General features: G+C 46.0%; 9 protein-coding genes across 37 annotated transcripts in view; 3 read left to right on the top strand and 6 right to left on the bottom strand.

The window, feature by feature from the left end:
- The window catches only part of LOC116868473 (ubiquinol-cytochrome-c reductase complex assembly factor 1), a 96,414-nt gene extending 3,614 nt beyond the window's left edge, over positions 1-92,800 (bottom strand). The window contains exons 1-9 of one of the 2 annotated variants that reach the window (XM_032858798.1): positions 92,668-92,800; positions 77,693-77,797; positions 69,613-69,708; positions 67,581-67,688; positions 60,269-60,341; positions 54,330-54,387; positions 41,563-41,671; positions 7,272-7,349; positions 786-899 (exon numbers count right to left, since the gene is read on the bottom strand). In XM_032858798.1, coding sequence (XP_032714689.1) covers positions 786-899; positions 7,272-7,349; positions 41,563-41,671; positions 54,330-54,387; positions 60,269-60,341; positions 67,581-67,688; positions 69,613-69,708; positions 77,693-77,797; positions 92,668-92,691 — 765 coding nt within the window. In that variant the 5' untranslated portion in view covers positions 92,692-92,800. The remainder of the gene's footprint in view (positions 1-785; positions 900-7,271; positions 7,350-41,562; positions 41,672-54,329; positions 54,388-60,268; positions 60,342-67,580; positions 67,689-69,612; positions 69,709-77,692; positions 77,798-92,667) is intronic. The other variant, XM_032858800.1, reaches the window with a different exon arrangement.
- Positions 92,801-106,747: 13,947 nt separating this feature from the next.
- On the bottom strand, positions 106,748-111,336 carry GDF5 (growth differentiation factor 5). The gene is made up of 2 exons (XM_032859352.1): positions 110,319-111,336; positions 106,748-108,177 (listed from the first exon to the last, which is right to left on the bottom strand). Exons 1-2 carry the CDS (start codon positions 110,941-110,943, stop codon positions 107,303-107,305), a joined length of 1,500 nt encoding a protein of 499 aa, XP_032715243.1. The 5' UTR covers positions 110,944-111,336; the 3' UTR covers positions 106,748-107,302.
- A 12,228-nt stretch (positions 111,337-123,564) lies between these two features.
- Positions 123,565-171,307, top strand: CEP250 (centrosomal protein 250). 12 transcript variants are annotated; one of them, XM_032858792.1, is made up of 33 exons: positions 123,567-123,696; positions 132,879-133,168; positions 133,634-133,690; positions 134,640-134,722; positions 134,966-135,131; positions 135,855-135,961; positions 136,198-136,449; positions 137,991-138,087; positions 139,826-139,933; positions 140,477-140,638; positions 141,413-141,591; positions 141,929-142,111; positions 144,421-144,565; positions 145,405-145,551; positions 146,262-146,492; positions 147,750-147,943; positions 148,151-148,278; positions 148,475-148,644; positions 152,407-152,574; positions 152,961-153,095; positions 154,838-154,981; positions 155,819-155,952; positions 157,476-157,614; positions 158,573-158,912; positions 159,548-159,669; positions 160,609-160,729; positions 161,726-161,847; positions 162,311-164,926; positions 167,417-167,509; positions 167,714-167,869; positions 168,336-168,437; positions 169,362-169,424; positions 170,802-171,307. In XM_032858792.1, the coding sequence occupies exons 2-33, from the start codon at positions 132,983-132,985 to the stop codon at positions 171,063-171,065; spliced, it is 7,314 nt and encodes a 2,437-aa protein (XP_032714683.1). In that variant the 5' UTR covers positions 123,567-123,696; positions 132,879-132,982; the 3' UTR covers positions 171,066-171,307. The 12 variants fall into 12 exon arrangements, with proteins under 12 accessions (XP_032714686.1, XP_032714679.1, XP_032714678.1 ...); XM_032858788.1 differs by having other exon boundaries at positions 123,566-123,696; positions 139,826-139,906; positions 167,417-167,869; XM_032858787.1 differs by having other exon boundaries at positions 123,566-123,696; positions 139,826-139,927; positions 167,417-167,869.
- Positions 171,308-178,295: 6,988 nt separating this feature from the next.
- CUNH20orf173 (chromosome unknown C20orf173 homolog) lies at positions 178,296-181,700 on the bottom strand. Its single transcript, XM_032859416.1, has 6 exons — positions 181,647-181,700; positions 180,178-180,471; positions 179,796-179,974; positions 179,553-179,715; positions 179,119-179,170; positions 178,296-178,461 (listed from the first exon to the last, which is right to left on the bottom strand). Exons 1-5 carry the CDS (start codon positions 181,698-181,700, stop codon positions 179,144-179,146), a joined length of 717 nt encoding a protein of 238 aa, XP_032715307.1. The 3' UTR covers positions 178,296-178,461; positions 179,119-179,143.
- A 661-nt stretch (positions 181,701-182,361) lies between these two features.
- On the bottom strand, positions 182,362-182,762 carry LOC116868707 (60S ribosomal protein L39-like). Its single transcript, XM_032859351.1, has one exon. It carries the CDS (start codon positions 182,719-182,721, stop codon positions 182,566-182,568), a length of 156 nt encoding a protein of 51 aa, XP_032715242.1. The 5' UTR covers positions 182,722-182,762; the 3' UTR covers positions 182,362-182,565.
- Positions 182,763-187,702: 4,940 nt separating this feature from the next.
- Positions 187,703-202,047, top strand: ERGIC3 (ERGIC and golgi 3). 2 transcript variants are annotated; one of them, XM_032858785.1, is made up of 14 exons: positions 187,703-187,870; positions 188,009-188,079; positions 188,183-188,270; positions 188,484-188,603; positions 194,133-194,226; positions 195,067-195,232; positions 195,377-195,434; positions 198,940-198,954; positions 199,597-199,628; positions 200,439-200,535; positions 200,613-200,677; positions 201,356-201,492; positions 201,572-201,627; positions 201,832-202,047. In XM_032858785.1, the coding sequence occupies exons 1-14, from the start codon at positions 187,783-187,785 to the stop codon at positions 201,909-201,911; spliced, it is 1,167 nt and encodes a 388-aa protein (XP_032714676.1). In that variant the 5' UTR covers positions 187,703-187,782; the 3' UTR covers positions 201,912-202,047. The 2 variants fall into 2 exon arrangements, with proteins under 2 accessions (XP_032714676.1, XP_032714674.1); XM_032858783.1 differs by lacking the exon at positions 198,940-198,954 and having other exon boundaries at positions 187,705-187,870.
- A 1,661-nt stretch (positions 202,048-203,708) lies between these two features.
- On the bottom strand, positions 203,709-236,971 carry LOC116868773 (fer-1-like protein 4). The gene is given in 56 exon segments (XM_032859415.1): positions 203,709-203,944; positions 204,041-204,141; positions 204,255-204,494; positions 204,496-204,536; positions 204,986-205,161; positions 205,163-205,225; positions 205,421-205,519; positions 206,420-206,505; positions 207,008-207,168; positions 207,775-207,929; positions 208,334-208,504; positions 208,702-208,789; positions 208,792-208,828; positions 212,769-212,885; positions 212,979-213,116; positions 213,193-213,299; positions 213,394-213,436; positions 214,040-214,066; positions 214,068-214,172; positions 214,261-214,319; positions 214,448-214,508; positions 214,510-214,683; positions 219,246-219,407; positions 219,510-219,592; positions 219,595-219,625; positions 220,257-220,430; positions 220,556-220,690; positions 221,115-221,239; positions 221,377-221,530; positions 222,497-222,649; positions 222,988-223,104; positions 223,179-223,266; positions 228,475-228,575; positions 228,984-229,104; positions 229,200-229,326; positions 229,329-229,376; positions 229,568-229,676; positions 229,979-230,340; positions 230,959-231,145; positions 231,233-231,265; positions 231,267-231,315; positions 231,317-231,415; positions 231,542-231,617; positions 231,620-231,700; positions 231,939-232,023; positions 232,104-232,166; positions 232,411-232,542; positions 232,664-232,724; positions 233,263-233,322; positions 233,324-233,422; positions 233,725-233,766; positions 233,962-234,023; positions 234,025-234,054; positions 235,431-235,530; positions 235,645-235,733; positions 236,966-236,971. Coding segments are annotated over 56 exon segments (5,892 nt in total). The 3' UTR covers positions 203,709-203,745.
- Positions 236,972-239,989: 3,018 nt separating this feature from the next.
- Positions 239,990-244,567, top strand: SPAG4 (sperm associated antigen 4). 3 transcript variants are annotated; one of them, XM_032858781.1, is made up of 12 exons: positions 239,990-240,317; positions 240,956-241,060; positions 241,325-241,391; positions 241,558-241,619; positions 241,861-241,904; positions 242,219-242,244; positions 242,364-242,472; positions 242,733-242,808; positions 242,982-243,097; positions 243,442-243,609; positions 244,106-244,195; positions 244,308-244,567. In XM_032858781.1, the coding sequence occupies exons 1-12, from the start codon at positions 240,140-240,142 to the stop codon at positions 244,455-244,457; spliced, it is 1,191 nt and encodes a 396-aa protein (XP_032714672.1). In that variant the 5' UTR covers positions 239,990-240,139; the 3' UTR covers positions 244,458-244,567. The 3 variants fall into 3 exon arrangements, with proteins under 3 accessions (XP_032714672.1, XP_032714671.1, XP_032714673.1); XM_032858780.1 differs by having other exon boundaries at positions 239,990-240,449; XM_032858782.1 differs by having other exon boundaries at positions 240,252-240,430.
- A 3,789-nt stretch (positions 244,568-248,356) lies between these two features.
- Positions 248,357-283,413, bottom strand: LOC116868468 (RNA-binding protein 12). 14 transcript variants are annotated; one of them, XM_032858779.1, is made up of 17 exons: positions 283,338-283,388; positions 277,385-277,469; positions 254,134-254,262; positions 253,856-254,035; positions 253,634-253,708; positions 253,480-253,551; positions 253,249-253,329; positions 252,991-253,080; positions 252,791-252,877; positions 252,559-252,645; positions 252,406-252,465; positions 252,193-252,326; positions 252,053-252,107; positions 251,760-251,811; positions 249,279-249,412; positions 248,893-249,129; positions 248,357-248,693 (listed from the first exon to the last, which is right to left on the bottom strand). In XM_032858779.1, the coding sequence occupies exons 3-17, from the start codon at positions 254,260-254,262 to the stop codon at positions 248,553-248,555; spliced, it is 1,614 nt and encodes a 537-aa protein (XP_032714670.1). In that variant the 5' UTR covers positions 277,385-277,469; positions 283,338-283,388; the 3' UTR covers positions 248,357-248,552. The 14 variants fall into 14 exon arrangements, with proteins under 14 accessions (XP_032714670.1, XP_032714664.1, XP_032714666.1 ...); XM_032858773.1 differs by having other exon boundaries at positions 283,220-283,374; XM_032858775.1 differs by having other exon boundaries at positions 277,385-277,437; positions 283,220-283,374.
- Between the last annotated feature and the right edge of the window lie 965 nt (positions 283,414-284,378).

Here is a 284,378-nt window from a genome sequence, read left to right as displayed (position 1 = left end):
CACCGACTTGGGGTTGTAGGCCAGCTGTGCGGGCTGACTCACTGGGAGACCCTGGAAAAGCCTCTATATTCCTCTTCTCTGCCACTCAGCTCACTCATCTATAAAGTATGGGTTTCCCATCAGTACAGGATCAGGGGGACAGAGAGATTAAGGACTGAGGTAGCCATGGTTTCAAGGAAAATGATTTAGTTAAGCAGTCCCCACTCTGGAGTTCTCTTAGAAACTCTGGTGTCAGGGAGCCCTGGCGGATGAGGGGGTGGTGAATGAAGCAGGAGGACCCTACTTGATTGTGGCTAGCACTTCGGGGAGAGTCTCGAGGGACGCCCGTGGAATGCCGCCTGGAGCCCAGTCCTGCTAGAAATCGGGAGCAGGAAACATGAACCTTGGAGCTTCAAAGTGGGGAAAGAGGGGGCTACAGTGGGCAACTACACTGTACCCCATTCCCATATCCTACAAGACTGTGTGTGTCCGGGGTCTTGCACAGCACTGGGCACGTAACAGGCAAATCAAAAAACAGGTAGTGAATGAATGCCTAAGTTTGTGAGAGCAGACTCCTCAGAGCTGCTGCTTCTACCCCATTCCCTCTCCCAGCCCAGCTCACGGCTAGACGGACACACAGAAGGTGTTCTTCACAAGCACTGCTGCTGACAGGATGTGGTCAGAATTCCCTCAGACTGGCCTCTGGGAACTCGACCTCTCACAATCCTCTGAAAGTCCAGCATCTCCAGACCTCAGAAAGACCTGCTTTCTGTGAGCCTCTGGAGGTGAGAGGTAGGGCTGCTCACCTGTTTCCTCACATACTCCACCAACAATTCAAGCTGCCGGGGGTCTTCACATTTCTGGTTGAAGAAGGTTCTCCAGAGTGCAGCAGCCAGCCCATGGTCATCTGAAAGGATCCCCTGGAAAATAGAGTGTAACTTGTCTTCCAGGGAGTCTGGCAGAGCCATACCTACAAAAGTTGGGGATAGTGTGAACATGCTGGCAACCACAGAATCGGACTGGAAAGACCTTACAGACACTACAAGAGAGAAAACAGGGCAGCTACGTGGTAGAGCACAAGGGTCTTCAGCATCTGGTCCAACTCATTCATTTTACGCAGAGGAAGGACATGGAAGCCAGAGGGGCTGAGTGAGTGGCTAAGATTAACGCAGAGATGGGGTTCATGTCTGGCTGCCCTCCCAGGCCACAGCTCCCAAGACTCTCCCACATCGTACATGACCCAGCAATACCTGTGAAGCCAAGAAGAGAAATGGTGATACAGAGTTCCTACCGCTATCTGCAAGGAATGGGCACAGAGTATTGTGGGTGGGTATTTTTTCCCCAGAAACAGAGGTGGGCATAGACTGCACCTTTTTCCTAGTCCAAAGGCACATCTCTGCAAGGCAGCTGGCTCTGAGGGAGAGGAAACCAGGCACCTTGGCCTCACTGTCACCCATCTCTGGGCTGGCCACGGCTGGCCCTGCCTCAAGTGGAGGAACAGGCTGTTTAGCAGGACTGCCACAGGCCAGAGGAATGCACCGAGCCCGTGTGCATGTGTGTATGTCTAACGTTGTCTTTTGCAGCACGGAGGAGGGCTCTGTTGAGAAGGAACAGATATCAAGTATCACAGAGACTAATCAGCACCTGGGCCATGGACTAGGGCCATTTTCTAGTTTGGACCTCTAAGGGAAGGGGAGGGGATGGGAGGGCGACTGAAGGGAAAGGCCCCAAGAAGCTGCTCTGTCCGGGTGCCATGCTAATGTGGAACCAGACAAAGCACCGACTTATAAATCAGAAGGCCGGTCAAGACCTGGCTCGGCCACTACCAAGCTGAGAGGTGGCGGACAATTCACTAATCATCTATGAAACAGAGACCGAAGTGCTTGCTCCACATACAGCATCTTTGCATTATAAAAGTGAGATCATGTACAGGCATTCTGTTACATGTAGCATGTCAGATGCAAGAATCAGGAGCTTGCTTTGGCAGGCCGCTGTGGCTACAGCTGAACCAACAGTGAGATCTAGGGATCAGACCACCTAGGTTCAGACGGCAGCTCTGTCACTTGACAGCTGTGTGGCCCTTGGAAAGCCACCAGCCCTTCCTGAGCCTCAGTTCCTCATGAGCCAAACAAGCACAGTAAGACCCAGCCCACAGTGCTGTTGTGTGAATTCAGAGATCACGGCCGTCACAGGCTCTGAAGACCCCAGATCATGCCTTCAGTGTGATGTTGTTCACTGGCCTCTGGGACACGGTGGCATGTGAGGTCTGACTCCAGGCCTGCTGCCACGACGGGCCAAGTCCAGGATGGGGTGCTGACAGTTTGGTGGAAAAACAGCCAACCTGGTCCAAATGCCCCCTGCTAAACATCCCTCTGATTTCCCGGCTTAAGAGACTGTGCTGGCACAATGGCTGAGTCAGGAAAACCAGCTTCTCTGGCAGATGGGGACAGGGCCCAAGAACAAGCTCAGGCACATCACCGTTCTCCAAGCTATTTGCTAACACAACAGCCTGCCTGTGTCTGAAGTGCCCTGGGCACAAGTGGAGCTGCTGGCAGTGACCCACGTGTGCTGCATGGGAAGGACCGGCAGTGGGAGCGGGTGTCATAAGGACCTAGAGAATGAACACAGAGCGCAGGACAGCGAAAGCCCTGGGAGCCACGGCCTGCTGCAAGCAGGCACCTCTGGCAATGGGGGAGACGGCTGGGAAGGGGCAAGTCCACCATCAGTCGGAAAGAAAAGGATGACTCAGGACTCAGATCAACAGTGATAACACCTGACTGTTCCAGGCTGCCCGTTCCTTCACACACCTGGCTCCTAATGACTACATTTGCCAGAAGAATAGATATTATTATCCCCATTTGGAAGATAAGTACACAGAGGCTTAGAGGTCATCTAGCTAATTGGCAGCAGACTCAGGACCAGAATGCACTGGTGAGGTCAAGGGACGGTGCCTGACCAGCTCTATTTAGGACATAGTACCTGGCATAGAGTGGGGGGTGCAATAAAAAATGGCTGAATAAATCAACGAGCCCAACTTCAGCCTTCTTTCCACCAAACTGCAAGTAAGTCAGTGAAAACAAATGGGAGACTGGTCTGAGAGAGAGAAATCGGGAAAGGAAAAATGGTGCTTGGAAGCCAAATATTAGTTTGCATAGCAATGTTTCCATAATCGACTAGGGGGGCCTGCTTATTTTCCCTCACGACACACAAAAAAAACACATCCTTCCGGAGATTAAGACACCTAGGTCTGGAGTAATTGGGAGGAAGCCTGTGCCTTGAGGGTCCCAGTTATGGTTGAGGTTTGGAGTGGCAGTCTCAGAGGAGACTGATTTGTGACACCATTACGTGCTTAGCGTGACGCTGAGAACAGAATCACAGCAAAACGGTCTCAGCTCACGGGCAGCTTGCCATCTAGTTGAAGAAACAAGCTAGTGCCCACCAGCACAGGATCAAGTCCTACAGAGTGAACAACTGCCCATCGGTAGAGGGAGGCTCCCAAGATAGACTGGACACGGTTGGCTCCTCATTCTTTTGTCTTAGCTGCTACGACATTGTATCCCTAACTAGATATTTGCTTGCTTACCTGTTTACTGTCTATCTCCCCATTAGAAGGTAAGCTCCAGTGGCAAAGAACCACACCATGTTTGTCTTATTCACCAATATATTCCCAGCGCATCCCCTATGGTAAGCACTTTATACCTGTTCAATGGATGGATGGATGGATGGGTGGATGAGGCTGATATTCAGAGTAAACAAACACAGATCTAGAGAGGTCACGGAAAGCATTAGGAGAAAGGGGACTTTAAAAGTGGAGAATATCTGGAGAGCTACATTTTAAGCAAGAGAGACTACACTGGTTCACTGAACATTTACAAAGAGAGTGCCTACAAGGTGCCAGGTCCAAAGCTGACGGACTCGGCCACTGTGCTCCAAACTTACTTGCCCAGGAGAGCTTCCAGCAGGCACAGCACATCTGTGGGGCAGTGGGGCAAATGGCCTCACTTGGAAAAGAAGGTTACACACTCAAAAGCAAGGGGAGATAACAGTGGATAGGACATGTCACAATGGGGACATTTGAAAGAAGGCCTGGAAATTCCATGGAGGAATTTGGGACTTAATGTAGTAGAAAATAGGAAGGTTCCCAAAGTGGCCAGGGTAAGGACACAACCCAAGCAACATTCTAGGAAAAGGGGGCTAAAGAATGGCATTGTCCAAGTGAACTTTCTGGGATGACGGAAATGCTTGACAGCCACACAGTCCAGCACAGCAGCCACCAGCCACATAGAGCTATTGAGCCCCTGAAATGTAACCAGTGCGGCTCAGATTTCAATTTTATTTAAGGACTTGAAACCAAAATAGCCACATGTGGGGGCATCTGGGTGGCTCAGTCAGTTAAGCTTCTCACTCTTTTTTTTTTTTTTTTTAAGATTATTTATTTATTTATTTGACAGACAGAGAGCACAAGTAGGCAGAGAGGCAGGCAGAGAGAGAGGAAGGGAAGCAGGCTCCCCGCTGAGCAGAAAGCCTGACTCGGGGCTCATCCCAGGACCCTGGGATCATGACCTGAGCTGAAGGCAGAGGCTTTAACTCACTGAGACACCCGGGCGCCCCAAGCTTCTCACTCTTGATCTCAGCTCAGGTCTTGATCTCAGGATCGTGAGTTCAAGCCCCGCACTGACGACAACAACCGAAAAGAACCACCCGTGGCTCGTCTTGGACAGCACAGCTCTAGAACCCATGACTCCCAGTGCGGCCTACAGAATGGAGGCGCCGAGTCACCTGCAGCTTGTTCGCCATGCAGAATCTCAGGCCTCACCCCAGACTTGCTGAGTCAGAATCCGAATTTTACCTACCGTGATCTGCATGCGCATTAGAATTACCTGAGGAACTTTACAGTTAATATAGAACTCTACAGTTAATATTAACTCTACAGTTGATATAGAACTTTGGGTAGACAGGGCCCAAACAAGTGGTATTTCTAAAAAAGTATCCCAGGTAATTAGTGTATTTCCCAAACCTTCCCACTCTAAAGAGTCACACAAGAGGTGCTTGCTAAACACCAGGCCCCGCTCCTATTGACCTGGAATCTTCAGAGAGGTGCTCAAGAATCAGATTCGAAGAGCTCCCCAGGTGACTCTTGCCATTAGGTGTGTTTCTAAGATGGCCCCGCCAGGATGGACTGGGATGGAAGGGACAGAAAAGACACACAATTCAGAACATTATTAACACTGGTGAAAGGAATCAGTGGAGCCAGCTGCAGTGAAGTCCTCAACCAAATGCCAGCTAATAGAGAATTCTATTTCTTCAATTCTAAGCCTTTTTTTTTTTTTTTTAGATTTTTTTTTTATTTATTTGACAGAGAGATCACAAGTAGGTTGAGAGACAGGTGGGGCCGGGGGGAAGCAGGTTCCCCACCGAGCAGAGAGCCAACTTGGGGCTTGATTCCAGGACCCTGAGCTCATGACCTGAGCCAAAGGCAGAGGCCCAACCCACTGAGCCGCCCAGGTGCCCCCTAAGCCTCATTTTCCTATACACTGTAAGGTTTCTGAAGTCAGAATGTATCTAATTTAACAATTAATGTGTAGATGGAAGCGGTGTTTCTCAACTCCTGTCCCATGCCCGCCAAGCTCATGTTAAATCGATGACACGTGTGTATGCAATTGCTAAACTGCTCTCCCATAAACCTTCCTGTTTTCTACAAATATGTGGTGGACTGAGAATCAGGAAACCTCAATTTTAACTAGTCCTATTTTTGTAAGCTTATCTCCTGGCTTTAATTATTATCTTCAGACTAATAACACTTCCTCCAGCCTGAACTCCAGCTCCATACTTTCATCCTTTATGCCTTTCCTCCCTTCCTCATTCCTGACTTACCACATGCCAGGCAAGAGAAATGCAAACACAGTAGACAGTGCCACCACCCAGAAGGATTCCCCACCCAGCCAGGGTGACAGTTAACACTAGTGTAGTGAGTACGGTGGAGTCCAGAGCAGGTGAAAGGAGCTGAGCCTGGGGAAGTTCTAGGCCTGTTTTGCAGAAGGGGTGGTGCTTGCATTAAATCTGGAAGTCACCACAAAATGAGCAGAAAAGCCCATGTTTTATTAAAAAGATGAGGTATGATGAACCCCGGAAGTGTGCATACAGGTGCTCATTACACCATTCTTTTACCTTTTTGATGTGTTTGAAATTTCCATAATAATAGTGGGGAGAGAAAGATGAGATGGGATGCTACCACATGGGTGAACCCTGAGGACATTATGCTAAGTGAAGTAAGCCAGTCACAAAAGAATAAAACCCATATGATTCTACTCACATGGGATACTCAGAGTATTCAAATTCACAGAGGCAGAAAGGAGAAGGTGGTGGTTACCAGGGGCTAGGAAGAGGCTGAGGGAAGAGTAAAGGTTTAATGGGTACAAGAGCTTCAGTTTGGGAAGATGGAAGAAATTCTGGAGGTGGGTGGTGGGGACAGTCACTCAAAAATGTGAATGGACTGCAGACCACTAAAATGTGCACTTAAAAGTGGTATTTGATGTTATGTATATTGTACAATGAAAAAAAATGAGATCTAAATGTTCTGATGTATAAGGAGGCCTAAAATATATTGTTCAGTGAAAAAATAGTGTATGCAGTGTAACTTCCATTGTGTAAAGAAAATACGTAGGTGCCTGTGTATGCAAACATAACGTCTGGAAGGACACCCAATAAACTATTAACAAAGTTTTCCTCTGGGACAGGGAGTGGGGCAGGACAGGAAAGGGGCCTTCTATTTACTTCAACCACTTATGTGCAGTTTTATGAGTTTTTGAAATGAGTATGTACTGCTTTTATAATGAAAGCCACAAAAGTGTATGATCTGTCTGGCAGCCCATGCAGTCTTCCCATCTCTAGAGGCTGAAACTGTGACTGATTTGCCTTTGTTCCTACATCCAGCACCCCACAAGGACTCAATAAATACTAGAAGTTGAATGATCTGACCATATTCTATCGTGCCCTCTTTTCCAAACTGCTGGGCATAGTCATTCCTATTGCCAAGTCAATGAAGATGAGGAAATAAATTCTAAGCCGTAATGGTAGGGTAGTGACAATGTCCCCTGAAGGTTCCCTCAGAGTTTCTCATCAAAAGTCTTTCTGTGTAAGTGATGATTCCCTGAATTCCACTCCAGAAACCAATACTACACTGGGTGTTCACTAATGAAAATTTAAATTAAAAAAAAAAAAAAAAAAAAAAAAAGAAAGGTCTTTGTTGGGGAAAGCCAATGTTCTGCTTAAGGCTTGGCAAATGCTCTTACCTCATCATATCCCAAGATTGCTGCATAGAAATTATTTGTCATAAGGATCATGTTCTTCTTCAGGATATAAGAATTAACCTATAGAAACAAAATGACAAAAACAAAAGTATGAAAAAAGGGGGAGAAAAACAAAAATTATTTTTGCCTCTAAACTATCACAGATTCTTAGTAAAAAAACAAAGAGAGAAGGCCCCAAACAGGTCAAACTGCTAGTTCCATTTCCCTGATCTGCCAGGACTCTCCCCAATTTGACAGCTTCTTTCAGGTTTTGATCCCAAATTACACAAAGCAGTAACTCAGTTTAATGAGCTGAGCCCCAAGTACATGTCAGGCTTTGTGCTAGACCCTACAGAACACAAAGTGTAAGACATGGTTTCTTAGCTGAAGGAGCACACAGTCTAGTACGGAAAAACAAACATGTAAAAAATAATTAAACTGTAATATGTTGCCTCAAATTCTATCCCAAAAGTGGTGAGTAATAAATGAATTTTAGTACAAATGATCTCTGCTCTGGGAGCAGGCGAAGAGTTCTCCAGGAGGTAACACTTAGGTGGACCTTGGAGAAGAGAGGACATTCTAGACCAAGAGAGCAAGGTGTGCCAAGGTAGAGGCAGGAAAGGACATGTTTGGGGAGTGCCAGGGAAGGTGAATGGGCAGGAACACTGGAAAGGTATGCTGGGACCAGGTTAGGAAACATCTAAGGGTTACTCAAAGAAGCTTGTGGTGGTGAAAGACAGAAGGAAGTTGTCAGGAGATGTGAAGAGGAGGCAGAGAGGCAGGACCCTAAGTGAGATGCTGAGGAGAATGGAGAGCCCCCGAGGCTATGAAGAGAAGAGAAGAGAATAAGCCAGGCTAAAGTAGTAAGACTGTTAATCTTTTTTTTTTTTTAAGATTTTATTTATTTATTTGACAGACAAGGATCACAGAGAGACAGGCAAAGAGAGAGGAGAAAGCAGACTCCCTGCTGAGCAGAGAGCCCGATGCGGGGCTCGATCCCAGGACCCTGGGATCAAGACCTGAGTCAAAGGCAGAGGCTTTAACCCACTGAGCCACCCAGGTCCCCAGTATGACTGTTAATCTTAAGAGACTGTTTTGAAATATAATTCCAGGGAGACCATGGACTCCCAGGTAGAACTTCTCTCAGAGAACAGCCAGGTGGGCCTTCAGAGTCTGGACTATAGAGTTCAGTCAACACCTTCAGTAGGGTAAAACTCTGACCTCCAGACCTTTAGGACGATGTTTAAAAGCCCAGGACATGTTTCATTCCTCTCTGGGATCCCAGCAGAAAGTCTGGTGTAATGTACAGGACATAAGGAAGGACTCACTGGATATTTAAACTGACAGGTTTTAGAAACAACCAAGTTATTAGGAACGTTATGTGGAGGATAAGCTTTGTCCTTAACAACTTGGACTATAACCACGCCACTGTCATCCCCTCCATTTACTGAGGACCCAGTATGGCCCATGTGCTTTATGGCTATCCTCGCCTCTAGCTCACTGGAACTCAGAGGGTAGGTGTGCTTCAGTCACATTTTTATGGACAGAGACAACAGCCGCAGGCAGGTGAAGTAACTGGCCCCAGGTCCCACAGCAAATTAGTGACAGAGCGGAGACCAGCATCCAGCTCAGTCTGAGTCCAAAGTCCATGTGCCTTCCGTTCCATCAGCTTCCTGCCTCCAGAAGGATGATTTTACTTTGTATCATATACCAAAGACTGAATGATTTAATCCTGTGGTTCATAACTGGTCTCTGAAGAAGAGCAGAAAGGAGTAGTGAAAGGACCTGGGTTCGGTCAGACGACCTGGTTCAAGTTCTAATTCTGCTGTATACAAAGGATGTGATATTGGGCAAGTCAAAATAATCTATTTCCTTGCTTTTCAAATGCACTACACACAGTGCTGGTTTATACAGCAATTGAATTAACATGCATTCATTCATTAATTCAACAGTGTATGCTGAAAGCCTCCATAAGCCGTAACATGCTCTGCAAATGCAATGAATTATGAGTAATACCTTCTGGTTTGTTTACAGAAAACCAAAACCAGTTCCAATAGTCAGAGATAATTTTCAAAAAGGAAGAGAGAACAGCCCAGCTCAAGACTGGAAAATGTGAGATTGGATGCAGCTGGTCGTACAATCCATGACCTTTCCCCCCTACCTTGAACCCAGGCCAAATCAGACCTCCGGCCTTTATGTTCCTAGAGCTCTGTCCACACTCTTCCTCCTGGATGCACAACACGGTTTAGAGCCATGTATGTACCTGTCTCTCCACTAGTCTGTAAGCTACTCAAAGGAACTCTGATTAACCTTACACCCCCAACAGACACCTGGTCCAGGGCGTGGCCCAGAGCAGGACTTGAGACTGGCATGCTGATGACTGAATCCTTACAAGGGCCTGAGTGCCACGCATAACATGTTCTATCCGATGACACCCTTTTGTTTATTTCCCCTTTTTTGCTGCTTGAATACCTTGCACGTTTCTGAAATTTCAACGATAGATATTGCCTAACTTGTTACTGCACCATCTTCCAGAATGGGCCGGGTGAAATGCAGAGTCCAGAAACAAGCCAGAGACAGAGTTCATTCCTTCTGAAGTGCGATGATGGGACTACAACCCAGACCTGCTGAGAGCCATTCTGGGGCTCTCCCTACTCCCGTACAAGTTATTCTTCTCATCCTGCAAGAAGAATCAGAGCCACAAACGGACGTCAGAGACATCACAGAAAGGCAAGAGCATCTCTCAGAGGCAACCAGGCACTGAACCTGCTTAGCACACTTAGTTTATGTGTTGCATCTACCTAGTAAGCTTTAGAGCTGGAAGGGTCTTCAGAGATCAACTAGTTCAATCCCTCCGAAGAAATGGTGAACTGAGACCCAAAAAGGCATATGGAACTTGCCAGAGGTCACACAGAAAGATACTGGAGGGCCAGGATCGGAACCTGATTCTAGACAAATGCTTTACCTGCTTCACCATCTGTAGGACATTTCTAGAGACCAGCAACACATTAATCTGCAAACCTCAGTTTCCAGCAAGGTCCAGTAACATACAAACACACTTTCTCCTCTTGGGATGCACCTGCATTCTGGCTGGCTATGACCCCAGAAGAATGGAAAGCAAGGGGAGAATTCCCTATGAGCAAGGCTCAACCACCTCTGGTCCTATAGTCTAACTCCAGTGACCTGTAAGCTGCCTCTCCCTCTCCCCTCTAGCTGAGAGATGGCAAGCAGCCACAGCCAGGAATGGCTTTCAGATATCATCACCCAGGCTGGATTAGATCATGAAAAAGGCCCTTCCTGGAACAGGGTGGAAGCTCGATCAGTGCAGACACGTGATCTGCAGGCAACAGGTGAGGGTGAGTGAGAACAGCTTCCTGAACTACGGGACTCACCACACTGGGCCCTCCTAGCCAGCCCAGCGGCCAAGGGGAGCTGGATATTCCCACACTTAAGCTTTTGTTTGTTGACCTGCAGATTCTAGTGTCCCCACTGCCAGATGATTCTGGACGGAGCACCCTACTCGTGATGAATACACGGATGGACAAACCGAATGAGAAACTCCTCCCAGATAGTGTTGGGCTGTTCTCTCAGTAAACTCTTATCCTTTCCATAATGCTTTGCTTTTCATAAAAACCCATACATACAGCACCACCACAAGGAAAAGGTTCCTTTTATATCAGTTACTCATATTTTCCCATTTATTTAAGCTATTAAAATTCATGCAGATATTTTATAAGCCATCAGGATTTGGTGACTGGTATTACTGAATGTTTAATAATAAACTAAACAGAAGAAATCAGAGGGTTAAATGATGACTGCAATTCCTGTAATGACTTAATTAAATTTTTATTGAGTACATAAACTATGATGTCATTTTTAGCCAACCATGGGTCTGCTTTCCCAGCATGTCACAGGGCGGGAGCACTCAATAGGAGGCTAGGCTAAATGAGCAGCGAGTCTCAGCTGAAATGGGGAGGGGAGCAAGGCTCATGTAACACACTCAATAAATTATCCGTTCATTTTTAAACAAAGTCCATGAGTTATAATATATTTGCCATGCACTTTTTATGACATAATAAAAATGTTACCTTAAGGATTACTTAACACATACTACAAATGTTATAGCAGAGGCAGGCACAAGGGGCAAAGAAAACAAACACGAGCAGGCCAGGGACGGGTCCTGGAGTTGACGTCCCAGGGGGAACAGCATAGTATATTAAAAAGGGAATGCCAAAAAGGGGGTGGGGAGATACAAGAGTTCAGGGTTACTAATCAGCAGATTAATGAATGAGACAACCAACAGGGAACACAAGTAAAACAATAATGAATCTCGCAAGGCACATGTTTAATTAATATAGTATTCTCGAGGAGGAATATTAGCTTTTAAAGAGAGGCCAGTTCATTTGAGGCCAAGTCACTGCCCTCTTCCCCCTTTTTGCTGTTGCTACTCTTAAAGATGTTTCTGTGACTGTTTAACAGAGGAACCAGATTATGTGGATGGAGAGAGTGATGGAGGATCGAGTTTAAACTCCTCCATGAGCTCTACATGGTTCTCTGTGATCTGTTCTTGGTCATCTTTCCTGCCTCACCTCCTCCCACCTCCCACTTTTAGCTCACCCTTCATTCACAGTAAACGATATGCAATTTTCACAAATAAGCTTGCCTTCTTATAGCTCTTAAGCATACTACTGCCGGGATTCCTTCCCCTTCTTCACCCACTGGGACGCTAACTCCTTCTTATCCTCTAAGACATAGCTTATCAGTTATACCTTCTGCAAAGCCTACCCTCTCCCCAGTCTACAGTGCCCCACAAAAGTGATTTAAGTCCAGAAAGAGGTCCCATAACTCACTGTTTACCAAGTGCCAAGAACTATGCTAAGAACTTCATGCATGTGAGCTCACTTAATCCTTCCCAGTGACTGAGACAGGTACTGTTACTATCCCCACTTTAGAGAAGAGGAAACTGACATTTGGGAAGCTAGGAAATAGTGGGTGAAGATGAAAATACAGAGCAGTCTGACTCCAGTGCTTATTATCTATGTTAGAACAAACACAAAAAATTATGTGGCCACCACTTCCTGTATCTACAACTTAGATTCTCTGTAGAGGTACGGCTAAGAACAACTAATAATAAGCTCAACACAGTAAACACAACTCAGAGACTCCCGATTGCAATGGTGGCTAGAGACAGGTCACCAGATGGGTCATCAGTGGCCAATTACTAATAGACATTAGACATCGCTAGTATAGATAAGCCCCATTCCTGGGAAACCTAGTGGGCGAAAGGGTGTGATTGGGGCATGGGAGGACAGAATGGAAGAAGGCTGGTGGTGACAACACAAGAACGGATGCCCATGAAGGTAAGAGTAAGTTTTACAGCTACTGGCTTGAGGCAAAGCTACTAACAGTAGCAGCCTAATGAGAATTTGTTGGAATGGGGGAGCCTGGCTGGCTCAGTCAGTGCAGCATGCGACTCTTGATCTTGGGGTTGTGACTTTGAGCCTCATATTAGGTGTAGAGATTACTTAAAAAGTACAATCTTAAATAAAAAAAGAAAAATAATTATTGGAATGAATGACTATAATAAAGGGTGGCTAGAGTTGCTGACTAAAGCATAAGGAATACACAAAATTCATCCTAAGGGTACAACAGTGCAAAGGATCACAGGCCAGGGTCTTTCCAGCAGGCAGAAATGCCATCAGCAATGCTTTGCAGGATTACCACCACGGGCTGCAGTGACTGCACAGCAATAGGCTAATGTGCACTGAACATCAGCCAGTCTATTAAATTTAATGTTAGAAATGAGCTCACTGTGCAATATTATGCAAAACACACAGAAACAGGTGAGAGAAGACACAGAGGAGGAGGACATGGAGAGACCAAACACACATACCTGCATGTAATGTGCTAACTTGCATGATGGCTAACAGATCTACTGAGGGCCTTATAGCAATGATCACAAAATGTAACAAAATAAAATTCTGTGTGTGTGTGTGTGTGTGTTAGGCAGATCCAGAGAAAACTACATTAATACCAAGAAGAAAAGGAAAAATAATAAAACTTGAAAAGTTTTAATTTTTCGTTTCGATTTCTTCTTCCCTCTTTAGAAAATCATGTGGTAAGGCATATTTCAGCTGTGATGAAAAGCCAACCTAAACAAAACATGAGATAATTCTTATAACTTATTTTAATAAATAATTTTTAACTTTTAATGCACAGGGAAGCTGGCTACACTGAAATGCCTTTTTACATTATTTATTTATTTATTTACTTATTTATTTTAAAAATCCCAGTCTTGCAGCTTGGAATCTGCATATTCAAAATTTGCACAGCCTGATCATGTCTTGAAAAACAAGGTAAGTGGTTTGGCAGGCACACCTGCCGAACCACTAGCTTTAATTTCTGAATGGTTAAAAGCACAGGAGTCTTTTCCTCAGGCTTGGAAAAGAGCAAAGCAAGAGACCGATGTCCTTGAAAATTACAGTAATTTACCCACTTGACAAGACATTCCAACACATCAGTTAAGTCTGAAATCACCCTGAAAAGAGCTGATGAGGAACATTATGATCCTGGGAAGATCAAACTATCACGCTAATTTAATTTTCTTCTTTGTCAGGACGTACAGATAAGAGGAAGATAACAGCTATACTGTCGTTTTTGAAGTTTTTTATTGCATCCCAGATGGCAAGTCTCATGCATATTCCAGTTAGAAGAGTTAATATTGACTTGAAAGAGTCACTGTTTCAACAATAACACTGACAGCACAAAGTTCTAAAGGAAACAATTCTGGGAGCCTCCACTGAAAATCGGAAATGATAATAATTATGATAGTGGTGATAGTAACATACATCATATTTGATTTGATAATGTATTCACATATACAATCTTATTTGTACTTCCTGACAATAACCCTGTCCTTCTAGGAGCTCACAGACAAACTGCTACTATTGTCCTGACTCTATAAACAGGAAAACAGAAGTTCAAAAATGGTAAACGGCTTGCCCCGAAGTCACACTCTTCTTGTGATAGTGCTGTAACTTTTATCTTGGACAGCTGGTCCCTAAATCTAGTGTCTGCGCTGAAATGTCACATCTTTCTGCTTTTGATGAGTCCTATCAGAAATGGAGAATCACATAAGCAAAAAAGTTAAAATTGTTAATTTTAGTACTTTGAAAAACTAGAGTAAAATGGAAATGACTCTGAATTCTTGAAAAGTTATTCTAGAAACAAGATGAGATTCAACAAGGTCAAATACACAGCAGCATGTATAGGCTAAAATAATAAGTAATCGGATGAAGGGAGGGTTTGACTACACACACAGCCATAATAAAATCCCAGAGCAAATCTCTGATCATGAGCTGACAAATGAGAAATTATTAAGGTGGACATATGGAAAGAAACTCCATATACAAAGGTCAAAAAGTTTTCTTTCTTCTACTATTTTAATAGTCAAAAGTCTTTGTTTTAGCCATCATAACAAACATGGAGAAACCAGAGAAATTTCCATGAAGAATGTCAGATAGGTATGGTCACGTTGGGTTGCCATTGGTCATAAGGCAGAGCATTCAAGATTCTGTGGACAAAAGAAACACCCAGAGAGTGTTTCAGGAGTTGGCCTGGTTGCTTCCAGCATCGGTATCAATGGATCACCAGATTTGGGGAATACTCTGATACTGCCTGAGGTGAGTATCACTCACTCCCTGCATCCCTTCCTTAGGGCCTAGACCTACTCCTCCCCAACTCCATATGAGTTGGTGGGCTGCTGGTCTTGGAAACCTGTCCCCTCATCACAGAGATGGGCAGAGAATCCCAGCTAATCAGAGTTTTGCTTCTGAACAGCGACCCCCAAAGATAAAAGGCAGCTAAAGCTGGGTCATCCCAAAGAGACGTACTAAATTCCTATTACTAAACTGCAATCCCTGAGCTTCCCGGGGCCTGTTGTCAAACTCTCCTTTACATTCTGTGAGCACTAGTTAGCCCCCAACAAATGTTTTTGTTTGCTTAAATTAGCTGAAGTCAGTCTCTGTTGAGTGTAATCAATGGATATATTGTCATTCATCAATTCAATAAAACCTCTCCATAATAATATAATAATAACATTAGTTAGCATTTGTAGAATATCTACCATGTGTCAGCAACTGTATTAAAAACTTTATGTATTATCTCTTTAATCTTCACAATAATCCTAAAAGGGGGGTGTCATTGTTCTCATTTTACAGAAGAGGCATCATCTTATTTTCTGTGAAGTCTTTCAAGTTCCCTAACACTTGTTGCTTTTTCCTTCACGTGGTTTTTTAATATTTCCACCAGGAAAGCATACTGTGCTATTTTAATAGTCTGTTCATAGTCTGTCCCCGTCATTCCCTGACTGCAATAGACTGTGAGCTCCTTGAGGGCAACGATGGCGCACTGCTCAGCACATGGCAGAAGAATGACTCAATACAGTGTTCCCTGTCATAATTACCTCTTCTATTAGTGATGTCCACCCACCTTTACTCAAGCTCCCTTGAGTACAAGGATTGAGTACATGGATTTGGGAGGGGTTGAGCGGGCCTGTGTACACACGCTGCTGCTGTTTTCATGGTTTCCAAACACTACTCTAGCCTGAAGAGGCCCAACTCCTGTCTTTCAGTGTGTCCTCACCTGGCCCCTGAAACCCCACACCTCTCTCAAAGCAGTCTCTTCCACTGAATTATTTCAAGACCACCTCTATGACTATCAGGTTCCATTGTTCTAGACTTGAAGTCAAAATATTTAATACAGAAGGAGAACCTCTGACTGAACAGAGAAAGAACTTCACAAGTGTCAGGGTAAGAAAACATGAAGTGGGCAACTGGGTTTTTCCTCTCTCACTGATCATTCCAATGTGATTAAGAGCCAGCTAACTCGGGGTGTCTGGGTGGCTCAGTGGGTTAAGGCCTCTGCCTTTGGCTCGGGTCATGATCTCAGGGTCCTGGGATCGAGCCCTGCATTGGGCTCTCTGCTCATCAGGGAGCCTGCTCCCCCCACCACCCCCGCCTTCCTCTCTGCCTACTTGTGATCTCTCTCTCTCTGTCAAATAAATAAATAAAATCTTAAAAAAAAAAAAAAAGCCAGCTACCTCTCTGAAGTGAACAGGTTAAACATTAACAGACCTTTGATCCCTGCCTGTTCTATAACGGGTGCTAGGGAAGAATAACTAGGAAACTTTTCTAAGAAATGCCCTTTTGCTTACATTTCCAAGTTTAACAAAGGGCTCATGCCCTGCTAACAAGTGCCAGAGCACAAAAGTTTTGATCAGGCTTTGGTTTTCTGTTGTTAAATACAAGATTTGGAAAAGTGAAAACAGTTTCATTTATTAGTGGTCATTAATGGCCAATAATCAAGGTAGAACCAATTAGCAAGGCAATTACGGAAATATAATAAGCAAAGGATAATTCCATTCACACCTACTAGGGGGGCTATAATTTAAAAAAAAAAAAAGAGGAAAAGGAAGATATCAAGAGTTAGCAAGGATATAGAAAAACTGGAACTCTCAAGCGTTGCTGGTGGGACTGTAAAATAGCATAGCATTGTGAAAAATAGTTTGGTGATTTCTCACAAAGTTAAATACAGAACTACCCTATGACCTACTAATTCCATTCCTAAGTAAATACCCAAAAGAATCGAAAGCTGAGACTGGAACTGATTCTTGTACACCAATGTTCACAACAGCATTATTCACAATAGCTACAAGGCAGAAAAAACCTAAGCATCTATCAACAGATGAACAGATAAACAAAATGCGGTATCTACAGGCAATGGAATAATATTCAGCCATTAAAAGAAATCAAAGTAATACATGCTATAACATGGATATACCTTGAAAACATTACACTTAATGAAGTAAGTCAGACAGAGAAGGACAAATATTGCATGATCTCCCCTTCTGTGAGGTATCTAGGATAGGCACAGAGGCTGCAAGGAGTTGGAGAGAGGAGAAATGAGGGAGTTTTTGTTGTGGATGATGAAAAAATTGGTATAAACAGTAGTGACGGGTATGTAATATTATGAATGCATTTCATTCAATGCCACCAAATGGTACTCCTGTGAAGGGTTAAAATGACAAATATTATGTATATTTTACCACAATTAAAAAAAAGACAATTCCAATTACAAATGATTCTTCTCACACAAGAATTTCAATCTGTGACTTAACCATGTGTATACATTGAATCCTCTCTTAAAATACCCCCTTCTAAGCAGTAGTATTAGGAAGTAACTTACGTTCCTTGCTAAACCATAAGCTGTCCAGGTGCAGAATTCTACACTGCCTTATACACATTTGCTAAGCATATACTGAGTGTCTACTATATTCAAGACGTTACGGTATGCAGTGGACATAAAGGATGAACGAAACACAGTAGCTATCCGGAGGAAGTCTGTGATCTCATGTGGAAGACACAACACACATAAATGAAACACCTCGCACACTGTAAAAAGTGGCAACGGTGAGTCTGGGGGCTGAAAGACTTCCGAGATGAAGCAACATTTATTATATTGGGTATTAAAGGGTGAACAGGGATTACTACTTTTCAAACTGCAAGAATGGTATGTGCAAAGAGAGATAAATACTGCATTTGCAGAAGAAAATTTGTAACAAAAAGGCCATGAATGGGAAGCAGCAGGGGCAGAACTGGAAAGGCAGTATCTGTTTGACTGGAAATGGCCCTGAAGGCCACAAGAGGTCTAGGCACAGGGGAGTTACATGGACAGATTTATTTCTGAAAATTAGCCCTAGAAGTATAAAGTACAGACCATGAATTTGGGGGAAAGGCCAGAGCTAGGAATACTGGAGAAGGCTGCAGCGATGGCCCAGGTGAGAGTTGGTAAGGAACTGAATTAACGTAAGTGACAACAGGCATAAAGAGGAAGGCAGGCCTTCCAGAGAAATGTAGGATCAGGATTTGTACATCAGGATCAACACAATTTGATTATCAGGTGGATGCAGAGGAGAAAGGTGAGGAGGGCATGCCTTGCACATAATTAGACCTCCCTGGATACCAACTGCAAAAAGAATGCAATAGTTATTTGTAATCATAAGCTGATGACTTTCTGACCCTGGTCACACTCAGGACAGACAAGAAGTCTTATAGGGTTTTAGTAATCACGGTGCCCTCAATGTCTCCTGTGTTGTGGTAATGGAAAATCCTACTTGAACAAGATGTAATATGAGCAAGATGTGTACTTAGCTTGAGCTCGGCAGGCATCCGCGGTGGAGCAGGAGTAAGGAACACCAGGGCCGAGGAGCCTGATCCCCTTTCAGTGGAAATGAATCAGTGGATATCATTCCTCTGGGTTCTACCTGCAGTCACGAGGTCTGATTGCTGTCAGCAAGATGCTGACACACCTTAGGTTTCCGGAGACACTTGCAGGCTCCCAAATGCACCATGGACCTCATGACTGCACATATGAGCACAGGAAAGCTGCAGGCACAATGCTGCTTTCTAAGTGATTTTTTATTAAATTTAGGCAGACTTGGGACAGTGGGAAACCATAGGATGCTTGTTCCCCATCAGTACTGGCCATCTCAAGTGCACAGACATATAAGCAGAACAAATGAAAATGGACAATTAACATGCTAGTAAGTTCTTTGCTAATGGAGCCTGGGCACTGTCATTTGTCCTGGGTGCTGAGGATCTAAACATCCCAGAAGACCTGGAGGCAGCACTGTCCTTTCCCACTCAGCAAGTCCAAGACAGACATCATGCTGCCTGGAAAACATTCTCAGGGAATCCAAGATCTACCCCTTCCCAATCTTGAGGTTCCTAGCTCTTTTACCAAACAGTCCTGTCTTCTCCTTCTCTGCAGTAATGGAGAGCAAAAGAGAGGTACACCCTAAATCATGGAATCACACAGGTTAACTGGTGACTCCAGCTGGGCAGAGGAGGTCAGACCAAAGTCTACAACCCCAAAAGGTAAAGTGGACACTTCCCTTATTCTCCATGGGTCATACACAATGCTTGTCGTTCACTGCTGTCTCCTTACTGCCTACTGCTCCAAACCACACAACTTCCCAAATACTGCCCCTGTGGTAACCTCAGAAACAGGCTGGTCCCTGCTGTGGAGATGAGGAAACAAAGGTTCAGAAAGATGAGTCAACAACCGTCAGTCTGCTCAGATGGTGGAGATGTTCACAGAACCACAATGTCATCTAATTCTTAGTCCAACATTCTTTTGTCTTAAGGCTCAAACAGAAGTGCTATTCCGCTGACAGAATCCTGTAGAAGTATCCTGGGAAGGGCTGAGCCTGGATCCTGGTAGAAGCTCTCCTGCTCAAGTAATGAGAAGGTCAGTGGTGAGACAAGCAGGAATGTTCAGAGTCCCAGAAAATGGAAAGGACCCTTGGCTGTATGAGCTCTGAGAGTGGCCCTCATCTCTACAGGCTAATTCTTTTTGTCCTCTTTTTTCAGTAAAATATTGCTAAAACAGTAAACATTTTCTCTAAAGGAAAAAGAAAACCTCGGTTGGAACGCTGTGTCTGGTAAAAAGCTGCTCTCTCTAACGATCTGTATTCAAGTCCCACTCGGAACTTAGAAATGCCTGGAAATCTAAGCAAACTCTGGGCCCACACAGCTCCATTTCCCCACCTTGTGACTGTGGAAGACAAATCTCTTTGAGACTCAGTTTTTCCATATAACTATGCAAAACTGCCTTTCTTTTTTCTATTTACATCATCACATCTGATACAAATACTTAATAAGTAATAAAATGAAGAGCTGCAAACCTTTATCTAGCCCCCCAGGCACTGTTTAAACAGTCTCACAAGTGGTAACTCATTTAACCCTTCACAATGCTGTAAGTAAGGTGAGGTAGGTATTAGAGTTATCCCTATTTTATAGAGAATAAAATGGAGGCACAGAGACTAAGGTCCTTGCTCAAGGTCACACAGCTGGCATGGGATCTGAGCCTCGTCTGACTTTGGTGTCCAAGGGCTCTCAACCACTGTGATTCTGCCTTAGAAATGTGGTTACAAACCCAACCCATTCCTCCACCTGAGCAGAGGGCTGCCAGTCTCCATCCCTCCCTTCAGCACCTGGGGGCTGCCTAGTTTCCAACACCATCCTGTCATCACACTCAGCCCTGTGCTCAGCCAGCTTCTCTAGGAAGTTTGCAGCAAAAAGATAAAAAACAGGTGAATTCCAATCTTACTTGTTCATCTATTTAGTTTAGAACCTAACCTAGGGAAGATTCAACCTCATTTCTCTTTTTGGCATATAAGCCCTGTAAGATCATTTCTCTCTGGTACACTCTCTACCAAAGGCATTTGGGGATTAGCATGCGGTGAGGAACAAAAATGTTCCCTAAATAAGTAAGTGAGTAAAACAATTCTTAATAGAGCCATAAAATTAATAATGCTGCTGGACCTGGAGGAGAAAAAAATTCAATAGTGGCTTCATCATCAACAAATGTATATTCAGTATTAACCACCCACTACACACTATTCTAAGAGTCGAGGCTACAGCAATAAACAAGAGACAATATAGGGGCCCCTGGCTGGCTCAGTCGATTGAGCATGTGACTCTTGATCTCAGGGTTGTGAGTCTGAGCCTCACACTGGATACAGAGATTACTTAAAAACAAAATCCTTAAAAGAAGGAGGAGAGGGGCGCCTGGGTGGCTCAGTGGGTTAAGGCCTCTGCCTTCGGCTAGGGGTCATGATCTCAGGGTTCTGGGATTGAGCCCCGCATCGGGCTCTCTGCTTGCGGGGAGCCTGCTTCCCACCCCCACACTGCCTGCCTCTCTGCCTACTTGTGACCTCTGTCTGTAAATAAATAAATAAAATCTTTAAAAAAAAAAAAGGGGGGGGAGAGAGAGATAATACTTGAATTCCTAGAGCTTACATTTTAGGAAGGGGAAAAGGACGAAATAAAATACATAGAATGTTAGATAGTAATTTTATTTTTTTTTTTAAAGATTTTATTTATTTATGAAAAGGGGAACAAGGGAGGGGAGTAGAGGGAGAGAGAGAAACAGGCTCCCCAGTGAGGCCGATGCAGAGCTCCATCCCCAGGAGTCTGGGATCACGACCTGAGCCAAAGGCAGAGGATCAACAACTGAGCCACCCAGGCGCCCCGAGACAATAATTTTAGTGCTATTGTCCAAATCCTATCACTCAAGGCTCCTAAAATAAGAACTGCCCAGTGCTGTATGTATGGTGTTCTGATGCGGGGCTAGGATAAGAGTCTGCTATTGCTAAAAGCTGGCAAGCACTGATGTAAAGGAAGGAGAAATTGCTCTAAGACTGAAGCAAGGATGTTTGATGGAAGCTTTACTGTATCTTCCTGGAGGACAAGGTTACATGCTAACACCTGTATCCTCAGCACATGGCAAGCACTGAACGACACTTTATGCAAGGGCACAGCATCGGGGGATGGTGAGGAAGGGAGAGTGGGAGGCCCTCTGCCTTCCTATGTATAGCTCTGCTCTGCACCACTGTGTCAAATAAGAAGGAGTCAAGGGGATAGTTGAGGACAATTAATCAAGAAAATATTTTTCAGAATATGCTTACCCATATATTTAGCATAGATGTTTCGATACCTGTCAGGGCTTTTGTTTGTTTTTTTGTGCCAAAACCCAGGATCGATACCTGTTAATTTTTGGAAGGACTGTCTTTACTTCATTTTGTTCTTCTTACTTCATTTTGAGCTTCTTGCAATGCAACAAAACCACTTGTTCGATGAAATCAATCACCATTTCCTGTATACTTAAAATACGCCTTGCTCTGTGCCAGGCCCTGAGGAGGCTACTCGAGGATGCCCCATGATCCTTGCACTGGAGAAATTTACTATCACACTGGCAGAGTAAGACACGTCAAGCAGAGTGGTTCAGGGGAGTTTCCTGTGGATGGGCAGAGACTGAAGAAAAAGTTCTGCAGGCAGAAAAGATAATCAAATGATGGTGAATCACAAGGAACCCTGAAGACAGGGTAAGGGGATGGTGTATAGCCAGCAGGCCCTGGGGAGCCACTGTGGGTTTCCATGTGAGGAGTATTTGACATAAGCAGTGTTCAAGATGATGAGCCAGGCTGTTGAATGATTTGCAAGATGCATCTGAGATGAAGAGAGATGACAGGCAGGGGATCTGTGAAGCACCCAAAAGTGAGTTGAGGTAAGAGGTCGGGACTGGCTCTGACTGTCAAGTAAGGCAGCTTAAGTCTAGAGAGTGGCTGTAGTTCCTCCTGCTCCTGTGAGGACCAGACATGTCACATGTATGGTGCCCATCACTGCCACTCAGAAAAGAGCAGCTAAACAGATGCATCGATGCAGAGAAAGAAGTTGCTACTTTCCAGCTACGCCCATTCCGATCTAACCATGACCACAGGATTGTTCACTCAGCATTTTAGGGAAATGGGGAAGAGGACTGTTACAACTGCCTCGCCAATCCAGAAATACTCACAGCACATCCAACGCAGCTACAACCCATGTCTACCCCTACTGTACCCCGGTGTGACGCCTTAGCTTCCAGAACTTTTTCACGTAGTCCTCCTGTCCTGAGCAGAGCCACTGCCCTCTGGTAGTGCCCAGTGCAGGGTTAAACCCACAGGAGAAAAGAGCAGACAGGTGCCTACTTCTGGTAGGACAAAGAGTGAGGGGCCCTAACAATCTTGCCATACTCTAAGAGCCCCCCACAGGGCTACTGCAATCATTCCTTCTGCTGAAGACACAATTTACAAAAAGTCCCAGTGAAAATGCAGTTGTTACCTGGGACCATTAAAACATTACCCTATTAGCATCCATTAACAATTTAGCATGAATCAGTTTATGAGGTAAGGTAGCGGTAGAGAACTGATTCTCACTCGGATAATGAGTTAGGAACAGACTCTGTGAGTTTACTCGCTCATCCACTAACATATTTGATAAAGGCCTAGTACGTACTAAGCACTGTGCTAGACACTAGAACACTGACTTTAAGAGAAAAGGATCAAAAGAGATCTGTGACATAGAAAGACAAATGGAGGGAATGTATGGCAGCTCTAGAGAATGGCAAAGGTGCTAGTATGATATAATGAAAAGAAAAGAATGAATCAGCAGTGAGTTTTAATCTCTGCTCTGCTACTGTGACCCCAAGCAAGCCATTTTTTTCTTGCCAGGACTAAGTGTCCTCCACTGGAAAAGATTAAATCAGGATCATCTTTGTGCCTGTCAAACTTCTAGGAGATTGCCGACCACTGAAGTGGCACAAAATACCAACCTTGACTGCTTTGCAGTTCTGACCAGTGTGGTCCAGCCCTGAATAGGGCTTCCTGCCATCAGCTGGCGCAGTCTGGACTTCCTTAACGCAGTTAAGGGGCGTCACCAAGTGGGATTCTTCCGCCATCCATGTCTATCCATGGCTTCAGACCAGACAACTCCAGCATGTTTTAAATTCCACACTGGTCCCCAAACCACTCTAGTCTTTCCTGGGCCTTTGAGCTGAGGATAATAGGGAAAGGGCCAGTTTTTCCAGGGTTACAGAGCTTGGAGATTAAGTTCAAAGTCTGACAAACTGCTGTTCCCTCTTGTGAATTCAACCCTGGGTTGGAACCCTGTTATCTTACGGATTTTTTTTTCAAGCTGGAAGGGCTCTTAAAGATAATATGGTTTAGGGTGCCTGGGTAGCTCAGTGATTGAGCATCTGCCTTCCACTTGGGTCGTGAAGTCAGGGTCCTGGGATCGAGCCCCACATTGCAGGCTCCCTGCTCAGTGGGAAGCCTGCTTCTCCCTCTCCCACTGCCCCTGCTTGTATTCCCTCTCTCTGTCTCTCTGTCAAATAAGTAAATAAAAATCTTTTTAAAAATAATAAAAAAAATAATATGGTCTAGAGGTGCTTGGGTGGCTCAGTCCATTAGGCGTCCAACTCTTGGTTTCAACTCAGGTCATGATCTCAGGCTCAGCACTAAGCAGGAAGTCCGCATGGGATTCTCTCTCTCCCCCTCTCCCTTTGTCCCCCAACCCCCACCCAGCACTCTCATGTGCGTTCTCTCTAAAAATAAATAAATAAATAAATAAATGTTTTTAAAAAGAGAGAGAGGGGGGCGCCTGGGTGGCTCAGTGGGTTAAAGCCTCTGCCTTTGGCTCAGGTCACGATCCCAGGGTCCTGGGATCAAGCCCTGCATCAGGCTCTCTGCTCAGCAGGGGGCCTGCTTTCCCCTCTCTCTGTCTCTGCCTGCCTCTCTGCCTACCTGTGATCTCTGTCAAATAAATAAATAAAATCTTAAAAAAAAAAAAAAAGAGAGAGAGAGAGAGAGAAATAATCTGGTCCAGGCTCTTCACCTGACCTGCTGATTAAATGGTAAAAAACAGATTTAATTCCTTACTCTTTTGACTCCAAAACTAGTGAGTGGTTTTTCAACTCTCCCATCCTCTCCTTCCTCTAAAAGGAGGAGCTTCTTTGGCAAGGCAACTTGGGACCTAAAGCACAGCAGATGATAAACACTTTCTGTCTTTGAAAGAGAAGAGGTAGAGCCATAAATTATCTGTACTCAAAATACCAAAGACACTAGAATTCATCTGAAATCCAAAGAATCTTAGCAAAAGAGCAGAGGACAACAATGAAAGGAGTAGTGTGGGGGACAATGAGAATGCCACTGAGTGCTTAATGGGAATGGTCTCCTACTTCCCCATAACCAGGAATAAACCACAAGCCTGCTGATTCTTAACCCCAGCCGCTGAACTGCCCAGGGCCCACAAAAGGGGCAACACACACAGTTTACACCTTTTATTATTCTGATAGAAATTTCTCTCCTGGGAGCAGAAAGGGGTCAAAAGTCCAAAACCAAAAATATATATCTTTATAAGTCAGAGCAAAAGAAGCATTACAGCAGACAGTTATTAAAAAAAAAAAAAAAAAAAAGCCTTAGTGTACAGAGTGGAGTAGGAGGTGTTAGAAAACTCACTCCAAGTAATTTATTCGTTGGGAACCACAAAGGGCTTTCCCAAGAACAGCAAAAACACCATTAATTTCCCCAGTACCCTCCTTTCAAAGGGCTCCAAACACTTCACACATATCGTTTTAAATTGTCCTCAAAGGCTCCAAAATAAGGGGTTACTATTTCCCCAGGTTCGGATGGAGAAACCAAAATATTCATGGCTGCCCTGCCCTGTCCAAGTCATCCTAACAGATTCAGCCAACATCCACTAGGGCCTGAGGGCCTGCAACATCCATGACACGTGCCACGCAGAACAGGCGATACAAAGATGAAAGATAGAATCTCTGTCCTCCAAAAAGTCAGAAGCCAATGAGGCATGACAGATGTGGACATAAATCATTCTGAAATAAGGCAGCCGATGATGGTAGGTGCTATAGAAAGGGTCCAAACAGTGCCCATTTTATCAAGTAACTAAAATGTGCCACACACTGCGCTAGGTCTTTACTAGCATCACTTTGTTGAAATCACACACTATGTGTGACTTATCTTACAGAGAAAGGAATGGAGACAATGAAGCGTAAAGAGACTTGCCCAGGGTTTTAAGGCCACATTATGGCACAGCATGAACAAAACCCAGATCTGTCTGGCTCCAAAGCTCATTTGACGGGAGATAAGTGCTTGGGAAGTTACACACACACATACGTGACAGCAGAATGCCCTTTTCTCAGACCCAGAGGAGAACTCCTGTACAGGAAGGAGGGCCCTGCTGGAGATCCCCGGAGAAGGTTCCGGCTTGGTGACAGCTCTACAGAGCCTAGCTGGTGGGGGTAACCCCTGCCTCTTTAGTCAAAGATCCACTTTGGAGGCCAAGGAAGAAAGATCTGGAGGAAGAAGAGTGTGTGAAGCAGCAGGCCACTGTCTGCAGACCAGATAGGTTAGAGAGAGCATGATCAGGAATCCCTGAGTCTTAGCAAGGTTAATATAAATAGCTCTATTTTAAGCCCACAGGACAAGAAGCAGATGGGGGAAAGAGAAGGTCCTCCAAATTCTAGGAGCAAAGTTGAGCCTGGAATATGGAAGCCTAGTCACCACTCCAGCCTTCTTCCCATTTAATAATGGGGTCCTTCCGTAATTGTTTTCAAATCTTAATTTCAACCTAACAAAACAACAAAAACCCTCTAATGGGGGCGCCTGGGTGGCTCAGTTGGTTGAGCGTCTGAATTCTGCGAGATCGTGGTCTCAGGGTCCTGGGATGGGTCTCGTTGGCTTCCATGCTCAGCAGGAAGTCTGTTTCCGCACACCTCCTTCCACCTCCTTCTACTCCGCTTGTACTTGCTCTCTCTCTCTCTCTCTCAAATAAATTTAAAAAAGTAAATAAAAATAAATAAAAACCTTGATGGAACCCAATACTTCTGTGTATTAGTATCTTAATCAACACAAATGACTTTGATCCTATCAATGCATAGGTTAGTCATTAGTTCATGTTTGTGTATTCTAACTACTTCCAAAAAAGGTTCAAGTCAGCTTATAAAAAAAGGCCATGTGGTATGGCCAAAAGAGCAGAAGTTTGAAAATCAATCAGATCTGAACTTGTGACTACTGTGGTGGCCACAGCCAAGTTCTTTGAAGTTTCTACCCCTCAGTTCTCCTCAGCTGCATAATGGGTACACTCACCTCTCTAACCAGGCAATTTGTGATTGAGATGAGATCTGTGAAATGCCTGCCGGAATTGGGCCCACAGTTAGATCTCTCAACCAAAAAGGGGGGGAAAAAAAGGTAGAAGAAAAGGGTTAATAAAGTGTAGGTGTGAGAGAAAGAAGGTAATGAAAAACTGTATCAAATACCCAAGTAAGGGAAGCTCTGTAATTTCTGGCAGCCATGGCAACAGGGAAGCAGGATTGTTATACCAATCGCATCTTTAAATAAAGAGAAACATAAGTTCATCAGGACAGAGAAAGTTCTTAAATTCTAAACGCACAGAGGTACATCTTCAGTCAAGTGGATGTAGATGTGCACACATACACACACGCGCGTGCTCACACCATTTTTCTCTCCACAGGAACAGGGCCAGCGGCTCTCCAGAGCCCTGCTGCCCCCTGACAGCACACTGCTGCTGCATGCAGGGAAGTACTTCAACAGTTAAAACATTTTTGTGCCAATATTTTAAGAGTGCAGAAGGTTCCAAATTACATGTAAAATAAACAATGCCAGACTGTGAAAACTCTTGGCTGCAACGTTCTCTGATGTTAACAAGAGTTTCTTTATTACTGTAACCTTTCAGAAGTGAATAAAAATTATTTCTCTGCCCTAGTTTTGCCCTCCAGTAAAAGGGAAGAGAACAGTGACCATGGAAAGAGCTGTACAATGACCTCTCATGAAGGCGAGGAGGCTGGGAAGGGGGCGGTTTAAAACACAAAGCCTTCCATATATGTTTTCTAGTCAAAGGTTAGAAATTTAGTTTGTGCTGTGCTGATCATATTGTAAAATTTTACGTTCCTAATATTTTTATGTAACTAAAACCCTCAGGGGGGACCAGAGGGCATTTGCAAGGAGCCCAAACTAAGCTGATGTTAAGAGAAAACCCAAATCTTGATCAATGCTCCTTGGCCATTCAGGGAACCTCATTACTGTGAAACTGAGTCTGAAGTACCCTTAAAAACTGGGAAGAAGATCTACAGGTGGCCAGGACTTAAACAAAGTAAGGTTTTTTTGCAGACCTTTGAGTCAATGAGCCTTTGAATATTAGACACACAATCTCAAAATGGGAGCTCATCTGGATAAACACAGTCTGCAGAGTCAGCACTGTAGGAAAAGGAAAAAAGTCACCATATGAAGGCAAACATGGTCTGTCCTCTCACACCATTCTGCCTCTACCTATACTGTTCCTCTGCCCAGAAGGCTTCTCTTGTCTGTTAAACACTTATCTGAACAGAAACAATCCAAATGTCACCTACTCTAAGCTTCTCTCCTCTGGGCCTTCTCAGCAATTTTTAAATATCATAGTCTTTTAATACTGTAATCACCAGCTTATATGTTTGTCTTCTCCTATAAGACTGGGGAGTTGGGGACAGTATCTTCATCATCTGCGTATCTCCGGTGCCTAGCAGAGTACCTGAAGCTAGCAGGCCACAATAAAATGGAGGGATAGATGGGTAAAACCTTGTTTGTGTCTGGGAACAGAAATCCGACAGAGAATGATGAACTGCTAAAAAAACAGAACACAAGCTCTGGGATTTAACACAAGGCTAGCTTTTCAGACTCTCACAGAATTGCGGAATGTTAAGTCTGGAAGAGAATTTAGAAATCATCTAACTCTCCTCCCCAGAGAAGTGAGCTGATTTGACTTACTCGAGCTCACCCAGAGTGGGCCAGGCCGGCCAGAACTCCCTCCATTATGCCATACCACCCATCCCTTCTCTTTACTATAGAAAATTATAGGTGTAAATATTTATTTGGCAGTTGAGAAATATGGTAAGACTACATATTACAGAATGTTATTTCATTATAAATAAATAACAATGGGTGTCATGCTAAAATTCCAACAACTTGATACAATGCACTGAGTTGCTCAAAAAAGTTAAACATAATTTCACCGTATGACCCAGCAATTCCACTCCTAGATAATATGCCCAAGAGAACTGAAAACCTATGTTCAAACAAAAATATATACATGAGGGGCACATGGGTGGCTCAGTGGGTTAAACCCCTGCCTTTGGCTCAGGTCATGGTCTCAGGGTCCTAGGATCAAGCCCCGCATCAGGCTCTCTGCCCAGTGGGGAGCCTGCTTCCTCCTCCCTCTCTCTGCCTTCCTCTGCCTACTTGTGACCTCTGTCAAATAAATAAGTAAAATCTTAAAAAAAATATATGTACATGAATATTCACAGGAACATTATTCATAAAAGTAAAAAAAAAAAATGGAAACAACCCAAATGCCCATCAATTGATAAATGGTTAATAAAATATGGCATATCCATACATCAGACCATCCATAAAAAGGAATGAAGTATTGACACAGGCGACAACATGGATGAACCATGAAAACATGATGCTAAGTGAAAGGAGCCAGACAGAAAGGGCCACATATTATGACTCCACTTACATGAAATGCCCAGGATAGGAAAATCTATGGAGACAGAAAGTAAAGTAGTGGCTGCCAGGGGGTGGGGGGAGAGAGGAATGGCTGGAGTGACTGCTAATGGGCCCAGGGTTTCTTTCTGAGGTGATGAAAATGTTCTGGAATTAGATAGTGGTGATGGTTGCATAACACTGTCAATGTACTAAAAAAAAACCCCAAAACTTAAAATGGTGACTTTCATGGTAGATTAATTATAACTCCATTTTTTTTTTTTTAATAAAAGAGAAAAGATACAATCTCTGTCCTTTAGGAGCTAACAATTTAACTGAAGGAGTCAGGACCAACATACAGACATGCTTAAGGACTCAGAGGGTCAATAATGTGCAAGTTAGAGGAAGAAGGAAACAACACTTAAATTAAAAATCTTAATGCTTGGGTGCCTGGGTGGCTCAGTGGGTTAAGGCCTCTGCCTTCGGCTCGGGTCATGATCCCAGGGTTCTGGGATCAGGCCCTGCATCAGGCTCTCTGCTCAGCAGGGAGCCTGCTTCCCCTCCTCTCTCTCTGCCTGCCTCTCTGCTTGCTTGTCATCTCTGTCTGTCAAATAAATAATAAATAAAATCTTTTTTTAAAAAATCTTAATGCTTACGTTAGAGCCATGGTTCTGAGTGATGACCTTTTCAGGTAGTACAGACCAGTGATTAAGAGCGTGGTCTCTATGCTGTGAAGTGTGTAAGCCTGACGATTCGCAGACCTGTACCCCTGGGGCAAATAATACATTATATGTTAATAAAAAAAATAAAATAATTTTTTAAAAAAAGAGCATGCTCTCTAAAGTCTGGCAAGTTTGGGTTCCAATCCAGGCTCTCATATTTACTGTGTTAAGACTGATTAAATTATCTTTCTGGCAGGTTGGAATAATGGTCTCCCAAAAGGTTATCTACAGCCTAATTCCTGGAACCTGGGAATGTACCTTTTATGGGGAAAAAAGCACTCTGCAGCCATGTTTAGATCAGGAGTCTTCAGGTGGGGAAGTTAGTCTGGATTATCCAGGCGGGCCCTAAATGTAATCACATGTACCCGTAAAGAGGGAGGCTGGAATTGGAGTGATGTGGCCACAAGCCAAAGAATGCCAGCAGCCACCCGAAGCCGGAAAGGGCAAAGAACAGGTTCTCCCCTATAGCCTCCAGAAGGAGTACAACCCTGGTAAACCTCAATTTTGGCCTCATGAAGCTGATTTCTAGTAGTCAGAACTATGACAGAATGAATTTCTGTTGTTTTAAGCCACCAAATTTGTGCTAAGTTGCTACAGCAGCTACAGGAAACGAATCCACTAACCTCTCTGATCCTACTTGCCTTCATCTACAAAATGAGGACAGAAATACTAAGTCACAGGTAAGACTGTGTGTAAAATGTAAAATTCATATGGTGCTTATAAAGTGCCCAGGAAAGAGAGAGTTCTCGGTAAGTGTTAGCTACTCCTGGGGGTGACCTGTTTCTGCATTGTGCTGAAATCCCCAACTTTCACAGGACACCTGCCCACGCCCACACCCTACTCCCCTCAGCAAGGAGAGCAGGGAGAGCTGGCAGTTAGGAGACCCGAGTTCTGCTCTTCAGTTGGTTTCTAGCAGATTTAGTCCTCTCCTCGAGCCAGTCTCTCCGTTAGTTAAATGACTAGATCGCAGGAGAGCAGTGGACCTCTAACCGGAGGGTCTACTAAAACACAGACTGCTACAGTCTACAGCCAGAGTTTCTGATATGGCAGACTGAGGGTGAGGCCCGAAACTTGCATTTTTTTTAAAAAAAGATTTTATTTATTTATTTGACAGACAGAGATCACAAGTAGGCAGAGAGGCAGGCAGAGAGAGAAGAAGGGAAGCAGGCTCCCCGCTGAGCAGAGAGCCCGGATGCTGGCGATCCCAGAACTCTGGGATCATGACCTGAGCAGAAGGCAGAGGCTTTAATCCACTGAGCCACCCAGGCGCCCCCCCGAGACTTGCATTTTTTAGCAAGTTCCTAAGTGAGGTTGAGGTTACTGGTCTGAGACCCCACTTTTGAAAATCTCTGGTCTAGATTATTTCAAAGTTCCTTTCCAGTTTTAATAGTTTAAGACACCCCATAGATGCCAGCATTCAAATAATAAACACTGCTGTATCAGGCTGAAATAGCTTCACAACGAAGTTCTTTTCCTACGTAAAAAAGTGGGGGATGGGAAAATATGAAGTCCATGGTTAAGGACTAGTTTTAACTTCTGAACTAAGCAGAATGAAAAATCTTAAGCAATAGTGGGAACAGGAAGGGGTTGTCCCCTTATCCAACATGCTGGCCCCATTTTAATTTATCTTAATCCCACCTTTCTGCCTTTTCACCAGACCCCTCCCCCTCACGCCCTCCTCCAGAAACACATCTAGGTGTCTCCTGAATTCATTTATTGGCTTTGCCGCGCACAGTATAATACCGCCTTTGTTAGTCTACCAGCCCAGCCTCTCCGAGCACCGTGTTCAGTCTCAGTGTTCCTCTACTCTTAAAAAAACACAACCAAGGAGTCTCTGAAAAATAATTGTAAAATCAACTAAGGCAAATTCAGACGATGTGGAGACATTCAGACTCTAAATGCTGGAAAAAGAAACAAATTCAGAACATTGTTAGCATTCTCACCTGTCCTTTTTTTCCCCTTAATCTCTATTAGTCCTGTTGAGTAGGAAACCTCTGCCGGATTGGATTAGAAACTCTGAATAAAAGGGGCCTCAGGCTGGGGACTGCACTGAAGAAATGGAATGTCTCGAGACTCAAGAAAAGCTGTCCTCTTGGCCTATGGAAGTCCTTGGTAAGAAGACCAAGGAGAAGGATCCTGACATGAAGTTGATCCCCTTCCCGCACCCTGGGAGGGATCATGGTATAGTAAAGGGGACAATGGGCTGGGAATCGGCATACCCTAGTTTGGGTCCTCGTTCTGCTGTTTTGTAGCTGCTCGACCTTGGGCAAATCAATGAACTTTTCTGGGACTCCATTTTCTCACCACAGAAAATGAGCCAGTGGGACTCGATCTATAGTCCTTATTCTGAGAGGCACATCAGAAATCCTCCGGGGTGACTTTTCAAAATACATATATCTGAGCCCCTCCATATTGAGAACCATGGAACAAGAGAATCTCTGAGGTATTCAATCTAACATTCTTTTTTTTTTAAGATTTTATTTATTTATTTGACAGAGATCACAAGTAGGCAGAGAGGCAGGCAGAGAGAGAGGGGGAGGGGGAAGCAGGCTCCCTGCTGAGCAGAGAGAGAGTCCGATGTGGGGCTCAATCCCAGGACCCTGGGATCATGACCTGAGCCGAAGGCAGAGGCTTTAACCCACTGAGCCACCCAGGCGCACCTCAATCTAACATTCGAAGGTTCGTCTATTCTATAAAGTGAGAAATATAAATGATGAAAGAGCCAAGGAACCCCAGAGGCAGGGCAGGGAGAGAAAAACGAAACTTTCTCGGGGAAGAGTGGGTCAAAGAAATAGAATCCAGGTGTGATAAGAGATCATTTATTAAGTCAGTATTTGGGAGATAGTGCTGCCCAATCACTAATAATGGAAGCAAGGACCTGTGTCCACCCAAGTGCCTGAAGGGCGACCATGTCAGGCACTCTAGGTAAGACACCAGGAATTCTAGGATCCTCATCCCGTCTACTGGGCGTGACCTATACAAACCCACAACTATAGGAAGAAATTTGTGCAAAGCGCTACAGCAATACAGAGAAGGGAGTGGCCAAATATACCAATACTACGGCAGGAGGGGGGGGCGGGCAGGGGGGAGGGTGTTGCTGGGAAAAGCTTCCTGGCAGAGGTACTATCCAGCTGTGTCTTACAGTGCCAAGAAGAGGCAAGATAGGTGTTAAGGCCACTTCAGACAAAGGGAACTGCATAAACAAAAGCCCAAAAGCATAAAGGAACATGGCATACTATAGCATCAGTGAAAACCTAGCATGAGTGAAACCTGTGTTTGAGTGTGTGTGTGTGTGTGTGTGTGTCTGCACATGCATGCATGGATATCTATTAAAGAGGTCTCTTAGCAATCAGACTAGAAAGGTGAGTTGGGGCTAGAATGTAAAGATATCTTTCCTCCCCTTCCCCCTGCCCCCACCGGTTTTCACTCTGAAAAGTTTCAAACTTACTTAAAAAAATCTAAGAGCATTACAATAAAAATCTGTATAACTTTTAGATTCACAATTGTTAATATTTTTAACATTTGCTTCATCTCTCTCTATATATACATACACATGCCCTTTTATCTTTTGCTAAACAATGTGAAAATATAAAATCATTTTGGGGGTACCTGGGTGGCTCAGTAGGTTAAGCGTCTGCCTTTGGCTCAGGTCATGTTCCCCAGGGCCCTGGGATCAAGCCCCGCTTTGGGCTCTCTGCTCAGTGGGGAGCCTGCTTTTCCTTCTCCCTCTGCCTGCCTCTCTCTGCCTACTTGTGCTCTCCTTCTGTCAAGTAAATAAAAATTTTTTAAAAAGAAAATATCCATTTCATTTCTAAATACTAAACAATGTATCTTCTAAGAACATTCTCTTTTATGACTATGAACCATTCTATATACCATTGCTAAGATATCTGAATTTCATCCCTCAGATTTCTAGACAGAGGGATATCATCAGACATGGAATTTGGAAAAACCTCTGGTGATTTATATGGTGACAGAGTTCACTAGAGTGGGGCAAGTCTAGAACCAGTTAGGAGGCCATGTGCAATGAAGGAGAGATGATGAGGGTTGATATGAAGTAATGGAACAGAAGACAGAAAAAAAAAAAAATCCAAAGATATTTTGGTCAGAAAAATGACAGGACAATTTGGGTGCAGAGAATGAGGCAAGAGTTGAGAACTCTAAGAATTCCAGCTTGGAGAGGCTAGACTGATGGTGACAATGTCAGAAGTGAAACAGGAAACAGGAAGAACAGGTTCATGGAGCTATTTATCCCACCTCCTGAGTGAGATTTATTTAGGAGAACCATTAGCAACACCTGCACGGGAGGTGTGGAAAATGGCTCTGGCTGAGGCCAATGCACACAGTTCTAAGCAGTACTAGAACTATGGTACAAAAGACATCAAAGAGAACAGGGCACCATTTCAGGTACCAGAGGAATTCAAAGACAAATATGAAGTAGACCTCAGGAAACTCACAACCTATAACTGAAGGTAAAAACAGCCATGAGAGAGAGAAGCCATCATGTGCATAGACAGGAGCTTTATGCTCTATTTAATTTCAATTTCAGAAAGGTTTATAACTTCTCTTGCAGGGACAATTCCTGAAATGAAGTGAGTCCAGCATGCTGCCCAAAAGGACACAGGAACTAAGCTGTCACACGGGCATTCTGGCTGTATGCGCCCAGACAGCTGATCGGTCCCCAAACCGCCTAAAGCACACACATTCCACGCAGCCTAACCACCTCTTGAGACCTGGGGTCACGAAACTTGTGCAAAGCAAGAAATGCATCTACCAAAGATACATCTCAGCTGGACCCTGCTCAAGTTCATGAGCCAATCCCAAAATGAAACTGCTCTGCCGTCTAAGAATTTAGCCTTCTTTCAGCTAATAAATATCCACTCCAACAGCTTAGGACATGCAAAAACTTTCAAAAAGGACATCTGATATCTGGGAACAACCATGTCTTATTTTATTTTTTGTTTTTTATAAACATATAATGTATTTTTATCCCCAGGGGTACAGGTCTGTGAATCGCCGGGTTTACACACTTCACAGCACTCACCATAGCACATACCCTCCCCAATGTCCATAAACCCACCCCCCTCTCCCAACCCCCCTCCCCCCAGCAACCCTCAGTTTGTTTTATGAGATTAAGAGTCACTTATGGTTTGTCTCCCTCCCAATCCCATCTTGTTTCATTTATTCTTCTCCTACCCCCTTAACCCACCCATGCTGCATCTCCACTTCCTCATATCAGGGAGATCATAAGATAGTTGTCTTTCTCCGATTGTATGTCTTATTTTAAAGGCCTCAAGCCCAAGGAATTGCTCAGAATTTACACCCCACCGTTCTTATCGCTGGCCACAAAACTATGCCCTGAAAGTGGTCCTTGCCTTTCAAAACAATACCTATGGATGGCAGTGAATGTTAATTCTGACCTAGAGATGCAAAGTATAGCAAAATTTTTACCTCATGGTAAAACAGAGGAGTTTGAAGATTTCTGTGGGGAGGTAGGGAGAAGAAGGGAATGGTATTACAGAGGCCTGGAAGAAAATTTCCAGAAAAACTGAAGTACATATAATTCTTATTTTTACCACCCTTTATAGATTTAAAGTCTTTGTTAGTTTAGAAACATAAATGGCCTCATATATAAGTTGTTGGTTTTTTTAGTCAAATCCATTAGAAGATGTGAAAGCATGGCAAAAGAAATACTTGAGGATCAAGGAAACAATTTCTCATTTCTTTTTCTTACAATATTTAAGACTAATAGAGCAAACAAATATGCGCAGAATGAAAAGGGATGCCTCTCCACCACACTTTTTCTAATACATATAGTGGGCTTCCAGAAAAGTCCTCTGTTGTCAGTTATTTACTGGACAAGCATTCAGCCAAGGGGCAAAGATTAAGTACTTTGGAGAATACAAAGAGGGAGGGGGGGGACCCAGTCCCCAGGGAAGTTACCTGGAAAGTAATCAATACTCAGGAATAACAATGATACAAAAGAGAACCCGTAAGAGCCAGAAGAAGGGTATAGATAAATTACTAAGGTACTTCCAGCTAGGGACAACTGGGATTGGCTTCCAGTACAGGGTGGAGGGATGTAAAGGAATTGAGGCTGTGGTGTTTAGGCAACCCAGTGTTATGTACCGCGTGGGGAAAGACACAAGACCGGAAGAGCAAGGCATTCAGCTTGGCTGGACGGAAGAGTGTATGAAGCAAGGCTGGAATGTGACGTTCATTGAGTGCTTACTATGTGCCAGGCACATGTGCTAGAAGGTTTTACATATTTACAGTTCAAGAAGAGCTAGAGGAAATGAGTTTGGAAAGATAGTCTGGAGTGTGATCACAGAGGACCCTGCAAAGCAAAATGCTGGTTCTAAGAAGAAAAGTAGAATTTTACAAAGGAGTCCAGTTCAGCCCACAGCTCCTCCACCTCTTTCTAGGCCCGAGGCACCACCCCATGAGGCAGCTCTGCTAGATAGGACAGGAGACCTTGAGGTGACAGGAGGCTCATCGTTCTGGAATGGTGCTGGCAAGAAATCATCTGAAGTCCTGATGAGACAACTGGCATTCCAGGGACCACTGATAAGGATAAACTTGGAATTTCTTAATACTCCTTCCCACCTAGTCTCCAACTATTGGAAAGCTTAAACCTGCTCATTGTAAGCCACAAGGTGGAGATGTCTGGCAGGGCAGAACTGAGAGGAAGTCGTTTAGCCAGCCTAAGGTTACCATTAACACTTTGAGCCACTGCCTTGAGCTAATTTTTATGTTTGTTTTTTAAGTTTGGTTGAAATGTCACAAATGGAAAAATTAACTAAAGCACCGGGGTTAGCCACAAGACTGGACACACCTGGCTGCAAACCCAGCAAAAGAAACTTACTTCATTAGTAGGAGAGGCAGAAAGTGAAATTTACATCTGAAATGTGCCTGCACCAAGAGAAAGCACTGAGGCCAAAGGCGCTGTCTGTTTTTACAGCTGTGTCAAGTCTTAGTTCTCTACTCTTAGCAACACTCAGGAGTGAGGCAAGGGCCCAAGGAAAAATGGTCTCCAGCCTCTTCAGCTGCAACTCAGCTCACAAAGGTTTTTAAGAACCAGTTAATGAAATAAAACAAGACCAGATGAGGTGATATAATGAACTTTATTTCCACAGCTAATTTATATGTTTAAATCCCAAATAATGTTTTTTTTAAAGTCAGAACGCTCTAAATTATTGATGTGATTTTTGTAACCTCAAATTTAATACTTGCATTTTATACCAGCTTCACTAATGATATATGAGTCTGCCTTGTTTTTCACAATAGTTGGGCTCCTAAAAAGCTGGTAAAAAGCAAAAAATTTTTAATAAAAATTTCCCCACCAAATGAGACTGCAGTTCTAATTTCAAAGGAGTTCTTGAATCAAATTTCTGATTCGTCATTAATTCACAAGTGGTTCCACTCAAAGTAATTGCCTCTAAGAATTCTTTGGCATGAAAAAGATCACCACTACATTGATCAGTCTTATAAATTCTACTCTTTATATGAGTTTTCTTAAAGATGTACACCTGGGATGCCAAATTATACAAAGCAGATTTACAAATTACCACCTTCTAGTCAGATTTTCTGAGGCACCCCAATAACTCACATTTTTTTTAAAGAAACTGAAGCACAGAGGAGGAGAGACGTGGCAGCCAGGGTCAGAACCAGGCCAGACTGGCTCCCTACTACTTTCCCCAGCCGCATGTCTCTAACTTTCCCATTTCTTTAGGCTGTACACACACAGAAGACTGAGAACCCCTCTACATACACAATCACACTCTACACACATAATCACATAACAAAAGTGGTTAAAATATAATTTTCTTGCCTGTATAAAGGGTGTCTACCATGAGTTTGGAAAGGGGGTGCCGGGGAACCAAGTCAATTATAATATTAAAGCAGTACTGGTAACTCCCCAACTCTTTCAAACGTCTGTTATTTTTAAATCACCATCTTTTATTTATAGTCTTTGTAACTACACTGGGCTTGGCATTTCTCTTCATGCAGGTGAATTTACAAGTCTGTACTTGGAGAGTATTATGGATCGTCTAAAACCTTGTTATTCAAAGTGTGGCTGCCACATCCTCACCCTGCTCCACCTATGGTGCTGGCATCACCTGAAGCTTTCTAGAAATGTAGACTCTGGCTCCACCCCAACCTACTGAATCAGAATTTGCATTTTAACAAGATTCCCCAGGTGGACCACAGGCACAATAAAGTGTGAGAAACACCGATTTAACACACTTCTCAACAGGACATCATATCTAACAAAATTTAGAAAGAAAAATGGTCGGATAAAATGGAGGGAAAAAAAAAGAAAAGGAAAAACTAATTCCCACAGGGCTGTACTGATGTACACATGGACTACAAACAAATAAAGCAAGCATCATCTGTCTGATAAGTGGGCTTTAAAATACAATTTCAGAGGCTGAAAATTAATTTATTCATTCAACAAGTATTTATTCATCCAATGTTTCCTATGTAAGCAAAAACGTGTGATTAAGACTGGTCTCCTGCCTTTATAAAGCATGCAGTCAAGTGGAAGTAACATTATAAAGTAACACAGAAGGTTCAAAGTGCTGGAGATTGTGATGGAGATATTTATGGAGGTCCAAAGGAACCTGATGGTGGAGGAGGGGTAATAACTAAAATGTTCCCGTAGTTCAAGAATCAGTAACCTATGGCTCACTAAGCCATGTGGCCCATGCGGCTCTAGCAGTCTAACATTCAGGCAAGTTTAGTCAATAGTGACAAGAAAAAACAGGCTAAATAATTAGAAGAGCTACTGTGTCACTGCATGGCAGTCAGCCAAGGCTTTGGCTGGCCAGGGGGTGTCACTGGTTATCATTAAGTGATTGGGTACTAGCAGCACCACCCTATGTCCACTGGGTGCTGCCACAGAGATGGACAGTAAGTACCTGAGGGCACGTGGAACACTTAACTATAGGAATAGCTTCAAGGCTTCAAGGCTGCTGATCCACTCTGGGTAGCAAAAACAGCAGAAAGGTCTGATAGTGAAAAAAAATGAACAACGAACCAAAGAACACACTTCCAAAGACAGTCAGTACTCACTGACTCTGAAACAAATGATGATGATGATGACAGCAGCTAAAACTCTGATATATGCTATCCTCTTCTTAGAATGAACAGAAACGCCAATGGTCTACTGTCCCAGAGAAAGACATGTAAATGTCCCTGGAGACGTCTTAAAACAAACGGATGTCCACTGTGCTTCCTATACATGCAGTTCCTCCAAAGACATGAGAATTTGGAAATACCCTCTCAGTAAGAAACTATCATCTCCATGATTCAACCTCAAAGACCACAATTTTACAAACAGAGTAATTAAGCACATGATACCATTAGACAATGATATAAGAGTATGTGAAAATAATTACAATAAATACAACATAGGGGACAACCTCCCACTTAACTCCCAAGCAGCACGGGAAAAATTCTCCAAGACATATTGTTGAGTGAAAAAAAATTAAGTACATATTAATTGCATATTAGTACACAGATGATGATATCAGGTATAATCAAATAGACAGACACAAAACCAATATTATATATTTTCTGTAGATAACATAGAAGAAAGCCTTAAAAAATATACAGCAAGTGGAAACAGTAATTACCTCCTTCCAGGAATGAATGATGATTAAAGGAATTGCAGTCTTAGTTAAAACATTTGAATTTTAAAAACAATTTTAAATATGGAGATTCCTCAAAAAGTTGAAAATAGATCTACCTTACAACCCAGCAATCACACTACTTGGTATTTACCCTAAAGATACAAATGTAGTGATCCGAAGGGACACGTGCACCCGAATATTTACAGCAGCAATGTCCACAATAGCCAAACTATGGAAAGAACCTAGATGTCCATCAACAGATGAATGGATAAAGATGTGGTGTATATATACATATGTATATATATATATATATATATACACACACACATACATATAATGGAAACTATGCAGCCATCAAAAACCCCAAAATCTTGCCATTTGCAATGACGTGGATAGAACTAGAGGGTATTATGCTGAGCGAAGTAAGTCAACCAGAGAAAGACAATTATCATATGCTCTCTCTGATATGAGGAATTTGAGAGGCAGGGCAGGAGGCTGTGGAGTTAGGGAGGGAAAAAATGAAACAAGATGGGACTGGGGAGGGAGACAAACCGTAAGAGACTCTTAATCTCATGAAACAAACTGAGGGTTCCCGGGGGGGTGAAGGGAGTAGGGATAGGGTGGCTGGATTATGAACTCTAGGAAGGGTATATGCTATGGTGAGTGCCGTGAAATGTGTAAGACTGATGATTCACAGACCTGCACCCCTGGGGCAAATAATACACTAAAGCTAATAAAAAAAAAAAAAAAAAAAACTTCATGGCCTTCAAAAAAAAATAAATAAAAATAAAAAGAATTATAAAGTAAAAACATATCTAATATAGGAACACCTGGCTGGCTCAATCATTGGAGCAACTCTTGATCACAGGGTCCCAAGTTTGAGCCCCACGTTGGGTACAGAGATTACATAAAAAAAAAAAATCTTAAAAAAAAAAAACCCATATCTAATATGTATCAAGATAAAAAGCCAAGATGCAAAACTGTGTACGGTTAAGCCCATTTGTGTTATTTATAATTTGCATTTATCTAAGAAACAACTAGAAGGATACACATCAACTCTTAACAATGGTTACTTCTGGGGGGTTGGAATGGGGAAAGGACACTTGTCTTTATATTAAATAGTTTTTACTGTTTGATTTTTACTCTATGAATGTGTACGACTTTTGTAATACATATATAAACTCTGTTTACTCCTCAGTCCGTAGGGAGAATATTTTAATAGAAAAAAAAACAAATTAACCCATTTTGTGACCCCATCTGCTTTAGACAATCCTAAACTGGGAGGCAATGAGATGGGAAAAAACAAGGATTGCAATCTAGTAAAATATGGTCTAGACACAAAAATATACAATATACCCAAAGGAAGAGATTACTATTTATATAAACAACCTTATTCTAATGTTATGGTTCCATTTCCTACACTCTATGCTTTACAAACACACACACACACACACACACACACACACACTATCCCCCTTTCTCAGGTTAATTGTTAAATGTACTAATGTACATCTTCAGTGGACACCCTGCCAAATTATTCTAGGTTGTTAGTGATCAAGGCGCTTGTTTTTCAGTTCCTGAGGACAGTGCAGGCCCGATGCCAGGGTATTTCCATCAGAACAAATTTAGAGGAGGACTGGTTCAAAGACTGAATTGGTGTCAAAGGCATAGCGTCCTAAAGCTCAATTATGTGATTTCCTCCATTCAACAAATCCATCCCTCTTACCACCATTATTTGGGCTTAATAATTCCATACCCATACACATACACAGAATGTCCTCACACTAACAAACCATAATAATGTGTGCAAACACAAACTCTCCATGGCATTTCTGTCTCCACAGAGGCAGAAGCAACTCTAGCTGAATTACGACCTGACATTAGGCAGCATTACACAGAAATCTAAAAGCAAAGCCATTCTAGAACATATAAAACGTCAACTCAAGTCAGGCAATCCCTCACTGGAGTTTTCCAGGACCAGAATCTGACAGCATTTCACTTACCCCCATGACTCTGCCACGCTGCTCAACATCCTCCCACATAAAATGAACTATGATCCGACACATGTATTTCCCACTCCGGCCTTCCTGCTTCATTCGGACTAGACACATCCTGGGTGGGAAGAAGATATAAAGAGTAACTGGCTGTTTGCATTCTTTATATCATACATTTAGACTGAAGGTCAGCTCATCTGAGTAATTTCAGGAAAGAACACAGAATTAAAAAACTGTAAGTGATCTTACTTAAAAAAAACATTCATTGTGATATAACATAAATACTATAAACTACATAAATCTTTAGTGTATAGCCTGAGAAATTACGTATTATATATTATATACATATAAGCAGCACCCAGATCAAGATAATGAGATTATTCAGAGCACCTCAGAAGGTACTCTCATACATGCAAGTGACCCACATTTAGTTGTTAGAAGATAAGCAAGTCAAAATCTTTCATTTTACTGAATAAAAACAGATGCCCTACACAAGGAAAGTAATTTGCCCAACACCGCCGAGTAGTCTGTAAAGATGGGCACAGCACTGTGCCGTCCAACGCAGAAGCTACTAGCTACATGTGGCTATTGAGCACTTAAAATGTGACTAGTTCTAACTGACATGTAGCATAAGTTTAAGATTTCAAAGATTTAGTTCAATGAAAAGAATACAAATACCTCAAATTTTTTATACTGCTTACATGTTGAAATATTATTTCAGATATACGGAGTTAAATAAAACCAATTATTAAAATAAATTTCATTATTTTCTTTTTACTTTTTTAAAATGGAGCTACTAGAAACTTTTAAATTCAATATATGAGTTGCATTGTTTGTTTGACAGTACCTATTTAGAACACTGATCACAGAAAGTACTATGATTTCACCTATGTAATTATCAAAACATTTCCCCCATTAGAATATAAGTTCCACTGAAGGCAAAGATCAAGTATGGGCTGTTTGTTTTTTTTTTTTTAAGATTTTATTTATTTATTTATTTGACAGACAGAGATCGCAAGTAGGCAGAGAGGCAGGCAGAGAGAGGAAGGGAAGCAGGCTCCCCACTGAGCAGACAGCCCGATGTAGGGGTGGATCCCAGGATCCTGGGATCATGACCCAAGCCGCAGGCAGCAGCTTTAACCCACTGAGCCACCCAGGCACCCCTGGGCTGTTTTGGGTTTTTGTTTTTTTTTTAAATAACCATTGTATATCCAGAGTTAAGAATAGTAGGCATTTAATACTTATTTGCTAGATAAATAAGTGAATAAAAACAAAAAAAATAAGTGAATAAAACATCTCAGGGTTCATTTGGGCTTCCTCTCCTATACCACATTGCCTCTAATCAGTCCATAAGGGTCTCTGCTTAAGATCTTCCATAAGAATGTAAGAATTATATTATATTTTATTAATTAGTAAACATATATTATACTTAACTATGTGTAAAAATACCAACAGGGCCATTAACTTTTCAAACTAGTTCCTTATCTCACTCTTAATGAGCATCCTTATTTCTATTATCTTTCATTTAATAGTTTTTAGGTGGCTATAATAGGACTACTCACCAAAAGACATTTCCTGCTATAATTATGGCATATTGGATCTAATCCTGCCCATTAAACTCGACTAGCAATAGTAAGGTACAATGGAATGATTCCAGCCTGGCCTGCCTCAACATCTCTGTTAACAACTAAGATGGAGAAAAGAAAACATACTTATCAAATCTGCAGATGACAAGAAGCTGGGCAAGAAGACAAATATGCTGGATGACCCAACCATAAGCCAAAAATACTTCAACAGACTGTTTCAATGGGCTGAATATAACAGAATGAATTTGAACAGAGGTACACTTGAGTCTTAAAGAACTGGTACTGGTACAGGATAGGTGAGTCATGCCCATCTATGCTGTGAAAAAGCCATATAGGCTTAAGCTGACAATTAACTTCAAAAGAAGTCAAGGTGATGATGAGGTTGCCCCCCATATTAACATGATTTTAGATATAGTATTGGAAACATAATATCTTCAAAGTGAAATTTTTGTTCCATTCAGCACAGGTCAGACTCTTAGAATGCTTAGAATGCTGTCCATAGTTTTAAACGTTATATTTTAAGAAACAAGAGGATGAGATGAATCAGAAGACATGTAGCCTGGAGAAAAACAAGAGAGTTGCCTTAAATATTGTAGACAACTGATTGGACTATTTGTCCAAGAGTTAGAATCAGAACCAATGGGTAAGCCACAGAGGGAGAAAGAATTCCTCAACACGGAACACTGAAAGAAATAACTTTCTAACAGGAGAGTTTCTGAAGATTCGAATAATGGAATGAATAAGCCCAAGATGTAAAGAATTTGCCTACTTCTGAAGGGTAAACATTTTGTGAGAACTCAGCTAAGAGACTGACTATGTGGTCTTTAACATCCCTTCCAACCATGAGATTTGGGGATGCTGTGATTTTAAATTTGTAACCTCTGAACCCAGTTGGTACCTAAGAAATAACACTTTGTAACAATAAAAACAGGTCATGGAAAAAGATTTGACTACTTCGTATGACACAGGATATATTGCAAAGCAGAAACAAACTGGACGGAGAAAGTTCAACAGTCCTTTTTCATAAGATTTTTCTTAAAGTTAATCAAGTCGCTCATGTCAGCCTCTCACCTGAAAAGACACTGTGAGTTTTGATGCTCACATGTCGTCAGAGGCCAATTCATCAACAGCAAAAGTGAGGTAATGGAATTCTTCATTTATTTGAAAATTCTGTAGTTTGTTAATACACCTGCCCTCTGAGGTTTAAAAGGCACAGATTTTCTCAGACCATAAAGTATACATTATGCTATGTTCACCTCAAGTGTACCTACCATCTGTTACCGTACAATCTATTATAATACCATTGACTATATTCCCTATGATGTACCTTTTATCTCCATTACTTATTCATTCCATAAATTGGAAGCCTGTATCTTCCCACTCTGCTTCATCCATTTTATCCATTCCTCACTCTCTTCCCTCTGGGAAACATCAGTATGCTCTGTGTATTCATAAGTCTATTTCTGCTTTTTGTTTATTCATTGGTTTTTTTAGACTTCATACATAAGTGAGCTTATGTGGTATTTGTCTTTCTCTGACTTAATTAATTTAGCATCAGACCCTCTAGGTCCATCCTTATTGTCAAAAACGGTAAGATCTCATCCTTTTTAATGTCTGAGTAATATTCCAGAGGGGGGGAGGAGAGAAAGAGAGGGAGAATCTTCTTTATCCATTCATCTATTAATGGACACTTCAGTTGCTTCTAAATCTTGACTACTGTAGATAATACTGCAATAAACACAGAGGTGCATTTATCTTTTCAAATTCATGTTTTCATTTTGCGGGTAAATAGCCAGTAGTGGAATTAGTGGACCATATGGTATTCCTATTTTTAATTTTTTTAAAAGATTTTATTTATTTATTTAAGAGAGATAGAGAGAGCATGAGAAGGGGGAGGGTCAGAGGGAGAAGCAGACTCCCCGCCAAGCAGGGAGCCTGATGCAGGACTCGATCCTGGGACTCCAGGATCATGACCTGAGCCGAAGGCAGTCACTTAAACAACTGAGCCACCCAGGCACCCTCTATTTTTAATTTTTTAAGGAACCTCCGTACTGTTTTCCACAGTGGCTGTACCAATTTATATTTCCACCAACAGTGCATGAGAGTTCCTTTTTTTCCCCATATCCTCACCAACACTTGTTATTTCTTGTCTTTTTTTTTTTAAAGATTTTATTTATTTATTTGACAGAGAGAGATTACAAGTAGGCAGGGAGGCAGGCAGAGGTGGGGGGGGTGGGAAGCAGGCTCCCTGCTAAGCAGGGAGAGCCCAATGTGGGGCTCGATCCCAGGACCCCGAGATCATGATCTGAGCTGAAGACAGAGACTTTAACCTACTGAACCACCCAGGCGCCCCTATTTCTTGTCTTTTTTTATTCTAACCATTCTCACAGATATAAAGTGAAGTCTCATTGTAGTTTTGATTTGTGTTGCCCTAATGATTACTGGTGTTGAGCATCTCTCCATGTGTCTGTTGGCCATCTGTGTCTTCTTTGGAAAAATGTCTGTTCAGGTCCTCTGCCCATTTTTTAATTGGATTACTTATTTTGGGGGAGTGTTGAATCATATAAGTTCCTTATATATTTTAGACATTAACCCCATATCAGATATATCATTTGTGATTATCTTCTCTCATTTAGTAGGTTGCCTTTTCATTTTGCTGACTGTTTCCTTCACTGTGCAAAAGCTTTTTCTTTTGGTATAGTCCAGGTGTTCCCACTGTCAACACTTTATAGTTGAAGAAACTGAATCTTAGAAGAGTAACTTGCCCAGAGTTACAAACCTAGCCAAGGTGACATCTGACCCCTGATAATTTGATCCCAGGACAGTACTATTTAGCTTCCTCCTTTACTGACTAGTACAAATCTTACGGAATCCATTTACTCTATTTTCCATTTAATCCTCACAAGGGTAGTAAGTATCAAAACTAGCATCACGGGGTGCCTGGATGGCTCAGTGGGTTAAGCCTCTGCCTTCGGCTAGGGTCATGATCCCAGGGTCCTGGGATCGAGCCCCACATCAGACTCCTCAGCAGGGAGTCTGCTTCTCCCTCTGCCTGCTGCTCCCCCTGCTTGTGCTCTCTGGCAGATAAATAAAATCTTGGGGGAAAAAAAAAAAAAGAGTTATCAGGGCTTCCTGAATCACCCAGAAAAGGTTAAATTACATTGGGAGATGAAAAGAAAATGAGTGAAATAAATCCAAAATGGTACACAAAAACAAAAAAGATCTGATGATCCTAGTGTCCACTACAAAACAAAGCCAACACTTGTCACACACAGGCTCTCGCTGCACAACAATAAAGTTTGAGTCACTAAGTAAACTATATTCCACAATTGAGAATACTAGGTTTAAAGAGCAGAACAGCATAGCTCTACCTCAATTTACATTATGGGTGCATTCCTCATAATAAATATTTAAGTGTTGAGAAAACAAATTACATTTTGTTACTGATTCAACTTCATAATTTCAGAGCTCTATTGTGGGGGATGGAGGAGGGGAAAGGGGCAACACTTCCCTGCTAAAACATAATAAAGACTGTCCTTAAGAATGCAAAGTAGGGGTTCCTGGGTGGCTCAGTGGGTTAAAGCCTCTGCCTTGGGCTCAGGTCATGATCCCAGGGTCCTGGGATCTAGCCCGCTGCAGGCTCTCTTCTCAGAGGGGAGTCTGCTTCCCCCTCTCTCTGCCTGCCTCTCTGCCTACTTGTGATCTCTGTCCATCAAATAAATAAATGAAATATTTAAATTAAAAAAAAATGCAAAGTAACCTTTAAAAAAGAGATAATCTTCTGCTCAAACCTAAAACTGCCCTAAAAAGAGACTACTTTTAAAAATCTTTTTACAAAGAAAGAACCTATCAATAAAATATTCTTGTATTAAATAATGAACTTAATCATTCATTTAGTAAGTATTTACTAAGCACCTACTCTAACTATAGACTTAGTCTGTATATAGACTACTCTCTGTTTAGGAGCAATTCCAATTACCCCTCCCAAGTTTGATGATGTTCTTAAACCCACAATTTATTATTGAGGTTTTAAGCTTCGCAGTACCATCCTTGTCTCTCAGTGATTCCAGTGGCTCATAAATAATACTGATCTCCTTTACATATAAGGAAAGCAAATAGCCCAGCTAGCAAAGGAAAGAAAAAAAAAAAAAGGAGTAGTTAAGTCTTAGTCCTGGCTCCCAACTATCACTAAAAGGCAAGCACAGAGGCAGAGAAAAGGGGAAAAAGACTCACTTCACTAGGCATCTCAAAAAACAAAGGGCTAAGATGTTGTGGCAAATAATAGTGATTACTGCCATTTGTGACATCCTCTAATATCAGACCTGTCACTTGAACATGCATTTTTGGGGCACCTGGAGGCTCAGTTGGTTAAGCAACTGCCTTTAGCTCAGGTCATGATCCTGGGGACTGGGATGGAGTCCCGCATTAGGCTCCCTGCTCATCGGGGAGTCTGCTTCTCCCTCTGACCCTCCCCCTTCTCATCCTCTCTCTCTCATTCTCTCTCTCAAACAAATAAACAAAATCTTATTTAAAAAAAAAAGAAAGAAAATGCACTTTCATTCACACTCTTTCAATCATTTTTTTTAAAGATTTTATTTATTTATTTGACAGAAAGATCACAAATAGGCAGAGAGACAGACAGAGGGAGAGGGGGAAGCAGGCTCCCTGCTGAGCAGAGAGCCCGATGAGGGCTCAATCCCAGGACCCTGAGACCATGACCTGAGTGAAAGGCAGAGGCTTAACCCACTGAGCCACCCAGGTGCCCTTCTTTCAATCAATTTTAACTGTTCCCATTTCACAAAAACAAAAACAAAACTGACACTCTGAGGAAAGAAGAGAAGGAAGTAAAGAGGTTTCTTTCTCTAGATTTATAAAAATATTTCAGTGTCTCCCCATCTTAAAATAAGAAATAAAAAAATGTTTCCCCTCCATCCCACCTTCTTGATCATTTGGAAAACCTTAAAATGTAGTTCATAATTACTTGAGTAACCTAAGGTTGCTCAAAGGAAAAGAACAGAGCTGGAATGAAGCCTGAACACCCCTACTTTCCCCCAAGCCAGTGTCTCCCAGGGCAGTGTCAGTATGGGCTATCTCCCCCATTCTGTGACAGCACAGCTCCAAGAGCCTCTTCCTGCTGGATCAGACAAGGAAGAGGAGAAAGACAGCAATACTCTCTGCAAAAGTTCAAAGGAACAAGAGTCCTAGACATGCTCTGCTCCTCTCTGCCTAAACCTGGGAGGGAAGAATTCTTGTTATTCTCGACGCTGACCTCCTGCCATATATTGGCAGCTCTCAGTTCCCTGTATGACTTGCTCTGTTTGGGCCTTCCGACAATGCCAGTTGTGTTTTGGCCTTGTTTCTCCCTCATGGTGCTTTATAAGCCGCTCAGAGTGGATCAGATTTTGACTTCAATGAAGACTAGTGGGCATTCAAGGCAGGTCTGTCACTCTGGCTGCTATGAAGGAATCCCAAAGGGGACTTTCACATAGCTTGTTTCCCTTCCTCTGCCACCAGCCGAGGCCAAGGAAGCAGAGCCTGCATGCCCACACTCAAGCCTCAGCAGTGTGCTAATGAATGAGTTTATTTATTTGTGAGCTGGCATACTTACCCTTCCCCAGGGCTGTGTACATGGCTATCTCCACCTGGTTTCCTAAACTCCCTCCCCATGAAGCCTAACCTTTATGTGGGGAGTGTGGGGAGTGTGGGGAGTGTGGGGGCCACAAGATAGTCTGTGGGCAAACAGACAAGTGGGGTGAGGCACTTCCTGAAGCCATCTCACCTGACAGTGAGCCTCCTCCAAGAACTACACCTGGCCTGGGGCCTGCCTGTCAGATCCACTACAGAGGGCAAGCTCCTGGGTAGCAGGTACCAGTGCTTTTAGGTTATGCAATGTTGATAAAATGATGCTGCATAGGCCTTCGGTTTGGGTAAAAAGCCACATTTGTGAGTGTTTGAACAGAGTGACTGGCTGGGGAATGGAGAGTGAGGATGTACACATGGCCAGGCCTCAGCATATCTAGCAGGTCTAGAGCTGCTGGATGTTCCAGCGTGAGCCTACAGGCCTACAGTGACATCAAAGCTGCTGTAGCCATTTTAAAGAGCCCCCTTGCAAAGGCCGGGAGCATCTGCCAGGGCAGTTCTCTGGCTGGAGACTGGGACCAGTCTGTTTTCCAACCCCCTTCCCACCAGCGCAGTTTACTTCCTTCTCTTCTTTCCCAGAGGCTTCTTCCCCCCCACTCATAAAAATGTTCCAGTGTTTCCCCCTCTTAAAATAAAAAATAGAAAGCAAGTGTCAAAATGCTTCCTCTCTGTCCTGTTTCTCCTTCTAGTGAACATCTTTCTTAATCACTTGGAAAGTCTTAAAAAGTGGCTTACAGTTACTTCCTACCCTCCTAATAACTCCTCAAGACCCCATGTGCTCTGGTTCTAGACCCCAGAAGGCCAATGCAACTGCTTCCTTTGACCATCCCCAAGCAGTCCCCCCTTCCTCTGTGCTCCCATAAGACCTACACAGAGCACTTATCACCCTGTACTGTTTTCAGATCTACTTCTTGCCTCCCCCAGAACCCAGACAGTGAGCACCAAGAAACACAGTTTCGTACAGTTGATGGTCAGTGCTATGCTGTTCCTGTTCATGGGAAGAAGCCCCCATCCCCATGACCATCAAAAGGGGATAAAAGGGATTGCAGAAGAAACAGTTAGCTTTGGATTTGAGTCTCAGATCCTCCATTACAGATGAAAAAGCCTGTGACAAATTCCTTAAACTTGCCAAAATCATTTCCCCGTTTGTAAAATCAAATAGATCTGTGTGGTTTGTTTTTTTTTTTAAGATTTATTTATTTGAGAGAGAGTAGGCGGGGAGGGGCAGAGGGAAAAGGAGCGCGTCTGCTTGGGACATGTAAAATAAACAAAAGATAATATTAGTAAAAGGCTTAGTAATTATTACATTTATGATACACCTGACTTTAAAATAATTTTTAAAACATACAAACTGCAGAGGCACCTGGCTGGTTCAGTCGGTGAAGGATGCGACTCTGGATCTCAGGGTATAAGTTCGAGCCCCATACTGGGTGTAGAGATTACTTAAAAAAAAAAAAAAAAAAAATACAAACTGCAATTTATTCCCTGCATCCCATCTCCATCATAAGTATATTCTAATTTTATTTATTCCATTCCATTTCCTAAAATTAACCTCTGCATCTAGAAGGTATTGTAGTGTTCCACGACTAAAAGGGGAACCTCCAACAAATCTACAAATGCCAACATAAATTCCAGCTACATACATGTAACCACCAGAGAAACTTAAGAAGGAGTGGAGCTTTGCCACTCTCACCCAACCAAAAGACAGTGCCAGGACCCTTCCAAATGTTGTGTGAGCCAAGCCAGATCTGGGCCCATCAATTACTTATTGAACATTTACTGATACAAACTAAGAGGAAGACATGTAGTTGAGGGAAGAAATATCTCCTTTTCATACCTTTCCAAAAAGATAATAAAAAAAATTGTTGCGCTCAATAAATTTACCATCTATAAAGTCAATATGGTAAAATATAATAATGTTACATGATGAGTATTGTGATAGAAGTGTCTAAAATACTAAGAAAACGCAGAAGAGGAACTAATTATCGCCTTTGAAGGGTAGCGAAGGCTTCAAAGAGAAATGATATCTGAACTGGATATTGAATGAAAAACAGGAGTTTGTCAGGGGGAGAGCAGGGAGAAGGGCTTTCTGGACAGAAGAAAGCTTTGTAGAGAAGATTTGATATTTCTATTATGTAATACTATTTTATCTTGTAAAGGAGGGAGTGGTGGTGATAGTGGCACCTAGAATAGCACATGAGACTAGCAGAGGTGGCGTATTTGGTGGGATATGAATACCGTGCCAAGAAACATACTTTGTCCCGAGAATAATGGAGAATATTAAGGAGTGTGTGTGTGTACTGATCCAATTTGTATTGAGAAGACCAATGGCACGTGAAGATGGAAACTGGAGGCCAAAGACCAGTTTCCAGGTACTGTTGCCTATAATCCAGTAAAATCAATTTAATGGGTGACATCTTAAAATTTTTTTATAATGAATTCAAATGGAATAGAAAATATCAGAGACCATCTGGCATCATAAGGCCAAGTTTTAAAACTATAGTATCAGAGATGTATGTGTTCTCGGTTGTAGGGTAAAATTCATTTGTTACTGTGGTTCACGGTCAAAAAAGTTTGAGAACAGATGAAGGGATAAGGGAAAAGTCAAGGAGCTCTCCCTGGTTTCTGGTGTGGATACCTTAAGGGATTGCAATGTGACTGCCCAGGACAGGGAAGAGAGAAGGCCTGCCTTTATCAAGTCCACAGTTGGACGCAAGAAAGCCCAGAGAGCAACCTCAACAATTTTTCAGCAGCCACAGTCAATACTAATCTTGTTCGGCAGAGACAGAGGACACATCGTCACTGCGGCTGCATGCTCACGTGAATACACAACTGATAAAGGCCCTCTAGAAACTGGAAATACACAGAAAAACTTGGGAACCAGAGAAAACACACAGGATAAGGGAATCATCAACACCTCCTCTAGGGAACTAGAAATAGGTGAGAAATCCTGTCTCTATTCTAAGAGCCAACAAGGAGTCATCATCCTCAAGAACCCAAGGAAGCTTTTTGAAAAGTCCACTGCCAAGGTATTCTGTTTATTCAGGTTTACTTTTTTTTCTTAGGGGATGGGAAGGACTCTTTCTACTTTTGTAACTGCTTTCTAAGCCTCCATAGCTCTCCCTCATACTACCACCTACAGGAGGTATTTCAACCTTACACATCTCTGGCAAGTCCACTGAGTCCTGTAATACCGGACACGGCTATCCCTCAGTTATCCTCCTAGAGCTTCGGGCTAAGAGAACAGGCCTGGAAAAACATAGCTTCTCCACAGACTTGGAGTGGATCCATTCCTCCTCCTAATACCCTTCTGCCCTAGAAGAAAAAGGTTCCCCAATTCTTCTTGGAGGGTGACAGCACAATTGGGCCCCAAACTACATTTATGGCAACGCTTCCCATTAAAACTCCTGCACAAACCTGCTCTAGACACTTCAGACAAGTGGCTGTCCTCAAATACTTCATGTCCTTGAACATACATTCTGTGTTTTGCCCCTGATATTCCCTCAACCTAAAATGCCCTCCTTTTCTCTGAAAGAAATTCTACTCCCCCTTCATGGTATATCTCAATGTCACTCCTACCACAAAGCCACTCTTTATCCAATACTCTCTCCAACCACTACCACCAAATATGGATTTAGTCACACCTCCCTGTCCTTGCATCGAATCTGCTTGTGCCCTGGGCACAGCACATCTTTCAATGTCATCCGTTTCGAGCAACTGTACTTTCTGCCTGTCACCTGCTGGACTGTTTCTGAAGGCACATGCCCTTCTCTCCAAAGCCCCCAGTCCTTAACGCCCAGCGAGTTCTCAGTAAAAGTTTCCAGATTCAAACTGAAAAGCTACCACTTCATTCCACCAGAGCCTGCAGATCCTAAGAACTAAAAAGGAAGGGTGGAGGGGAGACCAAGTGTGCATTTGAGGCACACAGCCGCCCTCCCCCTACTTAACCGGTAGCAGTACTCCCCACTCCTCTGAGAAATTAGAACCAACCTCAGCAAGGAAGATGCAGCAGGCATGTCTGGAAATGGTGGCTATCTTGAAAGAACTCTTAAGTAGTTTCAAGGTTCTCCTGGCTACTATTAGTCAGGGATTGACCTTGGGATGTGGTTACAGGGATTATATATTTTATTTTGCCATCCACTCCCTCTAACTCTGATACCTCTAGCTATATGGGCAATAAAGAGTCTTTCATACCAGCTCTGAATATTATCTTTGAGCTCCTCTGGGAACAGCCTAGCCTCCTTTCAGCCCTCCCACCTTTCCAGTGAGTAATTCTGCAGTGCCACCTCTGCAGTCCTCTCCTCTTAAAAAAGTGGTTTTCCTCTCAGTATATCCAGCTGCCCTCCCTAGACCTTTCCTTAACCTTCACCATTCAGACAGAGGGTAGTCTGCCTTCTCAGCTGCCTGACTAAAAGACTGTATATTTCAAAAAAAATAGGCAGAACTGGTAAAGGTTTTGATAATTGCGGCTTCCTCTGTGGTCCCATAGGCACTACTTACTCAGATTTATTATAAAACCTAGCCATTCCAATTTATCGCTGACTATTTTAAATGTCTTATCTCCCTCATTAGACTGTGAGCTTCTTGAGAACCACTGCTAGTTCCCAGCAAACTTCCCAGGACAGAGCGTGCACTTAATGAAGTACCCGCTTAGAAAAAATAACATAAAATAAATTGCTACCTTGTGCCCCTTAGCCAATCTCAGTGACTATGGGAGTTCAGAAGGAGAAATATTTCAGAGGCGATCAAAACCAAAAAGTCTTTATATAGTAGTCAGTCCTGTGATGCAAAGCTCAGCTGAAGGGAGTCTCAAACAAGGGTCCTTTTGACAGGGCAACCATTCCCCACGTTCCTCAGATACTCACTATGGTCAAAGTAGTAAACTTAGTTCTCCAGAATTTACTTTCCCAAGATCTGGCAGTTCAGTAAATGCATTCCCCAGCCCCCACTTCAACGTCTCTCCTATATCCTTCTGACCTTTAATACTGTGTAACATTAGATGAAAAATTGATTTTTTTTGGCTACTTAATTTGCAGCTGAAGAAAAAATATACTGTTTAAGGTGTTAAATATTTTTACATGCAACAAACCTGGCATGAATTTAACCTGTATGCACATTTTAGAGGTACAGGCGTAAATGTCAGCGCTATAATTTGTTATAGGTTTCTGATGACCAGCAATGAAAATGACCACGGATTCTCACAATTCAAACCACTTTTACGTAAATGTGAACTTTCCTAAAACAGCCAAGGGAGAGAACTTTCCATCCATGCTCACAGAGTCTCTTAGAGATAGTGATAGCATTGTTCACCAAGTTAGGTGTTCTTTGAGAAAAGCTTACAAATATTAGTTTCTTTCTGGGACTATGCTTTGACCTTTAATAAAAATGTGCTTTAAGACACTAGTTATTAAAATGAAAGGAACAGTTTTTAATGCCTGAATAACTGCCATTTCACATCATCAGCCCTGCTGAAGGCTATACCTTACGAGTTAGCAGTGTTTCAAAAAAAAAAAAAAAAATTTGGTGACTTCACTTAAATTGCTCACTTACCAGACGTGAAGTAGAGTTATAAGAAACCATGAATTGAATGTATCAGGCATCTGACACCCTAGAAAATAACAATAAAGTATAAATACGTGAGGGTTTAGAGAAGGAATATTGACTGTATTTTAAATATTGGTAAGAATCTGTTCAACTCAAATATATGGCAGTTACAGTGTTCTCTGATTATGAGACCACAGAGAGGGCCAGTGGAACCAAGGCAAGATGATGGGTCAAAAGAGCATTGAATGCAGTCAGACAACCAGCCTTCTAGTTCCAGCCCTGGTACCACTTTGCTGTGTGGCCTTGGGCAAATCGCTTTTCTTCTCAGATGCTCAGTTTTCTCACTTCGCATAATGTGGCCTAGATGATCTGTATGGTTCCTTCCAACTTATATGCTATTTTCCCTTCCTAGTCTCAAGTTCATCTGGAAAGCTAGGCCGACACTACTTTGTCTACCACACTTAAGTATAAGTGTTTTTCACTGTTGACCTGCTGAGAAGTCTAAGTTCCTCTAGTTTCTTTTTCCTGTCTTTCTTCCTTAAGGCGACCCAGTATGCTCGAACATACTGGGTATGCTGAATGATTCACCCAAAATAAATGACCAGGAGAAAGAAGTGAGGCTCTAGGGAGCTGTAGTTGAAAAGGAAAGCAGATTACATCTAACAAAAGGCCATTCATCACCCCCCAGGAATGACAAAACTTTAAGACACTAAAACTCAGGTCACTGCTTAGACATCCATGCCTCTCAATTCTCAGATCTCTAGGAAATGCCTCTGGCCTAGATGAGGGGTCCCCCACTGAATGCACCTTCCCTATTACATGACAGGGAGAAAAGGTAGAGCAAGAAGATGAAGAAAAGTGAGTATCAGTGCTCAGTTTGGGCCCTTCGAGTAGAATCTGCCCTTTGAGCAATGACTCAAGAAAAAAGGGATATTTTCTGCCTTGTAAACAATACAATGTACTAAATGATAACAAACTAGGGCCACTAGGAGAGAAAACACAGAGCAGAACCTCTGTGAAGCACACTAACACTACCAATAATAATAAAGAGCTGCATTCCTTGTGGGCTTACTTTGTGTGAGACATTGTAATTGATGCCTACATGCATGACTCAATGAATCCTACCAACAGGCCTATGAGGTAGATATTACTAATACCCTCAATGACAGGTGAGAAAATGGACTCTTAGAGACCATGATAATTGCCCAAGTCACACAGCTACGAAATCAAACATCTAGGATCAAATTCAGATCTGCTTGATTTCAGGCCCTGTGGTCTTAATCGCTAACTAATTCTCTAATACTAGTATCAGAAACTAACATTCACTAAAGGGCCCGTATTTTCTGCCAGGTCCACTGCTAGTCATGGCAATACATGATCTTACTTAATTCTCACTTTAACCCTGAAGGGAGGCATTATAATCCTCCTTTTAGAGATGAGGAAATAGGATCAAAAAGGCTAAGTAACTTGAGGGCAGCCACAATATAACGAGCTAGTGATTGGGCTGGAGTTTAAGTCCAGATCTGTCACAAAGTGACACCAAAATACTCTGGTGAGCTTACTGGGAGGTGCCCAGCAGTTGTCAAGTGGACTTCCTCTTGGAACCCAGTAGGAGGGAGGTGAAGGCTCGCCTGGCCAACCATCCAGCTATTAAGACACATGCCATCGGAGAGTGGGCCAACCACCCTCCACCTAGAACAAGAAGAGCCATGAGAAACTCTCAAGCCCAGATCTGAAGTTGGGTCTTTTTTGGATGCTAGAACAAAACATTAAAAAGAAAAGTTTTCTTGGAAGTCTGTCTTTCAATCTGGAAAATGAAATTTGGCTGCTTCTAAAGGACAATCTGTTCAACTGCTACCTCTACATCAAAGCTTCTCGGCAGCCTCCAGGAGCCTTTCCAATTCTCTCAGAGACAGAATCAATTCTTGGGCTGGAAAGCACAGACAGACAGACAGGCCAGCAGCTGGACTTGGGTCACAATTTTCCATCCTGGGGGTCGGCTCAGGGCTAACGATGGGAAAAGAGCTGGCATACGGACTCCCTGTACCCAGCTGAGCCAGAACAGAAACCCACAGGGTAAAGCCCTGAGAAGTAAGACCACTGAATGACCATAAGCATCACAAAAACAGAGTAGATCTTCAGCTCAAAAAACTGTGTTTAAGCACGTCGAAGTTAAAATCTGTTACTGCCTTTTGTCAAGATCACACTCTTTCACCAATACACGCTTGGCGCATTATTTCCTGAGGCTAGGTACTTTCTTCCTCAATATCAAGCTGGATAAAATTAAATAATTCATCACTGTTATGGATTGGCAGGATTAACACAGTTGTTTGTTTAATGCAGCCTCCAGGTCAGACCTCCCGATTCAAAACCCTGACTGTACCTCTTACTTACTACGTGACTCTAGGTAAAGTTACTTAGCCTTCTCAGTGCCTATGTCATCTCTGTAAAAATGGGGAGAACAAGAGAACCTACCTTATAGGGATTTGTGAGGATTAAATGAGATAAGGCCTATGAAATGTTTAGCAAAATGTTAATATTTAATAGGCACTCAATAAATATTTACTATTGTTTCTCGGTGAATTATTTAAACAGTAGGGTTTAAAATATCTTAAATAGCGCACTATTTAAGACTGAGTCAATAAAATGATGAACCTCAATCACTGACTCAGAACTTATTAAGGAAACTCCTCTCCAAGGTATTAAGTCTCTTAAGAGCTAAAGACAAAACAGTTTTCATACAGAACGGAATTTCAGTATGGAATTCAACACAAACTTTATTGATTGGCCCCATCTGTTCCAAAGTGCTCCTCATAACAGAACTGATCTCCAAAAGACCAGTTAGCAAACCACTGCATTCTCACAGAGGTTACACTCCTTGATGCCACAAATGGAATACACCATCAGAACATCTTGGAAACAACAGGGGGCCATAAATCTCACCAGTCAGAATCCCCAAGGTTGAGGTCACTGGATCAAGACCTTTGAACACGTTGGCTCTGAGATGATAGAGAGTTGGACATTTTATGGGGGCCGATCCAAGAGGCTATAGGGCTACTCACAACTCATTCTTACACAATCTTCAGGAATTAACACTGGCCTCATTTTTTTGGAAGAGTAAGGATGAGAGTGCTGAGCTACCTAAGCCTCTCTATCCTTTTTATTTTTTTTTATTTTTTTTTTTAAGATTTTATTTATTTATTTGAGAGAGAATGAGTGAGAGAGAGCATGAGAGAGGAGAAGGTCAGAGGGAGAAGCAGACTCCCCAAGGAGCTGGGAACCCGATGCGGAACTCGATCCTAGAATTCTGGGATCATGACCTGAGCCGAAGGCAGCTTTCAACCAACTGAGCCACCCAGGCGCCCTCTCTATCCTTTTTAAAAACTACTGAATGCTCAGGACTCTAAAAGTCAAGCCCTAAAATACCAAAAATCCAAGGCAACAGCCACTTTAAAAGTGTAATCTTGGGAAGTGATATATATATTCTCTTCTTTTACCCCAAACCTGCCTGGCCTACTCTTTAGAACCTTTCTTTAGAAGATGCAAGCAAGTCTCATTGTTTCATAGATATTTATCTGCCTCCAAATCGTATTTTTCAGATTGGCTCCATTTTTTATTCCTAGCCACAGTTCAGAACCACTTTGGTTTCATTTTAAAATTTAATCTACCCAACAACAACAAAGATGGACCACACTAGAGCATTAATACAAATGAACAAGCTGTAAGTCTAAAAGCCAATACTTTTTTTTTTTAAGATTTTATTTATTTATTTGACAGAGCGAGAACACAAGTACGCAGAGAGGCAGGCGGGGGCGGGGGAAGCAGGCTCCCCGCTGAGCAGAGAGCCCGATGCAGGGCTCGATCCCAGGTCCCTGAGATCATGACCTGAGCCAAAGGCAGAGGCTTAACTCACTGAGCCATCCAGGTGCCCCTAAAAGGCAATTCTTAAACTGGGTCTTAAAAAACCATAAGCAAGAGTGGTATCACCAAAATGTGCTGCCTCTCCAGGTAACAACTTCAAAGGGCAAAGCTAGAACAAAGTTTATTGAGGTGAACATACTCTAATATATGTAAACATCAATTAGTAATATTAATAGAATACCTCCTAGGAATAGTTCTTATTTAAAAACAATAACATATAAATATATTAAAATGAATTATAATTTCTAATTTGGAATTACATTCTTTCACAGGTCATATGTTATAGTGAAAAAATTCCTGGCCTTTAAGCCAAACAACATAGGATCAAGCTAAGCAACTTTGGGAAATCACTTTGCCTTTAAGTTACAACTGCTTCTGAAAAGAAAATAAAAATGAAAACAAGAATACAAGTCCTTCCTATCCTACAAGGTTTTGTAACCCCTAAATGAGCCAAATGTAAAAGCACACCATGTAAATGTGATCAGCATGTAATGGTAATAATTTGTATAAACTTTTATTTTTATTAGTAGTTAACAACAAATTATAAATTGAAACATGATATGTTACCTTAAACATACAATAATCTCAGTATTCAATTTATAATATTAACTCAAGGATCTTCAATAATGAGGACTGGCTAAGACAAGGATAACTAGTAAACATCATTTCAAATAATTATAAATTTATTAGTTATTTATAGAATCAAATATTAAACAGATATCTGAGGATGAACTTTTAAAAAGATCTGATGAAAAATACTTGGGGAGATGGATTCCAGAAATCACTTAGGAAAAATCCAGCTTCAAATATTAATAGTTTCTTCATGAAATAGATAAAGAATATTTTCTCCTTTCAGACTAATTTCTCCTAAATGAGAATTTTTTAGAGATTAAAAAGAAGCAAGAAAGTTTACTTTTGTCCCTATGAGTAAATAATAAACAGAAGGTAGACACTAAATCAGGATTACAACTCAGTAGGGTATGTATTTTAAGTTTCTAACATAACATCGATCTGCTGAAATTATAAAATCACCAAAACAACTTGCATTTGGTTTTTAAAAACCAAAAGTTATTAAATAATCCAAACTGCATCTAGCTATCTTCCTTATTATTAACATAATTCTATGCAAATATTTGCTATCCATGAAAACTATCAAGTATACACAGTCAAGTGTTTGTGGCTTTCAGGATAATGGCTATAACCACAGATGTGCACAGCACACATTTCTTTCCAAAATCTGTAGAACTAGAAACAGCTTCAACTTTCTCAATTACTTTAAAAGTACCTGCTTGACTAACTTTATTTGTAACTAAACAGTTGACAGCATCAAAATGAATACTATGTCACTATAATCAACTGACAGTGATGATCTAAACCAGCAAAACCCCTTTGGAAAACAATTTACTTTCAATGGGATATAAATAATAAAATTATGTGTGTGTGTGTGTGTGTGTATGTATATATACCTTTGACCCAATCATCCTTCAACAGAAAGAAAACAATCATTAGGCATCAACCAAAACAATTAAAAACTAGAAATAAAAGAGGAATGACTGGCAAAAAGTTCACTTCACCCAAAATGCTAAGTACAACATCCAGAATGTAAACAGGATTTGTTTACTATGAGTACTCATATGTAAAAAGATGCACGTGTGGAAAATGTCAAAGTACTAGACAAATTTTTGGTTTCTTCTTTTTTCTAACTTGTTAAAATGTCTTACTTATAGGGTTTTTTGCCCTTGTTTATTCTATTAAAAGAGAAAAATAAGCAGCTTTTATTACACACTTTTGTACAGGAAAAATTGTTTCACTAGTGACTCAAAACTGACCCAGTCATAAAAACGAAAAATAGGTGGTTTTTTTTTTTAAGATTTTATTTTTAAGTAATCTCTACACCCAACATGGGACTCGAATTTACAACCCCAAGATCAAGAGTAACGTGCTCTACCGACTGAGCCAACCAGGCACCCCATGAAAAGTAGATTGATTTTCCTTTTCAGAACTATCAAAAACAGTAAACTTACTTAGAAAGAATTCCTCGAAGTCAGTTTTCTCCACACAGCTAGTATACATGCGCAGGGCCGCAATCTTAATCTTCTAGACAAAAAAATAAAAATAAAACCAAACTCAAGATATGACCAAGTATGTTCCAGTGCTAGTAGATGTAGTCGTAACATCTTATATTTGTTCAACCAGGAGGATGAGTCCAAACCTGTCTCTAGGCAAATTTAATAGCTAAACCAACACAGATTATTTCTTTCTTAAAGCTAACCATTCACAGACTTCACACAATTTTCACATTTTATGAGTTAGCATCAAAATGTCAAAAAGATTTTTCCAATATTTATTTATATGAAATCTCTCCTTTAATTCAAACTTACTTCATCACATTTGAGCCTCTAAATCACTGTTCAGCATCACTCACATTAACTCTTTATAATCTGAAACCCCTTCTATTAAAAAATTACCCATTCTATGACCAAAATCAAACAAACAAACCAAAAACCCCCTCAATCCTTCAACCTTACTTCAGAAGCACTACTATCTATTCTATATGTCTTTTTTACACCTTGGGGAAAGAGTCATTTTTTTCTATATTTTCCCTAGTTTTATAGTTTGCTGATTAAGAGAAGGCTGTGCTTACCACTAAGGGTTTTCAGCGAATGCAAAATATAGTAAAAGGATCAAAATTTTACTACTTCCCAAAGCACTAAGAATTCTCTTAGAATCTTGACTTGAGTGGTGGTTTTAATTTATTCACTGTATACCTAAGATCTGTACATTTTACTATATGTACATTATGCCTCCATAAAAATAAATCTGAAAGTGAAAAATAAATTCTTTTAAGAGTTAAATTGTAGATCTGAAGACCAACTCAGTGCTAAAGTAAGGAAGATTTTCTAAGAACTTTCAAAATATTTCCTGAAGGATACAATTAAATAAATTAGTCCAACCACAAAAGTCTTACAACAGCTAATATTTTCTTAAAATGATAGAGAATTACAAACTCAAATATGCAGACTAAAAAAATGCAAAAACGGAGAATGAAATAGCAACTGAAGAAAAAACAATCTAGAATTTAGTAAAGCTATGTTATTAAGGTTCAAATTCACCAAAAAATACTATAACCAACACTATATCATGCTCATTTCTCAAACACTCTAGGGTCAGAACAGCAGTGTCTCTAATGGGCAGAAGAACCCATAATAAATTAGAGAAGGATTATGTCTCTAATTGTAATTAAGATTTTTTCTTTGCTAATTTGAGGTCTGTCCGGTTTTCAAGGCTTTCAGAGTAAAGCTCATATAGGGGAAAACAGAATAAACATATAACAACTGAAAAACATCTATCTACATGGGTATGAATCAGCATTCAAAGCCACTTTAAACAAAATCTATGGTAAGACACTAAAAAGAGCAAATTAAACCTAAAAGCAAGCAGAAAGAATGATATAATAAAGAACAGAGATCAATAAAATTAGAAACAGAAAAATAGCACAGAAAATCTAAGAACCCAAAGCCAGTTCATTAATAACATCAGTAAAATTGATAAAGTGTTGACAGAACTGATCAAGGAATAAAGAAAAAACAGAGAAGATAATAATTACCAGAATCAGAGAAGTTATCACAACATATCCTAGAGATATTCATAAAATAATAAGGGACTATTATGAACACCTTTAGGACAACAGATACAATTATTAGAGAAAATGGACAAATTTCTTGGAAAAAAACACAAACTACCAAAACTCCCTAGAATAAATAACATGAATAGTCCTATTATCTACTAAAGGAATGGGATTTGCAACAACAAAAAAAAGCCTTCTCCAAAGAAAACTCCATGCTCAATGGCAACATCACTCAATGTTTCTACCAAACATCTAAAGAAATGCTATGAAATCTACATAAACTCTTCCAGAAAACAAAAGGGAAGAACACTTCTTAGCTCTTTCTATAAGGCCAATATTACCCTGATATCAAAACCAAAGTCATTAGAAGAAAATAAAACTATAGAACTACAGGCTTCATGAATTTAGATGCAAAAATCCTTAACAAAATACTAACAAATCAAATTCAGCAATATTTTAAAAGGACAATAAATCACAACCAAATGGGATTTATTCCTGAAATGCAAAGCAGATTCAACATTCACAAATCAATCAGTGTAATTCACCGTATCAGCAGGCTGAAAAAGAAGCCTGTTTAACTTCGTTAACATCTGCAGTTCTAGGAAGTATCTGACACAGAACACATTTTGGGGAGTACTGGTCCGTACCATGATCAAACTAATGACATCCTAGTATCATTATCCTAATGCTTTGGTTTTGACCACCCTACTTCTATCCTCAGGCAGGGAGTTAAGGACTCCTGTTACCTCTTCACTTCAGTGAACAAATAGTTTATTGAGTACCTAACTCAGTACCTGATGTGGATTTGGACATCAGGAAGAAAGAAGCGAACGATGAAGTAAAAAACCCCAGCCTTCACGAAGCTTACAGCCTACCTCAACTATAGACACATTGAAAATTTTTTTTCTTTTTTGCCTGTAAACATAGGAAAAGACACTCAACTTTATTAGTAACCAGAGGAATGCAAACTAAATAAAAAATACTATATCACACCATCTAATTGGTAAACATGAGACAGTCTGACAGTATCAAGTGTTGGAAATAATTCTGAACCTTTAAACCCTGATGGACATATAAACTGATAAAACAAGTCATGAATATAATTTAATACAGTTAAAAATACTCATAGACTAGTACCCAGCAATTCCATCTCTCTCTCTCCATCTCTCTCTCTCTCTCAAGAAACTCACGCACAATTTAAAAGGTACTGTCATTATGAAAGAGCTAAAACAACTGTGTTTGGTAGAGGAATAGTTAAGCTATAGTTTAATTATACAATGTTTAGCTATTCAGCAGTTGAAATGAAAAAAAAAATCAGATCTCCACTCAAAGACATAATGTTGACTAATAAAAACAGGTTGAAAAGTGAGATACTGCTTAGATAGTTTTCCTTAATACAATATATTATATATGTTGTTTATGGATAATATATGAGTGGTAAAAGATAAAAAATGTACAAGGGAATGACAAAAACCAACTTTAGAACAGTAATTATCTTGGTGGGGAAAGAGAAGAAAGGAGAAATGGGCTAGTTTACTTTCTGTAAAAGTTTATCTTGGAAAAAATAAAACTAAAGCAAATATGGCAAAAATTAATATTTGTCAAATGTGGGTACTGGTATATAAATGTCAACATATTTACAATTTTAAATAAAATTTCTAATGGCCTGTTTCTTGATTTTTTTTTTCTAACTCCACAGTTTCCTCCAGATCCTCACATAAAGAGAGTCCTGTAGGTTCATTAATTATTCTACCTAAGAAAGGCAGATTTGCCACCAAGACCCAAATCTTCCCTGAAGAAGGCTTTCCCCCACAACATGTTCATGAAGAAAGCATCCATTACAAATAATGAAGACCTCACCAGACCACCAGTGTATTTATACACTGCTCATAATGTGGCAATCAGGAGCATTTTATAGTTCCTCACTTTTCCTGCAGTGAAGCCAAGCCTTTATACTTGGGTGAGCCATTTTCCTGGACAAATGTCTAAAGCAAGTCCCCTAAGACCATCACAGAGGGACTGGAAATAACAACTTGGGGAAAGAATTTCTTCAAGGACTCATGCATTAATATAAGTTAAAGAGGTAGGTGCACTAAATTCCACCCAGTCAATACAAATTGTTCTGGTTCTCAGAAGACTTCATGTTTATTTCATTGTAACTCTGGAAGACTTCATCAGTGTTTCTGATGAAAACACAAGCACCTCAGGCAGCTTTAAGAAATGAAAATCAGCTCTCCCACTGACTACTGCATCTTGTGCCATCTTACAAGATGAAAAATGAATATAGTAAAAGGTCTGCACTAACAGCTCTGTGAGAGTTGAAGGGGCTTTGAAATCATCTGAACCTTCTATTCTGTACTGGAATTCCTTCTACAGCATTCTTGATTCACAGTCAACCATCTGGGCCACTGTTCAAACAAGTCCAATGACCTCGGGAGGTTACCTATCCCCCTGAAGGACAGTTCTTGTTAGACTTTTGTTTTATTGAATGTAAATCTGCTTCATGTAACATTCATGAAAAGTCCACTGCCCAGTGGAATACTTTACTTAGATTAAGTCTTTTCTTTTCTTCTTTTTTTTTTTTTTTTTTTTTTGACAAATACTTGAGAAGAACCATCATGTCTTCTCTTTTCCAGGGTAGGCATCCCTATTTCCTTCAACCACTCTTCATTCAACAACCCACTGAGCCACCCAGGTGCCCGCCACTGCCCACTTCTGAATACATTCCAGTTTGTCAGTGTCCTCCAGAACAGAAATCATTTCTTGGCTTTATGCTAATCTGGAAACTGCCTATTTGACATGCAATTGAACATGGGAAATGTCCTTGTCTTGTCTGATATTGCTACATAAAGATAATGGAAAAGACTGGTTATTTCTTTTTTTTTTTAAGATTTTATTTATTTATTTGACAGACAGAAATCACAAGTAGGCAGAGAGGCAGGCAGAGAGAGAGAAGGGGAAGCAGGCTCCCTACCGAGTAGAGAGCCCGATGCGGGACTCGATCCCAGGACCCTGAGATCATGACCTGAGCCGAAAGCAGAGGCTTAACCCACTGAGCCACCCAGGTGTCCCAAGACTGGTTATTTCAAGACAAACAGGTTAAGGAAAAGCTACATTTAAATTCCTAAATATGAATCTAAAAGAAAAATTAAAGTACATATGAAAATGTTACAGAAAAAAATGGGGGAGATGGTTGATACTGCTGTCAAGCACATATTTTACTCCCTAATGAAAGACATGTAAAAACGCAAAACTTAAAGATCTTTCCAGTATAATCCAAGAGCCTGATCAGATATCTGAGTCAAATTTACCAAAAAGGGTTTGCAATCGATATATCTTTCTTTCTTTCTATTTATTTACTTATTTAAAATAGAGAGAACGAGAGAGCAGGCAGCAGAGGGAGAGGAGACTCTCCACTGAGCAGGGAGCCCAATGCGGGACTCAATCCCAGGACCCCTGGATCATGACCCAAGCCAAAGGCAGACACTTAACCAACTGAACCACCCAGGCACCCAGGGCTTGCAGTCTTTCCAAATGTAAAGTTATACCTATGTTTCCCACCGAAATTATACTAGAATGTCATGTTTGATGTTTTGATGTCAGAAATTTAAAAATAAAGGTTACGAAAGTAGACACTGCACATCATAAAGCCTTTTAAAATGCAAATATTAAGTACTTAGTTGAAGTCGCAAAGGAACCAAGAAAAATCAAAGGCTAACTTAAACTACAACAGTGAAGAAATTTTCCTGATGATTTAGTAATCCTCCAAATGGTAGCCAACTTTCCCTCTGGAATCATAAAAAAACAGACTAGACAAAGCAATGGTAGCAACAAAGTGGAACTCAACCATCAAGAAATGAATAAAACAGTAAATTTTTCCCTTTTTTTTCTTTCTGCTCTCATTTCTCTTTTCTCTTAATTTCTAATTTTCAAACAAAACACATATTTTAAGTTTTAAATGCCATAATCACAAACCTTCTCATAAGAAAAAGGATTCTTGTTAAAAACATTACCAAATATATCAATGATTATCATTTGCCAAAAGATTAAGATATAAAAAAGATAACTTTGATGAATATAACTAATATTTCACTGACGATTAAGAAGGCACTTCATAATCTTAGAGTCTCAAGAACATCATTACCTGTGTATGTGTTACCTTCTATACTTTCTAAAGCCCCTTAAAAACAAAATGTTTGTGGAATCACCATTAGCTTTTCAGAATTTATGTAAAAAAGAGATTATAGAGAGAAGCTACACTTGCTGCAGTGAGAATTGTTAGGAAGAGAACCAGACATTGCAAAGAGAAACTACAAGTAAAGTCTGTAACAAAACTGAAATTCTAATTTTAATCCATCCTGTTAAAATGGTATAATTGGAATTATTTGATCATTTGTGGCAAAGCTACGAAGTTTTCTAGAAAAGTCCTCCCTAGACTGCTTTGTGTTGACTTGTTTTGATGGCTATATAACGTATGACTGATTAGGCTTATCCAACATTCTAGCAACCTTGAAAAACATTAAAAGGCATTTCTGCTATAAAGTTAGAGAAACGCTAGCACCAGGAGACACATTGGGCTAATATTTTATTACTTTAATTGGTTAGAGGCACTTATAAAACCCAGGGGCAATACGCACCTGATGCACAGAAGACATTCATTCATTTATAGCAACAACTATAAAGCAAATAACATGCTAGGCCAAGACTTGACTAGGAATGACATAGCTAGCAAATCTCCCTCCATCGTAAGAATTGTAATAAATCTTTTTTTTTTTTTTTAAAGATTTTATTTATTTATTTGACAGACAGAGATCAGAAGTAGACTGAGAGGCAGGCAGAGAGAGAGAGAGGAGGAAGCAGGCTCCCTGCTGAGCAGAGAGCCGGATGTGGGGCTCAATCCCAGGACTCTGGGATCATGACCTGAGCCGAAGGCAGAGGCTTTAACCCACTGAGCCACCCAGGCGCCCCAAGAATTGTAATAAATCTTAAAATTGATTAATTTAAAAATGATTATTAGTAAAATTTTAACAAAAGTCACTACAATGACCTAGTGAAAAAAATCACTTATGAATATGGATTCATCAGAGAGTAACATTTCCTTAAGAATGCTATCCATCAGAACACTTTGCCCATCCACTGCCTTAGAACTCATTTGTATAGCATATCACACAGCAAGAGCCTGGAAAGCCCAGTTCTTTTGGGGGGGGGGGGGTTGGGGTTTTTTTTTTTTTTTAAGATTTTTTTTTTTTATGAGAGAGAGAGAAAGAGAGAGAGCGAGCACAGGCAGACAGAATGGCAGGCAGAGGCAGAGGGAGAAGCAGGCTCCCTGCAGAGCAAGGAGCCCGATGCGGGTCTCGATCCCAGGACGCTGGGATCATGACCTGAGCCGAAGGCAGCTGCTTAACCAACTGAGCCACCCAGGCGTCCCGGAAAGCCCAGTTTTATTGGCTTAGCTTGTGCTGAAATACTTTTAAGGAATCAGGTTAAGGGAACAGAATACTCCAGACCCACACGTTCCATAGATCTGACTCGAAATGGGGCGGCAGGGACACAACACATTCTGAAGCTCTCAAAATAATGCATGAATTTCACAAAAGCAAAGCAGAAGCTTTAAAAAACAAACAAACAAACAAACAAACAAAAAAACTATGAGGAGCAGAAGGCATAAAGCCCAAAAAGAAAATGAGAAGAATTTAAAAAGAATTTACCCATTTACTGTATTTCAAAGGTCCTGTAAATCCCATAGCTTCTATTATCTTCGTGAAGGCACCGACCTTCTCTTCAACAGGCTGTGGGGAATCCTTGGTAGTAGAAAGCTATTTCATCAAAAAGAAAGGGACAAAATTAGTTGCAAAAAAAAAAATTTTAAGATTTATTTATTTTGAGGGGCAGAGGAAGAAAAGTATTTTTTGTTGTTTTTTGTTTTTTAAGATTTTATTTATGTATTTGATAGACAGAGACCACAAGTAGGCAGGGAGGCAGGGAGAGAGAGAGGAGGAAGCAGGCTCCCTGCTGAGCAGAGAGCCCCATACGGGGCTCGATCCCAGGACTCTGGGATCATGACCTGAGCTGAAGGCAGAGGCTTTAACCCATTGAGCCACCCAGGCGCCCCTGTTTGTTTTGTTTTTGAGAGGGAGAGCATGAGCAGGGGGAGGGGAAGAGCAGAGGAAGAGGGAGAAGCAGACTCCCCACTGAGCAAGGAGCCCCATGCAGGGCTCAATCCCAGAACCCTGGAATCATGACCTGAGCCAAAGACAGATGCTTAACCAACTGAGCCACCCAAGTGCCCCCAAAGGGAAGGTCTTAAGCAGACTCCTTGCTGAGCACTGAGGTGGAGCTTGATCTCACCACCCTGAGGATCACAACCTGAGCCAAAACCAAGAGTCAAACACTTAACAGACTGTACCACACAGATGCCCCCCAAAATAATTATCCAAAAAAGAATGCTTTTGTTTCTTATTAGATATAAGGGTATTTTTTATTGCTTAGATTTTTTTTTTCACCTAGAATTTTTAATTCTTCTTTTTCTGGGCATCTTATCACTCAGTACCAACACATCTGGAACTCTAATTGGTGTCCTTCAAACTTCAGAGCCACCTCACTGACTATATGCCTATGGACCCATGTCTAGGAAATGACTGATGTGGGCTATGAGAATAAAACTTCTATGGAAAAGAGTACTTTTAAAAGGAAATCTTGGCCCTCATCTCCCAGAGAAGAATTCTGAGAAGCAGAATGCTCTGTTTTAAAATAATAGGAAAAGGAAAGAAGACTACTGTCTGAAAGCAGTCAAAAGTCATTCAGAATCATAACCAACCAAAGCAAGCAGTGAATAAATGTTCCTAAACTTGTATTTTTAGTATACCACATTTTATGAATCTTGTAGTTTGCAAATAAACTCCAAGAAAAACCTATTTTTTTTTAAGATTTTATTTATTTATTTGACAGACAGAGATCACAAGTAGGCAGAGAGGCAGGCAGAGAGGTGGGGTGGGGAGCAGGCTCCCCGCTGAGCAGAGCTCAATGCGGGGCTTGATCCCAGCACCCCGGGATCATGACCCAAGCTGAAGGCAGAGGTTTTAACCCACTGAGCCACCCAGGCACCCCAGAAAAACCTATTCTAATGCTAAGTTCTCCAAACGAAGGCAGGCTATAAGAAATTCTCCAAGTTAAATACTACTTTAAACAGATAACGTATGTTTTAACATATAAAAATCTTTACTTTTACTTTTAACATATGAAAAATCTGTAACAACTTTTTTCTCTAAAGTGTTTTCCAAGCAAGACAGTACAACAGAAGAAATATAGGACACAGGATCAGAAGCCTTAGGTTCAAATATTCAGTTGGTCTGTCACTTATCCTTGTGACCTTGGGCAGATCACTTCATTTCCATGAGACTCACATTTGTATTCAATAAAATTCCTTGCCTCATCCAGCTAACAATTTTGCTAAGGTTCAAATAAGAATACTTGGGGGCACCTGGGTGGCTCAGTGGGTTAAAGCCTCTGCCTTCGGCTCAGGTCATGATCCCAGAGTCCTGGGATGGAGCCCTGCATCGGACTCTCTGCTCAGCAGGGAGCCTGCTTCCTCCTCTCTCTCTGCCTGCCTCTCTGCCTACTTGTGATCTCTCTCTATCAAATAAATAAATAAAATCTTAAAAAAAAAAGGGGGAAGGAAAGCAAATAAGAATACCTGTGTGAAAGCAGTCTATAAATGTAGAAAATACTAATAATTCTCACCTTACTTGTGGTGTGATACTTCCTACTCCCCTGAACATCTATCCCAGGAATCTGTTCTGATCCACCACATTCCAGGGACTGGCTCATCTGAGGCCACTGGGAGATTTAAAAAAAAAAAAATAGACGTAAGCAACAGAGAGCATTCACTTGGATGGTTACTCTGAGAAGAGCTGCTTCAAAGTAAAGATCATAGAATCCTTCCAACCTAGTTCCTGGTGATCTGATCACCAAATGAATCCGAGATGGGCACCTAAAATTGTGTCTGGTATGCAGTAGGTACTCAATAAACATCTGTTGGATACCTGAACAAATAAAAGGATTTGGCCCTGGAAACCTGGAACTAAATAAATCTGGGGCAACTCTAGGAACTAGAATTGTAATAAAGACCTACCTAAACATTGGCAGCAGTGCGGTAGATGGGGGGAAAAAGACTCTTAACAGTCAATTTTTTTTTAAACAGATTTTTTAAATTTATTTATTTGACAGAGAGATCACAAGTAGGCAGAGAGGCAGGCAGAGAGAGAGGAAGCAGGCTCCCCACGGAGCAGAGAGCCCGACGCAGGACTCGATCCCAGGACCCTGAGATCATGACCCGAGCCGAAGGCAGAGAGGCCCAACCCACCAAGCCACCCAGGCGCCCCTTAACAGTCAATTTTAAGTTTAAAGCCTGCTTCTGGGGCGCTTGGGTGGCTCAGTTGGTTAAGCGACTGCCTTCGGCTCAGGTCATGATCCTGGAATCCCCGGATCAAGTCCCGCATCAGGCTGCCAGCTAGGCGGGGAGTCTGCTTCTCCCTCTGACCCTTTCCCTTCTCATGATCTCTCTCTCTCATTCTCTCTCTTTCAAATAAATAAATAAATTCTTTTTTAAAAATAAAAATTAAGCCTGCTTCTGCCACGTATAAGCTGGGTGGCCATGAGCGACTTACTGAATCTCAGTTGTAGGGAGGACTGAAGAAGATAACACATGTAAAGTACCTTTCAAAAATACTCAATAAATAGAAGCTTCCATCATCACCAACATCATTGTTGTTCAGATCAGAACTGCCTTCCTTTTATGTTCTCATTGCACTTGAATGCACTTGGGCAATAAAATAGCCACAATTTACAACTATCATATGCCAGGTACAATGCTAAGTGCCTTAACATATATTTAATATTTATTCTTTAATATTCACCATTAACGCTATTAGGTTGGAAATAAAATCAAGACCAATAAACACAGTTTTGAAAATAAATTCCCAAGGGGAAAAAACTTCATGTAAGAGAGCCTCAGTGTAGCATTATTCACAAGAGTGAAAACTTGGTGGGGGGAGTGGGGGAGTCCAATAAGATGGTTAATTAAATTACAGTAAAGTCACTCAATAGAAAAATCAGGTAATCATTGAGATTTTTTAAATACACTTTATGTTCTAAAACAGTTTTAGGTTCACAGCAACACTAAGCAGAAGTACAGAGAACTCCCATAAACCCCTTCTTCATATACTCACATCCTCCACTATCAGCATCCCCCAGCAGAACAGGACATTTCTTATGACAGATGAACCTACCCTGACACATCACTATCACTCAAAGTCCAGAGTTTACATTAAAGCTCATTATTGCTACAACATGAAAACACTTACATGTATAAAATTATAGGTAGACACATGAATGTATATGGGCATCTCTAGAAAGAAACATACAGAAATTAAAGAGTTATTTTGTTAAGTTAATAGAATTATGGATGAATTTAGGAATAGTTTCCAAATTCTCAGTAATGTTTTATTACCTTTACCAAAAAAACGGTGAGGAAGCAGAAGGAGGGTTACCCCTTCAATTGTGGTTTATCCCAAGAAGAGAGGGAAAACATGAAATGAAATGATTTTTTTCTTTAATCCTAATGAGGGAAAAACAGAATTTCTAATTGAGTTATTATTTACTTTTCTTTTCAAATAAGGATATTAAAAAATTAGGATTTTCCCGGTCAGTGCCAAGGACCCTTATGCTTTAATTCATAGGTATTATGCAGGCTTTAAAAAACAGATCAATCACAGAACACCTCCCATTACATTACATATACCAATATAATGGTTTATCTAGAACACAAAGCACTCAAACAGGTTCAAAAAACAACTGACAAGAATTTCAACTAGCTGTGCTTTGGGGCAAATTCTCTTTAACTAGATTACATGATCCTTCTCTTCTCCCATAGCTCCAGGAGTAACCCAATGGATTCCTGTGTGACTGTCTCACCAACTGCTCTATTTCTGTTCTAACCATTATTCATGAGCTAACATTTAACACTACTTGAACTACTTAAGTATCTAAGTATTAGTACCAAGAACAACACCTAGTTTCCGCATACCTACACATAGTTATAAATACACACATTTACTATTTGTTGTTCTTGCCCCCCAAAAAAGATTCCCTTGACCTTTAAAGACATCAATTTTTCCTTTCTTTAATCTGAAAAAATACCAATAAACAACTTCTTGTTAAAAAAAAAAAAAAAATACCCTGAAATACTCAAATGTCACTTTTTCAAAGAGGACTTCTCTGACCATTTTATCTAAAATAGTTTCTTATAATCCCATTATTCTCTATTCTAGCAGTAGCCTGTTCATTTCATTCATAGTACACATTATAATGTCCAACTATGTACTTCTGGAACCTGCTTATTTCCTATCACCACTACGGAAAAGATCCATGAGGGTAGAAACTAGGCATATTACCTGAATGAAATATAGTGTGCTGGATATGGGAAACACTCAAATATTTGTTGAATGAACAAACCCAACCATTTACATGGTTATTTATTATTTCCTTCTTGTCTTTATCTATGCCATGTATACATCCTTCATTTACCCAACCTTAATTAAATGCCCACAATATGCTAGTCTTTGTGTGAGGTTTTAGGATACAAACAATCCCTATCCTCAAGCAGCTCATGGTCTTATGGAGAACAGAAAGACTCACTACACAAGAAATAGAACCTGTTCCAGACAACTCCAATGATAAACTCTTATGCAGGCAGTCTTTCGTTAAAATAAATGTAAGATTTGACCTTTTTTTTTTTCCCCCTTTCAGGAAGGTTCTGAAAGTAAAGAGACCTTCCTGACCTGAAAGAGGGAGGAAGGAAGGAAGGAAAGAAGGAAGGGAGGGACGGTCTGAGGGACGGAAGAGAAGGGGGGGGAAAAAAGGAAAGGAAGGAAGGACTCCAGCGATTCTGGACTACCACGGTATGCATTAACTGGTCCCTTTAGCAAAACTGTAAGCTCTACCAGCAAACAGTCCATCTTATACTGCCCCATTGCTCAATATCATTCTGGGCATGGAGTCGGCACTCAATAAAACTTAGGTCAATTTTTTTTTAATGGCTTTTTTGTTACTGGGTTTTTCTGTGTCTTTTTTTTTTTTTTAAATAGAAGGACGATCTGGAGAAGATCCAGAAAAGAACCACAGGAATGATCAAAGAGATGAATAAAAGGTCCTAGTGGAAAGGTTAAAATGAATTGAGGTTGTTTAGCTTGGAGAAAAAGCAATTGAAGAACTAAGGAGTAACTCAGAATAACAACACTTGAGCTGGAAGAAATCTCAAAGATCTAAGTCCAACCTTTTCATTTCGCAGATGAGGAAACTAAGACCCAGGGAAAGCTTGCAACTTGAGGTAGTTTAGGACAATTTTCTTTTTTTAAGTTTCAATTTACATAGTGAGGATAAAATTTACCCAAGTAGCATCAACATACATATAGCAACAAAAACAGCAATTACAATTTATTGAAGATCTCCTATATGCCTCACACCTATATGCTTGATGTTTTACTCAAATTATCTCACAACTTTGCAAAGCTGATACGATTTTTCTCCCACTTTAGAAATGAGGACAATAAGGTCCAAAGAAGAAAAATTCATTAAAGGATTAGACACATATTCAGAGCTATCTTCCTTCCCCTATATCAAGCTGCTTCCAAAAACCCAAGTAGAGGTCAATGACACATACTCTGTGCACTAAGCACAAATCTCTGAGTTTCCAAACATTCCAAATACTATTCTCCAGTTAAAGGAACCAGGGCTCCTTAAAGAAATTGCTGAATCTAGGGCTAAAGCAAAGAAAATACAACATGAACTTGAAACATCTTGTGCTAGGAAATAAAGAATGTTCAAAAATGATGAAAGCTCATAGAAAAGAACTTGAAGGAGTTCCTAAGAGCCAAACCTGGGACAATTTGATAAATAAAAATAATAATAAGCAAGACAAATTACAACTCATAGAGGGAAATAAACATCCATGAGCTCATACTGATATAAATAATTGAATAAATAAATGGAGAAGTAACAGCTCTTCCTTAAACAGTAGAATTCCAAACAATAAATATAGTAATCATGATGGAAACAGAAAATCACCATTATACAAACATCACAGGAACGATTACTGCAGTCAAGAACCATAAACAGAATTACCGCATAATGCAGTAATCTCACTTCTGGGTATACATCCCAAAGAATTCAAAGCAGGACCCTGAAGAGATATTTACACACTACATCAGTGCAGCATTAGTCACAATAGCCAAGATGTGGAAGCAACCCAAATGTCCCATCAAACTGGATAAAGCAAATGTGGTATATACATATAATGGAAAATTATGCAACCTTAAAAAAGTGAAATCCTGTCACATGCTGCAACATGGATGAACCTTAAGAACATTATACTAAGCGGGGCGCTAGGTGGCTCAGTGGATTGGGCCTCTGCCTTCGGCTCGGATTGTGATCCCAGGGTCCTGGGATCAAGCTCCACATTGGGCTCTCTGCTCAGTGGGGAGTCTGCTTCCCCTGCTCTCTCTGCCTGCCTCTCTGCCTACTTGTGATCTCTGTCAAATAAATAAAAAAAAAATAAAATAAAACCTTAAAAAAGAACATTATACTAAGCAACATTAAGTCACAAAAGGACAAATACTATATGATTCCACTTACATGTATATCCAAAATAGTCTAACTCATAGAAACAGAAAGTACAAATGTGGTTGCCAAGGGTGGGGTGGGATGAATTAGTGTTTAATGGGTATAGAATTACAGTTTAGCAAGATGAAAAAGTTCTAGAGATCCATCATACAACAATGTGAATATACTTTCCACTACTAAACTATATCCTTAAAAATGGTTAACATAGTAAATTTAATGCTATGTTTTTTGAAACACAACTTTTAAAATAATTAATTGATATTATATATCTTAAAAAAAGAAACACTGATAGATGTTAAAAGTAGTAAACAGAAGTATGCTGAGAAACAGGGTATCTGCATAGCCTCTAAGTATCTTCTCACAAGGTACTTATTAATTATAAAGGGGGAAAATAGTAACTTCATAGTAGGGAAACCTGACAGACACCAATTTAATAATCAAGTGATCAAAGTTAGCATCACCAGTAACAAGACATATTGGCATCATATATCCCCTGTAATCATGCACGGAGAAGGGAACATCACTTTTGCCAAAAATGTATAACCTAATTACAAGAAAATATTAGACAAACTGAAATTGAAGAACCAAAGAAAGGACATTAGTGGAAAAAAGACTGATAAAAGTTACACAGATTAGTTGATAGTATATCAATGTTAATTTCCTAGTTTCAATAAGTGCACGATTGTTATAGGAGATATTAACATTAGAGAAAGCTAGGCGAAGGGTATATGAAAATACTATCTTTGCAACTTTTATGTAAATTTATTTCAAATTTTAAAAAAGATTTTTTATTGTTTTTATTTTTTTTTAAGATTTATTTATTTACTGGGGAGAGAGAGAGAGCAGAGTGAGTGAGAACATGAGTGGGGGGCAGAGGCAGAGGGAGAAGAGAAGGAGGGAGCCCAACTCAGGGCTCAATCCAAGGACCCCAGGATAATAACCTGCACCAAAAGAAGACTCAACCTACACCCAGTCCCCCCCTAAAAAAATGTTTTTAAAGTAGACTCATCAAAGCATGACAGGACTCCAAAATGTTATTTAAGAAAGACAGAGATAAGAATATAATGTCCCTAGCTTTTTGAAAATAGTAACAGGATTATAGCATTGGACATTACCTTAGAGATCATTTGATACTATCATTCAACCAATGAATTCTTTTATGTCATGCTCTTAACACACAGTCTTCTAACCATTGCCTGAATATTTCCAGTAACAGGGAACTTACTATGTCAAAATGCAGCCCACACATTCCATGACCCCACAATTCTAATTAACACAAAGTTCTTCTCCATTCTGAGCTAAATCTGTCTCCCTGTCAGACATGTACCTGAAGAAAACCAGATTTTTCCAACCAGGGGTCCTCAAAGTGGGAAAATGTGCCAATGAGGCACAACAAAATGACCAGTTTATTTATACTGGCTGAAATTACCTCTTGTCAGCATGAGATAAACCACCCTAAGTTATTTCATGGATGATTGCTATAATGCTGTCTTGGAACCTAATACAGTACCTGGTACATACTAGGTACTCAAGAAATGTTTATTGATTCAAAGAATGAGACATAAATCTGAGATTCACATGATGAGTACCCCCCCACCCATATACACAGAAAAACAAATGACTTAGAACTCTATGATAAATTTCATTAAAATTTTCCAATGCACGAAGAGTAACAGAACATACCTCAACTCTGAAAAGAAATAGCTCCATGACTACATAAAGTAGAATGCCTCCTCTGTACAGACATATTCTTTATTCATTCAACATATATTTAGCGCCTACTCTGTGCCAAGGTGAGTAAGAAGCCCAGGAAGTACAGGCACAAACAAAATGTGTCCTCAGAAGGGAAAAGCTTACACACTAGTTAGAGGGAATTATACTATTTTAAATTGTTTTAGTATATTTACATAAATTATATAACATAATTTTATAGCAAAATATTTTAATTTCATCAAATATGAAGAAGTTAGTGGCTACAGAAGGAATTCACATAGACTGGTAAGAAAAATAAATTCCCATAGATAGAGAAATGATACAAGCATATGATTTTTAAAAACTAGACTACAACTGGTAAACATAGAAAAATGTTTAGCCCTGACAAATAAACAAAGAAACACAAAGCAAAACAAGATAATATTTTCTACCCAGTTAGTTTAAATTTTTTTAAAACACCCAATTCAGAGGTGGTAATAATGAAAGACTAGCTATATATACATTGCTGATGGCACTATAAATTAAAACAACCTTATGGAGAGAGAAACAGCTCATACTCATCGACCCAGGGTACACCCTCCTAGTAAATTATATTTAATAAATAATTAAAAATTTTAAAAACTATATATCAAGAAAATGGTAACTATATTAAGCCTATAATGGAAAAAAAAATTGGAAGTGATTTTAATATCAAACACGGCCTAAGTAAATAGAATAACACGTAGCCATTAAAAAATTTAATTATGCAATCTACCTAACATGAATAATGTCTGCTCTAATAAGTGAAAGGGCACCAGAAAATAAAATTCTGTGGTTATTTGTTAAGGTATCTAAGGAAAAAATTAGCACACACACACATAAGGACTGGAAAAAAAACCAGATGTTTTCAAGTTTGAGGTCATGGATGATTTTTATTTCCTTTATTACTAAATTATTTGTATAATTAACGAAAATCAGGAGAAAAAACTCTCAAGGAGGGTCTAAGGTAATGAATCATGTGGTCAATGGTAAACTAAGGCCTCAAATAATTGTTCCTTGGATTTTGTGTTCATGAAAAGAAAAGAGAAGAAAAGAAAAGAGAAGAAAAAAGAAAAGAAACATTTCTTACCCCAAATAAAAGTGGCACAATGTGGCTACAAAAAGAAAACTTAAGTTAACTCTGAGATGAATATCTGGAAACATTCCCAACAGTAAAAATCATCAGACTGTAGCATGGTATCCTAGGCTAAATTCCACTGCTGGGGTATTTAGAAGCAACGCCCTAGACACCATACTGTAGGAATCAGTCCTGAGCTGGCACCACAGAGACCCAGAAGTGGTCTCATGAGGTTTTTCCATCACACAATTTGTTTGGCTAATCTATAAATATATGACATTTGCAAATAAACACTAAGGTTTTCATACCAAGCAAAGAAACAACAAACCTTACCTGGAAAGTACCAGACAGAGCCCTGCCCCACTGTCCCTGTGTAGAAGACACAGGTACCAATCGGCTGCATACTGGAACCCATGGGGAAATGTTAATCCGGTTCTTCTAGAGAGAGAAAAAAATGTCAAGAATTTTATCCCACTCCATGTATAGAAGTTTAGAAATCCTTCCAGAACAGGGTATATGAAAAGAGAACTTCCAGGGTCCCTGGGTGACTCAATCAGTTAAGCCTCTGCTTTCAGCTCAGGTCATGATCTCGGGGTCCTGGAATCGAGCCCCATGCAGGCCTCCCTGCTCAGCAGGGAGTCTACGTCTCCCTCTCCCTCTGGCCCTCTCTCCATTCACATTCTCTCCTTCTCTTCTTTCTCTCTCTAATGAATAAATACAAATCTCTAAAAAGAAAAAAGAAAAAAAGAAAAGAGAACTTCCAAAATAGGACAAGACTAAAACTCCGCATGCTTATCTCTCTAAGGAAGATGTACCCCTACCTATTCCCGATCTATGAACCAAAACAACTCTAGTAATGGCTGACTCAAGCCAGGGTACATGGGTTCCCTCTCAGGAAAGTAACAAAATAAGCAGACTTCAGGCATTTCACAATTAGATTATCGTTTAAATAAGAGTTTACAATGCCTTTTCATAAACACTGACTTGTCTGATCTTCACAGAATCCCTTTATAGTAAGCAGTGTGGGATCACTATCTGCCTTCGGCTCAGCTCATGATCTCAGGTTCATGAGATCGAGCCCCACTTCAGGCTCCATGCTGAACATGGAACCTGCTTAAGATTCTCTCCCTCTCCCTCTGCCCCCCCGCCCCCACTCATACACACACACATGTGCACACACTCTCTCTCCAAAAGATTAATAGTTACTATAATGATAAGGTTAAGATTTGAACCCAGGCAGCCCAACTCCAGAATCCATGCTCATTTATGGGATGAAAGGGTAAAGGGAGTATCTCCAAAGTCTCACCTAACACTCTATAATCTAGTCTTGAAACAATAAAACACAGTATCGTACTGTGGAAAGAGCCATGTACTTGGACTCAAAAAGCACTGATTTGACTCTTGGCTTCACTGTTGAGCTACAAGTCTTTGTTGCCTCTTCTATAAAATAAAGAAAAAAATCCCTACTTCTCAGGACTTTAGAAAAATCAACAAATGTAACTTGCAGCATTTAAATTCATTAAAAAATATATATATATGAATCTCCATTTCCTCATGAGTAGGCAGGAAGGGGTAAGATGTAGAAAAAGGTGTAGGAATTTTAAACCTAGAGATGCTTTCTAAAGTGTCTCACAGTTTTAAAACTGTGTAACTATTTTTTTTTAAGATTTTATTTATTTATTTGACAGACAGAGATCACAATTAGGCAGAGGGGCAGGCATAGAGAGAGGGGGAAGTAGGCTCCCTGCCGAGCAGAGAGCCCAATGCGGGGCTCCATCCTAGGACCCTGAGATCATGACCCAAGCCAAAGGCAGAGGCTTAACCCACTGAGCCACCCAGGAGCCTCTGTGTAACTATTTTTAATAGACCACTCAGAACCCCTTATGTTTTAAATGAAAAGTAAAGCTTCAAATATTTTATTTCAGCTGAGATTTGATCTGCTGGGATAATATTTAAATAAGAAACAGTTACTGGCTTTTTGTTTACTAACACTGAATCATTTGCCAGAATCACTCAATGTTAGATGTTCCTTTCCTAAAAATGTAAATATGGGATAAACTTCTGCAGATTTAAGTCCAAAGAAGGGGAAGAAAAATAAAGGGAAATTACAAGTAGGAACAATACAAACTTCTGAACGATTTCTGAAGAATTTCATCGTATTTTTTCCCACGTCAACAAAACTTTTCTCTTTAATTTTGGTTCTACTTGGTTTTATGCCAATACTTTAAATCAGTTCTTATTAGAAGAAAGACGCGATCAGCTCTGTTCCTTCTCCAATCCTACAACAATTCTTGTCCAAACCCTTAATTGAAACTGAGGTGCAGCAGAAAGGGTATATGAATTCCAAGATGGTTATTAAATAGCTGTGTGACCCTGAACTAGTTACTCAACATTCTGGACCTCTATTTTCCCTAATGTAAAGTGGAAATAATAAAAGCTACCCCACAGGAGTGTTCCAAGGAAAAGCACCTCAAGAACTCTAAAACACACACAAAAGCATCATTTTAACAACTGTTACTGAATTATGTGCATAAGCTTCTCCTTCCATAGCAAACTGTCACGGCAATAAGAACCAATTTCTCAAAATACTGTTCTGAACCTGGTATTCCCTTTCTCAAAAGCTCGCAGTGCCTCCAAGTGCCCTTTTAGTCAAACTTGATTACCTGATCTTTATCAACTGGACCCCTGTAGACTCAACTTTATACTTACATACCCTGCCTTGTATTCTCCATTCAGCAGCTCCAAAACCTGACTCAGATTCCCTGGTTTGGGAATTAGTACTCCTCCCCACACAACCTAATCCCCTTCTGGTCAGTTCCTCTGAGACTCTCTTCTTCCCTCTTACCCAACCCATGAGTTCATTAGCTTCAAGAAGTATCCCCAGATTCCAAGTACTGGCTCTACTGACTCTATTCGGTCCACTTTCCTCTGCACCTCTCCCAATTCTTCATTTATAAATATAAAACTGTGAAAGTACTTCTCTCCCACTTACAGATACTGACGTATCAGGCCTATAACAATTAGCAAACCTCAACTCCCAAGTTTAGGAAAACATTTGTAGCCATTTCCAATGGTTAAAATTACTGCTTTAACCTAGGATAATATATACACCACAACTAAATGGGAACCAGTTTTATTGTCTTTTTGCCTCATCAAAGCTTCAAAAACCAAAATTTTAGACAGCTTCCACATTTTTATTTCCTGTGAGTATTGAAAATTGCAGGTGATTTTACATTTGTATTTCAAAATACTTGGATAGACCAATTTTTCAACTACAATCAGTCTGCTGCTGACGAGCGTCTTGCTCCATGTGGCATTTAAGATACACAGTATTTTCCTCAGCTTACTCATGAGCTAGAAAAGGCTTTACAGGGCGTCCATTTTCCTATTCCCCATAGTTTTGTTTTGTAAAGTGCACACAAACACTTAGTAAATACTGAACTATCGCTCCTTCGGTAAATACAGGCTTAGGTTCCTACAAGCCTCTGGTCCCATTTCCATCAACCAATCAATATATAACCTTGTGTGCTTCTGTTTAAAGACATCTTATTTCATATATATGTATATGTAGTTGATTCATTAACATTGAACTCATATCCAATAGCACTGTAACTCACTCCTGAACAAAACATATCCAACACATAAATTTTCTCTGTAAGGAACATCACGGTCTTTTTGCACTTAGCAATACCAGACAGCACTAGATGGCACTAACATTTGGCAGCCATATTAAACATGGAAATCACAGGGACGCCTGGGTGGCTCAGTCATTAGGCGTCTGCCTTCAGCTTGGGTCGTGATCCCAAGGTCCTGGGATTGAGCCCCGCATCTGGCTCCCTGCTTGGCAGGGAGCCTGCTTCTCCCTCTCCCCCTCCCCTTGTTTATGTTCCCTTTCTCGCTGTGTCTCTCTGTCAAATAAATAAAGAAAATATTAAAAAAAAAAAAACAACAACAGGGAAATCACCAACAAAGCACAAAAATGCAAAAACACATGCCATTAAGTAAACTGGAAAAGGGTACTTGTTTACACTGTAAGAGCTAAAATAAGAAGTTAGAGTATCTGTCTCAGCTAGGAACTTGCATGTTACAGCTCAAATTTTTAACTCCTCTGCACAAATCCATAAGTGACCGCAAAAGTACCATGAGTATTGATTTTGGGATTACAAATAAATTTTAGCAAGTATGATGAATTCAAAAATACAGAATCTGTGAATAATGAAGATCGACCACAGTCACCAAATCCATTCTACAAATGTCCACTGGCTCCTGTACTCTCAATAGCATGGAAACTAATTCAATTCCATAATCTCAAAGATAAACACTGCCTGAGCAAACTGACCTACAAGTTACAAAGTGGCATGTTATAAAAGGGTATTTACTCAGACAGAAGGAGCAGAGAATGTCCATACTTAGTGAATACTCTGCTTCCTCCCACTTTGTTGGGGGTGTCCAATCTTAGATTTAAAAGATTAAGTCCAAGAAAGATTTGAGCGTATCAGTAAATGTACTGAGATTGAGCAAATAATTAACATATATTAATTATTATATATATTAAGGGTATCTATTAGAGAAAGGAGTTAACAAATATGAAAAGGCGAAGGATACAATAAACCCTGTGGTACTAGGATGGCTTTAGAGCAATTAGCATTGGTTTTTGTTATGTATAGATAAATATAGAAACAGATGTGTGTTTATGTATATGTATGCACTTCATACACTTCTTATCCTTGTCTTAATAGGTCCTAGAAGGCTACATCTAGTATCCAGGTTTGGCTACTAAATAGCAATATTCACTAAAAAGAACTAGTCTTCTCTGGAGAAAAGTTGACTTCTGAATGGGGTTGATGCTCCTTAAAGCCTTTTTTTTAAAGATTTTATTTATTTATTTGACACACAGAGAGAGAAATTACAAGTAGGCAGAGAGGCAGGCAGATAGAGAGGGGGAAGCAGGCTCTCAGCTGAGCAAAGAACTCGATGCGGAACTCGATCTCAGACCCCTGAGATCACGACCTGAGCTGAAGGCAGAGGCTTAACCCACTAAGCCACCCAAGTGCCCTCCTTAAAGCCTTATTTGCAAAGCACTAGCATTATTTGATCTGTTAGTAATTTGTAAGACGTCATTTGCAAGGGTGCCCTGGAACTCTTCCTATATGAAAACGTTTCCCCAGGAGTATTGGTTGAAAACAAATAGAGGCAATTGTTTAACTTCTTGGCTGCCTAAGGTAGTGGATACTACTTGGGGAAAACAAAAGGCTAATAAAAAAGCTTAAAAGGAAAAGAATGAGCTGTGGAGGAGTTAAAAAGAGGAGTTAAAAAGAATGAGCTCATAAGGGCTTTGAAAATGTCTGACATATTCCTGGGAATCTGAAGGCCATGCATATGCACAGAGCTGTGCACATGAACAGGTTAAGATCTGAGAACTCTGGTTGACCTTGAGGCTCTGCACAAGAAGAAAGTGAAGTTTAAGACAGAGATGTTAACTGACTGGCAGAATGTTGACGGCATGCACAGAGTCCCTCAGCAAAAACCAGGAGACATACTGGTTCCAAGTATTTAAGGAAGTCTCCAATCATTATCTGACCACTAAGCTAACCAAGCAGAGACCACACAACAAAGAATACAGACATTACAGAATTAATTCAGAAAGGTCACTAAACAGAAAAAAAATAAACTCTGAGAAAGGACAGATCTGATTTCCAAAGTTGCCATACTGTATTATTTTAAATGTCCAGGTTTTAACAAAAAACAAACAAACATACAAAAAAAAAAAAAAAGTATGAAACATGTAAAGAAACAGAAGGGGAAAAAAATGATAAAAACTGTCCCTGGGGCAGGGCGCCTGGGTGGCTCAGTGGGTTAAAACTGTCCCTGGGGTACCTGGGTGGCTCAGTGGGTTAAGCCTCTGCCTTCAGCTCAGATCATGATCTCAGGGTCCTGAGATGGAGCCCCGCATCGGTCTCTCTGCTCGGCAGGGAGCCTGCATGCCCCTCTCTCTGACTGCCTCTCTGCCTACTTGTGATCTCTCTCTGTGTCAAATAAATAAATAAAATTTGGGAAAAGAAAAAAAAAAGAAAATGAAACTGTCCCTGAAGAAAGAAAATAAAAGAAAACTGTCCCTGAGGAAGCTCAGATGTTAGACAATCTAGACAAAGACTTGGAACCTGCTATTTTAAATGTTTAAAATCTAAAGGAAACCATGTCTAAGGAACTATAGCGGAGTATAAGAATGCTATCTCACCAAATAGAGAATATCAACAGAGAGATTATTTTTTTTTTTAAATGGAAATTCTTGGGGCACCTGGGTGGCTCAGTGGGTTAAAGCCTCTGCCTTCGGCTCAGGTCATGATCTCAGGGCCCTGGGATCACGCCCCGCATCATGCTCTCTGCTCGGCGAGGAGACTGCTTCTCTCTCTCTCTCTCTCAAATAAATAAATAAAATCTTAAAAAAAAAAAATAGAAATTCTTGGTGCACCTGGAAGGCTCAGTCAGTTAAGCAACTGCCTTCAGCTCAGGTCATGATCCCAGGGTCCCATGATCGAGCCATTAGGCTCTCTGCTCAGAAAGAAGCCTGTTTTTCCCTCTCCCTCTGCCTGCAATTTCCCCTACTTGTACATTTTTACACTCTCTCTCTCTGTCAAATAAATTAAATAAGCAATATAAATTCTTGTGTTGAAAAGAATAAAATGAACATTTCACTAAAGGGGTTAAACAGAAGATTTGAAGAAGAGAAAATCAGTGCCCATGAAAATAGGCCAACTGAGATTATCTAGACTAAGAAACAGAAAGAAAAAAGAATGAAAAAATTTCACAGAGCCTCAGAGAGCTATGGGATACCATCAAATGTACCAACATATGTATAATGGAAGGACAAGAGAGAAATACAGGGACAGAGAAATATCTGAAGAAATACTGGCAAAAAAAATCCCAAGATTTGATGAAAAACATCAATCTAGAAGTCCAAGAAGCTCAACTAACTCAAGTAGCATAAATTCAGAGAGATCTGTAAATGGACATATCATAATCAAGCTGCTGAAAGACAAAAACATAGAATCCTAAAAGTAGGAAAGCTATTCAACATGTGTAAGAAAGCCTTGATAACATTAACAGCTGATTTCTTCTCAGAAACCACGGAAGTCAGGAGGCAGTGGGATGAAAAAAAAATTTTTTCTAGATTTAAAAAAACTAAGAAAATCTGTCAACAGCAGACCTGCTCTATAGCAAATATTAAAGGGAAAACACCAGGCTGAAATGAGACTTCTGACATGACAGTAAACTCAAATCCACATGAAGAAATAAAGGACACTGATAAAGGTAACTATTTAGATAAATAAAAAATACAGCATAAATATATTTTGTTTATAATTATTTTTTATTTCCATTTTTATTTTTAATTTAAAAGAGAACTGCATAAAGAGTAATTGTAAATCTATGCTGATGGGCACACGATGTATAAGTATATAATCTGATGACACTTAGGGCATGAGGGACTCAGTAAGGAATGGCACTAAATGGAATAAAAGTTTTTATATATTACTGAAATCAAGTTGATATTAATTCAAACTAGATTGTTATAAATCAAGATGTTAATTGTAATTCCCATGGCAAACACAAAGAAAATAACAAACCACAGTAAAACCTTAAACACATACAAAAGTTAACTCAAAATGGATCAAAGACCTAAACTTAAGACCTAGAACTATGAAGCTCTTCAAGAAAACATAGGTGATGACAATGGATTTGGCAATGATTTCTTGGATATGACACCAAAGCCCAGGCAACAAGAGGAAAAATAGTTAAGTTGGACTTCAACAAAATTAGAAACTTTTGTGCATCAAAGAATACTATCAGTAAGGTAAAAAGACAACCCATGGTATGGGATAAAGTATTTGCAAATCATGTATCTGATAAGGGACTGAATCCAGAATATATTAAAAAGAAAAAAACCGGGATCCCTAGGTGGCCCAGCTGGCTAAGTATCTGCCTTCAGCTCAAGTCATGACCACGGTCCTGGGATCAAGTTCCCACATTATGCTCATTGCTCAGCAGAGAGCCTGCTGCTCTGCCTGCTGCTCCCCTGCTTGTGCTCTCCCTCTCTCTAACAAATAAATAAATAAAATTTTAACAAAGAAAAAGAAAAAAGAGGGACGCCTGGGTGGCTCAGTTGGTTAAGCCGCTGCCTTCGGCTCAGGTCATGAACCCAGGGTCCTGGGATCAAGTCCCACATTGGGCTCCTTGTTCAGCGGGGAGCCTGCTTCTCTCTCAGCCTCTGCCTGCTGCTCTGCCTGCTTGTGTTCTCTCTCTCTCTCTCTCTCTCTCTCTCTGACAAATAAATAAATAAATAAAATCTTAAAAAAAGAAAAAGGAAAGGAAAAAAAAAACTCTAACTCAACAATTCAAAAAAAACAACTCAATTAAAAAAGGGGCAAAGGACTCACACAGACATTTGTCCAAAGATACATAAATGACCAGCTTGCATATAAAATATGTTGCACATCACTCATCATTAGAGAAATGTAAACCAAAACTACAATGGAACATGACCTCACACCCATTAAGATTGCCACTAAGGGGGTGCCTGGGTGGCTCAGTTGGTTAAGTGTCCCAACTCTCAATTTTTACTCAGATCATGATCTCAGGGTTGGGAGATCAAGCCCCATCATCAAGCTCTGTACTGGGCATGGAGACTGCTCAAGATTCTCTCTCTACCTCCTCCTCTGCCCTCCTCACCCACCCCACTCCTGTGCACTCTTAAAAAAAAAAAAAAAAAAAAGATGGTCGCTATGGAAGGAAGGAAGGAAGGAAGGAAAGAAGGAAAAATAACAAGCATTAGCAAAGATGTGGAGAAACTGGAGGCCTTATGCTTTCCTGATGGGAATGTAAACACTGCAGCTACTACAGAAAATAAAATGGCAAATTCTCAAAAAATTAAACATAGAATTACCATAAGATCCAACAATTCTACTTTTGGAGATTTTTTTTAAAGATTTTATTTATTTATTTGACAGACAGAGATCATAAATAGGCAGAGAGGCAGGCAGAGAGAGATGAAGAAGCAGGCCCCCCGCTGAGCAGAGAGCCCGATGTAGGGCTCGAGCCCAGGATCATGACCTGAACTGAAGGCAGAGGCTTTAACCCACTGAGCCACCCAGGCGCCCCTGAAGATTTTTTTTGACAGAGAGAGAGATCACAAGTAGGCAGAGAGGCAGGCAGAGAGAAAGTGGGGGAAGCAGACTCCCCGCTGAGCAGAGAGCCCAATGTGGGGCTCAATCCCAGGAACCCAGGAACACGATCTGAGCCAAAGGTAGAGACTTTAAACCACTGAGCCACCCAGGCGCCCCATCTACTTTTGAATACATACCCAAAAGAAGTAAAAAAAGGGACCTGAAGAGATATACGTACACATGTTCATGGCAGCACTATTTCAAAATAGCCAAAAGATGGAAGCAACCCAAGTGTCTGTCCTCAGACAAATGGATAAACAGAATGTGATCTATGCATACAATGGACTATTATTCAGCCTTTAAAAAAAGAAGGCAATTCTGGATGCTTGGGTGGCTCAGTTGGTTGGGCAACAGCCTTCGGCTCAGGTCATGATCCCGGAGTCCCGGGATTGAGTCCCACATCAGGCTCCCGGCTCCGTGGGGAGTCTGCTTCTCCCTCTAGCCTTCTCCTCTCTCAGGCTCGCTTGCTCTCTCTCTCTTTCTCTAATAAAAAAAATCTTTAAAAAAAAAAAAGAAGGAAATTCTGACACATGCTACAACATAGAAGAACCCTGAAGACATTATACTAAGTAAAATACACCAGTAACAAAAGAATAAACACCATATGATTCCACTAATATGAAGTACCTAGAATATTCAAAATCATAAAGACAGAAAGAATGGTGGGTAAGGAGAGGGGGGCATGGTAATTTATCATTTAATAGGTAGAATTTCAGTTCTGCAAGATAAAAAGGGTTCTGTGATTGATGGCTGTGATGGCAGCACAACAATGTGAATGTATTTAATGCTACTGAACTGTAAAATTAAAAATGATTAAAATGGTACATTTTATGTATATTTTACTACGATTAAAAAATATAGGGGCACCTGGGTGGCTCAGTGGGTTAAGCCTCTGCCTTCGGCTCAGGTCATGATCTCAGGGTCCTGGGATCAAGCCCCGCATCAGGCTCTCTGCTCAGCAGGGAGCCTGCTTCCCCTCTCTTTCCGCCTGCCTCTCTGCCCACTTGTGATCTATCTCTCTGTCAAATAAATAAATAAAATCTTTAAAAAAAAATATATATATATATATAAGTACAGAGGGGCACCTGGGTAGCCCAGTCACTTAAGTGTCCAACTCTTGGTTTTGGCTCAAGTTGTGATCTCAGCATCATGAGATCAAGCCCTGCATCCAGGTCTGTGCTCAGCACAGAGTCTGTTTGAATTTCTCTCTCCCTCTGCTCCCCGCCCTGCCCCCCACACACACTCTCTCTTTCTCTCAAATAAATAAATAAATCTTTTTTTTTTTAAGTACAGAGTGGCTTTCTGCAATTTCTACTACTGTCAAAGTAAAATGATCACCTATGCCCAATGGTGATAAAGGTAACTATTAGATAAAACCATAAACGAGTCCCACTGCCCTGCACTGCTCAAGCGTCCAGTTCCTCTGCTAGAGCTACTCAGCAACTGCAGTGTTTGAACTCCCTAAACCCACTGCTGCAGAAGGGAAAGAAGAGAAAAACTAAGGAGAAACTAACGAGAAAGTTTTAGGAATACTACTTCTCTGGGGTTCAAATTTCTTATCTTAAAATGGAGAAAACAAGAGTGGCTACCTTCTCAGAGGGCTATTGTCAGGATTAAGTAAATTCACATATATAAAGTATTTAAGAGTGCTTACCACATGGTAAATGACCTATAAACGTCAAACTTTTTTCGTTTTTAGAGAGGGAGGGAGAGAGAGAGAGAATACGTACACGCACAAGGCTGGGAGGGGGGCAGGGGGAGAGGGAGAGTGAGAATCTCAGGCAGACTTCCCACTGAGTGCAGAGGCCTTATGTGGGGCTCAATCTCAGGAGTCTGAGATCATGACCTGAGCTGAAATCAAGAGTCCAGCACTTCACCCACCAAGCTACCCAGGGCACCTTGATAAATGCCCTAAAAATGTTAGCTATCGGGACACCTGGGTGGCTCAGTGGGTTAAGCCTCTGCTTTCGGCTCAGGTCATGATCTCAGGGTCCTGGGATCGAGTCCCGCATCGGGCTCTCCGCTCAGCAGGGAGCCTGCTTCCCCTTCTCTCTCTCTGCCTGCCTCTCTGCCTACTTGTGATTTCTGTCTGTCAAATAAATAAATAAAATCTTTAAAAAAAAAAAAATGTTAGCTATCCATATTCTTTCCAGGGAAGTCTCAACATCATATTTCAACTACAATCTTTATCTCAGCTTGCTTACTCTCTCCTGAACACCAACTCTCCAGCTACTTAAAAACAAACAAACAAACACTAACAGCAAAACACCACCCTCTCCAGCTGGATACGTTCAGTAAAGGACACTGCTCTATGAACTCAGTCATCCAAGGCAGACCTGGGACTCACTGTTAGACATCCCTCTCCCTCACCCTCAATATCTAACCCTTCACCATCCCTGCAGACAGTTTCCTCAATACCTGCTGAAATCGTCCCTTCCTCTTTAACCACACTTCCCCTCTTACTATAGGCCTTCGTCACTTCTTGCAAGATTACCTGAGTAGCTTCTGACCAGCTTCAGGAAACCTCAGCCCTTTGATCCATCCACAACTGCTACAGGGATCTATTAAAGCAAAAATCTAAGAGCAGGTGTGAGAATTCACTAAGATGAGGGTTTTTTTTTTTTAACTTTTTTATATTTTCAAAATACAATTTTTAAATTTCAATTAAAAAATGAGAGAAGAGAGGCACCTGGCTGGCTCAGTTGGTAGAGCACTCAACTCCTCATCTCAGGGTCATGAGCTCAAGATCCACATTGGGTCTAGAGCTTACTTTAAAAAAAAAAAAATTTAAAAAGATCACAACTTTAAAAAAATAAATAAAAATTTCAAAAATAAAAACAAAAAATGAGAGAAGAAACTCAAGTGTTCCCCTGATCAGTTGTGGTTGCAGGGGGAGAACAACAGGAGAAAAGACTGCAAAAGAGCACAAAGAAATTTTGGGGAGGGAGAAACATGTTCATTTTTTTTAATGTGGTGATAGCTTCTCAAGTGTCTATCTATGTTAACAGTTATCAAATTGTGTAATTAAAGAAGTACAACTTACTGTATGTCAATTATTAACTTTAAAAATTTAAATAAAAAAAGAATGTATCAAAAAACCTTTAAAAAATAAACATTTTCGCCCTAAAAACAGAAGCGTTGACATAGATGCCATCTAGAGCATGAGAGATGATGCCAAGGAATACATATGCATCACTATCACAGACTACCTGCGTATCTCCAGCACAAGTCACAAAAAATCAGGGACTGGGTAACCTTGTCCTAGAACCCAGTCTCCAGGGCCAGGCACAAACTGGGGACCACAGGAAATCGGCCCAGACCCTGGGCTGCTATCAGTTCACATTAGGTTACACAACATTCAAACCCCCCTCAGTGCGCATGTGCAGCTTACCTACCCCCTACCCATCACACATCTCCTACCATAGCCCACTTGCAAGACTCAGGGTCTCACCCTATAGAAGTACCTTAGTGGGTTATAGTTGTTAAGAACAACTTGAGAATGAAGATCGGGTTGTTTTCAACTTGAAAACTATTTGAAAAATAAATAATATTTGGAAAACACCCTATTAAAAACAAATTTTCCCTTGCTTAAAATATTTCAAAGATTACCCTCTGCCTCAGAATAAAACTCTAATCCTAACCATGAAACACAAGGCCCTGACTCCTCTCCTGCCATTTCCCCATTAAGTATCCCTGAGTCAAGCCAAAGATTCATGTACAGTTCTTGGTTGTCTGGCATTAGTAGCATAAGCTAATGCGTCCTTTCTGTGCTCTCTCTCCCATTCTCTAATACTCTCATTTAGTTCAGGCATCTCTCCCTGATGGATGCTTATCCTCAAGCTGGGGTTAGGTGTATCTCTTACTCTGTTCCTGCAGCACCTGGTACAGTCTTTTCTCACAGCATTTCAAGTACTGTATTATTTGTTCTCTTTTTTGCCTCTCCTAATTAGATTATACACTTGAGAAAAAGGTTTATGTTTTTCATCCTCAGTCCCTTGGATAGTTCCTAGAATGTAGTAAACTCTCAAAACAGTTGCTAAAGTAAAAGGAAGGGAAAAAAAGCACTTAAATATCACCTGTATCAACTGATTTTCTGATCAATCCTATCAAAATTTTAAGAAAATCTGAGGCTCAGAGAAATTAGATGACTTGCTCAAGGTCACACTCATAGTAAGTACTGGAGCCAAGCTTTCGACCCAGGCTCTTCAGACTCCTGGACAGGTAGATATCCTGTATTTATGAATTCCTCAGCACCTAACCAAGATGTCTCTTCAGAATAGGTTATCAATAAATATCTGCTGCTCTCATGTTTACTGCCACTTTCTACTAGTCCATGGCTTTGTCATGCAGCACACTGTATCATATAAGAGGACTTTATAAACAATCACAGTATAAAGTGAAAGTGATTTTAAACCCTAAAAAAGTGAAAGGACTTTCCTTACCTAAACTTGCTTTTTATCTAAAAAGATGAACAGAAAGGAATAAATAGAAAAAAATCTGACTAACAGAGGCCAGTTAGGCAGTTTCAATGGATGCTACCACCTAAGAATAAACCTGCAACAGTCCACACACTCAGGGACAAGAATATTTAATATATCTGGGGCAGCCAATAACTTCCAAGACAAATCAAGGTGTTCATTTCGGATGTACAGCCCAATAAACTTTTCATCTTTTTCCTGACATATCCACCTTAAAAACTAAGTAAGGACATCCTAGTTGCCATTTCCAACAGCTCTCAAATCTGAATCAATTTCTGTCCTGCATCAACAATTACTTCACCAAATGAATCTTTCTGTAAGTTAAATGAGCTACTATTCTTCAAAGACTTACTGATCAGCAATAGAGAGTACTGCACTTTGCTAGGCTGACAAGAAATACAAGAGGTAAAACTGCAGTCCTTGCAAACCATATATAAGATTAAAAGTTAGGTGTAAATAGCAACTCACAAGACAGCCAGAGGCAGGAATGGAAAGAGTCTGCTCTAAAAAACAGATTTTTTTTTTTAGAGCAGAAAGTGTCTGCTCTAAAAAACAATTTTTGGAAGATTTCCTAAAATTATAAACCCTCCCATCCCTCAGTGATTAGTAACTAAGCTCTGTATCTTCCTAACCTTTTCCTGCGGCCACGTTCTTTCTCCTTGAATTCCCAGATGTCAGAGTATGCTAGAAGAATAAGGACTGAATCACAAGGGCAGTAGTTTCCCATAAGGGTGCTAAGTCTAGGGGCACCTAGGTGGCTCAATTGTTAAGAGGCTGCCTTCGGCTCAGGTCATGATCCAAGGGTATTGGGATCGAGCGCCTATCGGGCTCCCTGCTCTGAGGCAAGTCCGCTTCTCCCTCTCCCACTCCCCTGGCTTGTATTCCCTCTCTGTCTCTCTTTCGGTCAAATAAATAAAATAAAAATCTTAAAAAAAAAAAAAAACTGCTAAGAAGTCTAGTAATCCTACTTTCCTTCCTTCCTTCCTTCCTTCAACAAATATTTCTTGAACACCTATGATGTGCCATACACTGTGCTGGGCAGTCAGAACGACAGATATGAGCCCGGTTTCGTGCAGCTTTCAACCTAACAACCTAGAATAGTATTCCACTTAACTGTACAGTTACGAATCGTCTTACTGATCTCGGAAACAAAACCCAGAGAACCTCAGAAACCAAAAGGACTGCAGATTAACCTCGTTTTTCCCATTGGGACACCGAGACCCGAAAGTGACTCGCCCAAGGTCACACTGGGCATCAGTGACAGAACAGAAACTAGAACCCAGGTCTCAAGACACTCCAATCAGTGCCCCCACGTGCCGCCTCTCCCGGCGGGAAAGCGGTCGCATGAGGTGACTAAAAAAGCAAACTTCGCCAAAATTAGGTCCTATGTCATTCTCTTCCTCCTCCAAAGAGGGGGACGTCACAGCCAAACAGAGGGTAAGGGGAAGTAGGACGCTGCCTCAGTCTCCCCACTGAGAAGGCGGCCGCGTAGCCTCGCTGCCGCACAAACTCCCCTCCTGCACTTTCCTCCAGTTTCTCCCGCCCTGCCCTCTCCGACTCCAACCCTGGGGCCCAGCGGGCGACCGCAGCAAATTACTCCTTCACTCACAAGGACTCGCACCAGCAACGCCATGTTCCTGTACAACCATTTCCGGGTAAAGGGTGGCCTTCCGGAGTCCCCGAGGCCCCCACCCCTCGCCAATGTTGTTCTTTTGCCGGCGGGTGCCCGGCAACGGCGGCGCAAGCGTATAGAGGCCGCCGCGCTCACGAGCGCGCGCTTTTCTTAGCTGAGCGAGAGGCTGCCTCTCCGGGCGCGCGCCTCCCGGTCTCTCCAGTCTTCACCCCCACGACACGTCACAGAGGCTCAAGTGCTCTCCGCAGCACCTGTCCTCCTTGACCAGTGGCCTCAGGCTTTTCACAGCTGTCTCCTTATCCGCCCCGCTTCACCCAACCTCATTCCTCAGCTCCCCGTTGTCCGAACTTTTCCAGACTCTATCTTGACGGGAATCCCTCCCCTTTATCAGTGGGGGAACTGATGGGGTGGGGGGGAGGACTTTGGGAGATCCCAACATTTTAAGGACTCCCTAAAAAAAGAGAAGAAGTTGTAGAGGAACACCGAAGAGTGTTCAGCTGAGTCCTGAAAGTCAGGGGAAGAGGGCCATCATGGGCTAACCTGAGGCCTGAAGAGAACTTTTGGGGTTTCTGGCGGGTGGATGGTTTCATGAGAATATCTTTTGCCTATTGATAGAAAATGATTGTAAAGGTGAAGATACGGAAGAAAAAATCAAGGATTCAAGGAGTTTCTTGAGGAGGTGGGAGAGAATGGCCTTGGCTGGAGGACCCCTTCCATTGTATCCCAAGACCAGTAGAGGAGGAAAGGTGGGGGTGGATGCTCCCCGGGGTTGACTGAGAGCAGAGGGACAGGATGTCCAAGGACTTCCTTCTTGTCATTCAGCTAGCAAAGATGAATGTTCACTATGTGCTGGTTACAGTACAGGTGTGGATAATGGCTTTGTGCAGCTCCTAGACTGCTGCGGGAGGCATGCAAAAGTCTAGTAAACCAATGAAAAAATAAAGTAATTAAGACTTATTAAAAAATTATGGTAAGTGCTTTGAAGGAAACAACCGAGCTAAACTTGAGAATAACATGGGAAATTATACTTTAGCTAGTATGACCAGGTAAGACCTCTCTGAGGAGGTGGCATGTAAGCTGAGACCCAAAGGGTGAAAAGAAGCTGGCCATGGCAAGTTACTTTGAACATGCTATTTTCTCAGCAAGGCTTGGGGGATGAGAAAGGGAAAGAAGATTTGAGAAGAGTTCTGAAATGGGAAAGAATAAGGGTTTATTTAAAGCATCCAAAGAATTGGGTATTTATACCCAAAAAACAAAAACACTAATTCAAAAACATTATTTACAGTGGCCAACATATGGAAACCACCTAAGTGTCTATCCATAGGTGAATGGATAAAGAAAATGTGGTGTGTGTATATATATATACACAAAAATATGTTACTCAGCCGTAAAAAAGAATGAAATCTTGCCATTTTTGACAACATGGATAGAACTAGGGAATATCATGAAAAGTGAAAAAAGTCAGACAGAGAAAAACAAATACCATATAATTTCACTTATATGTGGAATCTAAAAACAAAACAAATAAATAAAAAAGCAGAAACAGTCTCATAAATACAGAAGACTGGTAGTTGCCAGAGGTGGGAAGATGGATAAAATAGGTGAAGGGAATTAAGAGGTACAAATTCTGAGTTATGAAATAATTCACAGAGATGAAAAGTACAGCATAGAGATTTAATACTATTGTAATAACTTTGTGTGGTGACAGATGGTAACTACACTGATCGTGGTAAGCTCTGAGTAATGCACAGAGTTGCCAAATCGCTGTGCTGTATACCTGAAACCAATATAACAGTGTCTGTCAACTATACTTAAATTGGGAAAGAAAAAAAAAAAAACGAACCCAAAGAAAACCAGTGTGGCAGGGCTCCTGGGTGGCTCAGTGCAGGTTATATCTCAGGATCATGAGATCAAGCCCCGCATTGGGCTCTCTGTTTGACAAGGAGCCTGCTTCCCTTCCTCTCTCTCTGGCTGCTTGTGATCTCTGTCAAATAAATAAAATCTTAAAAAAAAAAAAAAGAAAGAAAAAAGAAAACCAGTGTGGCATTGAAATTAATCTGAATTAATTTAAAGAGATAATTAAGATAGGCAGAAGCTTGGGCACCTGGGTGGCTCAGTGGGTTAAAGCCTCTGCCTTCAGCTCAGGTCATGATCCCAGGGTCCTGGGATCGAGCAGAGAGCCTGCTTCCCCGCCTCTCTCTGCCTGCCTCTCTGCCTACTTGTGATCTCTGTCTGTGAAATAAAATCTTTAAAAAAAAAAAAAAAAGATGAGCAGAAGCTAACTTGTGCAAGGACTACTAGATGAAGTCTGTATTTTATTCTAAGTATAGTTGGAAGCCATTAGAGGATATTAAGCAGGGGACAACTAACTGGCCCAAGTTTAAGAAGCTGATGTTGAGGGATACCTGGGTGGCTCAGTGGGTTGGGCCTCTGCCTTCAGCTCAGTTCCTGGTCTCAGGGTCCTGGGATCGAGCCCCGCATTGGGCTCTCTGTTTGACAAGGAGCCTGCTTCCCTTCCTCTCTCTCTGCCTGCTTCTCTGCCTACTTGTGATCTATCTCTGTCGAATAAATAAATAAAATCTTTAAAAAAAAAAAAAGAAGCTGATGTTGACATAGATGGATCAGAGAGTTAAATGTGAAAATGGAAGACCAGTTAGTAGGCTAATAGTATTCAAACACTAATGATTTTCGTACATGAATTTAGTTTTGTTTTTATACAGAATAGAAAGATTTCCCTCATCAGTCTTCCATATGAAGGATTTTATAAGCCAAAGTGAAGATGCTTTCTGATTTCGAGTCTATAGCTTATATATGTATTATTGAAAGACAATGATAAAGTGCTCCTACATGTACCTTAGGACATGTGGTATCACATATTAAAAAGAGACAAGAGGGGGGCACCTGGGTGGCTCAGTGGGTTAAGCCTCTGCCTTCGGCTCAGGTCATGATCTCAGGGTCCTGGGATCGGGACCCACATAGGACTTTCTGCTCAGCAGGGAGCCTGCTTCCCCCTCCCTCTCTGCCTGCCTTTCTGCTTACTTGTGACCTCTGTCAAATAATTTAAAAAAAAAAACCTTGAAAGAAAAAAAGAGAGAGAGACAAGCGGGATGCCTGGATGGTTCAGTCGGATAAGCAACCTACTTTTGATTTCAGCTCAGATCATGATCTCAGGGTTGTGAGATCGAATCCCGCATTGGACTCCATGCTCAGTGAGGAGTCTGCTTGAGATTCTCTCTCCCTCTACCCCTCCCCCCACTCACTTCTGCAAGTGTGTGTGCATGCTCTCTCTCAAATAAATAAATAAAATCTTTTTTTTTTTTTAAGAGATAAGAGAGACATTCTTGTTAATCAGATTCAAGAAGCAAATGTTAGGGGCACCTGGCTCGCTCAGTCAGAAGAATATGTGACTCTTGATCTCAGGGTCGTGAGTTTCAGCGCCACTTTGGGTGTAGAGGTTACTAAAATAAATAAACTTAAAAAAAAAAAAAACAGGTGCCTGGGTGGCTCAGTTGGCTGACATCTGCCTTTCGCTCAGCTCATGATCTTGGGGTCCTCAGATGGAGCCCTGCATCAGGCTTCTTTCTCAGCAGGAGGTCTGCTTCTCTCTCTCCATCTCCTTCTACCCCTCCCCATTCCTCATTCTCTCCCTCTCTCAAATAAATAAATAAAATCTTTTTTTTAATGTAATACAAAAGCTTTGCAAATAGACCAATAAATAATTCACACAAAAGATGATGACCTAAGATGTTGGGCATAAGAGGAAAAAAAAAGATTGATATTTAATTTCCTTTCTGATTAATTCTATTTTCTCTGTGAACTAAGGGCTCCGAGAGATATCCCACTCAGAGGAATGCAGATGGCATGGAGACTATGGAAAAGTGGAGAGAGTTTAAACTTCAATAGAGAACAAAAGAAAAAGGGGCCAGTTGAAACATGGAGGATCTAGTTGAAGTTGGTAAATCTTCATTTTTAAAATTTTAATTTATTAATTAATTTTAAATTAAAAGGTGATGCATGATCACACTGTCTTCTAAAACTTAGCATGTTAGGGTGCCTGGGTGGCTCAGTGGGTTAAAGCCTCTGCCTTCGACTCAGGTCATGATACCAGAGTCCTGGGATCGAGCCCTGAGTCGGGCTCTCTGCTCACCAGGGAGCCTGCTTCCTCCTCTCTCTGCCTGCCTCTCTGCCTACTTGTGATCTCTCTATCAAATAAATAAATTTTTTAAAAATCTTAAAAAAATAAAAAATAAAACTTAGCATGTTACAGATAAATCTAAAGTTCCATTTACCTGTGCCTTGCATCCCAATTCTTTCCACCCTCTCTAAAATTGAATTTCCTTCTAGATATTTTGTATTGTTTTCACATACATATACACATTCCTTCAGAAAATATATCACTCTGGCTGGTGTGGGTTTTCTTTCTTTCTTTCCTTCCTTTTTTTTTTAAATTAATTGACAACATTCTTATGTTTTATTTTGCTTCTTCCTTTTCTTCACTCAACAGTTTTTTTATTCTATGTATGTTGCTCTCTATAGATCCAGTTCAGGTCTTTCTAATTGCTGTTCTATCATATAATATGGTTGACAGATGTTTGTTTCCTTTTTGTTCTTATTGTTTCTATGACCAGTGTTTCCATGAATATTCTTGTGCCTTTAAGACCAAAACTTTTAATAGCACCAATTACCTCTTTTTTTCTTCAAAATCATTTGCCAGCTTGGAATTAGCAGAGGAGAGAGCTGATTCTTGGATTTATTAAAGGATTATGGTTTTTCCAGGTCATGGAATGGATGTCATCAGCACAAAGAAAGTGATGATATTGTTAAGAAAGAGGTTCAAGGGGTAGGCCAGGAAATCTGTATGGTAAAAGATTTAAAGAAAGGAAGAAGCTGTTAAGAAAGTGGCCTAAGTAAAGGAGAGGTAGAAATCCCTGGGGAAGAGGTCTTCAAAGAATTGAGGGCCCACGTTTCAGGAGAGTCATCTATATAGACATTTAGGTTACCTCAGATGGTGGCTGGATTTGGAAGGAAGAGGCATATTCTGATGCCAAAGTCTAAGAGAGTGTCTGAGTTTGGAAGCAGCATGAACATAGAGCATGAGCCGTGAAGGAGCAGCAGCAAGAGGGGTAATGGATTGAAGATGGTACTGGAGACCAAGCAGATGAAGACTCCTTAACTGCCAATCTTAACGCTTGAAGGGTGTAGAATAATGACAAGCACCATCCCAGAGAAGATAGGCTACAGGGGAAATAATAGAAATACTATTCAAAGAGGAAGGCCAGGTTTCAGTTAAGACAGAAAGTAGAAGGAAATTTCTGTGAACAGGCTGAGTATAAGCAAGTTTATCTTTCTTGAAACCCATGGAGATGGCAGGTTCCATAAAGCCCTTCACGGTGCTCTTCCCCCTGCTCCTTGGTCTCAACTCTCCAGGCTGCTCAACTTCTCTCCACCATCAGGGCTTGTCAACAACTTGTGCCCCAGCAGTCTCCATTGTTCTCCCAAAGCTCCCTCTCTCTATGTTTCATCTTTCTCCACACTGCCTCTACCCCTCAGGATTCCCACACCTCCACATTGAAATTCAGTCATTCATTAAAGAAATATATTTGCTGAGCATTTACCATGATGCAAGTCCATATCTAGATGCTGACAATACAATAGAAAATAAACGTTCCTACTCTCATGGAGTTTATAGTCCAGTGAAAGGAGACAAACAGGCAAATAAATAGATGTAATCTAATGTCAAGTATTGGTAAGTGCTAAGCAGGACAAGAATAAAAAGTAATAGAGCAGGTGTTATTTTAGCTAGAATGGTCAAGCAGGACCTCACTGAATTTGATCAGGAATGTGAATGAAATGAGAGCGAGATTTATGTAACTATCTCAAAAAAGAGCATGTTGGGCAGAGAGGACAAGTGCAAAGATCCTAATGTGGGAGAATGTTTGGTGTTTCCAAGGAAGAACCAAAAGATTATTATGGCTTGAGCCAAATGAATAAGGAAAAGTAGGATATGGAGTTGGGAGGGGATGGGGTTGATAAGGTGGCAATAGAGGCCAGATCCTGGGAGACTTTATAGGCCATGGTAAAAGCTTTGGATTCTATTCCAAGTGTGTGCTAGTGTAGGTATAAAAAATCATTGAAAAGATATACAAGAAATTGGTCATGGTTGTTGATTGTGAGAAAGAGGACTGGAGGACTAGGAGGTTAGGTATGAAGAGTAGACACATTTTTCACTCTGTATCCTTTTGTCTCATTTGAGGTTTGACCATATCTATGTAACTACCTTTAAAACTGAAATAGGGGCACCTGGCTGGCTCAGTGGGAGGAACATATGACTCTTGATCTCAGGGTTGTGAGTTTGAGTCCCATACTGGGTGTAGAGATTACTTAAAACTAAAATCTTTAAAAATAAAATAAAATAGGAGTGCTTGGGTGGCTCAGTTGGTTAAGCATCTGACTCTTGGATTTGGTTCAGGTCATGTAGGCTCAAGCCCTAACTTGGGCTCCCTGTTCAGCAGCGAGTCCGCTTCTCCCTCTCCCTCTGCCTGCCACTCCCTTTGCTTGCACTCTCTTTCTCTCTCTCTCCCTCATAAAAATAAATAAATAAAATATTTTTTAAAGAAAATATTCTCTCAGGGCACCTGGGTGGCTCAGTGGGTTAAGCATCTGCCTTCAGCTCAGGTCATGATCCCAGGGTCCTGGGATCGAGCCCCACATCAGGCTCTCTGCTCAGCGGGGAGCCTGCATTCTCCTCTCTCTCTGCCTGCCTCTCTGCCTACTTGTGATCCCTCTCTCTGTCAAATAAATAAATAAAATCTTAAAAAAAAAAAAAAGAAAAGATTATCTCTCTCCCTCTCTTTCTTTCTGTCCCTCCTCCTCCCACTCTCACTCTCTCCCTCTTACTCTAAAATGATAAATAAATCTTTAACAAATAAATAAATAAAAGAAGGGCACCTGGGTGGCTCAGTTGGTTGAACATCCAGCTCTTGATTTTGGCTCAGGTCATGAGGGCGGTGAGCTCGAACTCCATAATGGGGCTCCACACTCAGCTGGGAGTTGAGGATTCTCTCCTTCTGCCCCTCCCCCCACTTGCCCACATACTCTTTCTCTCTTAAAGTAAATAAATAAATCTTTTTTTTAAAGATTTTATTTATTTATTTGACAGACAGAGATCACAAGTAGGCAGAGAGAGAGGCAGACAGAGAAAGAGGGGGAAGCAGGCTGCCCGCTGAGCAGAGAGCCTGATGCGGGGCTCAATCCCAGGACCCTGGGGTCATGACCAGAGCCAAAGGCAGAGGCTTAACCCACTGAGCCACGCTGGCACCCCAATAAATAAATCCTAAAAATAAAATAAAATTGAAATAAAAACATTCGTGTTACTCTCCAAATCCTATCCTAAAAAAAAAAAAAAAAAAAAATTCCTCATTGGTTTTATGGAAAATACAAAGAACTAGAACTTGGTCCGTGCCCTCAAGGATATTACAGTTAGGAGTGGTGGGGTGGGTAGGTATAATACATATTCACAATTTTTTTAAAAATGCAGAAGTATGAAGTTGGATTCCTCTCTCACACCATATGGATAATTACCTCAAAACAGATCATAGACCTAAATGTAAAAACTGAACAATAAAACTCTTAGGGAAAAAAACCATAAGAGTAAACCTTTATGACCTTGTGTTAGATAAAACATTAGATAAAACACCTAAAGCACAGATGACAAAAGAAAAAATAAGTTGGAATACATAAAAATTTAAACTTTTGTGTTTCAAAAAATACCATCAGGAAAGTAAAAAGATACAGAATGGAAGAAAATATTTGCAAGTTGGTATCAGATAAGGGACTCGTACCCAGAATATACAAAAAACTCTACAACTCAATAATAAAAAAACAAACACCCGATTAAAAATGGGCAAATGATTTGAATAGAAATTTCTCTAGAGAAGATCTACAAATGGCCAATAAGCTAATAAAAAGATTAACAACATCAATAGTCATTAGGGAACTACAAACACACATACATACACATACACACACATGCACCCACAATGAGATACCATGTCACACAACCACTAGATGGCTATAAGCAGGCAGGATTACGGGGTGCCTGGGTGGCTCAGTGGGTTAAAGCCTCTGCCTTTGGCTCAGGTCATGCTCCCAGAGTTCTGGGATCGAGCCCCGCATCGGGCTCTCTGCTCAGCAGGGGGTCTGCTTACTCCTCTCTCTCTGCCTGCCTCTCTGCCTACTTGTCGTGATCTCTGTCTGTCAAATAAATAAGTAAAATCTTTAAAAAAATGCTTTCTGTTAAAAAAAAAAAGCAGGCAGACATACACTACAAAGTGTTAGCAAGGATGTGGAAAAACTTGATCCCTCATACATTAGTGATGGAAATGTAAAAATGGCACAGCTGTTCTGAAAAGAGTCTGGCTGTTCCTCAGAATGAAAACACGGAATTACCATATGACCCACTAATTCCATTCCTGGGTCAAAGTTAAAACATATGTCCACACAAAAACTTGTATATGAATGTTTGTCACTGCATTATTCAAAATAGCATAAAAAGGTGAAAACAACCCAAATGTTCATCAACTGGTGAATGGATAAAATGTGGTCTTTTGAGAAAATGGATTGTTATTCAGCAATAACAGGAATGAACTGCTGATAAGAGCTACAATACAGATGACCCCGGAAAACAGGCTAAGGGAAAGAAGTCAGTCACAAGAGGCTACATATTGTATGATTATGGTTCCATTTCTCTGAAGTGTTCAGTCACCCCCTTCCATGGCCAATTCCTGGACTTTATTACTGGAATTGTTTTAATTCTGAAATTTTCAATTTATGCCATTCTGTATTCTTAACCATCCTATTCTTTCAGCTTTCGTTTATTACTTCTAGTACACCTGTCATTCTACCCCATGGAGACCTCCAGACCTTTTATCTCTTCTCTTTATACTCTGTCAACCCTCTCCTCGCTATACTTCTATGTAGCTCAGACCATATGGTCTATCACTCCAATCATTCTCGTACCAATATTAACTCTCTTACTCAAACATCTTTCTATCTTGTCCACCTAGAAAGACTCCAACTCTGTAATTGTTATGTATTCCATGCCTGCATCCAGATTATTGAGTATTATTGAAGAAAATCATACAAGTACCACCAAATATGGTTATCCACTTCTATTATGCTCAACTCGGCTTGCTTTCTCTAGGATTGCTATTCATAACTGCATTAATTTCATAGAGCTACCATAACAACAACAACAACAACAACAACAACAACAGTAAAACACAAATCAGGTGGTTTAAAACAACAAAAACGTATTGTTTTGGCTAGAAGTCCAAAATCAAGGTGTTGGCAGGACCATGCTCTCTCTGAAGGGAAGGATCTTTTCTTGCTTTTTCCTAGCTCTGGCAGGTGCCAACAATCCTTGGTGTTTCTTGGTTTACCACTGTATTATTCCAACCCCTTCATCTGTCATTTCATGATCTTCTTCTTTTTTTTAAATAAGATTTTATTTATTTATTTGACAGACAGAGATCACAAATAAAGAGGCAGGCAGAGAGAAAGGGGGAGGCAGGCTCCCTGCTGAGCAGAGAGCCCAATGCAGGGCTTGATCCCAGGACCCTGGGATCATGACCTGAGCCGAAGGCAGAGGCTTTAACCCACTGAGCCACCCAGGCACCCCCATGATCTTCTTCTTATCTGCCTGTTTGTGCGTCTCTTCTTTTCTAAGGACTCCAGTCATATTGCATGAGGACACAGCCTAATGACCTCATCTTAACTTGATTACGTCTGCGAAGACCTTTTTGCCAAATACAGTCATATTCACATATATGAGGGTTAGGGCTTAAACATATTTTTTTGAAGGACATGGTTAAACCCATAACAGGAGCCTTTTCCACATTCCTCAAACCTTGATTCTGACCCCTTCTTACTGTCTCTGAACAGACAGCCTCAACTCCTACTTCACAGAGAAAATAGAAATTAGAAGCCATCAGAATGAAACTTGACTTCCCACCTCACAACCAACAAACCTGCTTTTATCATATGAGTGTAACGCTTGTCCTTATCATTTCATTAAAGAATTGCTGCTTTTCCTATTTTTTAAAAGATTTTTTATTTATTTATTTGACAGACAGCGATCACAAGTAGGCAGAGAGAGGAAGGGAAGCAGGTTACCCAATGAGCAGAGAGTCTAAGGCGGGCCTAATGTGGGGCTTGATCCTAGGATCCTGGGATCATGACCTGAGCCAAAGGCAGAGGCTTTAACCCACTGAGCCACCCAGGCATCCCTGCTTTTCCTATTTAAATTTAATCTCTTAAGAGTTCTTCAGGGTGCCTAGGTGGCTCAATCAGTTAAACGTCTGCCTTCAGCTCAGGTCATGATCCCAGGGTCCTGGGATCGAGCCCCACATCTGGCTCCTTGCTCAGCGAGAAGCCTGCATCTCCCTCTGCCTCTGCCTACCACTCCCATTGCTTGTGCTCTCTCTCTCTCTATCTGTCAAATAAATAAATAAAATCTTAAAAAAGAGTTCTCCAAACTTGACATGTCCAAATCGGACCTCATCATCTTCCTCTCAAAAATGTGTTCCTCCTTCTGTGTTCTCTTTCATTGTTGTTCTTGAATGGCATACCTTCCATGCAGTTGCCCAAGCAAAAAAACCCCACAGGATTCACCCCTGACTTTGCTTCTCCCTTACTCTGTCCATCTCAACACTCCTCAAGTCCTGCCTAACAGAGCAAACGACAACTTCCTTGGGTTTGTACACTACCTGTCTATGAATGTAGCCTACACTTAATATTTGCACTTAAGCACCCACATTATGTTCGTTGATTCAATCCAGTTCACAGCTGCCTGTAATACTATCTCTTTCCCATCTGAAGTTGTGAAATCCCATTGTTTTACATGCTGTACTTGTATGGTCAGTTTCACGCATTCTGATGGACGATTCGAAATTTCCCATTTATTTCATCTCTTTTGATTCAGCCTATTATATTATCATCCTAGATTCTTTGGGGTCTTTATTTTCTCTTTCATTCATGCATGGAATTTGAGGGCCTGGTCATTGCCAGATGAGAGAAGTCAGGTAGAGTGCTAAGCACAGTATTCTGGCACATAATAGGCCCTTGATAAACATTTACAGTTGTGATTGTTATTATTATCCCAACCCTCAGCACAGAGTCTGGGCCATAGCAAGCCGTCAATAAAATCTTATTGATTAACAAATGAATGAATGGATCAAAGGTTGTTGGAATGAATAAACATCCCCTCTCCCAAATCCCAAGCCCATTAAATTTGATATTATTATCCCTCTTTTACAGACAGAGAAACTGAGGCTTAGAGAGTTTCGGCTGGAAAGTGATGAAACCAGAATTGGAACGCAGATCGGCCTGACTCCCAAGCATATGGGACTCACCCTTCCTTACTCTGTTTCCTTACAAGTGTACACAGAACCAAAGAACTAGTTGTGGAGTCAGAGTGAAGTCCGAGAGGTGTTCCAGGGTTGTGTGTCCAAACCCTAGAAAAGCTGAGGCCCCCTCCCATGTATGGCCCTGGGACATAGGGATGTGGAAAGGGCTAAGAGACTACATCAGAACACTAGGAGACTCACTTCTTTCCACCCCTATGGGCCTCTCATCTTCCCTGTCCTAACCTACATGCTTAGCTATTTGTCCCCAGAAGCTAACATATTGTGTATCCCCAAGGAGAAACTTTTAGGAACAGGAAGGCAAGGTCTATGCCAGGACCGGAGTCAGTGGCATGGTGGGCCCAGAGAAGTAGCAAGAATGGTACAAAGAATGCTAAGACCCGCAGGAGGCCTGTGTTACCTCTCTGGATGTTGGCTTCCTCATCTATAAAAATGGGGCGGGGGGAGTGGAGAGTAATAGTCCTTTCCCTACCTGCTTCACAGGACTGTTGGAGACACGATAATGATAACAGCTAATATTTATTTAGTGCCACCACTGGGCTGGTCATTGTGTTGAGTGTCTTTCATATCCGCACAGTCAGCCCTATGAAATAAGCATATTGTCTACCCCTCCCTGCTCCTGACTTCCACTCCCACCCCAACCCGACAAATGAAGAAACCAAGTTCATGGAATTAAGTTACTTGCCCAAGGCCTCTAACTCTAAGTGACAGATCCGAAATTTGAAACTGGGCTGCCTTTTGAGCCCTTCAGGGCTGTGAGCATGTTTGTGAACCTCAGCAGAGAGCCTGTTTGTGAACCCCAAGAATGATACACTCTTGGTGCCCTCTGGCACACAAGTGTTCCATACAAGTCCGTAGCTTGTTTCGATGGGGACTGGAGGTGGATTCCCAGGTAGATATCGTGGTCTAGGGAGGAAGCTGATCGGATGGTTAGGATAGAAGGACTGTTTCCCACACTTGTCTGATTGGATTCCCATAGTCTGGGGAGGAAAGAGGGGAGGGCACACAGTCTGAGTGGCTCTTTTGCGAAAGCAAGTTCCAGGGCAGGTTGAGGTGGGAGAGGAAGCTCCTAGGTACCAAGCCAGACCACAACAGCCAATGCAGTGCTCGGGCCTGCGGCAGGACGAGCGCGGGGGCTGAGATGACAGAAAGCCCCCTCTGACAGGGCTCAGGCAGGGTGCCGCTCCAGGCTGTCAGACTTTCCAAGAAATAAAGGACACACAGACCAGAAGATCAGTGCATGTAGGAGCCAGCCCCACCTGTAACCTTTTCGTCCTCCACCTCTCCTCTCCCCTAAATTTCCAGGCCTTCTGCTACTACACTGCTCTCCCTGTGTCCACAGCCCCCTGGTTGACTTCCCCTGTACCACTCTCCCCTCACACCAGAACTCTGTCGGCTGTGGCGGCTCCTTTGTTTACTGCCGGAGCTCACAGGCCTGCCACCAGCCAAACACAACGAAGCCTGGCCAGGGAGGGCTAGGCTCCAGGTGCAGACTGGCCCCTCAGGGACAGGTAATGGCCTCCAAGCCAGGGAGGGAGCTCAAAGTTAGGCTGCCCCCTGCGCTGGGCTCTTGTTTCAGGTCCTGACAACCCAGGTTTCAGGCCTAGAGGGAAGGGACACAAGATCTGCCCATAGCTGGGCAGGAATCCCTACTGTTGAAACAGCTTTGGCTAGGAGCCCTGGGAATCAAAGACCCAGCTGGAGAGAGGTGGGGAAAATGTTGAGGCCCCCTGGGTGGGAAGCAGAGGCCTAGACTCCCTTCCCCTGGTCCTCCCTCTCTTCAGCTAGGCAGAGTCTGGTGCAGAGCCCTTAGAACAAAGATTTGCATGCCCAAATTTCCCAACCAACCAAAGGGCTCTGTTCCCCTCCCAAGCGTTCATGCCTCATGCCCTCTATGGATTCTAGTGGTTAAAGGGAAGTGGGCATCTACTCTGGGCCAAGCCCCAAGCTGGAAACATTGTCAGGATGTGTCTGGCATTGGTCTGTCTAAGGTTAGTGGGGAGGTTACTTATCTAATATATGATTAGGTATTTGTATAATATATAATGTAAAAGGGAGTGACTCCAGCTGTTTCTAGAGGTGGAGTGATGGGTAGGAGGCGATCGATGAGCAGGAGGACTGGTAAAGTTGTCAAACTGGAGGGTAGCAGGGCCACAGACAAGATGGTTCAAGGAACAGCGGTCAATGGCAAAAAGAAGATGCCCCAACAGGGAGGAGGAGATCCCTGGCAGCCCAAGTTCCCCACTGAAAGGTAGAGGGCTCTCTAAATGGTGAGTACGTGGGGGAGTGGGGCGCAAATAGGTGAATGAAGTGGGGATGATTTTAGAGGAAATGAATTTCCCAATTTCCCTCCCATGTAGGAATCCATTTCGGAGGCAACAAGCTTGACTAAGGAATGTCAAATCTGTTGCCAGGCCCCAGAGGAGCAGACAAGAGCTCCAGACCAACGGGTCTTTGGAAGGAACGGGAATGGGGTTAGAGGTAGCATTGGCTCTACTCAGCCTGTACCCTCCCATTTTGCTTCAGGCAAAGCACCTCCCTTCCCTGGGTCAGTCATTCTTTGAGGGGTCACCGGGTCCCCTAGAGTAAACAAGAAATTTGCCACAGTTTTAGTAACAGTTTTGCTTTTTATCTCGTCAATGTACATTTTCATCTAACAGTCTAACAACCTCACACTCCTCACCCCGGCCCAAGCCCTTACCCCCTCCTGCCCACCCCTGCCCAATCAGCATCTCATTTGCCCCAGCGGCAGGAAGGTCACCAGGCACAATGGTGATTCAAAAGAGAGGGCGGCACCTGTGGGCCCTCCCAGGAGAAGCCCTCCCTGGAAAGTCTGGAAACCAGAAAGGCCCAGGTAAGGAAAGGTTGAGGGCTGAGTCTCATCGGAAAGCAAGGTCTCCTGGGTCTCAGCCCCATTCAGAGTCTGTCTCCCTGGGTCTGTCCCTGCCAGTCAGAGCAGCAGAAGGGCAGAAATCCTCAGACAAGGGGACTTGGAGCTAGAAGGGAACCTTGAACCCAGTTCTACTCAGAGAGTAAGAGCAAGGCTGTTGGGAACCCCCTATCATGCAGGCGGTGTAGAAGCTCCTGGCTGCTGCTTCCCAGGTTCTCTGATTCCGGGAGTGCAGGGACGGGCTCTTGTGACCAGCATCCTGGGACATGCCACCCAGGAAGACAGCAGACCAGTGCTGCTACCTGCAGCCACAAGACTCCACGACCATGTCCTCATACTGCTTATAGACCACGTTGTTGGCGGAGTCAATGAAGAGGATGCTGATGGGACTCAGTCGTGTGGGCACACAGCAGGTTGGCGGTGTGGACTCGGGGTCCATGGAGTTCATCAGGGTCTGGATGACTGCATGGTTTGTGGGCTCCAGGTGGGAGCGCAAGGGGAACTCACATAGCCCCTCGCAGTGGAAGGCCTCGTACTCAAGCGGTGCGATGATCCAGTCATCCCAGCCCATGTCCTTGAAGTTGACATGTAGCGCCTTCCGACTGCAGCGGGCCTTGGGGTTCTTGCTGGGCCGTTTGCCCTGGCGCGTGGCCAGTGGGGCCCGCCTTTTTCGCCGCTGGCTGAACAGGTACTCATACACAGTCTTATCATCTTGACCCGAGCGGGCCTTAATCTCATTAAAGAACAGGTCCCGTTTCTTGGTGCGGCCAAATACTAGAAACAGGGCCTTTTCGTGGACCTGCCTGGCAGCCCGGTCAAAGCCCAGGCCACGGAGGTCCACGGCCCGGCCCCGTTCCCAGGCCTCCAGATCCAGGCACAGCTGGGCCGAGTTCTTAAAGTTTCGGAAGAGCTTCCAGATGTCGAACACCTCCCAGCCAGATCCGTCCAGGCCTGGCACGGAGCGCACATCCAGCAAGGCTGCCGGCTGCCGGCCGCTGGGGCAGCTGGACAGCTTCAGCTGGGCAGCCCGCCCGATGCCGGGGGCCACTGGCTTGGCCGTGTCCGAGGGCTTCTTCCGCAAGATCCGCAGCTCGGCCCCTAGCAGCCCATCCTTCTCCAGGGCACTAATGTCAAACACGTACCTCTGCTTTCTGACCACAGGACCTCGGTCATCTAGAGAGAACACCCAGAAGTCATTCCCTGCAACCTCACCAAGAAAGCCAGCCACCTCGGGGCCTCAGGGGAGGGCCACGGCTCTCTCCCCTCTGGAGACAGCTTTCTTTAACCTCTCCCCTATTCTGACAGAGGCCAAGACCCAAACCACCAAAAGCCTTTTTCAAAATAAGGGAGCTTCCTAAACGGCAGAGCAAGTAGGGTTGTTTCTCCATAGATGTGACTGTGATTTGAGCAGTTCCGGGTGTTTGTGTCAAGGACAATGCATATCAGACATGCCTCAGCCTTAGAACTGCCGCTTCCTCTCCCTCCCCATCTCTTATCTTATATGATATCTCATAGGAGAGATAGGTGGGTATTATAATGAGCCCTATTTTTTCCAGAGAAGAACCTGAGTCTGAGAGGAGTTACGTAACTTGCCCCAGATCACCCAGCTAGGAAAAAGCAGAATTGGAACTATAGTCTAGAACTTTTTATACCCAACCCTGAGCTACTCCCACTACACCTTAAGGAAATCTTGATGTTCTCATTCTACAGATGCGACACAGGGAGGGCAAGTGACAATCCAATTTCCCCGGCTTCCTAGTCTAAAGATCTTGTTGTGTACATGTCTTACCCTGCTGGGTGTATGAGCGTGTGTGTGAGTGACAGCTGGGGTGTGTGTGTGTGTGTGTGTGTGTGTGCCCTTGTGTGAGCGTACAATTGGGCTTAAATGTGAATACGAAAGGTAAAGTATAATGAGCGACGAGTGCGTATGATTGTGCTTGTGTGAATATTTGAAGGATATGTATGTATGTGTGTGTATATGTAAGATGATGCTATATGTACATGTAAGAAGGTGTGTTTTTACATGTGTACATGTGTGTGTTATTCAGCATATATGTATAAATACAAGGCTGTGTGTGTGTGTGTGTGTGTGTGTGTGTGTGAGAAACTCTGTAGTGTGTCCAAATCAGCATGCCCTCCTTCCTAAATCCCAGTTTGCCATTGGGAAGCATTCATACATTGCTCTAGAAGGTGACTAATTAGGCCTTTAAACTCCCCATCTCCCCCTCTGCAAGCTCCCTTAGAGCTGGGGGGCACAAGGACTTATTTTATGAGCCCCCAAGGGGTCACAGCTTTCCCTGGCTGGGCAGGCAGCCAGGCCACCTCCCCCACCCCAGCCAGACCTGCTGCCTCCCGCTTCCTCCCACCCTGTCATTCCCCCACATGCCAGCTCTAATGAGGAGCCTCTCCCCATCTCTGGCCCCTCCCCCACCCTGCCAGCCGAAGTCCTAAGCCTCCCAGAACCAGAGCATAAGAGCTATGAGCAACCCTGGCAATGAGTAATCCATCTCCCTCTTCACACTTACAGGGAAACTGAGGCCCTGAGAAGGGAAGAGTCTTGCTGAGATCACACAGCAAGTGGAGAGGGAAAAGCCAAAACAGTAATGCTACGTGAACATAGAGTGAGGTGAGGGGAATGGATACCCTCCCAGGTTGACAATAAAAATGATCGGTGTTTAGGACAGGACATAAAGTGTTCATTTTTGAAGGACTCTCAGAAATCACCCAGTCCACCCCCGCCATCGAGTTGTGCAGATGGGGAAACTGAGACCTCAGAGGGAAAAAGAACTTTCTCAAGGTCACATTGCAAGTTAGACCCTAAGTCTGCCACACCCCACACCATATATTTAAATGTCATTCCATGATTCCAAGATGCCCCATTTACTGCCTTCACCCATCCCACCTCCTCTGTCCCCTAACCTGAAGGCAAATTTGCAGAACCACAGGTATCTGGAGAGTAATTTCTCTCCCTGCCATCTGGGAAAACCTACAAACCTCTGGAGCCTGGAAAGTCTGGCCAACCCACCTCGGAACAGAGCATGGCCTGGTAGGAGTCTTAAAGTGTGGTCCCCAACTCTGCCACCAACTGGCAGGTCTTGTCTCCTGTCTGGGCTTCAGTAACCCCCTCTGCACCTTGCAGGCATTGGCTCTGACCTGGCCTGGGACCGGGCATGTGGGAGATAAGTCCCAGACACCACCCCAGGCCGATGCACACAGTCTCTCCCACCGGTGCAGCATCGGGGCTCTGAAAGGCCCCTCCACGCATGCAGATGCCCCTCCCTCTCAGCCAAGCCCCTGCCACCCCACCCCCTCACCTTGCCCTTTGTCAATAAAGCTGGTGATGGTGTTGGCCAGGCCAGCCTCCAACTTCACGCTGCTGTTGCCTCCCTTTCTGTCAGCATCAGACAGTGTCCTGTACAGCGAGAGCATGTACTCGTGGGGCGTGATGGGGGGTGGGCGGAACGGCTCCTCGGGCTCTTGAGGGGGCCTGGTCTCCCTGGCCTTCTTCAGCAGGAAGGGGCTGGGGACAGATCCTGCCTTTGGAGGTGCCTTACCCCCAGGAAGCTGTCCTTTTGGGGTCACCGTCCGCGTTGCCGCCTGCCTTGTCTGGGGAGGGCGTCCTGGCTTGGGTTCAGGGCCGCCCGATCTTGGGGGCGGCTTTTTGAGTTCATCCTTCTTGGGCTGTGTCAGGCCTCCTGTCTGCCCGGTGCCCCCCTTTGCCCTGGCATTGGCGGCCCCCCCACCATAACTGTGACCCCCTGGCCTAAAGATGCTCCGGGCCAGAGGGGGCCTCTCCTTGGCTTCTGCTTTGGCCAAGCCTGGCCTGGCCCCCTGGGGTCTCTGGCCCAAGTCAGGGGCACCCAACACAGTGCAGATGATTTCCAGGTCCAGCCAAGCCAGGTGCCAAAGCAAGAAAGTGAGGAGTTTGGGGAGTCTCATCCTCTGGCCAGCCTCTGAATGACACCAGAGAGAAGGACGGCAGCAGCGAAGGTGACTCTGGTCTGGCAGGAAAAACCATGAACGGAGTGGACCCTCAAAAGCAGCGGCAGCAGCGGGAGCAGCAGAAGGAAAGGCTTTCTCCTCAGTCTGAGACTCTTTAAGTCTGCCGGGCGTGTGTTTGTATCCAGTCCCATAGTGGAAATGCTCTCGTATCCAGACGTGCACCGTCTCCAGTCAGCAGCTGAAAATAACTCGTTCTTGAAAGGAGAAAGCCGACCGCCCCCTTTCTCCTGCACAACTGACTGAGGGCTTGAAGGAGGCTTGTATAAGGCTGAGGGATTTTTCCAAGAAGGAAGAATGGCGTAATGCTGCCCGTGTGCTCCAGTTTTTTTTTTTTTTAAGTTTTGAATCCTTTCCAGTGAAAATACTTCACACACACACACACACACATACACACACACACACACACACACACACACACACACACGCCTGCAGGTGCTCAGAAAAATCTTTTACAAACCTGAACTCAGGAATTGGAAACGGAATTCCAACCCAAACCAATTTAATTACTCTCTGATGTCATGCTGTCTAAACTCATTTAAGTGCGATATATTTATGTGAAAAAAATCACCGCTGCCCTTTCGAGGCCATGGCTCACGGGGGGCTCTTGGCACAGAGCCCCGTGGCAGGGCTCTAGGCTTACGGGGCCTCTCAGCCCATGGAGCAGACTCAGGGGGTCTTCACCTCCACCTCCAGGGGCAGCCCACCCCACCTTCCTGAGGAGAGATACTAAGAAATGAGCTCAAGATCTTAAGCCCCAGAAGCATGGGGAGTGTGGGTTTTCAGTTAAGTCCTTGGGGTGTTTTAAAGCAGTTTCAACCCCTGCGTCTAGTCTGGGACCTGATTTGTTGTTGGGGGGGGGCAGCACAGATGGCAACATTTACCCACAGTTGCTTTTATTTTAATAAACTTGTGGTGACCCAGAGACAGAAAAATGTCTGTCCCCACTGCACCCCTCCCCGCTAGTGCCATTGATGGAGCTCAGATGATTTCTTCAGGCTTCAGGGGGCACTGCCACCCCCGAGCCCACTCCTTCGATGGAGGCAGGTCTGGGGTGTACCTCACTACCACCCCAGCCAAGACAGACGCCTGAGTTTTGTTGGGAAGGACTGGCTGAGCCCAGAGGCTGCAGCCTCAGCCTGGGGCAGCAGCGGCCCCTTCAGGACGCTAGAAAAATGACAACCCCCTTGATGTTTTTCTGGTAGCTCTGGAAAAAGTCTAAGTTTCAGCAGGACTCCTGGGGAGAAGCTGTTCCCTTCACCTGAAATATCAGCTCCCACAACTGGAGGAAGTCCTCCTCATCCTAAGAGCTTCAGATGAAAATTCGCCTCCTCTGGGAAGCCTTCCCTGATCCCCAGATAGGACTAACTACCCCTTCTTGTACCTGTTGCCATGACGCTTGTTACACTGTAGGAAGCAGCGTAGAAGGAGTAAACAGGAAAGCTTCCCTCTTAACCTGAGATCCTTTGAGCCTGCTTAATGGGGATCTGTTCTCACTCTAAGGTCACCAGATTGGTTTCCCAGCATGACCTGGCACAGAGTAGAAGCTCAGTGAGTGTTTGATGAATGGAGGATGAGACAGGGCTGGAGTGTCCAGGTGCTTGACCAGCCTTTTCATAGTGATGCTCCCGGATCTTCGTTGACCTTCAGAGCACAGAAGCATAACTTGGCCATTTCAAGCTTTCTGTGTGCTCCTGGGCCCACATACCCTGTAGAGCTCCACCTCCCCATCTCAGAGGACCAAAGAACCATCAGACACTCTTTGGGGCAGCTTAAAGAAAGAGCTGAATTCATTACTATCCCCTGCCCCCAGTTGGCCACAATCACAATTCTCGGTTTCCCTTTGGCTTGCCCACACTGAAGCAGTCATCTCTGACATTCCTCCTTCCTGTCCATCCTCCACTGCATCACTATCTTGGTCCTCACCGCCTGTTCTACTATAATTACCTGGTAACTGGCTTCTAAGCATCCAGGACCTCTCTGTTCCAAAGCTCCCCCTCTCTAAAACTTACCTATTGAAAAGTGCCAGCTCATGTACCCTCTCCTCCAGGAAGCCTTCCCTCATCCACCAGAAAATATGCACTTCTGAATTGCCATCCCACCTCTGTGCTCCTGCCTACTTTGGCAGCTCAGACCTTACCCAGTCCTGCCTCTGCCCCCTGTTTTGAACACAGTTCATCTCTTCTACTCTGTGTATGTACCTTTTCCCCATGTTTTAATTTTTTTAATTTTTTTAATTTTTAAAGATTTATTTATTTATTTGGCAGACAGAGATCACAAGTAGTCAGAGAAGCAGGCAGAGAGAGAGGGGGAAGCAGGCTCCCCACTGAGCAGAGAGCCCGATGTGGGGCTCGATCCCAGGACCCTGGGATCATGACCTGAGCTGAAGGCAGAGGCTTTAACCCACTGAGCCACCCAGGCACCCCTCCCATGTTTTTAAAATCATAACTTAAGCCCTGACAACTGAAATAATTTATTGAAATTTCTGTCTCCCCCATTAGATGATGACTAGACTGCACTATATTTATCTCTCACTTATCTCCAGTGCTGGGCACGGGGTCCAGCACATAGCAAATTCTCCGTGTGTGGGATACGGATGAATAAACCTCTAAGTGGCCCTTATATAGTGACTTATGGACCTCAAGGTATAGTGAGTTATGGACCTGTCATGACTTCCCTGATGGACTCTGAGTTTCTTAAAGGAAGGAATTCTGTCTTGCCCCTTATCAGGCACTTGACTAAATGAAGGGATAAATGAATCAAACAACAAAGATGTCCCAGCACATGGTTTGATAAGGAGTAAGGGCCCTTGGAGACTCGCTGGTTTGGTATCCTGGTTCTGGTAGATGCTTTCATGCATTGCATGATTTTTGGAAACTTCTAAACCTCTCTGAGACCCTGAACAAGGATCATGACAGTACTCACCTCCCAGGGTGTTTGCGGAGATTCAGTTAAATGAATCATAAAAGGTATCAGCCTTGTACCTGACAAATATGCATAATAGATACTATTTATTAAGCTGGTAGTCAAATAAACGAGACTCTGGCCCTTGTAGTCCGCTGTACTTTGTATCTTATTTATCTTCCCAATAATCCCACAATGAAGATGTTCCTGGTATCCGCGCTTTGTAGATGAAGAAAGAGAATTTCAGAAAGGTTAAATTGCTTTTTAAGCTGAATTCCTGCTTTGACACATTTTGTGCCAAAGAATCCTAACCTGGTCCATAGAAACACAAGAAGAAGTAAAAGGGTGGTGGGGTGATTCTGGTACTCTTGGTTCTCAGTCAAGGTTTCATCCAATGGCCTGGGACTTTGGGGACATGGAGGAGTCTCAGAGCAGGGCTGGGACTTTGGGGACAGGGAAGAGTCTCAGAGCAGGGACTATTGTTTGGAGATCAGGGAACTCCAGAAATGAGATGAGAGCAGGGAAAGGGGACTTGAGCTTGATGAGAAGGCTCTCTCCAGGGAAGAACCCAGGGGAGCGACGTGGCTCTCACTATAAAGGTGACTAATCACTTCAGTCCCCTCTGGTAATTGCAACCAGATGCTGCCGCTGGCAGGACTTCAGTCCAACATGTTTAATTACTGGGATGCAGAGTCCCTTGGTCTCCCGTGTCCCCCTACCTCCCCTACTCCTGTCAGCAATATTAATGTCAAACTTGAGGTAGAGGACAGGAGCCTTGGGAAGCCACCAGCATAGAAATAATCTTTATGGTTCCCTCTGCCATGCAGAACCTTTAACTTCTCTATGTTTCCCCATCCATTATCTCACTGGCAGTCCACAAAACATCCTCTTAAAGTTGGTGGACAGAGTATTATTATCCCCATTTCGCAGATGAGCAAACAGTGCACTGAGTAATAATAATGACCCTTTGCTTTTTTCAGGCACTTAGCAGTTCTTACAGTGGTTTTATATCCGTGATGCTATCACAGATAGAGCCAGTCCGGCAAAGCACAGTGGCTTACAGCAGAGCCTCTAGCCTCAGCTGGCATCCTGCCTGTGCCTCTAACCAATTCAGTATCCACAGATATTCATTCATTTATGGACTTAATTATTCAGCAACTCTCTGTTGGGTTTCTACCATGTGATAGGTCCCACACCTGAGCACTGAGTTACACAAGACAACCAAGTCTGTGCTTTCATTCTGATGGAAGAGACAGACAAACCAGCAAACAAAAGCATAATTACGGAGAGTTCTAAACGCTGCGAAAAAAAATTAAGTAGGGTCAAAGGAATGTCTGTTTTAGACGGGAATGTCTCTGTGTGGGGGTGAAGTTTGAGCAGAGATCTAGATGTAGTGAGGGAATGAGCCATGCAAAAGACTGGAGAATGATCATTCCAGGTGGAAGGAACAGCAAATGCGAAGGCCCCGAGGCAGGAATGTGCTCCGAGTATCTAGGAACCAAGAGAAGTTGGGATGGCTGAAGCGGAGTGAGCAAGCCGGAGAATGATAGGAGATGAAGTAGGATCATGTCAGGACCACTTCAAACATGACCTTGCAAGCCAGAGAAAGGATGTTGAATTTTATCTTTAGTGTGGTGGGAAACCCAATGGAGAGTTTTAAAAAGGAAAGTCTGATCTGTAACATGATTAAGAGCTGGGCTACCTACATTTAATTCCTGGCTCCCCATTTCACCAGCTGTGTGACCTTAGGTTAATTTAATTTCCCTGTGCCTCAATTTCCTACTATATAAAATTAGAATAATAATAATATGCCTACCTCATGGAATTGTTATCAATTGTAAGTTCATAGAACAGTGTCTCATGCATAGTAAGCAGTACATAAATGTTATCTATCATCTGTAGTTTTTTAAAAAAAAATTTAAGATTATTTATTTATTTATGTGAGAGAGAGATAAAAAGAGAACACAAGCAGGGGGGAGTAGAAGAGAGAGGAGAAGCAGGCTCCCCACTGAACAGGGAGCCCGACGTGGGGCTCGATCCCAGGACCCCGAGAGCATGACCTGAGCCAAAGACAGACACTTAACCGACTGAGCCACCCAGGCATTCCCTCATCTATATTTTTTCAAAAATCACGTCCAGGGAGCACCTGGGTGGCTCAGTGGGTTAAAGCCTCTGCCGTCGGCTCAGGTCATGATCTCGGGGTCCTGGAATCGAGCCCCGCATCGGCCTCTCTGCTCAGCAGGGAGCCTGCTTCCTCCTCTCTCTCTGCCTGCGTCTCTGACTACTTGTGACCTCTCTGTCTCTGTCAAGTAAATAAATAAAATCTTTAAAAAAAAATCAATTTAGAAAAAAAAAAAATCACGTCCAAGGGCACCTGGCTGGCTCAATCAGTAGAGCATACAACTCTTGATCTTGGGGTTGTAAGTCTGAGTCGCACAATGGGCATAGAGATTACTTCAAAAACAAAATCACTTCTCTGGATCTGTTTCTTTACCTATAAAATTAGGATAAAAATGTCTTCATTTATTTATTTATTTATTTTTAAAGATTTTATTCATATATTTGAGAGAGAGAGTGAGAGAGAGCACAGAGCAGGGAGGGGCAGAGTGAGAGGAAGCCGACTCCGCTGAGCAAGCAGGCTAATCCGGGGCTCAATCCCAGGACCCCGGGATCATGACCTGAGCTGAAGGCAGCCGCTTGACCAATGGAACCACTCAGGTGCCCCCGAAATATCTTCTTTTAAGAACTAAATTGTATTTACATATGTAAAGCACCTTTCTTTCACTGACCAGCATACAATAAGGTGCTCCATAATTTAGTTAAAAAAAAAAAAAAAGGATTCAGTTGTTAATATGCTAACCTTGTTCACAAATGAGGAAACTGGGTCTCAGAGAAGTGAAGTGACTGCCATAGTTAGAAATGCTAGAGGCAGGACTCAACGCAGACACAGGACTCAGAATCCAGTGCTCTTCCCTCTAGAAGGAAGGTTGATCTTTCATGGTATCACCCTACATGCTAGGGTTTTGAATGGGAAGAGGGCCCAGAGTCCCTGACCCTCCATGTTTCTTCTGATCTGTGGAGCCGGGCCTGTTCACATCAACGGAGCCCAGAGAGCCCCAAAAGAGCAGAGCCACGTAATCCTCCCCTTCCCTTTCTGGTTTGTGTTGTTTAAACTTCCCAGGAGCTGCCACTCCTTGGGGCTCTCCCCTAGTGAGCTCTCAATGGCTCCCCCAGCTGAGCTCCTCGGGAACTGCATCTGGTCCAAGCCAGGGCCTTCTGTCCTAGGTCCATCCATGCCAACTCCTATAGTCTGGAAACTGTGTGTAGGTGTATGTGTGTTTCTGTCTGTTGCAGGTGTGGGGCATGAACAAAGTAACCATAATTTTTCACTTTTATTCTTTATCTCAAATATTTTTGTTTTAAAAGTAATTTAAAAATCCCTTCAAAATTACACATATTAAAGAAATAATACAAATTTGTGATAAAAAAAATTTGAACAGTACAAAAGAATAGACAGAAAGACCCAGTTCTTCTAGTTTTTTCTGGAAGCAACCACTCTTATCAGTCTCCTGGATAACTTTCTATGCAATATGAGATATTTTTAAAAACTAAAAAAAAAAAAAAAGATTTTATTAATTTATTTGTTGGAGAGAGAGAGAGAGAGAACACAAGCACGAGAAAGAGAGAGCTCAGGCAGAGGGAGAAGCAGGCTCTCTGCTGAGCAAGGAGGCTGATGTGGGACTCGATCCCAGGAACCTGGAATTATGACCTGAGCCAAGGGCAGATGCTTAACTGACTGAGTCACCTAGTCACCCCTTAAAAACTTTTTATTGAAGGATGATACCCATACCGAATATATTCTAATTACAAATTAATTCATGCTTATTGTAAAAAAAAAAAAATTCAAACAATACCAAAGCTTTTTTTTTTAGTTTTTTTATTCATTTGACAGAAAGAGGCACAGCGAGAGAGGGAACACAAGCAGGGGGAGTGAGAGAGGGAGAAGAAGGCTTCCCGCCGAGCAGAAAGTTGGATATGGGGCTCAATCCCACGACCCTGGGATCACGACCCGAGCCCAAGGCAGATGCTTAACCGACTGAGCCACCCAGTCACTCCAGTACCAAAGCTTTTTAATTAAAAGAGACAGTCCTTTCGCACAGCTCCCGGGTCTCCCTCCCTAGGGGTAACCACTGTTAATATTTGGGACATGAAAACCTTGTCATTCTTAAACTCTGAAAGCTCAGATTCTTGCTAGAGTTCTTCTACTCCTCCCTCCCTTCATCTCATCTTATCTCCCATGTTGCAAATAAAATTCTAATAGAGAAGTATTATTTATCCCCATTTTGCAGCTGAGAGATCTGAGGCTCAGAGAGGGCCTCAAGGGCCGGTTGCTCAAGGACACAAGGCAGACCCACAAGTTCAACCCCAGGTGAGTATGTCTGCCTCCAAGCCCAGTGCTCTTTCCACCATGTTCCTCCACCTGATTCCTGTCTGAATCTTGGAGCTTAGTTGCTGTGACACATGAGGCAGCAGGGAAAATCTCAGGTTAAAATATAATTAAGGGCTCTTTTTTTTTTTTTTTTTTTTGAAGAAGGAGAGGACCTGGTCCTATGGGAGCTGTCACAAAACATCCTTTATTGCCCAAGTCCGGAATGGCGGTGGAAGGATGCCGCCCACTTCGAGAAATGTCAAGCTTGAATGAGTTAGTTACTTAGAACTTGACTTTGTCAGTAAGAAGGGGCCGGGACTAGAATAAGACTTGCCCCCTGCGGCAGGGTCAGGACCAGGGGGAAAATTTGCAGCAGATGAAAGGGTCTGTCTTATATCTAATTCTCCAATCCAAGAAAATTCATACAATCCTAGGGACAGAATCAGCCAGAGGAGCTCCTGGAGGAAACCCCCAGCATTCCCTAAATATCCTAGGCTCCCGTACACTACTGTGCCATGCATATTGCTTGGAACGCCCTTCCTGCCTTTCTCTGCTCAGCAGATTTACCCTTTACCATCAGGTTACGGCATCACTACCTCTCTGAAGACAGCCACTCCCTCCTTCCAAAACTTACCACACTGTGTGTATGAAACATGTTATTTTCCTGACTCCCATGTGAGTCTGTGAGCTGAAGCTCTAGGCAGGGTCCATGCATTACTAATCTTTGGGTCTCTTCCAGTGTCTAATTCAGGATTTGGCACATAGTAGGTGCTCAATGAATATCTGTTTAATGAGGAAAGAATACTCAGATGGGCAGCAGCAGGTGGTTCACAATCTACCGTAAGATACTATATACTTTTTGTGCCCCGAGCTCTGATTCAGACTGGTGGCTTGGAGTGAGAAAGGGAGGAATGGGGGGCGCCTGGGTGGCTCAGTGGGTTAATCCTCTGCCTTCGGCTCAGGTCATGATCCCAGTGTCCTGGGATCGAGCCCCGCATCGGGCTCTCCGCTCGGCGGGAAGCCTGCTTCCTCCTCTCTCTCTGCCTGCCTCTCTGCCTACTTATGATCTCTCTGTCAAATAAATAAATAAAATCTTAAAAAAAAAAAAAAAAGAAAGGGAGGAATGGCTGGGATTTTTCCTCAATTTCTTCCCCTCTTGTTGTAGGTAAATATGCCAGTAAATATCCACAGCCACTCAAGGTGTTGACATGGAGAGGAAGATGGGGAAAGGAGTGGCAAAAGTCTTTTTTAAACTCTTTGAACAGCCATAACGTGGCTGGCTTTATGCTTTCCGGGTCGGCTGATGTGTATAGCTGCTCCTGCCCATCATCAAAACTTCATGGGGTGCTTTTACAGGCTCTTTAGGGGTTCCCTGCTGAGCCCCTGTCCTGAATTCCCCCTTAGCAAAGGCATCTCTGTTGCCAGTGGTCATTTGTCTTCTTTCTTCTGGGGTCTCTTTTTCCCTCTAGGAGGCCCTACTGAACAGGAGCCAGGATGGGCCTATGCAAGCTTTCTCTCACTTAGCCCACATCTGGCCTACAGAAAACATTTCCCGGGGTGCCTGGGTGGCTCAGTAAGTTAAGCAGCCAACTCTTGATTTTGGCTCAGGTCATGATCTCAGAGTTGTAAGGTTGAGCCCCAAGTTGGCTCCATGCTGGGAGTGGAGCCTGCTTAAGAGTCTCTCTCTCCCTCTACGCCCGCACCCAAAAAACAAACAAACAAACAAAACATTCCCTGACAAATTCTGGGAGAGCAGGCCAACTCCAACACAGCAGCACTCTCCTGGGTCTGCCACCAAAGCAGTTATCAGGCTTATCTCTTATTGCTAGATTTCCCGGGCAGGAGGAAGATCGAGTCCCTGTGTTCTCCAACTGCAACGGGGGATAGATTTGGCACCTCAGACCCTTCTGGAAGTTCCCTCTTCCAATTACCTGGCTTGAGCAGTTAAATCTTCTCCAAGAAGGGTGGGGACTCACAGCCAGAAATAGCTCCACACAACTTCTCTATCCTCCACTCTCTTAACCCCATAGATAAGGGATTTAAGAACTTTAAAATAGGGGCGCCTCGGTGGCTCAGTGGGTTAAGCCTCTGCCTTCGGCTCAGGTCCTGATCTCAGGGTCCTGCGACCGAGCCCTGCATCAGGCTCTCTGCTCAGTAGGGAGCCTGCTTCCTCCTCTCTCTCTCTGCCTGCCTCTCTGCCTACTTGTGATCTCTGTCTGTCAAGTGAATAAATAAAATCTTAAAAAAAAAACTTTAAAATAGATTTTAGGCTGTTAGGGGAAAAAGTATTTTTTTTTTTTTTTAGCACCTCTCTTTGAAATTTCACATATATAATTCTAAAAAGAAAGAAAGTCAGTCAGTGCAGGCAGCCTCTTGGCATGGGAAAGGGAGAATATCTATAAATAACAAGCAAGGCTGGGGTGCATGATCCATATTTTAGCCCCAGGAGAGAGTTAGGATACAAAGCATGTTCCAGAGATATAATTTGGAGCATAAAGAAAGAAACCCAGTTCACCTGGAGGGAACCAATGTTGGTTTTCTTTCCACAGATCCATCTTCTCTCCCTTCAGTGCAGGCTCCTTTGAGGACCTCTCCCTACTCTGGTTCGTCAGATAGATTCAACATGGCCAGATGGATTAAGTCTTTCCTCAGACGGCACTAGGGCCTCAAGCAATTCAAGTGATGTGTATGATTATTTGTTTGCTTGTCCCAAAAGTTCCTGGCACTTTGAAGAACATTTGAAGGCTGATGTATTCTCAAAGTCTGGAGAACCTCTCGGGGGGAATATTAACCACCTTCACACATCACTGAACTCCACTTTCTGCTCTGGCCCAGACAAAATACCCAGTTGTACTACTTTACGTTTTGATACAATTTCCAACTTTCTCTTAATACATTGTATTATTATCCATACTAGTACAGAATAGGCATTCTGTACTTGTTTGCTGGATGAATGAATAAACAAACAAGGGAATGAATAAACAAACCCCCCCTTTGCAAAGACTGAAGATTAGTTTGGTTTTAATCCCCTTCTACTACATTTACCCTTTATTGGTAGTATGAAACCTATATTCGCTCCTCATGGTCTTTAAACATATTGAATAGTTTGCTGATGGATTTTACGTTATCAATCTTTGTAATACTGAGGCTGACTTGATTCATCCATTCAATGGATGCTTATTTAACACCTACCAGGTATCAGACTCTGGGCTAACTGCTGGGAATAAGTCAGATATAGTTTCCTCGCCTTGTGAAGCTTAAACTTTTAAGGTGGAGAAAGATAATAAGTAAACAAGAAATGATAGTAAGTGGGAAATGCTATGAAAGAAACGGAGTACTGTGATAGAAAATGATAGGATAGGGGCGCCTGGGTGGCTCAGTGGGTTAAAGCCTCTGCCTTCGGCTCAGGTCATGATCCCAGGGTCCTGGGATCGAGCCTCACATCGGGCTCTCTGCTCGGCCAGGAGCCTGCTTCCTCCTCTCTCTCTCTGTCCACCTCTCTGCCTACTTGTGATCTCTGTCTGTCAAATAAATAAATAAATAAATAATCTTTAAAAAAAATGATAGGATATTATATTGAATAGCATGGTCAGGGAAGATCTAACTGAGGAAGTATCATCTAAGCTGAGGCCTGAAGGAGGGAAAGGTATCAGTTAAGCCTAGAGATGGGGGGAAAGGGGTCTAGGTAGAAGGCATAGTATATGCAAAGACCCTGAGGCAAAGAGGTTGTTTCTTTTCTCTTCATTCCAAATATTGTTGTAGTGAACATTCTTGCACAGTTCCCATTGCAGGAGTATTTCCCTGGGGTGGATTCCCACACCACTGATTCTTTGCATCTTTTTCTCTGTCCAGTGTCTTTGATGTTTCTTCTTTTCTCCCTAGATAGTTTGCCTTTCAGAGTCAGGGTCCTCCCCCTCCTCCCTCCTGCCCTCCACTTACTTTTTTCTCAAGGTAACCGTTAAGAACTTTTTCTGTTCTTATAGGAGAAAAGATACACTTATCGAGGTGTTTCCTTGTCAGGTTCTTTTGGCTGCAGATTGTGTTTCACTCCTACTGTCCATTCATCCATTCAACTATTCACTCAGCACTTACTGAGTACCTATTTTGTACCAGGGATTGTGCTGAGTGCTAGAGATACACAGCCTTATCCGTGCTGCTCAAAAGTGTCCCTGATGTATCACCTAAGGTATTTGCCAACATGCAGATTCTGGGGTTTCACCTTTGGTTTACTCACTCTCTAGGGATGGAATCCACGAATTTGCATTTTAAGAAGTTCCCTGATTTTTTTTTAAATCCCAACTAAAAATTTAGAACCACTGAATGTAAAAGAGGCAGGTAAATGAAATTTACTCTTCTAAGATGTTTTGAATGATAATGCATTGATTATTTATTTATTTATTTATTTGACAGACAGAGATCACAAGCAGGCAGAGAGGCAGGCAGAGAGAGAGGAGGAAGCAGGCTCCCCGCTGAGCAGAGATTTCCCCATGCCGGGCTCGATCCCAGGATACTGGGATCATGACCTGAGCCGAAGGCAGAGGCTTTAACCCACTGAGCCACCCAGGCGCCCCAAAGCATTGATAATTTAAGCACAAAACGCTACGAAGTAACAGTGGGTCATACAGTTAAGAACAAGTTCCCTAGAGGAAGTCAGGTTTACACAGAAAATTAGACAAACTGCAATTCTCCGGACTAAGACATTCACGCAGACACCACTCTCTGCAAGACGTGCGCGAAAAAGTACTGTGCGGCCGAACAACACTGAGTATGCTATAAGTGTCGTGTTGCCTGACGCTGCTTGGAGCTTCGCGATCTGAATGTGAAAAAACCCAAGAACTGGTCTCCCTGCACGTTTTATCCAGACCCAAGCGCGGATTCCCCCATTGCTCACGCAGTTGTTAATTGCATTCCGATTTGAGCGGGGAAGGAGCAGTGAGCAGGCGCACGTAGAACTAGGCCCCAGACACATGCGCAGTGTGTAACCCCGAAGCCAAAAGGGGGATGATTGAGGGCAAGATTTCTCAGTTACCAAGACTTCCCTTACTCGAATCCAGCAACCCTGGCTGTCGTCATCTCTGGCCAGGGACTCTTACATCTCTTAATGTAATCCCACTGCTCCTGGGCCACTCCAGTAAGTCGGATGCCAGTACTCAACATGGCGGCAGGCCCCAAAGCGGCGCAATCCAACTACGGGCTCCGGGCTCCGGGGGCGGGGCTCGTTGCCCCGGCCGGAGTCGGGGGGCGGGGTCTTGGCCGGGACCGGGGGCTGGACTCCCGCCCCCGGCCGGGCCTTAGTGGCTGCATCTCCCGCTCCCGTGCTGAGGATCACGCTGGAAATCGCGGGAGCCGAGCGTGGTGAGGTGGGGCCTCAGGGCAGGCGGGAGGTCCCCGGGTTAACGGTCCGAGGTCCGGAGGCGCTCCCGAAGAGGGCGCCTCAGGGAATCCCGTTCGAGCAGCGGGTTCCCATTCCCCGGGACGAACCCGAGGCCCAGAGCGGGTCTGGGACTCGTCTTAGGGATTCTGGCCCCTTGCCTCCGCCTCCAGCCGCGGCCACCACTCTGGGCTCCAGTCCGCGCAGAAGGGGATCTTCCCGACCCTCGTATCCACAGCTGCCGAGTCCGGAGGGGTCAGGAAAAGGCGCTGTGCTCTCCTTCCTGCGCGCGTCTCGCTCCCGGCTCCCAGAATTTTGCGACTCCCTCTGTCCTTGGGGCTTTGCACGTGATCTGTCCTAAAGCCCAGTCGCTCCCGCCGCCCCGCTCCGGAACTCTGGTTCTCCGCGACCCGACTCAAATAACACTTCCTTGGAAACATTTCCCAACCGCTTTCTGCAGGCGCTGTTAATTCCACTGCTTGGTTTTTGAACTCGTTGCACGGAGTTATTTTTCCTGCCCCCTTGTACACCCGTGCACTTGGGGTGTTATGCCTTGCCTTTTTCATCTCTAGATAACAGAGCCTGGCACATGATGACACTAATATTTCCTAAATAGTCACGAAGTGTGTCGAGTGCTACTAAATGTATTACAGGTGAAGGCCCGTTTAATCCTCACAGCAATTTCATAAAGTGGGTTCTCTGTCTTCACATTTTATGCATGAAGAAACTGAGGCATTCGTAGATCATTTTGCCCAGAGTTCCACAACTAATTAGTGAGTGGAGCTGGGAAGTGAATTCTAGTCTGTGTATCCCCAGAGCATGTGATAATTTCACTGGATTGCCTTTGGGTTTGGTAAATGTCTATTGAATTGGTTTTTACTTTAACCCGTGTGTTATGGTGGGCACGGTTATGATGTGCATTTTGACTGGGAGGGCTTGGAAAGAAGATTTGATATCCCCAAATATAGGGAGTGAGTTTGGGACAAAATCTGGGCCAGAACCTACTTCCTGCCTTCTGTTCCTCAGGCACACTCTACCTTTCTTTGCTCCTTTTCCATCAGAGAAGTGCAGACCTAGACCTCATCATTTCACAGGCTTTAGAAAATACCCCTGACAGAGCTGTGATTTCATATTTCATGATTTATGAGCTTAATGTAATGGATTAAGCCTAGAATTTGGAAGCAGATTGGGCTTTCATGTTTGCTTGGCTGCCAGTCATTTATATCCCTTCCATTTTCTGAGCATTAGTTTTCTTGTCTGCAAAATGAAGACAATGATCTTACCTCAAAAGGTTTTTTGGTGAAGATTGCAGATAATTGTTTTGAGAAAGTAAAGTGCTATAACCTCAAAAGGTTTTTTGGTGAAGATTGCAGATAATTGTTTTGAGAAAGTAAAGTGCTATATAAGCCACATGATCCTTTTTTTGCTTTTTAGAAGGTTAATGAGCTGTGAGCGTTTTGTAAGACCATTGATGATGTGGATCATGTTACCTAATGCCCTTATATTCTTTCATTCGGTCAGTCGAATATTTAATGTGTACCTATTCCATACCAGGCACTGTTTTAGGAGCTGGGAATATAACAGTCAATAAAACTATTCTTGTACTTGGGAAGTTTACATTCTGATAAGTATATTACACATAATCAGATAGCGACAGCACGTTATAAGGTAAATAGAAATACCAGTGTGTGGAGGGGTGGTGATATTTTGTATTTGGAGGTTAGGGAACAACTTTAACTGAGAAGGTAACACTTGAACAGAGATCTGAAGGTGGTAAGGGAGCGAGCGAATCAAGAAGATAACTGGAGGAAGAGGCCCAGAGATGAGTGGGTGTCTTGGTGTGTTCCAAGCACATGCCTCGAGGAGGGCTGTGTGACTGGAGAGGAGTAGGAAATGGAATTAAAACCATTGGAGGCTGGGATGAAATAATTAGGAGCCTCGGGGCCATGAAGAGGATTTTGGATTTTCCTCTGAGTAGCCATGGAGGGTTCTGAGTTGCATAATCTGTCACCGTTTTATTTATTTATTTATTTATTTATTTTTAAAGAGTTTATCTATTCATTTGACAGAGATCACAAGTAGGCAGAGAGGCAGGCAGAGAGAGAGGGGGAAGCCGGCTTCCAGCCGAGCAGAGAGCCCCATTTGGGACTTGATCCCAGGGCTCCATCCCAGGACTCTGGAATCATGACCTGAGCTGAAGGCAGAGGCTTTAATCCACTGAGCCACCCCAGGCGCCCCAATCTGTCACTGTTTTAAAAGATCACTCTGAATACTCTGTTGAGATAGAACAAATTCTAGAATCAGGGGTGGTAGCATTACAACAGTCTAGGAGGCTTTTCCAGTAATCCAGATGTATTAATTCTCTATCACTGGGCAAGAAATCACCCCCAAATTTAGCAGCTTGAAATAGCAATCGTTATCTCACACAATTGTAAATTAGAAATCTAGGAGTGGGGCACAGTCCGGTTAAGTGTCCGACTCTTGGTTTTGGCTCAGGTCCTGATCTTAGGGTTATGGGATCCAGCCCTGCACTGGATTCCTTGCTTGGGATTCTCTCTCCCATGCCCTCTGCCTCTCCCACTCATGCTCTCTCTTTCTCTCTCCCTCTCTCTCAAATAAATTTTAAAATCTTTAAAAAAAAAAGAAGAAGAAGAAGAAGAAGAAGAAGAATCTAAGAGCAATTTAGCCAGGTGTTTCTGGCCTAGGGTTTCTCAGGACCCTCTCAGGAGATGACAGTCAGGTTCCTGGCTGCTTTGCTCCCAAGATGTTTCCTTACTGCTGGGCCTTTTCACAGAGCTGCCTGAGTGTTCTCAGGACCTGGTGGGGAGAGTGAAGAGAGAGAGAGAGAGGCCATAGTGCCTTTTATGACCTTTTCTTGGAAGTCATTTCTACTTTATTCAGCTTCATTAACTTTATTCCAGTTCCTACCCAAGGAGAGAGAATTAGGCTCTGCCTCTTGAAGGAAGGAATATAAAGAATTTGTGGGTGTCCCTTAAAGCCACCACACCAGGCAAGAGAGAGTGGCTTGGCTTGGGATGGTGGTAGTGAGGGGTTGAAAAGTGATAGCATCTCGTAGAGCCAACAGGTTTGCTGATAGATTGGTTATAGGGTGTGGGAGAATGGAGTAAATATGACCATAGGCTTTGGGGCTTGAGGCGCCAGAAGGATGGCATTGCCATATGCTCAAATGGGGAAGATTGGAGGAGCAGAAGTCCATTTTTGGACAGGTTAACTTTGAGATGCCTCTTAGACACCCATGTGGAGAAGTTAAACCGGTGTCTGGACTTAGTCTAGGAGTGTAAAGTTCCAGAGGGAAGTGTAGCTTGGAGACCTAACACGGGAGTTATGGATTTCTAGCTGCTATTTTAAGTCAGGAAACTGACGGGGATGAGGTTGCCCCGGAAATGAATGTAGATGGAGGAGAGGCCAGAAGCCTGAGCCCTAGGGCCTCCAACCTTGGGGACATGAGAAACCAGCAAAGGAGACTAAACGGAGAAGCCAGAGAGGTGGGAGGAAAAAAGAGAGAGGCCCCTCATGGGAGGTTTATGGATGGGGCCACAAGCTTTTTTTTTTTTTTTTTTGCTTCCCAAGTTTTATTCAAGAACTCATACAAAATATTACAGGTAAATGAATTTTAATCCTCATCCTCCCCTATCGTGGTTAATCTGGAGGCAATGCAACTAATTACATAGATTATTCTCCTCCAAATATTTTGTGGTGGGATATTTCAAATACTTCTTAGAAAAAGGCACCTCAGAAATTAACAGCCATCTTGCTCTGGGTTACCGAGATTCCCAGCTTTTCCATTCACTCTGATGCTCTCTTGAAGAAACTGCTCAAAATTCGCAGCATCCATGATTCCAATCCATGGAATCCAAAAAATCCATGATTTTTTAAAAAGTTATTTTTATTAACATATAATGTATTATTTGCCCCAGGGGTACAGGTCCATGAATCATTAGGCTTACACGCTTCACAGCACTCACCGTAGCACATACCCTTCCCAATGTCCATAACCCAACCACCCTCTCCCTACCTCCCTCCCCCCAGCAACCCTCAGTTTGTTTTGTGAGATTAAGAGTCTCTATGGTTTGTCTCCCTCCTGATCCCATCTTTGTTCATTTTTCCCTTCCCTACCCCCATAACCCCTGCCCTGCCTCTCAAATTCCTCATATCAGGGAGATCATATGATAATTGTCTGTCTGTGATTGACTTATTTCGCTCAGCATAATCCCTCTAGTTTTATCCACGCCATTGCAAATGGCAAGATTTCATTTCTTTTGATGGCTGCATAGTATTCCGTTGTGTATATATATATATATGTATACACCACATCTTCTTTATCCATTCATCTGTTGATGGACATCTAGGTTCTTTCCATAGTTTGGCTATTGTGGACACTGCTGCTATAAACATTTGGGTGCACGTGGGTGCAGGGTGGGTGCAGTCAAGGATAAACCTCAGAACTTGCTTCTTTTTTTTTTGGTCCTCCCCACCCCCTTGCCACAAGCTTTTTCACGGGTGCCATAGCGTATTGGAGACAGAAAACATGCTGAATTTTTTTGTGTGTCCACAAAGAAACAGAAATTGTCTCTACAGACCTATACATATATACATATATATATATATTTTTTTTAATTTTCATTGTTCAGGAAGTAAAATGTTGGGCCCTCAAGCATTTTTCCTTTTTTTTTTCTGTAAGTGACAAATTCTATTTAATGATACTAGTCCCCATCCTAGTCCTTACAGTATACAGACCTCCAAGTCTAGGTGGTGTTGCTTCTATTCTAGACTTTATTTAAATACCCCTTTTGGTTTGTTTCAGGTGAGGGGAACTCAACATAATGTGTATCACTTTTCTCTCACTTTCCACTCTAGGTTCAGAGGTTACTGCCCTTCTAGTCTGTTTCCTGGCGAAAGGAGGTGGTCAGTCTTGCTCATGTCTCTATCACTGTGGCAGGCTGCCCAGAACTGAGCTCCCAATTCATGAGCGTCTATGGAATAAGTTAATGCATAAAGAAGTGAATCTTTTTCCTTTTCCTGTCTATTCAGTGCTTTACAGTTTACAGAGCACACTGACCTCCACGGTGTCACATGAACACGATCCAGCCGCTAACCATTTGCCAAATACTGACCTTTCCCTTTGCTGGGCGGACACGGAAACCTACCTTTCTTCTGGTGGTCTGCTAGTTTGTGTCCTGGGAGATTGACAGAGTGTTAATAAAACAGTGCTGAACTCCATCTTGAGGAGACTCTGTTCGCTCCCTCTTTTTATTCTAGTTTTAATGAATTTAAGTTTTATGGGGATTTTTTTTTGTTTTAATTGTAAAACACTTCAAATCATTTTTAAGATAAACTATTTTTAGAACAATTTTAGATTTATAGGAAAATGGCATAATACAGAGAGTTCCTGTCTGCCCTGCACCCCGTTTCCCCTATTAGTAACATCTTACATTCATATGGTATGTTTGCTATAATTCCAAATCATTTTTTGGGGTAAGTGGAACATATAAATAAAACATGAACAAGATAAAGTTACTGTATTTCTGGAAGCCTCAGTTTCCTTACCTGCAAAATGGGAGGATTGGACTAAATTTTTTAAATAGCTCTAAAATGTTTAAATTATCTGCTGAAATAAAATAATCATATAATTCTAATACAATTCCACTTCTTTACTGAAGCATTACTATCACCTTCCCAAAGAGTGTATACATCTTAACAGCAGCTGCTTTAAAAAAAGATTATTTATTTGAGAGAGAGAGAGAGAGAGAGAACACACACATACAAACAGGGGAAGGGATAGAGGGAGAGAGAAAGCTCACTCTGTGCTGAGTGCAGAGCGCACTGAAGGGCTCGATCTCACAACCCATGAGACCATGACCTGAGCTGAAACCAAGAGTCGGACACTTAGCCAGCTGAGCCACCCAGATTAACAGCAGCCCTAGCCTCATCCTAAGAGATGGTTTAAATATGAGAATTCTGAGGACTGTGGCAGAGCTGCCTATAGAGATAGTAGGTTGAACTATACAACATTACCATTTTCATAGGTTAAAGATCGGCAAATATGGCAATTTTATATGGTTCAGCTCAACATTGGGGGATAGGAATTCAAAGGAGGGAGAGGATGCCCTTGAGACCTCTGAGACTCCCACTGCGTGCAAAAGCCCAGCCCCAGTGCTCACGGTATTAGGAGAGAAAAAGGTCTGTAGGGTCCCTTGAAGCAACTGAGAACTCCTTTTATTGGCAGCAAGAGTGGTTTCCCTGCACGCTCCTGCCTCCTCCACAGGGAGAGATTGAGCCAGCATCTCACAGAGCCCCCCGGTGAACGGGTTGACACAGCCGTGGTGGAAAGGAAGGGCAGAAAAAGACGATCTTTGGAGTGTGGAGGAAGACCGCATTCACCCGGGTTAGAGGCTAGGAAGAGGCAGCCTGGAGTCCTGGTGCCACTCTACCCTTCCCACTCTGTGCCCTTCCCTTATGGTCTCCTACAGGCTCTACGAACTCCACGGTCTTCTGTTGTCCAGGAGGTAATGTAAATTAGTAAACTGAACTTTCCTCTGTAACTCTTATAAGAAAAGCAACAGCACAAGTGCAATGATAAATAGCCACTAAAATCTGCTATCGGTGTGAGGGAGAGAATAGGCTGGGGAGACTGGGGTGGTGGGGGTGCTGGAGACTGGTGAACTGGAGAGCACATGCCCCCCCTTAGATAGGGGGCAAACACTCTTAACTGCAGCTGGTCGTTGCCTTGTAGGGATGCGGGTCACAGGTCACTAGATATTCTGCTTTTCCAAAGAAGCCAGAAATCCTTATTTTTTTTTAATTAATTAATTTATTTATTTTAGAGAGCGAGTGCTGGCGCACGCACAAGTAAGAAGGGCAGGGAGAGGGAGAGAGAATCTGAAGCGGACCCCCTTACCCCCCCCAACCACCCCCACCCCTCACCCCCGAGCTGAGTGCAGAGCTAGCCTGGGGGCTCAATCCCATGACCCTGAGATCATGACCTGAGCTGACACCAAGAGTCAGCCACTCAACCATTTGCACCACCTGGGCACCCCCAGAAATAAGCATTTTCGTATGCATTCTCCCAGTGGAAAATGTTTGTACCTAATTCGAATTCTTAAAAGCTTAACAGAGAGGGGCGCCTGGGTGGCTCAGTGGGTTAAGCCCCTGCCTTCGGCTCAGGTCATGATCTCAGGGTCCTGGGATCGAGTCCCACATCGGGCTCTCAGCTCAGCAGGGAGTCTGCTTCCCTCTTCCTGTCTCTCTGCCTTCCTCTCTGCCTACTTGTGATCTCTGTCAAATAAATAAATAAAAGCTTTAAAAAAAAAAAAGCTTGACAGAGGCCGCATAATGGTGGAAAAGAACGAGGAGGTCACGTTTGTAACCTCTGCTAAGGTTTTAGATCTGCCTGGAGTGAGGCCCATATGCATTTCCTCAGTATCCTAATGACCAAAATGAATTAGACAGCTTCTGCTTTTGCGAATTCACAGATTAGTAGAGAAGATAGACAAGTAATAATGATGTAATATAGTTATTAGACTCTCTCTGTATTATATATACAGTTTTATATATATAAATGTCTTAAATACATAGAGTCATATATGCAGCTATAAAAGTGATTAACTCTTCCCGAGTACATCTGGGATGACATGATAGGAGATGGCATTTGAGCCAGGATGTAGGAAGTCAGCAGTTTGGTGCATTAAAGGGATTTGGGGCCCCTGAAACTCCCAGTGTATATGCAAATGTTAGATTTGCATTTGCTGTATATACTACTTTCTTCATCTCTGTATATACCACTTTCTTCAGATGTTCACACTGATGGGGTGCTGGCTAGACCAAGAGGGCAGCTCTAATTTTCTATTTTCTTGATAGGTATTTGAGAAAACACATATTCCTTAACCCTTCTAGTGCGAGTCTCATGTCTCAGGGTTAATAAAATGAGAGCTCTAACCTACCCCCCTTCTCCCAGGTTATCGTGTGTTTCAGAAGCCTCAGAAACTCAGAGGTAATATGGCTGGGAACCTTCATTCATGGATGAGGGACTGAAAGGGAAATGGTATGTTCAAGATCACAGAGCCCATTAGAAGCAGAGCTTGAACTGGCGCCCCAAACTCTTCCTGACCACCATTCCTCCGCCTCTCCATGTCTCTTCCAAGCTCTCTGCTTAGGCTGGCGTCCCCCTGTCCCTGTCTCCCCTCCACCCCTGGGATGGCCCGTTGCCTTGTTTTGGCCCAGCTCCTGCTGGGTGAGGAGGTTTGCTATCTTACTAAAGTTTGCTATCCTACTGAAGGTGATTCCTTCCCCCTCCCCCCGCCTCCCCACTACACCCCTTGCTGTCTTAATGGACCCTCCTGGCCTGAAATGGCTGCTACTGTTTCTTCATCAGATGGTCAGACTTGCTGGTATTCAAATCCCTAATAACCGAATGCCAACTGTATGAACTTTGACAACTTGCTTAACCTTTTTAATTTCTTAACGGAGGCTTAAGCTTTCTTTGTAAGCTTCAGTTTCTTCATCCGTATACAAAGAGTTCTAATATCACCTGTGCTGAAGTGTGATAGGAAAGCAGTGGGAGGTTTGAAGATTCTTGGGATGACAAAATGACCTGGCATGGGTAAAGCAGTGAACTGGGGCTGACCCGTAGACATACCTGACAAGGATTAACCGTGGTGGTGATTCACCCAGTTCACAGACCACCCGATTGGGTTAAATGCCAGTCCACTGTTTCCCCTTCCTATCATTAACGTCTCTGTCATGATCACACAGACTACATTGTGTTGTGATTGTGTCTTTCTCCCCAACTAGACTAGAAACACCTTCAGGGATTCCTTCTGCAGATGGCTAATAGGCACTGTGCCAGGCACCAGGAACACGCAGGTAAACTGAGCACTCTTGGTCTAGTGCAGAGTTCCTGAAGGTGTGCCAGAAAACACTGGTTCTCTGAGGTTGTCTCATGATCCAGTGAATTTGGGAAATGATGCTTAGCCCCTCCCCCTTTAGAGATTAGGGTCCATGTTAGTATTTTAAAGGCTCTGATGGATCCTGTAGTAAAGGAATCCACTTACTTTCCCCAACGCAGCTTTGTCAGATCTAGTGAATGTTTGATGAGTAAATTTGAATCACCCAGACATTCCTTTCAACTCCTCTGTGTGCTTTGGTCCCCAGCTCAAGAGGAGGTCCAAGTGGCACAGGAATGATTAGAGACCTTACCAGGACTGAGCAGCCTCTGGCTGGATAGGCGCCTGTGGGCTTACCTGTCTGGTGCTCTCATGGAGACGGGAGGCCCTGGCTTGAACAATATGAAGCCCCAGGCACTGCAGCTGGTGCTGGAGGAGCAAGTACTGGCGCTACAGCAACAGATGGCAGAGAACCAAGCCGCCTCCTGGCGGAAGCTGAAGAGCTCCCAGGAGGCCCAGCAGAGGCAGGCAACCCTCGTGAGGAAGCTGCAGGCCAAGGTGAGGCAGCAGTCCGTCCAGGGACGTGACGAGAACACCCCCAAGCGCTGACTGCTGAGGTGGGATAACGGTTCCAGGAGACAGAGCCGTGTAGTGGGAATGTCCCTCAGCAGCCTCTCCTGTGACGCTCACAACTACTTCAGGAGAGATTGATCCTGTCGCTTTTAAAGATGGCGGTCCCAAGGGCTAAGTGGGTTGTCTATGTTTGCTCCCCTTGGCTAGAGCGAGGACCTGGCCCTGTGTTTTATGGTTCCAAAGCCTGTAATCTTACCCCTCCGATACAACAGGCATAGGGAGAGTATTATTAACCGACCAAATGGAAATGACGAGATGTTATGGCCTTATCCTGCTGTTGTCACCCAGACACTGTTCACACAGGGTTTGTCCCAAATCTTCCTGGACCTTTGGTTTGGGCTGTTGGTACCAGCTGTGACCGTCACCCACACCCTGCTCTGTTTGCCTCAGGTGTTGCAGTACCGGACCTGGTGTCAAGAGCTGGAGAAGCAGCTGGAAGCCACTGGGGTGAGTGAGGCTGTTTTGTGTCCCCCAGTGCCATCAGCGGGTTTACCTTCGAGGAAGGCCTTGTTTGCTGATTGACGGAGGCTGGGGTGTGATAAGGCCATGTTTGGTGGAAGTCCTTCCTCTCTTCAGCCCCTGAGAGCTTTATCCCATAGATACTCTGATTGGATTGACCGTTCCGGGTCTGTTAGCCGCCAACCCTTGGCTCTCTGAGGACAAAATGCAGCTTCAGGAGATTTAATCAGACTGGAAAGGATGTGGAATCAGAGGGAAGAAATGCATTTTTCCTCCAGAAGGTGTCAGTGTTTATCTGTCTTAGATGTGGGCCTTTGCAAGCCTAAACATGTTTGTGGCAGAGGAATTTATTTGTGCCGTTGGCTGGGTAGAACGGGCTTTGAAAAACTCATTGCCTTTGTTCCAGCTCTCTCTTGGCACCTTCTCACATTACCCTCAGAAAAGTTCTCTCAGAGGAAGAGAAAAAACAAAACTTACTGAGCACCATTCCGTGTAGGCCAGGCGCCATTAGGCATTGTCATATAACGGTGTCACTCAATCTACGAGGCAACTTTCTGTGAGGAACGGTGTCTCCTTCATTTTGTAGTGAAGACTTTGTGGCTCAGAGAAGTTGAATAACTTCCCATAGTCCAAAATGTAGTAGTGTAGTAGAAGTCAAGACTGTTAGTGAAAGTTCTAACTTACCCTTCTTGGGTTGAAAGCTCTTTTCCCTACCCAGAACCATCTTTCAGGAGACGTTACTGGTTCACTTTTGGAGAAGGGGATGCAGTGGATTTACCTTCAGGATGTAGTGGTGGAGTAAAGAGGCATATTGCTAACACCGGACAGGAGAAATAGAAAGAAAGCAGGTGGCTGCGGAAGGGGGCATCAGGCCATTGGTCTGAATGGTGTTCCCTTTGGTGGTAAAAAAAAAAAGTCTTGTTTCTGTCTGGCTAAGGGACCAACCCCACAGAGGTGGGAAAGCATGGAGGAGCCGAACCTGGAGCAGCTGCTGGTCCGATTGGAGGAGGAACAACAGAGGTGAAGAACCCCAAGTACTCTGGTCGGGGGGGTGGGGGCGGGCGATTCTGGTGGCCTGTGGGTTGAAAAGGCAGAGGGGGCACCTCGGCCCTGAGCGCTAATAGGGCTCAAACCACGGACCTCAGTCTTAGCCCTCCAGTCCCTGGCAATGGAAAATTCCAGCGTTTGTCGTCTTACTCCGAGAGGTCCAAGGGTTGGATCAAGCCTTTATTTTGCACTTGCTCCTGCCCCTCCCCAGTGCAGGTGTGAGAGTCTAGCAGAGGTGAACACCCAGCTTCGACTGCACATGGAAAAAGCTGACATGGTGAATAAAGCGCTTCGGGAAGATGTGGAAAAGCTGACAGTGGACTGGAGCCGAGCCCGGGATGAGCTAATGAGGAAGGAGAGCCAGTGGCAGATGGAGCAGGAGGTAAGAGGGACGGGAGGGCTTGCACTCTGGGCACCAGCCTGGTCGGTGCTGGAAAAGGGTACCTTCAGGACCTGGATGGAAGCTGAGCTGTCACTAGAGTCCCCGGCTCTCCTCCCCACTCTGGCTGGCGACTTTGCCCTGCCTCGGCTCTCGGCTGACTCCTGTCCTTACCTGCCTCGTCAAGGTTTTGCTAGCAGGTGGCATGACACTCAGAGCACCTCTGTTCCTGCATGAGGGACTAGCTTTGGTTCTAGAAGGATCTGAAAGCTTGCTGACTCCCTTCTTCTGGAGGTCTACATATCTAGAAGCTAAGGAGGTAGCTATTGAAACCAAATGGGAAAGAAAGACTAGATAAAGACCCTGGGAATTTTCAGATCCCAGTGCAAGGAAACGAATGTTTCCCGAGTCTTTGCTGGGTGCCAGGCACTGTGCTAGTCCTCACTGTAAGTCTGTGGTAGTAATGGCGGGTTAGCAACAACTGTTTATCTTTTTCTAACCCGCTCAGAGGAAGGTCATATGCCATCTCAAGCCCTTTGACTTCTTAAATGCTACTGCTAACTTTATTAAACACTTCAGTGTGACCTGAATAGACACCTGTTCATAAGCTATCTCCGGTAAGTCCCTCCTTCCCTCCCTCGAGTAGTCAGGAGGAATGCAAGACTCCTGTGCTGGCAAAAGATGGCCCTCTGCCCTTTGACGTGACCTGGGTTTCTGAATACACAGTTCTTCAAGGGCTACCTGAAAGGGGAGCACGGTCGCCTTCTTGGTCTGTGGCGAGAGGTGGTGACCTTCCGACGCCATTTCCTGGAAATGAAGTCAGCTACTGACAGGTTAGTGTGGGGATAGGAAGGGAGGTTTGCCCCTGCTGATTCTAGATTTAGGACGGTGGGCTGCTATAGCAGCGGGGCATGAAGTATCGGGGGATGGAAGAGTGGGTGGGGGAGGGAAGATATCGCTGGATTCAGATGATTTTCCCAGACCTGCTCCTCGGGCTTCACTGGGCCGGATCTCGATGCTCCTTTAATCCATCCTTACCGGAGTCTGCTCTTGCCTGCCTTGTACTCAGAGACCTGACGGAGCTCAAGGCTGAGCATGTGAGGCTTTCGGGGTCCCTGCTGACCTGCTGTCTGCGCTTAACTGTGGGTGCCCAGTCTCGAGAATCTGAGGGATCTGGGAGACTGGATGGCAGTGAGCCAACCCAGCTGCTGCTTCTACTAACCAAGACCCAGGAGCTGGAGAAGGAGGCCCATGAAAGGAGCCAGGAGTTAATGCAGCTGAAGAGTCAGGGCGATCTGGAGAAGGCTGAGCTACAGGATCGGTGAGATGGGCTGGGGTCTGCTGAGGGTGGTGACTCCCTTAGGGGGACTGAGACAGCTGATAGGGGTTGGGGGTAGGGTGTGAAGAGCGTTCCCCCCACCGGAGGGGAAGGAAGAGGTGCCAGAGGGAGTCTAGTTTGAAGCCACAGTTGGGGCCATGTCACTGTCCTCTGCCCTCAGACCGTCTTGCAGCTCAGCTTTTCTCCTGTTGATTTACAGACCTAATGGTGGCTGTTGTCTGTCAACACCAACCTACTCCCATTCCCAGAACAGCCAAGCTCTCCCATGCTCCCCTGCCTTGGTACATGCTGACCTTAGCCTGGAACGCTTCCCTCCCTTCTGTCTCGACCTTATCCTTTAAGGCATGGTTCTGAGAAGCCTTCTCTGAGCTCAGTAGCCTGTTAAATTTCTATGCCCTGGTGCGGCCTTTTGACTTGCTTGTTACAGCATTGATCTCACTGTTTCTCTCTGATTATTTAGCTTTTTTTTTTTTTTTAGATTATGACAAAATAGATTTTTTTTTTTTAAATAGTAAGAAGGGCAGGGACCTGAGCGAAGAGCCCCATTTGAATTTCTGGACAGGTTGGGGCTTAGACCCCATGGCTAGGGTTGTGTCACCACCTATTGGTGATGGAGGTAAATAGCAGTTTGCTTTGGGTTGGGCTGGGAAGGACAAGAGACCATGTCTTAGTTATGTCTGTGTCTCCAGTGCTTGGCATTTCATCTGCTGTAGAGTAACATTCAATGAATGTTTGTTGAAAGATACGATGATTAAATGAATGACCATACAGTGAATGAAGGCTCTTAGATATTTTTTATTAATTATTAAGACTTAGAAAAAAAATAATTTTAACTCCTAAATAACATTATTTAAGAAATATTTATTTAGGGGTGCCTGGCTGGCTTGGTAGAGTGTGCAGCTCTGGATCTTGGGGTCATGTGTTTGAGTCCCTGCTAGGTGTAGAGATTACTTAAAAAAATATAAAATCTTAAAAAAATATATTTATTTAGCTACCCATAGAATACTAGGTACTGAGCTCCAAGATGTAGCATTAAGTGACAGAGTTATGTGATGATTTCCCTGAACTTTGAGGTTAATATCACAGAGGTTGACCATAATCTTCCCCAAATTACCCCTTCATTTTCCTTATCAGAGACCCTTGGTCTGGAGGGACCTGGGGACTCTCCCACGTGGCAACTCTGATGTTCTTATTGGCTTCAGGGTGCTTGACTTCAAGACCAAGTGGGGCCTGGAAAGGCCTGGCCCAGGGCTTTCCTTCAGCTCTCGGGCCCTCAAACACGTGCTCCAGCCATGAGATGTGGTAAATCCCTGCATGTGTCTGAGTGCCTTTTGACTCCTGCCTTTCCCCCCAGTTCAAGGCTATAGCATCATGTGGTACTCAGGGAGTACAGGGGCGGGGGTGCCCAGGTGGCTGTGGGGGGGCTGCAGTGGGAGTGTCTGTTGGGGCTGGGGTGTGCTACGTGATAGGCCTGTCCACCTCAGTGAGCCTCCCGGATGACAGTGCTGTGCTCTTCTCTTCAGGGTGACGGAGCTCTCTGCTCTGCTGACCCAGGCTCAGAAGCAAAATAAAGATTATGAGAAGATGCTAGAAGCTCTGAGAGAGACAGTGGAGATCCTGGTACGTGACCATTTGTTCTGGAAAGGAGTTGGGAGTAGGTCTGTAGGTTCCTTGTCCTCTATAGACAGATGATGCGGGATACCAGTTAAATGTGCCTTGATAAAAACAAAAAAAAAAATAAATGTTGGCTGAGTCTGACAATTAATTAACTCCTTGATTTATTCATTCATCAGTAAGTACTGCGTCCCGTCCCTCCTGCATTCCTGAGGAAACTACAATGATGTGCACACCCAGAATGTCCTTCTCAGAGAGAGTGGGACACGCGTTTCGAGGCACACCAGCAAAGGGTGGGGTTGTGTGAGAGATTCAAAACCTAGTCACATGGGGAACAACTGAGGAGTGTGGCAACGGTCAGCTTGGAGAGAGAAGGGCTTGAGGGAAGACATAATGGCTGCCGCCACAGACCTGAAGGACTGACATCGAGGGAAGGAGTTGGCTTGTTTAACGTTTTCAGGTCAGCACAGGCAGTGTCGGTGACTAGAAGCTACAGGCTGGGACAATTTGTCTACCAGCAAGAGAGGCTCCATAGTTAAGAAGTCTGTCCTGTGGAAGAGTGAGGTTCGTATCCCTGGCTTCTCATCTGCCAGAGATATTATAAAAGGGACTCTCTGAAGGTTCGCCTAGTTAGAACCTCTGGCTTAATTCCACATTTCCTTTCATTTCTTAGGATTTTCAGATCTTTCTCTTTAGGCAGATCCTGAATGACCATCTACATGCAAACCTCTGGTCGTCTTATCCAAGCTGGGATCAGCCAGGACTCAGTAACTTATGCCTTTTGGTTCCTTTTGGTCAGAAATTTGCAAAGTCCAATGTCTGCAATGCCTAGATAATGCCAAAGAGCGAAGTGGGTTCAGTTGTAAGGATTCTGGTTGTTTGCCCAGCGTTGTCATAGTTCATTTTGAGTACAGTAGGGGACTTGATCTCAATATTAAGGAAACGAGGAGGCATCGTAGGGACCACGGGACCCCGAAAAATACAAGTCTCCTCTAGCAGAGGCACCCACTGTTCAACTTCAGAAAATTACTGCTGTGGGGGCCTGGAGGCTGGTGTGGCTCATCTGTTAACTTTTTGAGAAAAACCAGAAAGTCAGAATTTCTCAATTCATAAAATCTCTCAAAATCTCTCAATTTATAAATGTCAGTTCAAGTTCTGTGCAGGCCAAAGAAAACACAGCTGCAAGTGTGTGTCTTCAGTCTTTCACTAACAATATGATCAGAAGAAAGTGAGGAAAGCTCTGGGGCTTGGGGTTTCTCTGGTCTAGCCTTAGGTCTCCAGGATCACTTTGATGTTCAGGGACAGCTGCCACCCTCCCTCCCATGACAGCTGACATTCATTGAGCATTTTCTTTGTGCCAGGCACTGTGTTGAGTAACTTACATGCATCTTTTTCATTTAAGCCTCAACACAAACCTGTGAAGTAGTTGCTGTTAATTTTCTCTTTTTTTAAAGAGAAAAGAAGCTCAAAGAAGCAGCGGCCTAAGGTTGCCAAGCTAGGACGTGATCGAGTAAGAACTCTAACCTAGGCATTCCCATTTGGAGCTCTGATTTGCTTACTCTGAACTCTTAATCACCACATCCCACTGTCCTCAGAGTCCTGGGACAACAGTAGCATTTACCTGTGGTCAGGGAAAAAGTAGCGTTGACTGAAGAGAAAGAATGAGCTTCTGATTCATTTGGAGCCTGCAATGGTAGATACTTCTGCAAGTTTGGCTCACAGCTCTGTCTTGTTCCCTGTTCAGGAGACAAATCATGCAGAATTAATGGAACACGAGGCATCTCTCAGTAGGAGTACCCAAGAGGAGAAGCTGTCTTTACAGCAGGTGATCAGGGATATAACCCAGGTACTGGTAAGCCTTGTGTTTGTGGAAACCGGATCATGGCTCACCGCTCCGCAGGCCTCCTTGTCCTCTTAGTCATGCCTAGGTTTCCATACTCTGGGATGCTTGGGCTTAGGGTCTTTGAGGAATGAGTTCTCTGAGTATCTTTGAGGACGGGCTTGCTAAGGGGTAGCTAAGCATTCACGTGCTGGCCCTGCCTACTGGAACAGGCCCTCTTCCTTATTGCCATCTGCAAGTCTCAGGCCAGTGGCTGGACTCTGGTCTTTGTTACATCAATACCCTCTCCTTTCTTCATTTCTTCTTTTGTTAATTGCCTCAGAGAGTACTCTAGCCTTCTTGCTAGTCCTAGGTTTGGGTAACCAAAGGTGAGGGATTGGAGGAACCAATTCTTTTTGCTCTCAGATACCCTCCGCCCACCTGTAGGGGAAAGGACGTGAGAAGGAAAACGTCAGGTTTGTCCAGGATGTATCCATTAGTCTTCTCAAGTTAGTCTTCCATGCGGACTGTAGGCCTTGGTCAGTAGGGTAGTGACTCTGCTGTGTTGGGTTTCAGGTCATGGTGGAAGAAGGGGACAACATGGCCCAAGGCTGTGGTGAGGATTGCTCCTTGGGGTTGGACGCTAGTGGCCTCTCCTCCCAGTTTGATTCCCAGGATCCAGAAAAGGCCCTTACTCTGGTGCGTTCAGTAGTGACTCGAAGACGCCAGGCTGTGCAGGTGAGAATCTAACCATTCCTCCTCAGCCATGGGTATGGGTGTCCGAGCTGCTCTGTGCCCCAGGTACCTTCCTCACCTGGACGGCCCCTTTCCTTTTTTTTTTTTAAAGATTTTATTTATTTATTTGAGAAGGAGAGAATGAGAGAGAGAGAGAGCATGAGAGGGGGGAGGTCAGAGGGAGAAGCAGACTCCCCGCCAAGCAGGGAGCCCGATGCCAGACTCGATCCCAAGACTCCAGGATCATGACCTGAGCAGAAGGCAGTCGCCCAACTGACTGAGCCACTCAGGTGTCCCTGGACTGTCCCTTCCACTATGTTGACCAGTCATGAGGTATTTTCAACGCTCCCAAAGTGTTCATTAGAATCTCTCGGTGTCTGCCCAGTTGTCCTTGTGGCTAATGGGCACATTCTGTGTGCCCAGTGGTATGCTTCCCTTGGCATGCCATCTTTGTATAGCACTACACAAAGACAGGCCACCAGAGCCCTGGGAGACCACGGGTAAGCGTTCCCCACTCTAAGGGTTCCAGCCACACTTAACCATCTCCGTGACCACACCGCAGCACACATCTGAAGATGATGGACCCCAAGACTCAGGCAGCACAGAAGCCCAGTAGTAATCTCTCATCCTCTGTCTTCTTGTCTTCTTGACTGGCCACGTCTCTATTCCTGGCTTACCCTTATACCAGCCCTCAGCCGCCTCACCCAGCCCCACTCTCAGGGGGCTTCATTTTGCCCTCTTGGTCACCATCTCACTTCTATCCCTCTCCCTCCATAGGACTTAAGGCAGCAGCTTTCGGGCTGCCAGGAAGCTATGAGCTCCTTGCGGCAACAGCATGATCAGTGGGAGGAGGAAGGCGAGGCCTTGAGACAGCGGTTGCAGAAGCTCACTGGAGAGCGGGACACTCTGGCGGGGCAGACTGTGGACCTCCAGGGGGAGGTGGAGTCTCTCAGCAAGTGAGCAGGGGGCTGTTCATCCTTCCCCCACCCCACTCCCAGCTCAGTCCTCATCCAGCCATTTACTCACTCCCTGGATGTTTCTGGTTGCCTGACCCTGCCCTCCCTGACCCCCAGGGCTGTCCAGGGCTGTCCTGCTTTGTGTTCTGCTTATTCCTGCCCACTCACTTTGGGGTCTTTGTGATGAGTTAAAAAAAAAAAATAGTTTCCTGCTCAAAAGGGAAGATGAGATTTTGAAAGGAAACAGACACCTCTGTCCTTTGATCCTGTGATGTCTGCTTCCGGGAAGGATTGGAGGTTCCAAGGTTCCTGCTCGTCTCTTGTCTGCTTGTTCCAGGGAGCGCGAGCTGCTGCAGAAGACCAGGGCGGAGCTGCAGCAGCAGCTGGAGGTGCTGGAGCAGGAGGCGTGGCGGCTGCGGAGGACTAACGTGGAGCTTCAGTTGCAGGGGGACTCAGCTCAGGGCGAGAAGGAGGAGCAGCAGGAGGAGCTGCACCAGGCTGTCCGGGAAAGGGAGCGCCTGTACGTGTGCCGGGTCCCCTCCTCCCTGAGGCTTGATTGTCCCTTCAGTTCCACACCCTCCTCCACCCACTCCCATCTCGTAGAAAGTGGAGTAAATCGAAGCCTGGCATGCCGTGGGTTTCCACTAGCTTACTCTGCTCCTTTTGCAGAAGGCTGAATACAGCAAGTTCACCCGGGCTTTTCTGAGCCCCGCTAAGGGCTGAGGCACTGCGGGGTACAGAAACTAGTAAGACCCAGGCCCTGATCTCAAGCAGTTTGCAGTCTCATGGGGAAAACAGACAAGTAAATAGCAAACTGTAGCATGAGGCCAGATGAAGTATGAGGGAACCAGAGCTTCCAGCTGGGTCCTTTGGACGCATGGGAGTGACAGTTAATAATGGAAAGCCTCATGGAGGAGAGGGTGGTCTTTGAGCTGGGCCTGGACATATTTTGATTGGTAGAGAGTGGGAGAGGGGCCGGAGGGACAGATTAGCAAAGATAAGGATGCAGCAGATTCGTGGCACATACAGAGTAGGCTAGGCTGGCTGGAGGGTAGGACTTATCCCAGGTAGTAATGGGAGATGAGTTGGTTAAGAAAGGGAATTCCAGGGGCGCCTGGGTGGCTCAGTGGGTTGAGCCTCTGCCTTCGGCTCGGGTCATGATCTCCGGGTCCTGGGATCGAGCCCCGTGTCAGGCTCTCTGCTCAGCGGGGAGCCTGCTTCCCCCTCTCTCTCTGCCTGTCTCTCTGCCTACTTGTGATCTCTCTCTGTCTGTCAAATAAATAAATCTTTTAAAAAAAAAAAAGAAAAGGGAATTCCAGAATCAAGAGACCTAGCGAATCTATAAATGCCCATATATAATGTCATAGAAAAAACAAGGTCTTTCGAGCTGGCGAAAGCTTGGTTAAAATTATGGCTCTGCTACTTGCGTAGATTATTTTATTTGTATAAAATGGGGATGATAGTATTTACCTTGAAGGATCCGTGGGAAGGTTAGAGTACTGTCTTGCAAAATGCTGGCATAGAGCCGGCATGTGGTAGGTCTTCAGTAACTGGTAGCCGAGACTGTGTTCTTCCCCTCTGATAGATTCCCCTCCTCCCCTGTGCTCTCGCTCCTTGCAGCAGGAGGCACGGATAATGGAATCTTGAAGGACCACTGTAAGAATCATGACTCATGCAAGGAATGGTCTCCCCCGTACCAAGGAGAATAGACAATCCACAAAGATAATTATGTTTTTAAATTTAATTAGTGTGAACTGGTAATACATTTATCAATATTTATTATGACCTGAAAGTCAAAACTATTGAAAAAGACAAACACAGGGGTGACTGCGTGCCTCAGTCGGTTAAAGCGTCCGACTTTTGATTTCGGCTCAGGTCATGATCACAGGGTCTAGAACTGGGCGTGGAGCCTGCTTAAAAGCCTCTCCCTCCCTCTCCCTCAGCTCCTCCCCAACGTTTCTCTTTAAAAAAAAAAATAAATAAACACAGAGATCCTCTTCTCTGTTTCATCCATCCCATTTCCCTTCCTTCTATAGGCAACCCCTTTTTTTTAAAAAGATTTTAAGATTTTATTTATTTATTTCACAGCCGGAGATCACAAGTAGGCAGAGAGGCAGGTAGAGAGGAGGAAGCAGGCTCCCTGCTGAGCAGAGAGCCCCATGTAGGGCTCAATCCCAGGACCCTGGGATCATGCCCTGAGCCAAAGACAGAGGCTTTAACCCACTGAGCCACCCAGGCACCCCTCTATAGGCAAACTCTTAAACTGCTTTGTTACTTGTCTTTCCATCTGCTTCATGCAAATATGTGCATAGATTCTTTTTTTTTTTAAACTAAATTTTATTGTTTTAATTTTTTTTAAGATTTTATTTATTTATTTGACAGAGAGAGATCACAAGTAGGCAGAGAGGCAGGCAGAGAGAGAGAGGAAAAAGCAGGCTCCCAGCTAAGCAGAGAGCCTGATATGGGGCTCCATCCCAGGACTCTGGGATCATGACCCAAGCCAAAGGCAGAGGCTTTAACCCACTGAGCCACCCAGGCACCCCTATTGTTTTATTTTAAGTAGGCTCCAATACCCAACATGGGGCTTCAACCATGACTCTGAGATTAAGAGTTTCATGTTCTACCGAATGAGCTGGCCAGGCATCCCTAAGCATATTCTTAATTTCTCCCAATGTGTGACTTTTTTCACTTTATATGTCATGGAGTTCTTACTGGTTTTTAGGGACCTTCTTCATCCTTTTGCATGGAAAATGTAATCACACTCCTGTTACCTTTTGGGTGTGGCGACTCCCTGAGATTGCCCCCAGCCTCCTCTCCTTTCCATCCTAGTCAGGAGACACTGATGGGCCTGGAAGCCAGACAGTCAGAATCGCTCAGTGAGCTCATCACTCTTCGGGAGGCCCTGGAGGCAAGTCGCCTAGAAAGGGAGTTGCTGAGGCAGGAGCAAACAGAAGTGACCTTGGCGCTGACCAGGGTAGGTGGGCCTCCACCCTTCACTTGCTTGGGGAAGATGAGGGGGTTTTAGAGAGTTGTGTTTCTAGGCAAAGGGCATGTAGCCTGACTCATTCTTCACCTTCCCAGGCAAGACCCTCCATATTCCCTACATCACTTAGTTGCCTCTGCTTTTGGCCTCTGTCCCTCCCAATGTACTCTCTTTGCTGGAGTTAGAATGGTTGTCCAAAGTGTAAATCTGGTGACGTCGATCTCCTTCCTGTAACCATTCAGTGGCTTCCCAGCTGCTTGGTGACACGTTCAAAGCCCTTTGCATCTGCCCCAAACTGTTTCCAGCCTCCTCCTCTCTCCAGATCCTGTCCTAACTCCCCATCCGCCTCAACTCCTGCCACCTAGCACTGATCACGTTCTCCCGCTTCATCCTGCTCTTTCCTGTCTCCGCTGCTTGTGGGCTCCTCTTCCCTTCGGCTGGACTGCGTCCTTCCTCTCCTTCTACCCACAAACTCTTCCTCACCTCTGAATACCCACCTTCGCTGCCAGATCTTCTGCCAAACACTTCTGATTCCCCCAAACCGAATAAATGCAGTAAATAATTTCCAGAGCACTGTGGGGTTACATCGCCTATGAAGTCCTTGCAGTGCTAGTTGTTTGTACATCCTGATGTCTTTGCCTCTACCGTGAGCTCTTCTCCTACTTCTCGGTGATTGAAGGAAGGAAGGGAGGGAGGGAAAACTTGTTTCGAATGTAAGGGAAGGAGGAGTGTTCTCTGTACAAGGACAGCAGCAGGTGCTGGGGACGTGAGCTGCTCACCGTGGCAGGAAAGCTGGCGCAAGGCATCCCTTTAACTCTCCTTGTTTTTAGGCAGAACAGTCAGTTTCCGAACTGTCAAGTTCTGAAAACAGCCTGAAGGCTGAGGTCGCCGATCTTCGGGCTGCTGCTGTCAAGCTCAGTGCCTTAAATGAGGCTTTGGCCTTAGATAAAGTTGGACTGAACCAGCAGCTTCTCCAGGTGAGCAAAGACTTCTCTGATCCGCAGGGTAGGTCTGGGCCCTGACGGAAGGCCAGCCAGTGACTGATAAGCCTGATGCCCGTAACAGGGAAGAATCTGTAATAGACCAGCCCAAGATAGTTCAGCTCCTAAATGTAGTCCTGAAATGAGCAAAAGGAGCATTGGGGGTGCAGAGGACAGCCAAGACTATAACGCCTGGGCTTGGCCATTAAAAATAGTCCTCTTTCACACCTCCAGCAGAACCACCTATGGGCTGTAGGGTAAAATCACCAGGGCCAGGAAGAAGGCCTGCATCCTCTGGAAGGAAGACTAGGTGTTTAATCTCATCGCATGAGATAATAGCAATCACCAGAAAAGGATCGGCTAAAGAGCCTACATCTCAAAGAGTTTTCTCTATGGGTTGCTGATGTAACATGGCTCTTCACTACCGCTGTTACCTTGAGCCCTGGAAACGTTCCAGAGTCCCTTTATTCTGAATTCTTTGAGAGTAAGCGTTTTTGCCTTTTAATCACCATCCACAGCATCAACCCACCCAGTGCCTGGAACACAGGCACCAGAGCAAATGAATGCACATAGTCCGCCTCTCCTATAAGCCCTCCTGTGTTCCTCTTTGGAGAACAGAGTCCCATCTCCCTCGGTTGTCTGTCTTAGCACTTGATCCGTAAGCTGTAACCATTGGTCTTTGACGCCTTTCCCGTTCTGACCAGTAGCTGGAACAGGAGAACCAGTCTGTGTGCCGCAGAATGGAAGCAGCAGAGCAGGCGAGAAACGCTTTGCAGCTGGGCCTGGCGGAGGCCGAGAGGGGCCGGGGAGCCCTTCGGGAGAAGAACACTGTCTTGGATGCTCAGCTGCAGAAGGCGGAGGAGAGCAGGGCTGAGCTGCAGGCAGACCTCAGGGGCATCCAAGAAGAGAAGGAAGAAATTCAGGAGAAGCTAAGCGAGGTGAGAGAACAGACCTGATGCCATTACATGAAGGTATCGCACAAACCCATCGTAAAAGATGAAAACTCAACAGAAATGGTTCAGAAAGTGGGAAGATCTTACTTCCTAAAAATGACCGATATTACTAGTTTGGGGTACATCTTCCGATTTTTTTTTTTTTTTAAGATTTTGTTTATCTGACAGGGCAGGAACACAAGCAGGGGGAGTAGGAGAGGGAGAAGCAGGCTTCCTGCTGATCAGGGAGCTGGATGCGGGACTCGATCCCAGGACCCCGGGACCATGACCCTAGCCAAAGGCAGATGCCCAACAACTGAGCCACCCAGGCGCCCCACCTTCGTTTTTTAAGAGAGTTCCTATAAGAATCCTTCAGTTCCCCCAGCACCTCACACCCTCTGGCTTAAATTAGGTGCCTGTCCTAGGTGCTCTACCTCCAGAATATTCCAGCCACCACACCACACACAAGGCACACTGTGGTATACTTATCCATTTATAGTCTCCACTGTTAGACCGAAAGCTCCTTGAAGACAAGGCTGTGTCTTACTTGTTTTTATTTTTCCATCTTTTTTTTTTATTAGATTTATTTATTTATTTGAGATAGAGAGAAAGAGAGAGAGTACATGCAAGAGCATCAAGAAGGCGCAGAGAGAGAGAGGGAGAGAGACATTAAGCAGACTCCATGCTGAGCACGGAGCCACTGGACCCAACATGGGGCTCGATCTCACAACCCTGAGATCATGACCTGAGGCAGAAACCAAGAGTCAGCCACTTAACTAACTGCGCCCCCCCCCCCAGTCCCCCTGTTCCTCCATCTTTGAACAAAATGTCTTGACCACCTAGGAGCAACTCAGTAAATTTTTTTTCTGAGCCAGCGGCTCTGCTCAAAGGTCATCTTTCTCCTCTACCAAACTTCTCACTGCCCAAAAAATGATACATAAACCTCCTTTCCAGAGTCCCTTTCTCAGAGACTGATCACTTTCTTCCTGATGTTTTGGGTGTCTTACTCCTTAAGACTAAAAACTCCTTAGAGGTAGTTCTCTTCTAGCCCTAACACACAGGTTTCGCACAAGAGAGAGCGTGCTTCCTGGCCTGGGAGTTCTGCAGGCTGATGCAGGGAGTAGGATTTGCATGAGCAGGCGACCGTCTGGACTCACAGAGTTGGGTCGGGAATGCCTGAAGGGCCAGCGGCCCTAACCTGGTGATAGCAACCCAGGGGGGTTCCTGCCTCCACTCTGTAGCTTGCCCATTTCTTCCTCCCAGGCCCGTCATCAGCAGGAGGCAGCCTTAGCTCAGCTGGACCAGCTGCAGCAGGAGACAAAGCGACGGGAAGAAGTGCTCGCTCGGGAAGTCCAGGAGAAGGAGGCTCTAGTGCGGGAGAGAGCCGCCCTCGAGGTGCGGCTGCAGGCTGTGGAGCGAGACCGGCAGGACCTTTCCGAACAACTGCTGGGGCTCAGGTAGGACCCAGACCCAGTTCAGACAAGGGCAGAGGGAGCGTTGTGAGGCAAGGGGGAGCCAAACCAAGTGTCAGGCCCAAAGTATCACAACTCCTAAGTGGGTTGTGAATTTATTGCTGCTCCCTAATTTCTCCGGGTGGTCAGTACTTAGAACCAAGTTAAGGGGCCTGATGGGTCAGAGCTCTTCCTGATTCCTGAACCTCACAGCTCAGCCAAGGAGCAACTGGAGAGCAGTCTGTTTGAGGCCCAACAACAAAATTCTCTGATAGAGGTCACCAAGGGCCAGCTGGAGGTCCAGATTCAAACTGTCACTCGCGCCAAAGAAGTCATTCAAGGTGAGACCCCAGCTGGAATGGGGATGCTTCATTCCATGGGGATGTGGAAAGCCAGCAAGTCCGTGGGAAGTTATCAGAGGTCCTGCTGTAGCCAGGCCCAGGGCCTCCGAGACGGGAGTTTGCTCCCGAGGTCTGAGAGGGGAGAAAGAAAAAGGGCAGAGGCTGAGTGGGAGCTCACGCATCTGTGGCATCTCAGGGGAAGTGAGGTGCCTGAAGCTGGAACTGGACACTGAGCGGAGCCGCGCAGAGCAGGAGCGGGAGACAGCAGCCAGTCGGCTGGCCCAGGCTGAGCACGAGGGGCAGACGGCCCTGCAGCAGCAGAAGTCAGCCCATGAGGAGGAGGTGAACCGGCTCCAGGAGAAGTGGGTAGGTCATGGATGTGGCTGGGGATGGGAGAGGCAGAGCTGGCCTCACTTAAGTGGGAACTCCACCTGCTGACTCTTGGGCCAGAAGTGGCTGCATATAAGAATGAAATCTGGGGGCGCCTGGGTGGCTCAGTGGGTTAAAACCTCTGCCTTCGGCTTGGGTCATGATCCCAGGGTTCTGGGATCGAGCCCCACATCGGGCTCTCTGCTCAACAGGGAGCCTGCTTCCCCCTCTCTCTCTGCCTGCCTCTCTGCCTACTTGTGATCTCTGTCAAATAAATTTAAAAATCTTAAAAAAAAAAAAAAAAAAAAAGAATGAGATCTGAATGGGACTAACCTGGTCTCCAAGGTGCAAAATCCAGTTTCTAGCTATTAAATGAGTAGTATATGGAGAACGATTTCTGACATGTAGTAAGCTCTGTATTTGTGTTGGCTGTTATTGTTATTGTTGTCGTTGTTGTTTTGCTATGTACAGTGAGTTAAGCATGGATCTTGGGATTTACAGTTGTTAAACTGGCCCCAGGGCGCAGAGGAATACCTTGGACCCCTTCTTCCCAGTTTAGAACTGTATTTCTTTCATCTTTTAATTATATAATTTAGTCCATTAGCTTTGATTGTCCCTATAGGTATATTTGGATTTATTTCCACCATCCTATGTTGTTCTTCCTGCCTTTTTATATCTTTTTGGGGTGGGGAGGTCATTTTTCTTAACTTTTAGGGAGTTCAGTTGAATGATTAATTTGTATTTTTTTCTCAGTTCTTTTTCTCTATTACTTTGGATGGTATATTCTCTCTTTTTTTTTTTTTTTAAATTTTTGTAGTTGTTTCCTTTAATACTTAAAAATATGTGCCTAAGGGCGCCTGGGTGTCTCAGTCATTATGCATCTGCCTTTGGCTCAGTATGATCCCAGGGTCCCGGGATTGAGCCCCACATCGGGCTCCCTGCTCAGCAGGAAGCCTGCTTCTCCCTCTCCCACTTCCCTGCTTGTGTTCCCTCTCTCGCTGTCTCTCTCCCTGTCAAATAAATAAATAAAATCCTTTAAAAAATAAAAAGTAAAATAAAAATACATACTTAATAAAATCTCAGGTTACTTGGTATGTTTCCTGTTTTTCTGAATGACACAGGGACCTCAGAACATTTTACCTTCATTCACTCCTCTGACCCATTGTACTCTTTTATGCAATGTCTTGTTATAACTAGTTTGTTAACACCATACATTATTCTGACCTTTTGTTTTATACAGTTAATATTTGTTTTAGGTACACTGAAAAATGACATTTTTTTCACTGATCATTCCTTCTTGCATATTAGACTTTCATTTGGATTTAATTTCCTCCTTGAAATAGAATTCATTTGGTGAGAGTCTGTTGGTAATTAATTGTCTGAAAATATTCCTGTTTTACTTTATTCTTGAAGGATAGTTTCACTGGGTATAAAATTCTAGGATGGTAGTTATTTTCTCTTAGCATAGTGATTATTCCATTGTGGGTATCGGGAAGACCTTGATTAGTTGGGTGTCAGACCTTCTTACAGTATCCTCCACATATCTTAACTCTTAAATTTTCCGTGTTCATTTTCTTTTTCTGTTCTGTGTTGTAGATGATTTTTTTCGGATCTCTCTTCAACTCCCCATTCAGCGATGTCTAATCTGCTATGTAGTCTATTTGCCAAGTTTTAAATTTCACTTACTAAATTTTTTAAAATTTCTAGACAGTGTATTCCATTATTTTTTTCAAATCTTCTTGGTCACGTTTTAATCATTTTTCCCTATTTTGTATTTTCATCCTCTTTTATTCTTTTAACACATGAAACATATTTTTATGCTGTCTAATAATACCAGTAACTAAAATCTTTTTGGGCCTGATGCTGTTATATGTTGTTTCCATTGGTTCTCGCTCGTGTGTTTTGTGGTTCTTGGCTCTGAGCTCATGTTCTTTAGAAATTTTTCTTTGGGAATCCTTTTAGGCCTCAGGTGAAGGAGTTTTTCTTCAGAAGATTTGCTTTCACTTCTCTTAGGAATTTCCTGGCAGAAGAGGAGGACACTGTTGTTATCCCCATTTTTGTAGAGGAGGAAACGGAGGCATAGAAATATGATAGAAATTAACTCAGTTCACTTATTCTAGTAGTGTTGGATTAAAGGTTCTAACATCCCAGAACATCTCATCTTAAAATAAAATTTTAAATTAAAATGATATAAAATTTCTGTTGAAAGTGTTTGGGGTCCCATTCAGGCCCTGCACCCATATGAAGACCAGGTTGTGGTTGACTTCTTGAGGGAGATTTTTTTTTTTACCCTGTGTAAAGGTTGAAACAAATGTTCTTATTGTTTCCTTTTGTGGGGTTTTAGTTTGTTTTCTCTCCTACTTTCTCTCTGCTTTACTTCTCCATTTCTCTCCTCTTTCATCTGTCTCTCAAGTTTATCCTTCTACTGAGGGCACTATAGCCCAGAGATAGGCAAGTTTTTGGTAAAGGGCCACATACTAAGCTTTGTGGACCTTATGGTCTTTGTCGTAATTAACTCACCTCTGCTGTTGTAGTACGAAAGCAGCCATAGATAATATGTAACCAAATGAGCATGTTTATGTTCAAATAAAACTTTAAGTGCAAACACTGGAACTTGAATTCCATATAATTTTCACATGTCACAAAGTCTTTTTTTTTTTTTTAACTTCTTTTTTATCATTAAAAATGTAAAAACTACTATTAGCTCACAGGCCATACAGCAAAGGAGGCTGGCTAGATTTGGCCAATATGCCATAGTTTGTTGACCTCTGGTTAGCCCTGCGGGGGTCCAGCTTTATGTAAGAATATTCTATTGGACTCCCCACCCATGTCTTCTGTTTTCTTTTCCCCACATAGCATTAAGGTGAATTTCAAGGTTATTAGGTATAGCAAAGGCCTCCAAAAGAAAGCCAGTTCTGTGCTCATTTACCTCTTTGGATCACAAGTCTTGCCTTTATTTCTCACTTCTCTGAAGTTCCTGCTGGCTTATTATACATTGAAATGTATATTTAATATTTTATCCAGTATTTTTTGCCATTTTGCAGCTAGATTGTTCACAGATCTTGTTTGTCAGATTTCTGGAAGTGGAAGTTGACTTGTGCTTTGTGCATATTTGTGATTTGACTCCTATTACAAGTCTGACTTGTTGGCAAGATGGCAACCAAAGTTTGCTTCTTTGGGAGTTACGCGCCTAAAGTAGGGGAGAGTGGGCAACAGAGAACCAATCTGCTTCCTCATTTCATAGTCATAGCATCAACCGTGGTTTGGTTGGTTTAAAGTGACAAATATTTGTAACTTATATTAGGGAGAATTGCACTTTAGAAAACACTTTTTCATGTATCATTTGACTTTTTTTTTTTTTAAAGATTTTATTTATTTATTTAACAGAGATCACAAGTAGGCAGAGAGGCAGGCAGAGAGAGAGAAAGGAGGAAGCAGGCTCCCCGCTGAGCAGTGAGCCCGATGCGGGGCTCGATCCCAGGACTCTGGGATCATGACCTGAGCCGAAGGCAGAGGCTTTAACCCACTGAGCCACCCAGGCGCCCCTGACTTTTTTTTATAAATTTCATTTGAGTCTCATAAAATTTGATGAGATAGGTAAGGCAGGAGTTAGCAACCTCGCTTTATCGATGGGGAGACAGGCCAAGGGAGGGCCCAAAGACTGTCGGCCGGGGAGGGTGGACTTTCTCTGCTCCAGCCCCCCTCCTGCCTCTTCTCCTCACCCCCTGGGTTCTAACAGTGCTTCCCTCATGTAACCAGGAGAAGGAGCGCTCCTGGCACCAGCAAGAACTGGATAAGGCCCTGGAGAGCCTAAAGAGGGAGAAAACAGAGCTGGAAATGAAGCTGCAGGAACAGCAGGCAGACGCGGAGACCATCCGGAGGCAGAGGGAGAAAGAACGGGCAGAGGCAGAGAGCGCCCTCTGCCAGGTGGGAAGCTGGGAAGATCGGAGCTGCGATTCCCCCTACCTCTGACCACTTCCTTTTCCACTCTGGAGCGTGCTGCTGCAGGAGGCTTCCAGAAGAGAAGTACCTGCTCCCTCTCCTGCTAGTGACCCCTGAGTTAGCTGCAGGGCCTACGGCATGTCACACTTCCTGAGGGAGGGCTGATGCTCACCACATCCTGTCAGCTCACAAACCAGGGACAATCTTTGCACTTCCTGGTTCTTAACAAGCAGGTCCAGACCTCCTTTGGCCCTGGGTCCCCTCCCCATTTGCCGGAGGAGCCCTAGAGCAGCGGGAATGTGCTTGTGGCCTAGCAGGTGAGCACGGTGACCCCTGAGATGGCAAGCTCTCGCCTCCCTGCCCCTCCACAGATGCAGCTCGAAACAGAGAAGGAGAGGGTGTCCCTCCTGGAGACGCTGCTGCAGACCCAGAAGGAACTGGCAGATGCCAGCCAACAGCTGGAGCGGCTGAGGCAGGACATGAAGGTTCAGAAGTTAAAGGAGCAGGTATGGAGGGTGGTCCTGGGCAGGGAGGCAAGGCAGAGCAGCCAGCCCTCTGGTGCTTCTGTGTACCCGGTCCGGGGCAAGGTGCTGTCCCAGGACAACCATCAAGGTGCACTCAGCCGTGAACGTGACACACGTGGTCCCTGTCCTCAAAGAGCTCACGTTCTAGTGGCGGAGCATACAAAAATGCACAAATAGAGAATTCATGAGATGATCGCAGGTGGGAAGGAGTGCTTCGAGGGAGACGGATAGGGTAATGGGATTGAGAGTGAGTCACCAGAGGCCACTTTGAGCAAGGTGGTCGGGGGTGGGGCTGACTGAGAAAGTGACATTTGGGCTGAGACGTGACAGCTGAAAAGAGCCATCTGCGTGCAACAGCAGAGATGAGCTCTGACAGCGTTATGCTGAGTGTAAGAAGCCAGTCACAAGAGGCCATGTCCCGTGGGGTTCCCTTTGTAGGAAATATCCAGAATGGGCAAAGCTACAGGGACAGAAAGCAGATGTGTAGTCAGGAGTGGGGATAGGAATAGGGAGGGTATGGGGTAATAAAAACATTCTGAAATGTGGTGACATGTACAACTGTGAATATACTAAAAACCATCAAATCATATGCTTCAACGGGTGAATTGTATGATATGTGGACTATGTCTCAGTAAAGCCCTTTTATTTTTTATTTTTTTAAGATTTATTTGAGAGAGAGAGCACGCATGCACACGAGTTGAGGGGGGCAGGGCTGAGGGAGAGAGAGAAGCAGCCTCCCCGCTGAGCAGGGAGCCTGATGATGAGGGGCTCGATCCCAGAACCCTGGGATCGTGACCTGAGCTGAAGGCGGCTGATTAACTGACAGAGCCACCCAGGTGCCCCTTAGTAAAGCCCTTTAAAAAAAAAAAAAAAAAGGAAGAAGAAGCAGCCATCTATTTTTTTTTTAAATTTTATTTATTTATTTGACAGGCAGAGATCACGAGTAGATGGAGAGGCAGGCAGAGAGAGAGAGGGAGGAGGAAGCAGGCTCCCTGCTGAGCAGAGAGTCCAATTCAGGGCTCGATCCCAGGACCCTGGGACCACGACCTGAGCCGAAGGCAGAGGCTTAACCCACTGAGCCACCCAGGAGCCCCAGAAACGAGCTGTTTGAAGATCCGTTTTGGCAGGGGAAATAGCCATGGTCAGGGCAGTGGGACAGACAGAAAGGGCTCGAGGAGTGCCAGGACAGAAAGGAGGCGAAGTGGCCCCAGCGTGATAGGCTTAGGGTCGAGTGGAGAGGTAGGCAGGAGCCCTTGGTTAGCACAGGAGGAGCTTGGAATTTGTTCTAAGGGCAGTGGGAAACCATTGGATGGGATTTTAAAAGCAGACATGATTTGCTATATGCATTTTAAAAAATACTTTAGCTGCTGAGTGGTGAAGTGTGCACATGTTTGTGCGTGTGCACATGCATGCCAAGGGTGGTGTCGTGGTGTGGAAGTAGGGATTTGCGACAGGAGCCTGCTGCGGGGGTCTCGGTGACGGACTGCGACCAACTCGGGCACTGATGGAGAGAGCTGGGGTGAGCCAGTGTGCTCTGTGGGGGCGGAGACCGACTAGGAGGTGAGGGCCGAGGTGGCATCATGGAAACAGCGTGGATTGCTGGGTCCTGCCTCAGCTTTTGCCACCAACCCATTTGAAAAGCCGATATTTACATGACACAGACTTTAAGACACAGGCCCCAATGGGAGCTTTCTCCTGCTCACTGTGGTCTTCTCCCTTGGCAGGAGACCACTGAGATGCTGCAGACCCAGCTCCGGGAGGCGCGGCGGGAGCTGGAGCAGGCGGGCCAGCAGAGCAGAGACGACCTCGCTGCCCTCCGAGAAGAGTGCAGGGCCCTGCTGCAGGCGAAGATGGACCTGCAGGGACAGGTGGGTGCCTCCTTCTCTGTCCCAGCCTTATAGCCAGGCTGTCCTGCTCCCTCTGTGCTAAAGGGGAACCCTGGGGCTGCTTGGGAAGGAGAGGAAAATAGAAGGGCGCTTAGAGCAGAACACATGCCCTTGGAGCCCTGGGACAGTCATCCCTCCCTGTCGTGACCACAGAACTTAGATTTTCTCAGGCAGCCCCTGTGCCCTTTATTCTTCCCACCCTCCCCAGAGATCCAGTATTTTAATATTCCAAGTTGCTTTTCCTACTCTGATTGCTTTTCCTTCTCAGAATCCCATTATCAGCTGGTGTTCTGATTGTTGGTTTTTTTAAAGATTTTATTTATTTATTTGACAGGGAAAGAAAGGGGGAGAGTACAAGCAGAGGGGAGTGGCAGGCAAAGGGAGGAGCAGGCTCCCTGCTGAGCAGAGAGTCCAATGAGGGGCTTGATCTCAGGACCCTGGGATCATGACCTGAGCCGAAGGCAGACTTTCAACTGACTGAGCCACCCAGGCGCCCCTCTGATTGTTTATTTCAAAAAATACGATCACTGTACACTAGCCCATCCCTTTATCACCCTGCCTTTGGTTATGTTTTGGTTATATTCAGCCAAGATTTTGATTTGTGCCTGCCTTGACACAGCAGATGTGAGACTAGGAGACCACAGCGAGGCCGGACGGTACAGAGAGAGGGGTGCTAAGAATAGTGTGTAAGCATTGGCAGAAACCCCCAGGGCACTGGAAATGGGCCAGTAGCTGTGACCTCAAAGGACCTGGAGCCCTGGTGAGAAGCCTCCCCGCTGCGGGCCCCCTGCCCTTGGTCATCACGTGGTATCTTTCCAGGTGGAGGACTTGAAGTCTCAGCTGCTTTCCAGGGATGACTCCAGGAGGCTGGCGGAACAGGAGGTTCAGGAGAAGCTGAGGGAGGCCCAGGAGTATAGCCAAATGCAGAAGGAGCTGGAGAGGGAGAAAGCCAGGTAGGTTTGACAGGCCGCGGAGCAGGCTTTGTCTGTCTAGCTACTGTGGTCACTGTGAGGTGGACAGCTCTTCCCTCAGGGACCCAGCCGCTCATGTCTCTAGCCCCGGCCTGTACACGTTAGGCACCAGGCACTGTGCCAGGGGCTGGGGACGGCCCCCTGCCTCAGCAGAATTTACTGTTTTGTGGGGAAGATGTTAATTAAGTGATCCCCCAGAGAAATCAGTGCAGGTTATGTTACATGGCACGGAGGGAAGAAACAGGATGCTGAAGTCAAAATGGGGGGATGGGGATGAACTTTTTTTTTTAAGATTTTATTTATTTATTTGACAGACAGAGATCACAAGTAGGCAGAGAGGCAGGCAGAGAGACAGAGGAGGAAGCAGGCTCCCTGCAGAGCAGAGAGCCCGATGCGATGCGAGGCTCGATCCCAAGACCCGGGGATCATGACCTGGGCCGAAGGCAGAGGCTTTAATCCACTGAGCCACCCAGGAGCCCCAGGGATGTACTTCAGATAAGATTTCAGGGAAGGCCTTCCTTAGGGAGGTTGCATTTAAACTGATCACTGCAGAGGAACTAGAACCAGCCAGGCAAAGGGGTGAGGGAGAGCTCTGTGGTAGGAAGAGAAATCTCAGGGCCCAGAGATGGCTCAGAACGTGAGGTATTTGGGGACACCGGAAGCACTATGTGACCAGAGCCTGGTGAATAAGACCCAGATGCGGGATCTGGGCAGGTCTGTGTCATTGGGGATTTGTGAGCCATGGCCAGGAGTGTGCAGTTTATTTTAGGTTTAGTAGAAGACCACTGGAGGATTTTAAACAGGGAAATTGGCACGATCCAGCTCAGGGTGTATCAGAAGAGGTAGTGATGGCAAGGAACCTCGGGGATGAGTTAGGGCCATCCGGGGAAAGCATGGCGTGTCTTCTCCGTGATGTAGGAGCTGGAAGCAGGACAGAACCTCTTGTTGAGGCAACCACGGGCAGTAAGACATGTTAGGAGACAGGTGCAGTTGTCTGCCTGAGAGATACTAAGGCTGCACCAGGGTAGGGGGAGTTGGGAAGGGGAGTGGGGGAGGAGCTCAAGGGACGTTGAGGGAGTTGGAGTCCATTATATGTCATTACTGATTGGACATAGGTAGGATAAAGGGAGATCTCTGATGTGGTCAAGGCTGCCAAGTTGGACCACCAGGTGGATAAAGGTGCCGTTCGCTGAGCTAGGGAGCAGGGCTGGGTGGAGGGGTGTGCAGAAGGTTGGGAAGAACTGGACACAGTGAATTTGAGCTGTTGCATAGATATTTCTGGAATCTGCCAGAGAAGAAGCTGAAGCTGAAAGGAGGTATCACATGCCAGAAGTACCTAGGAGCACTCAGTCGGTGCTCAGTAAATGCTGACTTCTGTTGTTATGCTGCCATTGTGATCTTACTATTTCTTTCTGAAGGATTAGTGCCATGTTTAGCAGAGTCAGGTGAGAAGGTAGTTCTTCATTCCCTGAGAAAATGACCTTAGTCCTCTGGCCTCTCTGCAGCCTGACTCAGTCACTGATGGAAAAGGAACAGAAGCTCCTTGTTCTCCAAGAAGCTGAGTCTGTTCACCAGCAAGAGCTGAGCTCCCTGCGCCAGGACGTGCAGGAGGCCCGGGGAGAGCGGAGAGAGCTCAGCGCCCAGGTACTCCCCGTGCCACTCGTGGGCCCCGTTCCTCGGCAGAGGCCTACTCCTGGAGTGGAGAAGCCGGTTGCTCAGGACCCTCCCGTGAAGAGGACCGTTCTCTTGTTCCCTATTACAGGGTGTGCTGGGACTGTAGCAGCCCTGGCACGAGGGGCACGTCAGGACTGGGCGGGGTGGGGGCTTGGGAACCTTATGGAGAGCTGAGGAGGCTGCAGGGAGGGTTCTGACGGCCCAGAACATGGTGCCCAAAGGGGCGGGGCTCCCACAGGCCTGGGTCGAGCGTGGCTGCATCTAAGTGTGCCTGGTCAGCTTGGCGAGACACAGCAGCCGAACAGATCAGATAGGCAGCATCAAAAAACTTCAGGACTCCCATCTGCTCACACCAGGACCCCAGATCTTGGGCACAGAGGAAAGCGGGAACCAGGAGAGGAAGAGGGAGACGGTCAGAACTGGAAGGGAGACTAAGGTAGAGAGGGACCAGGTCAGGTCATCAGTGCTGGCTTTGGCTCCCAGCAGTCTAGCTTGCAGGTTGCGTGAGCATCGGTTTCTTCATCCGTAAGACAAGGAGATTATTCTTAGCCATTAGGGGAACGTATGAAGTGTCAGAACACAGCAGACATTCTATAAATGGGAGCCATTATTATTGTGACCGGTTTCATGTAGCTCAGTATCAGGGTTTAGGCCGAGTTCTGATTGAAGCAGGGGGCTGGTATGGCTGCCAGGGGAACTAGGGCCACAGCCCATTTGCATCACCTAGGTACATGTGACAGGAGTCAGTAGGCGGGCAGGTAGGTCGGATGGAGGGTAACACTCCTTCCAGAGCCCTCCTTACCCGTTGGAGAGCTGAGCCTCCTGGCCCCGATGAAGGTGAGCCCAGGGCTTGATCAGGTTGAGGCCAGGTGGGGTGGGTCGAGGTATCCACTCCCTGCTCAGAGTGACAACATTTCCTTCCCGGCAGGTGGAATTCCTGAAGCAGGAGGCGAGGGAGAAGGAGGCGGACTTTCTGGCTCAGGAAGCGCAACTGCTGGAGGACCTGGAGGCAGCTCGGGTAACAGAGCAGCAGCTGCGAGCCTCGCTGCGCACCCTGGAAGCCAAGGCCGCCCAAGTCCAGCTCCGCCTGCGCGGCGCAGAGACCCGGCTCGCGGCGCTGGCGGCAGAGCAGCAGCCCGGGCACCAGGCCCAGGCCCAGCTGGCCAGCCTCTGCTCTGTTCTGCAGCAGGCCTTGGGGTTCGCCTGTGATGGCAGGCCTGAGCTGCGTGGCGGGGGAGACTCTGCTTCCCTTTGGGGCCCTGAGCCAGGTAAGGCGGCCACGTAAGGACTCAGTCCTTTGGGCCAAAGCCACGCCTGGCTCCCTGGAGAGAGAAGGCAGGGGCCCACAGTTCCTTAGGCAATATCACAGCAAGGTTAAGGCCACAGACTCTGGAATTAATTAAGTCCTCTCAGCTTGATTTTTTTGTTTCTTAGAGAGAAAGAGAGAGTGCGCATGCGCAAGCAGCGGAAGGGCAGAGAGCGAGGGGGAGAGAGGATCTTAAGCAGAGTCCCCTCTGAGCAGAGCCTGACTTGGGGCTCGATCTCACGACCGTGAGATCAAGCCCTGAGCTGAAATCAAGAGTGGAACATCTAACCAACTATGCCACCCAGGCACCCCATCTCTCAGGATTTTTCTAAGGAGTTTCTGAGAGTACATAAGTCAAAGAGGTCACACAGTTCCTGGCGTTTAATAAATGCCTAACAAGTGACAGCTAGTATTATCTAGTGCCCGCCACAGCTCCTGGCACATAGGAATGCAGAAAGTGCCTGAGGAGTGATTTGCTCAGGAGGGGTTCTTTGGGGGAGAGGAGGGATCTGTGGGAAGTCCAAGACTATCTGGAGAGGTTTGGCTGTTTCCTTTCATAGGGCAGCCAAGTGAGGAGCTGTTTCCTCATTTTTTCAGACCAGAATGGAGCTAGGCTCCTCCGTGAGAAAGGGCCCCTCCTGGCAGCCCTGTCAGCTGAGGCAGTGGCATCTGCCCTCCAGAAGCTTCACCAAGACCTGTGGAAGACTCAGCAGGCCCGGGTACGATGCCCTGTTCTCCTTCCTTGAACTCTTCACTCCCCGGAAGAGGACTCATGAAGCAGTTTGAGCTGTTTTATTCCCAGTTTGGGATGAGTTCCATTCCTAGCCTTTCCTCACGGGGCAAGCATGAGCACAGCATTTTGTTTCCTGGGCCTGGGTTTCACTAGTCAGCGGGGGCAAATGATGTGTGCCTCAGGGTTGTGAGGATCGAGGGAGTGAGGGATGTTAGGGGCTCTGAACTAGAGAAGCCTACACAGACGAGGGATATTGTTTTGTATGATTTTCCTCTCAGCTGTGAATTACTTGTTCTTGGTGCCGATACCTCCAAGAACAACCCGACAAACGGACTGCTGAGATTTGAGGCTGCCATTTATAGGAACATTCCAGGCCTAAGGCTAAACTAAATGTCCCATAAGTTTTGCCTCTCTCAATGATAGTGAACCTATCATTCAGTAAAAATTGAACGCCACCTCTGTGCCAGCCAGTGTGAGCTGACGGCTCAGAAAGGAGAAACACCAGATCTCCACCCTCGAGAAGACTGAGGAAGGAAACTGCCTTCTAAAATAAGCCGAACTGATAGAATTAACCGGATCAGTTACAGATGCAAATGATAATGACAGGAGGAAGGGACGATTCAATTCCTACTTGGGGAGGGTCACAGGGAAGGAAGAAGGGACCTTGGAGCTGAGCTTTGAACTAAGAGTTTGGGCAGAGGACAGGCGACCCCGGGCGAAGGCGCACAGGCGTTAGACAGGGATTCTAGGCTCCAGGCCGTTGGAGCAGAGCCTTTCACCTCTCCAGGGAGCGATCTGGGAGCAGATATGGGGGGCAGATCCCACGGAGGCTGAGAGGAAGGGGGGCTGGCACTTGGGTCCCGGTGTGGGATAGCTTGGTGGGGGATGAGGAGGTTGGAGTCTAGCCTTGCCCTTCCTTTCCCAGGATGACCTCAGGGAGCGGGCTCTGAAGCTGGAACAGCGTCTCGCTGATGCAGAGGCAGAGAAAAGTCAGGTCTGCACAGAATCACAGGATTTGCAGAGACAGCTCTCCCAGAACCAGGAAGGTGAGAAGCGCAAGGCAAGTGGGGAGATTTGGAGGGAAGTGAGAGGAGAGGCCAGAAGCGGAAGCTGCTCTTTGCTGCTCGCTCCCAACTGTGAGAAGCTACCTAGAAACCTCTCCAAAGGGGTGATGACCCCTGTGAACAGTTTTTCTGCTTTGCTTGGCCTTTGAGGAATTCAGGGGGACAGAGTAGGTGAATTGAGGGAAGTTCCTGGCTGGGCTTCCGCTTTCTCTGCCTGCAGATTAAAAAACAGGCAGCCTAGAGCCAGGACTGTGAGAATGTTGTAAAATTCTGTGTCTTTTGTCATTTATCTGTGTTACTTGTTTTTGTCATCTCCAGCTGTGTCGTCAAAATTATTCACCTTTGACAGCAGAGGGATTATGGGCTTGTTCAGGAGACACCAAAGTTGGGGGGACCTGGGGCGAATGCCCCCAGGCACGGCCAAGGGCGTGGGTGGTGACTACTTGGAAAAGAAAGGAGGGGGCCAGGGCTCTGTGGTAGAAGAAAAGAGGACAACTTGGGGAGGGGGGTCAGGTCTTGAAAGTATCCCAGAGGGCTCCCTGAGAGCCACACACACAGAGCTGGTGGGTTTTGCAGAAATGGGGGGCAGCCTGGAGAGCGACAGTGGTCTCTGGGAACCTCTGCAAACCATAGAATTAGAGACTAGAAAGGACCTCCAGCATCTTTGGTCCCCCCCACCCTTGGATCTGGAATCCAGGGCTGGAGAGCACTACATGGTGAGGGTGAGGTAGTGTTGGGAGGAGAGTCAGGCAAGTGCCGGCACCGGGCGGCAGCTACGGATGCAAGTGTGGGAGCCGCATAGGGCCCAGACAAACCCGGAACAGCTGGCTGATGGGTGACGTGGCTGTGAAACTGGACGTAATTCTCTCCTTCCTCGCCTTCTTCCCCTTTGATTCTGTTCCTCCCCCTCCATCTGCCTCTGTGTCCCTCTCTTCCTTCACCCTGGGCATCGCTCTACCACCTCCCCTCTTCCCAAAGAGAAATGCCAGTGGGAAGGAAAGCAGAAGTTGCTGGAATCCGAGCTGACAGAACTGCAGGAAACCGTGACGTCTCTGCAGAGTCGTCTGCGGCAAGCAGAGCTGCAGGGACGGGAGGCCCAGGTGAGATGGGCCTGGTCTGGGGCAGGGACTTTCTTCAGGAGGAGTCCTTGGGGGCCAGGCTGAGGCTCCAAACCCACCTGGGCCTGTGGTCATGCCCCAGCCACATGTAGTGCCCAGCGTCCTTGAGCAAGGGGCTCAGTTTCCCTGGATGTCTCCTTGAGGTCCATTAGGAAGGCCCTGGTCAGTTTTCCTGAAAGGAGGCTGAAATATTTGTCCCCTGCCCTGAAGGACCAGAGTCTGGGATGGCTCATTTGTTTCAGGCTCTCTCCTCTGGGCCTAGCAGAGCCCTGGAATTCGGTAAGGACAATCTTTTCCTAGATCAGCTTAAGTGGAAGGCACCAGTTCTCTTTGTCCCCCCACTTTGCTGGTGCTAGGGCTGCAGGGAAAGGAGACGAAGGGCCTGCGCTGGGCAGATGGTAGCCGGGAAGTGTAGCCTGAGGTGGTTTTTCATCTTCTTTTCCAGAAGGAGCGAGAGCTCCTGCAGGCAGCCAAGGAGAACCTGACGGCCCAGGTGGACTGTCTGCAGGCATCTGTGGCAGAAGCCAGGGCTCAGGCCAGTGCTGTCGGGGCTCTGGAGGAGGACCTGAGAACCGCTCGCTCGGCCCTGAAACTCAAGAGTGAGGAAGCGGAGACCGAGCGTGAGCGAGCCCAGGCTCTGCAGGAGCAGGGCGAGCTGACAGTGGCCCAGTGGGAGGCTCTGCAGGAAAATTTAGCTATCCTGACCCAGGCCCTCTCCGAAAAAGAAGGGGAGGTGGAGGCTCTGCAGGGAAGCATCCAGGAGCTGGAGAAACAACGGGAGATGCAGAAGGTTGCTTTGGACGCCCTGTCTCTGGACCTGGAGAAGAGGAGCCAGGAGGTGGGCACGCAACATGAGCAGATCCAGGAGCTGGAGAAGTGCAGGTCTGTCTTAGAGCACCTGCCCCTGGCCGTCCAGGAGCGGGAGCAGAAGCTGGCCGTGCAGAGGGAGCAAATCAAAGAGCTCGAGAAGGCTCGAGAGACCCAGAGGAGCATCTTGGAGCATCAGCTTCTTGAACTTGAGAAGAAGGCCCAAGTGATAGAGTCCCAGAAAGGACAGATTCAGGATCTGAAGAAGCAGCTGGTCAGTCTGGAGTGCCTCGCCTTGGAACTGGAGGAAAACCATCACCAAATGGAGTGCCAGCAAAAGGCCATCGAGGAGCTGGAGGGCCAGAGGGAGATGCAGAGGGTGGCCCTCACCCACCTGACACTGGACCTGGAGGAGAGGAGCCAGGAGCTGCAGGCCCAGAGCAGCCAGATCGACGAGCTGGAGAGCCACGGCACCCTCCTGGCGAGAGAGCTCCAGGACAAGGACCAGGAGCTGAAGTGCCAGCGAGAGCAGATCGAGGAGCTACAGAGGCAGAAAGAGCGTCTGGCTCGGGACCTGGAGAGGCGGGACCAGGACGTGCTGCTCCAGAGGGAGAGGATTCGGGCCCTAGAAGACCAGAGGACACTGCAGACCAAGATGCTGGAGGAGGACCTGGGCCAGATCAAGCTGTCGTTGAGGGAGCGAGGCCGGGAGCTGGCCTCCCAGAGGCTGCCCATGCAGGAGCAGGCGGAGGAAGGGAAGAGCCCGAGTAAAGCCCAGCGCGGGAGTCTCGAGCACCTGAAGCTGATCCTGCGTGATAAGGAGAAGGAGGTGGAATGCCAGCAGGAGCGCCTGCATGAGCTGAGGGAGCACAAGGACCAGCTGGAGCAGCAGCTCCAGGGCCTGCACAGGAAGGTGGGGGAGACCAGCCTGCTCCTGAGCCAGCGAGAGCAGGAGCTAGTGGTCCTGCAGCGGCACCTGCAGGAGGCCAGGGAACGGGGGGAGCTCAAAGAACAGGCCCTGCAGGCTCACCTGGAGGAGGCGCAGAGAGCCCTGGCTCAGAGGGACCAGGAGCTCGAGGCCCTGCGGCACCAGCAGCAGCAGGCGCGGGCGCAGGAGGAGACGGCGAAGGAGCAGGCGAGCGCGCTGCAGGGCACTGTGGAACGGGCCCGCGTGCAGCTGCAGGAGCGCCAGGGAGAGCTCGAGGAGCACAGGGAGCATGTGCGAAGGCTCCAGGAGGAGCTGGCCGTGGAGGGACAGCGTGGGCAGGCCCTGGAGGAGGTGTTGGCTGACCTCAGGGCCGAGTCTCGGGAGCAGGAGGAGGCTCTGCTGGCCCTCCGGCAACAGTGCGCCGAGCGGGCCCAGGAGCACGAGACAGAGGTCACGGGCCTGCGGGACCGCCTGCTGCGGGCAGAGGCCACACTCAAGGACCGGGACCAGGAGCTGGAGGTCCTGCAGGTGGCCAGCCGGTCCTCCGAGCAGCGGGAGGAGACAGCCCGGGAGCAGGCCGAGGCTCTGCAGGAGGCCCTGAGCAAGGCTCAGGCCGCCCTGCAGGAGAAGGAGCAACGGCTGCTGGGGCAGGCAGAACTGAGCCGCAGCCTGGAGGCCAGCACGGCCACTTTGCAGGCCGCCCTGGACTCCTGCCAGGCACAGGCCCGGCAGCTGGAGGAGGCCCTGCGGAGGCGGGAAGGCGAGATCCAGGACCGGGATCTCCGGCACCAGGAGGCTGTGCAGCAGCTCCAGAGGGCACTGGCCCAGAAGGATGAGGAGCTGAGCTTTCAGAAGAGGCAGGGGCAGCTGCTAGAGCAGTCTGTGGCCTGGAGGGCCCGAGAAGTTGCCCTCCCAGGGAACCAGGGTCCGGAGCGGGAGAGAGAAGAGGAAGAGGTGCGGGGCCTCCGTGAAAGCCTAAGGGAGTTGCAGCTGACTCTAGCCCAAAAGGAAGAGGAGATCGTGGGGCTGAGGGAAGCCCAGCAAAGGAAGAATCTGGAGGACTCAGCCCACAACCACGCAGCCTCCCCAGCGGAGGAGCCCCTTACAAAGCTTGGCGTTGCCGGGCCGCGGCTGCAGCAGGAGCTGGAGCGACTGCAGGCAGCGCTGAGGCAGACGGAGGCCCGGGAGATAGAGTGGAGGGAGAAGGCCCAGGACTTGGCGCTGTCCCTGGCCCAGAGCAAGGCGAGCGTCAGCAGCCTGCAGGAGGTAGCCATGTTCCTGCAGGCCTCTGTTCTGGAGCGGGACTCAGAGCAGCAGAAGCTGCAGGTGAGTCACTCCACGGGTGGTAACGGCTGGGGGGCAGAGGCTGACGTCCAGCTGAGCTCAGAGGCTCCCTGCCACCCTGCGCTTGTGACACCTCAGGGTGCAAGAGGGCGGAGAGAGATGGAATCCAGGGTATTGTACTCATCTGGGAGGATATGGAGAGACGCCCGCAGTTCCATAGAGCTTATGGCATAGCGGATAAACACTTGAAATGCAGTGGCTAGTTCAAGTCAGAGCCTTGTTAGGGAAGTTCGGCATGCTCTTGAGCACACAGAGGGCACCCAGCTGGCCTCTCCTAGTGGTAAATCCTAGAAGCCTTCCTAGTCAAAGCAGAGTTTAAGATTAGATCTGAAGGAACCAGTAAGGAATTAGCCAAGCACAGGTTGGGGAGGAGGTTTCTGGGGAAGAGGAAAGAGGAAGGAGAGCATGGAGCAGCCGTACAAGACTTCAGGCTGAATGGGACGCAGAGGGGCAATTGACCACAGAAGACAAGGCAGCGGGGGCCCCATCATTCAGGGCTTCAGAGTCATGTCGGGGAGCTGGGTGACCAGTGGGATCTGGATGAAGTGTTTGGGGCAGTGGGGGAGGGTGACACATCCAATGTCACAGTAGATCTGGGGAGACTGACAAGGAGGTGGTCCTCGAAGTCGTGGGACAAATGGTGACCGAAGACAGGAAGGGTGGATGGTGACACGGTGGGGGGTGGGGCCTAGAAGCTCACAGGACTTCTGGCAGCTGACTGGCTAAGAAACGGGAGTAAAGAAAGGGCAGAAGGAAACTGACCCCCCAGGTTTCTGCTCAAAGGCAGGTTTCAGGAATGCTCTGGAATGGCAGCGGAATGAGGTGCCTGTGGGACCTGTAGGGGGTGAGGTCCAGGAAGCGGATCTGTGAAGTGATCTGAAGTTGAAGGGTGAGGCTAAGGATAGACTTGGGGTCCTCAGCAGTTAAGGATAAGTGAACTCTTCTAGATGGAATATCAAATGAGAAGGGAAGTGGACTTTAGGGTGTAGCATTCAACTTCAAGGTCAGGGGCCATGTCTTAGTCCCCTTTGCTGCCCCAGCACTGGCCACAAGGCCTGCAACAGAGCAGTCAGGAAAGCAAGGTTGACCGTTGGCCATAGAGAGGCATTGTCTCTCTTGCCAAGAACAACCCAGCCCATTTTTTCCAGGAGATTGACCCCACATCTTGGGGCCTTGACCAGGGCTGAGCCCCAGAGAACCCCTCCCATCCTCTCAGACACAGCGCTGCAAGGGCTTACCTTCTGGGGGCAATATGCCGGGAAGGGGATCCAAGTGTGAACTTTGGAGTCAAGTTCCTGGGTTTGCAATACCATCCTACAGTTTATGGGCTGTGTGACCCCAGATAAGTGCCTTCACTTCTCTGACTTTTGGGGGAATAGCAATACCAGCCCTGTAGGGCCATCTTGAGTATGAAAAGAGAAAAGCATTCGATAAGTAGAATTCTTTTCCTATCTCGAGGCTCATTCTTATAGTCACAGAACAAGTAAGGTCCATTTTTGGGCAGGAGGGTTGCTGAGCAGTATTATAGCTCCGGGCAGTGTCCCCATGCACTGGCACCCCCCCCCCAAACACTCAAGAACATCTTTCAGATACAGCCCTTCATCCCACTGCCATCATTTCTTCTTTTAAGCATTTTCCATGCCATGCACTATTGGTCTTGCTTCCCTCCACAGCAACCCTGAGAAGCTGGAATTATCTCTAGTTTATAGTTCAGAGAGGCCAAGTAACTTGTCCAAGGTCATATGGCCAGTCAGTGGCAGAACTAGATCTTGGGAGTCTGACTCTAGAACGCAGCCTGTTTGCCGAACTCCCTCAGTGAGACATACGGTGCCTAGAAAATAGCCTGAGGTCCCCACTTATCAGGAGGGATTGAACCCCAGAAGCCTGATCTATGCCTCATGGAGCATGTGGTCATTTTACAAATGAGGAAATTAGGTTTTGGAGAGAGCTCATATCTTGACCCAGGTCATATAGCCAGTAAGTAGCAACAGAATACCCCACTCTGTGTGTCCCCAGAGTCCATGCTCTTTATTTATTTCACAGATAGAGATCACAAGTAGGCAGGGAGGCAGGCAGAGTGAGAGGAGGAAGCAGGCTCCCTGCTGAGCAGGGTCCTGGGATCATGACCTGAGCAGAAGGCAGAGGCTTTAACCCCTTGAGCCACCCAGGTGCCCCCCCATGCTCTTTCTGCAACACCTCAGTGCTCCAGGTTGCTGCTTAATTTATGTAAGATCTCAAACAGGCCAGGTTTTAGTCCTAGCCCACCATGTAACTTTGAATAGACCCCTCTCCACTTCTTTGCTTTGTCCATCTGTAAATAAAGATTCTGCCCTAGAATAGCTCAGAGGCTCCAGGAACAATAAGATTATAACCTAATGAGAGAATTATGTGGTTTTGATGAGGATGGAAGGTAGCATGGGGCTGGATAGGAGGTTGCCATGGTGCGATTTGCTCCACACCTCGATATCCCAGGATGAGTTGGAGCTCACCAGGCAAGCTCTGGAGAAGGAGCGGCTCCTGAGCCCCGGCTCAACCAGCAGAGCGGAACCGGGACCCAGGGAAGAGGTAGGTGCACAGCTGGAAGAGGTGAGCTGGGGGCCTGGTGGGAACCGATGGCCAGGAGGAAGCTCCTTTCCAGGGGCTTGTTCCCCTCCTTTGGGAATTGGGTCCCTGAAGCTCAGACCTGCCACACTGGTCCGTTTGCCCTCTGTCTGTTCCCCCATCGGTCTAAGGGGCTGGCCGGGTGAGAGTCCCCGGGCTGTCCCGCAGGTGCCAGGGGTAGAGGCTGAGCCTGGTCTCGGGACAGAGGAGAAGCAGCTCTGGGGACAGAGGCTGGAATACCTCCAGCGAGCAGTGGCACAGCTGGAGATTGACCGGAGCAGGCTGCAGCATCACAACGTCCAGCTGCGGGCTGCCTTGGAGCAGGTGGGTCCTTTCTCTTGTCCTCAGTGTCCTCATCTGGAGCTCAGCACATGGGTATCTCCGCTTCTCACGGAGCCCCCGGAGCAGAGCAGTCAGCTGTAGCCCAGGGGTCATATCCAGCCTGCTGCCTCTTGCTGAAAAGCAGTGTTCATGGGAACACCGGCATAGTGGAGTCAAATAGTTGGGCCAGAGATCTAACGGCCTGCAAAGCCCAAAATACTACAGAAAGCATTTGCTAAGCCCAGTCAGAAGGCCTGAGAGGCGGGCCCTACCTCTTCTGCCCCAGCATCACCTCTCTGCTCTCAAGGCTGCCCTGGCCCACGCCCTCCTCACCCCTTCTCGAGGTTGCTCTCCCCTGCTCACCCCTACACCTGCAGCTGCACCCACGCCAGCCTCCTCTCGAGGGAGGCAGTTCTGTTCCCTCCCCAGAGCCAAGCCGAGCCCTGACTTTTCACCTGCATCCCGGCAGGTGGAGCGAGAGCGCAGGAAGCTGAAGAGGGACTCCATGCGCACATGGAGGACGGGCTTCCCGGAGGTCAGGGAAGCCACAGCTTCGTCCCCCACACAGCAGGTTTGCAGGGGAACACGGCCACGTGAGCTGCTCCGGGGAGCCCTCCGGGCTGGCTTCTGCACAGCTCAGTCTGTCCCTGACCCAGGAAGGAGGCCCATCTTCAGTGGGTGGGGATGGAGTCACGGCTCGCAGCCCTACCTTCTCAGGAGCTCAAAAAGCCTTCCCTGATGTGTAACCTCCCTGCTTGCAGACCAGGGCCTCGGGCTCATCTAGGAGCGGGGCTCATCAGGTCTCTGGTCAGAATCCTGGGCGAGTGGGTGTCGGGTGGTACTTGCCAGATCCTGACATGCCCATGAGCCTTATAGCAGCTTTGTGGGCCTCTCGGAGGCTCCTCCCTTATAGGACTGAATTTGCGAGGTTAGAGTCTGTGGGATTTCCAGGGACTAGACTCCCTTTTTGGGGTAAGGAACTGGGGGAAGACTCCCCATACCAGGACTCTTCTAGCTGAGTTATGCCCATCCATGAACAGTGCTGCGGCCTGTTGGGGAGAGACTGCTTCTGCTAGCTGAGCGTCTCCCAGCTCTCCATCCCCCTTCCTTTATGAAAGCTTCCCAAGGTCAGGCACCTCGTCTTACTTCCTTTCTGCACCCCTAGCTCACAGTCCAGGTCTGCCACAAGGTGGCATGTTATACTTGCCATGTTATACTTCTGTAAATTAAAAGGTGACTTCAAGAAGCCAATGCCACCCAAGCCTTTTGGATGTTCAGTATCCGGTCTCTGGGGGGCATCATCCACTAGGCTGGCTTGGGTCCTCCTAGGCTTTCTTGCCCAATGGCCATGGTGCCCCATGGAGTCCAGTCTGGGTTCTGTCACATAGCTCTTGCCTTGGCCCCAGGATTGGGATGAGCTGGCTACAGATGCCTATTTCAGAACCCCCAGGGCAGGAAGGCCTATTCCAGTAGGAATGGTATTTGTCTTCTGTAGGATGGAAGAGGAGGACAGAAGGGCTCCTCAGATGCCAAGCACGTGGCCGAACTGCAGAAAGAGGTATGTTCTGGAAGGATCAGCTTTCTAAGCCCCCTTTCCCTCCTTCGCCATCAGGCAACAAAGCATGAGTGTCTGCTGTGTGTCTGACCCTTTGTGCCCCTCCAGCAGGGAGACGGGAAATAGTTCCTCCCTCAGAGAACCTCAGTCTGTGTGGGAGGCAAGAAGAGCCCAGTCCCAACTCAACCTCCCATCTGCTTAGGGTAGGAGGAGGGAAAAAAGCATGCTCCAGACCCCAGACCACCAGGTTCCTAGCTATGAAGGAGCAGGAGAAGAAAGAGGGCTGAGGGGCAGACAGAAGATTCTAGGAGGACAGAGGAAAGCAAACAACAAGGATCCCGGGCTCCTCTGCCCTCACGTGCACCCGTGCAGGCCAGACTGTTGCCAGCACACTGGGCAGAGTAGCCTGGCACCAGCACCAAGATCCACACCTCAGAGCGCAGCTCTAGCTGCCTCACCCCAGAAAGCCAGGATCAAGTGCCTTCTTGCCTCCCAGGCCTTACCTGAAGGCTCACCCTGTCTCTCAAGGCCCCAGAGTAGTAAGAACCATGGAATTTTTATTTCTGAGCCTGTTTCAGGAACTAATAGTCACTACCAGCAGAGCCTGACCGTACAACTAGACTCAGCTATTAGTTGGAATTCACACGAAGCAGTCCCGAGATGGGGCCCAGACTAGGGTGAGGCAAGGGGGACACCCAGGTGAGAATTTAAGGAGATGCTCACTGGCGACCTGGAGTCCCTCCTTAAATTCCACAACCCAGGGGCCTCTCTGCCTCACCCTAGTCCTGGCGCTGCCCTGAGCTCCCCATAACCACCCCTCCTGGTTCTGTGTACTCATCAGAGAAACAAGGGTTCATCAGTGATTCCCAGCCCTGGCTGCACCTGAGAACCACCTGGGGAGCTTTGAAAAAATGCTGACGCCCAGGCCTTAGCGCCATCTAATTAAGTCAGAGTATTTATCAAGAGTCTCCAGAGTAGAGCGTACTGCAGTGACGATAAAATACTCTGTATCTCGATCAGGATAGCGTTTACCCACGCACACGTGTGTGATCAAACTCATCACAACATGTTCTTAAAATCCCGGCATTTTATTACATGCAAATGATCCCTCGATAAAACGGATGAGTAGTTTTGTCGTTGCTGTTGTTTGTAAGGTCCCTGTCTGAGTCTCCTACATAGCCAGGGTTGAGGAGCCCTGGATTTCCCATGACTCCCAAGGGCCCTTGCCCCAGACACCCTAGAGCCTGATCCTGAGATCGGCGTGCAGTTGTTGATTCAAATGCTCTCTCCCAGGAGCGGAGCAGGAGGACTTGGGGCCGCTTCAAGGCCCTTAATTACTCTTTCCCTCTTGGTCCCCTCCCCCCACCCACACTGACCCAGGTGGCCCTGCTGCGAGCCCAGCTGGCCTTGGAGCGGAAGCAGAAGCAGGACTACATCGCTCGCTCGGTGCAGACCAGCCGTGAGCTAGCGGGCCTGCACCACAGCCTCTCCCACTCTCTGCTGGCCGTGGCCCAGGCCCCTGAGGCCACCGTCCTGGAAGCCGAGACCCGCAAGCTGGACGAGTCCCTGACTCAAAGTCTGACGTCCCCAGGACCAGTCCCGCTGTGCCCCAGCCCCAGCACTACCCAGGCCATCTCCAGGTAGCAGCCACAGCTGGGGCAGGATCCAGGCCAGCCTGAGACTGCATGGACGGACAGCTGGCTGTCATGGCCCAGGAGGAGGGAAGGAATCCCACAAGGCTAGGAGCAGGCCCCGGCTCCCATGGGAGCGAGGCAAGTCACAGCTGCCCATAGCCCACAGAGTCACCTACAGGAGCATCCGATGCCTCTTGTCTCAAGTGTGTTGTCCCTGCACCTCCCCTCCAACAATAAACCCCATGTCTCTGTATTTGTTCTCTGCTGCTGTCTCCACTTTGTCACTGGGTGGCCACAGCACAGCGGGGCATTTGTGAAGGAAGAATTTGCCACAGATTCCTGTCAGGCGGCGTGAGTTCGTTGTCTGCCTGCATTCTGACAGAGAAGGCTTATGGCAGACGCAGCAAGACAAAGCTCCTGTCCACAGGGAGCTTGAGTCCAGTTGGCGAGAACACTCATGGATGAGTCACAGCTCTGTGCGCCGACCAGAAGTGCATAGAAATTCCGGTGACCAAGGAAGGAAGGCTTGAGCTGGCCGTTGAAGGATGGAACCGTCAGGCGGGGTTGCTAGGCCTGCTGGTGAGATCAGTGGGCCTGTGGCGGAGCGTGCTGTGGCCGAGGGTGGATGGGGAGGGAGGGGGATGATAGAGGGGCTTAGATCTAGATTTGAACTCATGGAGGATGAGGAACTATAATATGTTCTTGACTTAAGTTCTAGGGCTTCAGAAACACTGAGTTGACCTTTGGCTAGTTGGTCTCTTGAGTTCAGACACTCCATCTGCCTCATTCCCCTTCTGCTCTGGGTGAATGCCCCCGGCCTCCCTTCCTGGGCATACCACCTGGGACCAACTCTGGTCCCCCATAGTCCAATCACGTGTCAAGCCAGTAAAGAGGCTGGACGATGGCAGAATTTGTCACTTATGGATTGACCCTGGTGGAGGCACCCTGGACTGAACCCCATTCACTGGCTAAGACTTATCATTGGCAACTTCTTCGAAGCCTAAGAGAACAGTTTTCTTTAGAGAAGCTGGGCTTGGCCGCCTTCTGGCCCTTCAATTGTAGTCTGGAATTCCTTTTTCTAAGCCTGAGGATGGAGCTAAGGCCTAGTCAAGAATGTGGGGTTTGAGAGCAGCACCCCACTACCCCAAACCTACTTACTCAGGGCTCAGTCCCCTTGTATCCCCTCACATCACACAGAGTGGATGGGGGAGGAGGGTTCACCACTGCTGAAGCTTTGTTCTAAAAATTCATGGTACGGGACTCGGCAACAGATGCTTAGTAAAAAGTCACAGTTTAGAACCCTCCCCCTTCCCCCCGAACTATACCTGAAGCCCCAGAGATTCTAGACCCTGGATGCCACCTCTGGTCAGGCTCCCTGTGACTCAGAATCCTCTCCTGGCCTTTTCTGTGCCAGGAGTTCTCAAAGACAAACGACTTCTCTTGGAACCTTCCTTTCCAGTCTCTTACCTCTAGTTCTCTAGCTTAGAGTGTGGACCTTCCAGACAGAACCCAACCTTACCTAAGGGCATCGGGCCAGCGCTTCCTTTCCTTCTCCTTGTCCCATGCCACAGCGAATCGGTGGGTGGGTTATGTTCCTGACCAGCTAGGTCTCATGGATGTACTTGAGGATGGTGAAGTTGGTCACCAGAACCCTAAGGGGAAAGGTCAGAGCTGAGCGCAAGGGTGTCCTTTCACAAAACTTCTTCCTCCAACCTCCTCGTCTGTTTTGCTAGAGGCTGGTACAGGCCAGAAAGCCCTGAGAGTAGAAAGGGACAAGAGCTGAGCCAGAGCCTGGGCCATGTTCCTGTTCCTAGGGAGCGCCTAGGTCTGGGGGGTGCGGCACCCCACTCTCAACGAGTCTCCATACTGTGTATGTTAGAATAAGGATCACCAGAGCACAACCTAATTACCTCGACTCATCCATCTGCTTCCCTACTTGGGACTAGCAGCAGCTTGAAGGCAAAAAAGCTGCCCGGCATGAGGTAGGGAAGGAAAAACTGGCTATATGTTAGCGAGGGGGTAGGGAGTGTAGTCACAGGTGGCCAAGTGACAGCAAGATCAGCATTTACACCAAAAAGCCAAGGGGTGGGGTGCCTGGGTGGCTCAGAGGGTTAAAGCCTCTGCCTTCAGCTCAGGTCATGATCCCAGGGTTCTGGGATGGAGCCCTGCCTCAGGCTCTCTGCTCGGCGGGGAGCCTGCCTCCTCCTCTCTCTGCCTGACTCTCTGCCTACTTGTGATGTCTGTCTGCCAAAAAATAAAGTCTTTAAAAAAAGAAAAAAGCCAAGGGGTGTCTGCTCTAGGCCTGGGGCCTCCACCAGTCACACCACCTGGTAAGAGGTACCCTTGTCCACCAAGGCTCAAGACCATGCAGTCCATGCTACATCTGGAAGCTTCTGCAGCGTGTGGGAATTCTTGCCAGTTCCCAGGCCCTCTCAAGTACTTTATGTGCAGGTAGGCTCTGTTGGTTACCCTTGTTCCCTGAACCTAAAAATGGGGCCTGGTTCATTCTGCAGAGACAGGAAGTCAGGAGGGCACTGGGGTTCACAGGCCAGCACTGCTCACCACCTTCACCCTCCCGCCCCCTCTGGGACCCAGTGTGCTGCTCAACGGTGGATGTCCCATGGCGCCAAGACTGCCGATCCCCTGAGTCCCGCACTGTTTAGCACGGGACAGGTGTGGGCGGGTCTCAGGGTTTTGCTGCGACCTGGGGATCGGGGATCGGCTGAAATAGATCCTCCTTGACCTGCTGGACCCAGGTTGGGTCTCCCAGCATCAGTGCCTGTGGAGAAGAGCACAGACCACGTACCATTTGACGCCCACGTTCTCACACAGAGGAGGCTGGACCCCATTGGAGTGGAAAAGGAGTCAGGGAGGGGATACAGCCCAGAGCCCGGGAACTCCGGAGATGGAGGTCTCTAGCTCCATGAGGAGCTTTGGAGCCCATCTGGAGCCCATCTGGAAGTGTTGGTCAGACCAGGCAGACAGCCCGCCTGTGAAAACAGACTATGCAGTTGTGGCGCCGTGGTGAGCAACCTCAGAGCCTCTGCAGCTCTGGGGCCAGCAAGAGAACTTTCCAGAAGCACCATGGAGGTGGGGATCCTTCACCCACAAAAGCATCAAGGCAACTTCCAGGCTAAGACTTTGCATGTAGGCCTCCTCTCAGCCTGTGAGACAGGTCCCTTTCAGCCAGCTGATTGTTTAATTAATTGGTCTTTGGACAGATGACACCTTCATGTGCTGTGTCCTCCCCAGCCCCACCCCCTGATCCACTGACCACCTGTTCGCTCCCCAGGCCGCGGGGAAGGGAACAGCTGAGCTCTGTGCAGACAATAGCCCTGAAGAACAGGGCTGGTGGCAGGGAGGCAGGGGGCAGGAGGGGCGGGGCACATCCCCTGTGTGACCCTCCAGCACAATGGGAAGGGAGCACAAGCTCAGCTCCTCTCGCCACGCTTAGAAAGTAAGCAAGGGAGCATGAAGACCACAGAGTCTCACTTGGTGCCCTGGAATTTGCTCCGGCTACTCTGCTGGGACCCGGGTTTGCCTAAACCCCCGTGGAGGCAAAGCCGAGAATGGAGGCTCCTCCGGAGAAGGGAGGGCTGTGCTCATGGGGTATCACCTAGTTCGTTTATATTGGTGGCCTGTCAGTGTGGACATCGTGACCTTTCTTCTTAGTCCTTTGTTAACCAATGTTATCAGCTCTTTGTATGCCTTTGTGAGGCCCAAAGCCTCACGCAAGTGGGAGGGCTTAGAGGTAAAAAGGTGAATGGGTCAGGGGTCCGAGGAGAGTGCGTTTCTCCACTAGCACTGTGCCCTGTGTCCCTCTGAGAGTGGCTACTCTCTGATCTCAGCACATGGCCCTGTGTGTGGAGGTGGGCAGGGAGAGAACTTGTTTTGAATTTGGTTCTTCCTTAACCACTGCCTGTTGTCGAGGCGAGGGAATCAGGGAGGGCTTTATCCAGTGTCTGGTGATCCGTACGTCACTCTTAAACCTCCTCTCTTGGTTTCCTGTCATAATCTCTCCTAGATCTGAGTATTCAGTCCTGCCAGGCAGCTCCAAGAGTCTAAGGCTTGCTCCTGGCCAAGAATAGCCTCACATTCTAGCAGGCTGCTTCCCTTGCCTTCTGCTAGTGCCTGGAGTAGACCTAACTCCCTTCTCTGTATAAGGGCCCACCTCTCGTCTGCCCAACTCCAGACAGAAACCTTGTGGAGAAAATGGGCTGATTGCTGCCCCTGCTCCGGATCCAGGTCTTCATTCACTTGGCAAATACTCATCATACCTGTGTGTCACGAAGCTGCACAGTGAGCCCTGAAAAGAGGAGCTCTTCCCCAGGGAAGACACGCCTGGGTGTAGACAGACACTCGCAGAATGACCCGGATGTCCAGAAGAGACTCACTGGCCACTCGATGAAAGCCAGACAAAGTGCCGCAGAACATCATGGTGGAAGAGACCTCTGGAGAGCCCTTTCAAAGTGTTTCTAAGCTGACTGGATGGATACACTGGGATTATGGGGTCCAGAGGTGCGCCTGTGCGTCCCAAGAATGATGGCAGGCCCTTGGAGCTCTACCAGCTAGCCTGCTCAAGTCAGACCTTCCTGAGCAGAGCAGAAGCATCAGCCACAGGTGAACATCAAGGCAGCCCACAAGCCTAACATCTACCACGAAGGCTTCATTACAGTCCCATGCACTGGGCCAAGAGGCGGGCTGACTCAGACACCAGACACTGGGAGAAGTAGGAAGCTGTGGTCACGGACCTCACCAGCGCCCCACTGTGCCGGCGGCCTCCCTCACAGTCACCTAAGCTCTACAGGGTGCGCCGATGGAGGCTGAGAGGAGCAGGGGAAAGGCAACATTTGGTGTATCCTGTGCCCTTCCTGGAGGAGACGGGGTTGATGCCCCGTGGGGTTCTTCATGGAAGCCCAGTATCAGGGACCCCGCCACACAGGTCACATTGTGAGTTCCTGCCTGGAGGCCTGGGGGATAATCGCCTTCCTCTTGGCATTCAGCCCAGGGTCTGGCCGACAAGGGAGGGGCTGGAAATCAAGGATAATGGGGACAGGAATACAACAGGCCAGCTGTTGTATCCCCTCTCTCTGAGACGGGGGCCTCTATTGCCAGTGCAGGGGTTCTGGGCCTAAGGCAGAGATGGGGAGGGGAAGAGTCTCCTGGCCCCTCTTAAGAAAAGAACCTACAGTGATCTAACCATGACGTGGTTCTAAGTACATTTCTCTCCACCCAAACTTCCCCCCCCACCACAGATTTTTTGTTTCATTTATTTAAAATGAAGCCAGTGCATCACCTGGTTACAAAATTCAGTAGAAAAGAAGGTAGCCATTTCCCATCCAGTTCTTTTCCAACCTCTCTCCAGAAGCAGCTGATTCTTAAAGACTATTTCTGTAGTGGGTAACGTTATTCCTCCAAATAGGTTTATATGCGTCATGTTGGGTCCAGTACCCGGAATAACAAACGATGGGCAGCTGTGCTGCTCACGCCTTTGGGGATTTTTGGACTCTGGCTCCAAGCAAAACAGCCAGTCATCACAGAGCCCTTGGGGAGCAGGTACCTGTGCACCTGGTCTCATGAGGGACATAGGCATTTTGTTAGTGTGTGTGTGTGTGTGTGTGTGTGTGTGTGTGTGTGTGTTGGGCAGACAGGGAGAATGTACTGGCTATTCATTTATAGACCCAGCAACTGCACACCCTTGTTGGCCGAGGCTGTCTGGTTACTTTGAACCACTGTTTCTACAAGGAAAGCAGGATAAATGCTTACCCCTCCCCAGTTGATGTAATAGTTCCCCCCAACGAACTGGTTTTATTTCTGAGTCTGTTTATGGACTCAGGATCTTTTTTATATTCCCTGTGATTCCACCACGACAAGTGCTACTTTTGATGTTCAAATCTTCCCAACGTCGAGGTCTGGGTTTTCCTTGTACCTTTCCTGTCCAGACTTGGAATCTTTGTGGGAAAGAAGTGTTTAGAAAACAAAATCTGGGTTCTGGGATTAATCCTTGCTACCGCAATGTTCAGGCTTTTAGACCGTTAAGATGACAGAGCAGAAAATGTATTCGGAAAATCGTGAGTCAGGGCACTTGGGTAGCTCAGTGGGTTAAAGCCTCTGCCTTTAGCTCAGGTCGTGATCCCAGGGTGTTGGGATCAAGCCCTGAGTCGGGCTCTCTGCTTAGCAGGGAGCCTGCTTCCTCCTCTCTCTCTCTGCCTGCCTCTCTGCCTACTTGTGATCTCTGTCAAATAAATAAATAAAATCTTAAAAAAAAAAAAAAGAAAAGAAAATCATGAGTTCACGGCGGGGTTGGCTGCACAACAGCGTGTGCTTAATGGCCCTGCACTGCATGCTTTAAAATAGTCAAAATGGTAAATGTTGTGTATATTTCACCACAATAAAAACTAACTTAAAAATTGAGTTTATAATGATATTTCCAATTTGAATGTAATGTCACAGGGTTTTTACTCTACCTGTCTGACTTTATACTTGGTTCCTAATAAGATTGCTATAATTATTTATTTACCTTATTCCATGATAGTCATCGTATAGTTTCAAAAATAATACCAATATTATAAAAAATCTACTAAGTGATGTTTAAAATGTCTTTGTAGCCCTTTTTGTCCACAGAATATATCCTTCAAAGGATACACAGTGTACTGAGTCCCAAAGGAACTCAAAATAATTCTTTTCTCTGGTGCTTCTATTATCAAGTTAATATATGGTTAGATACATTTGATTTGTTCTCAACTTTAGGGTTTGCTTGTTTCCTCTTTTCATTTGATTAAATTTATTGGTGAGAGATAGGTAGATAGATAGATAGATATTCCTTGTGAGATATATACATACATATGGTTTGGTGATATGTGTGATATGTATGCTGTTAAGAATCTGAAATAGGGGGCGCCTGAGTGGCAGTGAGCCTCTGCCTTCGGCCCAGATCATGATCTCATGATCTCAGGGTCCTGGAATGGAGCCCTGCATTGGGCTCTCAGCTTGGCGGGGAGGCTGCTTCCCCTTCTCTCTCTGCCTGCCTCTCTGCCTACTTGTGATCTCTCTGTCCAATAAATAAATAAAATCTTTAAAGTTAAAAAAAAAAAGAATCTGAAATAGGATGTAGCCCAGGACTCCAATGAGAGAAATAAGCTATAGTTTTATTTAGAAGCAGAGTGATCTATATCTGGGGTCCCCTTCCCGACACTCCGTGGTTCCCCCCCTCCTAGGGCCTCCAGGGGCTGAGCAGGATGGAAAACATGTCAGCTGTAGATAGCAACCTTCCCCTCACCCTGCAGCGTGAGGATGACCTTCTGCTCTTCTTTGAAACTGTGCGTGTGACTCTCAAACCAATATTTATCATCCCAGTAATGGGACCACCTCATGAGCTGGTCTGTCCCAAAACCAAATAAGGACACCTGGGAAATAGGATAAGACAGGAGAGAGCCCCAGGGTCGCAGGCTGGATCCTGTCCTGCCCCCATGTCTGCCAGGGATGCTTCAGCACTCATTGAACATCTAGTGTGATAGGCTTCCTCTTAGAGATGGGAGAACAGAGCTCGCCTTCTCCAGGGAAGACACACTCTGAACACACAGTGTGACCCCAGAGCCGAGCTAGAGGGCGTCAACCAGCTGGTTCTCCTCACATTGGAGGAAAAGAGAGGACTCCCCAGGGAGACACGAGAAGGACATTCCCGGCAGAGCCGGCAGTGTGTGAGAAGGCAGGAGGCAGCTGGGGTTTAGGGAACACCAAGAAGCCCCATGTGGGAGCCTGGGAGAGAGGAAGGCGGGGGAGGGGGTCAGATGATGTAGGGTCTTGAAAGAATTTTTAGACTCTCTGCTTGTGTGAGAAATAGACCAGAATCTTTCCTAACCTGGTCGCAGGTATGCAAGGATAGAGCAGAGCCATGAGTGCCAGGAATGCATACTGACCCCGATCACCCAGCCAGTTGCCCTGGTTATACCTGAGGAAGTGGAGCTGATCACCAGGGAGTGGGGAAGAAGAGAGAGGGGCCTGAACTGGGCCCCTTGCCGCAGCAGCCCACAGCCCTGTCTTACTCCCTCCTGTCCCCTTACCTGGTCTTGGTTGCCTTCCATTCCACTAGGGAACTGGACCACCTTCCAGAATCTAAGAGAATTGGGTGGTAGGGGAATTTCAGAAGTCTGAGACCTGGGAAGGTTCTGCAGGTGCCCTCTATAAGTCAGCAGAGGGTTGGGGCGTCTGGGTGGCTCAGTGGGTTAAAGCCTCTGCCTTTGGCTCAGATCATGATCCCAGGGTCCTGGGATTGAGCCCCGCATCGGGCTCTCTGCTCAGCAGGGAGACTGCTTCCTCCTCTCTCTGCCTGCCTCTCTGCCTACTTGTGATCTCTCTCTCTGTCAAATAAATAAATAAAATCTTAAAAAAAAAAAAAATAAGCCAGCAGAGGGTCTCCCTGGAGCCCGTCTGTCCTCCCCTGCAGTGACCTCTCCTGACCCCTGTACTAAGAACGTTTGAGTTCCCAGACCATCACCTCCTCACTCGGATCATCTGAAGTCCACACCAGACCAGAAAGCTTCAGCAGCAACACCAGCTGTCTCCAGGAGCCCTGGATGCTGGCATTCCCAGGGTAGACGAAGCATCCTGAGGTTTGGTTCCTCACCATCTCGAAGCCTTGGGCATGGCCCTGGCTTATCCTGGGAAGGAGAGCAGGAACTGCCAGCACTCCGAGGGTACTTCTGACCTTCCCATGCCCTGCCCTCTCCCCAGCACCCACCCAAAGGCTGTGGGGTACCGGTTGATGTTGTGGCTGAGGCCAGAAGCCCGTAGGGTCTTGGGGTTCCCCACCAAAGCACAAGTCCCACAGTAGAGATGGAAATGGCTCACTGAGGGCCTGGGAATCACCTTGAACAGCTTCTCCCACATTTTGCCAAGCCCATTTTCTGAGTTCATGCCCTGAAAACAGCAGAAGGGAGATTGGGGGCTGGGACCTGGGTATCACCTGGTAGTGGGTGAGGCCCCCATGCTGGGGTCAGGGGTCAAGGCCGTGAAGATGAGAGGTGCGCTAAGCCAGGGCGAGGGCTTGGGTGGGAAAGTGGGACATGGGCTAGGCCTTGAAAGGACAAGGGGTGAGACTGGGCTCAAGGTTGCCCACTGACCAACCACCAGAGCACAGGGTCAGGGGTCAGAGACTCTGTCGTCCCCGTCAGGTACTCCACGGTCTTCTCATAGCGGGCAGCAAACCCTGTCCGTTCTCCAGCTCCGTGGTGCCAGAGGGAGGAGTTTAGCGTCTCAGATCGGCAGCCACTTGTCCTGAGTTGGAGCCAGGGGCGGTTGCAATGCTGTGGTACCAAGACCATCAGTTTCTCCTGGGGGGCTGATTCAGGTCTGAGATCCAGGCAGGGGGCCATCAGCCACAAGAGAACCACCCAGAAGACCCACAGGACAAAAATCTGTCATAAGTGCTTCATGTTCCGCCCAGAGGATGGGTCCTGTGGCCAGTCGTGCACTGACTTCTCTACCTGGGACAAGAAAGAAGGAGGAGGAATTGAGGCCCCAGCACTTCTCTATCCCCTCGGCCCCCAGGGCTCCCCAACCCTCCACACCTCACCTCCCAGCCCCTCATCTCCTCCCTCCCTAGCCATCTGTTCACCTCCAGAGAGGACTACGACTGGCCCTGGGATGGAAAGTGCAAGGGCAGAGAGTGGCCTGTATCCTCCCCACAGGAGGAATCCCGAGCTCTCGGGGTGGTCCTACGTGCCACTACTTATACCAGAGCGCTCATCACAAAACACACATTGTGACCTCCTTCCCCACCAAGCCAAGCGGCCACCCTGTCCTGTCTGCCAAACACCTGTGGTCTACACTGAATGTAAGACCCACAAGGACAGGCACCGAACCTCTCTGTCTTTTTTAGCTCCGCTTCCCTTAGACTTCGAATCATCTAATAAGTATTCATGGAACACACAAGCAGAGTTGAGAGGGAACTTAAAAACAAGGGGCGCCTGTGTGGCTCAATGGGTTAAAGCTTCTACCTTTGGCTCGGGTCATAATCCCAGGGTCCTGGGATCGAGCCCCACATCGAGCTCTCTGCTCCGCAGGGAGCCTGCTTCCCCCTCTCTCTCTGCCTGCCTCTCTGCCTACTTGTGATCTCTATCTGTCAAATGAATAAATTTTTAAAAGTCTTAAAAAAAAAAAAAACCTAGTTAGTGCCAGGGGCGCCTGGGTGGCTCAGTTGTTAAGCGTTTGCCTTGGGCTCAGGTCATGATCCCAGAGTCCTGGGTTCAAGATCTGCATTGGGCTCTCTGCTTAGTGGGGAGCCTGCTTCTCCCTCTCCCACTCCCCCTGCCTGTATTCCCTCTGTCACTGTCTCTGTCAAATAAATAAGATCTTAAAAAAAAAAAAAAACTAGTTAGTGTCAGGGTGATGGCCCCTCTCCAATTGTGTAACTTTGGCTCAAACCTCTCTTCTATTCTCCAGACCTCATATTCAACAACCCAGTGGACTTTCCCTTAGATGTCTCAGAGATCTCTCCTGCTGAACAAGCCTGAGGCTGAACTCATGATTTTCCCTTTAAACCAATCCCTGCCCAAGACTCCTCCATCTCGATAAACATCCCTCTGGTCACCGAGTTGCTGAAGCCAGAAACATCTGTTGTGCTCTCCTGGATTTCCAAAACCATTTTCCATTCATTTGTTTCTGTCTCCACCTTCCTCATCTTTTCTTTTTTAAGGATTTTTATTTATTTATTTGATGGACAGAGATGACAAGTAGGCAGAGAGGCAAGCAGAGAGAGAGGGGGAGGCAGGCTCCCAGCCCAGCAGAGAGCCTGACTCGGGGCTCGATCCCAGGACTCTGGGATCATGACCTGAGCGGAAGGCAGAGGCCTTAACCCACTGAGCCACCCAAGCACCCCTGTCTCCACCTTCTTCTTATCACCTTCTTCATCTCCACTGCCACCCCCTCAATTCAATCTTCACCAGCGGAAAATATTTAAAAACGAAATGACAGGGGCACCTGGATGGCTCATTCAGTTGACTCTTTTTTTTTTCTTAATTTTTTTAAGATTGTATTTATTTATTTGACACAGAGTGAGAGAGAGCAGGGGAGACAGGAGAAGGAGAAGCAGCCTCCCCTCTGAGCAGGGAGCTAGATGCAGGGCTTGATCCAGGACCCTGAGATTATGACCTGAGCCCAAGGCAGACGCCCAGTGACTGAGCCACCCAGGCGCCCCTAGGTAGGACTTCTTAAAAGTTAAAACATCTTGAACTATTAGCTTTGCTTCTCTCTCTCTCTCTCTCTCTCTCTCTCTCTCTCTGTCCCCTCTCTCTCTCTTTTTTTTAACAGCTCAAAGGCCTCACGTTTATTACCAAACCAACCCACTGGTGCAGAGCTATAGTAACAGAAAAAGCTTTCGCTGATAAATGATATCTATTGGACAGGCAGAAAGGTGCTTACAGGGTGACGGAATAGAACACATGATCTTCAAGTAGCTTAATTAAATACGTGGTGCCCATTAGGTGTGTCATCGCGTGATGTGGGACGCCTTAGAGACCCAACTTGGTTCTCCTCCAGGGACTCCTCTTGGAGTTGTACCTGATTTTATTACCAGTTTTCATCTGAATCCACTGGGGAATGGGATGATTCTGCTTTTGTTTCTTGGCCAGGAATCGCTTGATCCTGAAAGTCTTGAGAGAAGACATGGTCAATTAACAGCGAGCGGCACACAGCAGGATGGCGGCAAAAAAGAAAGACGCTTTGCTTCTCTTTTTAACAACTTTGTTGAGGCACAATTTACATGTCATAAAGTCCACACATTTTTAAGTTCAATGATTTTCTAGTAAAACTGTAGAATTGTGCAAAGATCACCACAACCCGGTTTAGAACATTTCCGCCAGAAACCCCTCATTCACAGCTACTGTCATTCCTACTCCTCATTCCAAGCAACCTCTCACCCACTTCCTCTATAGATTTGCCTTGTTTGATCCTCTCATGTAAATGGAATCATACAGTGTGTAGTTTCTTGTATCTGACTTCTTCTTCTACCATAATATCTAATTGGCTATTTAACCCTCCCCCTGATTTTTTTAACTTAAATTACTATACTTTTGTTTCTAGAAATTCTTTTAAATTTTAATATCTTTTCTTTCTTTTTTTTTTTTTTAAGGAAGTGGGATAGGGGCAGAGGGAGAGAATCTGAAGCAGGCTCCATGCCTAGCATGCATGCCTAGCCCTGATGTGGGGCTCAATCTTCCAACCCTGACGCCTAACCAACTGAGCCACCCGGGTGCCTCAAATTTTAATTTACTTTCAAGTCTTCCTGATGTGATACTATTTTTACATCTTGTTTCTTAAATGTTGTTAGTCATTCTAAACAGAGTTTTTATCCAAAAGATCCATTATCTCAAGTTCGCGGGAGTCTAATCATGCTGATGGTGTCTGTTGAGTCTTGCTCATGAGGGACTGTGTCCTTAAGTATTTTGGAAGGTTTAGCAGGGTTTTATCCTTGAGAATGCTGTGTGGCTTAGGCTGAGGTGTGTTCCCTCAGAACAGTTTCCTGCGTGCCTCTGCCAGGCACCCTCAACTCTAAGTAAATTTCTCCACCTTGGAGCTTCCAGACTAAGCAGAGAATATAAATCCAAACCCCAAACTTATATGAGGACAGTCCTGTGGCTACAGAGTCCCAGCAATGCTTTGTTTTTATGTTTTTTTGTCTTCCTAGCAAGGACACAAGTCGAGACAATCTTGAGCATTCTCTTTTTCTTCCTGTACAAGTGGATGCTTTGTTTTGTTTTGTTCTGGCCTACATTTTTTCTATGGGTCTAGCTCTGTTAAGAAGCCATCTTTTTATTGAAGCCTGGAGATATCATCTGCTTTCCCTATATAGGCATTAATAGCAAATACCCCAAAAAGACACTCCCTATCTATTTTTGACAATGATTATAAGGCAAGAACAGTATGGTCACAGTAAGTTCAGGCCACAGTGACTAAAAAATATTTTATGAAACCATTCTCTTCCCATATATTTGATTATAATTTAAAAAATCAGTTCCTTCCAAAGCCTTCCTAAATTAATGGAGTATCCTACCACCTTATAGGTACCAACATGTTACTCTCCAATGTAGAAGATCTTTTATAGGAAAGTGCTTTGTGAGCTCCAAACGTCTACATTACTATGAATTATTATATGCTAAAAAGGAAGAAAAGGAAGAAGAAAACCCAAGCTTGTAGATTACTGACACTGCAAGTCCCTTAGCCACCTCTCCCTGTCCCATCCCCAGAATTGTAAAGTCAGCTCACGAGTTTACTGCTTTTTTCAACTCTTTCACTTATAGCCCCTGGGAATTTCTCTTACTTTTTCATGAGTCAGGTGTATGTTCCAAAGGATGATTTTTATTTAGCATTTCAAGATGTTTCTCAGCAAGAAGGTTTCCAGGATTAAATCTACATATTATTGGAACTAGAATCTTTATACTTAGCTTGCTCACTGGTCATTGTTTTATGATTTGTGTAATTTTTTTAAAAGATTTTGTTTATTTATTTATTTATTTGAGAGAAAACGCGTGAGTGGGGGGGGAGGGGCAGAGGGAGAGGGAGAAGCAGACTCTCCACTGAGAAGAGAGCCTGACCCTGCTGGATCCCAGGACCTCCGGGATCATGACCAGAGCCAAAGGCAGATGCTTAACGGACTGAGTGACCCAGGCACCCTTGATTTATGTAATTATTTAAAGAATGTTTTACAAATATTGAAAGACGATCCTTCCTTATATGGGTTGAGCCATACTGCACATAGAAAATATTTGCTTGAGAGTCTTTTCTGAGTCCAGTGCTTTTCAAACAAGAGTATGCCTCAGAATCACCTGGAAAGCTTAATAAAAACACAGAATGCTGAGCCTCATCCCCAGAGCTTCCAATTTAATTTTTCCAAGGTGTGCCTGAGAATTTGCATTTCTAACAAATACTCAGGTGATGACAATGCAGTTGGCCCAGAGGACCCCACTTTCAGAAACACTGTCTTGGCTTAATAGATCTAGTCAGAAAGTATTTTACAGGAAAAAAAAAATCCTCTATTAAAATGGAAGCTCATATTAATTATATTTTTGTTTTCTAAAGAGAAGCTTATGTTTTCCCTGCAATCGCATCCTAACTGTTGTATCTACTTCTGTTCTATCCATCCCTTGTCCATTATTCACCTAGCAACTGGAATGATCTTAAATTAATTTCTTGCTTAAATCCTTAAAATGGCATCCCATTACATGCAGAATAAAATCCAAAATCCTCATTCATCTCACATTTTCCAGACATTCTGGCTTTTCCTTTTTCCTAGAACTTTCCAAGTTCTGTCTTGTCTCAGGACCCTTGCACTTGTAATTCCTCTTCCTAGAACGCATTACTCCCTCCCACTTAGTACTTCAACTCTCTGGTTTCTTCCTTCTCTTCAAGTGTCATTTTAAATGTCACTCATCTTGGGGTCCATTCCCTGACCCCAGTATTACTCAGTCTGTAAGAAGCTCTTTTTTTTTTTAAGATTTTATTTATTTATTTGACACACACAGAGAGAGAGATCACAAACAGGCAGAGGCAGGCAGGTGGGGGGAGCAGGCTCCCCACTGAGCAAAGAGCCAGATGCGATGCTCAATCTCAGGACCCTGAGATCATGACCAGAGCCGAAGGCAGAGGATTAACCCACTGAGCCACCCCAGCGCCCCTGTAAGAAGCTCTTCTAATTGGACTCTAAGACACACTGACACAGCTCCGTTATGATTCTTTCTTCTTTTTTTTTTTTTAGATTTTATTTATTTATTTGACAGAGAGAGAAAGAGCACAAGTAGGCAGAGAGGCAGGCAGAGGGAGAGGGGGAAGCAGGCTCTCTGCAGAGCAGAGAGCCCCATGTGGGGCTGGATCCCAGGACCCTGGGACCATGACCTGAGCCGAAGGCAGAGGCTTAACCCACTGAGCCACCCAGGCGCCCCAGCTCTGTTATGATTTTTCCTTCTCAGTGGAAGCAGTGGGATTTCTACACTGTGACTATTGTTTTCAATCCAGAGACGCTGAGGTCTCCATATTTCTCCCAAGAGAAAAATGGTCCACCTGCACTGGGGAAGGAGAACATGGAAGATCTGCAAATGCATTTATTTATTTAACAATTAGGAGAAGTTTATTTATCGGTGTGAAAATAAGGTGAAAGAAGACTGTGACGTGGCAGAAGGAACCAACGAAAGGAACTGAAACCTTCCTCTTCTCTGGATGGGCTTGTAGGCAGCAGCTACAGGGGACCAGTGACCTGTTCTACAGGGGAACCAGTCCTGTGCAGTCCCTACCTGCTCCAAAGGTTGGAGGAGCCTGCCTTGATGGAGAAGTTTGAAGCATTAGTATAAAGCCTGACATTATGAAGAGTGAAGTCTCTAACGAGTTAGCATTTTGGTCTCCTGTCATGGCGACCTAAAAGATTCTGGAAAGAGAAGGACCATCTAATCCTGGAATTTCTAAAACAGAAAGTCCCCTACCCCTGTTGTCACTGTTATAGTTCCCTTATTATCTGCTTCACAGTACAAGACACATTCCTCTTTTTAGTTTTCTTTCTTTCTTTTTTTTTTTTTTTTTAAGTAAGCTCCATGCCCAGTGTGGAGCTCAGTGTAGGGTTTGAACTCACTACCCTGAGATCAAGACCTGAGCTGGGATCAAGAGTCTGATGCTTAACTGATTGAGCCACCCAGGTGCCCCTGCTTTTTAATTATTATTTACTCTTTTCCCAATTGTGTATGTGGTAAAATACACACAACATAAAATTTACCATCTTAACCATTTTTAAGTGGAATGTATATACATTTCTTGTTTACCTACTTTGAGATCCAGAAGAAATGGTCTGGAATCAACCCAGCCACGACCCAGGGAATAAGAAAGCAGAGTCAAGGTTGATTCCAAGGGTTTTGCTCTGAGCAAATGAACGACTTGCAACAGGTAAGACTAGAGAGGAAAAAGAGAATGTGTGTGTGTGTGTGTGTGTGTGTGTGTGTGTGTGTGTCTGAGACAGGGGAATATTATATATTTGCTACTGTGTGATGAATTATCCTCAAAATTAGTGGCTCAATAAAACAAACATTTGCTTTCTCAGTTTCTGTGGGTTAGGAATTCAAGACTGGTGTGGTTGAGTTGCCCCGCCATTAACTGGCTGTGATCCAGAGCAAGTTACTTAGCTTCTCCGGGCAGTTCCTCTTTCAGAAAATGGAGATGAAAGTCCCACCTACTTTCTACAGTAGTGATTCTCAAACTAACTGCAGAGAATCACCTGGGATCCACTCCTAGTTTCTGATTCAGCAGATCTGTGGTGGGGCCAATACGCATTTTTAACCAGGTACCCAGGTGATGATGAGGTTGCTAGTTGGGAACACTTTGAAAGCCACTGTTCTAGGAGGTTCATGTTGTTCCAGGAGTCTGATGGGAAACTCTTGGCTCAGTTCCTAGGTCAAGGGAAGCGAATGCTGCGATTACTGTTTCTGCCCCGCAGAGTCACCTCCGGGAGCCCTGTCCACAAGACACGACTACCCAGTCCGCAGGAGCGGAACCAGTCACCCAGTCCAGACTGCAGCCCCCAGCACCGGTGGGCGGGGCGGCCAGAACGAGAACTCGAGCGAGGGGTGGTGCCAAGCGTGCGCATTGGTGCGCCTGCGTGCGCAAGAAGAGGGGGCGTGGCTCAAACTCCTGGCCGGAAGCAGGAGGCCGCCGGGGCGGGCCGGCTGGCGTCCCCTTTCCGGCTGGTCCCCATGGAGGCGCTGGGGAAGCTCAAGCAGTTCGATGCCTACCCCAAGACTCTGGAGGACTTCCGGGTCAAGACCTGCGGGGGCGCCACGGGTAGGCCGCTACGGGGCCGGGGTCGCTGGGACATGGGTGTCCGAGAGCTTGGCCTGGGCGCCCGGACCCGGCCGGGCCTATGGGGGGCTTGAGAGAATGGAGCAGAGGCCCTTCTGACCATCGCTCCCTTCCCCGCAGTGACCATTGTCAGTGGCCTCCTCATGCTGCTACTGTTTCTGTCTGAGCTGCAGTATTACCTCACCACTGAGGTAAGGGGCGGGCCTAGTACGTGGGCGGGGCTTGGCATTCTAGGGATGGGAGTGGGGAAGGAGAGGCGTAGGGCCAAGTCTTACTGAGGTAGTGCTGCTCCAGGTGCATCCTGAACTCTATGTGGACAAGTCACGGGGAGATAAACTGAAGATTAACATCGACGTATTTTTTCCGCATATGCCTTGTGCCTGTGAGTACCTACCAGGGCTGGGAGTTGCAAGTTCTCAGGTGGGCTTCCAGATTCACACTTCCAGCCTTAGGTTCTGGATCGGATTCCAGGACAGCCCCTTTCCCCTAATCCACTGCTGCCCCCAGACAGCCCCAGCATCCCCTTATCCTCCAAAACCCAGATTCTCCCCTTGCCCTAGGTTCCCAGTACCTTACCCTGACTTCCTGCTTCCAGATCTGAGCATCGATGCCATGGATGTGGCTGGGGAGCAGCAGCTGGATGTGGAGCACAACCTGTTTAAGCAACGGCTAGATAAGGATGGCATCCCCGTGAGCTCAGAGGCCGAGCGTCATGGTAACTGTGGGGAGGAGGCCAGATCTCAGATCCCAGAGCTGGACTTCCTTCTGGCAAGTGGGATGTGGCTGGCCAAATGACAAATGAAGCAGCTAAGACCCAGAGAAGTCAAGTGGCTTGCTTAGGGTCCCCCTGTTATTAAGAATCAGAGTGGCCTGAAATCCAGGCTTAGTAGAGTACTCTAGTTGGCTATCATTCTCAGAGGTCTCCAATCCCTGCCTATCACAGGTGAGTAACAGAAGTTTCAGGATGGTCTTATGTGCTGTTACCTTGGCAGAACTCCTCTAGGTGGACCCACATTTCTCTGGGCATTCGCTTCCCCATCCTGATAGCTGAATTCAGCCTTTAGTGTTCTTCCCCTTTGGAAGGCACTTCCAAGGGTGGCTCAAGGTTAAGAGTTTACATTCTTGAGTTAGATTGCCTGAATGTAATTCAGACAAAAGTAATTTTGTCTCTTGCAGCCTATGACCTCACCTATAAAGCCATGATAAACACTAGTACCAACCACATGGAATTATACAATCAAATGAAGTCCTATGTGTGTGATGCCTGGTACAGTGTGGCTGTCCACCCTGACTTCCTTTCCTGTCCCTAGGTGGCCTCCCGGGGCCTACATTAATGCAGTTTCCCACCATAGCAAAACCCTCCTCAAAGCTATGATTTCTCACACCTTAGGGATTGCTGTGTTCTGAGCTTTATCAGTTGTTTGTTCAACAGATTTATGTTGAAAACCTGTAAAAACCAAGGAATTTGCTGTAGCATTGTAAATAGGGTATAAGAAAGCAGAGTCAAGGTTGATTCCAAGGGTTTTGCCATGAGCAAATAAATGACTTGCAATAGGCATGACTAGAGAGGAGAAAGAGGATGTGTGTGTGTGTGTGAGAGAGAGAGAGACAGGGAATATTATTTATCTTCTGCCGTGTAACAAATTATCCTCAAAATTAGTGGCTTAATAGGACAAACATTGCTTTTTTTCGGTTTCTGTGGGTTGGGAATTCAAGACTGGTGTGGTTGGGTGGTTCTGACTTAGGGTCTCTCATGAGATTACAGTCTAGCTGTTGGCTGAGGCTATAGTCATCTGAAGGCTTGACTGGGGCTGGAGGGTCTACTTCTAAGAGCTCAAGTGTATGGCTGTTGGCAAGATGCCTCAGTGCCTTTAAGCACACGGTCCTCTCAATAGAGCTGCTTCAGTGTCCTCACAGCATGGCATCTGGCTTCTCCCTGTGCATGTGATCTGGGAAACCACAAGGTAGAAACCGCAGCTGCTTTTATGACCTAGCCTCAGAAGTTGGACACCATTGTTTCTGCAATATATGAGTGGTCACACACATCAGCCCTATTCATTACAGGAGGTGGGACTACATAAGGATGTGAATACCAGGAAGTGGTGATCACTGAGGACTTCTTGGGGATTGGTCTCACAAGGAAGGATGAGGATTGGGAGGTAGATTTCAGGTTTGAGGCATGTTAAACTTGGGGTGCCCATTTATACCTTATGATGTTAAGGAGGCAGTTAGACTACCAGTCTAGACGTTAGAGAAGGGCTGGGGAATAAATGTAGGAGTTATCGGCATGCAGATGGCAGTAAAGCCACTGGACTAAAGGAGAAGACCTAAGGAGTAAAAATGTTAGTAGAGTAGAGGTCTAGGGACTGTACCCTCAGCCCCTCCAATATTTAGAAGTCAGGAAAAGAGGATCCAGGAAGGAAGATTGAGAGCCATTAAGGTAGAAGAGAAACAAGAGATGTTGCAAAAGCCAAATGGAGGCTGTCTTTCAAGAAGAGAGAGTGAGCAACTGTCAGAAGCCATTGAGAGTCCTATAAAATCAGTAAGAGTTGACCATTGCAATTGGCAACATGGAAGCCCCTGGAGACTTTACAAAGAATAATTTCAATACTGTTGAGGATGAAAATCTGATGAAAGAACAGTAAAGGAAAGAGAGCCATTGAGTAAAAATAACGCTTTCAGGGGCACCTGGGTAGCTCAGTGGGTTAAGCCTCTGCCTTCGGCTCAGGTCATGATCTCAGGGTCCTGGGATCGAGCCCCGCATCAGGCTCTCTGCTCAGCAGGGAGCCTGCTTCTCTCTCTCTGCCTGACTCTCTGCCTGCTTGTGATCTCTCTCTCTCTCTCTGTGTCAAATAAATAAGATCTTAAAAACAAAACAAAACACTTTCAGGTGTTTTGCCCTAAGAGAGCAGAGAAGGCAGGGTAGGGGCTGACAGAGAATGCAGGTGGCCTGATGGATTTGGTGGGGAGATCAAGTGGTCTCTGTTGCTTCTCTGTTCTTCGTGGAAATTGAAAGTGAGGTCATGGGGCGCCTGGGTGGCTCAGTCATTAGGCATCTGCCTTCAGTTCAGGTCATGATCCCAGGGTCCTGGGATCGAGCCCCACTCAGGCTCCCTGCTTGGCGGGAAGCCTGCTTCTCCCTCTCCCACTCCCCCTGCTTGTGTTCCCTTTCTCTCTATCAAATAAGTAAAATCTTTTTTTTTTTTTTTAATAGAATTGAAGTATAACATCATGGGGGCACCTGGGTGGCTCCATCGATTAAGCGTCCAACTCTTGATCTCAGCTCAGGCCTTTATCTCAGGCTCCACATTGGGCTCCATGCTAGGCATGGAACCCACTTAAAAAAAAAAAAGAAAGAAAAAATAACATTTTGTAAACTTAAGGTATATCGTGTGATGATTGGGTTACACTGGTGTTATGAAATGATTACCACAGTATGGTTAGCTAGCATATCCATCACTTCACATGGTTATGTTTTGTGTGTGTGGTAAGAACCAATATTGAAGATCTACTCTCTTAGCAACTTTCAAGTATACAGTACGGTGTTGTTAACTACAGTCTATCCTATACATTAGATCCCACAACTTACTCATCTTCTAACTGGGAGTTTATGCCCCCTGATCAACATCTCCCTGTTTCCCCCACCTCCCAGCCCCAGACACCATTCTAGTGTCTGTTTTTATGAAACAGACTTTTTTAGATTCTACATGTAAATGAGATCATGAAGTTGTCTTTCTCTGTCTGACTTATTTTACTTAGCATAATGTCCTCAACCTTTATCCGTGTTGTTGCAGATAAAGGATTTCCTTCTTTTTAGTGGCTGAATGAAACTCCATTATGTATATATGCACCACATTTTCTTTATCTGTTCATCTGCTGACGAACACTTAAGATTGTTTCCATGTCTTGGCTGTTGTAAATAATGCTGCAAAGAACATGGGACTGCAGATACTGATACGAGATATGATTTTGGGTTTTTTTGGATATATACCCAGCAGTGGAATTGCTAGAACATATGGTAGTTCTCTTTTTAATTTTTCAAGGAACTTCTGTACTGTTTTCCATAGTGGCTGCACCAATTTATATTCCCACCAAGAGTGCACGAGCATTCCCTTTTTCCCACATCTTTGTCAATACTAGTTATTTCTTGTTTTTTGTTGTTGCTTTATTTTTAAAGAGGTTTTTGGGGTTTTTTTAAGATTTTATTTAATTATTTGACAGAGAGAAAGAGCACAAGTAGGCAGAGAGGCAGGCAGAGAGAGAGGGGGAAGCAGGCTCCCAGCCGAGCAGAGAGCCCAATGTGGGGCTCAATTCCAGGACCCTGGGATCATGACCCGAGCCGAAGGCAGAGGCTTAACCCGCTGAGCCACCCAGGCGCGCTGCTATTTTCTTTTTTTTTTTTTAAGTCGGCTCCACTCCTAATGTGGGGATCAAATTCACAACCCCAGGACCGAGAGTTGCATTTTATACTGAGTCAGCCAGGTGCCCCAATACTAGTTATTTCTTGTTTGTTTTTTAAAGATTTTATTTATTTGAGAGAGAATGAAAGTGAGCACGAGAGGTGGGAGGGTCAGAGGGAGAAGCAGACTCCCTGCTGAGCAGGGAGCCCCCGTGGGACTAGATCCCAGGACTCCAGGATCACGACCCCAAGCCGAAGGCAGTCGCCCAACCAACTGAGCCACCCAGGTGTCCTGTTTGTTTGTATTTATGAATTATAACAGCCATTCTAGCAGGTGTGAGGTGATCTCTCACGGTTTTGACTTGCAGTTCCCTGATGATTAATGCTGTTGAGCTCTTTTCCATTTACCTGTTGGCCATTTGTATGTGTTCTTTTGAAAAATATGTGTTCAGGTCCTTTGTCCATTTTTAATTAGATCCTTTGATGTTCATTTGTTTTGCTGTTGAGTTGTATGAGTTCCTTATGTAATTTGGATAGTAACCCCTTATCAGATATATCATTTGTGAGTATTTTCTTGTATTCCATAGGTTGCCCTGTCGTTTTGTTAATCGTTTCTTTTGCAGTGCAGAAGCTTTTTATTGTGGTGTCGTCCCACTTGTTTATTTTTGCTTTTGTTGCCTACACATTTGGTGTCATAACCAAAAAATAATTACCAAGACTAATGTCAGGGAGCTCTTTCCTTATTTTCTTTCAGAAGTTTTACAATATTAGTCTTATATTTAAGTCTTTAATCATTTCGAGTTAATTTTTGTGAGTTGTATAAGATAGGGGTCCAGTTTCATTTTTTGCATATAAACATCCAGTTTTCCCAGCAGCATTTATTGAAGACAGTCCGTTCCCCATTTGGGCCATGGAATTTAAATAAGGAGGGAAGCGAGGGCATGAGGGGGTGATGGTGTCAGTGTTGTCAAAGAATTGGTGGTTTCTGGGTACCAGAGGTAGTGAGCTGGGAAAATAAGGATAAGGAGTCAGAGATTGGGATACTTGAAATTGAATTGTGGAAGGTTTCAGTCATGGGAAATAACAGGGTCTAGGTGTGCATGTGGGAATGAGGCTCAGATGGGAGGACAAAATACCACTTGGGAAGGCAGGAGGTCGCGGCATTGAATATTGCAGTCTGCGGTTAGGAGGAGGTAAAGTCAGGGAGTCGGGCGCAGAGAGAGAGGTCTGAGGTGTAGCACCAAGGTGAGGTGGTTAAAGGCACACGCCTGGAAACTAGGGCTGAAATCTGCCACTTACTGTGTCACACTGGGCAGAGCTACTTCTCATCTCTGAGTCTCCGCATCTTTGCAAGTACAATGTGGGTAGTAATCATCCCAGTCTTCCTCGGATCCGTGTGTGGTGAAAGACATTCTGTGCACAGTGACCTGTAGTCAGCTAACACTTAGTATTTGCTGTTACTGTTTCATTACTCGTACTTTTATTTCGAGAAATAATACATGTGCCGAAGTGCTTAGTGCCTGACACATGGTGTGCACCATATAAATATTGGCTGTTTTTTTTTTAAGATTTTATTTATTTATTTGAGAGACCGCAAGAGAGGGGGAGGGGCAGAGGGAGAGGGACAAGCAGACTCCCTGCTGAGCAGGGAGCCTGATGGGGATCACGACCTGAGCCAAAGGCAGGCGCTTAACCAAATGAGCCACCCAGGCACCCCAGTATTAGCTATTATTGTAGCTTTTATTATGCCCAGGCCACAGACCAAAGGGCCTGTGCAGGGGTCAGGGGTGCAGTTTTCACTCTGTCTGCTCCCAGCTGATGCCCCTGCCTCTGTCCTCCCCTTAGAGCTCGGGAAAGTCGAGGTAAAGGTGTTTGACCCTGACTCCCTGGACCCTGATCGCTGTGAGAGCTGCTATGGTGCCGAAACAGAAGACATCAAGTGAGCTGGACCCTGGGGGCCGGGGTGGGGGGGTTCCCCGCGAGGCACCATGTGTCAGCCATCCTCCGTCTGTGGCGGGCTCCACGGCAGGTGGGGGAAGTTGGAACGGGAGTTGAGTGGGGATGGGATGTGTACCTCAGTCACTGCTCCTGGTGCAAGTGACTGGGGCTGTATGGCCAGGCCCTGTGTGGGGCCAGAGCCAGGTGGAGGCTGAAGTGGTCCCCGCTCCAGTTCAGAGTCCAGCCGCCTGGGTTCCACCCTTGTGTCCTCGGGCAGAGCCACATAACCTCTCTGGGGAAGGGGGTTGGTGAGAACATGTCTTCCAGAACAGTCACATTGGGATTAGGGTACACTGTATGTAAAGAGCTGGGATTGTAGGCCCAGCCCAGGTGATGAGGCCTGTGATAGGCGGCCACTGCTGTTCTGTAACTCGGGCCCTGGCCCCCAAGAAGCTGATTCCGCAGGTCTAGGGTAGGGCCTGGGAGTGTGTATTTAATATTTTTTCCCATTGTGGTAAAATATGTATGACTTTTAAAACTTAGCATTTTAACCATTTTCACGTGTTGGAGTCAGTGGCATTAACTACCTTCAGGTGTTCGGCAGCTGTCACTGCTCTCTGTCCTAAAACATTTCAGCATCCCCAACAGAATGGGAATATGCATTTTGAACAGTCCTGCTGCCTCTGAGCAAACGTGGTTTGAGAACATTTGGTGGCCGGGGGGCAAGGCTGGCGGAGGCTTCATCCGTGGACAGCACTGCTTGTCTCCCGAGGTCCCGGCTCCCGGCCTGTGCCGCTGTCCGGCTCTCACCGCGTGCCCCACCCCTCCCCCCTGCCCGCAGGTGCTGCAACACCTGTGAAGACGTGCGGGAGGCATATCGGCGTCGGGGCTGGGCCTTCAAGAACCCAGACACTATCGAGCAGTGCCGGCGAGAGGGCTTCAGCCAGAAGATGCAGGAGCAGAAGAACGAAGGCTGCCAAGTGTATGGCTTCTTAGAAGTCAACAAGGTACGGGAGGGACTGAGGTGGGAAAGGGCCAGCTGAGCTGTGGGTTGGCCCCGCTCCACGGTGAATCAAGGGCCCTCTCAGGCCCTCAGGAGACCAGAGGAAGGGAAGAGACGGCTGGAGAATGAGTGGGAATATCCCCTACAGGTGGCCGGAAACTTCCACTTTGCTCCCGGGAAGAGCTTCCAGCAGTCTCATGTGCATGGTGAGTGCACCTGCCTTCGCTGGGGGTTTTAGACCCTGGATGCCCCGGTGGGTTTAGTGCCCCTGCGCCTGCCCGCCCGATGCTGTGTGTCCTCGGCCCGGGGGAGACCCTCATCATGGGGTAGCAGTTTGGTACACAGTTCAGAGCACAGTCTGGGGAGCCAGACTGCCTGGGTTCAGAGTTCAGTTTCAGACCTTACTGGCTATGCGAAACTTGGAGGAATTTCCTTCACCTTTTTGAGCTCGTTTCCTATTTTATAAAATGGAGAGGCTGGTCCTTCTCTCCTAGGGTGCTTGTGCAGGTGAAGGCTGCGGCCCAGAGCCCGGCTGTGGGGGGCACTTGTCTCACAGTAGTTCCCAGGATCAGGTGTGCCGTGTGGGAGGCTTTGGGGTCAGCAGGGCAGGGTTCAAACACAGGGCCAGCCCCTCCCAAGTTAGGTCAGATTTGGGGACTAGGGAGCCCCATTCAATTTCTTCTCTAAAATGGGGCTGCAGATACTAGCCCCCCGCCACAGGTTGTTCACACAGATGAATAAGTGGGATTTCTGTTCCTTCCCGGGTTCCTCCGTGCACACACTAGGTATGCGGGAGTCACTGCGTACCCCCTTCTAGTCTGGGTGCTCACAGCGCACCTCCAAACGGAACACAGTCCTTGTCCTCGGCGTGTAGTAAAGAAACAGACCACAAACGTTACTGTTGAGTACTGTGAGCCCAAGAAAGGCAGGATCAAGATGACGGAGGCGAGGGGCTCTGGCGAGATGGTGCGTGTGTGCCATTGGTGTCGGGCGGGCAGGGAAGGACTGATGGGGTGGCATTTGAGTAAAGACCTGAAGAAGGTGAAGGAGCTAAGGGTGTCCGGGCAGAGGTGTCTGAAGCAGAGAGAAGAGCAAATGCAAATCTCTGAGCTGAGAACGGGCTTGGCGAGTTGGAGGCGCAGTAAGAAAGCGGGGGACTGGCACGCAGCGAGCAGGGCAGTGTGGCTAGGGGTGAGGTGAGCCTGGTAACGGGGCCACGGCCTGCAGGGTTTGGGAGGGCACCACAGGGACAAGGGCCCTTACTCTCCGTGAGACACACAGCCATCGTTGGGCTCTGAGGAGGTGCTACGTGCTGTGACTTGACTTGGCAGAGGTAGGCAGCCTGCTCTGTGGACAAGACTAGGGGCAGGACAGATCCAGAGAGGCTGGTAGGAGACCATGGCTGTGATCCATCTGGGCACAGGATGATGGGGGCCAGGCCAGAGTCGGGGAGGGACAAGCCGGGCTGGCTGATGTTGGAGGGTGAGGCCGAGAGGCGTGGCTGATGGGTGGCGGCGGTGGGCGCGGGAAGGGATGGGGTCAGAGATGACTCCAAAGTTGTGTGCCTGAGGAGTGAGAAGGATGAAGTTGTTTAGGGAGAGGGGAAGATTCAGAAGAATGTGGAAAAATCAAGCAGGAATTCGGTGACTGATATGTTCAGACTGGTGGGCTCCGGGTGTCCTTTTAGACAGTTCGGATGCAAGTAAGCAGCTGGCTGGATCTGGAGGTCAGGGGAGAGGTCCGGCCCCGAGATACTTAGGTGGCAGTCCTCGGGTATGTAAAACAATGGAACAGGATGAGGTCGCCGTGGAGGTGAGGGTAGGCAGTGAGGAGGGGAGCTCCAAAGATGGAGCATGGCACCTCCCCTGTCAGAGGACACGGGCGTTGGGAGGAAGCAGCCGCTGGACCAGTAAGGAGCGCTGGTCAGACGGGAAGGCCAGCGGAGAGGGGGTGTCCCGAAAGCCTGGGGAAGGAGGCGTTTCCAAACCCAGACCCGATGTTTCTGCACGCCGAGTGAGAGTTGCCCCCTGGCTGTATGACCTAGCAGTGGTCACTGTGACGTTGGCCGCAGCTTTCGTGGAGTGATAGGGATCACCACTGTGTGGCTCAGGAAGGAAAGGGAGAGGGGTTGGAGCCTGTGAGAAGGACCACTCTTCTGTGGAGTTTGCTCGAAAGGGAAGAGGGTGGGCTGGACCGGGAGGGCAAGGGCTAGACTCGAGGGGGCTGGTGGACAAGCTGTGCGAGGCAGCAGTGGGTGACATGCGGTGGGAACAGTCCGCCGCAGAGCTGGCCAGTCATGCTCCAGGGTGGGCAGGACCGTCACCAGGGTGACGTCCTCGAGAGGAAAAAAGAAGACAGAACCGCGTGCCCTAGAAATGTAGAAAGCCCAAACATGGCAACGGGAGGAAAGGCTGACCAATTCGGGACAGGTAGGATGACAGCTGTGATCAGGAGATCACCGGGAAGGGTGACAGGGTTGTGGAGGAGACAGTGGTGCCCAGACTCGAGAGCCGAGAGCCGTTGAGAGGCGCGAAGGGCCAGCCTACGCTTCTGTGTGGATCTCGAAGGGACTAAGACGAGTAGGGAGAGTCAGTGTACTTTGCCACAAGCTGCAAAGCTGGGGATTTTTAGGGCAGCTCGAGGGACCATGATCTGGAATGGCATTAAGAAGCAAGGCCTCACTTTGGGCTACGGAGGAGGCTAAGCATGGGGAAGAAATCATCACCCCTGAGGGGGCTGCAGGGAAAGGACTGTCAAGAGAGAGTCAGGCTGCGGTTGGAGCGCGACAATGAATTGAATGCATAGAGGCTGAAGAAGTAGGGGTTTCCCTGATGAGTAATGGGGCCCCCTGGGAGGGTTGGGAGTCGGGATTGTATTGGGGGATGTGCGGAGCTGCAGTGTGACGGGCGTCCGGGGGTGAGAGATGAGCTGGTGATCCTGCGTGCCCAGCGACCGCAGTGAGCAGGAGGAACGGGCCTCCTGGAGGGAGCGCGGCTGGTGTGGAAGGCAGTGTGCAGGGTGAGGCTGAATGCTGGGCAGGGGCGGGAGGTGGGTCCAGAGCCCCCTCTTCTGGAGGGGTCAGGGGTCTCACAGGGACACTGGGAGACGGTCAGGGTCGCACTGCTGGCCGGGCTCTGGAGGCATGCAGTGGGAGGTCCCACGTGGGCTGCAGCCCGAGTCAGGGAGCCCAGAGCAGAGGTGCTCTGTCTCCTGGGAGGGTGTTCAAAACACAAGGCTACAGTTGCCTGAGGCCAGAGGTCTGGCTGAATGGAAGGTCTGGGAGCTAGTTTCTGACATCTTTGTTGCTTTGTGGGGGGATGATTATGAAGTTTACCTTGTGCTTTTCCATCTTAGATCCTACCTGGTCCTCAGAATACCCTTTGTAGAGATCACTGAGCCCCAGAGCGGGCAAGGTGCTTGCCCAAGGTCACACAGCTAGGAAAGTGGCTTATTGGGCTCTAAATCTTTTATTCTTCCTAGGCCACCGTACTTCTGCCCCCAAGAGCCCTTGCATTCCTCCCTGGCCAGGGAAGAGTTCCCCTGGGGATGAGACCAGGAGGAGCCTTGTTAGCAGGGTCCAGACCCTGCTGCTGAGCCAGAATATTCCAGCCTTCCTTTCTACCATGTGTCTTCCTCCGTAGTTCTCATTGTGAAGCTCTCAATCTCTTTTCTCTTCCTCCCGTCTCTCTCCTGCCCTCCCCCGTGCTGCAGTCCATGCTGTGGAGAGTAAGTGGCCCTGCCCCTCAGGGAGGCCAAGCCCCCACTTCTGGGGCAGCCTACCCTCTCAGGACGGGAGGAGGTTTGGATGGGCCTGGGATGGGGGTCTTACTTTTCAGGTAGGGTTCCTTGAAGTAGGAGAGATCAGGTCCAGAGGGCAGGAAGCACTGGTTCTGAAATAGATAGTACAGGGTACCCATAGTGTTTCCTTTGGGGGCTCTGAGGGTGGGGGCCCGGGGGTCGGGGAAAGTGCTTGGACAGCCTTCTCAGGGCCCACCTCACATTGGGGCTCAGCGATTGGCCCTCAGCTGTACTTAGTGAGAGACCAGAGTCAGCGGGGCTTGTCTCCAGAGGTGCAAGCAGGGACTTGGTGGGAGTGGAAACCTGGGAGACAGCCATAGAGGGCTCCCTGTATGTTTTGGGGGGAAATGGGGTCTGTGTTCTTAAGGTCCGAGGAGGGCCTGGACTCGCACACAGGCCCAAGGGGGGCCTGACGGGCGGCCCTCCAGCAGGGCCAGGCTGGGGGGTGGAGGGTCAGAGGAGCTAGGCAGTCACACTCTAAGAGGGGTGTGGAGGCCTGAGCAAGGACGCTGAGGGAGCCAGGAGGCCAGTGCTATCCCATCTGATGACACCTTCTCCCTTCTCTCCTAGTCCATGACTTGCAGAGCTTCGGCCTCGACAACGTACGTACCGCCGGAAGCCATATGGGGCGGATGGGCATGGGAGATGACTGCTGCCTTCTTGTCTCTGCAGGGATGTCCTGGGATGGGGGAGTAGAGAAAAATATACCATATTCTGCCAGGCAATCAGTCTGAGGGCAGAGAACTGAGGTCTGCACAGGTCAGAGATGGGCAGGGCTGGGCAAGAGTGTCCTGGGCGAAGGGATCCTCTGGCAAAGTCAGGAGGGAGTGGAGAACTTCTCAGAACCCGCAGAGGCAGGTGTGTAGAGGTTGGCACGGACCAGACTGCACAAGCCTCAGGCCAAGCAGCGGTCTGGTCTTCCTCCTGCAGGCGGTGGAGGTTATTGGTCCTTTAACTGGGGTGATTATGTAATCAGATTTGCATGTTTTTAAAGACCCTTCTAATGGTTGAGGTTGATAAGACTAGAGCAGGACAGGTGTCAGAGCTGGGAAGTCTGCCCCCCTCAACCCCCAGGCTAGGCTCCCCTGGCTTGAGACTTCCAGGCAGACCAGGCACCTGCCACACCTGTCCGTGCCCAGCCTTTACTGGCTTTGTAGTGGAATGCCACCAGAACCTCAAACTGGAGGCCCAGAGGCCGTGGACTCTGTGAGAAAGGAGTTCCCCAGTGGGGTGTAGGGGTGCCTGTGTTGGTCACATTCTCCCAGGCAGGATGTCTCCCTCCCTCCCCCATCTCCACACGTCCCCTCCCCAGACCCGGCATCCCTGTCTGCTGCTGTCCTGCGGAACCATTGATGGGGTGAGGCCTGGTGGGGCCTTGAGTGCCAAGGCTCAGGTGCTGCTGTTGCTTTCAGATCAACATGACCCACTACATCCGGCATCTGTCATTCGGGGAGGACTACCCGGGCATTGTGAACCCCCTGGACCGCACCAATGTCACCGCACCCCAAGGTACCAGCCTGGGAGGTAGCTCTTGGCTGCCAGAGCCCTGCCCGGCACCCATGCCCAGTGCTCTGTTCCCCCTGCAGCCTCCATGATGTTCCAGTACTTCGTGAAGGTGGTACCCACAGTGTACATGAAGGTAGACGGGGAGGTGAGTCTGGAGGAGCTCAGCTGTCAGAGTCCCTCTTGGTGCCAAGCACTTGAGTCCCGTTGACCTGGGAAGTGGGGTGCTGCTCTTATCCCCAGATGATGGATGACAGGCTGGGGGCGGGGGAGTAATATACCCTCACAGCCAGAGTGAAGGGCCCAGGCTGTCAGACTTGAAAGCACTTTAACTTTCTACTTGTCCTCACTGCCTCCATCCATTCCTCTGGTGCTCACTGTCCCTGTGGTCTGCCCTGGGCTGGGGGCTAACCCTTCCTGGGGGCCCTCCTCCCCTTCCTGCGGGCCCTCCTCCCCTTCCTGCTGTGGCCTATGGAGCAGCATCTCAGCAGACAGGATGTCAGGCCTGGCCTTGCCAGGAACTCATGGTGCGGCCTTGGCAAGTTGTTTCCCATCCCGTGAACCCCCACTGAGAGAATCCACCCTATGTAGCTGGGATCGGTAAACTGTAGAGAGCTGGTGACCCAGGGGAAGGCGGCGTGGTGAGGCTGAGAGTGTGTCTGGGTGGCCCCCGAGTCTTGCGGTGGTTATGAGCCACGTGGGGCCTTATTTTCTCTCCCACACAGTCCAGGTGCCACGGACAAGGGCAGGAGCAGGTGTAGGTCTGAGAGGGTTTGGGAGCCAGGTCACAGACTTGGCCCCGGCCCAGACTCTCTTCCTGTCCCAGGTGCTGAGGACAAATCAGTTTTCTGTGACCAGACACGAGAAGGTCGCCAACGGGCTGATGGGTGATCAGGGGCTTCCCGGAGTCTTCGTGCTGTATGAGCTGTCACCCATGATGGTAAAGCTGACAGAGAAGCACAGGTGAGTGTGGCAGAAGGGAGGGGCCTGGGACTGCGGGGTGGAGGGGTGCCTGCTGACCCCCTGCCCATCCCTCCTCCAGGTCCTTCACGCACTTTCTGACAGGCGTGTGCGCCATCATCGGGGGCATGTTCACAGGTTAGAAGCTCAAGGGCGTCTGGCTGGGGCTGGAGCGTGGTGGGGGGATGTGAAGCCTGGGTTCCCTGCTGGAGTTTTACTTGGGGAAGGAGGACTACCTCAACAGCCAAGGGGAGATGCTGGCCTAACCGGTCAGGTCAAAAGGCTCTGGGGTCCAGTCAAGGGCCCAGCAGGGCCAGCGCCAGCCCTTGTGTCTCTCCCCAGTGGCTGGACTCATCGATTCGCTCATCTACCACTCGGCTCGAGCCATCCAGAAGAAAATCGACCTCGGGAAGACAACATAGTTGTCTCCTTCCCCCGCTGCTGTTCTGTTCTCCCGTTTCTCTTTGGCCCTGTGGGCATTCCCAGCCTCTTGCCCACCCCACCCCTACTCGGCGTCGGTCTCAGTGCAGGTTCATAAATCTGTTGGTTGTGATAGTACTTGCTGGTCTCCATGTGGTTCTTGTCTGGTTGGAGCCTAGAAACAACCCCTCATCACAGCCACTTCCCGAAGGCAGTCAGGACTGACAGATCAGGCCAGGTGCCCTCTGGGAGCCCCACGTGGACATCCCCTGGCTCATGGGGCTTTAGTCACACCAGATGAATGTCCGTCCCACTGTCCTCCGTCCCTCCTCTGAGGTGGTCTTTGGGCCTTTTGGGCTCAGCTCCAGGGTGGAGATGGACCTTTCCAGGAGGAGCTTCCTGGAGCCACCACGGCCCGCAGGCTCATGACAGGCTGATCCCAGTGGTACTAGGGCCTTGGGTGCAGGCTGGGGCTTGCCCCCTCTTCCGTGATAGCTGAAGCCAGGGCCTCTCCCTGCCACCCTGGGCTCAGTCTCCTGAGCGGGATCCAGGCAGGTCATGTGCAGTCTCCAAGGTGGAGGCAGCACTGGAAAACGGAGGCATGGTAGCAGTGGCCGTTCTGGAGGCGGGCTGGCGTCAGATCCCCAGCTCTGGAGCTCGCCAGGGCTTCCCATCACAGCCCACAGTACGTGTGCAGAGCCAGGGCCAGGAGCCCACTGCACAGCAGCCCCGGAAGCAGGGGCATTAGCGCCAGTCAGTTCGCCCGATCGTTTCTCAGGGAGGGGCTGGGTAAGACATTCGTAGGGAGGGAAGTAGAGAGGACAAGCAGCAGGGTAGGACGATGAGAGCAAAACGTCTAGAGGCAGAAAGACCTGAGATCTAGCTCTGATGGGATCCCTCACGAGCTGTGACCTTGGCCAGGTCTCCTCTGCAAGTTACAGATCAGATTGCGTGCTGTAGTGAGCCTTGTTTTTTCTGTCAGCTGGAAACCATTTCTACTTGTTAATAAAACCCCGAGTTTCCTCTAGAAACCTCCCTGTCTACCTTCTCAGCTTCTGTGTTGGGGAGGAGGTTTGATCTCCCACCCTAAGCTCCAGGGAGGTCTCAATCCACATGTCTCCCACCCCCAGCGCGACATTGCCAGCTCTGGGCTCTGTCGGAACTAGGAAAACTAGGACATGAATGTGGGGAGACCTGAGGTTGGTGCCGCCATCCTGCAGTTCCGGCGGGGTGGCGAACCCTCTACAAATGACCTAGCCCCCAGAGGACAGCTGAGCCCACAGGCAGAGAACCGGTCCTAGTGACATCTTCTGACCCCTGGGACAGGCTGCCGGCTAAGCCCTGGGAATCGCAACCGTGCCAGCTCCCCAAAATGCCTTTTTGCTTCAGCCAGTTTGGGTTGCGATTTCTATTTGCAACCAGAAGTGTGCTGATAGGCTTACTCTCAGCATATCAGAAGTAGGTAAGTGCTTAGCTGTCACAGAATGGTAGAAGCCATAAGCAGGTTAAGTAAAAGGGATGTCATTATCAGAAGCAAGAGCAACAGGTGATAGCTTGGTGGCCAGGACTCTTGGCCTTGAACTTCCTGCCAGGTCCCGTTCTTCCTCTGAGCAGCCTCACACCCTTGGGTGAGTCCCCAGCACCTGTCACCCGGGGAAAGCTTTGTTTTCTGCCCTTGTATCATGTCCACCCTAAGTTCAGGCATCAGAGGGGAGGCACAGTCAAGTTTATTCAAGGAAAGCAGTGAACTCCCAACAGCTCCTGTCGGTGAGAAGAACTCCCCAGGAGGACTGGAGGGGCGGGAGTTCCAGGAAGAGTATGCAGGGTCAGTTAGGGTCAGGGCTGGTGGAGGGGGCGGAAGACGACCTGGCTGATCTGGCCGGGCAAGGTCTAGAAGACCAGGAGGAGGAAGACGGCGACCAGGGCCAGCAGCAGCAGCAGCAGCAGCACCAGGATGCGCCAGTACCGGCGCCAGATGAAGAAGACGAAAGTCTTAAGTGGGTTCACAAACCAGTTGAAGGAAGTTTTCGGGCGGCTGTGGGGGCGGGGGAAAAGGGGATGTCAGAACGCCGAGCAAGCCCCTGCCCCACTCCGGCCCCTCCTGCCCCGCTCGACCCCGCCTCCCCCTCACTTGGGCTTGTCCAAGGGCTCCGGCTCCTTCCGGCCCTTCCCCACTGGCCGCTTCTCCGCCTCCTCCACGGTCAGCAGCTCAAACTCTGCCTCCACCTTCCCCTAAAGAAAGGGGGAACAGAGGCCAGGCTCGGAGGTGGGCTTAGGCCGCCCCTCCTGCCCCTCCCCCGCCCCCCACAATCAGCAGCCCGCGGTCAGGAGTCCGCCTCACCCACCGTGAGCACGTGGACGTGGCCTCTGGGGTCCGTGAACGCTAAATCCTCCGGCCGGCCCTTCCTCTTCTTCCTCCGCCTCTTCTTGCCGGCTGAAGCCTCCCGCTGCTCCCGTACCTCATCCTCCGGCTCCTGCAGCTTCACCACAGGCCACCAGCCCCGCAGGCGGCGGCAGCGGAAGAGGTTGCACCTCGGCCTGGCCCCGTCCCGGGCCAGCCTCACGGAGCAGAGCTCGGGGCCCCGGGGAACCCCGCACCATGTCTGGCAGCTGCAGCTCCAGGGATCCTGTAAGTCCGGAGCTCTGGGGTTAGGCCAGAGATCAGGGTCTGTCTAGCAACCCCCCCCCCCCACACAGCAGGACTGTGCCTTGGGGCTTAGAAGCTCCGGGGTGATGCTCAGGCCACAGCAGCGGGCCACACAGCACGGTGTTCGTGCCAGCAGCTTGTCAGAGCCCAGCCAAACAGAGCCAAGGATGGAACTGGACTGCCAAAGCAGGGACCATGGCGTCAGAGTCCAAAGTGACCTTGGATTGGGGACATTATAGGGTGGGAATAGAGGTCTGTGCTCTGGGCTAAGTTCAGTAAGGAGGCCAGAAAGCCAAGAATAGTGACCTAAGGGTCTGAAACCCAGCATCCAGGGCTGGGTTAGAGTAGGGAACCAAGGGACGGGGAGCAGGGGCAACAAAGGCAGAAATTGGAGCCCGGGGGTGAGGCAGGAGGAAGGCGAAGCCGTACCAAGGAAGTCATTGGCAGAGATGCGGTCATAGTCCCAGACCTGCAGGACCAGCACCGCTGGCTGCCGGAACTCGGCTTCTTCCAGGGCGAAGGGTCCAGGCCGGCGCCGGACGCTCACCTCCCGCTCCGTGGGCAGGTAGTCGAAGCGGAATACGAAGCGCCAGTTGAAATTTCCCTCCCGTCAGGGAGTTGAGGTGAACATCTGTCTCCTGCTTATCGTGCTCCAGCCCCTTCACCCAGCTACAGGCAGGGGAGAGGGGCAGGCAGAGGGCTGGACCCCAGCACAGAGACCCAACCCAGAAACACGCTCTCCCCCAGCTTGCCTCCCCACCCCACCACCAGGCTAACCCTTTCCCCAGCTCCCGCAAGCCCCCAGCCCCTGACCTCAATCTCCGCTTAGTCCGCAGCCATCGGCCTGGGTGCCCGCAGGCTCACCTTTTCACATAGATGTCACTGGACAGCTCTCCAGTGAGCGGGTTCACATCATCCAAAACCACATCTTCCGTGTTCCAGATGATGACTCTGAGCTCATAGCTGGGGAATGTATTGGAAGAGAGTTTTAAGACTCTTGAGGCGCTCCTGAGAGGGGCTGCAGGAAGCAGGAAGGACCTCGGCCATGGCCATGACAAGGTTGACTATAACCTCAGATACAGAGCTGGAGGCATCAGCAGCAGGCTGACATGCAAGCTGCAGTTCTAGGGTGCAGAGGAGAGAGCGCCAGTCTGCAGACACAAGTGGGAGGGGCAGAGAGACAGCGGGGATGAGGGCATGCAGCCCCTGAGGGGCAGAAGGAGGGGCTCCAGCTTTCCTGTACTACCCCAAATAGCCCTGTCCTTGGCTGCCAGGGTTTTTCCTGGATATCCCCCCACCTCACCCCCCACACTGTCAATCTGACCTCTCCCAGGCTCCAGAGGTGGCAGAGGCCAGCCCCCCAACCACGCGGGTTGGTTAAGGGATTGGTTAAGGGACCAGCATTTGAAGCAAGCTGATCGAGGAGAGTCAGCCCTGAGACTTTTGCTCAGCCTGGTAAAGACACGTTTATGTTTCTGCTCAAGGAGTTGAGTTGGCAAGATGTAAGCCTGGCACCGTTAGCAGCCACCTTGCCCCCAGACTGCAGGAGCCTCCCATAGAGTGACAGCAACGAAAGCAGAGCCCACAGGTAGAAAGTGACAGACTGTGGACATCTGAAGCACATACCCCCTACACCAAACTCCACTCTGATGAGCTCAACTCGGAAAGGGTTTATTGATATTTAAACTCTTTTGGTTGCAGGTGACAGCTCCCTACTCACAATGGCTTATGAGAAGGAAGGGAATTTAATGGCTCGCCCAACAGAAAAGCCTGGGTCAGCGGCCTCTGCCTGTTTCACTGGCAGTCTGCGGCCGGCAGTCCCCGGATGCGCCTACCCCGGGGAGGAGGGGTCGGGGCGCTCACCTGATTGGCTGTCGAGGCTTGATGTCAACTGGGGGTGGGGCAGGCACATCGCGGGGAAAGATATCAATCCACATGTGAAGGGATCCCTGGGAACACAGGACCAGGCTGAAGGGCCCCACCGAAGATCCCTCCTCCAGCAACAGCCAAAGGAGAGAAGAGCTGGGATCAAGAGGGTACAGTCCCGTAGATCCCTGGGTGCTGGGGGGTGGGGGGTGGGGGTAAGGATGAAGGTAGAGTCCGAAAGAGGGGCTTCCAGAGCAGAAGTTGTGTTAAGGATCAAGCCCTGGGGTGGAAGGTTGAGATAAAAAGTAAGTTCCCAAGGTCCAGATCCTAGGGACCTGTGGTTGAGGTCAGATTGGGAGTGCCAGCTCTTAGCCTTGGTGGCCCAGGGGTGGGGATCCTGAAGGAACAAAGTCGGGGCTGGAGGTATGGAGTCCCGGATGGGGGTCTAAGACTGGAGTGGGAATGCTGGGGACCAGGATCAGGAGTCAAATCAGAAGTGGCCGGGTCGTGCCCAGGTAAAGGTCTTGGGGAAGGCCCAAGGTCCAGGAGCAGGTGGGAGTTCTGGGGTTCTGAAACCTCCCTCACCTGCAGCAGCCCTGGGCTGCGGAGATGGTAGAGGGGGCGAGTTTCCACGTGCTGAGGCACCAGCTGGATCCCAAGCTCCGGCATCTCTTGCCAGCGCCGCAGCACCAGCAATGCCTGTGCCTCCTCAGGGACCTCACTTGCCACCTTGGGGCCCCCTCTACCTGCAACAAGAGGTGCGCAAGCTTGGGTTCTGCGCAGCTCCCAATGCTGCTGCCTTCCTCCCCCAGTCCTCAGCAGAGGTGCAAAGCTGAGGCAGCTGCTATTTGGAACAAAGCCCGTGGGCGGGGAGGGCAAGTCCACAAGGCTCAGAAAGTGGGAAGATGCTTCTCCAACCACTTCCACCAGTGAAACACCAGCAGTGTTCCAGTGGCCAGTGGGATGGGAGGGACCATGTCCCTAAATGAGACAGACCACCAGCCAGTTATGAGGCATGAGCTCAATTCTTCAGCCATGTTTTGTCATATGGGATCCTCTATGGGCCACCCAATGTTCTGGAAGCTTGATTAGCTAGGCCTCTGAGGTCGTGCCCAGGTAAAGGTCATGGAGAAAGGGCATCCTGAGGGCTCTCTGAAGATCATGCTCACCCACAAAGACCATTTTCTCCCTGCCATCCAAGAATCTCATCCTTACTCAGCCAAACTCACTTCCTCTGCTTGCAGAAGGAGGCAGGCTCTTTTGGGCACACACTAGAGTGGGCCCCAGGGGCCCCCTGGACCTTGTTAACAATCTTGTTTCCTCGGGGCTGTCCATCAGAGAGGGGCTGGTACCTGGAGGCAGGGTCTCAGGCGGTGTCAGAAAGACTTTGCTGCCCACCTTGACAGCCCCGGCTCGGTATTCAGGGTCGGGGAGGCCACAGCGTTGGCAGAGCCCCGCCAGGATCTGCGAAGGCCGGAATGCATCACGCCAGGCATTGTACCCGTCCCTGTGGCCTCCATCGGGGTCAGCATATGGACACAGTTGGGCACAGGAGCATGGATGGGGTCCCCTGAAGACACGGGATCCAGATTTATAACTCTAATGCAAGACAGATTAGTCCTCGCTAATGGTAACCATGAAAATCAAAGATGTATGCCACATGCTCCAGTGGCGGGGATACTGATATTCCCTCCATTTTGCAGCTGAGGAAACAGAGGCTCAGAGAGATCAAGTGACTTAATAGTTATAAGATCCCAAATCCTAAGCCCAGGCCTTGACCCACTACACTATAAGGTCTTGGTCATGGGGTGGTCCCCTTCAATGAACTCAAAGGATCTGGACACCAATGGGAATGTAAATTTGAATGTCTTTGTTCAGACTCAAAGGCTTCTGAGGGTCTATAGGACTCACACGTCATACTGGGAGGCCAGGCCACAGTTGGCCCTGTGGTGGCTATAGAATCGGTTTTCCAGATCAATGTGGGTCTCCCCAATGAGGTCGTCAGAACCCACGAGGTCATGGTCAAACACAGCCACAGTCAGCTCTGGCTCGGCAGGGAGAGAAACGCTGAGCTCCAGGACCCTGGACAGGAGGGAGAACACCTGAAGACACCTCCATGACCTAGGAGGTGGGCTTGTGGGGGCAGGGGCTCCAGGGGTCTCGTCAGCCTCCATCCGTTCCCTCACCATCACCACGGCAGCTGCCTGAGTGGGAGCCCTGGGGCCAGGGGATCAAATGGTAAAGGTGCTCCCATTCCCACGCCCAGGGCCCAGCCTCACTCTCCAAAGATGGGATTCAGCTGCTTGGGGATGTAGCGTTCCTTGGTGTCCTGCCGCTCCCGTCCAGCACTCACCACCACGTAGGGTCTGCCTTACCACTGGGGTCTGCAGGAGCCAGGTTGGTAGCCTAGAGGGACAGAATAGGGTGGGGCTGAGAAAAGTGTCACTGTCATAACCCCGGGTTACCCTTGCTGGACTAAATCTCAGATTAAGTGTAAGCAGCAGGTTACCGAGGAGAACTCCCACCATGAGGAATTAACAGAGAGGCTGGACAAGGTGACTTTTAAATAATTATGAAATATTAAGACATATAAATAGGTACAATGAAAAAGATAATGAAACAGGAGATATGTGGAAAAATGTATAGGGCTTTAATATTTAAATCAATTTCCTGTATTATTCACTTTTATTTTTTATAATGATAAAGATATTTTAATATAAAAGAATAAATCAATGAGCACATGTGTACCCAGCTTAAGAAAGAAAACACTACCAACAAATTGAATCTCCTTATCTGATTTAATTCCCTTTTCATCCCTGAAGTAGCTAGGACACTTTGGGGTTTAGGATTTACACACACCAAAAAAGTGAAAATATTTTTAACTACATGTACACATACCCCTAAGCAATATATGGCACCATTTTGCATGTTTTTTTAACTGTACATATTAAACTTACTTTTCTGTCTTGAAAACTACATAATTTAATAAATACATAACAAATTATGAAGTATAATTTATATACAGCAATATATTTTTAGTGTTTTTTTTAAAGGTTTTATTTATTCATTTGACAGAGAGAGAGCATAAGCAGGGGAGCAGCAGGCAGAAGGAGAGGGAAAAGCAGGCTCCCTGCCAAACAAGGAGCCCGATGCGGGACTCGATCCCAAGACCCCGAGATCACGACCTGAGCTGTTGGCAGATAACCAACTGACTGAGCCACCCAGGCGCCCATTTTTAGTGTTTTTTACACTGCTGTCTGCTGTGTATGAGCATTCCAGTTGCTCCATATCCTTAGCAATACTTGGTATTGTCAGTCCTTTTAATTTTAACCATTCTAGTGTATGCAAAGTGGTCCCTCACTGTGGTTTTAATGTGCATTTCTCTGATGACGAGCCATGTTGAGCATCTTTGCCTGTGCTAGTTCACCTTGTGTATGACAGCTCACTGCCCAGGGCACCTTTCATATGGAAACCAACCAGTCCAGAGCCCGTGCTCTGAACTGTCTCCCCCATCGGGCTCTCCTACTCCAGGAAGTAAGTTCCTCTGCCCTAATCACCCCAGAGCCAGGCACCAGACAATTAGAGACAGGGAGACAGCCCCTGTACCCAAGAGCCTGCTGGAATTATTCACACTAACCAATCCTAAGCCTGCTCACTCTGCCTTGCCTTGCTTTTCCTGCAGAAACCACAACAGAGGCTCTGGCCCTTGCGTTTTCTTCTTCCTTTTTTTTTTTTTAAGATTTTATTTATATATCTGACAGAGAGAGAGGTCACAAGTAGGCGGAGAGGCAGGCAGAGATAAAGAGGAGGAAGCAGGCTCCCTGCTGAGCAGAGAGCCCAATGTGGGTGGGACTCAATCCCAGGACCCCCACTTGAGGTCATTTCTAAAAAACATTTTGTTATGGGGTGCCTGGGTGGCTCAGTCGGTTAAGCATCTGCCTTTGGCTTGGGTCATGACCCCAGAATCCTGGGATCGAGCCCCCTATCTGGCTCCCTGCTCAGGGGAGAGTCTGCTTCTCCCTCTGCCCCGCCCCCTGCTCATGCTCTCTCTCTGTGTATCTCTCTCTCTCTCTCTCTCTCAAATAAATAAATAAAATCCTTATTTTTATTTTTTAAAGATTTTATTTATTTATTTTACACAGAGAGAGAGAGAGAGAGAGCACGACCACAAGTAGGAAGAGAGGCACACAGGGGGTGGGGGGAAAGCAGGCTCACTGCCAAGCAGAGAGCCCAATGCAAGGCTCAATCCCAGGACCCTGAGACCACCACCCCAGCCGAAGACAGAGGCTTAACCCACTAAGCCACCCAGGTGCCTCAAATAAAATCTTTAAAAACATTTTTTTGGGGGCGCCTGGGTGGCTCAGTGGGTTAAGCCGCTGCCTTCGGCTCGGGTCATGATCTCAGGGTCCTGGGATCGAGCCCCGCATCGGGCTCCTTGCTCGGTGGGGAGCCTGCTTCTCTCTCTGCCTCTGCCTGCTTGTGCTCTCTCTCTCTCTGTCAAATAAATAAATAAAATTTAAAAAAAAAAAAACATTTTTTTGTTACAAATAATGCTAAAATGAGCAATTTTATTTTTTTTAATTTGAGAGAGAAAGAGAGAGCCTGAGAAGGGGAGGGTCAGAGGGAGAAGTGGACTCCCTGCCAAGCAGGGAGCCCGATGTGGGACTCGATCCTGGGACTCCGGGATCATGACCAGAGCCAAAGGTAGTCGGTTAATCAATTGAACCACCCAGGTGCCCTAGAATGAGCAATTCTTCTTTTTCCTTGTACACATATGTAAGAATTTGCCTGGGATCATATCTAGAAGTATAATTATTAGGCTTTGACAATGAAAATCTTCCCTTCTCCTAAATATTGCCAAATTGTTCTCCAAAGCCATTATAGCAATTTACATTCTGTGGCAGGTAGAAGAGAGTGCCCCCGCCACCAAAGATGTCCACCTTTGAATCCCCTGACCCACTGTGGATACGCTACTGACAGGGCAATGGGGACTTTGCAGCTGTGGTTAAGAATCATAAGATGAACATTCCATTCTCCACCAAAGCTTCTCTTTAAGTTGTTCATTAAGGAAAACTGTCACACTAACTTAAAGGAAAGGGTGGGGAGATATGTAAATTATCTGCTAAACAGTTAAATAAAAATACAAAATGTAAAAAAAAAAAAAAATCACCAGATTATTCTAGTTTATCCAGGTAACCCAACGTAACCACAAATGTCCTTACGAGTGGAAGGGGGAGATGGACCAGTGGGAGAAAGATTTGAAATTGCTATGCTGCTGGCTCTGAAGATGGAGGAAGAAGCCATGAGCCAAGATACACAGGCAGCCCCCAGGAACTTGAAAAGGCAAGGGAACAATTGTAAAAGCATACATTTCTTGGGGAAGACATTGTTTTCTATTTCTCCTAGTTGGAACAGAAGCTGAAACAGACCACTTCCCTAACAGGCTCCTTTCCCAGCAGGTGGGTTTCCTCTGGCCCACCTTTCACTAAGAGCAGAGCCCTTCCTGGGGAGGGTCATGCTTCACGCAAGGGTCTTGGTTGTGGCTCCCATCTTTGACAGGTTGTTAGAACCCAAGGCTCGGGGTCCAGACACGGACAAACCTCTCAAGACAACTTGTACTTCAGGAATTAGGATTACTACTACCTCTTCGTCTTATGCCCATTGGGAATTCTTATTTTTCCGTTCAATTGCCCATTCTTATGAGATTAGCATTCATTTAAGATTGTTTATCCAGCGGTTCTAGATGTATTAGATCGGAAAGCTATTTCAGACCATCTAGTCTGTGCTACTGCTAGAAGCAGATTAAAACAACTCCTCCTATTGAATTATGCACTAGGATACACCACAGAACATTAATTTCCGTCTTCCTCAGAATCCTTATATTTAAAACAGATAAAAGCACAGAATCTATTCTGGGGTTGGGATCGAAGGGAGCAAAGCAACCCACTCATTCCTCTCATCCCCTGAGATGCCTTCCAGGAAACTTCAGGGCCCTGCTGAGTGCTGTATGAAAACCACAGCCAGGCAAGGATCTGTACGAAGGAACTGGATGACAAGCCACTATGAAACCTGAGATTCAGAGCTGCATTCTTCTTGGAGTTACACTCGCCGTGCTATGAACTAAGGGTCTAGAACCATGAAAGAGGAGTTAGAAGACCTAAGTTCTAAATCTGGGTTGTGCCAAAAACAAGCTCTTTAACACTGGGGAGTCTCTTCACTTGTGCCTAAGATTCCCCAAAAACTGAAGGAGGTGGACTCTGACCCTTGTGTTTCCTCCAACTCCTGCAGTCTGGAGCTTTCCCACACATTACCCTTGCTGGAGACATGCTGGGTGAAGGATGCTCACCTTTACCACGTACACTCTGACCAGGAGCTTGATGGGCCGGTTCTGTGGGACTCCTCGGGAGATCTGGGGCTCGGAGAACGGCACTGCGTCTGATTCAGGGTAAAGAAGGAAGGAGCCCTGGATTGGGGGGAGACAGAAGAGTCCCTGGAAAAAGAGTCTTTCCTCTGCATCCCACCTGTACTCCTTGGCCACTTCTTTCCCCAAACATACCTTGAACTTGCCCACAGGATGTCCGGACCCTTCTTCCTCTCCATCTCCATCGTGGCCCCCTTGTCCTTGGTACAGCGGAAACACATACAGCCAGTCTTCCAAGTGGTTAAACTCTTCCACCAGGGTGCCACTGTAGATCTGAACGGCAAGGGCCTCGGTGTCAGGCCAGTGGCCCGAATCCCAGCACAGTTCTCTCTCCCAGACACCCACTCACCTTCAGGGTGGGGACTGCTTTCTTCTGGGATACGGAACCTTTGACTTCAGCCTCCCCCTGACCCTGGTCTTGGGCCTCCCCAGCCACAGATATGAGGTGGCCCCCATCTGGGAATAACACAAATGCCGCAGTTTAAAAATGCTGGTGTCAGAGGAGGGAGGGAGACAGACAGAGCAGGAGCAAGAAAGTCAAATCTCCTACCTGACTCCCCGGGATCGTCCAGCTCGTCCTCCTCGAAGTTGGTCTGAAATCAAAGGGCAAGTCGGAGATTCTACCCTTCCCTTTACCTCCTTAATCCACCCCTTTTCCAGGACACGGAAAGTTCCTGATCTCAGTTCAAGATCTATCTGTGTGAACCACTTGCATTTTCAAAGCTTCGGTTTGCCTAGACCTGCGCTGCCCAGACAGTAACCCCCAGCCGCGTGCGCCTGGAGAGCACCTGAACTGAGATGTGCCATAAGTGTAACACACACACCAGATTTTAAAACTTTTTAGTATAAAATAAGAATGTCAAATATCTCATTAGTAATTTTGTATAACAGTTCCTTGTTGAAATATTTTAGACATATTAAACAAAATCTATTATTAAGATCAATTTCACCTCTTTTTTTTTTTTAGTTTGGCTACCTCAAAAGTTCCAGTGACATACGTGGCTCACATATTTCTGACAGCGCAGCTATAGATAATAGAATTAGTAATTATCAGCTTCCAGAACTGTTACAAAGATGAGAAGATTTGTCTAATGAAGAGCTCTGAACACTGTGGAGCACCACATTTCCTGAGCTCCCTCTTAGCGTTTAGGGGCCTCAGCCTCCAGCTGCGGCCTGGGCCCCGCCCCCGCCCCCACCTGGCCCCGGAGCTCCTGCAGAGACGCCGTAGTACTTGGACCACCAGTCGAGCTCCTTGGGATCTGGGACTTCCTCCTCCAGCTCAGGGCCTTGGTTCAGGAGGCTCCCCAGGGGGAACTTCTTCAGAGGAGCCTGAGGGAGAGAGAACTCATTGGCCCTAACCCAGCACCACCCTAAGCCCCGCCAGCCCCTTCTCCACCCATCTCGCATACCCCATCACCTTCAGTAGCCGTCTGGGCATCCCCACTTCTGCCAAGAAGGGATCCAGGGACTTCTGTCCTGGGAGAGGGGAAATGACACCAGGAGGAGGTCAGGTGAGTAAAAGTGAGACTCCATGCCCCACAGGCGGGTCCCCTGGAATAATTCTCAACCAGGAACCAGAGGGGCTTCTGTGTGGTGGCCCTTACCTTGTGGTCCCTTGAGCATTAGGTCCCCTGCCTCTTCCTCTTGTCCTTCCTCCTCGGGGGGGGTCCTCATGACCTCGGAGTATGAATCGCAGCATGTGGGAGACGACATGCGAACCCACGAGCACGGTGCGGCCAAAGGCCCGGCGCTCGATCACCAGGATGCTGAGTGGGGGCTGCAGGTAGGGCTGCTCAGGCAGGTCCTGGGGTGGGGAGAGGGGAACTGGGTCTCTGAAGGCCTGCAGGGCGAGGGAGAGGCAGCAGCAGAGACAGACAAACAACGCAGCCAAATCTGCCTTCTCAGCTCAGCTCCATCACAGCCTCACTGTGTCCTGTCTGGTAAGCGACTGAGCCTGCTTTCCCCGCAAAAAAGGGACACAATCTTGGACTCAAAAGACTGTTGTAAATATCAAATCACATAACAGATATAAGACTACTTTGGAGCCTACAAATCGCTATCAGAAACATGTGGTGGTGGTTGTTATGATATAATGGCCCAATGTTCAGTTTGCCAACACAGGTCTAGAGCCAGAAAAACGAGTATGTCCTTTAATACAGGAATTCTATATCTATCAGTGGATCCTGGGGGGGAGGGACAATACTTAAAATACTGTATTGTTGGGTTATTTTATATATACATGACAATTACCGCACAAAGGAGGAAGGAAAGAATGGTGCTATAATGGAGAAGTTTTACTGGAACAAAATCAGTATTAATCTGAAGTAGATTGTGAAAAAAATCAGTCTGCAAATTGCAATCCCTAGAGCAACTATTAAGTGAAAATCAACCAAGGAATTAAAGCAGTACATTAATAAATATATATTTAATACAAAAGAAAGTGGGACATAAAATAAATGAGACACAGAAAACAAACAGCAAATGGCAGATATAAATTCAACCATGTCAAAAGTAACATCAAATGTTGCTTTGATGTGAAAACAAAGGCTAAAGAAAAAAATGAAATTTCCTTTGCATCCCATCAACAAGTACTTAAGACAGGCACAGTGACCTTCCTCCAGGAACTCTGCTAGAGGCAAAAAGCAACCTTAGCCCGACCTCCAGGATCCTATAAATCTTCTTTAACAAATAAAAATCCCTGGATGGCCCAGTCAGTTAAGTGTCTTCTTTTGGCTTGGGTCATGATCCCTCGATCCCTGGGATCGAGTCCCACATTGGGCTCCCTAAGTCTGCTTCTCCATCTCCCACTCCCCCTGCTTGTGTTTCCTTTCTTGCTGTCCTTCTGTCAATTAAATAAATAAATAAAATCTTTTTTTAAAAATCCCTTTATCTCTACCTCCCAAGATGCATGCTAGCAATCATCCCCAAACATATGGCCCACTTATATACACCTGAAGGGTCTCATGACTAAGGTTTTTTTTTTAAAGATTTTCTTTATTTATTTGACAGAGAGAGATCACAAGTAGGCAGAGAGTCAGGCAGAGAGAGATGGGGAGGCGGGCTCCCCGCCGAGCAGAGAGTCTGATGCAGGGCTCGATCTCAGGACCCTGAGATCATATGACCTGAGCTGAAGGCAGAGGCTTAACCCACTGAGCCTCCCAGGTGCCCCATGACTAAGGTTTTTATTAGACAGTAATAAATGACCTTTTCCTAACAACAGCTAGACCTTCAAATCCTGGAAACCTTACTTCCAAACTCCTTAGAGATTTAGTTTATCCCTAACCCCTTCCCGACCTGAAAGTATACAATGGGCTACTTCTCATGACCCCAGTACAGTTCATGACCCCAGTGTAGCTCTTTCTGCCCACAGGTGCTATCCCGTGCTTTAATAAAACCACCCTTTTCACACCAAAGACATCTCATGAATTCTTTCTTGACCATTCACTCCCAGACCCCAATATTTCATATCAACTTTATTTTTTAAACACTGCAATCAAAAGGTAGGATTGTTGGTGTGCCTGGGTGGCTCAGTCGGTTAAATATATGACTCTTGTTTTTGGCTCAGATCATGATCTCTGGGTTGTGAGATCCAGGCTGTGTGGAGGCCCAGGCAGGGCTCTGCACTCACTCTGAATTCTGTTTGAGATTCCCTCCCTCTCCTTTGCCCTGTCCCCCTTACACCCCCACCAACCCCCCACCCCACCTTGGGGATGTCTGCACACTCTCTCTCTCAAATTTTTTTAAAAAGGCAGAGATTGCCAACTGGATTTTTTTTAAAGATCTTATTTATTTGATAGAGACCGTGAGAGCAAGAGAGAGAGAAGAGAGACCATGAGTTGCGGAGAGGCAGAGAGGGAGAAAAGACTCCCTGCTGATCAGGGAGGCAGACACCAGGGCTCAATCCCAGGACCCTGGGATCATGATCTGAGCCAAAGGCAGACATGAAACTGATTGAGCCTCCAAGGCATCCCAGATTAATTTTTTTAAAGATTTTATTTATTTATTTGACAGACAGAGATCACAAGTAGTCAGAGAGGCAGGGCTCAATCCCAGGACCCTGGGATCATGATCTGAGCCAAAGGCAGACATGAAACTGATTGAGCCACCCAGGCACCCCAGATTATTATTTTTTTAAAGATGCAACTACTGGGATGCCCGGATAGCTTAGCTGGTTAAGTGTCTGACTCTTGAAGTGCCTAAGTGGCCCAGTCGTTAAAGCTTCTGCCTTTAGAGGTGCCTGGGTGGCTCAGTGGGTTAAAGCCTCTGCCTTTGGCTCAGGTCATGATCCCAGGGTCCTGGGATGGAGGCCCACATTGGGCTCTCTGCTCAGTGGGGAGCCTGCTTCCCCCTCTCTCTGCCTGCCTCTCTGCCTACTTGTGATCTGCCTCTGTCAAATACATAAATAAAATATCAAAAGAAAAAAAAAAAAAGCCTCCGCCTTCAGCTCAGGTCATGATCCCAGAGTCCCAGGATCCAGCCCCACATCGGGCTCCCTGTTTAGCGGGAAGTCTACTTCTCCTTCTCCCACTCCCCCTCCTTTGTTCTCTCTCTCACCGTGTCTCTCTGTGTCAAATAAATTAATTTAATTAATTAATTAATTAATTAATTTTAAAAAGTGTCTGACCCTTGATTTCAGCTCAGGTCATGATCTCAGGGTTATGGGATTGAGCCCCACATGAGGATCGGGGATCTGTGCTCAGTGCTGAGTCTGCTTGAGATTCTCTCTCACCCCCTCTGCCCCTTCCCACCACACTTTCTCTCTCTCAACTAAATAAACCTTTAAAAAAAAAAGATGCAACTTCCTGATGTCTAAGAGACACCCTTTAGAAAGATACAAAAATAAGTTGAAAAGAAAAGGATGGGGAAAGATATATGAGGCAAACAGTGGCCATAGAGAGCTGGAGTGGTTATACTATCAAGAAAAATAGACTTTAAGACACAAAATTTTACTAGAGGCAAAGAGGGACATTTTATAATGATAAACATCAATTCATAGGAAGCTATAACAATTGTAAACATACATGTACCTACTTCTCAAAGTAGAAGTAAACTGTGACTAAATTAAAGGTAAGAAAAACAACTGAACAATAATAGTTGGAGATTTCAATAGCATATTCTTTTTAAAAAAAAAAAGATTTTATTTATTTATTTGACAGAGAGAGAGAGGTCACAAGTAGGCAGAGAGGCAGGCAGAGAGAGAGGGGGAAGCAGGCTCCCTGCTGAGCAGAGAGCCCAATGCAGGCCTCGATACCAGGACCCTGAGATCATGACCTGAGCCGAAGGCAGAGGTTTAACCCACTGAGCCACCCAGGCGCCCTCAATAGCATATTCTTAACAATGGATGGAACAACTGGGTCAGAAAATCACCAAGAAGGCTTTCCTAAAGAAGGCCTGCAGAACGTTGTCAACCCAGCTGGACCTACCTGACACCCACGGAGCACTCAACCCAACAACTGAAGAAAGCTCATTCTTTTCAAGGGCACAATGGAAAGAGGGATAGGAAATGGGAAATGAAAGGAAACACTTCCTAGAAGTTCAGTGAGCGAACTGCTTTCAGCTTCACCAGTTTACAGCACAATCAAGTTTTCAAACTGAAAACTCCTACATATGAAATAAAGTCAAGAAATGTTAAGGTTTTCTGTTACTTTTGTTTTTTTGTTTGTTTGTTTGTTTGTTTGTTTGTTTGTTCTTGTGGGATTTTACCCCCTTGCAGTCTGGAACCACTACACTTTGTCCCAGTACCCTCTCACAGGGACAGAGCACTGTTCAGTGCTCTGAACTTTTCCCCAGATCCTTTCGCTCACGGGCTCCTCAGAGTACTCCTGCCTTCAATCCTTCTTTCTTTTGTACCTGTTGCTCCTTTAAACAAACAAACAAAAAAACCTAAAGCTCAACTAAGACAAGCAATCTGACAAGCTCCTAATGAGCATTGCCAGAACTTGAGTCCAAAGTCTATACTACAGGAATTAGAAAATACACGAAAAATGCATGGTGTCTCAGGGACTAGATCGATTCCTTTTGACCCATACTTCTTGACACTTACCTAACCCATCGCCTCAACGGAACCAAGACAGCACCACCAGTTCATGGATTAACCCAGAGATTAGCAAACTATAACCTGCAAGCCAAATCTGGCCCACTGCCTGTTTTTGTAAATAAAGTTTTATTGAAACACCGTCACGTTTATTCATTTACTTATTGTCTAAGTCTGTTTTCACGCTACTAAGTCAGAAGTGAGTAATTGCAGCTGAGACTGTATGGCTTAAAATATTTACTATCTAGTTTTTTATAAAAAGTTTGTTGATCCCTTGATTAATCTAAGATAACTGGCTGGGAATTCATCATCCCTTTGCCCTTTCACTTCTTAGTCCAGCATTTCCTGCTCCACGCCCACGTCCTCACCACTGTCAGATGCCTGACGAGCTCAGTGAAATTGGGGTTCTCACGGTAACTGGCCAGGACCTCTGACTCCACGCGTCGCCCAGCCACCTCCAGCACCACCTGGGGCTGCTCCACTTCAAATAGATGCACACGGCCAAGGCCCCTCAGACCCCAGAACAGCACCTGGGGTCAGGAAGCGAGACATTCAGGGGCCTGCACCTGACTGAGGGCACCCAGATGCATGTGTGGTGGGAGTGGGGGAGATGTAAGTGTGCCCGGCAATACCTCAACACGGAACTTCCTGAGCACTGGACGCACGTCAGGTGGCAGGGACAGGCGTCCAGAGAGGTGCTCGACCAGGGGTGTCAGTCCTGGGGCTCTACGTCACTGGGCACTGAGGGCTGCAGGGGGGCAAGAGACAGAGGTCAAGGAAGAATCAGGCCAAAGGAGGGAAAACTGGGCTCAGGGAGGGGACACTGAGAGCTCCTAGGGATATATCAATCCAGGGGAACTGGGCAAGGCTGGATGGGCAGGAAGGGAGCAGCCCAGGAAATATTCGGTCTAGGCGGGAGGGTGGGCATCTGAGGCATGAGGATCCACCTGCAGCCTTGGGTATCCAGGGTTGGAAGCCTGGCAAGGTGAACCTACAGTGTGTCTACTTCTAATGTTCCCTGAATTCAGGAAGTCCAATGAGGTGACCTCAGGACAGATCTGCAGCCTGCATTCTCTGGGGGCCAAGTACTTGGAGGAGTAATCCCAGGACATACCCATGTTCCATATTCTCTGGACCTGGATAGACTAACAAGGGGAGGGGCGCCTGGGTGGCTCAGTGGGTTAAAGCCTCTGCCTTCTGCTCAGGTTGTGATCTCAGGGTCCTGGGATCTAGCCCGAGTCGGGCTGTCTGCTCAGCGGGGAGCCTGCTTCCCCCCTCTCTCTGCCAACTTGTGATCTCTCTGTCAAAAAAAAAAAAAAAAAAAAAAGAATAACAAGAGGAGTCCACAGCCCATGCTGGCTAACCCAGGGTATTCTGACCTCAAGGCAGCCACTGTAGTCCAGCTCAATGAGTTCAAAGGTGGCGATGAGCTCCCCAGCTGTCCGGGGCCCCTTCCTTAGGGGAAAGAACTGTAGCTCAGGGCGTTGGTAAGGGTCCTCCATCAGCTTTACCCTTGGGGCGGCCAGTGCCCTGCCCAGGAACACAGGGGGGCCCTGTGGAGAGCAAGACAAGGAAGACAAAAGTAGAAGAAGCTCAGGAGCCAGGGGAAGGGGGCATCAAGATGAGGAGTGGGGGTACTCAGGGGTGGAAACCCAGGTGGGACCCAGGCCACACTCACAAACTTATTGTGGTCGAAGACATTGACGAGCACTAATGGCGGCTCCTCCTGCAGATGCTCCCTCCTCCCATCTATGATCAGCTGATCAAACACCAAGAGCTCATCCCACAGGGGGCTCAGCATCTGCTTCAGGACCTTGGGGGCCATGCAGAGAGAAACTCAAAAGCAGGCATCCAAAGGATCTCCCAAAACACATCCCAGGTGAGCATTATTGCCCTAAAGTAATCCTTTAAGCAGCTGTTTATCCCAAAAGGAGGGAGTGTGATAAAGATGAGTGTGCCCTTCACACTGGGGTTGAAGCCTGCCCTCCTAGCCAGGGACCCCTAAATAATCTTCCACCTTTGGGGCTAGTCCTACAGTCAACCCCAGAAAACCATTCCTCACCTTGAAGGCCCTCCAGTTTTATACCACCCTCTAAAATCAGGGCAGTCCAAACCAGTAACCTGTCCTGAAAACCCAGGGCAGGAAGAGAGACTTAGGGTCGGAGGAAAAGCTCGGCCTTCACCCCACTTCGTCTCCCGGAGTCCCCCCAGAACCCACATCCCAGTTCAGCCCTCACTCTTGTGGTCTGGCACTGGGTAGAAATGAGGACTCGAGCAAAGGGGTCCGAAAGCCCACTGTCATCAGCTGCTAACACCCCTCGGGCCTGGTACAAGTGAGCTCAGAGCTGGAAGTAGCTGAAGTCTGGGTTAGGGAGAACACAAAGATGTTTGCTCAGGAGACCACTGGAGTCCTTGACCCCAGACCCCTCCCCCGCCAAACCCCAGCTGAGCATCTAGCCCCATACCTTGTGCAAATATCGAGCTGGGCCCTGTACTCACCATCCCGGTACAGGTGGTGGGGCAGTCCCTCGGAGGGCTCGGGCAGCAGGTCCCGGGGGAGCTCTAAGGTGCAGGCCTTGGCTTGCTTACCGAGCCCCAGCCACAGGAAGAGCTCCAGCTTGGCACAGACCTCACCAGGAGCTGCCCCAGGTGCCTATTGTAGGGAGGTGGCATGTTAGGGTCTGCCTCTTATTACCCCAGCTAGACCAGCCCCTGTTCTACCAAGGCATGCCCATTCTCTCTGTGTCACTAGATCATTTCCTGATGCCAAACCCAAGGAGAGCTCTCTGTACCTTACCCTTACATCCCACTTCCTGCCCTCCATCCAGGACCCCCACACCCCACACTTACCTTCTAGGTCCCCTCCGCCCCAATGCATTTAGATTCCCTGTCCCTTACCCCAAGGGCCACAGCTTCTCAGCACTAGGGACCCCGTGAGCGTCTGTTCCAGGGACTCCTCAGTTAGAAACATTTTGCCCCCCAAACCAGCTGTACTTATAAGAAACCGACTAGTCACTCTCCCATCTTCACCACCTGCTGGTCTGCCAGAGCCCAGTCAGCAAAAGGGCCAACGCAGGCCCAGAGCTCTGAAAACCCGGTGTTTATCTCACATCAAAGTGAACCTAGGTAAAGGGGTAACCTCTTTCAGTTTGGGGGATAACTGAAAAGAGTTCAGGTATACTTTTAAAAATAATAATTCTTGAATAATTTAGAGTTAAAAACTAAAACTTTTTTAACTTAAAAAATTTTTATTAAAAATTGAAAAATATTTTAAATAAAGTTTTTTCATTTAAAAAGACTTTGGGGGGACACCTGGGTGGCTCAGTTGGTTAGGCAGCTGCCTTTGGCTCGGGTCGTGATCCCAGCGTCCTGGGATCGAGTCCCACATCGGGCTCCTTGCTCGGCGAGGAGCCTGCTTCTCCCTCTGCCTCTGCCTGCCACTCTGTCTGCCTTCTGTCTGCCTGTGCTCACTCTCTCTGACAAATAAATAAATAAAATCTTAAAAAAAAAAAAAAGACTTTGGGGACCCCCTTGTGGGGAGCCATAGGCCTCCACCCTCTTGTGCCCCCTCACCCCCGCCCCTCCAGTCTCCAGTCTCCAGCGACCCTGTCCCCCTCACTGTGAGCAGCAGACTCTGGATCTTCCCGCAGTCCTGGCCCCGTTCCTCCTCGACCACGGAGAACAGCACATCCTGGGCAGGAATCCGGGCCCAGGCCGCACGGCGCTGCCCATTGAACATCCAGACTAGCACGTCTGGGAGGGGTGGCTGGGGCTGCGGACAGAGAACTGAGTCACGGATAGAGGTGGAACCACCTGTTCCCACAGCTTCCACTGGACAGATGGACAAAATACCCATCTTAGCCCTGACACAGATCTGTAAATCCCAGATCCATGTGCCCACCTGCCTCCTAGCCATCTCTCCCCTAGATGCTCCACAGGCAACCTCCCATCCAACCTCTTTTGGCGGGGGGGGGGGGTGATAAAATATGGGTAGCATAAAATTTACCACTGCAACCATTTTTAAGTGTACGGTTCAATAGTACATTGCTGTGCAGCAATCACTGTTGGGCAACCATCATTCATGGTAGGGAAATGGTGGCCTGATGTTACCTCCTGGGCCAGGAAGTGGAGTTTTGCCAAGAGCTTCTTGGCCAGTGCCACCCTCTCTTGCACATTGCCCTGTCTCAGACCCTGTAGAAGCCACAGTCCTTGCTTTGCCAACAGGTTCTGGAAGGGCAGGAAGAAAACATGAATGGAAGGCCCCAGCTAGATGGCCCAGGTCCCCCTTCCCTGGACCGTACCAGGCTATGCACCAGCAGTTTCCCTCGGCATCGATCCAGGGCGTTGGGCCGGGTCATTGTCCTGTGCTCAGCACTGTGGCAGAACTGTCTGCAGCGAGCAGGGGTGGGCATGGCAGATGGGAGTCAAAGGAGGGAACGCTGACCCTGAGGAGCCACCTCGCTCCGAGCAGACCTCCCACCCCCAGACTTGCTTGCAGCCCTTCTCTCTTATGTTCCTAAGCCAACCATGGCTTCTGTATGTGGACCACTCCCAAATGGAGTGGAGCTCCAGAATGCACTGGTATGCAACCACCTGCTGCCTGACTTCTCAAAGCTGGCCCAGGACCAACAGCATTAGTATTAACGAGTCAGAAACACAGCATCAGCCCCACTCCAGAGCTGCTGCTAGAACCCGCGTGCTTATATCCTGGCAGATTCCAACACACACTAAAGGCTCAGATGTGCTGTGCCTGACAGTTCCCAAACTGACCACAGGTAGCTCAAACCAAGTGCACGATATCCAGTTACCCACCCCCCCAAACTGTGCTTTACTTCAAAACTTCAGAGAAGCCCTTCGCTGCTCTTTCTTTCACTCGCATTCCACATCAACCCGTCGGCATGTTATTTAGGCTCTACCTTCAAGATACGTTCCACATCTGACCACTTTTCTCCTTTCCCAGCACCAGCCGAGTCCAAGCCCCCATCATTTCCCACCTAGGACTACTGCAACAGCCTCCTAGCTGCTACCACTACATCTGTGCTTTCCCTCCCTCCGCCCCGAATAGTCTCAATACAGCATCCAGAGGGATCTTGTCAACACTTTTCCGGACTATTTCACTCCTCTCCAGGGGTTTCTCAGCTCAGAGTCAACAACGGAATTTTTTTTTTTTAAGATTTTTATTTATGTATTTGACAGAGAGAGACACAGCAAGAGAGTGAACACAAGCAGGGGGAGTGGGAGAGGGACTTGATCCCAGGACCCTGGGATCAGGACCTGAGCTGAAAGCAGATGCTTAACGACTGAGCCAAGCAGGCACCCAACAACGGAATTCTTAAAAATGCCCTATGTAGGGGTGCCTGGGTGGCTCAGTTGTTAAGCGTCTGCCTTTGGCTCAGGTCCTGATCTCAGAGTGGGATCAAGCCCCACATAGAGCTCCTTGCTCAGCAGGAAGCCTGCTTCTCCCTCTCCCACTCCCCCTGCTTGTGTTCCCTCTTTCCCTATGTCTCTCTAATAAATAAATAAAATCTTCTAAAAAAATGTCCTACACAATCAGGCTCCCTTGACCTCCCTGTCCTCATTAACTATTACTGTCCCTTCATGTCCAACCCACCGTTGCACTGGCTCTTCTGCTCCTCCAGAAACACACCCAGCCCATCACCACCTCCAGGCCTTTGTACCAGCTACTCCCTCTGCTAGAATGTTTGGCCCCTGGATCTCTGCATGGCTCATGTCCATTCAGACCTCTCCTCAAATGTTACCTCCTCTCAGAACTTTCTTCATCCTCCCTTCTAAACAGTCCCTGCCACTTTCTCTATCCTCATATTGTGCTTTTTCTGTCTCTCCAAATATAAAGTAATAGAAAGTCTCTAGGGCAGGGACCTCATTCTGATTATCACTGTACCCTTAGGCCTTGGCACCTAATCAATGCTGAAAAAGTATTTGCTGGGTAAAGTAAAATTATTTTTTTAAAGATTTTATTTATTTATTTGAGAGGGAGCGAGCATTCCAGAGAGAGCACAAATGGAGGGGAAGGACAGAGGGAGAGGGAGAAGCAGACCCCCAGTGAAGCAGGGAATCCAACATGAGACTCGATCCCAGGACCCTGGGATCATGACCTGAGCCGAAGACAGACACTTAATGGACTGAGCCACCAGATACCCCAGATTATTTTTGAGACATATTTGGGGTCCTTTATGACCCATGATGATTTCTTAAGTTTTTATTATGGAAATTTTCAAAAATACATAAAATAAATAACTCCAAGGATTTTTCACCTAATACTGCTCCCAGAGCTTACACTTTTAGCTTAATAATGCTCCTTGCTCCCAAGACTTCTATTGGTAGAAATAATCAATAAAATAAAACTGAGTCAAATCTTCTTGATAAGATTTAGATCCACAGGGGTGCCTGGGTGGCTCAGTGGGTTAAAGCCTTTGCCTTCGGTTCAGGTCATGATTCCAGGGTCCTGGGATGGAGCCCTACATCGGGCTCTCTGCTCTGCAGGGAGCCTGCTTCCTCCTCTCTCTCTGCCTGCCTCTCTGCCTACTTGTGATCTCTGTCTGTCCAATAAATAAATAAAATCTTAAAAAAAAAAAAAAAGGTTTAGATCCACAAGATTGGATTCAGGGAAATTGGATCTGATAAAAATAATAGCCACAAAAAGAAAACCACACTGGCCACCACTATAAATAGTGAAATATTATATGGACAAATCTTTCATTGAAATTTCCCTGCCAAAGAATAATTTCAGTAACAAAATAATTTTAGGGGTGCCTGGGTGGCTCAGACATTAAGCGTCTGCCTTCAGCTCAGGTCATGATCCCAGGGTTCTGGGATTAAGCCCCGCCTCAGGCTTCCTGCTCTACAGGGAAGCCTGCTTCTCCCTCTCCCACTCCCCCTGCCTGTGCTCCTTCTCATGCTGTCTCTCTCTGTTGAATAAATAAATAAAATCTTAAAAAAAAAAAAAAAAAAGAAAAAAAGAAAGAAAGAGGGGCGCCTGGGTGGCTCAGTGGGTTAGGCCTCTGCCTTCAGCTCAGGTCGTGATCTCAGGCTCCTGGGATCGAGACCCGCATCGGGCTCTCTGCTCAACGGGGAGCCTGCTTCCCCTTCTCTCTCTGCCTGCCTCTCTGCCTACTTGTGATCTCTCTCTCTGTGTCAAATAAATAAATAAAATCTTTTTAAAATAAATAAATAAAAAGAAAGATAAAATAATTTTAGTAAAGTGAAAACAGAAACAGTTTAATTGCCCTGTATGGAAAATCAAACAAGGAATTAAATTGGATTAGGGGAGGTTACTCTTTTGGAGATGTAGACAATGTAGATGGAGAAAAGATACAGTGAAGCCCTGGGACATAATCACACAAACAACTGCAGTGAGTACAGGTCAAGAAGAGAGAGGGAACCAGCAAAAGAGAAGGAATGGCAAGGGAAGCAAAAGGAAAATGAAGTGCATGGAAGCCAACAGCAGACTCTTTCAAGAGGAGGGTGCGTCAACTGCATCCACTGACCCTGAGAGGTTGAAAAATGAGGAAAAGTGACCACTGACAACCAGGCCCTTGACTGAGTCCTCCTCTCACCCTACGTCTGCATGCTGGAGCCCTCCAGGACCTTGGATTTCTTTTTTCTCCGCTCCCTAGACAATCTTAGCCAGTTCCATCTACATGTTGACAGCTCACTATTTCTCATTTCTAGTCTAGAAGTCTTCCCAGAACTCAACTCAGACAGCTAACTGCCCAACAGACATGTCTGCTTATAAGTCTAATAGACATCTCAAAGTTAACATACCCCAAAATGAGCTTCTGATACGCCCTTTCCTCCCATCAGACCTTCTCCCTCTCGTCTTCCATCGCTCAGTAAATAGCATCATCTATGTAGTTGTGCAAGCCAAGATCTTGAGTCATTCATGACCCTCCGCACATCTTCCTCATCCTCTATACTTGCCATTCTCAAGTCCTGCATCACCTCTGAAGTCCCTCCAAAGTCCAAATTGCTCTTGAATCCATTCATATCATTCTATATCCACGGCAACCACCCTCAATTGAATTCATCATTATTGGTCACCTGGATTATTACAATGCCCTCTTTAGTAATCTCTTTGCTTCCTCTCTTATATCATTCCTCCACCACCAACCCTTTTTTTTTAAATATTTTATTTTTATTTATTGGACAGAGAGATCACAAGTAGGCAGAGAAGAGGCTGGCAGAGAGAGAGGAGGAAGCAGGCTCCCCGCTGAGCAGAGAGCCTGATGCGGGGCTCGATCCCAGCACCCTGGGATCATGACCTGAGCCGAAGGCAGAGGCTTAACCCACTGAGCCACCCAGGCGCCCCACCACCAACCCTTTTTAAGGATAAGTTAGGGCATATCCCTTCTGTTTTCAAAATCTCCAGTGGCTCTTGATCTAAATCAGAGAGGAAGCCAAGTTCATTAAAATGGCCAATGAGGCTTCGACATGCCTCTCTTCACCATCATTTTCCTTCCCCCCCACACCCTGCAGCCTCATCTACTCTGCTCACTCTGCTGCCATCGCACTGGTTCCCTTCCTCCTCCTCAAACACACCAGTCATGTTTCACCACAGTGCCTTTGCACATGCTATCCCTCTGCTTGGAACACGCTTACAGATACAGCTTGCTCCTTCAGCTTCTTCATGTCACTCCACAATGGCCTCTCCTCACCACCCTTTCTAAAATGGCTCCATCTCTCTCTAATATTTATTAGCTTTGTTTTCTCCCTAACAATATCCTTATCATAAGTTTTATGTTTCTTCCTTGCACTTTATGTGTTTCTTATCTGTTTCCATTCAACTCCCACCCTATCCCCCACCAGAATATAAATCTCGGGATTTTTTCGTGGGCAAGAATGCTTTTTCATTGTTATTCTTGCACCTAAAACAGTGTCTGGCATGGTAAAGTGCCATAGATATTTATTGAATAAACGGATTGATAAATCTTTTGAGAAGAGGATCAGAAAAACACTGAAGTACCTGGAGCAGGTTATAGAATTCAGGGCAGTGAAGGTCAAACATGGAAGTCACTAGAACAAGTATATGTGGTTACAATAATGACCTGGCAAACCAGGGACCAGCTGATGCTGCAGGAGAGAAAGGGGACAGTTGTAGAGCTAATTCCTCCAGTGAGAGATGAAATCAAGATTACAGCCACGGCTATGGGAGCTGGGACCCTTCCTCTGCTGTAGCAGGAGCGAAGGTGAGCAGATGGATTACAGAGCTGGCAAGGTGGTAGATTGGATAGAGGAAGGCGAGGCTCCTATTTTCTCCATGTAGTAGGAGGGGAGGTCGGTAACTGTAACAAGAGTGGAGGAAAGGAGCCAAGGAGATTTGAGGGGAGGGTGGGTAAGGGAGCTTTAGTCTTTAGGAGACGGAGAACAGCAGCCCACTGGAGGGGAGGGGCCTAAACCCCGGTGATTTCCATCAAGTTCCCGTGATAGAGATAATCATCAATCTTCTCATTCTTCTGTAAAAATGCTGACCTAACGCAGCTTCCAGCCGCCCTTGGCTCCAAACACCGCCTCGAGCCTCCCTCTCCCTGGAATTTGGGGCGGGGACCCCTGGCCGCGACGCGGAGGCGCCAAGCTCACCTGCTCCCCGCCACCAGCTCTTCCAGCGCCTGCTTCAGCCGCGTGCAGGCGCCAGCTCCCGGCCTGCGCTGCAGAGACTCAACCTCCTGCAGCCCCTGGTCCTGCGCGACAGAGTCCCGAGTGTCCCAGACTCCGACCTCTTTTAGACCACACCCCGCCCAGAGCCCGGTCCACCCTCGGCCGCACCTCTGGGCGCAGCGCTTCTTTAGCTCCACCCAGCTCATGGATCCTTTTTTCTAGCTCTCTCCTGGCTGCACCCCCCAGTTGTTCTACTCACGATCGGCTCCTTTCCTCGGTGTAGCAATTCTGAACCCCTGTCTTCCCACAATTTCTGGTCTTTTCAGTTCGCCCGGAGCTATGCTCTTTGGCTCTCCAGCCTTGCGGCTTCAAGGTGCTGGCTCCCCCGTGCTCTACCTATTAGCCTCGCCCCAGAGCCCCCTTCAAAGGCTGCAGTCTTCCCGACGCCGCTGCGTGCGGCCTCTCCCTGTGGCCGCCCGCCTCGCTCTCACCAGCCTCTCGGCCACTTTCCGCACGCAGTTAGTGCTCTGCAGGCGCCACGTGTGATCCTCCCAGAGGCTCCACACGCGTACGCACGGCTTGCGGTGACGCAGGGGCAAGCAGAAATAGGGCCTGTGCGGGCCAGGGAAGAACAGAGGCTTCGAGGGGCAGTCCTGGGCCGCTGGAGACCTCCCACCGCCCTCCTTCCAGCCACCAGGTACACTCACCCGTTGCCATCCATGGGCTCAGGTCGCTGGGCAGGGGTCCCTAGCTCCTCCCCCTCCTCCACTGGCCGTACTCCCACTTCGGACTCCAGCAGAGGCTCTGCTTCCCCTGCCACGCCCTCCGCTCCCTCCCGGCCCTGGCACCTCCGCCCGGTTGCTCCTCCCTGCGGCCTGCGCCACCTGCCAGAGCAGCAAGGGTCAGGGGGCACCAGGCTGAGGGGCTGACCCCTCCTTCAGACCTCCTCTGCCTCAGTAATATTCAGAGCCCATCCCTTACTGAGACTCAACTGTCCCTTTCAGGGGCCCAAGTCTGGAACAAGAGTCACCACCCTCAAGCCCATGACCCTCAGGGGTCCAGCTAGGCTACACACCAACGGAGATCTCGAAGCTGATGGGCTGGGAGGCCAAGGCAGGGTCAATCATGGTGGCCTCGAAAAGCACACCGAAGAGCAGGAAATCTTGCAAGGGCGCCAGGGCATTCTGAGGAAGGAGGGTCAGGCAGCAGTCAGCCCCCACCTACCCAGGCTGCAACCAGGACTCCTTGGCCACAATGCCTACCGAAAAATATTGCAACCGAGGCCTAGATAGGTCACTACAAGCATCCTAACTCTGGTCAGCCCCCCGCCCTATATTCATAAGAGCAAGCACATGTATACACACACTGCATTCTTTATCCAGACCCCAACATTCAGACTCCACCCCCTGTGTTAAATGCCTGGGAGCCAGTTACACACCCCAGAGCTGAGAGTGACGCTGTCGCTTTGCTAAACCCCAGGCCCCACCTCTGGCAGAGGCAGCAACTCCTCCACCTCCACCTCCATGGCACTGGGAATCTCCACTGGACCATCACCACTGGAGCTGGCATCCAGGGGCTGTGGGATCCCCGTTGGGGTCTGACCCCGCCTGGCTTTCTTCTTTTTTCTCGTGAGCCGGGACAATCTGGGTCGCTGTGGGGCCTGGGGAGGCTCAGGTTCAGCTCTCCCTTCGGACACTTCCAGGGACACAGCCACCAGCAGGCGGCCACGGAACCAAATGCCTTGGCCAAGACCTTCATTGAGACTTTGAAGACCATCCCGGAGCCCCCCGCTGGGGGGAGATCCATAGAGAGGAACCCATGCCGGGCCGAAGGTGGGGTTAAACCCCGCTGTGGGGGACAAAAACAGCGTTTTGGAGGGGAGCATGGGGCCCATGGGTACCAGGTCAGTCCATGCAGCACACCCTTCTCTCCTGGGGCGGGGAGTCGGATTGGGCCTTGGCAGCTCGGAGAGGGAAGTCTGCAAACAGCTGCGGACCGACAGCCACGGACCAAGACCCGAGAGCCACTTCTAAACCAGTGAGGCTCCCAAAGGCGCTAGGGAAAATGGAGCTGTGGCGCCGGGGCCGGAGCCAAAGCCGTGGGGCTGCAGTCACGACTGGGTAAGAGCCACGGGTGATCCGGTGAGGGTCGGAGTAAACCGACAATGTACGTGGCTGGGCTTATTTCTGTACGTGTGTTGCTGTAGGGAGAGCACAGCTGGCGGGTTTACCGGGCAAACGCAGCTGTACTTAGGATTTCGTCACCAGAGGCAACCCGAGAGCGAGAGCGGGGTTTGTAGTCTGGGGGCAACAGGTGAGGCTCCGAAGGGAGGGGCCGGCTTGGAGCGCGGGTTACCCAGTGGCCCGAACTCTAAGCGGAGCGGGGTCTCGGGGATGCCGTTTGGCGTCGGGGCGGGACCCAGGGCGGGCGGGGCGGAGGCAGCAGGCGCTGGCCCAGTGCGCTCACCCGCGCGGCCCGGGTGTGAGATCTGCCTCAGGTCCAGCACGTGCGTGGCAACAGCCACATCGACCAGGGGTGCGTCGTCCCTCAGCTGCAGACGGAGGCCGCGCGTCAGCGGCGGGAAGAGCTCCACGAAGCTCAGCTGCTCGTTCCACTCGGGCGCCGCCGTCTCGCCGCGCACGGACGTCTCGCCCTGAGGGCCGCGGCGAAGGCCGGCGGAGAGGGGTCAGCGCGGGACCGGGACCTGAGCCTCGGCCGGGTGGGGACGGGAGGGACTAACCTGCTGCCCCAGGAAAGACACGCGCACGTAGGGGGTCCATGAAGACGCGCTGCTCCTGCAGGGCGCGGGCCAGACTCCCCAACCCCGGGGCGCAGCGCCGGCAGCCCCTCCGCGCGGTACACGCGCACGCGCAGCCGCGCCCACGGCCTCTGGGCCGGCACCCGGCGCGGCAGGAGCAGGTTCCCAAGAAAGGCGCGCGCTGAGGTCGGAGGATGCCGCCGTCTCGGTCCCTCCCCTTCTCCGCCTCCCCGAGGCCACGCCCCGTCCTACTCTCCACCTCACCCCCTACCCGCCCTCACCCCGGCTCACTTCTCGATGTCTGAACTGTGCCCCGGGCCCGGGGCTGGCAGCGGAGGGGGCAGGTCCCCGCGCGCCCTCACGGACAAGTGACCTTGACGAAGCCTTTGGTCCCGGCGCGGGTGTCGCGGGGATCGTGCAGCGGAGCCCATTTCTGGTAAAAGTGGCCATCTGGAGGCGGAGGGGAGAGCCACAGTTCAGGGGACACTGGCAGGCTGCACGGGGCGGTCGTGGGGCTGCGCTGACCGGGGTTCGTGTCCGACTCGGTAGGGAGGAGGAGCGGAAGCGCCTGCAGGTCAGCCTTCTGAAAAGGTTTCTGTCTCCGAAGTTAGTATCTAGGGATTAGTGCCCAAAGGGTCAATTTCCCCTGTCGGTGCAGATGAGTCTAAAGGAGGGGAGGGTTCGATACCTGGCTGGTCGAAGATAATGCCCAAATCCATCCTGAAGGTGCCTATCCGGGAGGCCATAAAGGGGAGGGTCTGCGAATGGAAAGCCTGGGGGAAGTTGGGGTTAGTTCTGGAACTTCGTCATCCCCCTTTCTCTAGAGGATACCTCTCATCCCTAGCCGCCTCACCGTGATCTCCAGCAGCAAGTCTTGGAGGTGAAGCCGGGTCTCATGAAATTCGAACAAGAAGTACTAGGTTGAAGTGGGGTAACAAGAGAGGTGAGAGAAAGTATATGTGAAGGGCTCATGCCCCCTGGCCCCTGCCTCTTGCAAAAAGAACGCCCTCCTCCCTGTCCTGGTGCCTCTTGGCACCCCCTCCCTCACAGAGCCCCTCTTTACCAAAGGCACTAGCAGGATTCCACCTAGCCCACGCCTCCTCCGCCCACCGGCTAAATCCTGGGTCCCTCTCAGGCCCCTCTTCCTTGGTTGCACGCACCTCATTGTAGAAGGGGCAATTAGTCCCGCGCTGGGTGGCGGTCACTCGGCGCTGCTCCCCAACACGCAGGGCCACATAGGGGTTAATGTTGACTCCTACCAGCTTCTGGGCCTCGAGCACTGTGACGGCCACCTGAAGCAGGCAGAAGCAAGAGAAAAGGAAGCCATCCCTGCCAAAGGAGGGGGAAAACCTCCAGTGTGCAGAGTGGGTGGTATTCACCAAGGGTTGGGGCCTAGAGGGAGAGCGTAGGTACCTGGAAGTCCCGAGCTCCACACGCCTGGAAGGGATCCCCTCGAGCCAGGCCCCGAGTGCGGCTGTGGGAAGGACAGGGTCAGCTCTCACTGCACTTCCTCTCCTGGGCCACCTACACTCTTGCTCAGTGCTAGGGGTAAGACCTCCTCTCCCTCTGAACTTCTGGATTCTGAGTGCTTCCAGTCTGTCTGGCATCCATCTCAACCATTTACCCTGAATTTGACTCATTCCTGGAGCCCTGAAACCATTCATTCATTCATTCATTTGACAGAGATTTGTTCAATATCCACTATGTGCCAACCCTATTCTAGGCCCTGGGACCCTGCAGTGAACAAAAGAGACAAAACTCCTTACCCTCATCAAGTTTCATCCCCTAAGTGGGCTCCGGCATCTCCACGTGTGCCGGTGTAACCGTGTGCGTGAGTGGGGCAGGGTGTATGTCTAGGAGCAGGTGACGCTTGATCCCAGGATATCCACTCCTCACCCATACCTTGGGATTGTGTGATTGTGAGCATGGAGGAGCACGGGCCTACATGTGTAAGCATGTGAGGCTGATACGCTGGTAGGTGTGGGTGCAGGTGTGCAGTGGGTGCAAGTTACCTCTTGAGGTGGCTGAACACGACCCCTGAAAGCTCCACATCAGGGTCGTCCTCCAGCTCCATCCAGCTCTAGCTCGTCTTCATCATCCTGCTGACCTAGGCCTCGAGCTAGCCTGTGGCCCAATGCCACAGCCCGCCGCTCCAGCTGCGCCTCCCGGGGCCTGATAAGAAAGGCCTTCAAGGAATGTGTCTGGACCTGTCACCCATCTCTGGGCACCCCTTGACTTCCCTGACACTAGGACTGACCTCTGACCATTACACTGACCCCACTATTTCCAGAACTGACCCCTAACCAGGGACCCCTAATTCCAGAATTGACTCCTGATTCCAGGACTGACTTCTCACCCTAGAATTAATTAAATACTGACACCCGCCCCACCCAAGACCCTGGGACTGACCCTGGGTCACTGACTCCTAGTCCCAAGACTGACTTGGTGATCCCAGATCAGCTCCATATACTTACTCCAGCTCCTGGAAGCCCACATTGGGGATGATCAGTTCTGAGCTGGAAGGAATATAAGTGAAAGGAGTGAGGGACTGTGAGGGACTACAGAGCAACAGGCTGGGCAGCACGGGTCCAAGGGTCACCACATCCAGCAGATCCAGAGAACAGTTAGGTCCCACTTCTCCCTTCCAAGAACTGGCTGGGCTGGAACAATCTGGCCTTGCTTAGATGGCAGGAGATGAGGGGCGGGGGTACCTGTCCCGGATGGATGACCCAAAATCTTCCTCTGCCCAGGCTCCAGTTGCCCCCTCTGGGGGGCCGATATTTCAGGTCAAGCTCCACCTGGATCTGAAACCAGACACACAGTGTGCCCCAGTGCCCCTCAAACTGCCTGGGGCTAAGAGAAGTCCAAAGACAATGCCTTTTTTTTTTTTTTTTCCCACCTGTACCCAGAGACCCTCCTGGCCTGCCTCTGTGATGACTTTGTAGTTTCTCTCTGGTCATTAATAATATTGACAACTTATTAAGAACTTAGCATGTGCAAGTTACCTCTTTCTTGAAGAGGCCAAACACGACTCCAGAATTCTCTCTTTGTTCTTGGAAATTCATGACTGTGGCCTTCCCAGCTCTGCATGGTCTGGCCCCTGCCAGCCTTTCCAGTCCTGTCCCGTAGGAGGTCTGCTCCTGCCCTGCACCCGCCTTATGCTCTCTCAGAGCACTGGGATTTTGCATCTGCCCATTCTTCTGCCTGGAGCATTCTCCCTTCCCACTTAGTTAACTCCTATCATCCTTCCATTCCAAGTTCAAACACTACTTCCTCGGGAACCTTAGTTGACCCCCAAATACACTATGCCTCCAAATTACACACTATCCTAGCTCTTTTATAACAACCATCAGTGACAATTTTGCATTTATTCATGTGAATATCTGTTCAATGTTTGCCTCCCTCTTTAGATATGGAACTCTAAGAGGGCAAATCCTTATCTGGCTGTGCTCACCACTCAATCCTCATTGCCTGGCACAGCTTATAATCAGAGCTCAACAAACAACAGACTGAGAAGTTCAACATTTCCTATGACTCCACATAATGTAAATGAGGAAACAGCTTAGTGAAGCTAAATAACTTGTCCAAGTTCTCAGCTGGGAAATGGTGGATCAGAGATTTGAACCCAGGTCCATGCCTCCCAGGTTATATGACCCTCCATGAAACACCAGGAAAACCCAGCCAGGTTCATCTTTGCCTCCCAGAAGAACTGAGTCTGGTCCTGGGCGAGGGAGCAGAACTGAGCCCCTTTTCTTCCCCCATTACCACACCCCTGGTCCTCAGCGCTGAGCCTGGCTCTTAGCCCACGTAGGGGCTAACCCATTTAGGGGCCACAGTGAAAGGAGCAGTGGCTGGGGGATCTTGTTATCACTCTTGTCTGGATCTGGGTTTTCCCCTCTGAAAAATGGAACTCTTTGGGGTGCCTGGGTGGCTCAGTGGTTTAAGCCTCTGCCTTCGGGTCAGGTCATGATCTCAGGGACCTTGGATTGAGCCCCGCATCGCATCGGGCTCTCTGCTCAGCAGAAAGCCTGCTTCCCCCTCTCTCTCTGCCTGCCTCTCAGCCTGCCAGATCTCTGTCTGTTAAATAAATAAATAAATAAATAAATAAGAAAAATGGAACTCTCTATCTAGAGGGACTCTCAGGCTTGGGGATAGCAGGCTGAGGACTCGTGAGACTCACGGGGGTCACTCGAAGATTCTCATCCACTAGGGCCTCCCGTAGCACCAAATGCCCAGTACTCTGTAACTGCTGCAGGGAGATCACCAGGGTCCCGAGAGACCTGTGGGTATGGCAGGGAGCAGAAGAATGACCCACAAGGATAGCCCCACACCACATCCGGCCCCACACCATGTCCAGCCCCACCTGCATCCTTGGCTCCCCCAGGCCTACTCACCTGGGGCTGAACATACGGCTGCAGTTAACCACCTGCACAGACAGGCACTCCCCAACAAGCGGAGCCCCATAGTGTGGCCAACGGAACAGCTGAGGATAGGAGGAATCTTGTGATACACAACGCTGGGCTGACCCTGACCACCAGTCCAGAACCTATCCTAACCCTAAAACAGGATCCAACCCTCCAAACTTGGAGCTAACTCTCTAATTTATCCTAAACCTGGAACCAAACCCTCCTCCCCCAACACAGGGTTAACTCTAAACTAGGGCTGATCGGAGGGTAACTAACAGTCAAGAACTAATCCCCCCAGTCTTGATTCTGACTGGGTCTGGCTTCTCAAGTCTGAGACTGATCCCACTTCCTGAGAATACAGCTCCCAAAACCCAGGAATGTGCTCCCCAGCTCATCTAAAGAGGGACTTAGATGGTGCACAGATCAGCTTCTCCCCCTCCAGGACCCAACCCACTCACCTCACTGATATCTGCTTCTTTTTTTTTTTTTTTAAGATTTTTTTTTTTAATTTATTTATTTGACAGATCACAAGCAGGCAGAGAAGCAGGCAGAGAGGCAGGCAGAGAGAGAGGAGGAAGCAGGCCCCCCGCCGAGCAGAGAGCCCGATTCGGGGCTCGATCCCAGGACTCTGAGATCATGACCTGAGCCGAATGCAGAGGCTCAACCCACTGAGCCACCCAGGCGCCCCTGATATCTGCTTCTTGACCACAGCGAATTCTCCTTGTTTTTTGGGTGAAGCCTGCTCAGAATTGAAATAGTCATTTATCAGCCCTTCCCCACAAAGAAATCACACACACACACACACGCCCAGACCAGGGTCCAGTCCCCCTGGGTTCACCCTTAAAGAAATGTGGAAGAGGGACAGGGAAGAGGCAGAGAACTGGGCTTGGGGAGGAAGGAGACAGGCTGGAGAGATGCCTAGGCACTGGATTGGGGGCCTAGGGAATGGAGAAATGGGAGCCCCCCAGTTACAAAATCCTTAGAACACCCCTACAAAGCCTCACCCTGAAAGCTGAGCCTCACTTGTCAGTCAGGGGTGCCCGGCAGCCCCGTTAGTCGCCGCACACACACTGTCAGAGCCATTGTCCCAGGGCGACTGGCTCTCCCTCTGCCCACCTGCCCTCCTGCCCGCTCACCCCGTTTGCCTCTGACTCAACTGGACTCACCCAGCAGGTTCAGCAATCCCTACCCTTTAGTCAAACACACAGGCAGGCCTGGGGGTCATGGGTGGAGAGGGAGCCGAAGGACTGAGAAAAGGGGGTAAGGTCCCTGTGATCAGCTCAGGCCTCCCTGCCTGCACCAGCTTTACCTCCATCCTGCATGCATTCTTGGGAAGTGGGAGCTGGGATAAGGTGGAGATGGAGTCAAGGGGAGAGACAGGACCCTACTCTGTCCCCACTAGCCAATGAGGCCTCAGGGCACAGGTCTCATGATGCTTCTTATTTATTTCTCTGTCCGGAGTGCCCCACTGAGGGTCTAGTACATGGTAGACCCTCAAAAAACTGACTAAATAAATGGATGGATTAATAAATGAATCCCCTGGCCCCAGCATTAGTGCTGTGGGTGCTCAACACATTGGAATTAATGAGTGATTGAACGTATGTCCCTAGCTTACACACAGCAAGTGTTCAGAACACTTCTTACCCAGGAGCCAGAGGTCTTTAACTTGGGGACTTGGGGTCTTACTAATGGGACCATAGAGAAGCTCCAGGGGATCTGAAAGTTCTTGATATTGTCTATAAAATATTGAACAATTGTGCATTTTCTGGACATAGAGCTCCTCACTTAGGTTAGTGACCGTTAAACAGATGTGCAGTACTTTTACTGAATGAAGGAATGAATGTATATGGTAGCCTGCACTCAGGTGTGAATGTAACTAGGTGTGGAGTGCCTATCCTGGCTATGCATTTCACCATTCTGTTTAAAAACACCTGCTATAGGCAAGACTTGTGTTATGCAGACACGTTGGGGAAGGGTGTAGCCACAGAGGGGACGCACACACATTCTCTGTCTTCCAGTAGCTTAGTTGCATCACAGATTCCAACACCAAACAAAATAACTGCATTGCCCATCAGAGCAGGAAAGGGTCAGGACTGAGGAACTCAAGAGGAGGGTGGCCAGAGGCACTTACCCTGAGAAGACAGTGTTTAAGATGGCCTTTTGAGGGGGCACCTGCCTGCCTCAGTCCGTAGAGCATGTGATTCTTGACCTCAAGGTCATGAGTTTAAGGCCCACATTGGGTATGGAGCCTACTTAAAAAAATAAATAAGTAAAATAAAATGGGCTTCCAGGACAGGGTTTGAGCAGAGAAAGACATCCAGGCAGTAGAAAGGAATGCTGGGTGGGTTCTGGAACTGGCAATTTGTCGTTTTGGCTTCTGTCCAAGGAATGTATCAGGCAGCAGCAGAGATAAGATTAGACCTTCAGAGGAGCTGGGTCTTGCTGTGTGGCCTTGAGCCAGACACAGTCAGTCCCTCCTTGTGCTTCAGCTTCTCCAACTTAATAGAGGGGTTAGAAAGCCCTGATCTGTTTCCCAGGAGTTACCTGCCCAAACAAGCTTTGAGGTCTACAGAACACAAGACAATCAGGCATGGGTTGTCCCGTTTTTAAGTAAGGTCCAGGTTAGACCTTAAGGCCCCAGTTACTGGGGGAAGGCTTCACATCCCCAGTTGACAGGGGCAGTGGGATCCAAAGAAGGTCAGAGAGGGGACCAGAATTCTTAGCTCGAAGTGCCTTGACCTTTCCCTCCCTTCACCCCGACCTCTGTGGCATCTAATCAAGCAGGGTATTCATGCCACCCTTCTGGAAACTAATGTGGGCATTTCCTTTCCTCCTCTCCCTCTCCTCCTCCTCCTCCTCTTCCTTCTTCTTCTTCTTTTAGTTTTACTTATTTGATAGGGGGAGAGAGAGAGAGAGAGAGAGAGCAAGCAAGACCACAAGAGCAGGGGGAGGAAGAAGGAGACTCCTGGCTGATCAGGGAGCCCCATGCGGGGCTCACTTCCAGGACACTGGGATTGCCACCAGAGCCAAAGGTGGATGTGCTCAATGAAATGAGCCACCCAGGGATCCCAGGCACATCCCCTTCTGGGCAGGAACACAGCCTGGCAAGTTTTCACTCCCCCTCATCCCCTCTAAGAACTGTCACTTTCTCTTCCTAACATTCCAAAGAAAATGGGATGTAGCAGAAAGTACTGGGCTCCAGGGCAGGATTTTGGAAATCTAATCTCTATCATAAAATGTGTGGACTCTAGAAACTCTTTTCCCCTTTCTGGACCTACTTGCCTAGCTGTGTAATGTGCATAGAATGCACTGCATTGCTTTTCAAAGTGTGGTTCTTAATCAGGATCACACATATGGTTGTTAAAAATGCACATTCCTGCACCCACTCAAGAAATGCTCAAGTAGAATCTCACAATGTACCTGGGAACCTGAATTTCTATTCTATTGCACAGCAGGATAAATGGTCTCTTGGCTATGACCACCTGCGATTCCTCATTCCAATTTTGGTATCGCAAGATGGTCGGAGTGTGGGTATGGTGGTTGATGGGTGCTGAATTCTCACCCCATGGACTCCTGGTGAACATGGGTCTGGGAGAGGGAAGCACAGATCCTGAGGTCTGAGTTCTCTGGCCTGAGGACTAGGAAGAGAGGACGGGCCTGAAGGGTTTGCTGATCAAAAGAAACTAAGTGTTTATTTAGAACTGCCCTGGGTGACTCCCTCCCCCCCCCTTTTTTTAAAGATTTCATTTATTCATTTGACAGAGAGACAGACAGAGAGAAGGAGGTCACAAGCAGGGGAAGCAGCAGAGCGAGGCAGAGGGAGAAGGATGCTCCCTGCTGAGCAAGGAGCCGGATGCGAGGCTCCATCCCAGAACCCCAGAATCATGAGCTGTGCGGAAGGCAAAAGCCTAACCGACTGAGCCCCCCAGGTGCCTCCCCACTCTACCCCTTCTTAATATTCATTCATTAGACCTATCTAGGTCTTGAAGGATACACTAGTGAACAGGACAAAAATCCCTGCCTTCATAAAGTTTACGTTCTAGTGGGTGTGACAGGCAATGAAGAAATATGTAAGTAAAATATACAGCATATAGGTGATATGAGCTGAGGCGAAAAACTAAGCAGGAAGGGGGCTAGATAATCTTTTAAAACAAGTGCATAAGATAGGGCGTTCTGGGAAGTGATGTGATGTCATCGTTTGCTTTAACATGGGAAAGAATAAGAGACTGCCATGGCTCCCAGGGCTGTCACGACTAGTTCTGTGACACACCCTCAGGGAGTTCCGTAGAGACTATAGGCTCCTTTATGACGTCAGCAGCCGGGCTCAGCTACGAAGGAGAGGGTTGAATCTGGCTGGGGGGCCCGTCGGCCGCACACAGGGTCTGTGGGGTTCCGGCGGCGCACATCGGTTGAGGGAGAGCCGAGGGCCTTGGCGGCTGCGGCGGCGACTTTGGCGTCCGTGAGAGGGCGCCTCGGGGTCAGGATGCGGCGGAGCCCCCGCCCGGGCTCGGCCAAGTCCCCTCACAAGCACACATCCAACTTCTACAGCGACAACAGCAACAGCTCAGTGAGCGTCACCTCGGGGGACAGCAGCGGGCAACGGTCAGCTGGGCCGGGCCCCGGGGAGCCTGAGGGCAGAAGAGCCCGGGGCTCGAGCTGCGGTGAGCCCGCCTTGAGCGCAGGAGTGCCCGGAGGAACCACATGGGCTGGAAGCTCTCGGCAGAAGCCTGCGCCTCGGAGCCACAATGGGCAGACCGCCTGTGGCGCGGCAACCGTGAGGGGCGGGGCCTCGGGTGCGGGCGGGGTCGAACCCGGGAGAGCTGAGGGAGGGGGCGGGGTCAAGGGGGGCGGGGCTTGCACGGAATCGGGATAAAATCTAGGGGGCTACCTCCTAAGGGGCGGGGCCTGTAGGGCGAAGAGGGAGGTGTCAAATACGATTCCCTAGGGGGCGGGACCTTGGAGTGATGGACGGTCCTGGGAAGGGGCGGGGATATCCCGTAATTGGACACCACTGAGGAGGCGCGGCCTCGGTGATCGCATAAGTAGCTACCTATAAATAAGGCGGCACCAAGACTCGCCTGAGGGCGGGGTCTCCGTTCGGCCGAGTTACCAACGTCTTGACTGAGCATCCTTGAGGGGTGGGGCCTCAGAGTGCAGAGAGACCTAGGGTGGGGATGCGGTGGGACCAGTGCCCGTGGAGGCTGCCCCGCTTCTGGGCTGGGAAATCTGCGGCCCGGTCCCGGGGAAAGAATGGACCTGCCTTGCGCAAGGCCCCAATGGCGCCCCTGGGCTCCCGCAGAACCGGCTGGATCTCCCGTAGCCTCTGAGGAGCAGCTCGACCTTCTCTCGACCCTGGATCTGAGACAGGAGATGCCTCCACCGCGCGTGTCCAAGAACTTCTTGAGTACGGGCCACGCCAGCCCGGAGCCCCTTTGACCCTCCGGCTCCCCTCTCTGAACTCCAGTCCTCATTTCTGAGAGACCTGCTTGTTCTGAGCCCCGCGTCCATGTCAGGCTCCAGACCCTTCCCTGAGCCCGAGCCACTTTCTCTGAGCCTGAACTCGTTCTCCTTGCCCTCATCTAATTCTCCTAGCCCACCCTTCTCTTCCCAAGACCCTCCTGAACCTATCTGAGCCCTTCTTCATCTCTGCCCCAACTCTTCTCTCCAGGCCTGCTGTTGCAGGTGCTGAGCCTGTTGCTGTCCCTGGTAGGAGACGCGCTGGTCATTGTATACAGGTCAGAGGGAGGGAATGGGGCGGGGAGCAGGGCCTGACCCGCGGAGGCTTGAGCCTGTCTCAATCGGACCTGGTTGGGTCCTGTCAGCAGAAGCTGGGTTTAGGACCTGGCGTGGGGCTGCGGGGCGCATTAGGGTCCGGGCCTCAGTCTCCCTCCGGTTCTTCAGGGAGGTCTGTTCCATCCGGTTCCTGCTCACAGCTGTGTCACTACTGAGCCTCTTTCTGGCAGGTAAGGGGGTGGTGAATCCCCTGGGGCCCCAGCCCTGGATGCTTTGCAGCCAAACCTGGCACATTTTCTCCTGTATCCCTCAGCCCACTCAAGGCCTTCAGCTGCTCACAGTCCCCTTCAGAGCCCACTAGCCCCCCTTAGATCCAGCAGCCCCCCTCAAGCCTTTTCTCTCCTCACCACCCCTTTATGCCAAGGAAACCCTCTCCCTTGGCTTGCCCTGAGACTACCCTTCTTTCTCCAGCACTCTGGTGGGGGCTGCTGTACCTGGTTCCTCCTTTGGACAATGTGAGTCAGGGCAACTGTATCCCAGGGTGGGTGGTTGGCAGGGTATGAACCTGGAAAGTGTGGAGTCCCCTCAGCTGGTGGGAGGGGACAGTGCTGGAGGCTCCAATCCTAACAAAGGGATATAAACAGATCTCTCTGAAGGATTGTGCCCAGAGGCGGTTGGGGGTCTCTGAGAGGTCCTGGCAGGTCAGGGAAGGGGAGGCAGTCCTCAAAAAGTAGGCCCTTTGAGTCAGGCTGCTCCCAGGCTGAAGTGGGAGAAGAGAGTGGGTGGGAGCTGAGCAGCGTTGTATTTTGTCCCTCCCTCCCTCCAATAGGAACCTAAGGAGATGCTGACTCTAAGGTGAAAGGGCACCTGGGGTGGGGAACCAGGGGGCTCAAAGGCACTTCTGTGCAGGACCTTAGGGGAAGTGCCCAGGGGGACAGGGAGCCAACCTCGCTGTGCCAACCTCCCGCCTACAGCGAGTACCACGAGCGTGTGCGCTCCCAGGGGCAGCAACTGCAGCAGCTCCAGGCCGAGCTGGATAAACTACACAAGGAGGTGTCCAGCGTTCGTGCAGCCAACAGCGAGGTGAGGCCTGCAGCCTTCTGTCTGTCCAAAGTGCTGCCCGTGTCTCCACACACTGCTCAGTCCAAGGTCCACCTTGGAAGCCCCTTGCGGAGCCCGTTCCTTGGGTCTGGAGCAGTAAACCCCGCCCCAGAGCCCCAACTTGGGATTTCTCTCTCGGGGTCCACAAAATCCAATCCAGAGAACCTAGTCCCGGAACTCTACCTCCCTGTAAATCCACCTGCAAGCTCCATCCCTCCAGGACCTGCCCTCCCTCTTTTCAGAGAGTGGCCAAGATTGTATTCCAGAGGCTGAATGAAGACTTTGTGAGGAAACCCGACTATGCGCTCAGCTCTGTGGGTAAGACCCAGAGACACTGCAAGACTGACACTCGGAGACACAGAAAAAGATGGAGACATTGACACAGACAGACCTACACATATGACCAGACCAAAAAGACGGACCTCAGAGACCCTGCCCCAGCTGTCGGTCAGGCCTGGAAGCCTGTGAATGATTGCTTCTTCCTGCTCCAGGGGCCTCCATTGACCTAGAGAAGACATCACAGGACTATGAAGATGCAAACACTGCCTACTTCTGGAATCGCTTCAGCTTCTGGAATTATGCGCGGCCGCCAACAGTTATTCTGGAGGTGGGCCTGGAACCTGGATCCCAGAAACAGACCAGGGGCGGGATGCTGGGGAAAGGACCCAACAGCTCCCTATTGGTGGGACCCAATGGAACTGAGGTCATGATGCTAGGTGGGGTCCTGCCTGGCAGAGGATTGCCCTGCTGGAGGCCAGGTCTAGTGGTCCTAGGGACTATGGCGCTTAACAGGATCTGGCAGCGCAAACACCCAGGCTCCAGGTAGAGGGCTGGGTGGGGCCAATGAAGAGGTTGGGCTAAGGGTCGGTCCTACCTGAACCAATGCCCAGGCTGGGGAAGGGCCGTAGTTGCTCTGTTGAGGGTTCTGAAGGTCTTCCTGCTCGTCTGCAGCCAGATGTGTTTCCTGGGAATTGCTGGGCTTTTGAGGGCGACCAGGGCCAGGTGGTGATCCGGCTACCGGGTCGTGTGCAACTGAGTGACGTCACCCTGCAGCATCCACCACCCAGTGTGGCACACACCGGGGGAGCCAATAGCGCCCCTCGAGACTTCGCAGTCTACGTGAGTGGGGCTAAGGCTAAGGAGGTGGGGGATTTTGCCTAGAAAATACCAGTTATGAAAATTGGTGTCACTGAGTCTTCGCCTGCTCATCCAAAAAATGGAGATATTACCACTCATCTCTCAGGCCCACAGGTTATAATTACAACCATATCCAAACATTAGGTATGGCTTTATTGAGCACTTATTCTGTGCTAAGCACTTTAAATGGATCATCTCCTTGCATCCAGTCAACAACCTAAGAAGTATTTTCATCTCCCCCCTCACTGATGAAGAAAGTAATGCTCAGAAAGGGGATGTTATTTGCCAAGGTCACACAGCTGACAATTGGCCAAACTAAACTGCGAACTTCTTAGAGCCCACGTCCCACACTATACTATCCTAACACCAAAAAATGAGAGCGTGCATACAACTATGCCATAGTAGGTCCTCAATAAAGTTGCTTTCTCCCTCTTCCACCTGTGCCTCACTGTTCTTCTACTCACTCTTCACCCACCAGGGCCTCCAGGTTGATGATGAAACTGAAGTTTTCTTGGGGAAATTCACCTTCGATGTGGAGAAATCAGAGATTCAGACTTTCCACCTACAGGTGTGTGTCTCTGGGGGTGAGGGTGCTAAAGGAATGGGACAGCAAAGGAAAACTGGGGAGGAAGGCAGCCCTCGGGACAGCAGGCTCTGGCATGAACCATTTGTCTCCCCAGAATGACCCCCCAGCTGCCTTTCCCAAGGTGAAGATCCAGATTCTAAGCAACTGGGGCCATCCCCATTTCACATGCTTGTATCGGGTCCGGGCCCATGGCATGCGAACTTCAGAGGGGGCAGGGGACAGTGCCACAGGGGAACCCCATTAAAGATGCTGATTGTTGGAGTAGAGTGCAGGTCTGTGCTAAAAGCAGCTGGATCCATGCTGAGGGGGGTAGGGAGGACTCTGGTTGCCTTTGGCATATAAATATGGTGGGGGGGGAGGCTACTTTCCAATCCACCTTCTTAATTTGGAGAAATTCAGATCAATAAGATAGCAGCTCATGTTTATGGAGTGCTTACCAGGCACAAGAGATGGTACTCTGGACATTCTACACATTAGCTAATCCTCGTAACTTCAGAGGGGGAACCGCTCAGGTCAGGAACTGCTCAAGGTCACACAGCTAGTGAACAACGCCACAGTGGAACCCAAACCCACCTTCTTCCAGAGGCCACCCTCTTTAACTCAGAGCTGCCAGTCAGCCTGAAGCTGTATTTGTGCACCTCAATTCCTACCTCTATACTCTGGGACAGTCTCCCCAACTCCTACAGGTACAGTTGGAGAAGTTAACTACCCCTTTTCTTGGACTAAACATTCAAAAACTAAGGAGACTTGAGAATCTCTAGGAAGCATCGGAGTCAGAACTGACACAGGCCTTGTAGTCCCATATCAGGCTGTCTTTACTACAAGGCCCAGTACAAGTGGTCTAGTGTTCATCAGTCCCTGCCCTCAGGGAGCCTGACAGGGGAGGGAGGATGCTCCAGGAAACAGTTCCTTTATTGATCCAAGAATTCTTTACTCTAAGGGTCAAAGTAGAATTGAAAGAATAAAAGATGGAGGAATCAGGCATCAAAGATTAAGGAGTTCTACCTAGGCAAAAAGAAAAGGGGGACCAGCCTGGGCAAAGGAACATGCACCATCTTGCCTGTTGAGATCCTCCCAGTGTGTTCATGCACTGGAAGAATATATATACAGATTATAAACAGTGCTTAGATCTCTAGGAAGTGGAATGCATGCATATATGTGAGAGTGAAGCACATATCCATTTGTTTAAATTTTCAGGATATTACTTTCATAATTTAAATTACTCTACTGAGGGGCACCTGGGTGGTTCAGTTGGTTGAGCAGCTGCCTTCAGCTCAGGTCATGACCCCAGGGTCCTGGGATCTTCCTCCTGCTTCTCCCTCTCCCTCTGCCTGTTGTTCCCCCTGCTTCTCTGTGAAAAAAATAAATAAAATCGTTTTAAAATAAGTAAAATAAGTAAGTACTGAATGCTCTCAAAGCCCAAGGTTAGAAATACGAACTAATATAGGTTCTCTGGAGGGCAGTTTCACAATGGGACCAAAAGCCTTAAAACTTTTTATTATTCTCTGGGGCGCCTGGGTGGCTCAGTGGGTTAAAGCCTCTGCCTTTGGCTCAGGTCCTGGAATCGAGCCCTGCATTGGGCTCTCTGCTCAGCAGGGAGCCTGCTTCTCTCCCTCTCACTCTGCCTATTTGTGATCTCTGTCTGTCAAATAAATAAATAAAATCTTAAAAAAAACACAACATTTTATTATTCTCTAATCATACTAATTTCATTCCTAAGAATGGAAACAAAGGATATATCAATATAATCAAAGATAATACTTTTAAGGATATTCATTACGCTATAAAGAGAATACAGAAATAGTAGATAATAAACCAATTTTTAATTAATTAATTAATTAATTAGAGAGAGAGAGAGACAGAACATGAGCAGGGGAAGGGTTGAAGGGAGAGGGAGAAGCAGACTCCCTGCTGAGCAGGGAGCCTGTCGTGGGACTTGATTCCAGGACCCCGGGATCATGACCTGAGCTGAAGACAGACGCTTAACTGACTGAGCCACCCAGGAATCCCATATAAGATGATAAATTATGCTACCAAAATAATGTGACCAAAAGAAAGGGTAATATTTAAGGGAATGTTTAATGTCATGGAAAGCAATTCATGATATATGGATAATTTCTTAAAAAGCAAGCTAGACTGGTATACATAAACTTCCAAAGAATTCTATGGATTAGAAGATACTATAAATGAAAAGGCAATAACTTGGAAGGAAGTATTTTCCACATGTGTAAGAATAAAGGCTGAAACAACAAAAAAACCTATAAATAGACTATTCAGAAGAAATAGAACTCATAAATACATGAAATGGTACCACGCCTTCAGAATTAAATTCAAGCTAAAAATGAAAATATTTTCTGCTTGTCAGATTAAAGGAAAAAGGGATACAAAAAAATGTTGTTATAGAAGGCAATTTACAGTTATCTATTAAAATTTTAAATATTCACATCCTTTGATCTAGCATTCTACTTCTAGGAACTTCCTTCAGAAATATTGTGGCAGGGGCGCCTGGGTGGCTCAGTGGGTTAAGCCTCTGCCTTCGGCTCAGGTCACGATCCCAGGGTCCTGGGATCGAGCCCCGCATTGGGCTCTCTCTTCAGCAGGGAGCCTGCTTCCTCCCTCTCTCTCTGCCTGCCTCTCTGCCTACTTGTGATCTCTGTCTGTCAAATGAATAAATAAAATCTTAAAAAATATATATATATTGTGGCAAATGCACAGATAAATGTACAGAAATATTCATTACAACACTTTGTAATATTGTAAAATTGGAGGGGACCCAAATCTCAATAAATAAAAGACTGGGGGCGCTTGGGTGGCTCAGTGGGTTAAAGCCTCTGCCTTCAGTTCTCTGACTACTTGTGATCTCTGTCAAATAAATAAAATCTTCAAAATAAATAAATAAATGACTGGCTAAATAAGCTGTAAGATACTCATATACAGAGTAATTTATGCATTAAAACGAATAAGGTCACCAATAAGTTCTAATGGGTAAGGCACCCAAAATATAATAAAAACAAGGTACAAAGAGTATGTGTAATATAATATCCTACTTAGAAAAAAAATGTCAGATCTAGGAAAGATAGGAACCCTCACCTGCTCAATTATCTATTTTATAAAATATTTATATTTGAAATAATTTTGTACTAACATGCATTTTTTTTTAAAGATTTTATTTATTATTTATTTGACAGAGAGAGAGAGAGAGAGAGAGACAGATCACAAGTAGGCAGAGAGGCAGGCAGATGGGGAGGAGGAAGCAAGCTCCCTGCAGAGCAGAGAGCCCGATTCGGGTCTCCATCCCAGGAACCTGAGATCACGACCTGAGCTGAAGGCAGAGGCCTAACCCACTGAGCCACCCAGGTGCCCCTGTACTAACATGCATTTTAAAGCATGTTAAAATAGTATGTATAATATGGCCCCATTTTTATAAAATAAAAAACATGTATAGATTAGAGTTTTGTTAAGACGGACTAAAAAATATCCCCAAATATTTTTTTGGGGCATGGGGCATATTATTTTATTTTTTTCTGTATTCTTTCTTTTATAATGAAAATACGTTATCAATTTTCTAGTAAAAAAATTAGCTGTTATAAAGATTCAGGATTCTAGGGGCGCTTGGGTGGCTCAGTGGGTTAAGCCTCTGCCTTTGGCTCAGGTCATGGGCTCAGGGTCCTGGGATCGAGCCCCACATCAGGCTCTCTGCTCAGCAGGGAGCCTACTTCCCCCTCTCTCTGTGCCTGCCTCTCTGCCTACTTGTGATCTCTGTCAAATAAATAAATAAAATCTTAAAAAAAAAAACAACAAAAAAAAACACCACTTCTCCCTCCTCCAGACTAGCATAGTCCTTAAACTAATCCCTCACCTAGCATGTTCCACCTTATCTGTGTTCCCAGCTCAGCCCTGTCCTAAGGCAGGGCAGGCTGGCTGTTTGGCTCACATTTGATCCTTGTATTTTAAAAACAGAAGTGTTTCTAGACTTCTGGCCTGGAATACCAAATTTCTTTGCCTAGGCCTATGATGTCAGAGGTATCCTTCACTCAACGACCTCTAAGGGGATAAACCGAGGCTCAGGAAAAATAAACATGGCTAAAAGTCAAAAGTGGGACTTTTTCAGTCCCACTCAAAAAGAGAGTGGTGGCAAAGCAGTTGGTCTTCATTGATCTTTATTAAATGAAGGACTCCAGGTGCAAGCAGGAGGGATCAAGAGCAACAGCAGGAGCAAATATAAAAGTATAAAATGTAAAGTGCAGCACTGGGGAATGTGTGTAGGGTTGAACCATGCCCACAGAGACCTTGGGGACACAAGGCTGAGGACCAGCCATAGCCCACCCTCTGAGGGAATCTAAGCCTGAGGAGCATGTGCAGGGCTCTTGGCTGGGGGTGGAAGTGGCTTGAATGGGGCCCAACCTTGGGCCTTGAAGTAGGAGACGAGTTGCGTGGGTACTTCTGCAAGCACAGTCTGTGCCAGTGTCTCCCGTGGGGCCTGCCAGGAGAAAAAGGGCAAGGTCAGTGATGACCCATGACAGCTTCCCAAAGTCTACATTTCATACCCCAAAAAGGATACAAAGAATATAACCCCCAACACCCAACCCTGCCCCAATGGAAGGGTGAGAATCCCCACTCAGAGAGGTGGAAGGATAAACTCCCAGATCTGGTCTACCTCCAGGCTTGTCCCCACTCACATTCTGGAAGCGGCGGTAGGGCACAAACTGCACTATGTCACGGGCAGCTGCCTCCCCAGAGCGTGCACGCAGGGGTCCACCATCAGCATCCAGCTGCTCCATGGCCTCAAAGTCAGCACCACCCACACCCACGATGATCACTGACATGGGCAGGTGGGAGGCATGCACCACAGCCTCACGTGTAGCCTCCACATCTGTCACAGCACCGTCAGTCAGCAGCAACAGCACGAAGTATTGCTGGGGATAAGTCCATTCACAAACTGAGGCAGACCTCCTAAACACCCCAGTCACACATTCCCATACTGGTAAGAAGACTACTGTTACATATCCCTGAAGGGAACCCTTGACCAAGACTGCCCACCACCACTACCTCCAATGATCCTCACCGAGGCAGTCCTTTGATGTGCCGCCTGGGTTGCCAACCTAGCCACATGGTTGATGATGGGCGCAAAGTTGGTGGGGCCATAGAGGCGAACTTGGGGCAGGGCTTGGCGGTAAGCATCCACAATGCCCTGGATGCCTAGAAAAGGAGGGCAAAAGACACTGTAAAACACCAATCCTGACATCACCATCCTGGCCAAGCAGATCTGGGAACTTGGGTGCATTTCATTCAATCACCCCTATAAACCCAAGGTACTAAACTTTATCCTAATGACAGGAAAATTAAGACCAAAGAGAAGGGCACTTCCCCTAAATCACAACTTGACTTAAATCTGATTAAGGGGGTCCCCTGAAAAATCTAAGATGGTTAAGCATCAGATTATAACCTGCTTAATAAAATTAATTATAGGGGCGCCTGGGTGGCTCAGTGGGTTAAAGCCTCTGTCTTTGGCTCGGGTCATGATCCCAGGTCCTGGGATCGAGCCCAGCATCGGGCTCTCTGCTCAGCAGGGAGCCTGCTTCCTCCTATCTCTATGCCTGCTTCTCTGCCTACTTGTGATCTCTGTCAAATGAATAAATAAAATCTTAAATAAATAAATAAAACTAATTATAATCCATTTAACAAGAACCCCTGGATAAGTAATTAATGGGAAAGAAGAGAAAACTTTTTTTTTTAAAGATCTTATTTATTTCACAGACAGAGATCACAAGTAGGCAGAGAGGCAGGCAGAGAGAGAGGGGGAAGCAGGCTCCCTGCCGAGCAGAGTGCCCGATGGGGGCTCAATCCCAGGACCCTAGGATCATGACCTGAGCGGAAGGCAGAGGCTTTAACCCACTGAGCCACCCAGGTGCCCCAAGAGGAAAACTCTTAATAAATGCAGGAGGAGGAATTACAAAATCATCTGACAAACACTGACTGCAAAGATCATCAATGAGTGCTAAAACTATAGGATACTAAAACTATAGGGTACTAGTTAATGAGTAACTGGATATTGATATAGTCTCAAGGCATCTTCCCCAAAGACACTTATTACAAACAGCGGACAAACCTAGCAGACTCTACCTTAACCAAATGATCAAAGTTAACAGAACTAGTAATAGGATAAATCAACATCAGGGCCTCCTGACATGGTATACTGAAAGAACACATAGCATCGCTTCTATAATATGTCCACCGGAAGTACATAATCTCAATCTAATCATAAATAAATATCAGATAAACCCAAACTGCAGGACATTCTACTTATCTAGCCTGTAATCTTAAAATATGTCAGCATCATGAAAGACAAGAACTCTGGAAGACAGACAAATGCATTATGTGATCTGAGATTTTCTTTAACTGTAAAAGACAACTGGCAAAACTTGAATAAATTCTAGACTGGATAATGGTATTGATGTTAATCTCCTGATTTTGAGAATTGTACTGTAGTTACGTAAGAGAATTTGATTTTAGGAAACATCCACTGATAAACAATGAAGGGTGCAAAGTTGGTGGGGCCATAGAGGCACACTTGGGGGAGGGCTTATTCACTGTAACTCTCAAACATTTCAGAAAAAAAATGTGTATATACACACACACACATATATATACATGTACATAAAGATGTAAATATATAGCTATCGATATACATAGCACAGGGGATAGGGAGGGAGAGGAAGGGAGATAAAGAATCTGAGTGACACACAGAATCACGAAGCAAATGTAGTGTTTATGGTTGGGGAATCTGTGACCTAGGGCCTGACTGCTGAGCTCCAAAGACCTAAAGCCCCTCTAACTACTCTCACAACTTTTCTCTAAGTCTGAACTCATGTCAAAAACCTAAGTCAGATCAGGTCAGGTCAAGTTTTCCCCTTTAGTTTGTTGCCCACTTGGGGGTATTGGGGTGCTACAAGGTTTGGCCCTCTCTAGACAAGAGTGTGGGCAAAGGGCACCCTGAACGCCCGGACAGGTACCAGTGAGCTTGCAGGCAAAGGTAAAGCAGTAACGGCTACCACTGCTTAGAGAGAGCTTATACATATCCTCTCCTTAAATATTCAACATCCTTTAGTATGTATCACTTTTATGAAGCCAAAGCAAATTGGCCCCAACTTACATGGTTTTAGAAAGAGGCAAGATAAAGACCCGAGACATAGATTTGAGTCTAAAGACCTAGCTCCAAAATCCTCTCCTCTGGGGACGCCTGGGTGGCTCAGTAGGTTAAGTGGCTGCCTTCAGCTCAGGTCATGATCTTGGGGCCCTGTGATCAAGCCCTGCTGAGCAGGGAGCCTGCTTCCTTCTCCTGCATCTGCCTGCCACTTTGCCTACTTATGCTGTCAAATGAATGAATGAATGAATGAATCTATCTTTGAAAAAAAAGAAAAAATCTACTTCTTTGGACAACAGAATCAGGTATCTGCCCCATTACCCCCACAATCCCTTTTCTGCATGGGCTGGGCCTTCTAGGTGTAGACAGATCTGCCTTACAGTGGAGTTTGAAGGAACTTACCTGTGCAGTAGGGGTTACTGGGGTTGAAGTTCAAGGCAAATTCATGGGAGACCTGAGGGCAAGAATCAAAATGAGGTTCTTTTCCCATGACCATCTATGTGCAAAGAAAAATGACACTGTGGTATACAGCAAGCATTGTGGGGGAGCTACGTAGTCCTGAACATTCGTTGTACATGTGTCTGTAGGGATACATCCCTACATAAAGCTGGGTGCCACACAGCAAGTCAACCACATCCCCCCAAATCAGGACCCTGACACTGAAAATAGGAGTTGGGGAAGGAAAGCGTGCTCACCTGCCAATCAGGGGGTACCTGGGCCCCAAATCCAAATGCTGGGAATAGCTTGTCCCTGTGGGAAGACAGTGAGTTGAGAAGAGACAGAGAGGGGACTGTGAGCCCAGAGGCTGAGGGATGGGCAAAAGAAAGTTACTCACGAGTCATAGTCCTGAATCACGCTGCCCACAGTCCACAGTGCTGTCAGGTATTCGTTGACCCCTGTTGGGCTCAGGTAGTGCAGGGAGTCCGGGGATGAAGGATCTCCATTGGAGCCCGTGAAGTCAATGCCCACCTAGGAGGAGGAGAGGAGGGGAGCTGAAGGCCACTCTGAGACCCAGATCTGTTCTCTTATTCCTGATAAAGCAACTTACAGTGAAGTTGATTTGACAGCCTCCCATCACATAATCCAGGAATGAATACTGTGTTTCTACCTGCAGATGAAACCAGGATCATAGCTGGAGTGAAGGGGTTGGGGCCGTGGAGCACAGGGGTCAGAGCCTGGGTCCCATGGGCTATTGCCTCACCTGGCAAATCTTGACACAAACAGTCCCAGAGTTCTTGTAGCTTTTCTTTTTCTGCTGTTTCTCAGGGTGGATACATTCAAACTCAGCCTGGTGAGGAAAGAAAAAATTAGGATAGGAAACTCCCAGAGCATCAGCTGGAACTGGTCTGCCCTCCCTCCCTTTCTCCCTCTCTCCCTGCGGCTGCAGTCCTTTAGAGCCCACCTCCACACTCCTGAGCAGGACTGGCACTCACCGGGACTGCTTGCAGCTGGGCCAAGCTGGTGTAGAAGGTACCAATAAGATCATGTGAACCATCACTGTCATAATCTGAGCATCGCACCTGTGCGTGAGGAAGGGAGGGTGACAGAAGGTGTGTATGTGTATACAGAGACCAGGGATGATGGGCAGGTGAGAATAAATCCCTCCCCAGGTACATTCAGGAGGCAAACTCACCTGGATGGGTGTGCTGGGGTCTCCCCCACAGAAATGCTGAAGGGGAACAGAGAAGCGCTTCCATGTAGGGTTCAAGTTGTTCTTGATTACCTGAAGATGGAGGGTAAGGCCTCTAGTGAGCTCTGGGCTGGCATATGGGCAACGGTCACTCTTCTCTATCCATACTCGGTCTATTTCTCCCTGTTCCAAACCTTGGTAATCACAAGCCCCAAGAGAGTCTCTCCTATCCCACTTCACCCAATCCCAGGGGTATCACACCTCAGATCTGTACGCCAGGTGCCATTTCCCATCACCCTGACGGAAGAACTCCAAGAACGGATCCGATTTCCCCAGGAAGTCCTGTCAATGACACAGAGACCCCAGTATAAGACTCAGGGAGAGACAACCATTTTGCCAGTCCCCAGTCCCACCCCCGTAATTCTTAAACCCTCCCGAATACCATTCCTGCTCCTTAATTCTTAACCCCCGAGGTCTTCTTTCCAGACACACCTTCTTATCTAGGTTTCTGGCCTCCACCTCCATGGTCACTATACGACTATCCTTCATCTCCTGAGCGGATACCTAGGAAGGGGAGGCAGGAGACTGTATCCCTTCATGAATTCCTCACTGATGTAATCCTCGCCCCCCCAGAATTCTTTCTTACCGTGATGGTCCCCCGCCCAGCAGGTTTTCCAGGCTTCAGCATCAACGGTAGAGTTATTGTCTGGCTGGACACAATCTGGGGCAGAGCAGAGTGGATGGGGGAGCAAAATCTCAGGCAGGGTTAGGTCTTGCTTACCCCCACCTTCACGTTCCAGACAGTCTAGGCTGTTAGGGCTCTTACTGAACATGTGTCTAAAGTATTTTAATCCCTAGCCCCACATACCTGTCCTAGGGAACACTCAGCCCCTCCTAGGAAGTCATCATCCCCCAGCGCAGGTGTCTTGTTGTCTATATCGTAAATGCCAAATCGGAGCTTCTGGACTGTTTCAAAGTGGTACTCAAGCTGCAGAGTCTTGGAGAACTCAGGGCTTGAGCAATTCCGTACTCGCTCAGTTCGGCCAAGCTGTGGGCAGAGGCCAGCAGTATCACAGTCACATACCCTCCACCCCCCAAACACTTCTAATCTTCCTCCACAACTTTAACCCCCAAGACCCTTCTCACCTCAACCCAGCTGCCCCCTCCCACATCCTGTAAAAGGACGCAGAGTGGGTCAGACTTGGAGCCGATGTCCTTGTCAATGAGATGGTCACAGGAAATGGAGAGCTGAACCAAGGTCACGCAGTGGGCCATCTGGGAAAAAAGGACCCAAGTCAAGCACTGAGGACCCTTTTCTACCCTTCCCTGACTATATGTCCCAGCTTGGGAAGCCCAGTAGGCTTCCCCTCAGGCAGGGCTGAGCCTGTATCCAGCTCCATGACACCCAAGGAAGAGAAGGTCTTAGAGCTTCCATACTCCTCTATTTCCCTCAGGTGAGCTCAATGGGACAAGACACAGTGAGTACAACCAACCCTGGTATTGATGGGAAGATGTGGAAAAAGTATACTGGCCTTCATCGACAACTTTGAGCCCAAACTGGTCCTCAGCCTAAAATCCCTATAATGTTCTCAAGACCAAAAATCCAACCCTGATCTTCTGAGACCAATGAATCTCATTCTGACCCTTTACTGGGCCCAGATCAGACCCTAATCCCAACATGACCATGATCCATATACAACTCCCCAAAAAGTTTCTTCCTCCAATGATTTCTCACTAACTCTCAGGGGCCCTGCATCTTGAGGTGGTGTTGGGATTCCCCCAACTGATTCTCTGAGCAGGCAATCAGCTGCTCATGGCCAGCTCCTCAATAGTTTCACTGCCACCACAAAGTCCAAGCCACTGGGCTTATCACATTAGCCTCTTTACCTTGTCTCCCTTATCTGCCATCCCCAACTCCACCTCCATCCTCACGCCAACAGACTATTCTCAATACAGCAACGGAGGTGATCCTGTTAAAACTAAGTCAGGTTATGTTACACGTCTGCCCAAACCCGCTATCATTATTGCCCATTACTTAGGAAAAAATGCAAACTCTACCACGGACTCCAAGGTCTTGAAAGATCTAGATCTCTCTAACCTGATTTCCTAACACCTCTCTTGCTCACTCCATTCTGAACACACAGGTCTGCTTGCCTGCCATTCCTCAAATAAACTTGATTCTTCCTTCATATTATCCACATTGCTTGGTGTTTCTTTACTCCCTCTAGGTCTTTATTCAGAATAATCTTATTATGAAGAAAAAGGTTCTCCTTTTCTAGGTACTTAACATTTCAAACCTACTACTACTGATGCATCACATACCCCTTTCCTGCTTTTTCTCTTTAGCATTTATCGTTGATTGTCTAATATATAACCTCTCTTGCCCACCAGAATGTAAACTGAGGGAATGTAAATGTGGGGGAAGGGATATTTTGTCTTGTTTATTGCTCTATCCCAAGCACCTAGATAATATTTGCTGAATGAAATCCAAAAGGCCATCTTCAGTCTCAGCTCCCAGCCCAGTCACTGCCAAACTCACTGGCAATCAAGGAACACGAATTTTTCCAATTTACACATCTCCTTGGCTGAAACACTATCTTCTTGCATGGATCTCCTTGACTCCCATGTAACCCCTCCTCCTACAGTCCCCATTAACAATTACCCTCAGACTCCTTACTATCCCTGTGTCCCCGCTGACTCACACACCCGCAGACTGTACCAAAACTGCACTTGAGGTCAGATCTCTCATCCAGCTTCACTCAGCCCTCCAGGCTTCCCAGCACTATACCCCAGGATGCCTCTAGCCTTTGCCTCTCCTAAACTGATCCTCAATCAATCCTTCCCCCAACCTAGTCCACAGTTTGTGCTGTTCCCATCTTGGTGCCTCACGGTCTCCATCTGGAATGCTATTATCTACCAACGTTAGAATGACTCTTACACTTTGGCTTGCTTCACATATTGCCTGTTAATAGCACCTCAGTCTGCTTGAAAGCATCCAATGATGGAAAATCCACCACTCTTCTAATCCATTAGATAGTCCTGCTTCATAAAGTCCTACCAAACCAACTCAAGTCTGTTAAATTCTCATTTCTACGTATTTGTCCTATTTCTCCCCAGTCTAAACTTCCACAAGGAAAGCCTCTGAGAACCCATCTGATACTTGGAAGCAGTGAAGTCCCCAGCTAAAATCTAGAAATAGAGCCCCCATTCTTTTTGAATGTTGCCCCTAGTATGTGGCTTTTAGACTCTGACTATCCTTATCATCCCCGCTTTGGAAGGTCCCTAAGAACAGATCCAAAGAAGAACACATACTCCCAAAGGAGTGGGGCCACAACTTCCCAAAGTCACAATCTGACTCCAGGCTTCTCACATCACATGTTCTTCTGAAGCAGTGTTTGCACACAACAGAAACAAATGAACGCTCATTTCACTATTGCTGAGAAGAGTAAAACACCTGAGACTGCCAAAGGTCTATCTATTGGGCACCAAGTAAATTACAGTACATTAAAACAATGAGATGTTGAGCAGCAGGTAAAATACAAGGCAGAACTATATTATATTGGTATTCTATGAAAAAATAAAGTCACAAAAAATGGTAAGTAGGCCTCCATTTTAAACCTCAAGTGTATGTGTATGTACAATAGATTTGAATAGGTACACAAAATAAATACACAGAAAAATGGAAGGCACACCAAAAACTGCAACTTTTAGGTACATCTCAGGGAAGTGGAATGAAGGTGAGGATTTTATAATCTATATACACTCCGTATTATTTCAATATTTTAGTTTATTTTGTATTTTTAAAGGACATCGTTAGCTTTTTTCCCCCCAATCCACAACTTAAGTCCTCTTAACTATTCAAAGTCCAAAGCCTCTACCTCTGGTTTAACAATCCCTACCTAACTTCAGGGCTCAATGTCTCTTGCCTCTTCACTAGCTTCTCCTCCTTAACAGTGCCTCAGCTAGTCTTCCTTGTGTCAGCTTCCAGAGTCTCTACCTTAACTAGAAGTCCTGCACAGATGCCCATGGCCCTTAGGTTCAGAGCCAAGCTCCCTAGCAAGGCCACCTTGTGGCATAACTCTAGACAGTACATCTATGCAGAATTCAGTAGGTGTGTAATATGGTGACCCTGCATCCCTAACTGAACCTTCAAAGCCCTTCCCAGTCTGCTTTACCTCCTGTTATTCTACCACCCAACCAACTAGTCATCCAAAGCTATTTCTGGCTCCTGGAACATACACATGCTGATACCTCTGACTTTCCTGTCTAACATATGCCTTGTCATCCAAAGTTCTGCTAGGACATTATTCCTTTATGAAGCCTCGCCCAAATTCCCAAAGTAAAATTTATCATCTCTCCTCTGGATGATTACATGGGCTCCTCATCATATTCCTGAAAACACACACAGACACATTTCTGTGCTCATTAGCCAAACAGAAACTAGACCATACCATTTCTCCATTTAAAGCTCTGGAATGGCATCCCCAAATACTCAAAGTCCAAAGTTCTTTCCCTGGTCTACAAGGCCTTCCCTGAAAGACCTGACACTTAACTAATTACCTAGCCACATAGGTATGTTTCAGCCAGGTTTCATTTCTGACCCTCATACACACAACTTCAATCTCATTCCCCTTATCAGGGCTTCTGCGGTGTCTTTATCCACAGACACCCAAGAAAATAAGCTGGATTAGAGTAGGAACCACATTTAGTTTGCCCAATCTATCTCCAGAATTTTTAACAGTACCTATCCTATAGCAGGTACTCAGTAAATATTAGTGATATAACACTGAAACTGCCATATCAAAAATTTGACTTTTGTCTGTCTATTCTCATAATCTATGGCCTCCTTGGAACTAGGGCTGGGTATGATTTCTGTATCCCTAATACCAGTGCTTAGAACAGTTAGTACTCATAACCATTTGCTGAATAAATGGTAACATGTGTTTTTGCTCAACTCAAACTTTGAGGCCTTTTTCATTTGAATTACTGTCCCAGCAGTAGTCTTCTCTATCCTTATCTTGTACAACTGAGCTTTAAAATTTAAATGCAGGACTCCTCCAACTCAATACTGACAATTTAAAATGGGCAAAAAATTTGATCAGTTACTTCATGAAAGAAAATAGAACTGGAAATATGCAAAGGAAGAGTGATCAAAAAGCACTAGTCATCAGGGAAATGCAAATTAAAACCAAAAGATATTATCACATACCCACCACAATGGCTAAAAGTAGAAAAACTGACAATGCCAAATGTTGGCAAGGACATGGAAATCTCATACATTGTTAGTGAAAGCATTAAATATACCACTTTGGAAACTGTCTGGCAGCTTATTAGAAAACCAAACACACATCTAGTCCAAGATCAATTTCATTCCTAGATTTTTATCCAAAAGAAAACATTATGTCCACAAAAAGATTTGTATAGGAATGTTCATAGCAGCTTTATTCATAATAGCCAAAAATCTGAAACAGCTCAAGTGTCCATCAATACGAGAATGAATAAACCATAATGTTTATACATGTAATAGAAAACTGCTCTGGTAACAAAAAAGAAACAAACTATTAATATCTGCAACAAGGAGGAATCTGAAGTGTAAAATATATAGATTCCACTTATGAAGTTTTTAAGACAGGCAAAACTAACCTATAGTGAAAAAAATTCAGAATACTGGTTGTTCCTCCCATGTACCCTGAGGGCAGGTATCAACTGAGAAGCAGCAGGAGATAAAGGGGAGGAGCAGACAGAAAAGCTCCTTATCTTGACAGGAATGTGAGTCACGAATGCATTTTTCCTTTTCATCTAATGGTACACTTAAGGTGTATATATGTTATTGTATGTAAAGGTTACCACCTCCCCCTGCCCAACAAACCTACATGAAATAATGAAGGCAAGACATGATGAAATATTTATGGGTGAGGTGTGATGTTCACAATTTCTTTGAAATGCACCAACAAAAAAAAAAAATGGTATGTTAAATGGATATGTGGTAAAACACATATAGGAGCATTTAAATTGTAGGATCTAAATGGCAGATATATGGTTATTTCCTGTATAATTTTTTTTTAACTTTTCTGTACGTTTGAAGTTTTCACAATAAAATGCTGGGGAAAAATTTAAGTGGAGGACTCCAAGTGGAGAACTCTGTGTTTATTCCTGACACTTGTTGTTAACTACAGAAGTATTGCCAGGAATTATCTGTAGTGGTGAGGTTACAGGCAACAATGGGAACTTCTCAAAGATCCCAGAAAGAGGCTTTTCATCTGGGGAAGACACATTAGCAGTGGGTCAGGTGCTGCTTCTGGTGAGGCCTCAATTGGTGGTAGATAGGAGCATTCTTTCCTAGTCTATTAGCATGTCTACCCTTTCCCCACAATTGGTCCTGTTCTATACTTTTTCAGTTTCTTCTGGGATCAAACTAAAATCCCAACCAGAATGTTGTAGGCCCACATATACATATGGGACTGGATTCAATTTCTAAGAGACCAGAGCTTGCTGTGCTACCAGTTGTTTTCTCCTCAATCTCCCTGCTTTGCTTCTCATTGGAATTAGCAATCCTTTATAAGCCAATCTTTACAATGTACACTGTTCTATCCTTTGAGTCATATTCCCTTCAAATTATCTAATGCTTGGGATTATTAATCTCTCCCAAATCCTGATCTCCTTTCAAATCTATTTCCAAGCCTACCTCTGTTTAGAAATCTTACAGAATTAAAATTCCTAGTTCATGTCACTTTTCCGTCCTATATTCTTTGAACAGCTACATCCTTAAGCCAGATTCACTTCCTTTTCATCTAGTGGCATTACAATGAATCTCATGGGACTTTCAGCCTCCTTTATAAGACTCAAATTTTACAAAACCATATTAAATATGACATTTAAGTGAGTCAATAAAAATCTCAGAAATTTTATTTATTTTTGTAAGACAGGCCTAGCTAGTATTTGCCAGGTCTTTGTGTCCAGTCTCTTCTGAACCGACATATCTTGCCTGGATGTCTGTAACAGTCTCCTAACTAGTCTCTTCATTTCCATTCTCAGTTCAACCAAGTCGAAGACCCTCCCTGACTCCAACCCAACAAAACCCAGCTTTTCATAGACCTATCAAAATGTGCAACTTATTTATCTATTACATCTAGTAGACTAAATTCAACAAAGAAGGAACCAGATCTGTCTTGCTCCCATTCTAGTGACTCACACACAGCAGGCGCTTTGTAAATATTTGTTGAATTACTGCTAGGAAAGTAGTGATAATCCAAGGATCCTCGAAATGACCCAAATATAGACCTAGCCCACTGCTGAAACCATCAAGGGAGAAATGAGCTTTTTAGGAACATTCAACACAAGAGACTAGCTTGTTATTTCTATGTGCTCTCAACACTCCCAACCTTTCTATTTGGTGCTAGTCAGGAACTGCAAACAGAAACAGCTAAGTATATAGGACCGATCTTTTCTGCCTCTGCTTTCTACCACTTGAAGTCTTGTTTTCTTCTGCACTCCCTTGTAGGCTGTTTTCCTCTGCTTTTCTCCATTGTCAGAAATAAAAAGGAATTGAGTGATCATTTAAATCCAAGTCCTTCAATTCAAGGCAGAGAGGTAAAATGTGATTTAGCTAAGGCCACATACACGGCTAAACAAAATGAGGACCAAAACTCAAATATTCTGACTCCTACCTCATGTCTAGAACTTTGGAGTACAGTCATACCGTCCTCTCCTGAAGAACTTTCCTTCTTATATCCAACAGCAAAGTGATGTAGTGGGCAAGAGCATGGGTCCTGTTGATGAAGTGACCAGGCTCCAAATACTGGCCTTACTTCTCTCCCTAGCCACAATGAGATATCACTACACACCCACCAGAACGATGTTCTACCTACGTAACTTAGGCAAAATACTAAGCCTTAAGGTTCCTCAAGAGTAAAGTGGGGGATATTACCTTTCTTGGAAGATTCATATAACGTATGCAAAGTGCTTAGCACAGTCTGAACTATTATTACCAGTAAGTGTTAGCTATTATCATCCTCCTTCAAGCCTAGCTCTCATATGCTCTTTTTCACAGTATCTCCATCACTCAAAAGTTTCTTACTCTGGCTACTATACTCATCCACACCACAACAGTAGTGTCAATGTTTCTAGCTCCTCAACTGTCTGTAAAATAACATCTTTAGAACAAACACTGCTATGCATCTCCTATTTCATACAGCACAGACCTAACCACATGATAGCAATTCAAAGCACCTCAAGGAAAGGTTACAGCAATGCGCTGGAGCAGGCTTGTATGGTTTTACAGCATGTCTATCCAAGTTTTAAGCCACAGAAATTGGGCAAATGCTAAAAATCAGAGCTTCCCTTCCCACAGCTAGCTGGTTTACCATCGTTGATAGGGAAACCTGCTCTGCCAAAAAGGGAGTGATGTGTCCATTTTCTAGGGCATCCCCCCCCTGTATTGGAGATTCTAACTCTGCTCTTCATAAATCCATGAACACATCACTCCTCTTAGATCCAGTTCATGCCAGTCAGGCTGAAATTCATTGGTCTTTCATGCTCAGGTATTACGCTGCCATCTTCCCTTCCCAAAAGCCTAACAAAGAAAGGAACCAGCCTCCAATTCCATTTCCAGGCTTTGAAAAGGAAGAATAGAGCACCAAAATGTCTTTGTGGCAGGATCACTCCAACAAACCAAAGCCATGCTCACACTCCTGTTGCCTACCTTGGCATGCTGGAGCAGCTCAGATGCTCAATGAAGTCTTGAAAGCCAATCAGGAAATTCTCCACAGGCTCCCAAACAGCAGAGCACCACCCATGGAATATATTCTTTTCCCGTCAGATTAAAAAGATGAACTACGCCCATCACCACAGTTCCTTTCCTTCTCTGCCTCCTCAAGGGACATGAATAAAGTTGACAAGTTTTTCTTTACCCCTGCTTCTCCCTTTATTAACTCAGAGATGCCCCAAATTTAACAGCCTCCAAAGACAGTCACAAACTGAACCAATTATGTAAATCCCTACTATAAAACTGTATGTTCTTTATTCACACATATGAATACAGGCTACAAAAATTGTGTTTAAAACTAAAAGTTTAAAAAATAATTTGGTTTAGATCCTTATAATACTAAGTAGTCTGGCTGCCACTGTATTTGGCAATACTATAAAGCTTAAAATGTGAACATCACACAAAAAGTGAAACTCAGGAAAATATGGTACAGTAAATGGTAACAGGGTATCCCATCCTGCTATATTCTGTGAAGGTCAAAAAAGTATGGAAGTCAAACTACAACATCCCAAGAACACTTATCCCAAGTGGAACTACAACCTGTGTTCAACTCTTCAAAGAGAACCTAGCTTGAGCAGCAAATTGGGTATGAGGAAAGAAGCAAACTGAGGAAGAATATACGGCCTTCAAGCAAGATAGGACAGTACTGGAACCAGAGTTTTTCTCTGCCCTAGAACTCTGAATGTGTTTACATGAAGCCTCTACCTGCCTACTTCAAAATAAACATTGGAGTACTGGACCAAGAATCCTTTCCAGAATCCTTTCCCCAGCAGGCTCAAGATCCCTGACAGAAGAGTACTGCCAGTGGCCTCTCATGTCTTCTCCCAAAAGTTAGGGACAGGCAATGGCTGAAGGAGGGCTCTGCCTCTGGAGTCACGTAGACAGCCTATGACTGAATAATCTCTGCTTACCCTTACTATTAATTAGACTTCGAGTAAGTTATTTTGCTTCTCTTCCCCTGATTTCCCCACTTGTAAGGTAGGGAAAATAATAGTATCAACCTTCCAGGGTTTTTGTGAGAATAAAATGAGGACAACCATGCAAAGTATCCCCTGCCTGACACTAACAGAGTAAGTGCCGAATAACGAGTTAACTGCTCCTCTTCTCAGTGCTCATAAATGGATTCTTTGTACCATTATCTATCTAGCTGGTTCATGTACAACCAAGAAAAATGCCTCTGGTCTACCTGCCCCACAGGACCTACCTGGTGGGAATGAAGAACCTCCCTACTTTTCTCTTCTAATGAAATTCTGAAGCTACAGTGTGACTGCTGTCAAACTCAGAAAAAGCATCAAAGCAGTACCAGACCAAAATACTGAGTTCCACTGGCTTTTCTGTAGTTTAAGGTTCAAATTACCTACAAACTTCCATAAAGAAACAGAATGGCTGGGTTCATAAAATCACAGAAGCTTGAAACTGGGCATAATGAGATTATCTCATTTAATCTTGTTGCTTAAAACTCTTAAACCAGAGAAAGGAAATGACTGATCCTGGGACATATAGTAACAAATGAACCACAACTCTCATAGAGAATATATTCCATCCATTTTAGCAACAGGTCGCACCTTGTAATCCAGTCCAATCTGAAATCTACCTGGACACTCCACATGAGCACTGAGGCTCATGTGGCCTCTTCCCATGACCTATACCAACTGGCCTTTTACTAAGATGAAAAAGAATTCTGCATCCACCACGTTTCCTCTATTTGTCCCTCAAGCAGGAATAGAGGAACTGCTAGATTCTGCATGTATAGGACTAGAATTTAAGTTTATTCAAAGGAATAAACCTTAAATAACAAGCGCAAACTCTGCAAACAAAGTAGAACTCAGCTCAGAAAAATGTGATTTTTATCAAAATTTTCAGAGACTACCTATTAGGCAGCCAATTCTGCCCCTAGTCGGCTCTGCTGGAATCTACACTCAGTTGATCTACCTTCTTTTAACAAGACCACTGCCTATTACCTGCAGAGTGTAGAAGACAACAGTACTGGACCACCTTCCTGAGCATCTCCAGGGCAAGGACATCAACAAGAGCTTGTGCATTTCCAGTGTGCAATGTGATCTATGGCATAAAGAAGCCAAGTGAAAAGCAGCAGACCAGAGCCCTGGGAAAAGAAACCTACCTAATGTTCATAGTGCAAGTTCCTCTTACTGGAATAAATCCACTTGGGATACATAGGAGATCTTAAAATGGGTTATTCTTCAAATTTTGTGTTAGGTAAGTTGAGAAAAGAGAGGGTCTAAACAATAAGGAAACTGCATTACACACACACAATGACTTGCTCACTTCCCACTGTAGGTGGGGTGCAGGGGGTGGGGGTCAGCAGGGGATAGGGAAGATTCTAGTTCTGTTGCTGAACTCTGGTGGATTAATTTCACAATAGAAGACCCAGTTAGCCAGTGAAAAAGTTCGCTGTAGCCCATGAAAATGGTAACTGAGTCACGTTAACTGCTTCAAAAAAACTGTCAACCAGAATGGGAAAGGTTAGGAGGAACACAACAAAACTCAAATACTGAAAAGTAAAGAAACCGATGGAAGAGGCAACACAGCTTAGAGAGAAATGACAGGGGATAACCTTTCTCATAAACTAAATCTGTACCGTCCAGGATTGGCCTCCTACCCACAAGCAGATATTGAGCACTTGAAATATGCTTAGTTCAAAAGAATGTGCTGTAAAGTATAAATTGAAAACAGTATCCCCCAAAAATCTCAATAATTTTATAGAGTATATACACTGAAATAGTAACATTTCAGATATACTGGGCTAAAATTTATTATTAATTTCACTTGTTTCTTTTTACCTTTTTCGTGGCTACTAGAAAAATTTAGATAACATAAATGACTCTTATTTCTATTGGTCAGTGTTACCTAACATGGTGATCTCCAAAGATCAGATATGAAGAGGAAATTTTCTGTTGCTCTGTGAATCTAGGACTGTGCTATTCAATAGTTGCCACTAGCCTGCTTTTAAAATTTAATAGTAGCTACAGTAGCAGGGCCCCTGGGTGGCTCAATTAAGCATCCAACTCTTGGTTTTGGCTCAGGTCATGATCTCAAGGTTATGAGACTAAGCCCTGCTTTGGGCTCCATACTCAGCATGGAGTCTGCTTGAGATTCTTTCTCTGGCCCTCTGCATCCCCCCCTCCCCGCCCGCTCACATGCACTCTCTCTCTCAGAACAGATAAAATCCTTTAAAAAAAAAGTAACTACAGTGGCTAAGTAACATGAGTGTCAATGAGAACATTTCTGTTGGACAAAATTCTTAGAACAGCACTGCTCTAGAAGAACAAGAACAAGGAGGTAGACATTTTATACAGAAAAACTATCAAATCAATGCAAAACTGGAAAAGAATCAATTTCATATAGTCAACTGTGTAAGCAGTGAAAGTGATGGGAAAATTCACTTAACTCCAGCATTTATGAATGTCTTATTAGGCCATTTGTTTATAAGAACAGGTACATGGTAGCTGGTCAAAAGGTTATTAAAAAGATAAAAGGTTCTATCCCTCTGGTAGGTCAGGACACCCCTAGTACAACCCTCACCTGCCTGCCTTAATCACCATTCAGCTCAGTCAGGCTACACTGTTAAACACAACTTTAAGAGCTTCCAGGACAAACACCATTTTAGGGAGTGCCACTGTGTTCTCTCACACTACTAAACATTTCATTTTACTAAATTAACATACTCAGCTTACACACAAAGCTTCCATTATACTTCCATTATGCTTGTTTAGCAACTGGCCAGAAAAGCCCTATCCATCCAGTTCCTGTAGGACATGAATGGTCCTCGTACATGCGCAAGTACAACTGAGCACTTACTTGTATTATTTAAAACCTTAGGTCTTCAAGAACAAGCATCTTATTTTGCTTCCTTTTCTATCACAGTGTGTAAGTGCTGGGTGCACAACACTGCTCAAAAAATTTAGTTAACATGGGTTACTGCTATGGCTAAGGCATTATCCATGTGAACTGTCTTAAAAGCTTGGAGGCAACAGACATTTCCAATTCCAACCCGTCAATTCAATGGTCACAGAAGCAAAGATAATTGGCAGTATCTACTTCAGAAAGTTAAGAGCTGCATTAGTCTTTCCACTATAGCCAGATTTATAGCAGAGGGACCCTACTGGTCCCACAGGCCCACACCACAAAAGAGAGGTATGTATAAAGGACATAACCACATCTGTATAGCAACACAGTATGCGGGAGAGTACAGTGGAGGATGGCATTCACTCACAAGTGGAACAAAAGAAAAATGACATCAGCAACAGCACTAGTCAGTATGATTTAAGATCTCTTAAGCAGCTGAGTATCTTTACCCTTAAACATTCTTCGCTCTACAAGGACTAACAGGTGACTTACAGTAGTATCACAATGTGGTTGGTTACATCTGACATGTAACACAAATGCTTAAGTGACAAATCTTGTTCACTAATCAAGAACTGTGAGTGAGCTCACATTCCCCCCTACCCCCCAAGTTAGGCAGCTAGGCTATAGAGATAGATAGCAGTGAGAAACTCATAGCCCTGCTTACCAGCTGACTTACTAATGAAAGCAGGTAAAAGGGGAAAACTGGCAGCATCAGAATGGAGAGGGAATGAAACACTAAGGGGCAGACTGTTTGAATATAGCACATTGCTGGGAGTGTCTTATGCTTCTTCAACATCTGACTGTCCATATTGAATTATGTTCTCTTGCTGGTCATGGCTGTTTTTCTCCAGTAGTCACCTCCTCCTCCTCTCAACATGAAATAGCAAGCCACCTGCTGACTAGGAAAAATGATTTGAAATATTAAGCTACTAAAATCAGAATCCAGATGTCTGGTACAGCTGGGATGCCAATTCCAATGTCTGCTGTGTCATTTAACCCACAACTTGTTTCCTTAGGTTCTAGGACTTAACATTTTCACCAGGGGAAGGTCCCTGGGACTCTCAGAATTATAAGATGATGGTTAATGAGGTTTTCTCCAGCACGATTTGCTGTCCCCAGATTTTTAGAGTGCTGCCCTTCTGCCCCTGGGGCTAGAATGCTTTCTTTCATCAAGTGGCTTTTTTGCCCCTTCTGGACTCTTCAGTAGCAGAGCAGTATGTAGAAAAGCACTGCCACCTTAGTTGTTCATTGTTAATTATTATGATCCAGAAAAGGAGCCAAATTCTAAGATGCCTGTGAGATCCTCTGGCACAAAGTAGTACAAGGCAACAAGAAGAAATCCAGGAACAGCACAATAAAGAATTAACATTTACAGGAACAGGCACCATTAAGAGAAGAACTTGCTCATACTATCAAGAAGTTTTTTTCCAGAAAAGTCACTACAGCATCAGAGAACTATGCCACCACCAGAATACACTCTTTCCAGAAATTTCAGAGTAAGTCTAAGTGATCTATCAGATTTTATACTAAAAAGACAAAACTGAAATCAAGCAATTTTTTAATTAAAAAGACAGTCATAAGTTTGGACTCTACCATATCCTATAAAAGCTCTAATGGGGGGGAGGGGAAGGAGAATGGTGGCGATGCACATAACTGATAAACCATTTCCTGCTGTAAAACACTGGAAAGCAGACAACAATGAATTAAAGTGAGTTTTCTCCTGAGCAAGAAAACAAAACATATTATTAGCATCAGTCTATCCTTTTAAGATGGTAAAGACCATTCTGGCTATCTGTAGGCAGCTGATTTCACTCTGTGATTTTCAAATACTTAGTCAAACCTTCATAATTTTAGAACAGTTCAGCAACCACCTAGAATTAAGTATGTTTAAGTCTAAACCCCTCTAAAACAACCTGGGTATTGAAACTCAAAAACAGGCTAAAAACTCTTTCGTGATAAAGGAAAAAGTTATATATATTTTTCAAGAGCTTTGGTTAAAAGGAATAGCACACTAATTTCTCTGCAACTCCAATCCAGAATTTTTTTTTAAAGGACTCCAGAGTTTATGGAAACTTCTCATTTGCTAATGTTTGTCTTTTAGCAGCTGAACAAATGTGGAAGGGACAAAACCAGACCATCAATGTCAGAAAGCACCAATATTTTTGATTCCTCTCCCCCTTCCCCACCTCAAAATACCTCACATACTAATGCAAGAATAAACAAAAAAAAGAAACCTCTAATTAGAAATATGTGCAATTGACAATGTATTCTGAAGATTTGTTTTCCCATTTCTTAATCAGTTTTTTAAAAAGACAATCACAGCCCCCTTTAAGACACCTCTGTAAAAAGGAGCACCTGGTTTCTGTTTCTTTCTGAGAAGTCCACAAAATGAAGTGGCTTGCTAGCAAACCATACAAGATAAAAGTCTGAAAAGGTGGATGGATACCACAGATTTGACCTAGAATCAAGTTTCCTCCCTGCCGTTCCAGGTTATCTTCTTTCCACATTTCAGCATTAGCAGACAAGGATAAGCAACAATGGTTACCTCTGAGATCACCAAATCCACCTTTCCAAAGGCACAAAATATTTGTAGGAGTTTAAAAAAAGTAACAAAGACAACAACAAAAACCTGATGGTATAGCTCAGTAGAGTACTCTTGTGTAAAGCATTAAAAGCATCAGCCTCTTTTATTTTGTGACAAGTTTATTGAACAGTATTCAAGAGTTCATCTTTATAAACAAAAACCTCTGCTGAACGATGCCAAGGCAGTATTTGCTGGCAATGTTGTGGCCATACTGGCAATGAATCATTTTATTGTGTTTGGTTTCTAACTGCTTGGACTACTATAGAACTGCCAGTAAAACTAAATGTGGTTAATTTTGCAAGAGTGGGAAGTAAGTTTTAAAAGTGATCACTGCTAGAAATTCTTTACAGATTTAACTAGCAGTAACTTTACGGCTTCTTTACTCATTTTTAAGTATTCTTGAAATTGATGAGTGGATTTATTTTTAAACATTTGACCCACACCTGTACACAATGACAGAATCCAATAAAAAGGACTTTGTGTTTGATTAAGGCTTTCATGGATCCTTATTTTATCCAAGGTATGTTTGTTTATGTCCATACACACCCCTAGATTTTCATCCAGTGGGTTAAGACTGACCTAATTACACTGGACATTATTCTCTGAAATTCTGAATAAATATTTTCCTAATGAAATTTTCATGGTTGATGCTTTGACAACTTGGAGCACAAAGCTAGGAACTACGTTTCACTCAACAGTGTTGCATTTTTTTTAAGCCACTAATAATTAATTGTACATCCAAACTGCAGTATTAAACACAAAATACACCTCCAAATTTTGCTTGTGGACTAAATGTTTCACTGAAGTTCAGAAAAAGTTTACAAATTTGCTTATTTATAAAATACATTTTGTAGTATCTCTAATCCTTTAAACTAAAAAAAAAAAAAACCAAAAACGCCCGGGCAAGAGGGTGGGAGGAATTAAACCTAATGGAAAAGATTCTCTTCCATTCATGTCAGTCACCAAAGACAAAATTTACACATAAAATTGAAAATATCATGATAGTGTTTACAAATGCACACAACTTTGAGCAAAGCTTTACAAATCCTTCATACCATACAAAGCAAATGAGAAAATAAATTCATTTTCACCCCAAACCTAGTTCTTCTGAGAAAATTTGCAGGAAGAGAGGTATGAGTGATTGCACAGAACATATTTTCAAGAATTTTTTTAAAACTCAAACTCCAGTGCCCAGAACAAGATGAACAGTACGCTTAGCAGTTAGCACTATATTAATAAGTCTCAATACACAAATATCAAGTTCCAGAGGGCAAAGCATTTAATTACATTTCACAACAAGAGAAGCACTGTTGTGACTCAACCAAATATAGAACATAGTTCTCTCCAAATTCTACACAAACCACTATTTTCTTAATTTATTTAATTTGATGAACAATGAAATCAAGTTTTCCTTTTCAGCATTTATCTAAGATGTAGAAATAACAAAGTAGTTGCAATAAAGTATATGAAATATTTAGTAAGATTGTACGAACATATAACCAAAATTGTGAAAAAAGATAAAAGGCTTTCATCTTCAAACAACCCATTTTTCTAAAATGAAAACAGTCAGCTCTCCAATGGGGAAAATAATCTGCAGTTGAAATAAGACTCCCAAGCAGCGCTGAAGTTTTCTGCACTCGGTCTTTGGAATGAGAAATGATTACTTAACAGAAAACTTAAATTGAACAGCATATATAAACATCATATTGCTTTTTTTAGTTGAGGAGGCAATATCTAGCGATCTGTCAAAGCAAATTTGTATTCATGAATTGTCAAAAGACCCACAACACAGCCATGTCTTCTTTGAAAGTCTAAACAATCCTTTCCCTAAACAAAAAAATCCTGTACTGTCAAACCTCTAAGATTGTAGTGATGAAAAGGCTTTCCAAATCTTATCACGCAAATGAAACTGCTGCCACTCTTAACTCTAAGTTACACAAGACGCTGTATTTCAGTGTTCCACTGACTTGCAACACCAAAAAGGCACTATTTTTTTTTTTTTTAATAGGAAATAACTCTTTTAAAAGGCTGACCCCTTTGTAAGTACATTGATTTGCAGGAAATGTTGGGGATGTTTCAAACCAAGACAGAGGCCCATGTTAAAGACAAAATTTGTTTTTCATGATATCTCACCAATCTCCTATTCCATGTATGTTTATAATATAATGTGACACATCTTTCTTTAGAGCATTTTAACTAAGAAGGAAAGTAACCATAAATAGAGCCTTTTGTAGCAGTGAGCAGGATCTTGTAAGGCAAATGTTTTTATGACAAGGACACTTACCAACCAGAACCCACTTGGTCCTCCTGCCTTAGTGTCCTGAATGCCAAAGAAGAGTATGAAAGGGCAAAAGAGTCTCAATTCTCTCCCCTCTGGCAGCTGCACTTGTACTCGGTATGAAGAATTTTTATGAACAGGCTCCTGATCAAACAACTAGACCAAAAAGCCTCCAAGTAACAGGATTAAATGCACATCTACGGAACAGCTTATGAATCTTTTATTCTATAACACTACTGCTAACAAAGCTAACAATTTCAACTTCAGTTTTTAAAAAAAAACATAGATATAATGCTCTTTCTTATAAATGGATTCTCTTTGTTTAGTTACAGGCCAAAATTTCACACAAATTTGGGACAGAAGGAAACTGCCAGAACATTAGTCCATCATGGACAGGACTTCAAATCTGGCATTTTAAACAATGATCATTAGAAGTGGTTTCTGGTTTTCAAAGCCATCCAAACAACATGAACAATTTTTAAACTGTCTAAACTAAAATATGGCGGTCAAACCAAAAAGGCTCTGGTAGGTAGAGGACTCTGTATTTTATTTTTGTGGCAGAAGTTCTTATTTCACACAGTTTTAAGTGTGACATTAGAAATCAAAGTTCAAGGTTATAGCACAAACCAAGTGTGGAGTTTTATATTAAAACAACAACAAAACAGTTCTGCTCATTTACAAATGAGTCAATTAGGCAAACAAAAAAGCAGCAACTTCAGAAGCAGGACTGTCTATACAGCAAGAACCCTCAAGAAGCAATAAAGGTACATACAGTGAATCTGTATACAGAGATTTTATTCAATTTTAAAAGAAAATGAGGACTTTAGACAAAGCTTTGACCCTATAACAAAGCAAATCTGTCCAGCTTTAAACCAAATTCCAAGAGCAGCCAACTTCTATTTTTCAGCAGCTGGCAAGAGCACCCTTAATGAGCTCTATTGACATTTCTATTTTCTTCATCCCATATGGTATAAAACAAAACCAACCTAAACTCCTTGATAAGCTTTATGTGGTCATTTGTGTTTTACAAATGGTTTCTCTAATGGTACGCCAAAATCATTTTTGTGTTCTCTCCAGACAGCTTTACTGTAACAAACAGCAATATTTATCCTGTTAGTGAGTCTTCTGTAAACAGTCAACCAATGCTCTATGTTACAGAAACCAATCTATATGCAATTGAAACAATCCACAGGTTCTAACCTGGAAATACTAGGAAAACAATCTGGATGCATTAATCACAGCACTATGAAGATCTACCCTATAAAGAACTGATGTGAACAGCTACCCTAAGACAAGTTTTACTTTCCTTGAGCCTATAGGTCTGTCATTTAAGTCAATGACAGCAGCTGTGGCTTCATCCCGAGATTCGAAGGCCACCATGGCTTCGCCTGTGGGCATACCTTTTTCATTGTATTTTAAACACACTGAGCCTGGGATCACTTGATAGCCATAAAAGAAATCTAAAATCTCATCAATAGACACAGTGAAGGGCATATTCTGCACTTTAATTACTGTTGGTCCTGGTTTTCCAGAACTAGATCCAAAGCCAGGGGGACCACCAATGTGAATTGGGCCAGGGCCAGGGCCAGGCCCAGGCCCAAAGGCTGGTGGCCCACTCAAATGCCCAGGGGCACTTCCAAGACCAGGAGGGCCACTTCCAAAGCCCGGGGGGCCACCTAAACTACCAGGGCCATTTCCAAAATTCTGAGGGCCTCCTCCAAATCCTGGCCCACTTAAGTTATTTGGTCCACCTCCAAAACCTGGAACATCCAGTCCTAGACCAGGCAAACCACTATTTCCAACTGAAGGCATACCAGGCCTAGCATCACCAAAGGCTCCTCCTAATCCTGGAGGAGGGAGTGGTGGCCCAAAGGCATTGGACCCACCAAAATTACCAGGAAAGTTAAATGGAGGCCCATTGTTGGCCTCCTTAGATCCTACAGTCAGGAAGGCATGCTCTTCACCTCCTGCACCAGGCATTCCTGCACCGGGCATTCCTGCACCAGGCACGCCTGCGCCGGGCACTCCTGTGCCAGGCACTCCTGCGCCGGGCACGCCTGCACCGGGCACTCCTGCACCAGGCACGCCTGCGCCGGGCACTCCTGCGCCGGGCATTCCCGCACCAGGCATTCCTGCACCGGGGATTCCCGCACTGGGCATTCCCACATTGGGCATTCCTGGAACTGTAGGATTACCTGGCACAGGCATCTTTAACCCTTTTTTTCCTTGGGCAGGGGGATTTTTTTCAATCTCTCTCATATCTTCTAGAGTAACTACATGAACAAAAGCTTCTCTCCCATTAAGTTTTTTACGGTGTAAGCGTTCAGACTTACGTGCATCATCTTCATTTTTAAACTGAACCAATGCCTGTCCTAGACCTTGCCCACTGTTATCAACAAGAACATGTACAGCATTTTCATCCACTGGGATTCCTTCTAGGAACTGAAGAACATCCATCTTGGTAATGCTGAATGGAATATTTGTTATGTGAGCACAGACTTTGGCAGAGCTGACATCCCCCTCCGGATTTAACATCATTTCCCTCTGGTCATAGCTGAAGTTCTGCAGTCTTTTACGAATCATATCTATCTTTTCTAGCATACCTTTCTTAGTAATTGGATGAACTTGAATAAAGCGATTGCCCATGTATTGTTTATGACGACACAGAGCAGCCTTATAGTCAGCCTCATTCCTGAATTCTACGAAGCCTTCACCAGTTGCTTTCCCATTGGGTCCATAAGCAATATAAATACTATCTTCCACAATATCCAACTTTTTAAAAAAATCAATGACATGTTTGTTTTCCGCTTCAAATGGCAGCCCTTTCAAGTAAACACAAAAACCAGCCTCATGTGGTGATCTTGACCTTGACCTTTTCTGCCCACTGGGCGATTTTGACCTGGGAAGTGTCTGAGGAGGGGGATGGGTTTGTCCAGAAGGTCCTATACTTTGCTTAAAAGTGATATGGCCTCCAGCAGCTACCCACTGTCTCTCTGTGGCAGGACTAACTTCCACATAGCGTTGAATCATCAGCATTCTGTTTCTTTTCAAAGCTTCAAATGTATCTTGAGGGGAGAGAAACTTAACCAATCCATTCCCATTATTTCGACCTACATGATCTTTCAACAAATGCACTGCATCAACACGGAGCCCATGGAAAAAATCTCTGACATCATTTTCCATTGCAGAAAAGGGCATTCCATGCACACTGACATATAGATCATCGGGGTTGATGGGAAGTGGTTTCACACTGCTTTGAGAGTTCATCTGGATAGGGTTAACAGGATTCAGTGGACCCAGAAACACAGGGTTCAGGTTATTGTTCAGATTCATAGGTGCTCCAGAGCCATTCATTCCAGCAGGCAGAGGTGCCACAGGTGGCGGGTTCAAGGGTGGCATGCCAGAAATGGGTGGCATTGGGGTCATGGGTGGCACAGAAGGGACTGGGGGAATTGGGGGCACAGGAGGCACCGGAGGCAATGTAGGTACTGGAGGAGGAACTGGTATTGGGGGAATGGACGGCATTGGTGGCAAAGATGGCATCGCTGGGATTGGAGGAATTGGTGGTGGTGGGACTGTGTTCATTGGAGACGCTGTGCTCGGAATGGTTGAGCTAAACGTTGGGCTCCCAAAAGAAGCCCCCATATTTGGAGGAGCCGATCCTATGCTGGCTGTGGAAAATGTCTGTATATTTTTGTTGCTTTCATGAACAGACGTGGCGGCAGTAACTACACTGGGTGAAGGATTATTAAAGTTAGGTACTGTTGTAGGCAAGTTTACCCTGCCACTCATTCCTGAGCTAGGTGGAGGTCCTGATCTACTAGCATTTGCTGGTGGTATATCTAAGTTGGCAGTTTCAAAACGCCTACGACTCAGTTCAATCATATTCTGCATTTCTGTTTTACTACTCAACAAAAGTGTTACTTTTGACCCTTTAATTGTACCACCTGTGCGCATCATACCAAGCCTTGCATCTTCATCAGTGGCAAAAACGATGAAAGCCTCACCCAGTTCACCCCCTACAATATGCACGCCCCCATCAGGGATGGTCAATCCAGAGAAGAAGTGGCGAATGTCCATGGTCCCCGCCACAATTGGGAGACCTTGCAAACGGATGACCACAGCCATGCTGCGCTGAAACCACACACACCTGCAGATGAGAAAAGGCAACGGCCAGGTCAGACTCCTGTTTATCACACCAAGTTTTTAACTAAAAGAATGACCAGCTACCATATTAGGCCCTCAAATATACCCTCAAACTATCACAAGCAATGTAGTTTGTTTTTTTATTTGAATATTCTAAAAACTGAACATTATGGGCCATTTACAATGTAAAACCTAGACAATTTCAACTTCCAAAGGCATTAATTCTGTGAACAATTAGAAGTTCAGTGCCATGACTCAAAGGTTCAGGGAAAAAACCACCATAAGAAGTAGAATCACCAATAACATCATTCAGACCACTAATTATTCAGTAAGATTTAAAAGAAATGTGTAAGTCAAATCAGGACACAAAGTTGAACAATCTGCAGGGGAAAAACATGCAAAGGATGTAGCAAAGTTAATATTTAAAAGTGGCTTAGTATTTTCCTTATAAAAATGACAACTGTAGAATTATCAGGGTCATTTTATAACACTCAGTCTCAGAAGGCAAATAGAAACAGAAAACTGCAATACTAATGAATTATAAATAATACTTAATAATAAAGTAGACTCAAGTCTCAAAAAAAAAAAACAGATTCCATATTTCAACCTAACTCTTCAATGTGCATTACTGCTCCATTTATTAAGGAAAACTACATATGGAATTATTTATTACAAAGTTAACACATACAAAGAATCCAAAGTAAATACTGAAAAAAATAGCCAAAATCTTAGTTATCTATATTCATCACTCCAAAAAGTAGAACCTGGTTGCAGTGCCATTCACCACAGCTGTTTTAATTTAAACTCAGATCCAAAGACTCATTTCCAAACTCACCATAAAAATAATAACAATACACACACACACACACACACACACTCTCACTCTCTCTCCCTCCCCCAAAAGTCTTGTTTTCCCCAAAGAAGGATGATAACGAAAAAAGGGTATTATCTTGTTTTGCTTTTGTTTTAAAAAGAACTAGGGTATGAACTTTTATTCAGTGACTGTTATAGTCTCTACTCAACATAACTCCTGAGGAATTTCTGGGAGCTCACTGCTGTCCTTAAATAATGTCCCACTCTGAACTTTTTCTTTTGGAGGTATTTCTCCCAGATTTAAGTAAAATTTCAGTATTTCAGTTCTTATGGCTTCCAAGAGCAAATTCAAGGGAAGCCCTTTGTAAAGCGGTATAAAATGAATTCTTGGGACTGGAAAATATTAATTTGAAATTTATGTGATCAACAACATAGGGTGTTTTCTAAGCCATCTTATAAATCAACATTTAAATATAAACCAATTAAACTAGTTCTGTGACTTCAGAAAATTTATATGATTTGAGCTTTGGTTTTATCGCTTCTCAAATAGGAACATGAAAAGAGCAAAGTTTCCTGCTGAAAGCTCTAAGAATCCTGTAACTCCATGAAAGCAGTTTTTCCATGTCAAATATTGTGTGACTATTAATTTGATACAACAATACCTGTAATAATATCTCAACTATTATGACTGCTGTACACAAAACAGAAATATGTTGTTTGGCTTCGACAGTTTTCTCACATACATACACAAAAATAAAAGCCACTTTCAAATTTAATCCAGAAAGATGGACTGGCAAACAGAAAATGCTCTTTGAGGGACCATTATAAAACACTAGAAATTTGGGGGAGAAGGGAAGCTTTTCATTTTTGGTTTGCAACAGTCAACAAGAAAAATAAATACTAAAAAAATAAATTACACCAACAAACTCTTTTCTTCGTATTTACTACTATTTAGCAGTCTATAGAGAAGCTCATCAAGAAGATTTCAAGACATTAAATCAAATTCGCATTCCCTACTGTCTGTAGCATATTGGCTACATGCAAAATTAAGACAGCATTCCTGTTCAACTTCAAAAAATGCTTAATCACTTTATCACATCTTGGGTAAGTAATCTAGGCACCCAAAACGACTTGAGAGATAGAAAGATGTTAGTTTGCACTGGGACACTAAAATGGGAATCTGATACAGTCCCAAGAACACAAAAATTAAACACAGGGCTAACATGACATACACAATGATTCTTCAAAAACCATCTGCTACTAAGAGAAGGGCTTTAGTTAAAGTCTGTACAAGGTACATATGAAAACATGATATTGAAAAATCTGCCCAGATTACCAGTTAGAAAAGGGCTGAGAATTAAACCAAAGAACACATGAATTATTCATAAAGCCATCTAAAGAGAAAAACAGTTTTTAGGTTCTAAAAAAATATGAAGTAAGATCTGCTATTCTTCTAAGTGCCTATTTGACTGGTAAGTCATTTCAACTATCTTGAGCCTACCTTTGTTATGTAACAAGAGGGTTAGAGTCCAATCACTTAATTCCATCTAAAGTCAAAATAGGTACTCTAAAACATAGAACCCATTATCTACACATTTACCTCTAAGGAATATTAAAAAACCATACCAATAACAAGCACCTACATTTGCAATTAGCCTGGAATGCTACTCTGAGGAAAAAAAAAAACAAAAACAAAAAACAGCCTACTGCCTAATAATCAGCAATTCAGCAAAAGAAATGCATCCATAAAAAACTGAACCCCGAAGAGAGCAACAACTGTTCAAGGCACCCAGTCCACCCCATCCCCATCCCTCAGAAAAGACTTTAAAAAAAGAAAGAAAGAAAATCCCCCACAATTCAGTTACTACACATATTTTCATGTTACTAAATAAGCTGTCTCATTTTATTTTGAATAAAAACAAACCTTCTATTCAAAATCTCTTACCTGATAAAACAAGAGATGTATTTTCTTAACAAGAAGTAGAGGCCAAGTCAATCCTGTGGGCAACCAATTAAAACCAACTTTTAGACTGCAATAGAGAATAAATGGAGGCAAAAATCAATGCAGGAAACACAAAACAACACGCACAGGCCACACTGAACTGTACATTATGAAGGCGAGTCTGAAACCACCAGAGTACTTCATTAGAATGCATATTAAAAAAAAAGACAGAGAAAGAAAGAAAAACACGTGTACCAAAATCCCACACATGCGTTACTTGGTATTGCTTTCAAATTTAGTATCTCTCAAAACATATATATTTACATATATCAAGAATGTGCCATAAATTAGTCCAAGAATGAATCAATTAAAAACTAAAACAGTCATAAACCTCAGCTTCACAGCTGGTAATTATTTTTATCACTTGATGATTAAACCAGTCCAGAAAATTCCTTAATACAAGTCCGACTACAACCTATTTCCTCAGGTCCCACCAAACACTTGATGAAAAAGCACAAGTTCACACAAACAGTTCCAAGACAAATGACAAAATCATCAATTCAAGGGTACTTATGGAAATTCTTGCAGTTGCTCTTTCAAAATATTTTCCTTTGTACCAAAATAGCATCAAGCACCAAGAAACATAAATGAAGTGACAGTTCAGGCTGTAATGATTAATTCCTACTTAAAACCACTGGGGTTCAAAATCTTAAGGAAAAGTGCTTTTTCTTCTAACACCACAACTGTTCCAAGAAACTTGTAAAAAAAATAAAAATCCCTAAAAATGGCATATTAAGAAGACTTCCCAAAGTAAAAATGAGTCACTTATCTCTTACTGGAATTTCTCCCAAATCAGTGAAGTTGTGAACAATTCACAAGCAATATATAAAACCAAATAATTAGACAACTATATGCAAAAGATCATTTTTGAATTCAGAGAAAGAAGAAAATCGTCTTAAGTATAAGTTACCAACAGAACACTACTTAGATACCAACAGAACACTACTTAGATACCAACAGAACACTACTTAGAACGATGCTCTTTTTAACTATCTTTCAAGTTCGAGATATCACCTGTAAGCTTAATATTCATCACCAAAAAGTAAAACGTATTAAAAAATTCTAGTGTTACTCCAAATTTTTTCTAAAGGACAAGTCTAAACAACTTCTAGACAGCTACTCAAATTACTGAAGAGTAAGATTGTTTTGCCACAAAAGCTACATACGTATGTCATAAACAAGCCTTTCAAAAGCCCAAAGCACTGTATTAATTTTTTATATGTTGTACAAATCAGTTCTAATTAGGTCTAAAGAGTTTTAAAACTCCTTAAAAGACACACCTAGAAGTTTATCTAACAGGTCACAAAGGGAAACTTGAAATACAATAAAGGCATGCTTTTAGGTAAAGGCTATGCTCAATGAGGAAGAGCATGAATTCTGCAATACTGTTTTCTGAACATTCAAGTTTGACTCTATAACCAACAGAACCACAAGAGTTTCCTAGTTAAGCATTTAAGTTTAACATATGATCCGCCATTGGAGATTCCAATTCAAAGGGTCTGGTATGGGGCCGGATAAGTGCCCTGAAGGGAAACAAACAGGTTTCTCAGCCTCTTCCCTTCCACACCCAAGAAGACTCCAAATGTCCATCTGGATAGGAAAAAGTTTAGAGTCAGCTAGTTATGCCCAAAGGGAACATTAGACCTACTATCAAAAATTTCTAAAGGGTTCCCAGAAGTTACTGTAACAAGAAGGAAGTCTCATGTCACAAGAAAAAGTTTAAGTTCCAGCTGAATTCGGCAAATGCCTCATTCAAATTTTACGTTGTTCAATTTAAAGTAAAAAAATCAACCCATGGGCGCCTGGGTGGGTTAAGCCTCTGCCTTTGGCTCAGGTTGTCATCCCAGGATCCTGGGATGGAGCCCCTCATCTGGCTCTCTGCTTGGCGGGGAGCCTGCTACCGCCCCCCGCCCCCCGGCCTGCTTGTGATCTCTCTCTGTCAAATAAATAAAATCTTTAAAAAAAAAAAATCAATCTAGAAGTAAATTCATGAATCTTATCTATTTAAGCAAAGGGGATATCAACCCATACAAAAGAAAAGTACCCAGAAACTTCAGGCTTGAAGCTAAAACTTCACAACTCTTGGTGTTACGCTTCTTCCTTAATATGGACAACGTAAATAGAAACTGAGACTGAAGAAGTACTTTTGTTCTCAAACCCCCCCCCTTTGTAAAGAGCACAATAATTTAATAGAGGCACCACTGTTCTCTAGGAACTACTCATTCCTGTGTTCTAAGTGTCAGCTAGCAACAGAATGCAGGATCCCAAAATGAAAATTCCACTCCAACCACCTAAGACTTAGTGAATTTTAGTTAGAAGGATAAGACAACCAATTGTATGCAACAGAACATCTAACACACGTTTTACCTATTTATAAAGTATCAAGGTACAAAGGAGAAAATGGGCCTGATTTGCCATTGAATTCGCTGATCTATATCAGAAGATCTAGCTCACTTTAGGGTACAGGTTAAAAAGGCGCCTCCTCCTAGTTCTCCGCCATCTTGTCTCCCCTCCCCCCCATATCAGAAGATCTAAAACAAGAAGATTGCTCTAGTATACTTTTCCACTTCGTTAGGAATTAGTCCTAACATAGTGGCTTTGCTTCAGCTTTAGAAATACCACATACATGAACAAATTACAAATATCTGCTATGAACATTTCGCATATTATGACACGACATATATTCTTATTTACTAGTCATTTCAGTCACTTGGAATTTCAGAGTAAAATGTCCAACAACAATCCTCTTTTATCAGAAAGCCAAAGCACAAACCAGTTGAACTTAACTGTTTCACTCTTCATCTGGTGATAAACATCAAAAAGTGAATTTTAACTTTGTTCAGTCGTCAGTCTTTAATCAACAATAACCAGGGTACAGCAGAGCTAAGTTCTTTAGATTCAAAATACAAAAACAGCACCCCTCAAATGTTCACCCTCAGAGATGAGCAACAGAGAACCAATTATAATGGGCACAAAGCTATAAGCCGCATAATCACATTATGGAAAAAAACCACAGCTTCATCCACATGATTATGTCCCCATCCCCAAATGAATCACATTTCAGATTCTGGGATCATTCTTAATGAAACAATGCTTCTGACACAGAGGGACATGAATCCTTTAGACAGCTTGTTATTCCACTTCCCCATTAAGCTTCATAAAGTTCTCAAAAGTGGCAAGCCAAAAGACATTGCTAAATAAGATATATTCCTCCTGCCAAAAAGACTATAATATTAAGTTATTTTTCAAACCCTCCCCACAAATGCCAACAAATATGTTTATTGTCTTGACTTAAAAGCAATAGTATCACTTCTCACTTGGCCAACCACATTCACCCTCACTGTTGGGTCTTAAAACTTAAAAGGTCGCCAGAAACTTAATGAAATAAACTCGTTGCAAACCAGAAGGTTTATGAGTGGTGGTAGTAAAATGTGATAAACTATAAATCAGATGAGGCTGTTTTTCTGCTTAATTCTAAACATGTAACAACATTCATTTATACCACGAACATTTATTAAGCACTTGTGGCAGGGACAGGAGATGTAAGAATGGACAACAGTCCCTAGATTTTAGGGAGAGGTATCTAAGAGCATCTTTTGTGCAATTACTGACACTTAGAAATTCTTTCTACAATATCTGCAGAAGAAAATATTCATCTAAACCAAAAGATGGAGTAGCTCTCTACAAAATGGAATAAAAACGTTATGAACATGGTCACTGGATTCCAGCACCTGGAACACACTGGTCCACAAAATCAAGTTTCACATCTAAAAATTGTACCAACAACCCCCAAACTCTCAATATGCAATCATCAAAACATTTGGCATGTCACAAGAAAGTGAAAGAAGCCAGAAATATGCTGGTATTAGCACATAACAATAGGTTCCAAGGAACAACCAAAATGGTTTCTAAAGCTTCACATTTTCACCTAACAGATATGAACTTAAGAAAAACACAAATTATGCATTACAACCCATAAACAAAATAAATATTTAATTGAGCTTATAAAGATGATATAAAATGCATTCCCTGTTTCGTCAAAAAATCTTCCAGGAATAATACTGAGCACATCCTCAACCTTTATATAAAGACGCCAAACATTTCATTTTCTTAAAAAATTACCATAAAATTATTTTAACCACCTGTAACAGTTCTTCCCAACTTTTTAATATTCTTGGAAAATGCCTGAACACAATTACTTCCCACTATCCAGCCAAAACCACCAAAGCTCAAAAATGAGTACAACCAGTCTTGTATTACATTTCTATAAAACAAAACAAACAAAATCAGCCCGTATGTCCACACTTGTAGGACATTTCTGAACTGCAAATGCTCTGAAATACATTAACAATATAAACTATGTAACACAGTCCAATGCAATTCATTTTACTAATACTGCATTTAACAAAAACTACACGATTTTTACACCATTCAAGCAAGAAGCTCTAAGAATAATCCAGCTACAAGTTCCTCCTTCAACAATCTCTCAGTTGCAATTACATTTTTTTCTCAGGTTATACTGGCTGGAATTACACTTTTCTTGAATAATACAGAACAGTTCCTGACAACTGCCACAATTTACATTAAATCATCTCTGGAAATTCAGGAGTCAAGGACAGTTTCAGAGTCCAGAAACCTCTCCTACGGAGCCTGCAAGTCAGGGTACAAAACTCCCAGCATGTTTTGTGCTGAATAACGCAAAGTTACCTTCACCGAAGCCGTTGAGATGTTTCACTATAAAGTACACATTACGGGCACACATGAAGTCCATGCATTTACAACCTGGCAGCTAAGCCTCCTACACTGGTGTCCATCCCCGACACTAACCTGTAGATTCTCAAAGCCCCACCCACCTATTACACGTGGCTGCCAGCTAAAACCTCCAGCCTCCACTAAAGAAACTCAATTCACTCATCGAAAGCACCCCCCTCCACCTCCTACTGGGCCTGCTCCTCTTCCAGTGCTGGAGGCTCTCTCCCAAGGGATATGTAAAGGTGGTGCTCTTTGCAGCCCCTTCCCTGCTTGGGGCTCAAGGGCCTGGCATCTTACTACAATTCTTAGAGGTCTGGGAGGCGTACTCACCCCCACTTTCTCGCTACAGAGGCCGGCTTCTCAAATCGCCGACACCCTCGAGGGTAATCCCCGCCCAACGCTGAGCCTCGGGAGCATTTCCCTGCAACCCCGTCCACCTTCAGGCCACGACGGCGACCAGCTCTAAGATTTCCTTGCTAGACTCAGAGGAGTGTACCGACTGCAGCTTCTTCCCCACAGGTGTGTCTAGACTCTAGTTCCCTTTTCCTGTTAGGCCACGGGAGCCTCCTTTCCACCTCAGATGGAGGGAGTGTCCTCACTACGTTTAATCTCCTCACTACTGGGCACAGAGATGCAGTTAGAATCCCTGTCCCTTTTGGGAAGCAAAGAGAATCTCGCTCATTCGGGATGTAGGTGCGCTTTTACTGCAATCCCCGTTAATTCGCAGGCCGCTGGGCCACCCAACTGTGGCCTCCTCCCTCTCAGACCACGGGGGCGTCCTTCCTATGGCCTCGTCCCCACGTCGGTATGCAGGCTCATCCTCTCCTGCGTCCTTCCTGCATCCTCTCAGGCTTCAAAGGCGCAAGCGGCTCCCCAGACCCTCCCCCCCGCAGCCAAGCCGCGACCCTTTTGTGTGGGGCGCTCGCTGCGGCGGGCTCGGAGGCCTCCGAAGGCCCCGCCCCGGGCCACCAAGGGGCGGCTCGAGCCCCGCACAGCCCCGCCCGTTCCGGGCTGCAGGAGTCTTACCGGGGAGAGCTGCGCGGCACCCGAACCCAGACCCGAGTTACCCCCCGCGCGAGTGCCTCCGCCCCGCGGCCGACAGCCCCAGCCCGAACGGCTTCCCGGAGCCCACTGCAGCCACCACCTCTTTCGCCGCTTCACAAAATGGCCGCCAGCCCGCTCAGCAGCTCCGCGTTCCAAAAGGGGAGGGACGGAATGGAGACGTCAGGGGGCGGGGCAGCGCAAGCGCGCTAAGGTTCTGAGCAATCTCCCGGAAGTTGCGGGTGTTTGTGGCGAGAGGAACTTTGAGTCCGTGAGCGCGACGATTTGCGCACTAACCCCGCCTAAGGGGAGTGACGCTGTGGAGTGGGTTGGGTTAAGAGTGCCTGGCTCTGCCCCTCGCTGCGGGACTTTGTGCAAATTACTTCTCTTCCCTGATCCTCTGAGAAGGGGAAGAAGTAGTGCTTTCCTCGCGTGATTGCTTTAAGGATGAAATGGACCACAAAGTATTACCTGGTACTGTTGATGATGCCCTGGCAGAAGAACCCAAACCTGTTTTTTGTTTTTTGTTTTTTCCCATTTAAAAATTTCAGTCCAGGGAGCCTTACCGGCCAGTCCTCGTTAACCCCATACACGGTTGCCCTTTAGTATTATTTTATTATAGAAAAAATCATTCTCATCCTGCGTTGGTCCTAGCCTCCCAAATTCCACTGCCCCTGCCTAAACTGTTATCGTGATTGAAGCCGCTATAGAAACATAAAGATGGATAGAAATTACACTAATGCTTCACAAGACTTTTTTTTTTTTAAGATTTTATTTATCTGACAGAGAGAAAGATCACAAGTAGGCAGAGAGGCAAGCAGAGAGAGAGGGGGACGCGGGCCCCCCGCTGAGCAGAGAGCCTGACGCGGGGCTGGATCCCAGGCCCCTGAGATCACAACCCCAGCCGAAGGCAGAGGCTCAACCCACCAAGCCACCCAGGCGCCCCCAAGACTGACTTTGAACAATTTTCCCCCGTCTCTTATGGATTCTTAAAGCTTCTCTTTTCCAAACTTCACTTGTTTTTCTGTAGAATCCTTTGTTCCGGGAACTCTGCATCAATGTTGACATCTTGCTTACCTCAAAGTATACTTAGGAATGAGACTCAGATGGCCATTGCCAGGGCTAATCATGAAACCACTTTGAA

The sequence above is a fragment of the Lontra canadensis genome, unplaced genomic scaffold, assembly GCF_010015895.1.
Source record: "Lontra canadensis isolate GAN:19392208 unplaced genomic scaffold, GSC_riverotter_1.0 scaffold16, whole genome shotgun sequence".
NCBI lineage: Eukaryota > Metazoa > Chordata > Mammalia > Carnivora > Mustelidae > Lontra > Lontra canadensis.
The sequence above is the reverse complement of the archived record's forward strand: the minus strand, read 5'-3'. Positions and strand labels throughout refer to the sequence as shown.

Coding starts and splice junctions, on each gene's coding strand:
- CEP250 (XM_032858786.1), top strand. CDS start 132,983: ATGGAGACGGGAGGCCCTGGCTTGAACAATATGAAGCCCCAGGCACTG. Junction 145,552..146,261: donor TGAACCAGCAGCTTCTCCAG/GTGAGCAAAGAC, acceptor TCTGACCAGTAG/CTGGAACAGGAGAACCAGTC. Junction 169,425..170,801: donor TGGCCGAACTGCAGAAAGAG/GTATGTTCTGGA, acceptor ACACTGACCCAG/GTGGCCCTGCTGCGAGCCCA.
- GDF5 (XM_032859352.1), bottom strand. CDS start 110,943: ATGAGACTCCCCAAACTCCTCACTTTCTTGCTTTGGCACCTGGCTTGG. Junction 108,178..110,318: donor CTTTATTGACAAAGGGCAAG/GTGAGGGGGTGG, acceptor TGTTCTCTCTAG/ATGACCGAGGTCCTGTGGTC.
- LOC116868707 (XM_032859351.1), bottom strand. CDS start 182,721: ATGTCTTCTCTCAAGACTTTCAGGATCAAGCGATTCCTGGCCAAGAAA.
- CUNH20orf173 (XM_032859416.1), bottom strand. CDS start 181,700: ATGGTTTTGGAAATCCAGGAGAGCACAACAGATGTTTCTGGCTTCAGC. Junction 179,716..179,795: donor CGGTACCCCACAGCCTTTGG/GTGGGTGCTGGG, acceptor TCTCCTTCCCAG/GATAAGCCAGGGCCATGCCC. Junction 179,171..179,552: donor CAGATGATCCGAGTGAGGAG/GTGATGGTCTGG, acceptor CAATTCTCTTAG/ATTCTGGAAGGTGGTCCAGT.
- SPAG4 (XM_032858780.1), top strand. CDS start 240,140: ATGCGGCGGAGCCCCCGCCCGGGCTCGGCCAAGTCCCCTCACAAGCAC. Junction 243,098..243,441: donor CGCCAACAGTTATTCTGGAG/GTGGGCCTGGAA, acceptor GCTCGTCTGCAG/CCAGATGTGTTTCCTGGGAA. Junction 243,610..244,105: donor CTCGAGACTTCGCAGTCTAC/GTGAGTGGGGCT, acceptor TTCACCCACCAG/GGCCTCCAGGTTGATGATGA.
- LOC116868468 (XM_032858766.1), bottom strand. CDS start 274,608: ATGGCTGTGGTCATCCGTTTGCAAGGTCTCCCAATTGTGGCGGGGACC.
- ERGIC3 (XM_032858785.1), top strand. CDS start 187,783: ATGGAGGCGCTGGGGAAGCTCAAGCAGTTCGATGCCTACCCCAAGACT. Junction 188,604..194,132: donor CTCAGAGGCCGAGCGTCATG/GTAACTGTGGGG, acceptor TCCTCCCCTTAG/AGCTCGGGAAAGTCGAGGTA. Junction 199,629..200,438: donor AGAGCTTCGGCCTCGACAAC/GTACGTACCGCC, acceptor TGTTGCTTTCAG/ATCAACATGACCCACTACAT.